General features: G+C 37.9%; 30 protein-coding genes, 5 long non-coding RNA genes, 1 other non-coding gene and 3 pseudogenes across 73 annotated transcripts; 21 read left to right on the top strand and 18 right to left on the bottom strand.

The window, feature by feature from the left end:
* Positions 1-1,485: 1,485 nt before the first annotated feature.
* LOC120005072 (homeobox protein knotted-1-like 3) lies at positions 1,486-6,645 on the bottom strand. Of its 3 annotated transcripts, none has more exons than XM_038854511.1 (6): positions 5,682-6,645; positions 3,779-3,899; positions 2,782-2,972; positions 2,569-2,700; positions 2,012-2,148; positions 1,486-1,928 (listed from the first exon to the last, which is right to left on the bottom strand). In XM_038854511.1, exons 1-6 carry the CDS (start codon positions 6,372-6,374, stop codon positions 1,889-1,891), a joined length of 1,314 nt encoding a protein of 437 aa, XP_038710439.1. In that variant the 5' UTR covers positions 6,375-6,645; the 3' UTR covers positions 1,486-1,888. The 3 variants fall into 3 exon arrangements, with proteins under 3 accessions (XP_038710439.1, XP_038710441.1, XP_038710442.1); XM_038854513.1 differs by having other exon boundaries at positions 1,486-1,925; positions 5,682-6,374; XM_038854514.1 differs by having other exon boundaries at positions 1,486-1,917; positions 5,682-6,374.
* A 9,104-nt stretch (positions 6,646-15,749) lies between these two features.
* Positions 15,750-19,374, top strand: LOC120005776 (hydroxyproline O-arabinosyltransferase 1-like). 2 transcript variants are annotated; one of them, XM_038855590.1, is made up of 8 exons: positions 15,752-16,346; positions 16,756-16,823; positions 16,913-17,114; positions 17,200-17,297; positions 17,375-17,444; positions 17,991-18,062; positions 18,183-18,296; positions 19,114-19,374. In XM_038855590.1, exons 1-8 carry the CDS (start codon positions 15,942-15,944, stop codon positions 19,168-19,170), a joined length of 1,086 nt encoding a protein of 361 aa, XP_038711518.1. In that variant the 5' UTR covers positions 15,752-15,941; the 3' UTR covers positions 19,171-19,374. The 2 variants fall into 2 exon arrangements, with proteins under 2 accessions (XP_038711519.1, XP_038711518.1); XM_038855591.1 differs by lacking the exon at positions 18,183-18,296 and having other exon boundaries at positions 15,750-16,346.
* Positions 19,369-26,764, bottom strand: LOC120005775 (flotillin-like protein 3). The gene is made up of 3 exons (XM_038855587.1): positions 25,619-26,764; positions 24,361-24,841; positions 19,369-19,570 (listed from the first exon to the last, which is right to left on the bottom strand). The coding sequence occupies exons 1-3, from the start codon at positions 26,543-26,545 to the stop codon at positions 19,542-19,544; spliced, it is 1,437 nt and encodes a 478-aa protein (XP_038711515.1). The 5' UTR covers positions 26,546-26,764; the 3' UTR covers positions 19,369-19,541.
* A 1,286-nt stretch (positions 26,765-28,050) lies between these two features.
* On the bottom strand, positions 28,051-35,132 carry LOC120006074 (annotated as a pseudogene).
* Positions 35,133-41,004: 5,872 nt separating this feature from the next.
* On the top strand, positions 41,005-47,371 carry LOC120006398 (topless-related protein 1-like). The gene is made up of 25 exons (XM_038856427.1): positions 41,005-41,117; positions 41,613-41,711; positions 41,801-41,980; positions 42,076-42,189; positions 42,282-42,440; positions 42,584-42,761; positions 42,865-42,952; positions 43,064-43,131; positions 43,249-43,399; positions 43,501-43,610; positions 43,710-43,779; positions 43,883-43,956; positions 44,033-44,128; positions 44,208-44,306; positions 44,438-44,565; positions 44,668-44,902; positions 45,001-45,150; positions 45,304-45,429; positions 45,576-45,686; positions 45,797-45,976; positions 46,113-46,241; positions 46,333-46,428; positions 46,519-46,707; positions 46,818-46,984; positions 47,081-47,371. The coding sequence occupies exons 2-25, from the start codon at positions 41,632-41,634 to the stop codon at positions 47,208-47,210; spliced, it is 3,108 nt and encodes a 1,035-aa protein (XP_038712355.1). The 5' UTR covers positions 41,005-41,117; positions 41,613-41,631; the 3' UTR covers positions 47,211-47,371.
* A 774-nt stretch (positions 47,372-48,145) lies between these two features.
* Positions 48,146-48,606, bottom strand: LOC120006072. Its single transcript, XM_038855945.1, has 2 exons — positions 48,549-48,606; positions 48,146-48,456 (listed from the first exon to the last, which is right to left on the bottom strand). Exons 1-2 carry the CDS (start codon positions 48,604-48,606, stop codon positions 48,146-48,148), a joined length of 369 nt encoding a protein of 122 aa, XP_038711873.1.
* Positions 48,607-54,337: 5,731 nt separating this feature from the next.
* LOC120006675 (hydroxyproline O-galactosyltransferase HPGT3-like) lies at positions 54,338-59,215 on the bottom strand. Of its 2 annotated transcripts, XM_038856805.1 has the most exons (12): positions 58,937-59,212; positions 58,393-58,456; positions 58,141-58,190; positions 57,851-58,041; positions 57,141-57,201; positions 56,913-56,985; positions 56,707-56,830; positions 56,536-56,623; positions 55,520-55,570; positions 55,336-55,407; positions 55,106-55,218; positions 54,338-54,703 (listed from the first exon to the last, which is right to left on the bottom strand). In XM_038856805.1, the coding sequence occupies exons 1-12, from the start codon at positions 59,059-59,061 to the stop codon at positions 54,681-54,683; spliced, it is 1,035 nt and encodes a 344-aa protein (XP_038712733.1). In that variant the 5' UTR covers positions 59,062-59,212; the 3' UTR covers positions 54,338-54,680. The 2 variants fall into 2 exon arrangements, with proteins under 2 accessions (XP_038712733.1, XP_038712734.1); XM_038856806.1 differs by lacking the exons at positions 58,141-58,190; positions 58,393-58,456 and having other exon boundaries at positions 58,937-59,215.
* Positions 59,216-61,611: 2,396 nt separating this feature from the next.
* Positions 61,612-66,503, top strand: LOC120006554 (bifunctional purple acid phosphatase 26-like). Of its 4 annotated transcripts, none has more exons than XM_038856614.1 (10): positions 61,612-61,759; positions 61,947-62,177; positions 62,589-62,789; positions 63,149-63,260; positions 63,467-63,693; positions 63,990-64,128; positions 64,378-64,598; positions 64,881-65,002; positions 65,169-65,330; positions 66,158-66,503. In XM_038856614.1, the coding sequence occupies exons 2-10, from the start codon at positions 61,992-61,994 to the stop codon at positions 66,438-66,440; spliced, it is 1,653 nt and encodes a 550-aa protein (XP_038712542.1). In that variant the 5' UTR covers positions 61,612-61,759; positions 61,947-61,991; the 3' UTR covers positions 66,441-66,503. The 4 variants fall into 4 exon arrangements, with proteins under 4 accessions (XP_038712542.1, XP_038712544.1, XP_038712545.1 ...); XM_038856616.1 differs by having other exon boundaries at positions 65,974-66,299; XM_038856617.1 differs by lacking the exon at positions 66,158-66,503 and adding an exon at positions 65,414-65,955.
* A 385-nt stretch (positions 66,504-66,888) lies between these two features.
* On the bottom strand, positions 66,889-71,713 carry LOC120006553 (synaptotagmin-4-like). The gene is made up of 13 exons (XM_038856613.1): positions 71,367-71,713; positions 71,095-71,199; positions 70,947-70,997; positions 70,729-70,849; positions 70,355-70,482; positions 69,951-70,052; positions 69,596-69,670; positions 69,425-69,504; positions 69,181-69,331; positions 68,873-69,103; positions 68,362-68,652; positions 67,872-67,985; positions 66,889-67,461 (listed from the first exon to the last, which is right to left on the bottom strand). The coding sequence occupies exons 1-13, from the start codon at positions 71,469-71,471 to the stop codon at positions 67,282-67,284; spliced, it is 1,734 nt and encodes a 577-aa protein (XP_038712541.1). The 5' UTR covers positions 71,472-71,713; the 3' UTR covers positions 66,889-67,281.
* A 717-nt stretch (positions 71,714-72,430) lies between these two features.
* On the top strand, positions 72,431-79,179 carry LOC120005626 (probable sucrose-phosphate synthase 1). Of its 2 annotated transcripts, XM_038855386.1 has the most exons (13): positions 72,431-72,616; positions 72,755-72,844; positions 73,246-73,487; positions 73,652-73,715; positions 73,829-74,527; positions 74,759-74,875; positions 75,027-75,158; positions 75,306-75,482; positions 76,586-76,639; positions 76,721-76,783; positions 76,880-77,803; positions 77,922-78,049; positions 78,613-79,179. In XM_038855386.1, exons 1-13 carry the CDS (start codon positions 72,431-72,433, stop codon positions 78,884-78,886), a joined length of 3,150 nt encoding a protein of 1,049 aa, XP_038711314.1. In that variant the 3' UTR covers positions 78,887-79,179. The 2 variants fall into 2 exon arrangements, with proteins under 2 accessions (XP_038711314.1, XP_038711315.1); XM_038855387.1 differs by lacking the exons at positions 72,431-72,616; positions 72,755-72,844 and having other exon boundaries at positions 73,451-73,526.
* A 203-nt stretch (positions 79,180-79,382) lies between these two features.
* On the bottom strand, positions 79,383-81,637 carry LOC120005628 (vesicle-associated membrane protein 711). The gene is made up of 4 exons (XM_038855388.1): positions 81,331-81,637; positions 80,499-80,689; positions 80,000-80,163; positions 79,383-79,779 (listed from the first exon to the last, which is right to left on the bottom strand). Exons 1-4 carry the CDS (start codon positions 81,545-81,547, stop codon positions 79,689-79,691), a joined length of 663 nt encoding a protein of 220 aa, XP_038711316.1. The 5' UTR covers positions 81,548-81,637; the 3' UTR covers positions 79,383-79,688.
* A 541-nt stretch (positions 81,638-82,178) lies between these two features.
* On the bottom strand, positions 82,179-86,962 carry LOC120005822 (E3 ubiquitin-protein ligase KEG-like). Of its 2 annotated transcripts, none has more exons than XM_038855670.1 (5): positions 86,889-86,962; positions 84,786-85,153; positions 84,615-84,706; positions 84,060-84,533; positions 82,179-83,384 (listed from the first exon to the last, which is right to left on the bottom strand). In XM_038855670.1, exons 2-5 carry the CDS (start codon positions 85,149-85,151, stop codon positions 82,421-82,423), a joined length of 1,896 nt encoding a protein of 631 aa, XP_038711598.1. In that variant the 5' UTR covers positions 85,152-85,153; positions 86,889-86,962; the 3' UTR covers positions 82,179-82,420. The 2 variants fall into 2 exon arrangements, with proteins under 2 accessions (XP_038711598.1, XP_038711597.1); XM_038855669.1 differs by lacking the exon at positions 86,889-86,962 and adding an exon at positions 86,649-86,882.
* Positions 86,963-90,547: 3,585 nt separating this feature from the next.
* On the top strand, positions 90,548-93,369 carry LOC120005625 (putative clathrin assembly protein At2g25430). 2 transcript variants are annotated; one of them, XM_038855384.1, is made up of 2 exons: positions 90,548-90,983; positions 91,080-93,369. In XM_038855384.1, exon 2 carries the CDS (start codon positions 91,126-91,128, stop codon positions 93,079-93,081), a length of 1,956 nt encoding a protein of 651 aa, XP_038711312.1. In that variant the 5' UTR covers positions 90,548-90,983; positions 91,080-91,125; the 3' UTR covers positions 93,082-93,369. The 2 variants fall into 2 exon arrangements, with proteins under 2 accessions (XP_038711312.1, XP_038711313.1); XM_038855385.1 differs by having other exon boundaries at positions 90,550-90,983; positions 91,071-93,369.
* Positions 93,370-96,970: 3,601 nt separating this feature from the next.
* On the bottom strand, positions 96,971-98,624 carry LOC120005084 (glycosyltransferase BC10). The gene has a single exon (XM_038854536.1). The coding sequence runs from the start codon at positions 98,270-98,272 to the stop codon at positions 97,091-97,093; it is 1,182 nt and encodes a 393-aa protein (XP_038710464.1). The 5' UTR covers positions 98,273-98,624; the 3' UTR covers positions 96,971-97,090.
* Positions 98,625-100,070: 1,446 nt separating this feature from the next.
* On the top strand, positions 100,071-102,317 carry LOC120006511. The gene is made up of 4 exons (XM_038856567.1): positions 100,071-100,456; positions 100,554-100,668; positions 101,008-101,122; positions 101,360-102,317. The coding sequence occupies exons 1-4, from the start codon at positions 100,356-100,358 to the stop codon at positions 102,235-102,237; spliced, it is 1,209 nt and encodes a 402-aa protein (XP_038712495.1). The 5' UTR covers positions 100,071-100,355; the 3' UTR covers positions 102,238-102,317.
* Positions 102,318-103,101: 784 nt separating this feature from the next.
* On the bottom strand, positions 103,102-105,067 carry LOC120006510. The gene is made up of 2 exons (XM_038856565.1): positions 104,661-105,067; positions 103,102-104,554 (listed from the first exon to the last, which is right to left on the bottom strand). The coding sequence occupies exons 1-2, from the start codon at positions 104,973-104,975 to the stop codon at positions 103,157-103,159; spliced, it is 1,713 nt and encodes a 570-aa protein (XP_038712493.1). The 5' UTR covers positions 104,976-105,067; the 3' UTR covers positions 103,102-103,156.
* A 1,126-nt stretch (positions 105,068-106,193) lies between these two features.
* Positions 106,194-110,928, top strand: LOC120005140. Of its 5 annotated transcripts, none has more exons than XR_005469746.1 (6): positions 106,194-106,806; positions 106,898-107,079; positions 107,929-107,990; positions 108,295-108,585; positions 109,411-109,467; positions 109,910-110,928. It is a non-coding gene; the product is annotated as an uncharacterized LOC120005140 (long non-coding RNA). The 5 variants fall into 5 exon arrangements; XR_005469742.1 differs by having other exon boundaries at positions 106,895-107,079; XR_005469743.1 differs by having other exon boundaries at positions 106,886-107,079.
* A 798-nt stretch (positions 110,929-111,726) lies between these two features.
* LOC120004759 lies at positions 111,727-117,198 on the bottom strand. Of its 8 annotated transcripts, XR_005469640.1 has the most exons (9): positions 116,220-117,197; positions 116,028-116,080; positions 115,831-115,913; positions 115,659-115,706; positions 115,121-115,189; positions 113,937-114,248; positions 112,438-112,502; positions 112,239-112,296; positions 111,727-112,079 (listed from the first exon to the last, which is right to left on the bottom strand). It is a non-coding gene; the product is annotated as an uncharacterized LOC120004759 (long non-coding RNA). The 8 variants fall into 8 exon arrangements; XR_005469636.1 differs by having other exon boundaries at positions 111,727-112,502; positions 116,220-116,857; positions 116,931-117,198; XR_005469635.1 differs by having other exon boundaries at positions 112,239-112,502.
* Positions 117,199-120,008: 2,810 nt separating this feature from the next.
* On the top strand, positions 120,009-123,646 carry LOC120005886 (G-type lectin S-receptor-like serine/threonine-protein kinase SD2-5). Of its 4 annotated transcripts, XM_038855764.1 has the most exons (3): positions 120,009-120,337; positions 120,454-120,553; positions 121,303-123,646. In XM_038855764.1, exon 3 carries the CDS (start codon positions 121,374-121,376, stop codon positions 123,441-123,443), a length of 2,070 nt encoding a protein of 689 aa, XP_038711692.1. In that variant the 5' UTR covers positions 120,009-120,337; positions 120,454-120,553; positions 121,303-121,373; the 3' UTR covers positions 123,444-123,646. The 4 variants fall into 4 exon arrangements, with proteins under 4 accessions (XP_038711692.1, XP_038711691.1, XP_038711689.1 ...); XM_038855763.1 differs by lacking the exon at positions 120,454-120,553; XM_038855761.1 differs by having other exon boundaries at positions 120,454-123,646.
* A 1,927-nt stretch (positions 123,647-125,573) lies between these two features.
* On the top strand, positions 125,574-128,510 carry LOC120004839. 2 transcript variants are annotated; one of them, XR_005469653.1, is made up of 4 exons: positions 125,574-125,655; positions 127,416-127,485; positions 127,961-128,077; positions 128,341-128,510. XR_005469653.1 is itself a non-coding variant. In XM_038854157.1 (2 exons), exons 1-2 carry the CDS (start codon positions 127,879-127,881, stop codon positions 128,454-128,456), a joined length of 315 nt encoding a protein of 104 aa, XP_038710085.1. In that variant the 5' UTR covers positions 127,829-127,878; the 3' UTR covers positions 128,457-128,510. The 2 variants fall into 2 exon arrangements, 1 of the variants encoding a protein (XP_038710085.1); XM_038854157.1 differs by lacking the exons at positions 125,574-125,655; positions 127,416-127,485 and having other exon boundaries at positions 127,829-128,077.
* Positions 128,509-133,408, top strand: LOC120006071 (annotated as a pseudogene).
* LOC120004840 lies at positions 129,475-131,630 on the bottom strand. Its single transcript, XR_005469654.1, has 4 exons — positions 131,536-131,630; positions 131,285-131,438; positions 130,623-130,673; positions 129,475-129,700 (listed from the first exon to the last, which is right to left on the bottom strand). It is a non-coding gene; the product is annotated as an uncharacterized LOC120004840 (long non-coding RNA).
* An 11,354-nt stretch (positions 133,409-144,762) lies between the features above and the next one.
* On the top strand, positions 144,763-147,203 carry LOC120006070. Its single transcript, XM_038855944.1, has 4 exons — positions 144,763-144,779; positions 144,830-146,227; positions 146,354-146,428; positions 146,744-147,203. Exons 1-4 carry the CDS (start codon positions 144,763-144,765, stop codon positions 147,201-147,203), a joined length of 1,950 nt encoding a protein of 649 aa, XP_038711872.1.
* Positions 147,204-148,076: 873 nt separating this feature from the next.
* LOC120006069 lies at positions 148,077-151,886 on the bottom strand. The gene is made up of 6 exons (XM_038855943.1): positions 151,023-151,886; positions 150,340-150,612; positions 149,170-150,219; positions 148,805-148,900; positions 148,297-148,667; positions 148,077-148,221 (listed from the first exon to the last, which is right to left on the bottom strand). The coding sequence occupies exons 1-6, from the start codon at positions 151,884-151,886 to the stop codon at positions 148,077-148,079; spliced, it is 2,799 nt and encodes a 932-aa protein (XP_038711871.1).
* Positions 151,887-152,699: 813 nt separating this feature from the next.
* Positions 152,700-156,775, top strand: LOC120006566 (protein WVD2-like 5). 3 transcript variants are annotated; one of them, XM_038856638.1, is made up of 9 exons: positions 152,700-153,007; positions 153,579-153,656; positions 154,074-154,349; positions 154,433-154,678; positions 154,833-154,873; positions 155,056-155,155; positions 155,250-155,321; positions 155,417-155,527; positions 155,995-156,775. In XM_038856638.1, exons 3-9 carry the CDS (start codon positions 154,080-154,082, stop codon positions 156,427-156,429), a joined length of 1,275 nt encoding a protein of 424 aa, XP_038712566.1. In that variant the 5' UTR covers positions 152,700-153,007; positions 153,579-153,656; positions 154,074-154,079; the 3' UTR covers positions 156,430-156,775. The 3 variants fall into 3 exon arrangements, with proteins under 3 accessions (XP_038712566.1, XP_038712565.1, XP_038712567.1); XM_038856639.1 differs by lacking the exon at positions 153,579-153,656 and having other exon boundaries at positions 152,750-152,778; positions 152,918-153,007; XM_038856637.1 differs by lacking the exon at positions 153,579-153,656.
* Positions 156,776-158,231: 1,456 nt separating this feature from the next.
* LOC120005525 (EIN3-binding F-box protein 1-like) lies at positions 158,232-162,086 on the bottom strand. The gene is made up of 2 exons (XM_038855194.1): positions 161,771-162,086; positions 158,232-160,871 (listed from the first exon to the last, which is right to left on the bottom strand). The coding sequence occupies exons 1-2, from the start codon at positions 161,793-161,795 to the stop codon at positions 158,935-158,937; spliced, it is 1,962 nt and encodes a 653-aa protein (XP_038711122.1). The 5' UTR covers positions 161,796-162,086; the 3' UTR covers positions 158,232-158,934.
* A 2,571-nt stretch (positions 162,087-164,657) lies between these two features.
* On the bottom strand, positions 164,658-168,901 carry LOC120006661. 2 transcript variants are annotated; one of them, XM_038856787.1, is made up of 6 exons: positions 168,616-168,901; positions 168,252-168,383; positions 165,952-166,204; positions 165,544-165,631; positions 165,071-165,137; positions 164,658-164,969 (listed from the first exon to the last, which is right to left on the bottom strand). In XM_038856787.1, exons 3-6 carry the CDS (start codon positions 166,061-166,063, stop codon positions 164,916-164,918), a joined length of 321 nt encoding a protein of 106 aa, XP_038712715.1. In that variant the 5' UTR covers positions 166,064-166,204; positions 168,252-168,383; positions 168,616-168,901; the 3' UTR covers positions 164,658-164,915. The 2 variants fall into 2 exon arrangements, with proteins under 2 accessions (XP_038712715.1, XP_038712714.1); XM_038856786.1 differs by having other exon boundaries at positions 165,952-166,199; positions 168,616-168,898.
* Positions 168,902-170,060: 1,159 nt separating this feature from the next.
* On the top strand, positions 170,061-171,497 carry LOC120006660 (ethylene-responsive transcription factor SHINE 2-like). Its single transcript, XM_038856785.1, has 2 exons — positions 170,061-170,218; positions 170,611-171,497. Exons 1-2 carry the CDS (start codon positions 170,139-170,141, stop codon positions 171,152-171,154), a joined length of 624 nt encoding a protein of 207 aa, XP_038712713.1. The 5' UTR covers positions 170,061-170,138; the 3' UTR covers positions 171,155-171,497.
* A 7,054-nt stretch (positions 171,498-178,551) lies between these two features.
* LOC120004761 (SPX domain-containing protein 2-like) lies at positions 178,552-181,313 on the top strand. Its single transcript, XM_038854050.1, has 3 exons — positions 178,552-178,956; positions 179,795-179,921; positions 180,607-181,313. Exons 1-3 carry the CDS (start codon positions 178,642-178,644, stop codon positions 181,044-181,046), a joined length of 882 nt encoding a protein of 293 aa, XP_038709978.1. The 5' UTR covers positions 178,552-178,641; the 3' UTR covers positions 181,047-181,313.
* Positions 181,314-184,265: 2,952 nt separating this feature from the next.
* TRNAR-CCU lies at positions 184,266-184,338 on the top strand. The gene has a single exon. It is a non-coding gene; the product is annotated as a tRNA-Arg (tRNA).
* A 281-nt stretch (positions 184,339-184,619) lies between these two features.
* Positions 184,620-190,181, top strand: LOC120005617 (DEAD-box ATP-dependent RNA helicase 15-like). The gene is made up of 12 exons (XM_038855364.1): positions 184,620-184,802; positions 184,937-185,057; positions 185,407-185,507; positions 186,161-186,333; positions 186,457-186,688; positions 186,804-186,922; positions 187,521-187,577; positions 187,686-187,870; positions 188,634-188,778; positions 188,884-188,967; positions 189,062-189,125; positions 189,757-190,181. The coding sequence occupies exons 2-12, from the start codon at positions 184,942-184,944 to the stop codon at positions 189,765-189,767; spliced, it is 1,287 nt and encodes a 428-aa protein (XP_038711292.1). The 5' UTR covers positions 184,620-184,802; positions 184,937-184,941; the 3' UTR covers positions 189,768-190,181.
* A 276-nt stretch (positions 190,182-190,457) lies between these two features.
* LOC120006068 (salutaridinol 7-O-acetyltransferase-like) lies at positions 190,458-191,804 on the top strand. Its single transcript, XM_038855941.1, has one exon. The coding sequence runs from the start codon at positions 190,458-190,460 to the stop codon at positions 191,802-191,804; it is 1,347 nt and encodes a 448-aa protein (XP_038711869.1).
* A 978-nt stretch (positions 191,805-192,782) lies between these two features.
* LOC120006570 lies at positions 192,783-196,602 on the top strand. Of its 5 annotated transcripts, XR_005470039.1 has the most exons (5): positions 192,783-193,108; positions 193,379-193,487; positions 193,781-193,831; positions 195,105-195,170; positions 196,349-196,602. It is a non-coding gene; the product is annotated as an uncharacterized LOC120006570 (long non-coding RNA). The 5 variants fall into 5 exon arrangements; XR_005470038.1 differs by lacking the exon at positions 196,349-196,602 and having other exon boundaries at positions 192,784-193,108; positions 195,105-195,371; XR_005470040.1 differs by lacking the exons at positions 195,105-195,170; positions 196,349-196,602 and adding an exon at positions 194,047-194,587 and having other exon boundaries at positions 192,784-193,108.
* A 3,460-nt stretch (positions 196,603-200,062) lies between these two features.
* On the bottom strand, positions 200,063-203,271 carry LOC120006348. 4 transcript variants are annotated; one of them, XR_005469971.1, is made up of 4 exons: positions 202,029-203,271; positions 201,295-201,363; positions 200,682-201,206; positions 200,063-200,593 (listed from the first exon to the last, which is right to left on the bottom strand). It is a non-coding gene; the product is annotated as an uncharacterized LOC120006348 (long non-coding RNA). The 4 variants fall into 4 exon arrangements; XR_005469973.1 differs by having other exon boundaries at positions 200,063-200,798; positions 201,102-201,206; positions 202,029-203,270; XR_005469972.1 differs by having other exon boundaries at positions 200,063-201,206; positions 202,029-202,141; positions 202,407-203,268.
* LOC120006765 lies at positions 200,430-200,565 on the bottom strand (annotated as a pseudogene).
* A 1,496-nt stretch (positions 203,272-204,767) lies between the features above and the next one.
* LOC120006396 (stemmadenine O-acetyltransferase-like) lies at positions 204,768-206,400 on the top strand. The gene has a single exon (XM_038856422.1). The coding sequence runs from the start codon at positions 204,846-204,848 to the stop codon at positions 206,178-206,180; it is 1,335 nt and encodes a 444-aa protein (XP_038712350.1). The 5' UTR covers positions 204,768-204,845; the 3' UTR covers positions 206,181-206,400.
* A 4,337-nt stretch (positions 206,401-210,737) lies between these two features.
* LOC120004980 (stemmadenine O-acetyltransferase-like) lies at positions 210,738-213,173 on the top strand. The gene is made up of 2 exons (XM_038854388.1): positions 210,738-212,131; positions 213,058-213,173. Exons 1-2 carry the CDS (start codon positions 210,793-210,795, stop codon positions 213,066-213,068), a joined length of 1,350 nt encoding a protein of 449 aa, XP_038710316.1. The 5' UTR covers positions 210,738-210,792; the 3' UTR covers positions 213,069-213,173.
* Positions 213,174-213,670: 497 nt separating this feature from the next.
* LOC120004979 (lysM domain receptor-like kinase 3) lies at positions 213,671-218,224 on the top strand. Of its 3 annotated transcripts, none has more exons than XM_038854387.1 (12): positions 213,671-213,773; positions 214,504-214,785; positions 215,252-215,284; positions 215,632-215,832; positions 215,922-216,076; positions 216,166-216,255; positions 216,454-216,559; positions 216,949-217,100; positions 217,277-217,374; positions 217,460-217,610; positions 217,765-217,863; positions 217,945-218,220. In XM_038854387.1, the coding sequence occupies exons 1-12, from the start codon at positions 213,764-213,766 to the stop codon at positions 218,107-218,109; spliced, it is 1,542 nt and encodes a 513-aa protein (XP_038710315.1). In that variant the 5' UTR covers positions 213,671-213,763; the 3' UTR covers positions 218,110-218,220. The 3 variants fall into 3 exon arrangements, with proteins under 3 accessions (XP_038710315.1, XP_038710314.1, XP_038710313.1); XM_038854386.1 differs by having other exon boundaries at positions 213,685-213,773; positions 214,444-214,785; positions 217,945-218,221; XM_038854385.1 differs by lacking the exon at positions 213,671-213,773 and having other exon boundaries at positions 213,799-214,785; positions 217,945-218,224.
* A 246-nt stretch (positions 218,225-218,470) lies between these two features.
* Positions 218,471-219,793, bottom strand: LOC120006067 (stemmadenine O-acetyltransferase-like). The gene has a single exon (XM_038855940.1). It carries the CDS (start codon positions 219,791-219,793, stop codon positions 218,471-218,473), a length of 1,323 nt encoding a protein of 440 aa, XP_038711868.1.
* Between the last annotated feature and the right edge of the window lie 424 nt (positions 219,794-220,217).

The raw sequence follows: 220,217 nt of genomic DNA, 5'->3' as shown, positions 1-220,217 counted from the left end.
TGGTCGCTACAGTCTGGAGATCAAGAATCGAATATCAGAGATAGATTGCGAGCATTGATTGGATGGAGTGGCAAGAACAGGAGGCGGTTCAACTCCTCCGATTTCCGCTACGATCCGACGAGTTACGCGCTCAACTTCGAGGACGAGAGTCGTGTCGACGAACTGCCTCTCACAAATTTCTCGTCGAGATTGCCGATGACGCCAGTGAAGGATCTGTCAGACACCCCCAGTTGAATGAACTAGGGTTCCAATTTCCAACGAGTAATTGAACAAGAACACCTGTTTTATGGAATTGAATGACAGATTATAAGCTAAGAATCGATCTAACAGAGAATTATAACTGATTCGCACTTACCAAAAGAATAACTGATTCAAGTTTGATTGAACTCACAGAGAGAAACCAAGGAAACGCACAAATTCGTTCATAATTCGGGCTTACACAGCTTTTATAGTTTATATAATAATCTAAATGAGATCGTAGCCGTTGGAACTAGCTTTATTTGAATAACAGGTGGCATTTTATTATTTTTTAACTGAGTTGGAGTCTTGGAGAGTCGGTTGGATTTGGAAGCCCGGTCTTTCCATACAGCATTGGTATGCTTTTGTCAACAATTTATTCCTTAATCAATCTTTTCCAGCTCTGTATTTTATTTTATTTTTATTTTGTCATGGCCGATTCAGAAGAAATAATCAAATCCGTCAGACAAACATCAGCATTGACAGACTCAGACTCTGATCAATACGCGAAGACTATGAAGAGACCACCTCATCCCCTCCTTTTGTTGCGGATGTTTCAAAGGACCCTGCTGTTACGATATGAGTCCCATATCAGAAGTATGAGATTATGAATATATCCATTGAGCTCTCTAACCTCATAAACTAACTTTTAGAATGCAGTTCTCTCAAGATTCATATGTGGTGGAATGTTACGAGCTGAATCTCACATCAAAAGTACGAGATTGTGATGTGAAATTTATATGTGCATTGGGCTCTCCAACCTCAAAAACTTACTTTTAAAGTTGGTTCTTTTGATATCACCTTCAGCTTCAGCCACAGGCCCACAGTAACCTGAGTGGCAGAAACAAGTCTTTACTGCATCCACAAGAGGACAAAGGAAGGAAAGTTGGTTGGCGACAAAAGCAAAGAAGATAAAGAGATTCGCGCGGTTCTTTCAGGACCGAGACAGAAGAACTTCAATAGAGGAGAAGGATGGAACTTCAGTATGATCCGAAGAGTTGAGCTCTTAATTTCGAAGGTTGGATTGATATTTGAAAATAGAATTAATTATTTGATCCAACTGTAAGACTCTGCAAGGAAAGTTTAAATCCTAATCATAGTGGCTTACAAAAAGTCCGAATTAGAGTGTTCTGCAAAATATTTGACACCATGACCATGGGACTGATCTAGGATAAATGTTTATACACCACTTTATACCATAAGTGCCGCTAATGTAATGCTACATTACAATGCAAAGAAAGCAAAAAAGAAGGGGAAAAAAGGGGCTACAACCGCTGGTATATGACTAGAAGAAACGATACAAAAATTATTACACTGTACACTGACCACCCCAGTATTTTACACAAATATATGTGGTAAACCAAAACAAACACTAATTTGCCAAATGGATCCCACGCTACCCGATCCGGTATAACTAGTAAAGTACTTGAAATTCCGAAACTCCCTAATAAATTTGCATACTAAAGTGTCTTCTGAGCTTAGCATACCTCTAAATTGGCACAAATTGGATTCATCATCACATCCTTCCATCTTCTACGTTAATCCTTCTTTTACAGAAGCTATTCGTTCCAATTCCATGAATGTAGTTTGTTGGATTCATTACTTGATTGGAAGCCTGGAGCAGAGATCAATTGTTGATTTATTGGGCCAGTTAAACGAAACGGTTGCTGCTATTTTCACCTGCATTACTTCTTTTGAAATCAAGGTTGGTGTAAAGCTCATAAACCATTGCAAAGAAGTTGAAGAATGTGTGCTTAATTATAATGAGCAATACCTTTTGCGTTTGCTCTTCAAGACGGTGGAAGTCGAAGGATTACTATGCCAGTTTCTCTTTCTCTGATTGATAAACCAATTGTTTATTTGCTTTAGCTGCAAACCGGTTTCCTGCACCAGCCTTGCCTTGTCCTCTTCCTAAAAGTTGAAAGAGTAAATGACAGTTAACTTAGAGAACCAATGAGGGAGAATGCACCAATGGGCACTCTGCTAAACTATAATTAAAAGAGTTACTACTTAGTAGCTCAAGCAGTTTCGGCTTATAGCCTAAGTATTCTGATTTGGCTGTTTGCGTTCTAAACACTAACTTGTTTTAAACAAGGAAATTTCCAGGCTGGACACTTAGGAAGTTGCAAGAGTATCATCGAGGCAAACTTAGAGGTATTCTGGCTGACCTTTATCCACCCAACAAAACTTTTTGGGATGTTCAATGACTCCAGGTTCATAAAAACTTAAGGTACTTAGTAGCTCCAAAGCAACACATTCCAAGCTAATACTAATGAAACAGATTAATCAATGTCAAAATGCAATCTGAAGGACTACCAAGGCAACACTTACAGTAGGATATGGCCATTTGGAATGTGACTGCCACCAAGCCTTCAGAACCGACGTGGTGTCGCCAGGAAGTTTCCCTGCTCTTCTCTTGCGCAAAATCTCCTCCCTGATGTCTACAATTTTCTCCTTGTAACCCTTGAAGACAAAGAACTATCAGAACTATTGATAAGGAACACATGCAAACCTTAGGAATCAATAAGTCTTATCAACTGTCACCTGTTTTAGTTCATGCTTCAACTCTTGCCTTACACGCTCCATCAGGGACCTCTCACTCTCTGTCGGAATTAGGGGACCAAATCCCATACTATCGCCATCCAAACTTCCATCAAACATGTTAGCATCACTATCCACTTGGTCATCGTCATCTTCTGACATTGTTGCACCCGTTCCTTCACCAGGAGAAACCCCTGTACATACAGCAAGTAGGAGCAATGTTAGGCTCAGTATCACGTATCAGTTGCCTGCCATGCATTAAAGCTTATAGTATGCAAGAAGTGTATTATAGTGGAAACTTTATTTTACTAATAACGAAACATTCTTGTACCGGGACAGCTTCATGCATCATGACTCTATTGCTAATTGCTTCAAATGAATAACAAAAATAAACTGTCTCAAACATTCAAAGAAAAACACGTAGCACTGTATAAGCAACTTGAAACACCAACAGTCGGGAGAAAGGGAAATTGAAAAGGAAAGAAATAAAAGAGCAGGCAGATAGACATTAGTGTGAGTAACAGAAACCAGGAACAGACAGAACCAGAGGAAGAGATTCCATTCATTCACCCCATAAAGAACATAGATGGCAATGAATATAGACTTTAAAAATAATTTCACACTTAGTTCATAGAAAGATTATTCAAATCAGATGAGCAGCATACTAATCAAGAACAATCAGTAGTAAACTATACATCTGGAAACACTGCTACATATTGCAGCATCTTCATCCCCAACTACTTTCGCTACTTGGTTAAGAAGGTCACGTATCATTTTGAATATATAATGATCAAGTTCCAGTTAAATTAATTTTTTGCTTCAGAGTTCAGATTCCAAGCCAAAATGAAAATGAAATAGGGATACAGCAAAGGAAATTTGCTAAACCCACCAGTTAGGACATTGAAGACGCTAATTTTTTATATATAATTAATGAAAGTCTGTATGCAATATTGGCCAAATATACAATCCTAATTTATTTAGCGATATAACAAAACATCACCTGTTAAGCTCTGTAGTGATTGCTCTATCTCCCAGCAAGCCATTACTGCTTCCATTGCATGCACTCGGACATGTTGTTGCAGTTGTTCTTTAAAGGAACAAAGCAAGAGAACATAGTGTGTCTGAAATAACAAGAAAGAAAAACATCAAAACTTTTGATTCTATTTTGAGTGCCAGCTTTCTTCAAAACACATTAATCAACACTAGGAAACATCACACAATATAATCACACAGTGCCAATTGATGACAACGACAGCAGGGAAAAAGAAAAGGAGAGAGACAGATAGATGAATGTAAATTACATGTCAACAAGGACATCCCATAACCAAAACTAAATGTTCCGCCATTCTCGTAAGAGCAAACTATCATATAATACACACGCCTGTCTACAAACACAGATGGAGGAAGGGGAGAGAGAATTGTAAATGACATTCACAACAAAGAAGAGAAGAAAGGGAAGAGGATCTACGTCAAATTAAAAATCATTCATAAAACATAAAAAAAAATACATCAAAAGCTCTATTCTTCAGACTCTATCTACAACTAACCACAGGCGAGCATGTGGCCCAATGGTAGAGTTGCAGGCGAGACTGGATTTTCATTCCAAAAAGGAGTCATCTCAAAGCACACATGAGAAACATATCTTACACAATAAAGTTAGGGCCTCACAGATTCTTCCACTCGACACTGAAATACTCTTCTAAAGATTCTTGGCAATTGGCACATATACTGGCCTAGAAAACGCTTTTGTAGGACATCAAATCATCCGTAGATCAACATAAATGTGATTATGAGGATACCTTTGAATTCACCATGCAAAATTCACATACAAATTGACAAATTGTCATGTTCAGATTGAAGCTGAATGCAGAGCACTAGCCAAACGACAGACAGTATCCTGACATTTTCCAAGGAGCTCTAAAGCAATGGAGACAATTACATCCTCCCATTTATCCAAGTTTCAACTTTCTTCTCAATTTTACATTACAGCCATGTGTTATGTTCTCCTACTTTGACACCCCCATCTAGCAAAGTTGATTGAACAGATAAGCTTATGAGAACAACCAAAACAAGCCTCTTTCAACTTAATCATTATTGATAAGCTACTAAACTCCAAACTATTAGGGGTCAATAATTTTAAAAAACCAGACTCCGTAGTTCGAAACATAAGTTTCAGTTATGCAGCCTGTTACCGCTTGAACTCTTTGATCTTCTTTGAGCTCCTTCAATTTTACACTTGCCAACTATCGTGCAACCAAATTCTGCATACTCTTTGTCATTAATTCCTTACCTGCTAATCATCTCAACTACATATCATACAAAAGTAGGTGTCTAGAGTTACGCTAATCAAAGCCAGCTTTAGGTGGCCTTCACAGAACCAACTGATCTCAACAAGGGATTCTTCCATCCACCAAAATTGTTTTCTTATCTGTGAACACAAAGCTCACGCCATTAATAGAGCCATAAAACCGACACTACTTTTGGTTTTTCTATAAATTAACCAGTTTGTGACCTTTATGATCTATTCACCCAAAAGATCAGGATCAACCATCACCTAATTATCTCCCATAAAAGCCTCACTCAAACTTTCATCTATATAAAAACTGTTTGTCGGTGAGTCTTGGTTCACTCAATCCCTCAGAAGACAAGTCAATAGCCTCGAACAAAATGCTCTCAGAAGTCAATTATCGCTGGATAATTAATCGGAACCTGAATTGATAATCCACACAACTCCAACTCAATCCTACAACTAAAATCTACACAGGAAGGATCAGAATTGAATTATTTTAATTCCACAAAGAGAAACCTAACAGCAAATCAAAGAATTCAAACAGTTTTTGAAAAAGACCAACAACGTATAGCAAAACAAAGATAGAACTATGTAAAAAGCATTTTGGTGTTACCATGAACTGATCAAGCTCCTTATCATCACCAACCATTCCATGAGCCCCGCCGCCCAAGCCCGAGTACTTGGTCACCACATGCTGCGACTGAGCCAATTGTGCGTCGATCCTCGGTAGCTGATCCACTGGCGTCGCTATACGCAGACACGCTACATGCGCCGACAGCAGTTGCTCGTACAGCGGATGCGACAGTATTTCCGCCTTATTCCTCGCATTCTGCCAGTTTACCACTCCTTCTGCAACGCCTCCGGCGCCACTCTCCACCGCGCTGTCGCTCTTGTGATTCATGGTCTTGGCGTTGATGTTATTCTTCAAATCCGCGGAGTCGTGAGAGATTGCGTTGGCGATGATTGAGTCGCCGGCTGTCGCGGCAACAGCGGCCACGTCGTCGATGACGTCACTGTGGTTGCGATGAAGGAGTGACGAGGCGGAGCGGGAGAGCCATTGGTTGGAGGACTGAGACGGCGTGGAGTCGGAATTCGCGGTGGTGTGGAGGTTCAGGAAGTTGTTAGTATCCAAGAAGTTTGGAGGTTGTTGCGATGGTGGTGGCTGCTGCGGTTGGTTGCGGAGGAGAGCGGTGTTGAGCCAATTCGGTGGTGGCGCAGTACTGGAAATCTCCGGTAACTGCTGTTGTTGTTGTGAAAAGTGATGGAGAGGAAGGTCTTGTGAGAGGTGGTCGTGGTGAAAGGCCATGTTTGTCCTTCACAGAACAGATATAGATAACTAAGAGAGACGTTTCTGATAAAGACTACAACTCCATGCTCCATACGATAAAACGACAAAACGACTTCATTTCCAGGTACCTTGTGCAAGGGAGAGATAGAACAACAGTGATCGATGGAGCTTAGAGAAAAACGACGATGGTGACGATGGGGGTTCACTGTAAGCGTAAAGAGAGAGAAAGATGGAGGGAAGGTTAGGAAGAGGAGTGGTTTTGTGATAGCGGTTTTAGGTGAGAGAGACTACTTATACGAACCGGTCCGTGGAGCAGGAAGAAGATTAAAGTATTAAACTGATCAGATAACCCATAACATTTCTTAGTAAAAATCAGTTAAATAACATGCGAAATACCTAAAAAAACATATATCGTTGACATTAGATCACATTTGTTGGACAATAGATCACATAAATTTGTTGGACAATAGATCACATTTGGACTATAACAATATCATTTTATTGTCTCTTTTTTAATGGCCAAATAGGGGGTATGGTATTTGAATTTTGAATTGCCCCTTTGTTAATTCATTTGGCATCACCTCAACTATCACACTTACAACTACATCAAAATTTAATATTGGGCATCATCTCTATTACACCGAAAATTAAGTCAATAAATTTACATCATTGTACCTATGTATATTGTTATCCTATCACATTAACAAAATACACAATCAGATCAACAAAACACATTCTTCAATATATTTTATTAGACCCAACAAATTTACAACATTGTGGTTACTTTTAATACTTATTACCCTATCTAAAACTAGACTCTACACCACCATCTACATCACATTACTATACCAAAAGGTCATTCCCCTATACTTTACGCCTTCTTGTTAACCTAAGCTTGGGTTTAGTGTGGCAGAACCACAATTTATAATAATCACGGCAAGAAAATATGGTTAGTTCTACCTAAATAGGGGATTATATATATATAAATTTATCAATAAAGAACACTAATTATATTGGTTTCTTATAAAACCAAGAAAAAAGGTGGTGTTGAAAAGGCGTTTGTTTACGTGCGTGGACCTTTATGAGTCGTTGTTTGATTGGGTGGGGCGTCGAACGGTCAGTAATCATCAATGTGGCGAGAAGTGTTAGGTTTGATGTCTTTTTGCTGTTAATAATAGTTTTCAGTTGGGACGTAAAGCGCGTGGTAAACACGTGTGCAAGCCTGTCATGTGGACATAAGGAGTATTAGATCTGAGCAGGTGGGTGACATGATCCAGGTTGCCGTACGACCGAAACAGCGGCTTTTATCTCTCATTGTCGCAAAAACTGCTATCTATCTATCTCCTCTAGTCCTCTTGCATGTATTTGTGTTCCTCCGACAACGTTTGGAGCGAGAGAAAATACAGTTCTCCAAAAGATTATTAAATGCCAAGAGTGGAGAAGTGGTTAACTTAGTGGATTATAGGTAAAAGCAATCACAATCGTCCTCATTTAGGGGCATAGATGACTTTTAGTGTCTTTTTTACTGGATCATGAGAACTTATGGGATAAAATGTGTCAATTTATTTGTCTTATTTTCATGGGATAAGTGTGGGGTTTGTTTGGCTCCTAGACTTGTTTTATTTTATACAAAATTGCAAAGCAAGCTGGAAGCATGCATGGGTTTGTTGGGCCAATTGATTATTCACCAATGTAATTGCTCTAACGATACAATAGATAAGTGCAGTACTGCCTCTATATAATAATATTTATTGAAGAAATCCCTCCCCCATTAATCATTAAATAAATAAATACTTTAAATCAACATATCATTCACATATTACGCAATAGTCAATACACTTGGAGTGTGTTTTCCACGTCACTTAGTTAGCGTGATCAAATCATAAATATACTCACTCTACCGTCACCAATGGTTCTTCTTGGCCCGGTTCTTCCGTCGTCACTGGCGACAAACGGTCGCAAACTGGTGAAGATAAGAAGAACAAAAAAAAAGGAGGGGACCATGATGAGCAATTGGACCATTCGATGAGCAATTACGACTGGACTCTCCTCCGTCACTCGCGGGACAAGAACCCCTCGACACGCGTCATTCGATGAGCAATTGAACCATTTGTGGTCCCCATCTTGAAGCATGTGCCAGCGCCAAGTATAGCCTTATCGTAGCCGTCCACGTGGACTTAACATAGAAGTAGGGACCACCGAGAATTTTGACTTCTCTGACAGCCGCCGGATTAATCAATGGGAACAGTAGGTGGTCCCAAGAGATCGTGGGCCCCCCTCTCTTGTTTAAAGAATATAAAAATTGGAGGGGGCCCACAATGAGGGGGCACTGTTTGGTGTTTATGGCGAACTGTGCACCTTGATATGGATCGGGGGCCCCTGTAGTGCTGTAGTCTCTATCCAACGGCCTGTATTCACATTCACACTACAGGAAGCTACAAGCTTGGGGCCACTACAGAGCCCCTATCCCCTTGAAGTAGCATGGTCCCCTACCTAGTCGCTTTTTCTGTGTTTCTTTTTACATTTACTATTTTTGGATGTAGTAAAGGACATGCCGTCAGGCCAACGTCAGAGGTACAAAAGGGACAATGAGATGGCACTTACGTAATTTCAAAAATACGTCTGATTTTTTTCTGCTCCCATTTAACAGAAATGAGAGTTGATTTGTTTGATAATTAATTGAATTATGCATATATGTGTTTAAAATTCAATTTTAATCACAAAAACATAATTTTTTATGATATTTCAAAAAAAATCAACGAGAAATCTAGGCTCTAATTATAGGGGGCCGTGTGATGAATGAATTAGAAGTGAAATATGTCTTTATATAATTGTCTAATTCTGTCAATCGCTGTCTCCGACCTCGCATGATCTAAATTTCCATCCATCTCGTCTCAACTCCTCCCCTCGTAATTCAATGTTGCCTTTCAATTTGTTTTGTTGTTTCTCTTTGTTAGGTTATATATCTTCATTAATGGGCCATATAGTTATAGACTTTATAGTCTTATAGAGAAGAGAGACAAAATGCATGCTTATCACGTGCTTGGGTTTGCAAGGCAGACTAGCAAAGCGAGAAACGAAAAACCGGAGAGTGTTCTCTACGTGCTATGCTGGAGCGTGCTGAAAACTCTTCTTCCTCGAAATATCCGAACAGTAGCAGAAACCTAATTTTGAAAAAACAAAATAAAAAAATTTGAAATCCGGTGAGACGCGGTTCAGGTTTCGTAAAATAGCCGCTCGTATGTGTTTGGCAGTGTGTTGTAACTGTGTTCAGTTGCAACACAACTCACAGCACCACAGTTTTTTGTGACACGCTAAACAGCTTTTGCGTTCTAACTCACCTCACAACACCATAACTTTTTATCTCACAGCACCTCACCACACCTCACCACACTCCCAAACACTTACATTATATGTTAACTTGTCCTACGTAATCAAATTAGGTCAATTATTGTATTTTAAATTAATGTACAAGGTAAACCTTGAGTGATTTTATATTAATATTATTAGTCATCTAATATAAATGTAATTTTGATACGTCAAACGCACCGCACCACAGTTTTAAAAGTTATGTGCCAAACAGCATTTTGCGTTTCAACTCACCTCACAGCACCACAGTTTTATAACTCACAGCACCACACCACACCTCACAGCACCTCACAGCATTACCAAACAAACCCAGCTATCTTGTGTATACCAAGCGTGCCTATTCGCGGCGCTGTCAACGTCAACCAATCGAAACCCCCCACTTGGTCTTCATCCTGGACGGTCCTGATGGGCCCACACGTTTTACACGAGCCAATCCACACGGTATCCCATAAATTTTATAGTAATTGGATGGGACCGATAAATTTATTTTAAGAAATAATATTTTCAAATACTATGGAAGAGGCAAAAGTCTTATGTAAAAGAGGCTTGTCGTTGTCCTTCTCTTTTATTTGGTGGAATTTTGTGATTAAATGTCTGCCTTTCGAAGATTTAGGGGGGAAATATAATGATATCAACCTTAGTGGAGGATCAAGAGATGGCACGTGATTTGACAAACTTGTTTTCATTAACGTAGGATAATAATGAAAATTATATATTTTGTTAGTCTTTTAAATATTATTGGTAGACTGCAAATGAGCCATTGGTTGAGTGGCAATGACTTTGCATGTCCCTGACTGAGGTCATGGGTTCTAGTCTCACCTCCTCCGAATATTTACAAGGAGGTGTGTGGGCTTCGTCTGCCCCTATGTAGGCTTGATAGTCTGCCCCTACGTGGGCTTGATTTGTGCCTCCTGCGTGGGGCTTGTTGACACCTGTACTTTAAGAGGCTTGATCTGGTGGTGTGTCGTATATTGTGTTTGTACTTGTACTCAAAAAAAAAAAAAAAAATATTATTGGTAGACTTAATTCAAATGCGACGTAGCATTAGCAGTTGATTTTCTTACGAAATTATACATGACTTTCTAGAATTTGAGGGTAGAAAACTTGCGCTCCAAGGTGCAATTTGATACAATTAAAACGACCATTTTCTCATAACTTTTTATATTGGTCCATTAATGTTTCTCTATATTCAATATTCATTGACATTTTCAAAGCCTTCATATTCATGAATTCATGACCTTTTGAGCTTATAATGATATCTCGCAATTAAACCATAACTACTTGCATGATGACCCCTTCTAAACCATGACGAGGAGTTTTTTGCAAATATACATGCAAACAATGAATTATAAATGAAAGATGGCATCATCTTCGTCTAATTTAATTTGGCATTTTATAGATAGTGATAGCATATATATCACTATGCATTAATTCTTAAATTGGTAGGTTCTTCTATTATTATTGTATAAATCCATTGCATGAAACATATTGTCAATCTATAATAGTCGTATAAATAAAAGAAAATGCATAAAATAATTATGTAAATATAATATAAGTTGATAATGATTAATGGGTGTGGCGTAGTAATCTTTTTTGAAGTGTTGCCAAAAGGTTTTGAACTTTAAAAGTCACAAGTAATTAAGAAAAAAAGGGGGATCCAATCCCATTTTATGATAGATAAACATATATATGTCTCCATTCCAATTTGATCTCTTTTAATGCATTGGTGTATTATTTGACATTTATGTGAAAAATCAAATCAGAAAGTTTGGTTGAATTGATTGAAAAACCTGTTGAAAATCCACACCCCCATACACACCAACAATATTATCCGTTTTGGGTTATCCGATTCCCATAGATACATCGAGCCCGCACGGCTTTGTTTCTCCTTAGGCCCAAGCAAGTGGACTAAGTCCAACTCACTCAAGCCTAAAAAAATGCATTGTTGGTGGTTAAGGGTGAGTTTGCTCCTTATAAACAATGAGTTGTTCCCACATTTTACTGATGTGGGACTTAACAAAACCCTAATTTAATAATTTATGTCAAGCCATTTGTCTAAACCTGATCTGTGACATTTTAGGTGAAAAAATTTGACTTAAAACTAATCGGAGCGATAAGAACATGTATGTGATCATCCATATATTAAACATCCATAATTAAGCTAACAATTTCGGTCAAAATTACTTGTCTATGTATCATGTGAGATCTCATTAATAAAGATTTAGATCTCAATCTATATAGTCCTTAATTTTGCAAACGAATTTCTTTTCTAAACTGAAACAACAATGTTATGGATGAATGTTGGCGATTTGGAATGTATCAATAATTTCATGAGAATCTCATTCAAATTTAAGAAGTCATTTTGATTTTGAGGCCAAAAAGACTTAAGGATTTGACAGGTTGAGTTATGAGTGTGTGAACTCTTCGACTTTGAAATTATTGGATCTCAGTTTTTATGTTTAATTATCTCAAATAATAAGATGAACGCACATGATCCACGTAAAATCATGATTCCATTTCCACGTGATTCATGTAAAATTGTGTGGATCCATCTCTATTTGGCCATAACTAAGACAAGAAACACTGAGATTCGCAAGACTACTGTTAAAAACAACCTCCACAGCATTCCTTGTTGTGGGTGGGGGTGGGGGTGGGGGTGGGGGTATGCCCAATCAAATTCAACGAAGAAGCTTGGCTTTTATATACAGTGATTATGAAGAAAAAAAAAACAGACAAACACAGTAGTACTCACAAATTAAAAAATGACATCGAAAAAACCCTATAAATGTTTGAAATGTCTGGTTTTGTTAGGCGTGAAAATGGTGCGGATGATGACTCACATTGATGTGATCGACCTTATCCACAATAGTGAAAAACATAGACATTAAATTGTGTGTTGTTTTCTTGTTGAACACTTGCGTGTATGTTCTTTTGTACCGACTTCTATGTATACTAGTTGTAACATGATTGTGAAAGATAAAAAGGGGAAAAAAGATTATATGGTATGGATTTGGAAGAATAAAAAGTAGCAGCAAAAAATGCTGAAAATAGAATCTTGGAGGGAGATATGCATGATTGTGTTTTGATTGTACATATGTAGGTTGCATTGAATACTTACTAATTAATGGGAGTGTACATATCTGTAGATGCTCTAATTATAAAAGTGTGGAGATTGATTTGATTAATGACGAGGTTCATTATCTTTTATAATTTCATGACTAATTAGATTAATGAAGACTAGATACACTTGATTTTTGAGGTTTGATTTGATGAATGATAATATTTTGCTTTTGTTTTTTTTCAGTTTTAAGTCTACGATCAGTATAAGCATGCATGATTTGATTTATGATCACATGTACTAGAACATTTGGGAGGTGGGATGAGATGGAGATAGAGATGTGCACGTCCTCATATATTATGTTCCTTTAGGATTAGGTACTCTATTCATGGACCACAAAACCACTTCAAACTTGAAACCCAATGCTTTCATGGACCACACACCCAACCACTTACCACTTGCTACCTTCTAATTAACCAAAACCAAATTATGACACTTTTTTTATCTTTAATTGACTTGTATTTGATTATTTACAATAGTTAGGTTTCACTAATTCTCTTTCTTAATTCTGTAAGATAAATTGAATGCTAGTTTGCCTGTGAAGCAAGCGATATAATTAGTGCGAAATGAATGTCTAACTAAACAGTCTTACATGACAGTTTTATAAGCATTAAAGTATATATGAAGGAAGTTGTAAAAGATGTTATTAGCTTTTAAGTCGTTTTCATGGCGTGTGAAGAGTTGCAATGTCGGACTCAAAAATTGTAATAGAGATCTATAGCTTATCGAATTTACAAGTGATGATGATATGTCAATGGGGGTCACCAATAATCTATAGCTAGAGAACATCCGTCGTGAGATTTCTTGACATTGAGGTGGTGCCAGCCAAAAAAACCTCTAACGATTAAATTAACAACGTGATGCTTTTAAATAAACATAAAATAAAAGAGTGGAGGGGAAAATGGGAGGAGTTCACCGTGGTCATCTTAGTAATGCAATGTCGAGTACTCTGAGTAACTGAACTCGTGCACCCCTTTGGCCAGTGAGGCCATCGAGCTGGATTCGGTCTTGATATCAAAATTGGTCCCCTACAAGATCCACTGGAAGAGGCAAAAAGCAGCGGAATCAACATCCCCCAAACCAACCAGCGGCTACTATAATAGTATAATGTGACATGAAAGATGAGTAAAAAAGGTTGTCCAACAAGGGACATAAAAATGTATTTATATATACACTGTATATGCGTAAATAAGTGTGTTTTTTGAAGTGATGATGTTGATGTCGCACTATTTTTGCTTACTTCAAAGAAACTGTAACAGAGCTTGTCTACTGTTGCTTGATGTTGATTTTGCAAGCAAAGCATGAGGGAAGTGACTAATGAGACTCTTTTTTTTTTCAATAAAAAGAAATGCTGATTCAAAGGAAAATAATAAGCATAGTGAAATGCAATTTATTTATGTTGTTTTGTTTGGATAAGTGGGTGAAAGAAAATGAGTGAGAGAGAATATATTGGTTGTGTGACAGATGGGAAAGAACATGGTGATTGTGATCCTGATCCATTGTATTGGAAAATTGACAAATTAAAAAAAAGAAAGAAAGAAAGGTGATTGTTGAGGGGATATGTATAACATTTGTAGCATCAAATTATGCAACAATAATTCAGGATTCTTGAGGAATTTATTGGACAAATTGGTGTACACCTGGCAGTGGCAGGGTACATACTGACGTGTTGTTCATTGAAAAATATATATCAAGAAACACAATACAAAAAATATGATCAAATTGAATTGTGTCCCAAGTCCCAACCCACATCGATACAACCGAGTATAGGAGTAGAAAGGCCGGAATATTAATTTTGTATTGGTTGTGTGCGTCTTGGGCATAGTTACACTACACTTGTTTCCAATGTTCATTGAGAAAATTGTTCGAGTTATCAAAATGAAACAAATGTCAACTTTAAATGATTGATTTGAAATTTTTGAACATTTCGATAACAAAAATATAGTACACAATATTTTTGGTGATAATATGTTACATTAACCTAAATATTATGAAGAAATTAACCATTGAAATGTTTTAATAATTCACACACGATTTTCACATTATTGAGTCGGCATTTTTATCCACTTTTTTTCATGGGAAATGATGGGATTTTAGGGACCTTATAATCTCTCCGATGCCGACCCTAGAATTGGTATCCAATTCTCATGTTTTATAACATTACGCATTTTGGCCATTTATTAACCAATGCAATGCTTGATAACGACAAAAACACAAATCATTCATTCAACCAATTAAAATACCACTTGTTTGTTTATTTCAAATTTATTTGAAAAACCGATGAAGGCCCAATAGATTAACTTAGCCTTAAAAAAAGCCCACCAGACAGCGACGCACCTAATTAATGAGTAGGGAGAATTAAGACTCAAGAAATTTTTAAGAATATCATTTTTAGTTAAGGGGCTAAAATTTTTAATGATTCAAACTTTCAAAGGACCGAATATGAATTTCAAGCCACTTTCAAAATGCTTAAAAACTTGTTCATTTTTTAAAAATATACATATAATTTTGCCCCATTTACAAGTAATTTTTCAGGTCCTTTACTTTAACCATTTCTTACTTTTAGTGTCCTAAAAAAGAAAGGTCAAAATCAAAGATCTTTTAAAATCATAAATTTATTGAGTCCCTTAACCATAAATATTTTCCTTTAAAGTCCCTAAACCTTAATTTTCGCTAATGAATAGACCTTCGGTGAAACAAATCAACGCGGCCCATAAATATATGGCCCAATTTGTATTATTGTTAGGCCACTGGGCTCATTAATAGTTTCCTCCACTAGGCCTCGTTACTCCTTTGAAGTTTGATCCTTGCGGGTTTCAGTCGACGAATAGATCAAAGTGAGGAACCCAACCCAGTCCCAAAAATATATTAATTGATGAAAAACTAATTTTAATTTATATAAAAAAAAAATATCGTTGAAATTGCGCCTTCGGCTTGTTTCGCCAGCTTCTTCTTCAACTTTGGGATGGAGACGACAACTTTATAGGAACAACTACACATTTTTCACATTATTCTTTGCTCTTTCTGTAAAATTGCAGAGAGAAGAAGAGATGCTTGTGTAGATTACACAGAAGAATTTGATAGAAAGAGAAAACAGTATGGGTTGTGGGAATTCGTTCTACAGTCTACTGATAGCCTTCTCAGTGGCACTAATAACATACAATATAATCATCTCCGCAAATGCTCCTATCAAGCAAGAATTACCAGGTCCATCGAGATCATCAAGGTTATCCGTGGACCCGATCATTCAGATGCCTCTGGAGAGATCGAGAAGATTTGGGTCTGATAAGAAGAGGCTGTTTCATACAGCAGTCACGGCTTCAGACTCAGTGTACAATACTTGGCAGTGTAGGATCATGTATTATTGGTTCAATAAGTTCAAGGATGCACCGGGTTCTGAGATGGGTGGATTCACCAGGATTCTGCACTCTGGCAGGCCTGACAAGTTCATGGATGAGATCCCAACCTTTGTTGCCCAGCCTTTACCATCTGGAATGGATCAGGTATGTATGTCTTGTGAGTATTTGTGTGATTACTTCTCTGTTTCTCTTATTTTTTTGGTTATTTTGACTTTGAAGATTAGTTTCATTGCATTTGGGTTTTCTAATTGAGAGGTAATTATGGTTTCTATGATGATCGTGGGAAGGGTAGTTGTGGGTTTGGGACTACTTTCAAATTTGTTTGTTACTTTATGAGAGATCATAATTCAATTTAATTGGAATCATTGGTTTCAAATTTGTTTGTTATCACGAGTAATAGCCATATCAATATGAGGTGCCTACTTCATTAATCAGGAACTGATGCTGCTCTAGAAGTCAGATATCATCATTTTCACCAATTTTAATATGTACTTGATTATAACTAGACATTGCCTTTTATAGATTGCTTAACTTGAAATCTCATAAAATACAGGGCTATATAGTCCTCAACAGGCCTTGGGCTTTTGTACAATGGCTTCAACAAGCAAACATCCAGGAAGAGTATGAGAAACTCCCTACTTCTAGCAATCAGCTAATCATGTTTATTAAGGTTGTCCCATGTTTACCTGATCATTCTTACCATTTACCAGTTACATACTGATGGCAGAACCAGATCATATCATTGTCAAGCCCATACCAAACTTATCTAAAGATGGGCTTGGAAAGGCCTTTCCTTTCTTTTACATTGAACCAAAAAAGTATGAGACAACTATCCGGAAGTATTTTCCTGCGGACAATGGACAAGTAACAAACATTGACCCAATAGGAAATTCTCCTGTCATTCTACCAAAGGTATTTTTTGTCATGTTTTTCGTAAATCCAACCAATGTCATTTTTGGTTTTGGCCACATCTTGATTGTGTATGAAACATTTGTAGGAATCCCTTAAGAAGATTGCTCCTACATGGATGAATGTTTCCTTGGCAATGAAGAAAGATCCTGAAACTGATAAAGCCTTTGGCTGGGTTCTTGAAATGTGAGCTTTTCAATGAGTACGCAGTATGTGGTCTTCCCATCCTTTATTCGTTTCCCTGATATTTGTTTACAAGACAGGTATGCCTATGCTGTTGCATCTGCTCTGCATGTTGTTGGCAACATATTGCACAAGGACTTCATGATTCAGGTTTGATGAGATCAACATTTCTTCTTCGGGCCTTCCATTATTTTGGTTCTAATATAGTATGCTACCACACTAGTATCATTTATTTCTATGCAAGAATGATGATGACGGAGTCCATCATCTCCAACTGCTTGCGACAGAACTTGTCCAACCTCTAGCGATAGGCATTGGAGTCTTGAGTATAGACTTTTAGAATGTTAAGGAAGAAAGCTATGTAGTTTTATATTGCCGGGAAAAGCATTGCTAGAGCTCTAACAGACTGAAATCTGAATTTAGTCGAGAGCATGTGACACAGTTTTTTAGAAGCTGAAGTAGCTAATCCAGTAATAACTTTTAACATTATACACATTACACACATTACTTTCAAATTTTTCAAGTTCCACTAGCTTCATTGAGAATCCATAAATGGCTATATGTGGTCCTTAAGTCCTTTTCTTGTGTCTCTTAAGTGTCCTTGGTTTGGAAGGAGAATACAGTTCTATATTTTTGAAGCAGATAATTATTGCTCACCCTTGCCTCACCGGTTACGGGCTTTTTGACTCTTTTCAGCCTCCTTGGGATACAGAAATTGGTAGCAAGTTCATAATTCATTATACATATGGATGCGACTATGATATGAAGGTATTATTTGGTCAATTACTTCTGGTTGTCTTATGGTGTTATTTATTTTGTGGATTAGTTGTCTATAGTGTTCCTGAAGTACAACGTCAGGTTATGGTATTGACTTGCTCTTATTTTCAGGGTCAGTTAACCTATGGAAAAATCGGGGAATGGAGGTTTGACAAAAGATCTTATGTTACTGTTGCACCCCCAAGGAACCTTACCCTACCACCACCGGGTGTTCCTGAAAGTGTGGTGTGTTTTCTATCACAATTGGAATCTAACTGATTGCTACATAATTCACACTAAAAAAATGCAACTTTAACTGATTTAGAAGTGCATAGCTAGTACTTTTTTTTTTCTTTCCCTTCTAACAACATGAAGTATGAGGAGTGAATGGCCTAGGCATTTCGATATAAACTCAAAGCAGCACCATCAGAAAGTCCTTAAAACTAGAATGTGGAGGAGCTATACTTATCTTTGATTTCATTTGATTAGCGTAATGTTTCTTGGCTCACTTGTTGGCATGAAGGGGTGAACTAGGGGTATGAGGGGGTTGGTGGAGGTCCTATTTTATAATGACCCACTTTAAACAATAAGCTAGTGGAACGAAGTTTAAACGAGGTTAATGGTGCGGTATCAAATAGTTGGCATTTGACTTTCTGAGTTTCTGTACAGTCGTAAAACTATATTGTAGAAGGAACTTCTTATTTTTGGAGAGGAGGTGAGGGTAGCTTTGGTAAGGCAAAGCTACCTTTCCTCTCTTGGCCAACTTTCATGGGTGAGACCCAGACTCTAACATGTTATTTTCCACCTCCTTTTACTTGTTGTCGATCTCCCTAATCTCATTCTCGTAGAGACACATTGAAGAAAAACTCAATATCTACTGCAAGATGGTTGTTTAAGTTGATAGAAATTTGATAATACGAGATCTACCAGTTGAGTTTATGAGGCTCAGCAATTTGTCCTCGCATGTCTTTGGTTGCTAACAGTAAAACCAAGAGTGTGTTGTGCTTTTATGAGCTCCATCTCTTGCCCAACTGAGAGCTTTCTTTGTGAATGTAATTTGCAGGTGACCCTAGTAAAAATGGTGAATGAAGCCACCGCAAATATTCCGAATTGGGGGTAAAGTCAACAAAGCTGCTTTACATGGGCTTGTGGGCACTTACTGATGAGTGTAGAGACGCCATGTGATGTACATTTGTTGAATCTGTATGTTATGTTGAATCATTTTGAATCCTCTACTGAATTTATCATATTTTGTTTGGTAGGCGCACATGGAAATTTGTTTTCTTATTCGATGAATGTAGATAATGGACAAGTTGAATAATAAGTCATTGATATACTTGCATTGATTGTCAAAGGTACAAAGGAAGATGAACAGAGCAGGGAAAAGAAATGGAAATATGCTGATGATATATCAGTATAAAACTTAATGAACCATAAAAAAAAAATCCATTAGAATCCAAATATGCAAAAAAACATTCTGCAGTTCATGGTTTAGTTGCCATTGGAGTTCGTCAAGCTCCCTGTTAGAGAAGTGAAAGGATATGTTAGAGAAGTAAAAGATTTGTATTTCACTATATGTTGATTGTGTACAACATGCCTTTATATAGGCGTTAGAAAGGAAAAGTAAGAAAAATAATTTCAATAAAGTAAATCAAAGATGTTGTTGATATCTTTGACAAATTCAAAGATTTTGTTGATTTGTCAAAGATATCATTGATATTTTGTAGATATCTTTGACAAATTCAAAGATTTTGTTCATTTGTCAAAGATATCAAAGATTCTGTTGATATCTTTGACATCCCCCCTCAAACTCAAGTTGGTGCAGTAGAAGTAAGCTTGAGTTTGGAAACTAAGTCTCTGAAACGACCTGGCAGGAGTGGCTTGGTGAAGAGATCAGCAGGTTGGTCAAGAGTAGATATTGAGCAGAGTTGAATAGTTCCCTGTGTGACATGCTGACGAGTAAAATGGCAATCAATCTCAATGTGTTTGGTACGCTCATGGTAAACATCATTGTGAGCAATGTGGATTGCACTTCTATTATCACAAAATAGAGGTGTAGGACTGCGAGATTGAACTCCCATATCTCCAAGAAGCCAACGAAGCCAAACAATTTCTTGAGTGGTAGTAGCAAGTGCACGATATTCAGCCTCCGTGCTCGAACGAGCAACTGAAGTCTGCTTCTTGCTTCGCCAAGAAATGAGAGAATCCCCTAACAAGATGCAAAAGCCAGTGGTTGATCGTCTATCAGTGGGATCACCAGCCCAATCGGAGTCAGAGTAGGCGTGCAACTCAAGTGAGGAAGCAGCAGAAAAATGAAGGCCATAATAAAGAGTTGCTTTGATATAACGCAATATATGAATGACTGCTTCATAGTGGGAAGAGCGAGGAGCTGACATGAATTGACTAACAACATGTACAGCATAGGCTATATCAGGGCGGGTGACAGTAAGATATACGAGACTACCAACCAATTGTCGATAGAGGGTGATATCACTGAGAGGAGTACCATCAGAAGGTTTAAGCTTGATATTAGGTTCCAGTGGAGTAGAAGTAATCTTACTATCTGTGAGACCAGCCCGAGCAAGTAAATCAGAAGCATACTTAGCCTGAGATAAATAGTACCCGGTAGTGTCCGAGAGTACTTCAAGGCCAAGAAAGTAACTTAGAGAACCAAGATCCTTCATCTCAAATTGTTGTTGAAGATATTCCTTAAGATCAGTGATACCAGAATAATCATCTCCTGTAATAATCATGTCATCGACATAAATTAGTAGAAAAACACAGCCTAAGGCTGTCCGACGAACAAAGAATGCTGAGTCATAAGAACTGGATTGAAAACCACGTTGTTGAATAGTAGAGCTAAACTTGGCAAACCATGCGCGTGGAGCTTGTTTGAGGCCATATAAGGCACGACGAAGGCGACAGACTGTATTAGGGGGATGTGAATAGCCAGGAGGAGGTTTCATATAGACTTCTTCAGCAAGATCACCATTGAGGAAGGCATTCTTCACATCCATCTGTGACAATGTCCAGCCTCTAGCAGCAGCAATAGCTAACAGACTGCGTACTGAAGTAAGACGAGCAACTGGAGCAAATGTCTCTTCATAATCAATGCCATACTCCTGAGTAAAGCCTTTAGCAACAAGACGGGCTTTGTATCGCTCAATAGAACCATCAGACTTGGTTTTTATTTTGTAAACCCATTTGCAACCAATAGCAGACTTATCTGGTGGGAGAGAAACAAGATCCCAAGTATGAGATTGCTCAAGTGCCTGCAATTCTTCAGACATAGCTTGTTGCCAAACATGATTAGATTTGGCCTCCGAATAGAACTGAGGCTCATATAAGGTAAGAGTAGTGGCAAAACACTGAAAATCACGAAGTTTAATAGGAAGTTCTCTTACCCGGGTAGAGCGTCGAAGAGTAGGGGAACTGGTAGTGTCTGCAGTAGATCCATCAGACAAGGAAGACAGTTCAGGAGCAGGCAAAGTAATTTGAGTGTCACCTGTATGAGACTCAGAGGGAGATGGTTCATCAGGAAATAGATCAACCATGTTAGTGGGAGAAGGAAGAGATAAGAAATGTGATACTGAGGAGAACAAAGTGTTTTCCAGAAATACGACATGACGAGAAATGCGAAGTAGTTTGGAGATAGGATCCCAACATCTATAACCTTTATGTTCTATCCCATACCCAAGAAAACAGCAAAGACGAGTACGAGGTTCTAATTTATTGTGTTCATGTGGTTGAAGGAGAACAAAACAAACACATCCAAATACTTTGAGTAAATTGTAGTTAGGAACAGACCCATAAAGACGTTCATAAGGCGATTGATTACCAATGACTGATGAAGGAATCCGATTGATGGTAAACACAGCAGTGAGAGCTGCTTCACCCCAAAAACGTGCAGGACAAGAGGCAGAGATAAGGAGAGCCCGAACAGTATCTAATATGTGTCGATGTTTACGTTCGGCTCTTCCATTTTGTTGGGAAGTACCTGGACAAGAACGCTGACAAATAGTGCCATGGTCATGTAAAATGGTTAAGAATTTAGAATCCTTATATTCCATGGCATTATCAGTGCGAAAAGTTTTAATAGGACATGAAAACTGAGTTTTAATCATCTGAGAAAATTCATGATAGATTGTAGTAAATTCAGAACGAGTTTTCATGAGATAGATCCATGTAAAACGAGAGTAATCATCGACAAAAATTACAAAATATTTGGATCCCCCCATAGAAGCAGTAGGAGAAGGTCCCCAAATGTCAGAGTGCACAAGGTCAAAAGGTGCATGAGAAACAGAATCACTATTATTGAACGATAAAGCAGATTGTTTAGCTAGAGGACAAGTTAAACAATCAAAATGATTATTAGAAACAATTCCCAAATGACCATGAGAAACAAGAGACTGAATACGACTAACAGAAGCATGACCCAATCGAGAATGCCAGAGACTCAAAGAGGAAGCTGGAACTGTGGATGCAGCGAACTCATGACACGGGAGAGTAGGATGCAAGGGGTGCAAAGAGATGAGCTCATACAGTCGCCCAACTTTACGGCCTGTCCCAAGCGTCTGTCCCGTCTTCGGATCCTGTACAGAACAGCCAGAAGGAGTAAATAGAATATGAAGACCAAGTTCACATAACTGACCAACGGATAACAGGTTCAAAGTGAGTTGTGGAATAAGAAATGTATTGGACACTGATAGGTTTGGAGTAGATATGTGCCCAATATGACTAGCTTTTATCCTTGAACCATTGGCAGTTTGTATAGATGGCAAATGCGAAGAAGAGTGTGTGGAAGTGAAAAGAGTAGAGTCAGCAGTCATATGATTGCAACATGCTGAGTCAAAGAACCATGATGATGATTTACCTGACACAGTGGTGGATGCTGAAATAGAATGGTTACCAGAGTTAGAAAGGAATTGACGAAGTAGTGACTCAAGATCACTGGTCAATTGAGTGGTTGTGGGTACATGTTCAAGACTCTCCTGTGCAGTATGATCAGTTGTGGCAGCGGAAAGATGTGTTCTGGAATGAGTGCCCTGAGTTGATCCACCTTTGCTGGGACAATCTTGTTCATAGTGTCTTGGTCCAATTTTGCGACATATGCGACATTTGCGAGTTGGACATGTAAGTATCATATGACCAGATAGATGACAATATCGACACTTTGAAGAAGTGTCAGCTTTCTTTGTTTGGTGTACCTGAGGAGTGGCAAGTACTGTGTCGAGATGTCGTGGTTGACGGATCGAGAGCCGTGTTTCTTCAGAAACAAGATCATCAAGGGCTTGATCAAGAGTGGGTAATGGCTTCTGATGAAGTAAGGCTGCACGAGTAGGCTCAAAAATATCTTGTAAGGCCATAAGAAATTGAATCAGCCGGCGATGGTCTTTATATGTGGTAAAAGCTTTGGCATCTTCAGTATTCTTCCAGACTGGTTCAGTAGGAGTGAGTTGATCCCAGAGAAACTGCATTTGAGAGTGAAAGTCAGTGACAGTTTGTCCGGATTGTTGACGTAGCTGATTGAGATTCTGAATTAGCTGATATTGATGAGAGAGATCGGTGGCAGTGTAACGATGAGCAAGATGATCCCAGAGAGTTTTGGCAGTATCAAATCGACCAAAGTGAAGATTGATGGAGGATACTGAAGTATTACGAAACCAAGTGATGATTTGATGATTTTTGCTATCCCAAGTTTCTAAACGTTCAGCAAACTTATCATCAGCTTCATCTTGGGATTGTGTAGGTAGAATGAAATCACCAGTGACATATCGCCAAAGTCTCCTACCCTTGAGAAAGCTGCACATGGCTTGTGCCCATAAAACGTAGTTACGCCCATCTAACACAATGTTGATGGGTTGAGAGACATCTGATTTGTCCATAAGTGCAATAAACAGGTGCAAAAATAACAACCAGATCAAGGAATGACGAAAGAAAGGACTGCAGTAGGCAAGAAAGATGAAATAGAATTTGAAGGTGAGAAACTGATATGAAATGGGATAGTGATTACCAAGGCTCCGATACCATGTTAGAGAAGTGAAAGGATATGTTAGAGAAGTAAAAGATTTGTATTTCACTATATGTTGATTGTGTACAACATGCCTTTATATAGGCGTTAGAAAGGAAAAGTAAGAAAAATAATTTCAATAAAGTAAATCAAAGATGTTGTTGATATCTTTGACAAATTCAAAGATTTTGTTGATTTGTCAAAGATATCATTAATATTTTGTAGATATCTTTGACAAATTCAAAGATTTTGTTCATTTGTCAAAGATATCAAAGATTCTGTTGATATCTTTGACACTCCCCATCCAGGCCGGTGGCAGCATCCCAGTTTGTTCATGAACAATATTAAGCAACGGCGGCAACATCTTGTAAACCCCAGCAACCTCCTTCATGGCAGCGCCATCATTGCCACCACCAGCACCAGAAGCATCGTTGGTCCACACACTAATCTTGGGCTGCAAACCACGCACGGCCTCAGCATTAATCTTAGCAATATCTTGAAACATTCCACCACTTATCATCAAGTAGTCCCTTAAAGCTCTGTAGTCGCCACCAAGTGAGTCGAGGAGGGTGCGAATGTATGTTCCTTGGGCTTTGGCCATGGCAACGAGCCCTTCCGCCTCCTTTTGCTTTGCGTAGAGTTCACCGTCAGCGACTTGTTGACGTGCAAAGAGTGCTGCCCCTGCACTTGCCTTTTGTGCCTCTGCCTCTTTTTCATTCTGGTACAGAAGTGCTTCTGAGGCCTTTTGTTTCTTGTACAGCTCCCAATTTGCCTCTTGAACCTTCAAAATTATTTTTTTTTTAAAAATAGTGTCATGCATATAACATCAATATAGATTACTTGAAACCGCACAAAATATTAGCATGATTGGTTATTAAGTTCTGCCTAATTTTCCACTGTTTTTATCATCTTCTAGGAGGACGACAACATGAGTGAACCAATAACTCAAACTACAAGAGCATAAATAGGACATAAAAAAAAACATTGGCAATAACAAAAGAGAACATACCCAGATAGGATTCTGGCTAGAAAACAAACATTTTCTTTCTCATGGTGACCTTTGGGTCTACAAACATACACTCTATTTTTAGTAACCAACAACACCATACAATCTTCCCTTTAGACATTTACTACGAGCCTAAACTCAAGTTGACAATATTGCTTCGAGTGAAAATCGAACTCCCACATCGTGAGTCCATATGATTTGATTTCAGAGATATTCAACAACTAAGCACCCAAGTGGTTCACACAAACAAAAAAACACATTACACACTGTCACTCAAAAATCATTATGCTCAACTCTGGCACTAGATGAGTACTCTCTCAACTCTATTCCACATTGTAAAACATCAAAATTCTTCAAACGACTTATAACATATCAGACATTCTATGATACACAATTTAACATCTATGCATATGATGACTTCAATTCACTAAAATACATACTATATGTTTCAAAAAAGCTTATCTTGGTTGGTTCAATAGTCCCTACATGTCAACAATTAGGCACATGACAACACACAAATTTGTAATAACTAAAACAGGGTGAACTACTTACCTTGGTTTCATACTCAACGCTGGCTTTAGTAAGTAACTCTGCCTTGAGTTTCTCAGTCATAGTCAGGGCATTCATCTTCTCGACCTCCCTCTGCAGCTCTGCCTCTCTGATCGCCACCGCCTTCTCCGACTCCACCTTCGCCACATGTGCCTCCCTGGCCCACCCAGCCTTCTTCTTGGCCAACTCAGCATCCGCCTCGGCTGCCTCCGCCTCTCTCTGGTTCTCAAAAACCTTCACTTCAGTCCTCACTTTAATCTCCTCCTTCTTCCCCTGTCCTTGCCTCTGCGTCGCAATTATCTTCGTCTCCGCATCAATCTTGGCCGCATTCTGCGTGGTCTGTCCCTCCCGAAGCTTAGCCCCAACTTCTCCCTTCATCCTCGCCTCCGCGACATCGACTTTGGCCTGATTGGCCGCCTCCATCTGAGTCTTCTGACCCAAATAAGAGAAATACTCATGACCAAGCACATCAACAAGTTGTTTCACATTGGCGTTGTAAATTAATAGTCCAAATTGGTTTAATTCAAGCTGAACTTTCCCGAAAACCTCCTTTTTGAACTCTTTAGTGCCTCTGAAGATTTCTTCCATGGTCATGGAAGCGGCTAAGACTCTCGTTTCTCCTTCGATTACGCCCTGAACGAGATCATTGACGTGAGCGGATCCTTTGTCGTATTGAGCGATGAGTCTAGCGTACAAGAGAAGGCTCTCCTTGTCGTCGACACGAGGACCGATTGTGAAGACGGCCGGGAGGACAAAGGGAAGCTTCTCTGCGCTCATGGCTTGGACGTTGAAACTGTAATTGACCGGCGAAACATCGAAGACCTTGCAGGATTGGCCAGGGAAGACCCATCCCTTCTTGGCTAGCTTGATATCTTTGATTCCGGCGCCGGTAAAGGCCAGATACTCGGACGGATTAGCAACTCTATACATGATGACGTTGTGTTTTGCAGAAGAGAGACCTGAATCGACTGAAAAGCGAAAAGTAGTTCAAAACAAATGAATTTTTTTTTTATAGGAAACTAGAATGACTCGTTCTACATGCTAATAACTCCAACAGGAAATGGATTGGAGACTAATTTACATAATACGACTCTTCATTCTCCAATCCATTTTACAGGAAACTTTCCCAAACGAGACTAGTATACCATACAGACGTCTTTCCCTGTGTGTGTGGTTTAAGACTTGATGACAAAATTGATTATTCAATTACAAAAGGAATTATGATCTATTCTTGAATAGTATTTCCTAGTGAAATATGATTTTTTTTTTTTTGTTTTTACTTAATTTTATTCATCTTTATGACTTGTGAGATGAGATTGTAACCAAATTTTACAGTTGCACAAGGATTAAGAGAGAATCTTTTAAGTTGGAATTTATTCTCTTCAGTATGCCATGATACACGGGATTTTATTATTTACGGTAATCGGGCGTGATAAGGTATTAGGTGATAAGTTTAGTTATTGGTAATTATTTTATGTAATGTAATTCTGTTAGGATTTGCGCCTCTTCCCTCTATATTTCCTTGGGGTTGTTATTTCAGTTTGATATTCTGCAGTATAGTCCTTCTGCGACACCGTTTGGCATGCCTTCATGTCAGGATCCTCCTTCTATGCGAATGCGCTGTCGTTCCTCTTAGTTGCACGTCGTCGTTTTGGTCTTTGTCTTGTTACCGTTGCTGATCTGTCTGTAGATTTTTATTCATGTTTGGTTCTTCCGCTGCTTGCCTCAAGCTACCGTATCATGTTATTCTGAATTGATCAATGGAACACAATCTTCTTTCTTAATCCAATTATTTACATACTGGGAAATGACTATTAATTTTCCTAAAAACCAGTTGCGTTAGAAATGAATATCATGTTTTATTTTTGTGGGTGCACGGTTATATTGGCTACGTTGTTAATTAGGAGACTTGACTGTTGTCTGTTGAGAAACTTAACCATGTATTGTTTAATATCGTGGCTGTTACTGTTTACTATTTACTTGGTGAATGAATCACAGACTAATTAATAATTTGTCACGTAACATTTATGTAAATGCTGTGAATTAATTACCTTTACCTACATAGCAGCCAAGTAATTGGTTTGATACTTCGCAGCAGGCATTGGACGAGTAAGTAAGCCTGCTAAATCGCGAAGAAAATAAGCATTGGACGAGGTTGAATAATTGAAGAGAGATTGAAAACAATAAAGCATCATCTTTTGAAAAAAAAAGGAGGAGGTGGCCAGTGTGGTTCTTCATGTTTATTTGTAGAAAAGCCTTCCTTTTGTGTATTGAACAAAGAAAAAAATTGTGAAAAACGGACGATTCTTTGAACCTCTACGTATACAATAGTTTCGATGCACTCTCATATTCATATACGACTGATAAACTTATTTCATTCTTGATTAAGAAACAAAAAATGACACAGCCGCGTTTGGTTTCATATCTGTCATTAGTATATTTCACCATGTCAAGAGGACAGAGTACTGAAACAACATTCCTGAAAAGTAATTTCCTATGGCCAATTTAGGAAGTTGACAATTGGAAGAAGATATGGACGAAAAAATTCATATAAAATTGAACAACTGTACAAAATCCTATTTTGATACGTGTTGACTATTGTTTATTAGACTATACCAACATATTCTCCTCTCTCAAGTTCATGGCCCGACTCTTGAATTGGACTAGGCGACAAGCTGAATGTCAAAGCTCATCTAACAGACTAACACAGACACAGTCCGCCCTCTCAAAGGCCCAAGAGACCTGACTCTTCACTCCACTCAGGATTCATGGGCCGACTCTTGGAATAGACTAGCAAGCCAGTGAAGAGCCAGCCATGGGCTCTACTATTTGGGCTGAAAGGCTGAGAGACCATGCCCTAATAAACTCTTCTCCATATTGGCTTTCAAGCCCGTGCTACTGGCTCAACAAGTTTTTCTCTTTTTTTTTCTTTTTCTTTTTTTTTTTTATAAATAATTATAAGCACTCTCTCCCTAAATGGCTAAATCTGCAAGGCAAGATTCATTTTGGAATATAAGTGTACCCATGCCATGCAGTTGATCGCGAAATGATGCCTTACTTCCTTAGCACATAATCACCAATTTTAGATTCCTCGAGCACACTTCCATCTGAACTCTTTTCATCTAGCGACTATAGCGGCAGCATACCCCCATTTACCACCCGGTTTTGGTGGCTCAAGAACAATGACTCCACCGTCTGTGAGTCCCACTGCAAACTGGGTTGGTTTCTGTGGATGTGCAGCAGTGACGCAGGGATACACATTGCTGCTACTGCCAAAAACAGAAACAAAATGTCACAATCATGTGCCTTGTTGCCACATAAAATGAACTCTAAAGAAAAGGATCCCTCATTCGAAATTATCTGAATCAACAACAGCCATCATATCTGAAAATCAGATTTTATGAAACAACTTCGACAGCCAAAAAGAACGTACAATTGCACATGTCCCCACAAAAAATGAGATACATCAGTAAACAACCACGAAAAGATGCCCTGTGAGAGACTGAACATGAGCCAAACCTTGAACTAGGATGCAGGTTCTCGGTGGAAGCTATCTGACAATGTAATTCAAGGTTTGAAGCATCAAATATAGAAATAGTTCCGTCCATGAAGCAGGCATACACAATCTGGCTATCAGATGAGAATGTAGCATGCGAGATTGATGTGGAATTTCCAGGAACCCACTGCTCAAAGAAAATAGAGAATTTCTAATTACGAGTCCATTTTGACAAGAAAACACCTGGGGATGAGAGAGGGAAATAACTTGTTTCACACGCTGTAGGTTTTTGGCTTCGTATATAGCGAGATGAGTGTCATGTACAATAAGGAAATGTGTCTGATCCTGATGAAACTGGATGAATGTGTCTGAAAATGTGCCTGTTATTTTCTTGATTGGTGGAAACTTTAAGGACCTGCTTTTCTGTTTTCCCCACCCATCAACATTCCACAAGACAATCTGGAGAAGACAAAAATGAGCTTATCGAAAGGAGTGGGAAAGAATAGGGCCAGATGTAACTAAGTTCTGAAATCAGTAATGCCAAAGCTGTCTTACTGGTCCCCCGATGCATATTGTAATTTACTAACCTGCGCATCTGCTCCTGAAGAAACCAGCACCTTCAGAATGTTAGAGAAGGCAAGGCCAGTGACAGGTTGAGAGTGACTCTCAAGCTTACTTATCACCTGCGTCAATGATGCTAAATCTGCATGTCTACCATTTAAATACCAATATAGAATGTAGTTTTATGAGAAGAAAAAAAATACCTTCGCCAAATGGAAGCTGTATATTATAATTGTGGAGTCGTCCATGCCAATAGCAACTGCATTGTTGTCTTGCGGATAGAAAGCAACACATGTTGCTACAGGTGGTGGAGGCATAATAGTTGTCATGGTCTATGCACAGCAAAGTTTGAGATTGTAAGTTAGATTTTAACATTGTTATAAAACAATATAAATATCTGATAATTTTGTCACAAATATATAAATTTAATTTCATTGTAGTGTGCGACCTGCTACAAATGGTAAACAACAACCACAAACCATGCACAAGGCTTTCGCAGTGGGTGGGGTCGTAGACTAGCATGATGTAAGCAGTTCTCAACCCCACATAATATGTGGATTGTAGAGAAACAATTTCCAAGAAATGAACATGTGACCTCTAGGTTGCACACCTGCAACTCTACCACTGAGCCATGAACGTATGTAGGGTAAGACCTATAACAATAAATTATATGGTAGCATGGAAGCACTTTCCTCCATATTCAGTCACATGTGGAATCCATCTACCTATGATCCCCACTCTTATCAGGGGCTACATTAATGTGATAATGGATCATGGTGCTCAAGGAGTTACTGAGTCATTGTTGCAATTACAAAGAGAAATACCGAGAAAAAAATTCAAGAAACATGTTGCATAGGAAACAGAAAAATGCAATTAGGTAAACAAAAATTCTTAAATCCTATGTATACATTCAAGATGAATCTTCGACTATCCTGGGATCATGAATGATGTGGCATAGATGGGAAACAGCTCACTCATAAAAAGGTTGTGCACTAAACAAATTTAAAAAATCTTCCACAATGCCCATCCTTGTTCAGCTTACCTTAAATGTCAACAAGTTGTAGAGGGAAAGTTTCCCTCGGGAAGCAGACATGAGATATGAATCATTCTTGGACAAAGCAAAACAGGACAAAGTTTCTTCAGTAATTTCTCTGGTAAGGTCATTGATCATCAGACGCAAGGAGCACCTTGGTTGCCACAATTGAGGCAGAACCTCAGCAGTTTCCTACATTTAGCATCTCACCACAAAAGAAGGTGGGTAATGCTAGTCAAAACAATTCAGCTCTGAAGGAAAGTGGGAATTAAGTTCATCTGTGACCCTTTTACCTTGTCATTTATATTAAAGTCTTCCTGAGGCCATTTCCAAAGTAGATGCATAGCATTTGATAGAAGTGCCAAAATGGCATTACCCGCATTGGTATAGATCAGCCTTGATATCTGCATCTAACAGAAAGGGAATCAATGGCAAACAAAATGAATACCAGCTCTACCATTACTAGTCCAAAATTATTAACTTGAATAACTTTGCTTAAAGAATCCCATATGGCATGAGTGCATGACAGGTTAGATAGCTCATAATCAAGACAACATCTCGATTTCTTTCCAGAATGAAACCAATTCCAGGAAACAATGAGACACAAATTTAACAGCTTTTAATCACGGCAAAAATCAGTATCAGCATGTTGGAAATTGGAATGCAAGAAATTCAATAATTAATTGAATTTACTGTTGGAAATTGCCTTACTGTGGAGTACCAAAATATTGCACAGTTTTTCCAAATATAATTAGCCATGCTGCACGGTTGGTCCCTTCGGTATTGTTCTTAAGAAATGACTAGGGCTGGCCCATTCCTCGTAAGAGGTTCAATGTTTGTAATAGTGCTACACCTAGAAATTTGGAATGTAACAACCTTTCTATGTCCGAAAATAGTTAGTCATGCAGTGTGATATTTACTATTATCATAGTGTGAAATACCTGCTAAAATGTATTCATCACCTTTTCCAAATCAGATGCAGAGGCAGAGTAGAGTGAACTGCTTATTGAATTTAGTTGGTGTATAACAAGAATACTAACAAATTTAAAAACTGATAGCCGAATCTTTGACCTTGTTTGCTTTAATATGAGGAGGAAGCATCAAGGACTGGCACCGAGGACTATCGATTTGCAAGAACTTCCATCCATTTAAATTCCTCTCGCCTGCCCCAGTAGATTCGGATTTCATGTCCTTGTTGTTCTTTGATCCCCCGTTCTACAAAAGGGCAATGCATTTTGTATAACGCGTCATTGAGTCATGAAGTCAAGGACTATTCAAATCAAGATGCAACAGAAGGAAAAATTCAACCACAATCATGCCAGAGAATCAAAAGCATTACTAGAAAATTAATTTAAATTACTAACCATTTGGATACCTCCATCAAAAACTCCAGCAGTTTCACGCTACATGATACAAAACACATAATGCAGATTAAACCTTATTCCGGACACAGTAGCAGAAGGTATTGTATACAAGCCTCCATCAAAGTATCAGATAGAACTCCGGATGCCAGCGCAGAATAATTTTCAGATCTATGCAGCAAATTGAGGCCAGAATCAGTCACTAATATTTCGATTTTGTGTCCATATGCAATAACAGCCAACAGCCAGCCTTCTTTATTGAAACGAATACTTGGTTTTGCCTTTGTGTGAGACAAGAAAAAGGTGTGTAGCTTAGACTGTCATTCTTGTAGTTGTACAAAAGTTTACGATGCGTAAGTTAAATAGGTTAAACAAGTGTTGCTGCTAAAAAATTTGAACCAGTTTGTTAAACAAGTAAATCGAATTGCTAACAGTAACACTGAGAACTTACAGGCAAACCTCCACCTGCATTGATGGTTGTCAAGAGTGCATCATTTTCCATATCCCAAAACTTAATTATGTTGTCATCACCAGCAGCCAAAAGTTTGCTTTTAGATATATCGAACTGCACCACAGCTGAAGAACTTGTCTGTAGTCCTTTGTATCTTTTTTTTATGGAACCTTCACTTTCATTCCATTCAACAAGAAATGATTCTCCTTCTTTACTTGTACCGCATGAAAAGAGCCCAATGATGCGTTCAATTACAATATTGACATTTCATAAACGCAGACTTTATCGACAGAATATGTGTAAATCATAATTAAAGTTTGGGCCCAGTGAATAAAACCTTCTGTCATCATCACCATAAGCCATTAGGGTACATCCAAGACCTGGAGCTTCATAATCTACTCTTGCACGGTTGCACCCATATCATCATACAACCACGCATCCACTGATGTTGAAAAGATTAACTGAAGGCATAAAACATAAACTCTGAGACACAGACTTGCAAGAAGAACTTGAAATGCTCCAAATTGTCAGTAAGCGACAAATTCAAAGAATTTTCCTTACATGAATAGATTCCTTGATGTGAGCACAGACAGAATATACAGGAGCATCATGGCCTTCAAAAGTATGTTTTTTGATGCCACTAACCGCATCCCATACCTTAAATAATCATTCAACCAACAAATTTCACTACAAGACTCAAATATTAAATAATTGGAAATTTGAAAATTTATGGGGAAAAAAACCTTAATAGTCTTGTCATCACCACAGGTTATGACCATAAGTTGCTCTCAGCGGAAGAGAATGCCAAGTCATTCACACCACCAGCATGAGCATCAATCTAAATGAGAAGGGAAAAAACAAAGAAAAAAGATTTCAGAAACATACAGCAACCTCAAGTTAAAAGCAAAAGAGTGAATATTCTATGTCTCACCTCCAATTGCTCCTTGCACAATATGTTTTGAATATGCAACACCTGCTTGAAGAAAGAACAAAAAGGTTTGCATTAATTGACAAACATACTCCAAATGAGTGACTTTAAACTTATTGGTTTTGGTAACTCAACTCACCAAATGAAGAACCATCAGGACTCCATGTTACACATTTAACAGAAACACATGGATCTTTTAGCATTTCAGCCTAAACATATCACAGAAAATTGGTTGAGATTTCACATCATGGATGGGGACTAATAACTTCTTGGTAACATATGAGAATAGTCTGGAACAGAACCTCAAAGGACATTGAGCATGGTCTGATGTTCCAAATGTTAAAATTTCTTGAAGCCAGTTTTTCCTCATATTTAATAGCCCACAAAGCTACATCCCCGGTACTGGTTCCAACTGTAGAATCAATCAGCAAATGCTAAATGAGTAAATTCAAGGTTGAAATACACAAAAGTTATTTAAGAACACCATATTATGAGAACTGATATCATAATATCATGAGTCGACCTAGAAGAACAGTCTGCTGAATAGGATGAAAATCCATGCTCGTTGGAGATGACAACTCAAATCAATACCCTGGCAACCGTCTTGGGCAAGTCATGCTTGTTCATTGATGTACAATTTTCATGGACAATGTCATTTTCTTTCTTAGTCTTAGGAAAAAACTTGTCATGATTGTAAAAATTGACCATTGGTGTTACCTAAAAAGCTTGCATGACAAAATTGAAAACAATCATAAGTGCATACAGTATTATAATAATCTTAATTTTGTGATGTTTCAAAATGAGTTGATCCAGCCTACCTCCTCCATTGTCTTAAGAGGTCTTGCAAAGGATACTAGAGTAGAAGCCCTGAGACCATCTGTTGCAGCTATGAACAGACAATAGGAGGTTAAGCAACAACTCATATAATTTATGGAGTGCTAGGGAACCAAGATTTAACTGCAGTCCCACCAGAAACTACAATGAAAAAACTAAGATCATACCCAAGTTTGTAGGACTTCCACAACCAACAAATCCTTTAGAAATTGCAGGGTCAGACACAGTAGATGGACTTAAATTCCAACTGGTTAAGGAAATAGGTACTGGCACTGCTTTTCTTTGAGGAGGCTAAGCACAAATAATCTCAAAGAATTTTAAAAAAATCTAGGCAATTGAAACAGACAATAATGGAAGTATTGAGCCACTAAGACAACTTTCAAGAAGGAAGAAGTCATGACATGTGCCATCTTTCACTTTAGGTCTTACCAGTGGATTGTTCTTCCTTAGCTCAGCTCCTGGTGCGCAAACATGATCCTCATAAATGGTTCTTATGTCCGGAACAGACCGAGGATATGTACAATGTAGATGCTGCCAATTCAGGCTGTAAAATTATCAAACTAAACTCAGTTCTCTCCATTCCTATAACACATTCAGAAATGCCTTCAAAGCTAACAAACCAATTCACCATTTCTTTTTATGTTTTCCAGCGCAAAGGAAAAATTTATGGATGAGGAGAAGATAAAAAAAAAGTGTCACCTTTGGCTTATAAGACAGCTCACCGTTGCCTACTAATATTGGGAAAATCCAGCTTGCCATGTAAAAGGGGGTTTGCCATAATAACTTCTTTGAGTTCTAGCATCACGGTTTTCCTCGCAGACTCTGTATCTTCATACATTGAGAGTAAGGGGTGTTCCCTATTCGTCCCAAATGAGAGGTTGAGCTAAACTTAGTGCATGATAGCCAAAGCTGAGACTAATAAAGAAAAGAAGTTGAACCTGATATCATCTATTGTCAAAAGCTGAGTCATTTCTTGTAACAACTGTTCATAACCCGGGGTAAAAACTTTCTAATCCTTCATGAAGATTTCTAAAGCCTTGGCGCATTTTATGACTGTGAAACAAACAAACAATTAAGATAGAAACAAGGCTAGAAACATTATAGAAGTGAGAGGATAGTGGCATCAGTCTTACTTGTCCAATGCCTCAAGAAAAGACTGCTTCCTGATTTCAAAGTAGATCTTCAACGAGTGTTTATTGTCATTGACATCAGTGAAACCAGAAAGATATCTTTCAGTTTAATCCCACTTCCCGCTAAGTATCTTCTCCTCGAAAAAGTTCAAGTCAAAATAGAGCCTGCTTTCTCGTCCAAGCCTGCACATTTTTCGATAAACAAATATTGACATGCTAAACAAAACATCTGACATTTGAGGACAGTCAGGACACAATTACACCAAAGAGAAGAAGAAAAGGAGAAAAGAAAAAGGTGTGCTTGCTAAAATTTTCCTGTGTGGTATAAGAAAGATATACATGTGAGCAGATTGTTTGAGACCTTTCTCTTCAAAGAACTGTAAAATTAAGAAGACAAGCTCTTTGTTGAGTGTAGACATCTCTGCAACCACACTCATCTTCCCTCTAGAACCACTAAATGAGGCCACATCAGCAAATTTTTTTAAAAAATATAGATGTATGTAAAATTATTTTCCTGCTAAATTAAAAAACACATAAGTGATTGGAAAAGCACTTACTTAACCATACCTGTGCAGTGATGATTTTGTTTAAAAAATTTTCTGGAAAAGAGAACCAAAGTTGAACACAAATCTCGTTGTTGACTTGTTGCTACTCTTTGACTTTCTGTTTCAACAGGTTATCAACTCAAGCATGTATGAATCTGCATTCAAGTAGGTATAAAAAACTTCAAATTCTTTAATAAATTGTGAGCGGCTTACCTTTTTCCTGGGAAAATAAGAGCCTATTTTCTTCTAGGTGTTAAAGAATAGATGCATCTAGACTAATAGCCTGCTTCAAAATCAAGTTCTCACAAAAAAAAATTCGTACGAAGAGTTGATAAAACATTGGAACAAACCCACTAGACCACCTAACAATATATAAGTAACGATACAGCTGCTTCTTTTTCCCCATTTTCTTTTCCACCTGTTTCTCATAAACCAAACAGAGAGGAGAAAAATTAATTTATATGGAAGTTTGCTTTACCATTAACAAATCTTCAACTATTATTTTGTCACTGGCTCACTGCATCAGAAGGCTGATGTGAAGGAATTGGGTTTCATATAACATTAGTGTTTTCATTTATCAAAATTAGAAACAAAGCCGAGTCAAATGCTAACACTTTTGTCTCATATCTTCCAAAGATAATACATAAATCATCCAAAAAGTTGCTTTTCACTTCATAATTTCTATTTTCGTCCAAACAAAGGTCCAAGAATGTTGTCAACCATAAAAGGAAACGAAAGACACGCGAGAATCAGGCGATCATCTACATTGAGCCACACAAACTTATCACAATCAACAGAACCCTCGCTATTGAAGCGAAAATCTCCAAGAATAATACAAAAGTCGAAATTTACTGCCGAACAAACAAGGAACAGAGCATCCAGGTTTCCATGATCGAACTCAAGTTTTCGAATGAAGAAAAAGAAATAGGATTACATAATACAAGAATCTGCATATCTCAAACAATCAAATTCCCTTCCGATCAGAATTAAACACGGAAGCTCAAAATCAACGGAATCAAGCACCAAAACGAATAAATCAAAAAGAAAAAATGTAATTGAAACCGAATAAAAACACGCAAAATACGTAAAAGAAAACGCACTGTGAAAAGCATACCTGAAAAAGGCGAAAAGGCCTTCAAGAACCGTCACTCGCGCTCTCGCTCTATCTACGAAGGTTGCTTGGTGAGAAAATACTACAAAAGCGCCGATATATAAGTCGTCTGGCCTTTGGTGATAAGACCGCCGGCTTATATCGTCTCGGCAGTGAGCCCCACCTACTCCCTTCAGTGGGCCCCACCAGAAACAAGTGTTATGGGAGATAAAGGTATCTGCACGTTTTTTTGGCGACTCTGCCTGGCCAAGTTAAAATGAAACAAATTTTGAACATTTTAAGTTATTGATTTGAAATGTTTGGGTGTGTAATTGTAATTCAAATTCTTCAAATTAGGTCAGGAAATTTTATAAATTTTGGTGTGTAAAGTAAGAAATCATTAGAATAAATGAGAAAATGTAGGGAAGTAGACATCCAATTAAAAGACTAGCCACATGGATTCGTATTTTTAAAAAGACGAAAAGCCCGTGTCACGGCCCATTGAAGTTGTGTCATTCCATATTTCCATTTCTTGGACGCTAAATGTTTTGGGCTTCCCGCTTTACAAAATGAGAAAGACCCAATTCGAATAACCTCATAATCTAATCTCCTTCAAAAATCACCATTTGTTAAGGTTTTCAACCCAAGATGATAATTATTATACACATTTATTTAGAAATAATTTCAAAGTCAAAGTCAAAGTCACACCATACACTTGCACACTTCATATTTATGAAAGAAATGATAGCTTGAATTAGACCTTCATTGATTCTTGCACTTAAAACGGTCCGAATGTGGGAGGGAAGGAGAGGGGAGGGTGTGGGAATTAAATAAGAGGTGATGAGCTAACTATATAAGATAAGACGGGTGCCTTATATAGGCAGTTTAATGTGGGGTCTTTTTCACTAAACTGGGTCCATATATGTGAACCTTAATTTGCAGTTGTGCCATAAAATTCCATAGACAAAATTAAGTTACAAGTGCCCTACCGCACTAATTGTACAGTTATGTGCTGCTGACATGTTAAGTAATTTTATGGTAGTTTGTTTCTTCTGGCATGCATCTCTAATACATCCAAGATTCCAATATTCCATACATGTTAACTTCTTTTTAAAAAAAGAGACATGATGGAGTAATAAAATAAGGATGATAGGTGTCTTTGAATATAGTAACTACTTGGGTGATAATATAGTGATGAATTTTTTAGGGTTAAACTATATGGATTTGAAAGGTTATGAGTTTGGTATTTATTGAGTTGTGACCCAACTTACTCTATCATTGGGCGAGAAACTCATGCAAGCTTGACGACTTGAATTTAGACTCATATTGAATGTCCAAAAAACACTCGTGTGTGGTGTCGTTATCAGTAATACATTTTTTTTTTTGAATCTAATCATTGCATGTAAGGACAATATTAAATTAGTACTCATCATCCTAATAAAAGATAATGAATAGGGAAAGTTAATTATCTTATAAAAAAGTAACATATTAAATTCATTCATGGACAGATCCAATATCATTTAAATATTTAATACATTCCCGAATAAGATTATGTTAAAATCTAAAAACATATGGAAGGTTAATTATCTTGAAAATAGTCAATTAATTAATTACGCACATATCCACCTAAGTGCCTAACCTAACCTAACAAATTCATTCATTCATATATGCAATATGATGAAAATATTTTATATTCAATCCAAAAGGAAAATAAATTGAGAATATAAGGTAGTTTTTTTTTTTAAATAGAATTTTTCAAGTATGGACATATTCATCTAAACCATAAACACTCAACTTTAATTTGGGCCGGACTATTTATTGACAATGGAACGTATAGAAGCCCATAGTGGAGAAATAGACGTTCCAGCCCACATAAGGTGCAAGCCCGTATCTGAATGAAAAAAAGGGTCGGCCTGATCAAAATGATTGGCCCAAAGTATCTGGTCAGGCCGACCGTGGCCAAAAGCCTAGTCTCAAACCGCGTTTGGCAAATTTTAATCCGGTGCGTTTTAGTAGGGGAGCACGTGCATTATTGATTGTTTAAGAAGCAGGTCGACAGGTGGGATAAAGAAAAGTTATTTAAAGCAAAAAACGAAGTTGTTTTAGCTTTAGTAATGCCTCCAGGTATTTGCCAATTGTAGGATTAAAGAACAATATTGTTGGAATATTTATTTATTTATTTGCTTCATCCCTACTTTTATAATGTTTGGAATTCGAATAATAAATATTATACATAACTATTTCATGAATTTTACTATAAACTTCCCCCAATTATATTATTATTGTATAAAAAAGTAGTTTATATGCATCAGTGGTAAGCTTGTAGGGTGAAATCTAGAGGTCATTGGTTCAATTTATGAACATAGTTTTTCCATATATTGTATGAGGTTGTGTGGATGTCTAAATCTACATACATCATATCAGTCTCTCATACTGCAAGAGCCTTATGCACGGGAGTTGTTTACCTTTTTTTTATTATAAAATAGTTCATATACAAATTATGGATAATTATTGTCACAAACATGAGAGTGGCCTAAAGATTCATAAAACATAATCTTTCACCATTGAATTGTTCCACATTACCATAAATTGAATGTTTAGAAAATTTAAAATTTATGACTTTTCACAACCACCACAATTTCTATTGCTTGGAGAACACTTTAGGCATCCCAAATCATTCCCACCAGCCTATTAGAGCAATTAACAATGGTATTTTTTTGTTGGGGCCAACAAAATATATTGAGATATGTGTTTTGCTGATGTGGTTGGACCAACAAAATATATTGACACAGTGGTATAAATTTAGTGGTTTGATTTTTGTGTAATAAAGATGAAACTCAATATTGATTTTAGTGTAAAATATGTGTGCATGTGTTGTGGAACCCACTTGTTAGAGCAAACATATGGGCATGGACAATGCCATGCCCACATTCATGCTCCAACAAAATTTGGCCAATATTTTGACATTGTTGGAGCATGAAAACTTTTAGTGACCCATTAGAATTTCATTTTTTGGAGCTCATGCCATAACAAATACAATCCATTCATTGTGGTTGCTCTTACAGTAAAAAGTTACCTTTATCACCTCACCAACCTTTTTGTCGAACATTCTGTTTGTTTGGAGTCACCTAGACGCGCTCATGTCTACATGTCTATTACTAGGTAGTATTATCCCACCTACCCTCTTCCTATTTGTGTCATCGTATTCCTTCCTTCATTTTATTCGAAAAAAATGCAAGTGTTTTCTTTTATATACAAGACCTTATTTTACGTGTTATTATAAATGATATTCACGAAAAAAATAAACAAATAAAAAAAAGAACTGTAATTATATGTATGATAAAGATATAACTGTATGCCCCATATTTTTTACGGGGATGCCTCTCCATCCTTATTAGGTTGAACCCTAATTGAAAACTAAACATCAAAGTTATATGGTATTATGTTAGGTTCTATTTTTTTTGAATACATTAAATGGGGAGGAGAATCGAATCCTAGACATATTGTTTAGGTGTGAGAATGTATTACGAGTTAAGTTGGAGGTCGTTCCCGGTCAGGTTCTAATTACTAGATACATTTCATATATATATATATATTTCTCCTTTTGGCTGCTAATTAAATTATAGCCACCAAATTTGATAAGAAATATGTATATATGGAAGTAATTATGATTAAGCTGGTATCTTGAAAAATATGGTAAGGTTTTAATTTTCACTGCCATATTTAGTGGGGCCAGCAGAGAGTGACATTCACCTGCCTAAAATTCGCGTACTTGTCCATATCCATAACGGTGTCACTGCCATCTTTTCTGACACAACGTTGGCAGCTGTTGGAACTTCCTTAGTGGGACCCTTGTGATACGCCCTTAATCCAAATCTTACAACTTATCAGTCTCAAGGTCTTATCATGATAAGCAGGGGTACTTATACCTCGTCATCGCCGTCACTTATACAAAATCCCTTTATATATGTTTCAGTCACTGAGAATGAGTGGCGGTGCTAGAAAGCGACAGTAGGAAGAGGAGGGCTCTTGTGATTGCTCTGTTTGTGGGTTTGTTTTAGTCTGCGTTGGAGGTAAATTACTAATTCTCTGTTTATTCTGGCGTGGATGGCTGCTCTGCTCCTTATTATTCTTCATCTTTTTATTCTCTGTTATTCAGACAGTTTCTTCGATTTCAGTTGTTAAAGCGACTCTAAGGTTTCTGATCCGTGAAAACCCCCAGTTTTTTTTACGTGTTTTGCTGATTTTTTAGCCAAAAAATGAAATCTTTTTTGAACAACAATGAAGGATCAGTAATTCGTTCTCTCTCTTCTTTTTTCTCCTATCATGCAAGCTTTTGATTCTATTTAACAATTCTTAGATTTGATTTCTCATAAGGTTTTTGTTCAAACGGAATGTTTTGGTTTCGATGCATCGCGGGGTTTTTTTTTTTGTTCTCAATAAATTTGGTTTTAGTTAATTTATTGTAAGATAAATGGGTTTTGTCATGTTTTGTGTTTGTTTGTTTGCTGGTGATTTTCTTTGCCATTAAGCGTTTTGGGTAATCGTGTTTGATTTGGAGGTCGCAGAGATCGAGAAACTGTTGCGATGGCGGCGCTTGGTAAAGAGCTTATCTACCTGATCTTGCAGTTCCTGGATGATGAGAAGTACAAAGATAGTGTTCACAAGTAAACTTTCAGCCAATCCATTTGAAATTAAAAATAAATTTTTGATAATTATTGCTGAAATATTTATATGGGTTTTGTGTCTTAACAAGGCTTGAGCAAGAATCGGGAGTTTTCTTCAATTTGAATTACTTGGAGGAGTTGATTCTTGCTGGGAAGTGGGACGAGGCTGAGAAATATCTCAACGCGTTCACTACAATAACCGATAATCGGTTCACCATGAAGATATTCTTTGAAATTCGCAAGCAGAAGTATTTGGAAGCATTGGATAAGTAAGATTGTGAAGATCATATATATTTAAAAATTTCCTTTTGTTCCAAATTTATTGACTTTAATGGTGTTTCTTCGCCTGCTTAAATTTGTTTAGGCATGAACGAGGCACGGCTGTTGAAGTACTTCTGAATGATTTGAAGGTTTTTGCCCCTTTTAATGAGAGCTTGTACAAGGAAATCACTCAACTCCTCACATTAGAGGATTTTAGGTATGTGCATAATTTGCAGAAATTATTGCTTGTAATATTGTGATAATGTTTGTTTCTTTCTTAGATCAAGTTGCCTCACGTGGTTTTCACAGGCAAAATCAGCAACTCGCTAATTATAGAGATGCTAAGACTGCCAGATCCATTTTGATGCTCGAGCTCAAGAGACTTGTCGAGGCAAATCCTGTTCTTCAAGAGAAGACTCAGTTTCCTACCTTAAGGAACGGTAGATTAAGATCGCTTATCAATCAAAGGTAACCTGTTTATGCCTTGTGAAAATAACAATCAAAGGGAACTTTGATTTGATGATTTCAGTGGTTAGCTAGTCCAATCCTATTTTCATGTTAATTTGCATATTGTTCTAATCACGACATGGTTTGAAACTGTAACCCAACAGCTTGAACTGGCAACATTCATTTTGCGGAAATCCAAGACAAAATCCTGAAGTAAAATCTCTCTTTGTGGATCACATATGTGGAAATCCAAATGATCCATTTGCCCAAGTAGCTCCAAACAATCAACTCTTGCGTCCGCATTCAAAAGTTGAGGGTCTCTTCCCATTGACTGCAGATATGGTACGTGACCGAACTGACTCAGTTTTCAACCAAAATTTCATGGTTGTGGTCTTTGTATATTGTATTGTGGTTTCACTTTTTGGGGTTTCAAACTTTGTATTAGGCATATCAACCAACTTCAGCACCATTTTTGGTAAATAATCCAGTTGTGTCCGGAGGAGCAGTGGGATTTAACAGTCCAAGGAATCAAGGTGGTGATTCCAATTTGCACTTGTTCTTTCGTATAACTTTGACAATTAGGCTATATGGTACTTTTTCCATGATTTTATTGCTCTCATAACTTTGTTCCATTTCAAATGCAGTTCCAGTGCTTAGAGCTCATGGGGATTCTGATGTGACAAAAATGAGGTCGTCGAGGCTTTCAGATAGGGTAACTAAACCTGTAACTGCACAACCACATAGATGTTTTTGTGGTTATACTGTCAAAGCTCGAAAGAATAGACTTCTGTACTGGTAGTTGTAATTATTATGCATTTTTTTTTTGCAGGAAATGTTGCAAGGAAACTCTTCTGTTCAAAATAATGGCACTGACCATAACGAGATTGATGAATTGCCCAAGATTGTTGCAAGAACCTTGAACCAGGGTTCACTTGCTTCGTCTTTGGATTTTCATCCTAATCAGCGGACCATACTTCTAGGTTAGCTTTATGTGCTTTTGGAGACTTTAGCCTTCCTTTTTCGATTCACTTTGGTTTATCTGCTAAGCAGTAAATTGAAGCCTTTTGATTTTGATTCTCAGTTGGAACAAGTGATGGGGACATCTGTTTGTGGGAAGTTAGCCATAGTGATAAGTTGATGACAAAAGGTTTTGAGTCATGGAATCTTGAAAATAAATCAATGGCATTGAAGGTACGTGCCTTGGAAAACTAGGTTAAAATTAACATAAGCAACACATCAGTTTTTGTTATCAAAATTTATGAGTTCTAATTTGATTCTGATGAAATTCAGGCAGCTTTAGTGAAAGACCCATGTGTCTCGGTTAAACGTGTATTATGGTACATGGATGGTTCTTTATTTGGTAAGATGAAGAATATGGAATGAAAGCATTGTTGAAAAAATAGCACAAGATTTTCAATTACTTGGAAGATTAATCTATATGATATATATTCTTAATTTAATAGGAGTTGCATACTCTAAGAACCTAGTGCAATTGTTTGATTACCGTGGTGGAGGCGACATTCAACGTCATCTGGAGGTAGGTTCTGTTGTCTCCCATCTGGTATGTCAACTTTATTAATTTGTTCTAAACACACTTGCCTTTCTGTTTCCAGCTTGAGGCTCATAATGGAAGTGTTAATGACATAGCTTTCTGCAAGCCCAATGTGAAACTATGTCTTGTTACTGGCGGTGATGACAAGACAATTAAGGTTTGTACTGATAAAATAGTTACATTCTTACTGACACGATAATAATTTTATTTTTGTTTACTGAATTTCTTCACTATAGGTTTGGGAAGCGGCTAGTGGTACAAGAATGTATACATTCGAAGGTCATGAGGCTCCTGTATATTCTGTTTGCCCTCATGAGAGATCAGGAAACATAAATGTAAGTGATACACATAGTAGTCACTTTGCGTCGATACATCCCCACTTTTTGGCTTCTTATGCTGTTTTACTTTCAGCTTAACCAAATTGGTTAATTCTATCTTTTTATTTTCCTTCTTTTTTTTGGCACAGTATGTTTTCTCGACATCAGTGGATGGAAAAATAAAGGCATGGTTGTATGACGGGCAGGGGCCTAAGGTTGATTTTGATGCTCCCAGTCGCTCATGTGCAGCAATAGCCTATAGCACTGATGGGAAACGGTTGGTCTGCTGGACATGTTATACGGTTCTGCACGATACATGTTTATATTTGATTTGATTACACTAATAAAGAAACTGGTGTCTTCAATGGCAATGTCGTAGGCTTTTTTCTTGCGGGACTAATAAAGACGGGGAGTCCCACATTGTTGAATGGAATGAAGATGAAGGTTCTGTGAGGAGAACCTACAAAGGATTTAACAATCGTTCATTGGGATTGGTGCAATTTGATACGACCAAGGACAGGTTCTTGGCTTGTGGAGATAACTACACACTCAAGTTCTGGCATATGGACAGGTCTGATCTGTTAACAGCTATTGATGCTGAGGGAGGGCTTCCAGTAAGTCTTTATATTGATAAATACAATTCCAATGTTATTTTCGGCATATTCTGGAATGTTTCACTAGTATTCTTCTTAATTTCTACTTCCTTTCAAAGGCAAGTCCACGTATCCGCTTCAACAAGGAAGGGACATTACTGGCTGTTACTGCAAACGACAACAGAATCAAAATCTTAGCGACAGTTCAGGGTCTCCGATTGATGCGCGAGAATGAGAGTCATTCTCTTACTCCTGCGCCTGTAACAAAGGTCAGTATAATTCAGATATTGCTTTAAATCCTCCCAGTATTGTATTATCCGAATGCTTTCTCCTTGATAATCCTAGCCAGTATAATTTAAATCGTTGCAATCTACATTTAACATTTTGATGTTTGAAGCTAATGCAATGTATTCAATTTTCAGAATGATGTAGTTATAGACTTGGAAGACGTGAAACCTACATTAACTGAAATGGGGAAGCTCATTGAAATTAACGAACCTGCTCAATTTCGGTCGTTGAAGCTCTCATCCACTGTTGAAGTTGATAAGGTTACATATACTGTCTGTCTGTTTTGCATCTAATTTGCCTGAAGTTTGAACGCTGTATTTGCTAGCCAGTGCTATTGATAAATACTTCCTTTTAATCTCAGAAAGAATACATTTCTCACTGGATTCTCTCCTTGTAACTACTGCAGATTTCAAGATTGGTCTATAACAGTTCAGGTACCGCAGTTTTAGCGTTGGCTTCTAATGCCATTCATCTGCTATGGAGGTGGTTGCGTAATGAAGTTAATCCAACTGGGAAGGTATGAACCATCAACCATATACGTTTCTCTTTAAGGTGTAAGAACATATCTGTAAATCTTTGAAGCATGAATTGATTAATAATTTGTGATGAAAATTTTTCATGGCATAGGCGACAACCAGAGCTGCTCCTCAATTTGTGCTGTCAGAATCAGGTGTCCTAATGGTGAATGATGTGAATGGGGTTAAACCCGAAGATGCTGTGCCATGTTTTGCTTTGTCTAGGAACGATTCTTATGTCATTTCAGCATCAGGAGGGAAAGCATCCTTGTTTCATGCTCTTAATTTTAAGGTAACCTTGAAAAAAAAATTCATCATTCCTTATGTTTTCAGACAGTAGAGAGTATATGTCAGAAATTTTTTTGATTCTTGCTCCTAAACCCCACTTCATTTTTGTTTAATTGTGAACTTTTTTTGGTTAATTACAGACGATGACGACCTTCATGAGCCCCTCACCTGCTGCAACATGTTTTGCTTTCTATCCAACAGATAACAATGTTATTGCTATAGGCACGGATGATTCCACCATTCACATATACAATGTTCGCTTAGATAAGGTACACTGATACTTGTGCAATTAATTATTTCAACTATTAGATTGAGTTACGTGTCTCGGGAGTCAGATTTTCATTTTTGTTCCTGTCGCAGATATTTTGCAAGTTCACTGGCCATTCTAGGAGGGTCACTGGTCTTGCCTTCTCTCAGGAGCTGAAGAAACTTGTTTCTTTCGGAGATGATGCTCAGGTTAGTCTTAATTTTGTCGTCTTTAGCTTTTGCACATTGAGTACTCACACCTTTCATTTGATTTAATTTTCATTGATTTTTTCCCCTTAGATAATCATGTGGAGTACTGAGACTTGGGAAAAGCAGAAAGAAGTATTCCTGCAGATACCAGCCAATCGGACACTTTCATCACTGTCATCCAATAATCTCCAAGTTTACAACGATCATACTCGTCTGCTTGTTGTACATGGTACTCAACTCGCCATATACAAAGCAGAGACACTCGATTGTGTGAAGCAGGTACGCTTTGCTTCAAATCGTAAGCCATAATCAACTTTTTGTCAAATTTGTGATCTTGTGGAGTTGAATTTTGTATAATTGCTTAAATTCTCATTGTTATGTACTTGCAGTGGATTGTGGAAGAATCCTCAGCACCCATATCTCATGCAACCCTATCATGCGATAGCCGGATCGTGTACTGTGGATTCCTGGATGGGATAGTGAGGATACTTGATGCTTCAAACTTCAGAATAATATGTCAGATTAACCCCCCTGCATATCTTGGGCTGGAAATCAGGTATATAAAAACTTTCTTTGTCGATGCATCAATCTAGCTACATTGCTTGATTGCAAAAAATAGTACATGATTTTTCATTTGGCTGGTTTGATGCAGTTCTGGTATATACCCAGTCGCGGTGGCAGCAAATCCTCAGCAACCAAACCAGTTTGCATTGGGACTGAGCAATGGAGGCGTTCATGTGATTGAGTCTCTTGAGTTTGGATCCAAATGGGCTACTGCTTAGAAAATGGATGGTCAAGTAGTCTCTAGGGTTACAACTATGATGTTAGTGGTGATTTTATTATGTTTAAATTTCTCTGGTTTTATACTGTATTTAGATCCATATCAGTATAAAGTATAAACTAGTATGAAACATTTACGATCAGTTGTTGAATTCAAATAAAATTGTGCCATTAAGGTTCATATAATCTCTTGCTTCTCCCGAGCCGGCCCGACCACGAGGAATCTTCAAAATTTTCAAATTTTTTGTACATTGCCATTGTTGAAACCTGAAACTCAAGAAGCTAAGGCTTTTTCTTCCTATTTATGAAGTTACAACACAATTATCAATGGTTTTTGTAACTTAAACGTGTTTATTAAGCACATTTAGGTTACTAAACTTTATTTGGTTCAAACCCCATGAGGCCATGTAATTTAGTGGCAAAGATCAATTATGAGTTACTTATTAACTGGGACTAGACTCCATTCCATACACCTCTTAGCCCATGACCTAAACGCCTTTTAGTTTCGACCCAGATACTTTGGGCCACATAATCTTCTTATTAAGCCCATATGGAAAGAATTAGATTCGGCACAAACTTGTAGTGCAACAACATAATCTTAATACAAAACCATATTCAAAATTATGTGTATCATTTTGATGATCAGGGTTAGGGTTCGAATCCCCCATTTCAAAATTATGGTAGGAAATCATAAAATCATGGCAGGACATTAAATGATTATACTAAATTTTTTCAACTATTATGGTAATATATATAACTATTATGGTAATATATATAATTAAGAAAATATAATGAATTCTTTAAGCAAAGGTTTGTTGCTGTTGTCAAAAAGAGATACTCTTGCCTCTTGGGGCAGAAATTGACAATTGTCACCTTGGTTTACCTTGATACTAGACAGACTACATTTGATTCTGCATTAATTAAACAGAATATATACCTAACAGCCAGCAATAACAGATGACTTTGGAAGAAAAATAGCGGGAGGATCCCAAGCGTAGGAGAAGGTGACTGAAGCAGATGCTGGTAAGGAAGTCCCATGGACCAATATGCAATCTTCACCTTGCTTGTATAGAATAGCTGGATTCACATGTTCAACACTCTGAAATCCTCCGCAGTAGAGAATTATCCTGCTTTGAGCACAGATACAGTTGTTGGTGACTGTCACAGTCCATTCAGCCTTTCCTTGTACCTCTTTCCCACTTCGGACAGTGCCTATAGTAAGGTCACCCACAGAACAACCACAAAATCCTGCATTTTTTTTATTAACAGAAAATTAAAATTAAATCAGTAAGTGATAATGGGAATATTTGACTCAGTTGTAACAATGCTTGTTTTCTTACCTCGGGTGACAAGATTCAGGATGAGAACAGCAACAAAACACTTAACAAGGGCTGCCATTGCCCTTTTCTTTTCTTTTTTTCTTTTTCTTTTTTTTTTTGTGTGCGCGCGCTTAGAAGTTAGAATTGCATTTTTTGCTCAATTTATAATAGGGTTTCTCTAAACAATTAATTGCATGTTGTAGGAAATTAATTTTTCTGTTAATCTTTATTGTTTTGGTAACACATTAAACGTAGCTTACCTTGTCAATTTTGGGGATACAGAAAAATTTATGCAATTATGGTAATTGTGGTGAATCAATTCGACCTTCTTCAGCACCCATATCTCATGTAGTCAGACTACATTCAATATATCCCTCTCGACTCATAACCTAAACGCCTATCAGTTTTGGCCCAGATACTACTATGAGCCACATAACCTAAACACCTCATATTGCCTTAGATTCGGCCCAAATTCGCATGAAGCAACATCATTTATTCATTTATATGCAAAGCCCAAATTCTGACCCAAAATGGCTAGATCTGACGGTCAAAGAATCATAACTTTCTTGAGAAATTGAGCTTCTATCAAATGTGATATGGTCCATATAAGCCCATTGGCTTCTGGTCCATATAAGCCCATTAACACATGGGCTACAAACAAGATTCAAAATAAGTCCATTAACATATGGGCTACACCCAAGACTCAAAATGGGCTATCCGCAAGATCCAAAAGTGTCAACAATCACACTTTTGCTATGTGGTTTTTTTTTTTTTTTCTTCCTCGCCTTTGGAGTTTGGAATATTAAGAAAGAGAGTATTGGGCAGAAATTGACAATTGTCACCTTGCATTGTCATCTGCTTTCAACAATCCTTTGCATAGAAATTGAGTCGCGAATCCATTTTTCAGAGTAGTAATTCAACTATATGACTTGAAAACAGTTTACACAGATCTGTCCTAGTCTCTCAAAGCCTTAATTCTGTACCAAAAATGCAGATACTAGACTACATTTAAATTTTTTTTTGCATTAACAGAATACCTAACAGCCGGCAATAACAGATGACTTTGGAAGTAGAATAGCGGGAGAATCCCAAGCGTAGGAGAAGGTGACTGAAGCAGATGCTGGTAAGGAAGTCCCATGGACCAAGATGCAATTGTCGCCTTGCTTGTTTAGAATAGCTGGATTCACATGTTCAACACTCTGAAATCCTCCGCAGTAGAGAATTATCCTGCTTTGCGCGCAAATGCAGTTGTTGGTGACTGTCACAGTCCATTCAGCCTTGCCTTGTACCTCTTTCCCACTTCGGACAGTTCCTATAGTAAGGTCACCCACAGAACAACCACAAAATCCTGCACTTTTTTTTTTTTGATTAATAGAAAAATAAAATTAAACTAGTATGTGATAATACGAATATTTGACGTAGTATCAATAGAAACTGTTAGAAAAGTAAAAGGATCTATATTTTTCACTATATGTTGATTGTGTACAACATGCCTTATATAGGCGTTGAAAAGAAAAGTAAATAAGAAAGAAAAATAATGTCAATAAAGTAAATCAAAGATTTTGTCGGTATCTTTGACAAATTCAAAGATTTTGTTGATTTGTCAAAGATATCATTGATATTTTGTTGATATCTTTGACAAATTCAAAGATTTTGTTCATTTGTCAAAGATATCAAAGATTTTGTTGATATCTTTGACATCCCCCCTCAAACTCAAGTTGGTGCAGTAGAAGTAAGCTTGAGTTTGGAAACTAAGTCTCTGAAACGACCTGGCAGGAGTGGCTTGGTGAAGAGATCAGCAGGTTGGTCAAGAGTGGATATTGTCAAAGATAAATTTCAAAGATATCAAAGATTTTGTTGATATCTTTGACAGAATTGAATAGAAAGAAACCAACAAACCGAGAAGCCAAAAAAGGAGCAGTCCGGCGACACGCACCAAAACCCAAACACAAAAGGATGGGGATCCAGCTCTGAGAATCGAGGCTACCAAAAAGCAAGAAAAAATCCACATGGGAACCCAAGAGAGCAGACAAAGGAACATCAAGACTGCACGTAGAAATCCGGAATGGGACCAAAGAGGGCAAATAGTAAGATTAACAGCAGCAAAACTCCGAGAAGGGACCCATCTCTAGAGAAGCCTTAAAAACGCAGCAAAAGGACTCCAAGAGAGGATCGAGATCTTAGCACCAAGAGCGATGGTAGAAACAGCAGGGAAAAGCAGCCAGAAACATGGACACCACCATACAGCAGCAGGAGGCCGAAGGAACGAACTGCGAGGAACCATGCTCAAACTGATGAAAAGGCAGAAGAAGCAATCGGGTCTAGCTAGGGGTCCGAGCAAAGGAGTACCCCTGGAAGAGCACGACTAACGGCGGAAGGAGCACCGCCACGGAGGACACCAAAACTCAAGAAAAGAGAAGAACATCTCAAAGGAGACCGCAACCGACTGGGGACGGACCCAAAACTAAGATCCCACCTAAGGAGTGTTGGACCAAGGCTGTAATAATATGTGCTGTATCAATGGTAGCACGTACACTACTCTGGAGTGCCTCAACAGGAGTGGCTTCGATACCATGTTAGAAAAGTAAAAGGATCTATATTTTTCACTATATGTTGATTGTGTACAACATGCCTTATATAGGCGTTGAAAAGAAAAGTAAATAAGAAAGAAAAATAATGTCAATAAAGTAAATCAAAGATTTTGTCGGTATCTTTGACAAATTCAAAGATTTTGTTGATTTGTCAAAGATATCATTGATATTTTGTTGATATCTTTGACAAATTCAAAGATTTTGTTCATTTGTCAAAGATATCAAAGATTTTGTTGATATCTTTGACAGAAACAATGCAGGTTTTCTTAACTCTGGTGGCAAGATTCAGGACGACAACAGCAACAAGAAACTTAACAAGGGCTGCCATTGCTTCTTCTTTTTTTTTTTTTTTTTTTTTTTGTGTGTGTGTTTAGAATTGTATTTTATGCTCAATTTATAATAGGGTTTCTCTAAACCATTGTGGTAACACGTTAAACGTTGCTTTCCTTTTAAATTCTGGGAATATATCAATAGTCAACAGAAAATTTCCTACAATTGATTTTTATAATTGTGGTGAATAAAGTAAATCAATTTGGGAATATATAGTATTGATAGTCAACAGAAAATTTTCTACAATTAATTGTGGTGAATCAAGTGAAATAAAGATTATTGGGACACCTGAAATAAAGATACCGTGGTGACGGCCGAGAACGTTCCGATGCTTAAAGTCGATTTACTATCACAAGAGATGTAACATCAGGATCATTCCATTACATGGGATCTGGCCATTACACGATCCCCGGTTGACTTTCCCTGAGGAGGTTTTACTCAACTACAAGAGACTACAGTTTCTGCTCATATATTTCTGTATCAAATTCCAACATCATTTTTAAACAGAACGATTTGGTAATCGCACTGCAAAAGCTCCACCACAATGCCTAACAAACCCAAATAATATGATCAAACAAAATGTGCACAAAAACCACAATACCTAAAACTCATAAGTAGAGGCACTAGATTTTAATTATAACATACTCACTGGATTACTAGTGAAAAATATTTATCAATTCCTGAAGACCCACATCAATGTGAGTCCTAAAACTTTTAGTAACATTGGACTCGAGAGGAAAGGGGATTGAAAAGAAATTGAGCATTGGAAGCATAGGAGAAATTGAGTGAATGAAATGGATACAAAGGTTTGCCACTGTTAACAAGACACTCATCACCCATTTTGTCCAAGATTGAAGAGTAAATAGTTTCTACACCATCAAAGCCTTTGCAGGACAATTTCAATTGATAATGGGTACATGGACAGAAATTCACGATTGTCACCTTCCATTGTGGTTTGCTTTCAATCTTTGCTTCTGTTCGAGACTGGAAAATATGAACATTCTTTATAGGGCATTGATCGTATCCTGCAATTGTCGAGAGTTACTAAAGAAATAAAAAATTGATCAAAACATTAAACACTTTCTTATGTTACAAAATGATCCCCAAATGTATTGTTGAAATGTCTATTGACTCACTAATCAGATGCAGATACAGTTTACCATGTCCAATTTCAATGAAGCTGAGGAAGAAAGACACATACAGAAAATTGAGCAATGCAGCCATTTTTGGGAGCAGTAATTCAACTTCATGAGTTAAAACATAATATGCTTTGCGAGCATTTATGGGGTATAAATGATATTAGGGTAAAGAGTTAGTCTATGAGTTATAACTTCTACTTTAAAGATTAATACCTGAACCATGAATTTAATGTTGTGATGTTAACATCCTTGGATAAGGAAAACTGATTAATGCAGTCATTTTTCAAAGCGGTAATTCAACTTCAATACTTTACATATGGTTTTTTGGAGAAGAATTTGTGATCATTTATAAATCTAACCTATCCGTTATGGTTATCAGAATTTAAAGCTGTTTCATCTCTATTATGTGGTCGATATCTAGTTGGCTGACCTACTGTATTAGCCATTGCAGCAAGGGATCACATTGCTCTTGATCAACCTAGATGGTTAAACTACAGTTCATATCCAGGTTTCAACTGGAAACACTGGCAGCAACAATTCATTCACTATGCAACAACAAAATCATGTCAGGATGGCTAGCAACAATAAACTCCTTGAAATTTTCAGAGAACAATATAATTTAACAGCAAAAGATGGGGATTTACAGAGCCAAACCATGCTTCTCAATGGGCTAGTACTTTCTTTCTGTGGATTCAACAGGGACTATTCCTTCCTTGGAACCAGTATATGAAAACCAGTCAACTCCAATGCATGTTGGTTCGTACTCTATTGTGTTTGCTCACATGCCTAATGTTACTATTCCAGCTTGCAAGTAGTTGTGTAAAGATTAAAAATTAAAAATTGATTGATTATTCCACAAATAAAACTCCATATTGTCGCAGACTTCCTTTACATTTTGCTTTTCTTTGTTAGGAACCTTCATCTACATAATATGTGGGAATGCAAGACACAACAAGCGCGAAAAGTAAATATACATAAAACAACTAGAGCTTCGATGCATTTCATTCAACATCTGTAAAATCAAAGTTGCAAATAGGCTACTAAGAGTGAGGCTGGTTAATTGTTGAAATTTCAATGTCAAAAGCTTGCTAGAGGCAGTGATGTGAAATCATGCATATAAAAGAGAGCCCCTTACCTTACACAGAGCCAAATCAATAGGGATTCTGTATCTTGAGTCCACAGCTCGATTATCCTCTAATCTTCGTCAAGACAATCGTACACATTTTGGTAATTCGTCAGCCGAAAAGTACACATCTCAATCAACTCGGTCACCGAGTCCAATAACGGACTAGATGAACCATCGACTCGGTCCCGAGAAGATTGAGTTAGAGAACCATTAAAGAGGGATCTCATTTGGTGTAACTCGCTATGATGATTCTACTCTACTTGTTCTCTCCCGTCTTCCGCCAGAGAGAAACATCTGGACCCGTTCCTTCGCGCTCATAATTGTTCGATGGAATATCTACTAGAAGAGCTTTTGGCAAATTGAGATGGACAAGGCCCATGGGCTTGAAAGAGATGATGGGTCTTGACTCTTGAGGGCCCAAATTTGTAAAGGCCCAAGGATTCCCAGCTGTGCAAAATCAATAAATCGTCGTCAAATTATTGGGCCCGAAAGACTGGATGGGTCGGGATAGCACTGCAGAATAGAACAAATGGGTGAGAGACCAAATTTGCAAAAGGCCCATGGATTCCCTTATCATGATTCATGAAAGCCCGCCATTAAAAATAAATAAATATAGGAGGACAAAAGAAGAAGAAAAGATCATGTGGACTAAGCGACATGATCATATATATATAGGGCAATAATACTCTAGAAAAGCATCTCAGAAAAATCTTCGGAAGATAACTGCATAGTGCGTAATCTTGAATGATAGCAGAATTAACAACTTTGTTTAACTAACCTACTAAAATTTCGAAAAGAATGAGACAATTAACTGCATCTAAAAGAATAATCCAGCTTCCGCCTCTCAAATGACTCATCATACAGCAGACACAATAATGCTGCAAAAGCAATGTTGACATTTGTACATGTTTGGCCACCATCCATAATGCCATCCACAAAGGACTCCATTGATATTTGTGTTCTCTGATCAAGCAAGGGAACACACCTTATCTGGAAATAAAGCATCAAGCAAAAGATATTAGAGCAAGTAGAATTGTGCCTATAGCATCCCCAACCTTTTTGGGGGTGGGGGGATTTGGTCTGCCACCATCTTGACTAGGGTAGCGACCCCAGCTCAAAGGTATATTTACACAGACGTTTATTTGAAAGACAGACATCTATGCCACACTATTAGATTTAAATGCATATTAATGTGCCACGCCAGAATGTAAAAAAAACTTCAAAGGATTAAATTTGATGTGGCCCAAAGAGGAATAAATGGAAATGTTCAATGAGTAACGCGTCCTTCAGTTTTTGGCTTTATGAGTAGTCAATTTTTTTCCTTCATAATGGAGACTAAATTTGTGGCACTAGATGTGAAATAAAATGTCCACCAAGGAAAAAAAAAATCACCTTGTCTAATGCTACTGCAGCAAAAACGATTATCATCCGTATAATTTGCTTGCACGCCCATCATCCATGATCCCACTGATATATCGTCATGAGCATAAGTCTTCAAGGAAGCACTGCATATAATTAGGCAATATTTGCACGTAAGCAAGTTTGTTATATTAAGTCATATTGACTTCCAAACTTTCATCCAAACACACAAAGCATAGGCTTCCAAAGGTAGAGCAACTAACCTGTTTATGTAGATATACTGAGCCAAATTTTTGGAGAGTATAAAAAGTGGACCAGCTGCATGTCGGAAGTACCTAAAAGGAAAATGCAAAAACAGTCAGCTTTTGAAGTCCTGGAAACTGAAGCAGTAAAAGATAATACCACGACAAATTTCCACCATTGTCATCCACAAACTGGATCACTTACGATTTATCATCCCCAAATTTCCACCAATCAGGCTCATACCATGACCTTCCCCTGTAAATCAATTGAAATTAGTCACTAAAAAAATACTACAATAACTTCAAGGCAAAGCAGAGAATACACCTTCAAGGAAATAGATGGTTGACATAAAACAAAAAAGAAAAAAAAATCAATGACAGCAAAAGAACAACTAGAGGGTATCACAAACAAGAAGATTGTCTCCAAGATGTTACAGGAAATGATAACGCCATTCGGGATCTCATGAGTTCATAATATCATAGAAGTTGCATGCAATCGAAGCTAAGCAACAGTCAATAGATATACACGAAGTTCAACTTAAGTTCTCTGCCACTCCCGATAAAGCCTTTCTTAGATAACTCACTCTTTATAACAAGGTTTTGCAAATGGAGTACCAAGATTCCAGATTTTGAAAATACATGGGGAAAACACGGTTCATGCTGCTCATTTCACGCATCAGTAGGTAAACATAGGATGGGACCAGTTATGCAGCAGAAAATTATGTATTGGACACTCTTGTCTGGATATCATTGATGTCCACCATGCTCACAAATCACAGTGGTGTTTTGGTGTTCTTGATTTCAGTTCTGCAATGTCCATGACATTCTTGATGTAGCATCACACGTCTGACACAATTATTCTCCTTGGTGCTTGCAATGATATTCTTTTTCATTCAAAAACAAAGGTGTCCAAAATATCGTTGTCAACATTCACAAGCATAATTGATACATGGGGATTTACCATACTAGAGCATTGTAGTTTATGAATTATGACCTACTAAAGGCATATCCACAAAAGGGATTTAAATAACAATCTTCCAGGTGGTATAAATTTTTAACAAATAATTCAACTTTTGTTGAAGCAAAAATGATAACGCTATCAATATAACACCTAAGAGAATAATCATTATTGCCATGGTTTCTTTCCTATCAAGATCTATCATAGATAAGAAAGGATAAGCAATCAGAGCTAGTCTAAGCTGAGTTGTGGAATCAACATACTCTTCACTTATCACTTCTCCCGATTTCATACATCCAATATAAGCACCATCTTGGCCACGGCGATGATCAAGAAGTTCAATCAACCCCTCTGTAAATTCAGAAACCAATGTAGTTATATAGAAAGATTCAGCACATGGTGCATTTAGAAAAATAAATTGTTGAAGGCCCTACCTAGATCAAGGTTGATATTGTCATCAACTTTTACATAAAATTCTGCATCCCAAATTTGCACTGAAGTGCTGAAGAAGAATTTTGCTTTCTTTGAAAATTCTTCTTGAGCCTCCTCATGGCCTTCCTAATTCATTAAAAATAACAAATGGATAGGGTCATATATTGAAACATTAAAGCAGTGAAATCACTCAGATTCAATTGCTAACCATAATCAAGAAGTCCTTTGTTAAGCGATTTTCCTCATTAATATTGCGATCTAAACTATCACCTCGATTTGCACTGCAAGTTTTAAAATGTTTACGATGTACCTAGGGCTGTTAGTAGCTAGCACATAAATAAAACAATTATCATTAAAGCAATGACATGAAGCAAATTCATAAATGAAAACTTGAAAGCATATAGTGATTTATAAGGATTAAAGTCCAAGGGAAAACCTTCGACCAATCACAAAGCGTATGACCACTCCTCTTTCCTCGAGTTTCTTTAAAGCATCACCTGCAATAGCAACAAAAACACTGAAATATTATCGTGTTCATAAACCAATATATAGCCAAATGATAATGTAACTACAATTAATAACATGAAACCAAGGCATCATACATTAAAACATGAGTATAAGAATTGAAACAAGAGTTCAACTACGTCCAAAGAGTTCATGGATTTTATAGACAGCATCACCTATGGAAAATTTTAAAATTTCTGCATATGATAAGAGAAGAACTGAAAAGACTGTTGCGATTGAAGTAAAAAGATTCTTTGATAACTCAACAAATTTGACATCCAATTACAAGTAACCAATTTGATATAGATAAGAAACTCCATGATATGAAGGCATGATCACCATTATACAATATCCATTTCACTTTAGTGAAAACTAGTAAATGCAAAAGAGAAGGTCATTCTTAACAAAACACTGCCGTTTAAAAAAAAATATTGAGAGAAATATATAGAATTATAGACCACTTCAGCAGAAGTAAATTAGCGGCTCATATCAAAAGGTCAGAATTATTTTAATAAATTCCAAAAATTGCCAGTAAAAATGAATATTCTGTATAATCTCTTACAGTGGATGGGGGAAAGAAACCATGTAACTTAATTTTCAAGAAAATTGTAGAGTATAGGTACGTAAAATTAAATCCAAAACCTCTAGGCATCCAAGATGCTCTAAACACATTCCGTTTCAAGCGACTTCCAAATCCAGTATATACGCCAATAACAGCAAGAAGCTTTTGGCCCGAAGAAGACCCACTTTGAGGCAACTGGTTCTTTAGATAACCTTGACTCTTTGCCAGTGTCAAGTCCATCTCAGCGTCCACAATTCTCCTCTCCAGATCTCTGAGAATCCATACCGTTATAATCACAAAAACAAATTAAAATCATCTCAAATTTACTAAGTTGGTTAGGAAGAAAGTACGATAAAAGTATGAAACATACTTGCATCCAAGATCTTGTAACCTATCTTCAACTGTGAGTACCTTGGGTCTCTACATTATCAAAGTGGAAGATTACAAAACTTATTGAATTATGTGTCAAAAGCATCTATTCCTGGCACCATCCCTCAGAATTGGTTTCTGGTCTAATGAATTTATTTGTAGTGAACCAAAAAGAAACAAGGTGAAAAAGGTACAAAAAAAAAATTGAAAAGGGGAAAACACTGAACAGTGAGGAGAAAGATTATTAACTAACCCGAGCAGAGTTCTTCTGTAGAAGACTAGCAAGTAATGTCCTGTTCTCTGCATCTTGCCACAGCCTGATTGTTTCAAAGAATTAAATAGTAACATATCCTCAAATTGATATTAACCAGCACAAAAGGCAAACTCCATTTCATAGCGAACCAATCTACCACCTACGCTGATATTCAAGACATTTTGGTGGCATAAAATTGGAATCGAGCCACAGAAATCAGACGATCTAAGTCCAAATACACAATTTGGTCATTATATAGACATTAATCAGAATTCAAAATGAAAGCAATAACAACGAATTCAGAACAATAAATAAAGAGGGAAGTTCAATTTTCAGAGACAAGCTCAGCCTGAAGTACTTAACAAAACTAATGCAGCTAAAGCTAAATTCTAACACAGATTGGGTTGATTCCTTGAAATTAACCGAAGATAACAAAAGCCGACCACAATTCGTCCTCCGCATTTCCACATGGATTCATGAAACAAGAAGAAAAGTGAAAAGGACAAAAAATCTAAATGATCAAAAGAACAGAGGAGGAACGAACCGGCCAGCAACGTAAAGCCAAGCGAGGCAAGAGAAAAAAGCCATCAAGAGTGAAGGTTTGGATGTCTGCGTAGACTTCGATCTCCACCGTCTCTCAGATTTCATAGTCGTCGGCAAGCCCTCCATCTCGATCTTCAGAAGAGATCGGAAGGAGAGTTGCTGTATCTAGTTGGTGTCGGGAAAAACTAAAGAACTGAAATAGGACAACCACCAAATAAATGAAGCTTTAAATTCCAGCAAAGAGAGCTAAAGGAAGAAGACGACTCGGGCTCAAGATAGCAAGCTACTTCTTTTCTATTTCTGGGCTATCCTTTCTTGGGCCAAGTAAATGGGGGCTCAGAGTTTCAGTGCACCTAGTCACCTTCACATGATGCAATATTAGGCCCATTAGGGCATTAATGAATGGCCTCTTGGTTGGCTATGCCTATAATATCTGGCTGGACTGATGGGTACGAATATCCACAAATTTTAATTAGCCAATTTGGCAGATAACCATCCAATAAATTGGGTTAACAAGCTTACAAATCATATAGATTCAACAATCAATTACATATTTACATCAAACTATGTACTAATCTAATTCTAGGGTGAAAAACCCCATAATACCTCTGCAAAAATGGTGGCACCCTCTGCTTCAGAAACAGAGGCCTCTGTGATTCTTCTCAAAACTTCCTTTTTAAATTCATTCCTCTCTTCCGTGGTCAACCCTTCTCCCACTTCTACTTGCACTGCAAATCTTGCTACGCAGCCTGCAAATGGACCATTCTCTCCTTCCATGTCCAAACTATTTACTCCATTGCCATTATCTCTGTGTTGTTCTGTCTCAATCAAGTTGTATCCATATTTTGATCTCTGCAACTCCATGAGCTTCTCTATCAACCCTTCATTGAGCATTGCTTCGATAACTTCTGCTCTTCCGTGATACGCGATTTCAAAAACACATTCCAGTGCCGCAACTCGAATTCGCAAGTCTTCTGAGCTTAACAGACTGATGATTCTTGGGATCTCACCTTCCAATTCAATCTCGTCAATCAAATGAATCCTGACCAGCTTAATTAGTGAGGTCAGGACTGGTATCGAACAACTTGTGGACATTGCAACCAAGGCTTTAATAATCTGACCCATAAGGACCAAACCCACAAACACATCTTTGTTGAACTTAACCAAAGCAACTACAGCTAGTGCTGCTCGTTCTCGAACTCTATTTGAACAAGCTGAGTCGCAGAGTAACGATTCAAGAACAGATAATACCTTAGCCTTCAAAACTAATTCCTGAAATTCCCTATCAAAACCTCGCTATAATCGCTTCTCAAATTCATCCAAGACCTTCACTTTTTGGTTCTCGTCGTCCGATTCTTGAAGGGTCTTCACGAGATTCCTTACAGTATCTCCATCAAGATACGCTTGAATTTCAGCTTCAATTGCATAACCCAATTGCGAAACCTTGTAGTACGTGATTTGGCGACGGAGCAGGGATCGAAAGCTATGATCTTGAGATTTTTCGAGCTCCTTGAGATGGGTTTTGAGGCTGCGTATTAGTTGTCCCAGCTTGAAGAAGATTGGGTCATCAAACAAATTTGGGTCTGCATCAGCTGCAATGGCTAACAGAGCTCTGACTGTCTGTTGGGGATCCTTCGTTGAAAAAATGGGGTTTTGATGAAGATCTTTTGAGGCTTTGAGGAGAGCTTCTAGGAGTCTTCGTATATCTTCTTTGTGTGCTTGGTCCATGGCCTGGCCTGGGTACTGCTTGTGTTGAACTTGAAGCTTCAATCATGTGGTTATGGAGGGGAGCAAGATAAAGACAGCGAAGAAGTGGCAGTACCTAACTTTCTACCAATTAGTCCGAATTGAACAAGGCAAAGAAGAGTTGGGTTCCTTGACTGTGAGTTTATCTCCAAATTCGTCGAGAAGGAAGTCCTATGGATGCCTCTACGTTGTTCCAGACTAACAATAGATGTACAAAAACACATTGCCAAAATAAACAAGCTGTTTCACGTTTCTGAGTCATGGTGGGTGTTTGACAGTGCGTTTGCACTGCGTTCAGTTGCAACACACCTCACAGCACCACAGTTTTTTGTGACACGCCAAACAGCTTTTGCGTTCCAACTCACCTCACAGCACCACAGCTTTTTAGCTCACAGCACTCTCAAACGCTTACAATGTATGTTGAATTGTCCTACGTAATCAAATTAGGTCAATTATTTTATTTTAGATTAATGTACAATATAAACATTTAGTGATTTTATATTAATATTATTAGTCATCTAATATAACCGTAATTTAGATACGCCAAACACACCTCACAGCACCACACCGCACCGCACCACAGTTTTAAAAGTGATGCTCCAAATAGCTTTTTGCGTTCCAACTCACCTCACAGCACTACAGTTTTATAACTCACAGCACCACACCATACCTCACAGCATTCTCAAACAAGCCCATGGGCTGTGCTGGAGCAAGAACTACCAACTATGGGTTACCTCATACCTGGATGAGAGAGTTTGATGGGCTCCTGACACAAATATGGACCAGTAACTGAGGCCCAATTTTCCAAAACGGAGGCCCATCTAGAATTCTGACAACGACGTCGTAACGTCGGCTGTACTAAGCAACAGGACACCCAACCGTCTCCCTTTAAAATTACGCTAAATATCGATCGCTGCCATCTTATGAGAAAATCTCCATCTGTAACTGTCAACGCGTGCACAGATCCCAGTGTTCTCCTAATAAGTAACTAACCATCTCTCTTTCGACATTGATGCTGGAGCGCTTCCTCGCACTAAATCTGTACTCTGCAATACATGATTCTTACATTTCTCTCTGGGTATGTGTCTTTTACGCTTGATCCGCTAGTATCTGTGGATTGGATCTTGCTGGACTGAAAATCAGACGGTTATAATGTGTGGGAAACGAGAAGGCAGGAGAAATACTTTTCTCTTCCCGAATTTTGTTATTTATCTTTCTTAATTTTTTGAATTTTTTTTTTGTTCTGTGTTATGATTTGTCGACAGGATTGACTGGATTGGATTTGCTCTTGCGCTGAACCTAGAGCAGCGATGCTGGCGTCTTCTGGACTGCAAATTTTGTTGCTTCAACTTCTAGCTGTTATTTCTTTATGTTGTTTTGGGATTGGGATGGCAGGGATCACAAATTCTTTTATCCGTTCGCAACAGCCTTCCACCGATATCCCTCTTGATAATTCAGTTTTTGCAGTTCCAAATGGTCACAATGCCCCACAGCAAGTAAGTTCTAGTCTTGACTAATTTTTTGGTTTCTAGTATACCTAATTCACACACACAAATATATATGCACAAGTTGATGCTTCTGTTAAGGACTTAGGGATTGTCTGAATCTGGTTTGGATTTAGCTACTGAAATAAATTCGCTGATATGCCCACCTCGATTTTGGGATGGCTTCCCTCGTGGTTTAATTGGCATTCTAAATCTCTTTGCAGAAGGGGTTGGTTGTAAGAAGGAGCAGATCCTGTTCTTGTAGACATTTTTTTTTTCATTTAAAGATGTTTGCATAATTGACATTTCAAGGATGACCGTTTAATTGCTAATCACATGTTAGTAGTACTCCTTTTCTTTTAGACTGTGTGGTAAAGCAATATGCCAGTCATCTATGTTTACTGTATTAATGTCTTGGTGTAGGTGCATATTACTCAAGGGGATTACGATGGAAAGGCTGTGATTATCTCATGGATCACTGCTGATGAACGTGGCCCCGGTAAGGTACAATATAGTACATCAGAGGACAAATACGATCATAGTGCTGAGGGCACAGTTACAAGCTACACGTTCTATAGATATAAATCTGGCTACATTCATCACTGTCTCATTGATGGCCTTAAGGTAAATATTAACTACTTATGACAGCACCTGAGACTTGAGATTATAGTTGGTTAACAAAGTTTTTCCAATTCGAGTAATTAATTTATTGCGAGCACAGTCCCTCCGGTCTCCCCCCACCCCCACTAATGAAAGTTGGCATGTAGATCCTCGTTTTACCATGTACATGCACTTGCACCTGCATATACATGCATCCAAGCCTGTTCGTGGCAAAGGTAGCATCATACATGCTTGACATATAACGCAAAAGAGCACTGCTGCACATAGTTGATCATCTGTTTTTGTAATTTATACAAGCTGTTGCATGTTTATTTGGTTCATGTGTAGATTCATTATGATATTGACTAATTTGCTATTTTTAGTTTGACACCAAATACTATTACAAGATTGGAGAGGGTGACTCTGCTCGCAAATTTTGGTTTCTGACACCTCCAAAGATTGGCCCAGACACTCCCTACAGTTTTGGAATCATTGGTAAGATATTTCTTTGTTATGATCTCTAGACATCACACTTGCACGAGTACTGGATTCCAATTGTTTTTCTATGCTGGATAAAAACCTTAACGTATATGTGTACCATTTGGGTAGATAGATTGCTTTTTAACATGTAATGAATACTCTGGTTGGAAGAGCTTCGTTGCAAAAATTTCTCATTCTCGTTTGGTTTTTGTATGTTTTAGGTGATCTGGGTCAAACGTATAATTCTCTATCCACTCTTGAGCATTACATGCAGAGTGGTGGACAGACTGTCTTATTTGTTGGTGATCTCTCTTATGCTGATAGATATCGAAACAATGATGTTGGTATTAGATGGGATTCGTGGGGCCGTTTCATTGAGAAAAGCGCGGCATATCAGCCTTGGATTTGGTCAGCAGGGAATCATGAGATAGAGTACATGCCAAGCCTGGTAAGTTTGCAATTTGGCTTCTTGTATTTCATCTCCATCTTTTTATTTCATTCCCATTAACATATCAAGTTAGTATTGCACTCATATGAAGCTTTTTGAAGTACTATGAGTTTGCCCACTTGACTAGTATGAGGAAAGAATCTCACTTCTTCCATATGGTAAGGATGCAAAAGATTATTTGTATCCTTTCTTCCCCTTATATGGTCAATATTTGTTTAATTTGATTGCCAAGAAATTGTGTTGAAGTTTTCAAAATGATGCTTATATACTCATTTATCAATTTACATTTTCTTCAGGGAGAAGTTGCTCCTTTTAAATCGTATCTACATAGATTTGCAACACCTCACCTGCCTTCGAACAGCACCAATCCTCTTTGGTATGCCATAAGACGGGCTTCTGCTCATATCATCGTCCTCTCCAGCTACTCTCCATATGGTAATATGTTTCTCTATGCGTTTGAAGACATCTACTAATCTTTTTTATTGTCAGAGTTCTTATTGTTTGCTCCCAAAAAATTTGATGGCATTGCCCAAGGAAGAACTTTCAGCTTCCTTGAAAAGTATATATATGGGCATCCCATAGTTGGCTTAAAATTTTCTCCACATATCATGGTGTTAGTTTTTGGTTTATATGTTTGCTTTATTTGAGGTTATCTGTACTTCTAACTTATAATTTTTGTTTTAGTAAAATATACTCCTCAGTGGATGTGGTTGCGGGATGAGTTGAAAAGAGTAGACCGTGCGAAGACACCTTGGCTTATTGTTATCATGCACGTTCCCATCTATAATAGTAACTTAGTACATTATATGGAAGGTGAAAGTATGCGTACTGTCTTTGAGAGCTGGTTTGTTCATTCCAAAGTTGACTTTGTATTTGCCGGTCACGTCCATGCCTATGAAAGATCGGTATGTATATTGTCTTTTCTTTTCTTGTTGTTTTTGTAAAGAAGTTAGTACTGTAATAAATGAATGAAGAATATGAGTTATTCGAAATGATGAAGAATTCTGGATTGTGAAAATCTTGTGTCAATGAAAAAGTTCACCACATATTTTTGGCACTTCTTGGCTGGTATTGACTTATAATTAGCATGATCTCCCATGTTCGTTCCTTAATGCTATTGTCATTGGGAAACTTTGGTTGTCCCCCTGTACAGCTTTATCTCTCAGTGTAATTTTATTAATATGCAGTATCGCATCTCCAATATTCACTACAACATCTCAAGTGGTGACCGTTATCCTATACCTGACAAGTCAGCTCCTGTATACATAACAGTTGGAGATGGGGGGAATCAGGAAGGCCTTGCAGGAAGGTAAGACAGTCTTCAAGCTTGTATTTTGTGATTGAGTTTTATTATGGTTGAGTGGTGGAATACGTGCTTCTTTTAAATAGCATGTTCTCCAATAGATTTCGTTTGGCGTGTTTGCTATCTTCCTGCTAAATACTCTTAGATTCTGATATTTGCAATTCATTATTAGCTTTGGGGACCCACAACCTGAGTATTCTGCATTCCGTGAAGCAAGTTATGGTCATTCTACGTTGGAGATCAGAAATAGGACTCATGCATTATACCATTGGAATCGAAATGATGATGGGCAAAAAGTACCAATTGATTCCGTGATTTTCTACAATCAGTACTGGTATGTGTGATCTCTTTGCATCTCTTTCTTGTGAAGTGGAGTTAAATTTCACTGCTTAGCTCATACCTCTGTCGGCTGTATAGGTAGAGAAATGAATAATGGATCAGCACCTAGGAGATACAAGAACAGAACTATTATAAAAAGGAGCTCTTGGCCTAGTGGTAGTCACTCCTTAGGATTTCGAGCAGGTTAAAGGTTCGAGTGCTCCACACTTTAAAATTAACAGACATTAAAATCAATATATGTTCATAAAAAAACTATTATATCGTGTCTGATGGGATCAAGTGGGACTTTTTGTTTCTTTCTTTTCAGAGTTTTGCATCATACAACAGAGAGGATGTTGTCAATCATTTTATGTATGTATTAGGTTAGAACTTAAAAGCTTATCCAACTTGTGTTCGGTATCTAGACGTTATAGATCATGCTCAATTTGTGGAGTCAAACATAAGTTGCAGAACAGCAAAGTCCGCCTTTTATCTCTGTATTGTCTGCAGTCCTCTGTTAATTGTACGTAAACATTTCATCAAAATTGACGTTGTTTGGGCACAGAAGTTTGTGGAGAAGAAAATATAAATTTGTCAATATATGTGAAATATTAGTTAGCCATTTCACAGCATTTTAAGTGAACAGAGTTGCCATGCAGGGCAAGCAACACACGGAGGAGGAAACTTGAGAAGAATCATCTCAAAGCTGCTGGAGAAATTGTTTATTAAAATTAGTTGGTTCTTTGCTTTCATTCTCTTAGTCCATTCAATTACATATGCATATTTCTTAGTGCATGACAGATATATGAATATTCCAGTCCATCGTCTCCTCTGTACTTTTAGGGAATCAGTTCGTGCTGCCAGTTTGGACTGCTTGGTAGAAGACCACATTTTTTCGCTTGGACTTGGATGTCTAAGAAACAACCATTCACTTTGCCAAACCTTCTTCCATTTCGTCTTTTATCTTTTTACACGAGAATGTAGAGAATATAGTCCAGTCTTTTCCTTCTTGTATAAGAAATTCATTAGTATGGGTAATCCTCTACTATTAGTTTACTGGAAATTCAATTATTGTAACTTTGGTGTGGCTGCCTATCCCATACTTGGTGACGATGCTAAGAAATAATCCTTTTTGTACACAACGTGTAATGCTTAGCGATTTTATTCCAGAATGTAACTTGCCTATGACGAGTTCTAACTTATAACATGCAACTCTGCATTTCTAATTGGTCCAGATTGTTTTCTTGTCCACATTGATTGTTCGAAGCAGAGATGAAGAACAGCGAGTCTATTATTACTACTTTCATTTTCGCAAGATAGGAAAGATGTGCAAAAACAATTGCGGCTGAAGTGAGAAATACAATTGGTTAAAAAGAAGCTATTCCTATCTTAAGCCACAAGTTGCAATAGTTGAACGGCAAACCAGTAAGAAGTCTGACTACAGACTTACTGTTGAGATTTTTCATTGACCGAGGTCCTGCTGTATTTTACATTAGCTTGTATGTTATCACTCGCTTTCATCATTGAAGCTATTCGCCAAAGCCGAATGGGGGTCAGTTATACACTCACTTTCATCGAAACCGATTGGCCATCGGTTTTCGATTGATGTAAAAGAACTGATTATTAATCGATCAAAACCGACCGTTTACATCTACTTTAGTGTTTCCAATATATTCCACTTTACAAGAGCAGCAACTTTGTTATACATGATGTTGAACTATGAACCCTGCATTTGCTCCTCAAAATTTATGTCCTTTTAGTGGCAGAAAAGAGAAGAGAGAACAAAAAAAGAAAGAAAAAGGAACTAACATCAGACAGGTGTATGTAGGCGTCGAACAAACTGGAGGACTCTCTCTTATCTCTGTTTTTTTTGTACAGCTTGGTGACTGGGTACTGGGGTAGAGTTCTCTCTGACCTTTTGTATGCAGAATGAACGAAATCTTAGGTTATGGTACAGAAAGTCTAGTTTACTTTCCATTTACCGCATTGCCTCTCATCGAATCACTGTCGCGAAATACAAATTGTGGTGTCCACTTGAGATGCAAAAACAGCTTCCCTGGTTCGGTACCATCAAGAGGGAAACAGTCCTGATATTCCCCTTCTAGTAATACCCTTGTGAGTGTCATGATGCACTTCCCAATCTTATCCTGAAACATAATTGAGTTTCAATTTGGTTAGTTTAGTTGATAAAGTTGAAAAGGATGGCAATGATAAGAATATTTTGAAGTGCAGCTCATGTAACATCTGAAGCTGACATAAGAAAGGGCCTGAGCTGCAGTAACTATAAAATATTTCATCTGAACCCTACAAGTTCTATATTCTGAAAACCCTTCTGTTCTTCCCGTCAGTTGAGAAATAATGAAAAATCTCATCGAATTATTGGAATAAAGCGTAGAAGAGATACAAGATATCGATATGAATGAATGAGCGTCAGAAAATGAATCAAGATGCTGAATGTAACTGTATCATGGGATATGGGTGACAAATGATAGTTGGATTCTGGCTCAGGTAAGTAGTTGATAAAATGATTACTATGAAATTCATGTGAGAATAATACCTTTTTAAGCATGTCATGGTCCCAGACTTCTGCAATTAGCATATCATGTAATGCATCCTCCACAACAAAATCAAATGTTTGATTCCAAACTGGATTCAGGCTGTTGTTTATAACCTGAGAAATTAAACGGAAGTGGATGAAACATGCGATGCCTTCTAACGTATGTATATTGTGTAAAACTACAAATACAACCAAGGAATAGGGTGAATAGCTGATATGGAGGTGATATTCATCATCATCAAAGCCTTTATAGAGTCTTCTCACTCCTATCAAAATCTAACAATAATGAGTAGTCTTATAGAGTCCGTTCCTTTCTTATTACTTTCATCCATGTCTTTTTTTGTCTCCTCCATTTCTTTATAGTATCTCCTACTTGAGTTTTTCTCGACACAAACTTAAATAGGACCCTCTATTTAATTTTCTAACAAGGGATCTGATAATTAAAATATAATCAGTTAAATGATGCACTGCTCAGGAAATTGAAGCTCACCCTTGTCCTTTCTTTCTTTTCAGATTTCTTCATTGTAAGGACGACAAAGGGGTCAGCCTTTCCCATAAAGTCAACTGCTGGCAAATTTTCGGCAGCGATTACGGTCACGGACAATACTCCTCTCACAATGACATCCCTTTTCTTCTTACTAGTTCTCTCAGGCTCAGTAGCCTCTGTACCGTCTCCACTCTGAAGGGCCTTCTCCAAAGATGTCAATGAGAAATCAGGGTCAAAGGGATTTTTAAACGTCTTCTCCATGCCATATGGACAGTACAGGAGCTCCAAATGTACCTAATGCCAAAATGAACAAGTCAAGTGGCAGGTACAAATTCATAATGTCACATGTAAACTTTGTCATTCTTCCCAGTTCATGCTTAAATGGAGAAATTTATGTTATTGGCTGTAGAGAGTGACTTAATTCATTATAAAGATGAAATAACAAACACCTTTTTTTTTGGTAATTACTGATATCAATCAACAAGCAATGAAAAATGAGTTTATGAATTCTTACTTGACCCCTGTTTTTAGCATCTCTCTGAACCTCCAAATCCTTGACTAGTTTCAGCCACGCATCCTTCACTTTACCAGGCTCAAGCTCCTTTAATGCAACTTGAGCACAACCAATGAGTTCAGATGGCTGAAGCCCCTCATCATCAAATATCCTTACTGTCAAGTGCTGAGTGGCTGCATCTTCGACGATGAACTCAAAGTGCTCATTCCAAATAGGATTTAATTGGTTATTCTGGATATATGTTAATAAGTCAAATCAATCCAAAAGCAGAAGCAAATCCGTGTGGAGAGATAGGGCAGGTATCTTACTATAGTTTTGCTGGTTTTCATCCTGTCACGTAGTGGACGTACAAACAACACAGCAAAAGGATCTGACTTCCCAATAATGTCTTTATTCGTTAACTCCTTGGCTTGCACAAGTTTGACTTCTAATCTTCCAACAGGCTTCAACTCCAGATCACTAATATTGCAAGCACATGTATGTTGGCAATTTTCATCGTAAATATGCCACTCATAATTTAGGAGGAAAAGGACCTTAGGAAGATAATCATACCTATAATCTCCAGGTAACATAGGTACAATTTTGCGAACTGGCCACGTTATAGAATCTTCAATAGCATCTCGTATTGTTTCCTAAGCAATTAATAGGACAATATGTTAGACCTAAAACTCTTAGATGCTACTAATAAGTCTCATTTCCTGGAAGACATGTAATTATTCAAACCTCAATGGTATCTGAAATCCCAGGGATTGATGATATGTCACCACCAACAACTTTTAGTGTGAAATCCAGATTTTTCTGCAGGCAGAAATATATAGAGAAGGTGTTATGCTGAGAACCATGGGTTACATCACTTGTATAAATGTGTAATCATATTATCTAACCCCGTTTCTCTTTCGCTCTCTCAATCATCCCATCTATATAGGAGTGTTCTGTGTGTGTGCTATGTGGCTATGTGAACGATGAAAGAAGCATGTATATGCAATTAAATTACAATAAGAATATTTGTTTCTCTCCCAAATTGTGAACATATGGCTCAATGGAGCTTAGTGGGAGCAAAAGAGTAATGATAACTTACTTTCTGCCTCAAGGAATAAGAAACGGCTGCAAAACCCGGGAATTCGTCAACTAGGGGCTTGAAGATTAACCTGAAAACCCCTGTAAATCCAATATTTTTTACCTGGATTAAAGGGTCCAAACCCAAAAGGAAAGAAAAATTAGATGAGCAACATTTTATCAGAATGCAGTATATCATATCTTGCTACGCCATAAAAAAAATCATAGTACATCACAGGAATTCACGAAAGCTGCCACTTCACCATCTCATAAAGTCGAATCACATAATTAATGATTAGTATAGAATGTTAAAATGTAGAAGATCTTTCAATACCCAGCATATTGGAAACGACAGAGTGTCTGTGCCAAATACATAATTGAGCACAAAGAGTATCCCACTAAGCCTGAGAAGAAGGTAAAGATTACCTGTATGGGTAGTCCAAGACCAACCCTGGTTTTAACATCGAGAATAATACTTGGATTGCCATCCCACTGCATCTCCAACTCCATGGTGACTCCTTTATCCCCACTTTCTTCCTCAATTATTGAAACTCCTAAAGAACATCGATGGTTTGCACAAACAATTATCAAATTCTGTTGGATATGCTGTACTAGCTAGCAAACTATTCCACACGTTATTCATTATCAAATTTAATTAGATCCAAGGTATGATCCTTTCATGTGTGTTATAACTCTGTTTCCTTCTAAACAAAGCTTAATTACTTCAGATGTCAGGACGGAAAATGAACAGAAGTATTTAATACTCCATAAAACTTCATCCAATATTAATCAAAACTAACCAGTAAATTGCGGAGCGACAGTGCCAAGTGTCAACTTGGAAAACGTGAGAGCCGATAAAACAATTGGCCTATATTGTTCAAGAATCGGCTCAACATTATTTCTGATTAGCTCTGATGCTGCCTACCCATGTAAAGAACATAACATTAAATAAATAAGAAGCTCCTGATATAATACCTAACGATATTTCATTCAAGAGGTTGAAGAAGAAAAATTTCACCTCATTAACATAAGGCCATATCTTCTTGAGATGGAGATTAAGCCAATTCAACTGAAATTAATATACAAACATATATGGATTCAGAGCCCACGTATAGAACAGTAGCTTCTATATATGGACACATACATATCTGTATAATACGACTTACCTTCTGTCGTTTTGAGAAAACTACCCAAGGAGGATAGAACTCTGGTGGAAGAAGCTTTCGAGAGTCTTGTACTGTCATTCTAGCAAATGCCGCAATAGTCTTTGCCTATACGGACATATTATCGAACACAAAGAGTGCAAAATTGTTACACACAATCGACAACGACAACAAAGATTTGATCAAATCAAGTACAGCATCAGTATGTATATTCATTGTTGATATATCATTATTAACAACAGAGGAGGAAACGAATCAAAGAAAACAAAAAATACCAATTGGGAGCGACGTCTGGATCGAACATTCTCGTAACGAGCAAACGCAACCATCAGTCCCATCCCGATGGACATGCCAATGATCATACCAACGATGAACGACATCGTTTGCAGGGAATTTCAGAGGAATGAGAATGACAAGTTTCGTGTCAGTTTGTGACGATTTGTTAAGCTGGAGGGGGACTCTTGTCTCGCATGGCTTCCATATAGAACATTTGATCGAAACAACGTTAAGGATCAGGAAGTTTGTTATGGTGTTGAATGAACTATGAGAAGGTCTTGATTAGAGTTAATTATTATTAACGATTAAATTAATCTAAGATAATCGTTTCTTTCATGGGCCCCAAAGCAAAGAATCAAATCTCGGTGACTTGCTGTTGTCAATTTTTGGTGCCAACTGAAATACCTGTCATCCCTTACACGTGTACCTGCAGGTGACATGCCAGCACATAGCCGCTCCTTCCACGCATGCCAGTTGGCCGTATCAAGTCATTCTCGTAGAGTCTAAGCGCTTGGGCTGATTCTTTTGCCAAACGGGGCTCCTTCCCGCCCAAAATTCCAAATTGGGCTTTATAGTGCGTTCCTCGTCCTTCACATTATAATATTATATTAATATATTACAATTAAGTCGTTTTGGCCTTTGCTTTGTCTGGAATATTCATATATCTCCTCTTGAAGTCGTCCCAATGAAGCTTCTCGTGGGTTCAAGTTCAAGTGTTCAACGTAAAGAGATTTGTAACAAAACTGCTAATAATTTTAAAATACCGCTTAGTCCCCATTCCTCTCCCTCTCAAATCACGAATTCACGAGATACTCTCTTCTGCTCTCTTTTTTAATTGTTTTTTAAATGTGAATCAGACGAGTCGTCGCCAGAAAACTAGGCAGTTATCGTAACCGTCTCTCTGCGTCTACAATCCTATAGAACAGGATGATCATTTGATCTCCGTCTCTCTCAATCGCTTCTTCTCATTCTGTAGATACCTGCGTTTACTGGCATTTACTTACGTAGGTTATATACGTCTGCACTTATAACCTATATATCTGCCTCTCTCTGAAAAGTGACAATGGTGGCGGGAAACGACTGGATAAACAGTTATCTAGAAGCAATCTTAGACGCCGGTAAGGGAATCGAAGGCCAGAAATCGTCTCTGTTGCTCAGAGAGAGAGGCCACTTCAGTCCTACGCGATACTTCGTTGAGGAGGTCATCACCGGCTTCGATGAGACAGATCTACACCGCTCTTGGGTCCTGGTATTGTATCGCAATTGATCTTCGTGTCTCTGTTTCTGTTTCTGGTTTTTTTTTTTTTTTTTGAGCTAGAGAATTTTTGAACTGTGGATTTTTCATGTTTTTACATTGAATGCGTGATTGATCTCTTCGTGTTCTTAGGCTGCAGCGACGAGGAGTCCGCAGGAGAGGAACACCAGATTGGAGAACATGTGCTGGAGGATTTGGAATTTGGCTCGCAAGAAGAAGCAGGTTCTTCTATCATTTATATTTTATGCGTTTCTCATATATTTGATCCTTGTAAAATATTGGAGACTCAGATAATCCATGGAATACGCATGAAATTCTGTTCAATTTGAATTTTATGCATTGTGATTATTTTCAATCATTGATCTATATTTAAATGTCGCTGCAATTGGGTGATGTTTGACTAATGCTCTTTCTGTGTAATGTCCTGCTGTCTATAACTTTTGTTGGCTGTTGGCATTCTGCCATTCTTCATTTTCTATCTAAGGTATTGATCCAACAATGTGCTCGGGATGATTAGGGCTGTACTTGATTCTTCTAACTTTGTTCGCATATATGTGTTAGAATGTCCCATTATTTCTGACAGTTCTTTTAATAACTGTCACCTGAATTGTTTTCTTCATCAGCTTGAGGGAGAGGAAGCTCAGCGTGCAGCCAAACGCCATTTTGAACGTGAAAAAGCCCGCAGAGAGGCAACTGCTGACATGTCAGAAGACTTGTCAGAAGGCGAGAAAGGAGATTCTGTCGCTGACCTTTCAACTCATGGTGATAGTCTTAGAGGGAGAATGCCTAGAGTCAGTTCTGTTGATATGATGGAGAATTGGGCCAGTCAACACAAGGAAAAGAAACTTTACCTTGTATTAATAAGGCATGACTGCACTTTATTGTGACCTAACATTAAGATGAGGTTATTTGAAGGTGTATTTTGAATGAATTTGTAGTTGTAAAGAAAAATTTTGTTCTGACAATTTGAATACACAGCTTAAAACATGATATTGATGCTTTTTTAAAAAACAAGCAGTTTTTTTGCAGTCTTCACGGCCTAATTCGTGGTGAAAACATGGAGCTTGGTCGTGATTCTGACACCGGTGGCCAGGTAACTCCTGCCATAAGATGTCATATTTTCGTTGTAACTTTATTATAGCAAGTGATTGATTGAGGGATCCATTATTGTATTGGTTATGATTTCGGACACAATGTTTCAAGCAGGTTAAGTACGTTGTGGAACTTGCAAGGGCCTTAGGTACAATGCCGGGAGTTTATCGGGTTGACTTACTGACTAGGCAAGTATCGGCTCCAGATGTAGATTGGAGTTATGCTGAACCTACAGAGATGCTGAATCCAGCGGACTCTGACAACTCAAATCAGGAGCTTGGTGAGAGTAGTGGTGCTTTTATAATCCGTATACCATTTGGTCCAAAGGATAAATACATACCTAAAGAGTCCCTTTGGCCACACATTCCTGAATTTGTTGATGGTGCACTTAGCCACATTTTACAGATGTCCAAAGTTTTGGGTGAGCAGATTGGGCGTGGGCAACCAGTATGGCCTTCTGCAATTCATGGACATTATGCAGATGCAGGTGACTCTGCTGCTCTTCTATCTGGAGCTCTAAATGTACCAATGCTTTTTACCGGACATTCACTTGGACGAGATAAGCTTGAACAACTTTTGAAACAAGGACGGCAATCAAGGGAAGAAATCAATACAATGTACAGAATAATGCGACGAATTGAGGCAGAGGAGTTGGCTCTTGATGCCTCCGAAATTATTATAACCAGCACTAGACAGGAAATAGAAGAGCAATGGCGTCTATATGATGGCTTTGATCCAATACTAGAGCGCAAACTGAGAGCGAGGATCAGAAGGGGCGTGAGCTGTTATGGCAGATTCATGCCTCGCATGGTCGTAAGTATCATTTTAGTGTTCCTGATTCTTTGTTACAGCTATTTGACTTCCTTTTGCATTCAAAAACAAGTATCAGTCATGGTCGTAAGTACAATTTTAGTGTTCCTGATTCTTTGTCACAGCTGTTTGACTTCCTTCTGCATTCAAAACAAGTATCAGTTGGTCGGTGTGATTTTATTTATCTTGATGGTGTGTTTTCATCGACTGTCTTTTGCAAACCTTAAATTATAGGTAATTCCCCCTGGGATGGAATTTCATCATATTGTTCCACATGAGGGAGATATAGATGGGGAAGTAGAAAAAGATGAAGATGGTTCCCCTTCTCCTGACACACATATTTGGACAGAGGTTAGTTTTTCTTTCTCCTCATTCAAGGGGGAATTGGTCATGCTATGGTTTCACAGGCTGAGACACAGGGGTATACCTATTTTTTCATCTTCTTTCAACTTCAACTGAGATCTCCAATATGGTGTTGACTTTGGCATTTTTGGAATGGCAGATAATGCGTTTTTTCTCTAATGCACGAAAGCCAATGATACTTGCCCTTGCCCGGCCAGATCCAAAGAAGAACATCACAACTCTAGTTAAAGCATTTGGCGAATGTCAACCGCTAAGGGAACTTGCTAACCTTGTATGTATTAGTTTTTTGACTGCACCTGGCAAATTCTAGGCCACAATGTCCATGATATGGCTTTCTCATTTTGTTCTATTTACTTTTATCGAATCAAAAATTGTTTCATAATTTAATTTTATTTTGAGGAATAGTAATTTGCTGCAGACACTAGTTATGGGTAACCGTGACGACATTGATGAAATGTCAACCACAAATGCATCTGTGCTTCTTTCAATTCTCAAACTGATTGATAAATATGATCTTTATGGCCAAGTGGCATATCCTAAACACCACAAGCAGTCCGATGTACCTGACATTTACCGTCTGGCAGCAAAAACAAAGGTAAGGTTGCGATTTTATTATTTCAAACTTTGGTGAGTACCAATGACTGTTCTGTATTTTTAAGAAACGCGAGTAAGCTCAAGATGTATAACAGAAAACATTGTTCTGTGAAATTTGTACAAGTTTATTCTTTAGGTGCAATTCGCTGCCAGTTACCCCTACGCCCTACGTCTCTATACTGTTCATGTGGTCCTTCTATGTGCTTTTTTTTTACAGAATTATGGATAAATTTGGGAAAGGACATTGAATTTTTCTTTCTTTTTCATCAATTTATGTGTTCAAAACATATCTAGGGTAGCTTATTCTTTTGGCAAGCAGAGAAATTTTAAGATCACCAAGCTATTTAGGCATTTCATTTTTCCAGTTCTAATTGTTTTGAAAATAGTAGTCTTGACTATCAAGTAGTTTTTTAGCACTCTGCCAAAGCTTCAGTAAGGCTTTTTTTAAAAAAACTTATTGCGGCAAAGTTAAGTCATACAAAGGACTTCTGCTTAGAAACTCATGGTCATGGACAAGGTTTGCATTGTAATTCATCAAAAAACAAGTGTGCTGTACTAGCTTGTTTCACAAAATCATGGAGTCAGTGTTGGCCCCTTATTATTTTTTCTTCTTCGCTAAAGTCATAGGTGACCAAGCAGCTATAGTTCAAGCTTGGTGTAAGTTTTGCTCAATAGGAAATTTTAGTTGTGAAATTGTCTAACAACTAGCTATTTTAGGATATAAAAATGGGGTGAGGGCTAGAAATTGTTTCAATCTGTTCTTAAAATCCTAGTTTCAGTTTAGATCAGCAGATATTTACATAATTCATTAAGACTTTTGGGATCTCTGATGCAATTAAGTATAGGGATCATAATTACGAGTAACAAACGATAATTTAGTTCTCTCAAAAGGAGGCACCATCTCTTGCTAATAAGGAGTATCCTCTATTATAGAAATAGCTTGTGGAATAAACTCAAGTCCTCAATATCATTTGTTACTCGTCTGAAGTCTGAACCCATATTTCCGTGAAATTTTAACTAGCTTTTATAATCAGTCAAAATTGTTACTTCTCTAATTTTAACTGACATATACATTGTTGATTTGATTTCACTTATCTTTGTCAGGGAGTTTTCATCAATCCAGCTTTCATTGAGCCATTTGGGCTCACTTTAATTGAGGTAACTCTTCCTTCTGTTGTCCGTAACACTGGTTTTGGATTTAAGATTATGAAATATTCAGTATCATATATTGCTGAACAGGCAGCGGCTTATGGTTTGCCTATAGTGGCTACAAAAAATGGGGGTCCTGTAGATATAATCCGGGTATGTCCAGTGCTTGCTTTTCCATTGCTTACAAGAGTTTATGATGAGTTGAATCCTCAAAAACGGCTTGTCAATATTGACATGAACTTGTTGTAGGTTCTTGACAATGGTCTCCTAGTTGATCCACATGATCAGCAATCTATAGCTGATGCTCTTCTAAGGCTTGTGTCGGATAAACATCTTTGGACAAGATGTAGGCAGAATGGACTGAAAAATATCCACCTGTTTTCTTGGACAGAGCATTGTAAGACGTACTTATCTCGCATAGCTAGTTGCAGGCCAAGGCAGCCTCAGTGGCAGAGAAGTGACGAGGGAGTTGATGATTCAGAATTGGATTCTTCTGGAGATTCCCTGAGAGACATACAGGATATATCTTTGAACTTAAAGCTTTCTCTGGATGGCGTAAGAAATGAAGGGGGTGGGACTCTTGATGATGCTGAAGAGAAGGCTATTGATGGAAAGAGCAAGTTAGAGACTGCTGTTTTGACCATGTCGAAGGGTGCAGTAGGAGGCATGCAGAAGGACATTCCAATGGAGAAAGCAGACAACAACACTGGCAGCAGTAAAGCATCTTTGAAGAGAAGAAAATATTTATATGTCATCGCTCTGGACTGTGATGCAACCTCAGACTTTCTTGAAATTACCAAGACTGTTGTTCAAGCGGCTGCAGAGTCCACAGGATTCATATTGTCGACGTCTTTGACCATATCAGATATCAACTCACTTTTGCTATCAGGTGGTTTGAACCCTCTAGATTTCGATGCTTTTATCTGTAATAGTGGTAGTGAACTCTACTATCCATCTTCAAGCTCCGAGGGTGTTTCTGGGCTTCCATTTGTTTTAGATCTAGATTATCATGCACACATTGAATACCGCTGGGGTGGTGAAGGTTTGAGGAAAACTTTGACACGCTGGGCTGCTTCTATAAATGATAAAAGGGGAGGAGAACAGATTGTTGTGGAAGATATATCGGGATCAACTGCACATTGCTATGCCTTTAAAGTTAAAGATCCATCTATGGTAAGATCTCCTTAATGCCTTTGTGAACAAATTCTTTCGAATTCAAATGTGTCTCTGTTTAGAACTCTCATAGTTTTGGCCTATCAATTTCTTATTGATATTTATCTTATGTTCATAGGTTCCTTCTGTTAAAGAAATTCGTAAGCTGATGAGAATTCACGCTCTTCGTTGTCATGCTATTTATTGTCAAAATGGTACCAAGCTGAATGTAATCCCTGTTTTGGCATCTCGGTCACAAGCTCTCAGGTATGCATATGGGGATTAGTAACACCTTCCATTCCTAATTAGTCCAAATGTAGCTTTATTAAATGGTCAGTGATCAATATAATGAAAGTTTAATTTGGCTTTTTTATTTCATTTTCTAGCAACCCATAAACTTTACTAAAATATATTTATTGTTTTCTTTCTATTGAGAAGAGGGGATGAAAAGAATGATAAAAAAACAGAAACAATATTCACATGTATTGTATCTTGAATAGGGTGGCAGAATTCAGAGGAAACAACTTATTAAAAAAGATGGGAGATGAAAGGATTAGGTACGAGGTAGCAAGTATAATTGTCTAAGAATGTGCATGCATGTGTGCATTCACAAATCATCAACACTTTTAATTCACAGAAAAATAAGGAATAAAGAAAAGGTAGGCAGATGTATGCGCGTCCATGAACAGATACTTATCAGTTTTTGCTCGTGTTCACTCAAATAAAGGAGTTCAGCCTTCCATAATTGCTATTTATACTTGTAGATCTGACCACAATTTTAAGATTTCGGTTGGCTGTTTGATAGTTTTTAAAAAAAATATCGTTTTCAGGTACCTGTATATCCGATGGGGAATAGACTTGTCAAAGCTTGTGGTGTTTGTGGGAGAATGTGGGGACACAGACTATGAAGGTTTGCTTGGAGGAGTTCATAAAACTGTGATAGTCAAAGGAACTGGGACCAGTTCTCTTAAACTTCATACAAACAGAAACTATCCTCTGGAGCATGTCATGCCATCTGACAATCCCAACGTCGTTCAATCTGAAGATCATGATGGCATCAGTATAAGGGCATCACTGGAGAAACTGAGGGTTCTCAAGGGGTAGAAAACTACAGCTTATCTTTTACTTCCTGCAAGTACGTGATAAAGATCTTTTATTTCTAATAATAAGTTCTTGCTTTTGACTGATGCTCCTTTCAGAGCCAGAAATGAAAAATTACAGAACAAACTTCATCTGTCTATAGTTATATGATTCCAATAAGTCTGGGCACATGAATACGGTACGAACCACCTTATTTTTGCATGTTCATCCATGCATCAAGGGTTTCTGACTTTCTGTCAGTTTATTCATGGATGGCGTATCTTCAGGATTAAACCAGCTATAAGCCATTTGATGTGTTTCATACTTTCATATGATATTACACTGTTAGGCTCGGGAGGATTAATCTAGGACTAAAATAGATGAGTGTGAGTACGAGTGAAAAGAGGTTGATAAATGTATATTAGATTGAGTTGATAAAATAGAGAATCTGTGAAGTGCTCTGATGTGTTTAAGACATAAAAATTCTCTTTCAAGACAGAAAATCCAGATGGCCAAGATGTCCACTACCAATGTTGCAAAAATGATCCAATAATTTACACTTCAAATATCATAGTCCATCAATAAATATTTACCCCATTGAAAAACAGAGCTTCAAGAGACATGATACCACCCAAAGCATCTCGTACTTGGTCTCCACGAGACACACTCATGCCAAGTACACATACACATAAAATTAAGAGTTTACATTGGACAAACATACAACTAAGGAATTTGAATCAGTGAAATCAGAAAATCTCATCCACCCACCCACAAGAAAACAGAAAAAAAAAACAATGAATCACTCAAAATACTCAATGACTCACCCTCATTTCAGGCAGGTAGGTAATGTCACTCCATGGCATACAAAGGCTAGTACAACATAAACAACCACTAGGAGGAGGATAATCAGCGCAATCCTGCAAGATGATACACATTTTATCAACGGGAAGCTCAGTAAAAGATCTTTAAATTTAACAAAAGCCATACTGTTTACACGGAAGACTAACTGTTTTACAAAAGAGGGCAAAATTAAAATTTTGACAAATAAATTTTCCTACGAGATTTCAAAAAAAATCACATTATTGCAATAAATATATATATATATATATATATGAAGCCCTAGTCCAGGGAACATACGTCAACTTGACATTTCTCCACCATACAGTGCTTCTGAAACGGCGAGCTTGCTTTCTGAAGCGGAGAGTGTTTCCTTGCATATTAGCAGTCTTATCAACCAACAACTCCAAGCGATCACCTCTCTCTAAAACTTTGTCGATATTCTCTATCATGACGTTTCGAACCTAAGAAAAAAATCAGATCTTTTGAGCAGAAACACGAACAAGACCCAACTTAAACTGTCAATCTCTTTTTGGGAGTCTCTATAGGAGGTGAGATGGAATAGAGTAGGAAGAGGAGATTGATAGCATAAACTTATCCGATTGTGGTTGGTGAGTAACAAAATTAACATGAGGCTAGACAAATGGGTTAAAAACTCTCATGTAATACACATTCCCTACCTTTATCACTTGGATAATAAAGTTTGGACTAATCAGGATTAAAATAAAATTAATTTTTCAGAAAGTCATTGTAGAACCAAACATTGCATTGCTATGTACAAATTTAAACAATTTCCCACCTGACTCATTTCACCTTTTAGTCTGTTCATCCTATCTGCATTAGGATCACTTGAGTAGTATTCAATTTGCTGGCTCAACACCCTTGAAAATTCTTCGTTCATTCCATAAGCTTGGGCCGTATGGACCGCACGGCCGTAAGTCCTTGCAAATCGCTGATGAATGTCTTCAAGAAATGCGAAAGGAATCCTCCCTAGAGAAAACATGGTAAGTACTGTATATTATGCCAATCACCAGGATACAATCAACAGTTATTGCAGATAAAAGTTAATCACATAATTTAAAAAGTCCCTTAATCACCCAGAATCCGAAGTCTCGTAACATAAAATGTAGAGTTTAAATTGAATGTAGATAATTGGCATGAAATGCTATAAAATCACTTAAGAAGCTATTCTTACGACTTAAAGTTTATAATTCAGTCTAGAACCCTATAGCATACTGTAAGAAGACTCCAATCCATGTTAGGTAGTGAAACATAACCATGTAACTACAAACAGAAGATGATCATTGATCATGCCTTGATAAAAATCGGGTAGTTCTTCGATGATGTCATAGGATTAACATATTCACGGAAAAAAAAAAAAAAACTTGTAAAGTAATCCAATTTTTGCAGCTCGATTTGTCAATTAATTGCAACAGTATTACTAGTCAAAGTCCTGCGTTTCTAAATAGACTGAAATTAACAGCTCACAAACAACATTCAATAGGCTAACTTTCAACGAAACAGCAAACCACCTTCTTCTCTATCCATCACACATGCAATTCAAATCTTCCGATCTAAAATGAAAGTACCCCGAATCAAATGAATGAACAAATAAAGGAGAGAGAGAATACTTCCAGCAGTATCGTCGGCCATACAGAGAACGGTGAGGCCATCGGTGCGCTTGACATGAAAGATGTAGCAATCTTGCGAGTAAGAGACGTTTGTGTCGTTGTTCCCCGGTATCTTCTCCAGTATCTGCCGAGCAATAGTCCCGGCGTTTGTTGACGTTGCGCCGAACTCCGCCAACACCACCGATCCCCGGGCCACCAGGGCAAACAGTATCGCCATTTTCGCTGATCAATCGATAAGAGAAGCTTCTATCAGTAGCTGAAACATTTGACTCCTGATACTCTCTCCAAAATGACGTCGTTTTCCTTCTTTTCTTTTCTTTTCTTTTCATTTTTTTTTTTTATCTTCATGTCTGCGTTGTGCTTAGCTGGATGAATAAAATTATAAAACAAAGCTTTCTTAGAAAGCAGATGGGGGCCATGTTTTGGGATCAGGGGAGGACCCAAAAAAAAGCCCAAAACCTAGCTGAATTCATTATTAGGGGTGGGAGAAAAAAATTTGATTCCGGATGGATTTTCAGATTGTACAACACTATGTGTATACGAAATATTTACTTGTCTTAAATCTAACCTGAATTGAATTTCGAATATACTTAATTGACCAAATCTGGATTGATAAATTCAGACAAGTAAATCGTATAATAATCTAATTCACGTTAAGATCTAGACAAGGTTTATATGTTTGAACCTAAATTTGTTTTAAACCAGATAAAAATTTTATGTTTGAATCCAAATTTTAAACATATAATTTATTTTTCAAATTTGATTTAATCCAGACCGGATAAATTTCGTCATCCAAATTGGACACCCCTACTTATTACTGTTTTCTTTCCCCGACAAAGGCACCTCCATAAGCCAAAACAGAAACAAATTCTATATTAGCTATTGAATCAGCGAATACATTTAATACATATACACTTACGCCCGTATACTTTATTTACAATATGTTTTGTGCTGTAAAGTAGATTGGGATTGAGCAGTACTACTCTTCGTTGCCACAGCTGAAAGGGCAAAATCCCCCTAAGCCAGCAAGCCAGCAAATTTAAGCAAACTTAACAAGCTCCAGGCAGATAAACAAGGGGATGCATGAACACTACCGAGCAGTAGCAGCACTACCACCTTCTCCAAAGAGCATATTTGCTACAGGTGGAGGAAGCCATGCAGGGTTACCGGCAATCTGGCCCTCTGTATTATGGTCATCAACGAGAATTGCACTGGAATGCTGTTTCTTTACCTTTGACCTCCCTATTTTGTGTCGGACAAAGATACCAAGTTTCATGGCAGTAAACAAACCCAATGCAATCAGAATTGGTCTCACAGCCCAGTGGAAATCCTCAAGATGTTGATACTTCTTCACCATCCCAGGGCATGAGCCGAAACTAACCATTTCCACTTCAGCCGGATCAGCCAAGAAGTCACTGCTTTCATCCCTAAAAGTCAACCTCCCCGGAAACCTGACCACAAGGCACCCATTTGGTAAGATCAAACCTATCCTTCCTGTAGCCCAAGCCCCTCCCCTTTTACGAGGCCATTCAAATCGAGGGCTAAGAACATTAGCTTTCAGCCTCACAAATTGACCCACGGAGTAAGATTCCGCCATCTGAAGCTTGGAGGAATTTCCCTTCCAGAGAGTTTCCAACCCTATGAATCCAACAGCTACGCTCCCATCTCGATGAATGGAGTGGAGGATACCTGTTGGAGAGTGTCTCTTGACTTCCTCCTTTGAGCATACCCAGTCCCCAGCTGCCAAGCCAAAAGTGACCCTCTCCAGTGTTGAAACATGAACTCTCAGCGGATCATGGATGCCGTGGACCCTCACCAAAACAAAATTATCTTGATCAGCATCGCGTTCTAAACCAACTACAGTACCCTCCGGGACATCCATGTTTTCAGGTTTGCTTGAGTTAGGAGGCTTTCGGGAACGCACCAAGTCACCCACTTGCAGAGTATCCTTTGAAAGAAACCACTCTGTATAACCAATGCTACTCGCTTTCTCTGGGACTCCTCTACTCCCAAGATTTGTCCAGTCTCCATCAGTGTAAACTGCATTATGCAGGCTGAAAGCAATGAATGAAGAAACTTTTTTATTTTGGTGTTTAATAGTTAGCAAGTACAAAAATTATTTCATAAGAAGCATAGTTAAAAAGAAATCGTTTCTTGCTGTATCTAACGTGAAATTTGTTACAGTCATCTTTCCACAAACTACCACTAGTGTCTAAATCACACATCTAATCCATCCACTAAGCTTATCCTTTTCATTCATAAGAAGCATAGTTAAAAAGAAATCGTTTCTTGCTGTATCTAACGTGAAAATTGTTACAGTCATCTTTCCACAGACTACCACTAGTGTCTAAATCACACATCTAATCCATCCACTAAGCTTATCCTTTTCATTCACAAGACCAAGGATCAGATTCAGATGTTGAGAATTCAAATAAAGGAATGCAGGAACAACAAGACATGAGGGACACCAAGACAGCAATATTTTCTGTGTGTAGAAATGTGCCATGCCCACACATACACGCAGACAAAGATACACAAACTTTCAAATATGTATTAAGAGATGAATTCACAATTACATCATTTCATTTCACAACCTGATTGCCCATAAAGCTTTTGCAACCACAGCTAATGCCATGGCATAACAACAGCATAATTCACAACAAGGAAAAGTTGGAGCAAGTATATTCTATTTAATAGCACAACTACAATTAAATCTGTAAGAAACCCACCTTGTAAAGACAAGTAATACGTCTCTCATCATAGGGCGACTCCTGAGGTCATACTCAAAGCAACCAAGAAGAATATTTTCAAGCATAGGAGGAAGACCACTTGGAATAGGGGGTTTTTCTTGCTTTCTCACAACCATGTCATAAATGTCATCAAGTGACCTACCACGCCAAGGCTGACTTCCAGTCAACATTTCCAAAACACTGCAACCAAACCCCCATGAGTCGGTCTCGAAGGATATTGGACCTCTTACTTCTGGCTGAAATTGTTCTGGTGCCATGTAGTTTGGAGTTCCAAGCCTGCAAGACATATCTGAGCTAGCGAATGGAATTCCAAGCAGTAGATAAGGTATTCCAACGTCTCCAAGAATTGCTTGATCATGTTCAGTGACAAGAAAGTTTGAAGGTTTGAGGTTAAGTACTAGGATCTCCTTGGAGTGCAGCTCCAAAATTCCACGTGTTAACCGAGCTCCATACCTGCAATGTTAGCAGATGCAGATCATTAAGTGCTCTTCTCCACTTAAAACAATAAGAAGAAAGGAATACAATATGTGTCACCTCAAAACATCAGACAATAACAGATTTCCCTCTCTATGGCAAGCAATTTTGTCACCTACAGAGCCTTCATAGAACTTCATTACCACGCATATCTGGAAGTACATACAGGGATAATTTCCCAATTGGCTAATCACCTTGAAAAGAATCAAGATGAATGAAGGCGATACTCACCTTTCCATTTATAATTGAAATTCCATGCAGCAAACAAACATCTTCTACACCTTGACACTTGAAAAATATATCATCAAATTTATCCACCACAGTCCTCATGTGATCCTCTTTAATACGGCGAAACATCTTGACAGCCACTTCATGGTGTTCATCATAATCTTCAGATGACTGATGATGAGTAGCTAGCCAAGTATCACCAAAAGGGCCCCTTCCGATTCTGTGTCTTAATTTCAATTTTGCAGGGTCAATCCATGAAGTCATCTGGTTTGATGTCGCAACCACAGTTCTAAGGTGATCAGGGTCACCTTCAAAAAGCTCATACTCAAAAGCAGCAGTGGGTTGGGCAGAGATAACTTTACCAGCCATTCCTTTTTGTGAATCAAGAATAAGTTATATAGTAAACATTTGGACAAAGCAACTATCAGGAGTAACAAGCAAAATTCGTACAAATTCAAAACATCTTAGAGATACATGCTTAGTTCGAATTGCAGATGATTTATTTTACAACAAAGCATGTTTGCAATCTCCTCCTAGACAAAAATTTTCACAGATAACATCGAATTGCTACGGCACCTCATTCTTCTAGAATTTCTGGGTACCAAGTACCAACCCAAAATTAATCAAGGACCCAAGCAGTATGCAAACCTATAAGGGGGAAAAAAAAAGGAAAAGAAAAGAAAAGAAAAAGAAGGAAGAATAAGAAGATAAAGGCCTTGCTCGGTTCATATCATAGTGATATTTCCCTAATCTATGCAATCAATTAAAAGTATCTGATTTTCTAGAAAGCAACCAGGCCTTTGCATAACAACATTCTAAGGTCAGAGCCCCAACAAGTTTTCATATCTTTTGCACTTAACTATAGTTCTTGCATACATATGTAACAGGCCCTTTCCTAACAAACAATATACAAATAAAATGCCCGGTATACTGCTAAACACACTGAATGGCATTGCACTTTAAGCAAATCTCAAAAATAAGTAATTCTTAAAAGTAAAAATAAAGAAGAAAACTGTTCTTTCGGGGTGAAAGTGTTATAAAGGCCCAGCAGTAAATGTGTATGAGAGTGAGTTCTGGGAACAATTAGTTGAGAATTGAGATGATTAGCACACAATACACAACAGAAGCCAGCACACAAAAACTTTAAAAGTGCAACCACTTCTAGGTAACTCGAATTTCAGAAGGCAAGATAACCCATACAGGAGCATTGTGTGTGCACTCAATGGAGGAAGAACTAAAGCCAAGGATTGGAAACAGTTAATGTTATTAAACAAGTGTATGAGAAAGACTGAATCATATATTACAAGTTAATAAAGCAAAATTAAGTATAATCCTACCACCAATTTGTAATATCATACTCTTACAAATTTCCAAGAAAATACAGGAACAGAAAAATTTGCAATACATCTTGCAAAAGTTTCAGAACCAGGAAATCCAATATCTAGCTTCATCTAAAACAAAGCAAAAAAAAAAAAAAAAAAACACCTTGCAGTTACAAATTAAATTATCAGCTGACACACCCAATTGATAAAAACCATTTCCAGAAGAACGGTTTGGCTGCTGAGAAAATGAAAGAAAAGGTTTCAAAATTCTGCATATCTTGCTTCTTTTTTCCTTTCCACTTCCCAGAATCAATAAACAAAAGGTTATGTGGGGCCAGCTTTTCATTTTACTCTCAGGAATCAAAACAAACACGATAAAGACGTAAGCTTGGGTATCCAATTCTCACCTTATATAAATTTTAATCTATTCCCCTCAACTGTGGAAATTCCTCCAAATCCAACTTTTTAATATTCATCTGAGCTATCTATGTATACAATTTTAGGAACAATTATGAAATAAACAATAAAATGAAGAAATACTTACCGAAACTGAGACTGAGAATCGATACTGAAACAACAAACGGCAACCTCTTTCGAATCGAATTGAAGAAATATAAGGAAAATCTTATAGGGATTTCGACGAATTGAAAAATGAAAAACAAGGAAGCTAAGAAGCGGTGATACTGTGATTCCCAGAGCTCATCAGGCCATGCCTATGGGAATTCAGGATTCAAACAAACTGATCACAGAACCCTAAACTAAACAAATAAAGTAGCGAACGTACCTCTTAAGACAGTTGCAGAAGAAAGTACCAAATCAAGTATCGAAGATAGAAACTCCGAAGAGAGTCAAATGGTGGGGCCTTTTTGGTATTTGTTGATCTGAATCACGTTCGATCCAATTATTTAGGGCATCTAAACGACACCGTATTGTTGTGAAAGTGAAAAATAGAAAAGCATGGTAACACCGCTAATTTGGTAAAACTGCCTTAATTATGATCGATTAATTATTTAATAATCCTGCGGTGATATGGTGCATCAGAATCAATAAAATGTGTCAATTTATCTACATTTAACTGTACTTTTAAAATTTGAAATACAAACGACTCATCATCATCATATGACAGGACTTGACTTAAATCTAGTTTTCTTGTTACTAACTTCAAACAAATATTAAATTAAATTAAAAACTTAAGTGGGATGAATAGGTTAATTGTGGTTTCGATTGTCAGCAACTGCATTGATAATAGTGGGAGGATTTAAATATGCGTTGCAGGCCGAATTTAATAATATTAAAGGAATATAATTTGTATACGTGTATGGTTCTGAAGTAAGGTGATCCAGACATCATATAAAATATAAAAACAATTCACAAACCAACTAACAACTAATACTACATTTAATTATGCCACCTTTACTAGTTTACTGGACTAAGAAGACTTGCAAAGAAGAGTTCCAGCCCAATATCTGACCCAGCCCAGTGTCTGGTGCGTCTCTTGTTAGAAGCCCAACATCTGGTCAAAGATTGAGTTTGACAGCCCACTCAATATGTGGGCTTTCCATAGAGCCCGTAGACGTAGTAGTCGAAACAGACTCAGAAACCGTGTGTAGTGTGAAAAACCGATCCATCAAGATAAAACATTCTCGGGAAATTTTATCTACACACCATTAAAACATTATTTTTATATCATTTTTTGAATATCATAAATTTATATCAAAAAATTATAAATCTACATATAAAATTATAATGAAAATATCAAATTACCTTTCTTTTATATAATATTAAAAATATTATTGTTAATTACACACAATTAGCATTAAAAAGTTATAAGTCTCATATTTCTCTCTTCCAGAAACCTGCCTTCGACTCGTTCTGACAATCTCCAACTACGGAGATGGGATGGGTACCGACCTTGAGCGTTTGAGCGATTCTGATGGAGGCCGTGGACTGCGCTTCGACCTTGAGGTCACACTTTCTACTTTCTAGCGAATTGAAGAAGAATCGTACTGCGATTTAATCTATAGCAAAGTCTAATGCCTGCCACCTGATGTCACACCACGAGATCTCTGTCAGTTATCAAGTAAATATAAATATATAATTGAATTAATAATAAAATAATGACAAAATGAGATACACAGACGTTTATTTTAAATTATGACTCCGCCATTGATAGAAGCCATTCTCAAAGGAGGAGAATGGGTTTCCGATCAACGGCTCAGACGAGAACATGGCCAGAATATTAATTACTAATATTTTGTCACCTTCTCAAGCGTTTCATCACTTTCATGTGAAAAATTGTCTCTATCTCTAAAAGTGATTGATTCTGAATCGATTTTGATCCGTTTCTTCAATGCATGTCTCGAACACTTAAAATGTGCACAAATGAAATACTTAGGTAATTTCAATCATAAACTCACTCAAAATGAGAATAAAATGCATGTAAAGGGTACATATATAAATTCTAGGCACAAAAACTCCTAAATCGGATCTGCCGTTGTTGGCCATGTCGTCATCTATTGGGGATCATTCTCGAGTTGAAGTTTGTCGAAAACGTGAAACTTCGGCTCATAATTATCCCAAAGTCGATATTTGAGACCAGGTCATCCAAAAATGACTTGTTTGGGATCAAACTTAGGTCGTCAATTTTCGACAAGTATCTTGGTCGGAAAATGGGTGGAATGGAAGTGCCTTACCACGAGAAGTCCAAAGGTGGGATCGGTTTCCTCCAACAGTGGTCAAGTTGTCCAGATTGAACAAATTTCCTCACTGTAGTCATAGACTTTCAAATGTGATTTCGGTGGTTATGATGGACGAAACTCATCCGGGGTGGTCGGGTTTAGTTTGTAGTGGCTTGAGCTTCAATTTAACGGTAGTGGTTACAAGATTAGTGCTCGAATGGCGGAGACACCATGATCGGTTGTGGGTATACTAGTGAGGAAGAAGAAATAGATGGTGAGGGCGCGGGGTGTAGATAGTACAGGTATGAAACACAAAGTCAACACAAAATTGAGGTATGGTTAGTAAAGTTTAGGGTGTGAGTGCGTGACTAAGGCTCCTCAAATTGACACGGATGTGGATTTGGGCTAAAGCTTCCTGTGTATGAGAAAGTCATTCCTTATGAGACAATATAATTAAATCAACCTACAGATGATTCTAATTAACCTAAACCAAAATCAACCTATATAAAACAAGTTAATTAGAGAATCACGAGTAGTTTAGATGACACTCATATGTATGGTACCTCATAAATGTCTCTAATTCGAACATCTCTCATCATCTTCCCCTATTATAAAAAAAAAGCCTAAAATCAAGCTAATTACACAAAATCAGCAATCATGTACAAATATAACAATATAAAGGCTCCGTTTGGTAGAGCAATTGTGTTGATTTTCAACGCTAGCTATTAAGCTGTGAAAAAAAAACTGAGCTTAAAGCTGTTAAATAAACTGTGAGGTGTTTAGTAGAGTTGTTAACTGCTGCTAGCGATTAATTTGTATAAAATATATTTTGTTTGTATTTTTAAAATTTAATTATTTTAGTTCAATATTAATATTAATTTTTATAATTATAAATGAATAAATATAATTTACGAAATATATTAATTTTTAAGTATAATTTATTAAGTAAAAATATTAATTACCTTAGTTTAATATTTAAATAAGTTTGTAATTTAATGTATACTTCATATATAAATATTTATAATGTTTGTATTAATAAAAATATTAATTAATAAAAGAACGAAAAAGGAGTTATGTTGAAATTGTTACATGAATATAAAATATTATATAAGTGGGAACCACATTTTTCTTTAAAAATAAAATAAAATTTTGTTATACAGTGAATCATTACATGGGACCCATGTAATTTTCTTTAAAAAAATAAAAAAAGATGCAAACCGCTTCACTTTTCCTACACCGCTTCTAAAAAAGCATCAATCTGAAACTTTTATTTTAAAGTGATTAATCTAACGGTTGTTGAGCGGTACCCCCAGATTAATTCACGCGTTTAACACAACGATTCCGTAAAACTGTACCGCTAGCGGTCCCGTCTCGGGAACCGCTGTGCTAAATAGGTTCAATGTATAAACCATTTACAGATCTCTCAATGTTAAAAGGATAATGTTTGATACCCCATTTAACCCATTTTAATTTGGAGTGATGGATGTGAAGTGGGTCATATATGTGTATTTTTAATCAATGGTTATTTTACTGTCACAAAGATTTAAGAGACTTTTGAGATAATATTTTAAAGGTCTCTAGAGCATTGTACAATATTAAAAGTGGAAAAAAAAAATCAGAAGATAACTTCGAGGAATGAAGAAGAATTTAGTATCAGTCAATCACGCTCATGCAAAAGAAAAAATTGTCCCCATCAACGTAAACCGCACTCATCGAAGCATGTCGAAAACAAAGAGGAAAAACAATTATTATTAAAATCCAGCATTTACGCAAACGTAATTCCAATTATCTCCTCGTCCTTTTCTCTTCTTCACAGTTCACACATGCCGTTGCCTGTTTCCAGACAAGCACATACCTACCGACGTTTCCGCCTGGCGCCAGTAAAGTTTTCTGATCTCTGATCCTTTAGCAAGAACTCAACGGTTCTGATCCGTCCACGTATCCGGAACAGAACCTTCCGTTTATATCCATCACTTTTTGCGCTTCTTTGTCTTGGCCTCTCCCCACTTTCTTTCTTTGTCAATACCGTACTTACCGTTCCGCAGAAACGAGTACGACGCCGTATTCTTCTCTCTTCTTCGCGAGTCAACCGATCCAACGCCGTATTCGTCTCTCCGCTTGGCGAGTCAACAGATCCGACACCATTTTCCCCGATCGGACCGTCTTCTCCGCAGATCTAGAGCACCTGAAATTTTGGAACGGTAATTATATCAGTTTTTTCAGTTAATATTCATTAGTGAATTAAGTGGACTGTATTGATTGTTGTATTCACGGTCTGAACCATTCAGTGTTAACAGATCTTGATCAGTCGAGCTTTGGGTTTGATTTTGATCAACGGTCGAAATGTCGTCGAGCACGATCCGGAAAGCGATTGGGGCTGTTAAGGATCAGACCAGCATTGGCATAGCCAAAGTGGCGAGCAACATGGCACCGGACCTGGAAGTGGCCATCGTGAAGGCGACGAGTCACGACGACGACCCCGCGGATGAGAAATACGTTAGAGAGATCCTGAACCTCACCTCCTACTCGCGCGGATACGTCCACGCTTGCGTGTCTGCAGTCTCCAAACGTCTCGGGAAGACGCGCGACTGGATCGTGGCTCTCAAGGCGCTTGTGCTCGTTCACAGGCTCTTGAACGATGGAGATCCTTTGCTTCAAGAGGAGATTATGTATGCCACGAGGCGTGGAACCAGGCTCCTGAACATGTCCGATTTCAGAGATGAGGCTCATTCGAGTTCTTGGGACCACTCTGCATTTGTGAGGACTTATGCGATGTATTTGGACCAGAGGCTTGAGATGATACTATTTGAGCAAAAAAGAGGCGGCGGTGGGAGTAGTAATGGAGCAATTGTGGTGTATGAAGGAGGAAGAGATCATTTCAGATCTCCACCGCCGAGGTCCCATGAATACGATTATGGTGATTCTAGGGGCGAAAGTGGACGCGGAGGTTATGGAATGACTGGAAGAAGTAGGTCCTATGGGGACATGAGTGAGGCCGTTGGTCGGGAAGGTAGAGAGGAGAAGAGGGAAGTTACTCCGTTGAGGGAAATGCAGCCGGAGAGGATTTTTGGCAAGATGGGACATCTGCAGCGGCTATTGGACCGGTTCTTGTCGTGCCGGCCAACAGGGTTGGCCAAGAACAATCGGATGATATTGATTGCTCTTTACCCGATTGTGAAGGAGAGCTTCAAGTTGTATGCGGATATTTGTGAGGTCCTGGCAGTGTTGCTTGACAGGTTTTTTGATATGGAGTATCCTGACTGTGTCAAGGCCTTTGATGCATATGCGAGTGCAGCCAAGCAGATTGATGAGTTGATTGGGTTTTATAATTGGTGCAAGGATACTGGAGTAGCAAGATCCTCTGAGTACCCCGATGTTCAGGGGATTACGAGCAAGTTGTTAGAGACTTTGGAGGAGTTTGTGAGGGATAGATCAAAGCAGCCGAAGAGTCCAGAGAGAAAGGAGGAGGCTCCTGTGGCACAGGAAGAGCCTGTGCCTGATATGAATGAGATAAAGGCATTGCCTCCTCCAGAGAATTACACTCCTCCACCCCCACCTGAGCCTGCGCCGCCAAAGCCACAACCACCCCAAGTGGCGGAGGACTTGGTAAATTTGAGAGATGAGGGTGTTACTGCTGATGATCAAGGGAATAGGTTTGCTCTGGCTTTATTTGCAGGGCCTCCGGCTAATAATGGAAATGGATCATGGGAGGCATTCCAATCGGATGGGCAGCCTCAGGTTACCTCAGCTTGGCAGACACCAGCTGCAGAACCTGGCAAGGCAGATTGGGAATTGGCGTTGGTTGAGACAGCAAGCAATTTGGCTAAGCAAAAGGCCTCATTGGGTGGTGGGTTTGATCCACTGCTGTTAAATGGCATGTATGATCAAGGAATGGTGAGGCAGCATGTGAGTACTTCACAATTGAGTGGAGGTAGTGCAAGTAGTGTTGCATTGCCAGCATCCGGGAAGAGCGCTACACCTGTTTTGGCTTTGCCTGCTCCAGATGGAACTGTGCAGGCCGTTAATCAGGACCCTTTTGCTGCATCTTTGACAGTTCCACCGCCTTCATATGTCCAAATGGCTGATATGGAAAAGAAACAGCATTTGCTTGTGCAGGAGCAGCAAGTATGGCAACAATATCAGACCAACGGGATGCAAGGCCAAGCTACTTTGGCCAAAGTAACTGGTGCGGGGTACTATACAACAGGTCCTATGCCAGCAGGGATGCCGTATGGGATGCCACCAGTTAATGGGATGGGGGCACCCCCTGCCGGGTATTACTACACTCCTCATCTATAGTTGATTTCTGTGTATGTTTTTTCACTCCTTTTATTTTTGTCACTTTAAATAATATGAACTTGATCGTTCAATTTGTGCACAAAAATGTTGGGAGAGTGGAAGACTAAGTTAAAAGTATTACTGATTGTGGGGAATTTTGATGCTGGGAGATCTGTATTTTATCGTGATGTCTCTTTGTGCCTTGTAATATTAGAAATTTCTTGACACGTGCTATGCCAATGTTTTTCATAATGTATTGTGTGATGAACTTCCTTCAGTTTATTGGAAAACAATGTAGGCAGATGGAAAGACTGGGTTCAAATTAGTAGGGGAGCTTAATTTGCGCTTTGTAATGATGGTAGTTGTTGATGCCTCTTATTCATTATTGATCCCTTGTTTTGGAAATACAACTAGTTGTCTAGTTCATTCTAGATTTTAGCTTTAACCTTTTGGAATCATCGGAAAGACCCTACTTTTGCCATTGTGGTTTGTTAGGAAGCCAATTCCGATATTGGCTATCTGATTGTTTTTGTAAAATGTAAATGATCAGTTAAAACTCCAGCTTTTCATTTCTGTTACTCTTCCTTTTTTGGCTGATTTTTTCGTTGTGATTTGGAGTATAATGTTAGGAATCCCTTTGCTTTATTGGGAGTGTTTTGTTGCGGAGCTCAACTATTATTGGATAGTAAATAGGCTTGGAAGACCTATGGACTGATCTTGTTCTTTACCCTATCGGCGATTTGTGTTCCTGGTTCTAATTTTGCTAGAAACTTTTATTAAGGTGCGTAATCGTGTATGGAATTTGTCTTCCTGTTTCTAGTTATGGAATTTTCTGACCACCAAAATTTCTTTGAATACAATGTAAGAGTGTATGATGACTAAATTTCCTGTAGAATAAATTGACCTATGGTTTTCCATTGAGAAACCAGGACAAGAATAAACAAAGGGCTGTGACAGTTAAAAGTCATTTGTTAGTAGTATACCTTTCTTGAGATCAAATGTAGTGTCCTTTTATACTTTAGTTACGTAGTAGACAATAGAACAAATTGCAAGTGGCCATCTTGTCTGACTTGAAATTCAAAAAGAAAATTGAAACATAGTTTTCCTTTGAATCGATGTCACAGCCTCACAAGTGCTGTTGGAGTCCTAGTGGGACGAGTTGGTAACTAGAAATTATATGTAATCCAGACAAACGTGGAGTTTTAAAGCAGATTGAGGATTGATGGGAATAGTATATATGAGCATGGCATGACAACGTGTTTGATGAATACGTTTGGCATTAGATTCCATGTCTTTTTTCCAGTCCTTGCTTGTGTTTTCCTTCATCTTAAATGAGTTGGTTGCAAGGTAGTTAAATTGTAAAATCGAATCGGAATCAGAGAAGTGGTGTAAAATAAGAATCGTAAAATCGTAAGATTTTACATACCATGTAAAATTAAGAATAATTCTCGATAATGTTCCAAAAATGACATAAAATTTATTGGATATATTTCTAAATAATATTTTTGTTTTATTTTGGTCTGACAGGGTCCCTTACACCCAAATACCTATCTAAAACTATATTAAAATTAAAAAAAAGGAAAAAAGAAATACAAACAATTACAGCATATTTTAACAATTTTACTCACGATTTTATGGGATTTTGTGCGATTTTACAACCCTTACGATTCCACTGCTATTTAACTAGGTTTCTATAGGTATGATCGTAAGATCGTAAAATAAAATCGCGATGTTAACTACCTTGGTTGGTTGACTGGATAGAAGAGGATGAAATTCATAAGAATTGTTTCATTAGGGCATAAAGATATTGCTGGGAATGATAAAGAGTACCCAGATAAACACTAGCACAGATGATTAGGGGATCGACGCATCCAGCTACTAGCTATAATTATGATGGAACCCCAGTGAAAATAAACTAACTTTATTGTCATTGTCTATGTTGCAAACAACTCTTGCCTTTTCAATTGTTGTACCGATGGCTTTCTTTCCTGAAAGTGTTAACATCTGTCGGCGGCAACGGATCGTTTTCCGCTGTCGTTTCAGGGAGTTAAAAGTGAAAATACAAGGGCTGTTCAATTTAGAGACAGCCTTTGCTTGGGTGTCTCGGGCTTGGAACGAATGCCTTTCTAGCCCCCCGCGCACCAGGGGAGCCGCCTATGTTTGTCCGATTTTCTGCAGGACAAATCCTGAAATAACATAGACAATAATATAAACGTTCAGTACGCTAATCTTGCCGTAAGTACTGGTTCCATAAATCCGATTGAGTAGGTGAATTACCCACAACCAAGTAATTGGCATTTTGGTAGGTATCCATGAGATCATGACCCATATCTTCTTTGCATGATTGTCCGCAAAAACAAAGTTCTATTTTGCCGTGTTGGGCTTTCCTTTATATTCCAGTTTTAGCTTTACAGTGGCATTAGGTGCTCTTTACAGGTTGGACCTTCCTCTTTTTTGTTATTCTTTTTGTGACCAGTTGAACCTTGCGGATGGTCTATTTCTGACCTCACCCTGATTCACATCATGAAATAAAATATCTAGTTGGTTGTTTTTTTATTGTCAAGTTTCTCTGAATCCTTAATTACTTCCTTCCATGAAAATTCTGTTCATGCATCACACTCTCGTGGTGGACTTTCCCTGTCCAGTGCGTTGGAACTTGGATGTTATTGCGATGCTATCAGGGCATGAATGGTGACCAAACTTTTGTACTCTACTATATTAGAAGGCAAAGTTAAGCCAAACGATCAAATCAGGACTCAACTCACCTATAGTACGTTATTTAAGATTTAATAAATTCATAGGTCAACTGCCATTTTGGTGGGAGGCAGGTCATCTGTTCCACCCATTTTCTTGCAGTTGTCACTTGGTTGAAGTCTCACGGGGTGTTATGGAACAAAGTTATGTTAATAGACTAATCGCAAGTATTTGGCAACCTTTTTAAATAGTGGACCGAAGCTTTTTTTTTCCCCTCTTGCAAGTACAATATTTGTTTGTGGGCCCTACCCGACCTTTACTTTTCCATGGATCATCTAGAAGTCCAATGAGCTTACCACATTTAGTGGTGTTTTTTTGGTTCAGGTTTTAGAATTTTGGTAAGCATAAAATCCATTATACCCTCTTTCTTCAAGATAAAATATTCAATCGTCCTCGTATGTTACTTTATACAATGATATGTTATACTAAGTTCAATAAAACACTGTTAATTCATGAATTGTGACGTCAAATCATGAGCAAATAGAAAATGAAAATCATTACTTTATAACATATTTCATTTGTCTTGAATAGTTGATTATAAATTAGTTCAAATCATGAGCAAATAGAAAATGAAAATCATTACTTTATAACATATTTCATTTGTCTTGAACAGTTGATTATAAATTAGTTAGTATTTAACTAAATAAATTTTAGGCTATTTCATGTTTATTGATGATTAACATAAACTACTTGGTTAGAATGAACTCTACCCATTCAAGGTTTTGTACTGGGATTGAGAATGAAAGCCTTCTTCCTCGTATTTTACCATAATGACCCCAAGAAATATTAATTGCTAGTCAGGCCACCCATGAAGCTAAAACTCAACTTTTAGGCGCCCATTTGGGTCAATAGGCCCCCACTCCTATGGAACCTAATAAAGCCCATAGGGGCCCAACATATAATATTCTACATGTCACTATCTTTATTCACCCCATCCCCACTTTATCCAGTTATGGAAGTCCATGAATGTCAATTCAACATGACAAGAGCCGTGATGTATTGGATAGACATTGCAGTTCAATCTTACACGTGTCACTTGCTCATGCAATGAATTTCGAATGTCTAAATCTCGTGTCGTCAGTTCGCTCCTAGTTGGCACTTTTATCCTCAAAACGCACCGTTTGATCCAGAATATCAAATAAAATAAAAAGTCGGAAGAGTCCTGGGCGAATCTTTCATTAAGATAACATAAGGCAAAAGCACGGGTTCTTTCCCAAGCCTTTGGTTCTTTTACAACTATGTACGTTAAACACCGCGAAATTTACAGCATTGCCACTCAAGAAAAATAATCCTTAAATATGACGTTTGCTATATTTAACAGGGGCAGAACGGAGTTCGGGGAGAACTTTCTCGCAAACAGGAAAGGATGGCTCCGTCGCGTCACGGACGAATCAGAGCCGTTCGTTCCATCATCACCGTACCTCGGCCTCTCCTTCCTGAACGACATGATCAAACCAGGCTCAACCTCTGATGCATTATACATCCGAGGGTGCCCGTCTCGTCTCCCTCGCCAGTCCACGTGCGTGAGGGTAGCCGGCACGATCCCCCGTGGATCGCGCATGTGAATGAGTGTCGGAAAGTAATTTTCTTCCGGATAACAACAGTGAATATCCAGACAAGGTTGATTAAACTTGCGCCAAATCCTCTTATCGCCAAGGACAATCCTCGCGTGCTTACGAGTCAGGACCCAGAACTGAGACCCGATTCGGAATTCCTCCAACGTCACTTCCGGAAGCATCGTGTCATCTCCACGCGCCGCCCATCTACCGTACGCGTTCGTCTCGTTCTTCAAAATCTCGATAAAGCTCTTCTTTGACTTCATTAACGTTCTGTAAGTGAAGTTGAATGAATGAATCGGAATGCACGACGGGGACAGGAGCGCAAACATAGCATTCGAGGGGTCGTCAAGAAGCGCGTGTGCGAGTAATCGACGCGCAGCGGAGGCGAGAGTGGGAGTGAAGCGTTTAGAGGGTTTGGAAGGAACGAGTCGGTGAGCGAACACGCCGGTGAACGGAGGGGTATAGTTTTTACTTGGGTCTGCGTGGACGTAGACGTTAAAGAGGGTTTTGGGGGTTTGGTTGAAGTAGAGTTCCCAAAGTGGAGCAAAAGGTAGAGGAGTCGTAGTTAAGAACATAAATGCTAACTTTCTGGGTCGTCTCGAAGTCGGGTTAAGCCGGGATGCAAGTTGAAGGATTGTCTCATCGTCTTCTTTTGATGGCGGCGGTGGTGGTGAACCAAGGGGTGTAATTTTGATTTTGGCTATAATTTTTTGATTTTTGGGATTTGCTTGAATTTTGGGTACTTGAATATAATGGGTGTCCCTCGAAGTGGAGTTGGTGGCTGTGCCGCGGCCGGTGGTAGTAGCGATGGAGGTAGGGGTGGTGACGGTGAAGACAATGGCTAAAGGCAAGCAGAGGAGTAAAGCACAAAAAAGAGAGAGTGGAGTTGGAGACAGCATTGCTTTTGGGCTGTTCACTACTATTGCGACTTGCTTTCTTCCAAGTGTAGAGCGAGTGATTGATTTGATCTTTGAGAGAGAGTCACTGGCTTTGGTGTTTCTATTCCAATACTGTGCTAGATTAACGGCGGAGATATGCCCACTAAAATCTGAATTGATAGTGATTAAATGCACTAATGACTATTTATATAAATGCTCAGTTCATCACAGACGTTGATCAATTCGTATGGTCCGTTATTTTGGACTATCACGGTTTAAGAGTTGAGACAGGAGGATTATTGTGTAGGTTTGATGGGCAGTTTTTTCCCCGCAACTTTGCGCTTTTTCTCCATTAAACTAATAATTTTTGTAAAGGAGCCTGGTTTGTTATCATATCAAAAGTACACGTGGCAGGCAAGCAAGATAATGAGACCCACAGTTATTATGTGGCATGGTACGAGTTGTGTGTGGGCTCACGTGTACGCTCAAGGTTATACTAGATTTTGTGATTAGTGTTAAGGTGACGTCAAAGTGTCATATTTGCCACACGTCGGATGAACATCGCAAAATGAAATGGTATATAAGTAAAAATTTTACACATTAAAAGTTTACTCATAAAAGACCTCTATTTAATGTGGAGTGTTGGATATGAAGTGGGCTCTATGTGTGTGTTTTTAATCAATGACTATTTTAATATCACATAGATTTAAGAGACTTTTGGGAGCTAAATTTTGGAGGTCTCTAGCATTATCCGTAATCTAAAGTGGACAATACTGATATCATGTGAACCTCCTCCCAAGAGGGAAAATTGTGCTTGTGCATGTTAGTGGGCATTGTTTTCGTGAAGTAAAAATTTAATTTGTGACCAAAAGAGTGGGCTTATGGGCTGGGTTAGTTGTCAAGGCCAACACGATTTTGGGGCCAATTAATCTCAAAGGAAGAGTGGTGCCCAATTTCACCGAATCCATCCTTCATTGGACTCTATTTTACTTATTTATTTATTTTTCTAATTTGGGCTCTATTATAAGTCCATAAGCATCCTTCAAGCTCAAGCAATATTTAGCCCCATTTAGCTCAGACTGGGGATAAAAGAATAAGATACGCTCCACTGCTCCAGTCCAGCCTCCATGCCTTGCCGTTTTGTTTTTGATGGGCTTAGTTAGAGATTTGATGGTAAGAACTTGTCTCTTGTTTGGGCTGGGCCTGCTAAACTTAATATTGACTTATTGGGTTTAATTGAGACATGCTACTTGAGGCCCATTTATGTTGGACAGGATGGGCTGCGATACCCAAACCCAAACTGCAACTTTACGTTGGTTGATGGTTTAGCCATAGAAGACAGTTGGTGGGTGAGCAGCCTTAAGAGCTAAAACATTCATACTTTTAGCTCCCTTTTATTCCAATTCTGTCGTTGGAGACTGTCTTTGCAATTATACTTGCTAGAAAATAAGCACCTAAAGAAGACGAAATCTTAGCGAAGATTGACAGAAGAGAAGATTATACGAAGACAATATATAAGAGGGTTTCAGGAGGGATTGTAAATGGGGCCATCCACCATGTTCACAGTTTCGGAGTTTCCTTTATACAGAGTTAGTGGAGGTTGGGGTTTGCTTGGACGCTAGTGACTGTGACATATATAAATTATATAATTAGTAGTGTTTTTTGCTATCCGCCCCCTACTTCTTCATCGGATGTATTGAACGGTCAGGAGCCGTTGGACATTTAAGACTTTTAGAAAGAGAGTTTTCGAAGAGAAAAAAAGAGAGAGAGACCAAACAATAAAGTGGAGGAGGACACAGACTCATGGGGTTACGGGAAACAGGCATGTGGATGAGTGGGGAACACATCAAAACTAATCAATGAAATGAAACCTTCTTTTTGAAATAATTGAGTCTGTGACAGCAACCTTTTTTATTTGGAGTTTGTGACAGAAACTAAAGAGTGAAAGAAGAAAAGGGTAAAGCAGAAAAGCCTTTGAAGAAGTGAGGTACTCTCCCTTCCGCTCCATCGCTTGCCCTCTTAGTTTGGGCACGAGCAATAGGGAAGAACACAAGGCCGGAGCAAAATTAGTTCTCTCTCTCTTTCAAGGGGGTTTTCAGTGAAGATGCCTAGACCTGGGCCAAGACCCTATGAATGTGTTAGAAGAGCTTGGCACAGTGATAGGCACAAAATCATCAGAGGTTCTCTTACTCAAGAAATTTTCAGGTGCACCCACTTCCCTTTCTCATTTTGTTTGTGTGTTTGGCAGTTGTTTGTTAAATGGGTTTATTGAAATCTTGAATTTTGCTCTCTCTTTGATTAGAGTGGTAAGTGAGACTCATAGCGCTGCAACCAAGAAAAACAAGGAATGGCAAGAGAAGCTTCCAATCGTTGTGTTGAAGGTTGAAGAAATTATGTACTCAAAAGCCAATTCCGAGGTACAAATTTACTCTCTTTCGCTGGTGTATCTTTAATTGCTCATCCTCCGTAACTGTTGCTGCAATTGTGGACCAATGGAGTGTAAACCCTTGATCTTTGCCTGATATTCAATAGTCCTTTTTGTTTTATAGTGTATAAAGATTGATACAAAATTTGCATTTATCAACTATTTCTTCTGGAGCTAAGTTCAGAATGTGTTATTTGAGAGATGTTTAAGTAATGATGAATACGTGACCTTTTTAAACAATTTCCATCAAGAAAACTAGAGTTTTAGTTTATTGATTGATTTGGTACTTTGTTCTGCCATGATCATGTTTTGCATTTTGATATATGCACAGGCTGAGTACATGGACCTTAACACACTTTGGGACCGAGCAAATGATGCCATAAATACTATAATTCGGCTTGATGAGAGCTCTGAAACTGGACAATTTCTTCAACCTTGCATTGAAGGTACCCAACTATCAATCCAGTTTGACTAGTTTTTTGCTTTGAATAGTTCCCTTTGGAATCAATAAAGCATACCAACATCTGGGATTTTCTTGCTTGGTCTTACCTGAACTTTGATGTCTTGATATCAATTTTAGAGAGTGTAGCGTGCAGTGGAGATTTTATGTTTGTGGTTCTCCTGTTTGTTTTACTTCACAAAGAATGTTGTTCTGAAATGTGATCACAATGTGCTCAATTCAGCTGCTCTAAGTTTGGGCTGCATAGCGAGAAGAACCTCAAGGAGCCAGCGAAATAACAATTTGAGATGTTACCTTGGTGTCAATGCTCAAGATCCACCATGTTTTTCTCCCACTATGCTAGCAAAGTCCACACAAGGAAATCATACAGCCAATTCACAGTGCATGCCTAACTCTACATATTTCCCAAAACAGATGGTATTTAATTCAGTTAGTCCAGGCTCTAATTCACAAAACCTTGTTGGCCAGAGAAATACTTCTACTGTTAGCAAACTTCCTTTTGTAGCTAATCTTGTTTCTCCGGCTAGCAATAACCAATGCCTACCAATGGAAACTTATCCTAGCTCCAACTTGTATTCAGTTTACCCCTTGTATTATGGAAATCAATTTCAGTTGGAAGAAAGCCAGCCTGGTTCTGAAATTCTTGCTAAACCAATTTCTAGTTCTATTGAGCCTACCAAGAACCAATTTTCCTGCAATGTGGATTCTTCAATCAACATCACTCAAACAGACATTAGGTGCATTCCTGAAAAACCTCCCGAGATCGGATGTGATTTGTCATTGAGGTTGGGCCCCTTCTCAATTCCCCCCTCTGGTGCTGCAAGCAAGCTGTCACATGAGGTTGCGTATGTTGGTCATGTTTATTCTCAAGAGAGGAGCGATTACAATGATCCGACTCCTCAAATGCGTAAGGGGTTTTCTTTCTGCACAGAAGGCAGTTCGGATGTCCCAAAAGACTTAGTTTCTGCCAATTGGAGTTTTGAGGGTGAATTTGTAGATCAAGAAGCGGCAATAAGAAAGGGGAAGGCGGTTTTCCATCAACCTGAGGAAGATCAGCAATTTTGTTGGCAACCAAAGCGTCCATTTCCTCGTTCAAGTTAAAAAAAAAATGTGGAAATCAGGTTCGTAGATTACTTTTTTGAATCTAATGTTGCGTTAAGTTATCAACATGATCTTCTGAGGATTTTTCTCTGAAGTTCTTTTGCAGTCTAGCTACGCTTAATGGGGTTTATTGTATAACCGAGTCCCTTTTTTGTAGTATTGAGCTCCTTTTTTTATTTGTAAATATTGTTCAACTTTTAAATGATGAGCTGCTAACTAGCAAACTAACAGAGGGCTTTCTGATGTGCCTTGTACAAAGGAATATTGCATAAATAACATGTTTCCATGAAAACTACCGATTGTTGTGACATTTACTTGCGTGTTTTCATTGTTTTATTTACTTCATGGTATTCTAGAGAACAGTGAGATGGGGAGAAGGAAAACAACTATGGTTGCTTGGTCATAGAGGTAACCTAGTCTTTTCATGCTAGTTTATAAACTAGGCTTTTCATACTTTCTTTAATTTCCAGTTGCTTGATGATAAACTAGTCTTTTCATGCTTAGTTTATGTAGGTACCCTCTCTAACCCTTGGTATTAGTAGCTGGTTTGAGTGGTACTATTAATATGACTTTATTTTCCTGCTAAACTTAATTTGAGTGCCAAAAGCTTCTTTTGCCTCTAAAGTTTAGTATTATGTGAAAAGAAAAGGCAAAGATGCGTCTTTTCAACCAACCTTCACAATAAGATGTAATCTTGAGACATTAACCTGGGTCACTGGTCCCATGTTATTGGTCTGGTTAGCAACTGGGGAAGACATGACCAATGATTACTGGATAAGGGCATTTGTTAGTGGTAGTGGAGCCGTCTTTTGCCAGTTACTTTAAAATGTTTTTGTATGGAAGTTGAAAATAATGGATGAGTTCTGAAAAATGAGATAAAGTTGTTTCCACTAATGTAATTTACTTATTTAGATTCACATTAGATACAATCATCACCAGAAAAGAGAGAGTAGGTGGAAGATTCTGCAGAAGAAGAGGAAGAAAAAGTGAGTGAAGAAGAACAATAGTGAAAATCTATCTGCAGACGCTGAATGAGCGAGAAATTAGAGATTGTTCCCTTTTTCTCTTCTTCCTCTAGTTCCCCTAGCGATATAGCAGCGAGAAATTGCTTAACGAACTCTCTGCAACACTCTTTACCTCTGCAGATGATCTCTTCACATTCTTCTTCATCTTTAGTCTTCTCTGTTGCCTCTGCTGCTTCATATTCAGTACTGGGTTTTTTCACCTTCCCATGCAACAAGCTTGAGTCATCAAACCTCAATATGTATGCCCGGTTGCATCCCTCATAGAGCCTCTCACCCAACGAGTCAATAACATAGTAAGCATCAATATCAACTTTCAACACAAAGAAATGATCATTCCAGCTCACAATATAAATCTTTGGTTCATCGTAATCGTTGTCGGTGTTGCTTATCTTATTCCAAATCTCATCAAAAGACATAGCTTCCTTCAATGACTCGAATTTCTCAGGACTGAAAAACCCAGTGAAGGATTTATCTGGCAAGACTGTTGTAGGCATTAGCTCTGCTTCCAAAACAGTCTCAAGATCAAAATGTTTGTCTGGGAAGGAATTCATGTAGGTCTCGTTGCTGCAAAGCCTTTGCCACTCGGACGAACCTTGTGTGATGAGGCTGTCAAGTTCACTTCTTGCTGGCATTGAGTCTGGGTTTGAGAGGAGCCTATCAGCAATGACTGCAACCACTGCTGTACATGCACTTTCTCCGGCTGCCTTTTCGCTCCGTTGATCAAAGGAAGCAAAAAACACATTTGCTTTGAGCTTTGCTTTCCCATCTCTGCTTACTATTTCTCTCATTTCCCAGTTATCCACTGGTTCACATTGCTTCATAGTTGGTCTAAAACCTAACCGTCTTCGCTTCCATGGCAATAGCCCCTTACTTTGAACCAAGTCCAACTGAGTCTCCAAACTTAGACTGTTCCCAGTTGGAGATCCATCTGAGTCAGACAATCTAGACTGGTCTGATTCATATGTAGTGATTTGATCCTCTTGACCCTCATTTTCTTTCTTTTTATTTTTCCTCTGACTTGTGAGATTCTTCATCATTCTGAAGAATCCATCTCTGTTTGACTCTGTCAAATTTAGTGCCACTCCTGCAGACTCATTAGAGGTTATGACCTCGGCAAAGGATACACTCACCAGAAGATTTGCTTCTCTGACGATCCCATCACGGCATAATGTAACGGGAAGCTTCCTTTCAACTCGAGACCCTATGGTTGATGCCAAATTTGCTAAATCAAACGATGCTTTACCCAGCATGGCATATTTAGCACTGGATTTTGTAGAATCTAGGCTTGTGCTCTGTTTTTCAAATACATATACAAACCATCAGTTATCAATTAAAAAAAATCAAATTCCATGTATAAATGGAGACAAACAGGATATGAAATTAAGGAACAATACTTACATATAGAACATGAAATGACACAGCCCATGAACCCAACAAGCAGTTGTCTTTGGAAGAGGAGACCCAGAAATTGCATACGCTCTCGAACTCATCGTCCCATTCAATTGGTTCGTCTTTCTTCACCAACCTCTCTGTGCTGTAATTCCTCCGGCAAGTCGAATTCCGATAAAAGGAGACCAACCCATTTGAATTTGGCCCTCTCCATTTCATCTCGAGCTTCACTTTCCTTTCTCGTCCATCATCAACCTTGTTGAAGAATCCTTCGAGCTTCAATGGTTTTACCTTCACGTGGAGCTGCTTCTTCTTCATCATCATCGTCAAATTTCACTTCTTCGTCTTTTCAAATCTTAATACGATAAATGCATGGACGTGTTCAACTTCCCCTATATTGTCACAGTCTTGATAAAAGATTCGGTCTTTTTAGTTTTAATTGGTTAAGTGACAGCTACTGTTTTCCAAGGTAGCATGCCTAAGTCAGACCGTGTTTCCGTGTGAACCTTCACACGTACACGTTTCCAGGCAAAACCCCGTGAGATAAAACTGAACTACTTTTTTTTTTTATACACATAAAACTAAACTACTTGTTCATGGTTTGCCTTGAGTTTGTGGCCAGAGCCGTAGGAGATTACCTCCTCTGCGGTTGGACGTCAAGTAGGCTAATAAGAAGTTGACACGTCAACGTGGAGATCCAAAAAAGACACGTGGGATAGGCGCAGAATGATGGACGGTAGAACGCGTCAAATACGCTGTTATGGACCTTTTCGTAGTCCTCACTCTTGTCTCCGCTTCTGGAAAGTGGCCTGCCTACCAGGTTTTTGGGCTGTGAAAGACGGTTTAATTGTTTGAAAATTGGAAAAAATGGGGAAGCCCAAGAAGGAAGGAAGTCATGCACCCACGATACAGCCATTCAGTTGGCCCATATTAGTTGTTGCTGAAGCAAGCATGACTATTCATATGTCAGTGCTTATTGGGCCGAGCCGTAGGCTAATAAGAAGTTGACACGTCAACGTGGAGATCCAAAAAAGACACGTGGGATAGGCGCAGAATGATGGACGGTAGAACGCGTCAAATACGCTGTTATGGACCTTTTCGTAGTCCTCACTCTTGTCTCCGCTTCTGGAAAGTGGCCTGCCTACCAGGTTTTTGGGCTGTGAAAGACGGTTTAATTGTTTGAAAATGGGAAAAAATGGGGAAGCCCAAGAAGGAAGGAAGTCATGCACCCACGATACAGCCATTCAGTTGGCCCATATAAGTTGTTGCTGAAGCAAGCATGCAAGCATGACTATTCATATGTCGGTGCTTATTGGGCCGAGCGTTATTTATTATTTAGTTGGTAGGGCTGCGCCAAAACATTTGAGTTGGGGTTCTTTGGAAATTGGAAAAAATGGGGAAGCCCAAGAAGGAAGGAAGTCATGCACCCACTATACAGCCATGCAGGTGAAGAGGGTGCAACCTTCAACTTCTCGAGGGGCCAACGTCGGGACTGACGCACGGATGGCCCATATTAGTTGTTGCTGAAGCAAGCATGCAAGCATGACTATTCATATGTCGGTGCTTATTGGGCCGAGCGTTATTTATTATTTAGTTGGTAGGGCTGCGCCAAAACATTTGAGTTGGGGTTCTTTGAAAATTGGAAAAAATGGGGAAGCCCAAGAAGGAAGGAAGTCATGCACCCACTATACAGCCATGCAGGTGAAGAGGGTGCAACCTTCAACTTCTCGAGGGGCCAACGTCGGGACTGACGCACGGATGGTTCAGCGTTTTTTTGATTTACCACTTGGAGGAAAACACCGTGGGAAAGACCTCCCGCTTCAATGCCCTTAAACCAGGACTTCGGGTTTAGGGTTGAGATCGCGCATATCAGCCCCACCCCACTCCCCCCAGATCTGGCGCGTGGTATTGAGTTTGACTTATTTAAACTCACATTCCAATTCAGATGAAAACGATGTGGGACAAATAATAGTTTATATCTTTCTCGTTGCATTATTGTTGAGATCACGAAAGGTATCAGATTCAGACCTCTCTGAAAGGGCAGCGACAGTGTCAAACTTCAAAACCCTAACCAGTTAAAGTGTTAAACCTCTCAAAAGCCAAAACTCTCGCGCTCGTCACGAGAAACTAACTACACAGTCTACACGTTCCGATGGTGAGCAACGGCTCTGTCTCTGTCTCTTTTTCTCAATTTTTACTCTCTCGTTTTTGTTTCTTTCGTAATTTCTATTCAGGACTCACAGCAGGAACAGTCGTCGTCGCTTGAAAGTTGCTCGACGCTGTTGAAAGGAGAGAGACGAGCAACGCCTAGCCGGTTTTCTTCTGGTGACCTAGTTTTGCAAAGGGACTATCTGGCTTCCGCTTCGCACGGTTTATGATGCAGTCGGTAATCTTTTTCTGGATCGTGTCTTCGACGTTCTCCTGACAGGTATTCTTGTCATCCATCAACCTCCGTTTGGTACTCTTTGCATAAAACTCTGTAGCTAAGCTTTAGGTTATTTGATTAGCCGATTTTATTGCGCATGTATTTGTGTCTTTCATGTTCCGTCGAATTTTTTTTTTAAAAACCTTAAAACATTCAAAATCGTTGCGTATTTGAAATACGAAGCTTCAAGGAATTCGGCATCAACTGATGAAACTATTCTCTTAAAGCAAAGGAGCTTGGCTGTTGCCTACTCTTTGGAAGAGAGGATAATCAAATTAATATCAAGCCTGAGTGTGAGCGAAGGTACATTATTAGCAGCCTAGCTAACGTGCACTCTGTGTTTCTACTAATCAAAACATAAAATGTACTACGTACTTTGTGTTTCTTAAATAGCTTTTCGTGGTTCATTATTGTAATTTGCGCCCAACTTACTAACATCATAGATGAGAACATATATTTCTTTCCATTGCTGGCCTGAAAGCAGATAATCCTGACGCTTGTATCACTGTTTTTTTTTAAAAATTTTATTTTTTACTGTATGGATGAAATTTGAAGTGCTAGAAAGCTTACTGAATCCAATTCTATTGTGTCTGTCTACTTGTTGGAAACTATTTGAAATGGCATTATTGAGCCTATTGTATATACATTTATAGTAAATGAGCTAACTGTATGTACCATATTGTACCTATAGCTTCTTTTGGGGAAGCAAATTGGCTAAAAATACTAGCACTTCTTTTGGGTAATCTAACTAGTGTTAAATTCTATTGCGTTAAAGTTGGGTGACTTTTGTCTTATATCTTTATTATCTATGACATATTGTACTTATTCTTAATCGAAGTTTTGATTCTACAGAAGCATGGATAGGTCACAGGCAAAGGAAGTGATATTCTTGTCTCCGTACAAGTTATTGGGAGGTATGCCATATCCAATCCATCCATCTTCTTCACATGCAAATGCTTGTTCCGGCTAAGAATTAGAGGGTGGTGGCATAGTTGGTTAAGTTGAATAATACTCTTTAGGATATATATGTCTCCATCTACTATTCCATCATTCTTTTCCAGTTTTCCCTGAGTATTTGCTTTTGTAAAACCTGTTTGTTGCAGAGAATGTGAGGCAAATCTTAAATTGATTGCTTAATTATCTCTGAACTTTCTTTCTTTTTTGGTTGGTACTGATGTCACGGAGTTTCTTACATGAGCTGATGCGCATTTGTTTCAGCTATCTTGAAGAAGCACCAATTGCTTGCAAAGAGGTCACATATATGTGCTTTCCATTGAAGGGGAAGATGAACCCAGGTTTGTTAATTTTGACTACTTAGTTTTTGTGGAATGTTGCCTGTTTGTTATTTTCTTTCCCCCTTTTGTATTTTCAGATAATTGTACTTAGCACCTACTAAGTGATCATATCAAACCGTCCTTTTTAATCATTATGCTTTATGCTTTATGCTTCCAATCCTTTGTCTAATCACAACGGAAATTGAAGGATGTAAAGCTGTGGCTTCTTCAGCAGGTAAAGCTGTAAGTTTTACTTTATTTGATGTATCTCATTGACCTTTGATACCAAATTCATTCTTACCATGTCAATGCATGTCGCTGCTCTTCGTACTGGGACTTTAGCTGTCTTCAAAATGATATATAATGGCCATTGTAGGATCATGGTAGTGTTATATGTGAAGTGCTACTTGTACTTGGATTCAAATCAACTTAACCCATGTATTTTTTTGGCCTTTGTGATTATTCATTGATTTTGTAATTTCTTCTCCGTAACGACAACTTATTGAGTAGCTATGTTACAATTCGACTGCTAGGCTGGTAACTCCTTTCTGAGGCGGGAGCAACTGTTATTGTTCTACTCATCTCGGCCATTAGACTCTTCTGAAATTGGGTTCTGAAAAATTGGGTACAGGCCCATCCGGTTTGGGCTTGAGCAACGTTAAACTGAGCCCAGTCCTATTGGAAGGTCCTGATTCCTGAGGCTCACAAGAATTGGGCCTAGGTTGCATTAAGTTCGCCCAAGCCCGGGCCCAGGCCCAGGCCAAGGCCCGTAGATGTTAGGCCTAGATAGCATGTAATTGAGCCCATGCCCATTGGACTTGGTGCTGAGACGCATTGAATTCGGCTGCCATTTGAATTTGGCTTGATCATATAAATTGGAATCAAAGCTTTTAGACTTGGGCCAGGCCCTTCCAGATTGGGCCTAGCAACGTTAAATTGCAAAAAGATGTGCTGATAAATGTTCTGCGCTGACACTGACACATGACATGACTCCTATGGAAGTTCTTGTTCGAAGCAATACCAAGGAAATTATAAAGATAAGTCTTAGTATTACATGCAGGGATGTAGCTGGAGAGAATTTGTGTTGAGGGTGTGAAGCCAACTGTTCTATGGTCTGGTAGGGGTTTCTTACGACATCATAATTCTCTAGTTACCATTTGGTGGTTATTTTTGTGCATTTCCTTGATCATACATTTTGTATTGTTTTGTCCATTGCCATTTACTCGTTTTGATCCAAAGTGTTGTGCTCTCCAATAATCGTATAGGACTATATATGTTCTTTTATTATTTAACTCACGTGTTAAAATATTTCATTTTACATAAACCAGTTTGTAAAATGCTCTTTTGCTCCACTTTTTCTTTTTCTTTTTTTGGCTCCAATGCTTCACCTATTTTGTAGTATTATTGAAATTTGGATCTTGGCTACTCTAACAGAGTTTCAGCATGTGTGACACTTGATGGGAATGTAAACATTGGCATAAAAGAAAATGTTACATGCTTCGATTTTTACAAGTCGTGGGTTTATTATCGTCTCTTTTTTTTGTTTGTGATTTTGGTAGGTGTATAGATTGGGATCACCATGGAGGTTCCTGCACTCCTAGAATCCAGGCATTCTTTCTCCTTGTATTTTCTTGTCCCTGGTGAGTACACCATAGTAGCTGCTGCAGTGATTGATGATGCTAATGACATCCTCAGAGCTCGTGCAAGAACTGATTCCCCTGACGAGCCAATCTTTTTCGGGGGCCTCCACTCCATGTCCGTGTTAATGGAACTCTGTGAGTTTTCTTGCAATCTATGCCTCTCATAGTAGCTTTACTTCTTCATATCAGATTTAGAAGTGGTCAAACCAAAAATGATGCATCATCTTCATCTTAGTTGGCACTACTTGTCATTTCCTTGCCATCGATTCATCATTTGATTCTTCTCATTAGTTCTATATTGGCATTTTTAATCGTATATTATTATAATTTTCATGTGTTTGTAAATCCATCTTTTACTGTTGTGAGATTAATGTTGTTTCTCCTTCATGGGTTATGATATTCTTAGATTTTGCACGGGTGTGTCAAATAAGTGTGTTTCCTCAAGGTTCGTTAGTAGTTTGTTCAGTGTACTGGGCTGGTTTAAGCCCAAACTAGATTGGTTCGTCACCATCATAGCTGTGCTAATTGGGTTGGCCCAGATATGTATTGGTCGCATGGTGGAAGGGGTAGTGAATGTTGTTTGAGGCCCAATATTTTGACATAATGAGCTTCGACCTGAAAAGGTTCAGTTAGACGCGATTGAAATGGCATGAGCCCAATTTAACGGGACTCATGCGTTATGCCCAAGTATAATGTGGGTGGGCCCAATTTAATGGTATTTAGGCCAAAATCAAATATGCGTAAATCCATCCGAAGTGTCTGAGCCCAATTTGCTGTTCGGATCGAAGTCGGATTGTACTTGCCCAATGGAAGTAAAAATCCAGTTACATGCGAACTGGGCCTAATTGACAACTACATTCGAAATAATGAACTTTTAACCTTGTTGTGGTTCATATTGACAAAGTGGTAATAACTAAATCAGTGATACTACAGGTTTACGGTTTGGCAGCACTTTTTATTTATGATTTGCAAAAACAGGTTTTCAATGTAAGCAATCATACTTGTCTTACATGATGCAGACTCAAATATTAATTGGGCAGAATCTAACAATTGAATAATGAACATGGCCCAATTACGTTAGAAATGAGCCCATTTCAAACGGACTAGCCCAAATACATGATAAACGAGCCCAATTGCGAAGCTCCAGGCCCATCAACATAGAAAGTGGGCTTAACTAAATGGGCCAGGCCCAACTATATTCAAACTGGGCCTAATTTTAGTGGGCCGGGCTCAATTACGTTTTAGCTGGGCGCAAGGCCCAATGGGCTGGCCCAAATACATCAGGCAGTATTCCAATGGGCTAGACCCAATTATATGGGAGCTGGGCCCAATTCCAATGGGTGAGGCCAACAAAATGCTAACTGGGCCCAATTCTAATGGGCCAGGCCCAACTACATGCAAAGTGGGCCCAACTTAATGATCCAGGCATAATTATTTGCTAACTGGGCCTAATCCCATGGGCCGGGGCCCAATATCAAGCGATCTGTGCCTAAATTTAATGGGCCTGGGCCCAATTACATGCTAACTTAACCAAATTTCATGCGATCTGGGCCTAATTCTAATGGGCCAGGGCCCAACAACATCAAATGGGGCCCCATTTGAATGAGCCGGGGCCCAACAACATGTTATCTGGGCCAAACTACATGCAAACTGGCCCTGTATCCAATGGATCAGGACCCAGCTACATGATATCTAGGCCTAATCCCAATGGGCCGTGTCCAACTCCATGCGTTGCTAGCCTAGCAGTCGAATTATAACATAGCCATTCAATAAATTATCGTTATGGAGAAGAAATTACAAAATCAACGAATAATTTCACACGTGTTAAGCTGATTCGAATCCCCAAGCGAGTATTACCTCATCCAACCCACCCTCAGCTGCCTCCGTCATAGATGGGTATCTATCAGTCCACCAAGAATAGGCTGGACCAATACCACAACCATAAATTTGATTCCAAGTTCAATCTCAATTATCAAATACATAATTAGGAAGCAAGCAAAAGTTATGTGTATACTAGCCAATTCTCAGAAACCTCATACCACTATCTCCAAAAGGTCCAACTCTGCTAGAGCAATTCATCAGAGCTCTCCTGCAGTGAGTCCATCCACAAGACATCATATATTAGAAACAAAAATCGAAGGGGAACCCAACAAGTTCCCCAATAATACAAATAACCATCCATCAAAACTTTATACATTCACCTAATTAATTAAGACTCAAACAAATGTGTTTGGATGAAACAATTTACCAATCCAACCCTTTGATATTTGACGTTCATGAATCAAAATTTCGGTCATCCCCGATACCTGACATAATATAAAATGTGCCTGTCATACGATTAATAACCATGCATTTTTACCTTCCCATGTGCCAAACTTCTTAACCAAGAGCCGAGACAGAATATAAAGGGAGATATGGCCAAAATTAGGATGATTAAGAAACGCCACCTCTGACGTAAAATCCAATATTAGAGCACAAAGGCTCACAATGATCGATAGATCATCAATCTCCCCTGAAAAGCAAAGAAAGGGGCAGTTCAGCAACTGACTGGTGCACAAGTGGTGGTAATAATTATCTCCATGCAGGAAAGTGAGGAGAAATTAGGCGCTAACCACAAAAAATGATGATAGAAATCTGATAGTAAGAATATCAAAAGATTCGAGCAATCTATCGAGTAGCCTATTATCAGGATTATGTAGTCCAAGGACACGGTACCCTATCATCTTGCAGATGTATGTATACTAAATATCCTCATATTTTTTTCTTTCTCAAGTAATCATGCAAACATAAAAGTGTGATTGAGCCAAGACAGCAACATTTGTATACCTCTCACAGACAATAATTAGTTTCTCTCACTCAGTTCCTGCAATAAAAATTCTTTATTGAACATGAATGTGGTTTCCAGATAGAGATACTCTGCCATTCTATCTTACAACCACCCAAAAAAGGCATTTTAGATGATAAAAAGCATTTGTTCATCGAAGAATGAAGAACTCTCTTCCAAGGATAATGGAAGTATAAATGAAATTATGCAACATTGCAGATGGCAACTGAACAGATTACACTACTTGTCAAATATGAAAGCAGAAAAGATAGACAAATAGATGCACCGACACACACATCCACATATATTGTGGGGAAGGGAGGGCTGGAAGAGAAAATCATTTTGCAATATATGATAAGTCAACTAGCCAAAGATCAATGGGTGGAACCTAACCTTTTAACCTCTTTAGGCCTTGGCCATACAGGCAACCTAATAGCCGGGCCTTGATAAGGTCAGACCTAACCTAAGCTCACATAGTCATGACCAGCTCTACCACACTCTTCAAAGTGCAAACATAATACATGTCATAAGATACATGTAAAAGTCAACATGTTTATTCAAAAAAAACATGTGAAAGCCAACACTACACAATAGCCCAAGCCCCAAAGCTTTCAAAAGATCAGCTGAAGTTGATTCATCAATTGAAAGTTGCACCTGTTCTTTCTAAAAGGAAAGAAGATGGGGAAATAGTTGCATTGATTGAAGTTGCACCTGTTCTTTCTAAAAAGGAAAGAATATAGGGAAACAGTTGGCCCAATCAATTTTATGAGGAACTCCACAACTTGAAGAGAGCAAGGAACCTACATATTAATATAATGGCTTAATAGACAAAAACGTACTGCGATACTTACATTTTTTAATGCATACGAAATTGATTGAGAGGAGCACATCAAAAATTGCTGAAAATGGATTATCACATTCATAGAGTTTTGATTGAGTCAGATGTGTTTTTTCATGTATATGTCACTTAAATGAACCTACAATGGCCATTTTATATCATTTTGAAGACAGCTAAAGACTCCAGTACAAAGAGCAGCAACATGCATTAACATGGTAAGAATGAATTTGTCAATTTGGTATCAAAGATCAATGAGATACATCAAATAAAATAAAACAACTTACGGCTTTATAACCTCCCGAAGAAGCCAGAGCTTTATATCCTTCAGTTTCCATCGTGATTAGACACAGCATTGGAAGCAGAAAGCATACTTAGTAAAACTTCCATCAATTTTATGTTCAAAAGTATTAGTCACCGAACTAGAGTTGTTCCCCACACAAACTAGATTAGGAAAACTTTCACCATGTGCAGGAATTTCCATCGAAATCAAACGAGCTTTGACAAACGATAAACCCTGCATAACACATATTTGCAGGGAAACAACCAGATGTCTGCCTGGGGGTATGATAGATTCCTTTGCTGGAGGGTCTCCAGTCCTGAGGAATAAATATAAAGAATGAACATAAGAATATTGGTGCTCACACATTTTCTTTTCTCGTAGTTGAAGCAATGAATACTTAAAAATGTAATTGGGAAGGTGACCTCTAAATTAATCCTAAATCAAAAACATTTTTTATTGGGTAAATGGGTTGGGGGACTCAAAACCAAACCATTGGCATGGGTGATGGGCATCACAAGACTCACAACCATCTCAGCGGAGGGGCGATTCCCTAAAACTTTAACATTCAGTAAATAGAAGAACTCAAAGAAATATAACTTTCACATCTTGAGGGAGCATCAGAGCAACCATTCAGTAAATAAGAAAAAAGCTTGGGTAAGAATAGTTTCTAAATAGTAAATACCATAAAAAGAAGAAGTGTGGCAACAAAGGCAGAAGAGCTCAGAATAAAACTCAGCTTCATTTTCAACTTGTAGATGGTTCAATCAACAAAGAAATACAAACTCACGTGGGAAAATAATTTTCTACACGTGGGGTTACAGGTTTCATTCCAGAAAATGGTGAGTAAGGCTGAGTACAGCTTACACTTCCACTGCAAAAGCATAGTCACCTAAGTTATGTAACCTTTTAACCCTTTCTTTTCTGGGTGTGTGTGGTTTTTTTTTGAGGGGTGGGGTGTTAAATTCAGACCAAACAACTCTGACGAAAGACCATCAATACATAATGGTAGGTAGGTAAACAACTCTCGTGCACAAAGCTTTCGCAGTGGGCGGGGTTGGGGACAGGTAGTATCTACGCAGGGAGGGGTCTGGGAAGTGCGCACCAAAAGAAAAAAGAGTGGCAATTAATCATATGATCATATCCAAGCAAAATGAAAGACGAGCAGTATCACATGATCAAATGACTTACAGAAAGACTGTTTCCATGAATATTGTCAGTGATGGATTCCAGAGCAGGTCGTTGACAGCTACAATTGAACTGTAACAACATAGGAAACAAAACAATTTTGAGCCAGAAAATCAATCAGTGGATTTACGAGTAGTGTAAGAAATTTTCACTTCACTGTATTTCTCAACAGGCTTACATGTCATTTTATAGAAACTCTAAACTACAAAAAAAAAAAATCAGGATTCAAAATTTATAATAAATTACTGCAAAAGGTAAAATTAAATATTGATGCATGCAACAAAAGCGATAAGAAAAACAGAATCGTATTCATTCAATTATGATTCCAGACGTATCTAACAAGGAACTCAAGCCGTTCACCTTGACACAGCAAGCATACTCGGGCCCACAGGGGTTATGGATTGCACTCATTATAAATCCACCATTGGCTTGTCCATATATCTTTAACCAAACAATAAGTAAAACTAAATACAGGCGATCATGTGGTTCAATGATAGAGTTACAAGAGTGCAACGGCTAACATATGGAAGTACAAAGTTACCTTCTACAGGATAACAGGAGAAATAGGTGGTGTAGACGTCAACATTCTCTGTAATGCACTCAAATTAAGAAATGGCTTAGAAACAATGACAGTACACGAAAATTTGGAATCCATCAAAACCGTAATGCCCTAAAAAATAAACAGAACAATGGAAAGAGTAAGAAACTCTAACCTAAATCGAATTTGCAAGGTAATTTTCTTGCATCATAACTTTGCCCAGACATAAAATCAAATAGCAGTTGGATATGAAACAACCTGAAAACCAAAATCACTCAATGTTATAAATATATTTTCCAGCCTAAGGCACTTGGCATCATTCTTTACACAGCAGCTACCAAAAAAATAACATTAGCCAATAGAAAGACTTACTTGCCAATCAAAAATTTTCCAACACCCTTCCCAGCAGTAATCTTGATAATAATCTGCATTTACAAATAGAAATAACAGTAAAGTTCAGATATACTTGAAGCTGTGTATTACTCACGTATTTGACGACCTCTATCAGAACATATAAGAAAAATCACCAATTGATTACTGACAAACACAACGAAGAAAATTGACCTGTGCAGCTTCTCAGCCATCTCCTCCTGATACAGAGACCCCACTTTTGTGCAGAGAATTAAACTATGACTGCACATGAAAATGTGAAATCCATGAAAACCATAATGCCATAAAAAGAGAGCAGAATAACGCAATGGAAAAAAGTAAGAATCCCGTACCTAACTCCAAGTTTCAAGGTAATTCTCTTGCATGAAGACTTTGACCCATAAACAATCGAGTTAAACACAAAAGTTTTAGCAAAGACAAGCTAAACAAACTTCGACGAGAAGACATTCAAGGCTCGCCAGTGAAAAGCAATCCAATGAGACTAATTATACAATACACTTTCCCGTAATTAAATGAAAACGTTCTTCTGTTGAAGCACCCCGCTAAAGCCTACTCATACAAATACTATTTCCGTAATTGAAAGCGTTATTCAGTTATCAGTCGGAACAAAAAAAAAATATTCGAAACCTAAATCTATCCCCCACTGCTCTATTTCCTTTCGCAACCAAACAGCCAATCCAAATTGAAATGTGAACAAATTTTACATATATATATATGAGAACAAAAGAGAAAACACAGTAACGTACCTTCTTTCGAACTCCACTGGTCCCGGTCTTTTGGCCTTCGATCGGCTTCGTTGGCGCAGAATTACTCTGAAAACATCAAGCAACCATAAATTCGACATTAAATCATCGAAAACACAAAAACATAAACAATAGTGAGGACCTTGATTCTTCGGGTTCGGCGATGGCGGTGGAAGATGAAGAAGAGGGAGAGAAGGCTTCAACAGACGATAATGCGTGAGAGACAGAAAGACTTGGATTCGATTTTGAAGATGATACCGGTGGCAATGATAGTTTTTTAAGTAAGAGATCATCGACTTGAGTCCGGGACGCCATTGGCGGTGAATCCCGAGTTGCGTCTCTTGCTTGGCAGTGCTCGTCGTCTGGGCTCTGTAAGAGTGAATGAGAATGAGTGAGTGAACTAACTGACAGCGAAATAGGAAGGAGTTTGGAGCGACTACAATTTCCCTTTCCAATTAGGATTAGGAGAACCAAAACGAGTGACCGCCACAATCAAACAGACCCTTCATAATTAATATTCCATTTTGTTTCATTTTAAATAAGTGTTGGTCACTATCGAAGTAGCGTTCAACTGAAGCCCAAGCCCAAGCCCAACATTCATCTGGGCTTCATCTCATACTATTACTTTTGTGTGCATTGGGTTATGGCTTGTGGGTTCATCGGTGCGCGTGCAATCACTTGTCAAGTTATTGGGCTTATGATGGGCTCAATATTGGCCCAAGGTATATTACAGGCCACAAGACAGGCCCCACAAACATTTCATAAAATAGTAGTTTATATTAGTATAGTTGTATAATACTAGTAAATAACAATATAATGCATCAATTGGAAACTTCCCCGGTTAAGAATTCTTGAGTTTGCACTCAAAAAGGGTTTTGGTGACCAATTTCTGATCATCTTTATCGAAACTTAGGATTATTGGATGGAGATTACCTAATGCAATTTTATAACCTAAAGTTGATGGAACATTTGTTCAAGGCTTCCCACTTGGAGAAGAAAGTGCTTGATATATATGTATGATTAATCAATAATTTGTAAAATACACTATTTTCTTTTCAAAATGAAAACCTTATCCACCTTTTCTTTTTCTTAATTAATGCAACATGATCAACTTTCAATTATTTCAGGTCAATTTTAGTCATAAAGTATAGTATTTCACCATCAAAGTCGTGCAAAATTAGGCGACAATGCTGAATAATTACGTTATGTTTATCACTTTTTTTTTGTTCTCGAATCGTTTATTGAGTTGGTTGAGGTTGATCAAACACACCCATTATATCATCTTGACAGGATCGTGGTTTGTTGGTAATTCATGCATATATGTTATACATTGATATATAACCACTTTATAATAACCTAGTTGGTAAATCTCTCTAGGGTTAAATCGTATCAGTTCAAAAGATCATGAGTTTGATTTTTGTTGGGAGCAATATTTAATTATGTGGCTATGTATTGGATGTTGCACAACTTACCATGTCGTTATGTAGAAAATTTATGTACGTACAAGATTGACGACTCGAGTTTAGACACATATCGGATGTCCAAAGAAAAAATTTATATGATGATGTTTTCGGTTATTAAAAAAGAATATACATTAATATATATCTTGCACGATCAACATAATTTTTGCATTACTTTAGTCAGAAGTTATTATGCGTACCTCTGTTGATACGCGGGGCATATGAATATATGATTTCAAGCAAGTGAGATTATGGACAGTATCTCTTCAAAATCCGAAGATTATCAGTGTCGACCATAATCTCTTAGTATCGACCATTTATTATACCTAGATGTATATAATATATGTTTATGTAGATGTATTATCCTACGAAATATTTTATAATTGTCATTTGCACAGCATGTTCGGGATCCACATGTTCGTGTCCTGGAAGAAATAAAAATAAATACAAAAATTACACATCTAAACAAAATACGATTATTAAATGTTACGAGTTAAGTCCCATATCAGTTGGACAATGTCCAACCAATAGGTTAATACAGATAAAGTCCATCATTAACATGTAATAAGGTTTTTTCTTAGTCCAAGTGAGTAGGACTTTCACCTATGAGCTTCGGCTTTGGTAGTTGGATTAAGGAGAAATAAAACTTTGTGGACTCGATGTATCATTGAGAGGTGGATAACGTATAACAAATAATATTGTTAATATGCATGGAAATGTGTATTTTTCTAATATTAAATGTTCACTTGAGCACAAATTTCGAAAACATTGATTTCACTATGCATATAATAGATGTGATATATCGGCTGTATAAAAGTACAGTTATTACGTACACTGAATTCCATGTACATAGAACGAGATTGGCGCACTGGTGCTACATTAATTTTAAGGGCAAACCCATGTGAACAACCCATCAAATATTGGCTGTTAACCATGTGGAAACATATTAGCATTCATGTCCAATCTTAAGAGATCGATGTGAAGTTCTATTGGTTGTAGGTTTTATTCACATGCATGATGCATGTTTAAGGATATTGTCAAGAGAGATGAAACATTTGTTCATTGATTATTGTGTTTCGGATATGTAAACAAAGAGAGATCCAAAGATAAAATAATACAAACCAATGTCACAAAGAGAGATCTAAGCATTTGTTTTCTTCAGCTCGTGACCCATAATATATCTTTGATGTGTTTGAGATTAAATTTCTAACATGATATAAGAATGAAATCTTAGTCTATTTGCACGTGGCCTCTAACTATCCATTTGTTAGGTTTGATATAAATCAGTTTACAAGGACAAAAGACATGAGAGAGTTAAATACTATATCCTAACATCCTTAATGTGTTTGGGTTTGAATTTATAAGATTAAAACAAATCTAAAGACACTTACATATGGATTTGGGGCTCCAAGGATAGGAGCAAATGGCAAATTTCTTCACTAATTAAGCGGCAAGCACATACAAATGCCAAACGCGGTTCGTCATGTCATGTGCCACGCAGCTGATGCCTCCAGCCTCCTTTAATTTATCGGCTTAAATGCCATGTGAAGAAAAGGCGAGGGTAATAATGGGAATTCAAGTAGTTGACATGGCTCGGGTCCCACTGTTTCAGTTGAATGTACCGCCCTTGCCCAAAGGGAATGCGTTTGCTGCTGGATGTTTTGACTTTTGACCTTCTCGATCACTCCCTTCCAACTTTCCATTAAATTAAATTAATCCCAACCATCACTTCATTTCTGCAGACACATATGCACAACGAGTCTTGGTTTGTGACGGTGTGACGTTAATCAGCAACTGTTGAAAGTTAAAATCTGGAAAAAAACATAGGGAGTCATGTGAAATTGCCCATAGACGTTTCAAAAAAAACAGAGCGAAAATGCATATACAAGGAATCATTGAATCTGTTTCCATCGACTCAATCCACACGTAAAGAAAATAACTTTCTTTTGACAGTTGGGAATTTAATAAAGATAAAACCCACCTCAGATCTCTCTGATCTGTTGTGAGACAATCGCATACGACCGATTTAAGAAACAAGACAGAGAGACCCATGTCTGCAATTCCACTTGTTTATGCACCAAAAATTGAGGTAAAACAGCTTCCTTTGCAGTAGTGTCTCTTTCTATCTTAACTTTATTGCTTCCTTAGTTCTTAGAAGATTTTTTGTTATGGGAATAATTTTCTTCTGAATCTGGTTCGGTTCAGATAGCATTCAAAGCTTGTTTCAATCGAAATCAAGACTACCCATTGTTCAAGTGGGTCTTTGTTCTGTGATACGGAGTGCCCTGTAGTTGCGGAAATTGAGGTTCTCGTTTATCTTTGTTGACTTCCTGAATTAAAAGCATTTGGGCAGCCAAAAAAACCGAGGATACATGTTTTGATTGGCAGATTCTTCTGTGGGAAACAGAAGGGCTGTGTGCCCTGCACGTCTCTGGTTTCTCAATTGGGGTTTTTGGCTGTTAAAATGTTAATCTTGTAGTTTTAGTAGCCGATTGTCTTCTTCCTCTTCTTCAAACTTGGCCAATTTCGAAATTCAAGCTTATTATTTGGCTGCTGAATATGGAGTATAAGTGTTACTGAATCACTTGTAAATGGGTTCTTTTGTATCCTTTCGTCGTCTCATGCTCCTCTTTTTTGGTAAGATTCCTCTTTTTGGCTGATTTTCTGTTATCATCTCCTCCTGTGATCTCTTATTCTTCCAAGTCTAGCTGAATTTACAGTTATTTTTGGTCATGGAAATTGGGGAAATAATTTGTGTGTTCGGCTATATTTCATTGTTGATTTCCCTCCAATCTGAAACCTCCAGCGGTAGTATTCAAAGTATTGGCAAGATTAGTCCAGGGTTTCAAGGATCTCAAATGACTTTTATTGATCGCGATGGATTGTTTCTTTTATCAAACAACTCGGATTTTGCTTTTGGCTTCTCCACAACCCCTGATGTCACATTGTTTCTACTAGTTGTCGTTCACATGGGAAGTTCACAAAAAGTAATCTGGTCTGCAAATAGAGGCTCCCCAGTTACAAATTCTGATAAATTTGTCTTTGATGAACTAGGAAATGTGTTCTTACAGAAAAGAGGGACAGTAGTTTGGACAACCAATACTGGTGGGAAAGGTGTCTCTGCAATGGAACTGCAAGACAATGGAAACTTGGTTGTGCTTGGAAGTGATAGTACTGTAATTTGGCAGAGCTTCGACCATCCCACGGATAGCCTAATCGCAAACCAGGTCCTAAAGGAAGGAATGAAACTTGTGAGTGATCCCAGCCCCAATAACTTGAGCTATGTTCTTGAAATCAAGTCGGGGGATATGATTCTTTCTGCAGCATTTCAAAATCCACAGCCTTATTGGTCGATGCGGAAGGACAATCGGATAATCATCAATAAAGATGGTGGGGTGGTCGCCACGGCAACTATTGAAGGAAATTCATGGAGGTTTTATGACAGCAGTAAAGTACTACTGTGGCAGTTTATTTTTGCGGACAATAATGATGCCAATGGAACTTGGATTGCAGATTTAGGAAGTGACGGGTTCATCTCTTTCTATAATCTCCAAGACGTTGGGGAAAATGGTGCTACGCCAACAAAAATACCAACGGATCCATGTGGCACACCAGAACCTTGTGGTGCATATTATATTTGTTCAAGCGACAACAAATGCCAGTGCCCTTCAGCTCTTAGCGCCAGTGGAAATTGCAGTACAGGGATTGTCTCTCCATGTGATGGCTCAAATGATTCTACACAGCTTGTGAATTTTGGAGAAGAGCTCGGTTATTTTGCGCTTGGTTTCCTTCCACCATCTTCGAAAACTGATCTAAACGGTTGCAAAGCTTCATGTGCTGGTAACTGCTCTTGCCTTGGTATTTTCTTTCAAAATAGTTCCGGCAACTGCTTTTTGCTAGATAGCTTAGGTAGTTTCAAGTCCTCTGATAGGGACTCGGGTTTTGTTTCCTACATTAAAGTCTTAAGTAATGGAGGTGGCACAATTGATGAGAAGGGCTCTAGCAGCAAAAAACCCTTTCCATTTGTGGCCATAATAGTTATTGGCACGGTACTTGTCATTGCTGGTCTGCTTTATGCAGCATTTCGATATTACAAGTGGAAGAAAAGATTGCCAGAATCTCCTCAAGAGACTTCCGAAGAGGATAATTTCCTGGAGAGTTTGTCCGGGATGCCTATTCGTTTCTCCTTCAAAGATCTTCAAACGGCAACAAATAATTTCTCAATGAAGCTGGGGCAAGGAGGGTTTGGCTCGGTTTATGAAGGAGCTCTCCCAGATGGAACCAGACTTGCTGTAAAGAAGTTAGAAGGCATTGGTCAAGGAAAGAAGGAATTTAGAGCTGAAGTTAGCATAATTGGGAGGATCCATCATCATCACTTGGTGAGGCTCAAAGGCTTCTGTGCTGAAGGAACACACCGGCTTCTTGCGTATGAGTACATGGCTAACGGGTCCTTGGACAAATGGATATTCAAGAAAAACAAAGAAGAATTCATGTTAGATTGGGAAACAAGATTCAGTATAGCATTGGGAACAGCAAAAGGATTAGCTTACCTCCATGAAGATTGCGATGCAAAGATTGTTCACTGCGACATTAAACCTGAAAATGTGCTTCTTGACGACCGTTTCCTGGCCAAAGTCTCAGATTTTGGCTTAGCAAAGCTAATGACTCGAGAACAAAGCCATGTTTTCACAACCATGAGAGGCACTAGAGGATACCTTGCTCCAGAGTGGATAACCAATGTGGCCATATCCGAAAAGAGTGATGTGTATAGCTATGGAATGGTGTTGCTAGAGATCGTTGGTGGAAGGAAAAACTATGACCCTACAGAATCCTCGGAGAAATCCCACTTCCCGTCCTACGCCTTCAAGATGATGGAAGAAGGGAAACTGAGGGATATCGTTGACACAAAACTGAAGGTAGCTGCAGAGGACGAGGAGAGTGTTTCCAGAACTATGAAAGTTGCATTATGGTGCATACAGGAAGACATGCATGTAAGGCCATCGATGTCCAAAGTTGCTCAAATGCTTGAAGGCCTATCTCCAGTTCCTCTTCCACCAATGTCCTCTCCACTTGGATCTCGCCTTCACGCGAACTTCTTCAAGTCGATTAGCGAGGAGGGCACTACATCTTCAGGACCATCGGACTGCAACAGTGATGCTTATCTATCTGCAGTGAGACTCTCCGGTCCGAGATAACATCTACTGAAGCCTTTTTGTTTACTTGTTTCATATCTGATGTTCATGTATATCCTTTAAATTGCTTGAAATTTTGTAATACTAGTAGCCATTACTAGAGCTTGATAACTTTCTGTGAGTTTGTGCTGTAAATTGAAGGTGTACTGCATAGGATCATTATTATTCAAGAAATTTAACTTGCATGAAGCCTTGGAATCCTAGCATTTTCATGGAGCAAAATATATTGAACTACTAATAACTTAATTTAGTAGAGCAATTGTAAGACAAAATTAGATGATTAATGTAGTTTGTGGGTTACTGTATGGGTCCATAGGTCTAATAATGATCGCTAGTTCGGATATTAAAAAAAAAAAAGATATCTGAAAAACAATCATTGTCTTTTCTTTATTTTTTAGGGTTATCAATCGGTCGGTATGGTTGGTTATTAGATATATTCATCCTCGGACCGAAAGTTTGGTTTTTTTATTAGTGAAAACCAATGACCAATCGGTTTTTGTAATAGTGAGGTCATAACCGATCATTCCACTTTGGTCGGTTTTTTTGTTAATACCTCAATTTAGAAAGAAATTTAGGATAAATTGATCCATAAAAAATCTGCAATCAATGCCTGAATCAGACTATTGAAATCGTTGCATTCTATTCAATATCTCATTCCTGTATTAATATCAAATAATTAATGGTCCAAATTACAGAGTTATATATCTAATTATATATATATATATAATATTAATAAATACTTATTATCCAAATATGTTAATATAAATATCAAAGTTTGTGTCTATTAAGTCATAAGTAGTAAAGTAAATACTAATGACTAATCATTATATACTATATATAATATATATGATAATATTTATTATGATTGTCGGTCGGTTTTATAAAAATATTCAAAACCGACCAATTATTTCGATTTTTTTATTTGAAAAAATTCAATAGATCGGCTTTCGAAAAAGAAAAATAGTTAAACAGACCAAATAGTCGGTTTGGTTTTCTCAGATTTTTTTGACAGACCTTTTTTTTTTTATTGTCTTCTTGTAAAACAAAAAAGCAGCAAAAAAAAAAAAAATTCCCCAAATTTGTTTTTGTAAAACTTGGCATTATTATAGGGGTCAAAACCATGTAGTAGACTTCTTACGGTGGGAACCAATCCACAACGAGTCTCCATGTTCGCTGTGTACTCAACCGCAGCTGATGAATCCCCTCTGCTAAAAACGCATGTAAAAAATGACGCATGAACTCTCATCTCTCAACCGTCTGTTTAGACTTAGAGATGATGAACTCATCATCTACTACCCCTAATCCCGCTCTTTTAGGATCACTCTTTGGCTCTCTCGACTCAAAATTTTAATTCGCGTTTGCCGCATTCCTTCGACGATCGTCTCTCTCTCTCTCCGGTCAGGTTTCGCGCCGCGCCCTTACATGCTTGTTGTCTCTATTAGTCTATAATGAATCAGGTAATCACAGAAGCCCGGGACCTACTGTAATAAAATTACAGTAGGTCCAACTGTAATGCCCTTTTGGGGCATTAAAAATTTTTATTTTTATTTTTAAAAATCATAAATATGTAGTGTTTATCGTAACGAACACAACGATATATTTTTTTTGTTAAAAACAAAAATCAAATTCAATATAAAAAAGACACGACAATTCTATATCATCAAATATAAACTCAAAATATTCGATGTTTTGATCACGATAAATTTGATTTTTGTTTTAAACAAAAAATATACTGTTAGATTCATTAAGAAAAATACTATATATTTATAATTTTTAAAATAAAAAAAAAAAATTTTACCACCCATAAAAGGCATTACAATGGGACCTGCTGTAATAAAAATTACAGCAGGTCCCAGGCACCCGGTAATCACCGGAACTTTATTTTTTTTAATTTAGTTTCCGTTTGACCCTGTTTGGTTGCTAAGAAAACAGAGGAAAAGAAAAGGAGGAAGTACGAAAATCTAATTTCTGTGATTTATAATTAAAGCCGCCACTTCTGCTTCTATCGATTATTGAAACGCAGCACGATACACGTGGACATTTATTCCGTACAAATAGTGAACTCAGATTTTTCTTAGTTTTAATTTGTGGTGCCTTTTAAATTCATAGGTGAAATTTTTTTGAACCGAAGGATAATGCTCGTCTTTATATCCACACTTCCATTTATTTCGCATTTTAATGGATCTATGGAGGCCATTGGCGCTGAGGCTGCCGAGTGAGTTTACAATTTCCTTTTCTATTGCCTCCTTTGGTCTAGTTGATGCCTCGCTGTTGCTGATAATGGACTGAATCACTGAACATTGATTTCTGTGTGTTATGATGGATTTCAGTAGTTCTGATTAAATCTTATGCGTAAATAAAAATCAATGTTGCTAGGTTTGTACTGGGAATATAGATTCAAAGATGAAGTGGAGCTGTGGAGTCAATATTAGCTTCTTCAACATGATCAAGACATTCCATTATCAGTTTATCACTTAAAAAATATTCTGGTTTTGTTAGATGAGTTAGTTAGAAATGTGGACAAGTGAAATATCAGTATCATTTGAGTGCTTCGAGTTTTTCCTATCCAGTTAACCCTTTATCCATTATTGTTCATCTTCCCAGATGATATTTTCTAGGATAACTGGGGCTAAGAAAATTTGCATAGTTTTTTGATGTTTTGTTCTATTATATTGAAAGCAATAGCTAATTTAATTTACATTGTCTATTTTCAACTTTAATTCTTTTGACCCCATGCTCTTACCTGGTTACAACTGATCTTTTGATTGTTTCTCACCGGTCTAAACTTAACTATTCACGTTGTTATCAACACTGCAGGGGTATGAATGGGTGTATAATTTACTAACTTGATAGACCTGAGAATGCTGGTTTAAGGAAACCTCTGACTTCTGAAGGCATACTTCCCCCCATTCTCTGTGTGTGTGTGCCCCCATCTTCCTCTTGTGCATTTCTTATTATATTACATTTTAAAATCATATTCTCTTGTCCACACTATTGGGATTGATTCAGACTAGTCAAATCTTAAACAATATCCCACCAGCTAACTCCCCAGTAGGTGTATTCTTCTTATATTCTAGAGAAAGCGAGGAGCGAGATAAATTCAGTACTGTCAGGTTAGTAAACAGAAATGTCTCTGTAAGAATGTTCTTATTAATGAATAGAATGGCTGCGCTGAAGTGCAAAAAATTTGCCTCCATCAGTATCCTGGCAGACATGATTGCTGTGGCCAGAGCAGAGGCAGTTTCAGTTTGTGGTGGTGATTCAATGTAAGAGGTTAGCTTTTATCCTTACAATTTGACATGCCATAAAACATATTATCAATGAACTGAGTGTCTGATCAAGCTTGCACTTTCAGATTAGTTAATGGCGAGTACCCCTGTATTATTGTATTAAACTGAAAAACTGCATATCAATTTTCCATGAGGCTCTGATCTAGAGTCTTAACCGCACCCAAAGGCTAGCAGTTTCATACACAGAGCTTTGATAAATTGACGCTACAATCCCCAATGTTCTAGTGGGTAAAGTAACATGTTACCACTTACCATATACAACTCTAGTTTCTTGGGATCTTTTGCGTTTGATATGAAATTTTCTTGATGTGGTAGTGTATGAGGGCAGAACTGTTGTTACTCTCCGGACTGCCTTGCTTTGATATGGAAATGTACATTGAATAACCAGACAGGACTCAGGAGCTATATGGGGCTTGGCTAACCCTTTTTTATTTCCCGAGGCCAGAGGGAAACTTATCCCAGGCTTCTATTTTCTGGTTTAAATACTTAGTTCTTTAAGCGGATGACTCTGAGGGCAAAACAAAGATTAGTTGTTCTGGATATGCTTCTACTGGGGTTCCTTGTTCGTATCCTAGAAGGATTTCACATTTTCTAGTTTGCTTGCTTGTTTTTGTGGTTTTCTTGCCTCTGGAAAATTCACTCTCTGTGATTTGATATGTAGAAGTAGAACTACTTTGACTTGCAGCTGCTGCTATGTCAAGTATGATTGGGCTTCCTTCAGATCTTGTGCTTGTCGAGGATCATGATTGCTTGAGGTTCAGTATCATTGGAAAATCTTTTACGCTTTCCTATTTCTTTGTCGATGCTGTTTAATAATTTGCTACTCATTGGCTGTTACATGGATAAGGAATTTTTCATGAATGAATTTGATTGGATAGGGAAGCAATGAAAGATTAAGATGCACGTCTTTTAGCAAGGCATCATGCAAAATCGTTCCAGATAGAAGCTGTGGTCAGAAGTAGTTATAATTAATTATAATTTTTAGTACACGGATTACGACTGATGCGTAGTGACTGACTCATGAGTTATCCAATTGTCCACTTTGAATACATTTCAATTTAGCATGAGTGTGTACAGTGAATGTTAGAAAGAAAACAATGTTAATTTCAGCTATTCACTTGGCTGAAATGAAGGCTCCATGATGCAAAATGATCTTATTCTGTCATATATCTTGTGAACAGCAAAAATATTCTTGTTGCTTAGCTAGAATTGAATTCATTTTTCGTGCAGATGGATCAGAAACTATACTGACAATCAGGATATGTTCTATGAGGATTTTGAGAATGCGTATATCAAGCTGTGAATTCCGGTGCAAGATGGAAAACCTCATGATGCTTTTTGAGAATGGTATTCTTTCACTTTCTTTTGGCTAGGTTTCACTATGAAATTAGCTGATGGGGTATTATATAGTTGTGATGTCAATCTTATTGAGTTCTGAAGCATATTCTTTTTGAACAAGTTTACTCAGCAAAAAGGAACTAAGATGTAAAAGCTCTATGTTTATTTCAACAAACAGTATATATCTTTTTCTTTCTTTTTCATTCTTTCACTTATGCTGAGATGCTGGTATTTGGTGACTACTTATGCTTAGTTGCTTCCATATGTTGCAGAGAAAGGCAGGATAGAAATCTACAATCCCCAGCCCAACTTTCAAGTTTCAACCACGAAAGGTATTCCTAGCTTTTTAAATTATGTGATCCCTCCGGATGACCCACTTGGTAATTAAGTCAAGTCAATGAAATCATCACGCATTGTTTTTGTTGTGACTTTATTTATAAATGAAAACTAGGCAGGTGCCCGCGTGTTGCAGCGGGACCTATAAAACTTGTTAGAAAAATGACACATCATTATTTTTCCATTATGTATTTACCTTTAACTACAACGGTTATAAAATTCAAAAAGAGTTAAGACTCCATTGATCATCCCATTTTTTCCCTGTAAAACCATGAATATCTCCACTGATCATCGCTCGTTTACTTCTTATTGACGGGATCAAGATAGGAGTTTGATGTGAGGGGTGTTAAAAGATCATAAAAAATAAATTGACAATCAAACGACCGATATAACTGGAATAATCGCGGATAACCGACCAATATAACTGGATTAATTTTCTGTAATCTTCAATATCCACAATTCTATGCAGAAATCGTGCATTAAATTAGACATAATTTGATATGCACCTAACTCGATTGGACAATTGATTGAACACATTGTAGGCACGACGAAGGCACATCTGTTTGTCACCAATCTTGAAAGACATCTCGTACATTGGTTTCTCTTCAGCTACGGGGATCAGTCGTGACACCAAGAATTTTTATCCTAGGTTGGAGCTTTAAATTGAATGGCCAAGCCCAAGATCTCGATCAATCCAAACTCCCAAAGCTTCCTCGAATTGGGGGTAAGCAAGTGTCCAAGTTTTTGACTATTGGGTTGCCTTTGATTTTAATTAGTTTGGTTTCATTAGCAATATCGGGTTTGCTGTATGTCATAAGAAGGAAGAGGAAGTTTGCTGAGGAGCTTGAAGACTGGGAGCTTGACTATGGGCCTCATAGATTCAAATACAAAGACCTGTATGTGGCTACAAAAGGTTTTAGAGACAATGAATTACTGGGTGCTGGGGGGTTTGGCAGTGTCTATATAGAGGTGTATTAAAAAAAACCAAAACTGAGATTGCTGTGAAGAGAGCCTCACATGAATTGTAACGACCCGTCCCGGAGGGGGGTCTGCAGAATTATCAATTTGTCCAAACCATAAACTGTCCATGTAAATCCTCCAAAATCATTTAATATAATCCCAAAAAAAATGAATAAAATGCATTTAGAAATCCATTGAGAGATAATTAATAAGTCTTTAAAATTTAACAAAGCGGAAGTCTTTAATAATCAAACCCTATGCTACCCATAAACCACAACTGTATCCATGGGGACACCGCTCACGCCTCGAGAAGCTGGCCACCATCTATGTACTCACCTGAAAGGGAAAGAAGAAAATAGAGATTGAGCTAAATAGCCCAGTAGGGGTATAGTACCCGATAAGGACTCGGATATCCATGATGCGAATACCGAGAGAGGGAACCACGTACGATATGACAAAGAGTAGAACTAGTCTACAAAAACAACAATCAGCTCAAGAGTAATACAAGAATAGGTAGGAACAAAAGGATTATGCTCATGTCACAATCACAACCCAATATGCATATATATATAAACATGCACATTATATATGCAAACACACATATCCTCCCAATGCGCATAGCGCCACAAATCATCCACATCCAATCGTCGGCACACGACAGTCCGGATTTCCCCTCAGAGGCCGCGGCAATCAAATCCCCATATAATCACGTCGCACGGCAGTCCGGATTTCCCCTCGGAGGCCACGACAATCAAATCCCCGAATAATCATGTGGGAACAGATAAAGGGGAATAAATCCCAGACAGTGATCACGTCTCAAAGTGGTGTGTAGCGAGTCACAACCACCGCACAAACCAGAGCCAAACAACGACAACAAGGCTATCACATCCACCCATCTCCACGAATCCACAATCCAAACACTCAGTCAACATATATCATGATGCATGTATTACAATAAGGTTTTCCATGCACCCAAAACCCATTTCCAAAATCGTTAAGAAAATATTTTACTTTCTTAGAAAATAGGACACCAAGCTCTACGAAGAGTCCTAATCAAATCAAAAAGTTTCCCACAGCCAAAATTACACATGCCTATCTACATGCTGAAAGATTATAGTCTAGCACGGAGAAATGCGAACCAATGAAGAGACAACAAAGAATGATTCAAGAGGCAAGTATTTAACACACCAGGGAAACACAGCCAATTGTAGAACAAGAAATATCGGGTAATAGAGGTCAATAAATGGAGAACCCCTACCTCGATAGCAGTGCAAACAAAGCTAAACGTCTACTGCGTTTCCTCGATCTCCTAAAAAAATATCGACGTATAGCAGTCATTAAATAATCCAAAACAAATTCTGATTATTTGAATATTTCCATAACCTGAACTGACCCACTGGGTCTGACCTAATGGGTTCTAGACCACTAAACCCATATATTTATCCAGTTAAAGCTGTGGATCAAAGTGGTCAAAGTTAAAAGTCTGGTTAAAAAACCTTTACGTATCTCATGGCCAAATGCCCTTTAAAAGGTCATATGTCCGACCTCAACATTTCAATTTAAACTCTTAAATAGTCAAATGGTTTCATCTACTTTAATGGCCCACAAACACACTTCAGTTATTAAATTTTCTTCTTTTAAATGGCCAAATAACCTATTGCTTTCACCTCCTCTAATAACCCACGAGGTCTTGTCATGCATGTGCTAAGACCTGGGCCAAGGAAAATTACCCAGCCCATGTCCATGCCCGACTATGTCTTCTCCACCCCAGCCACTTCAGTGGCTTGGACCTACCACGGCCGTGCACCATTCTTCAATGGAACCTGAGTTCCAACTAAACCGGACAACACAGAGGTGCTGTTCAGTCATCACAACTCATCACGGTATAATCCAATACTAATGAAGATGAATGTTTCTCACCTTAAATCCAGTAATCCTTTGAATCTTTGATGACTTTAGTCCTCAGATCACACTTATCGCATAAATACCAACTCCTAGTTTTACTTCCCAAAGTTCTTGCCTCCAAACCAACTCCGATGACACTTCCGCCGAACTTTAAGCCCCTTGTCTGCCGCTTGTATCCAACCAACAACACCAAGAAATCCATTAAATCTATATTCAACCGGAAATCACCCCAGTCAATATATATGGAGAGAAAATTGTTTACTCACCCTGTACCTTCGCCTCCGGCGATGTTTTCCGGCTGCTGGGGTTGAAGTGGATTTGGTTCTTCTTGAGCGGCTGCCAAATTCTACGTGTTTAGTTTACAATGAAAAGTATATAGGGATATATATACCCGTATGCTAGGTATTTATATTTTCTAAAATTCTCTTTTGACCCCTCCACTTTTCTCTAAATTTAGCCCTTAACCCAATTCTTTTACTGGACTTCGATCATATCATTTCCAAAAATTTTAGGGTTTTACATGAATCCAGACAAGGTATTCGAGAATTTGTCTCTGAGATTGTTAGTATTGGTCGACTTCGCCATCGGAACTTAGTTACCCTTTTGGGGTACTGCGGGCGTAAAGGACAGCTTCTTCTAGTGTATGATTTCATGCCTAATGGAAGTTTAGACAAGTACCTCTATGACCAACCAAAAGTGACTCTCAACTGGAGCCAGAGATTTCGAGTCATCAAAGGTGTAGCCTCCGGCCTTTTCTATCTCCACGAAGAGTGGGAGCAGACTGTGATTCACAGAGATGTCAAGGCCAGTAATGTGTTATTAGATGGTGAAATGAATGCAAGGTTAGGAGATTTTGGCCTTGCAAGATTATACGATCATGGATCTGCCCCTCAAACAACTCACATTGTCGGAACTCTTGGTTATATGGCACCAGAACATACTCGTACCGGAAAGCCCACAACGAGCACCGATGTTTTTGGTTTTGGGGCGTTTTTACTTGAAGTTGCTTGTGGAAGAAGACCAATTGAACCAAGAGCACCTAAAGAAGAACTAATATTGGTTGATTGGGTGTTCTCATTTTTGGCTAGAGGAGAACTTCTGGAGGCCAGGGATCGAAGTCTGGGCGTAAATTATGTAGCAGAGGAAGTTGAATTGGTATTAAAACTTGGGTTGATGTGCTCGCAATCAGACCCCGATTGCAGGCCCAGCATGGGCCAAGTAGTGCAGTACTTGAAAGGAGATGCTCTTTTGCCTGTTTTGTCAAGTATTGGCCTTTCTTTAAGTGGTTTGGGATTTGCACATAAGCAAGGTTTCGATGAGTTTCACGGGTCGTATCCGTCGTCTTCGTCAATTGGTAAACCATCCACAACTTCATATACTTACGTTGCAGAGTCCCTCCTTTCAGGGGGGCGATGATTCCGGTGAATGTATGGTTATGTTCCAGATTAGCAGTGCATGTTAGTATAATGAATAAGACTAACTGACAGCCCGCGCTTTGCAGTGGGATAATGTCATTGTGAAGGCAGGTAATGATCGGTGATAGTACAAAAGTTTGTCTGCATCCAAAAATCATAGCCAGTTCAATTTCCATCCAAAATTCACCTCCACAACTTTTCAATACAATTCCCTTAATAAGGATACTAATCAAAATTTCCATGGAATAAATTACTAATATTCTTCTCTAGAAGTTGGCTAAGAAAGCACTTAAATTGGGAAGCTGATATTCTGGTCTGCTCCTGCTATTTGTTTCTCTGGCGAATGACACAAAAGGTAGTAGCAGCAACATTAAATGAACAGATAGCTCCAATCCCATTTAAGCTCCACTTCCATATGTTTAAAGGGGAAGCAAGGCCTCGAAGAATTGGAATTAGAATGGAATTATTGCCATGGAAGGAATGACATGTCGGTGCTTGAATCACTTGAACCTCGTCAAAACTTGAAGAGGCTTACCATTTCATCCTACTGTAATATTCCTTTGGTTTCCTCAATTCTGATGTATTGTAAAGAGACCAAACTCTTACCACCACTTGGGCTTCTTTGCTTACTCAAAGAGCCACACATACATCACCAAGTAAAGTATTTAAATGACATACCAGACCATGTCTAAACAGATCGAGAAGCTCACTCCACACAACATTATCTGCCAAAGAAAGTAGAGGAATAAAAATGGGCATTTCAAATCTAAGGGTAACAAATTTAGCCAAGAAATGGGAATAAAAAACAGCATCATAACTATGTCATACCTCATTAGTGTGTAATTAGTAAAGGTCATGCTCGGTGTATATCAAGACCATGCATCTCCCCATCGGTATGACTCAATTATATAGAATAACTCTTCTACAATTGATTGTAACTGTCAACGGCCTATATTCATTGTCAAATAGACATCAGTCTACAGACTCACACTCAGGCATCATAATTAATAGCAAAGCAGAATGCATAAGACATAGTATAACCAATAAATTCACAGCTATGTCAATCGGAATTTTAAGTTGTCGGTCAATTACAATAGTAAAGGAAGATGTTGTTGTACTAATTCGAAAGGTACAACCATATTCACTCACTAATAAACAAAATAACATATACAAAAAATAAAAAAAAAATACATTTTCTCTGTACATATTCTTGAGACCGCCAGCCTCCCCATCCATGGACTAATCAAACTTCTAATCCAAAGCCCACATATTGCCAGTTTCCATTGTTGCAGCCATCTGAAACTAAATTCCTATTGAATTTCTCAACTTTCATGAACTGTATCTCGATATCCCCTTGTCTAGATATAAACCCCGCAAAATTAAACATGACTCTAAATCTAGAACGAAAATTTCAAATCAAATAGAAAGAAAGTCATATCTATCTAATCATGCAAAGTGATTTAAGACAATTCTCGAAATTCAATCTACAAACCAATAACCAACACTGATTCAGACCAATCTTGGGTTTTCTAATTAAACATACTCTGCAATGATAGCAACAACAAAATTATTGAATTGGATGGTAAGTTGGTAACTAAAAAGAAATAACCAAGAAATCGATGTAAGAAAGATGCTGATCATACCCAAAAATTCTTCATGCAAAGTAAAGCACCTGTTGAAGCACTGTAAACCTCTCTGTCTTTCCCAGTGGCCTTCCAGTAGCAAGCTCTAGTGGCTCGGTTTTTTTTAACCCAGTTGGGTGCTTCCTATCTCTTAAGCTGAAGAAATACCACTTTTTTCCATCTTTGCTCCATCTGTCCAGTTCATTGATTTATCAACACATCTCATCCAGATCAACTCCCATAAGTCAATCGAAATATAATATTTAGAATCACCAACATTAAAATTTTCAAGTAGAAATCATTTGCTTGACTATCCAGTAAAATGATGATGATAACTCTCTTTCAATGAAATGCCATGTCTTGTGCTCCTTAAAACTTTAGGTCTAGTTCATGAGCAAAGAACATAAAAGCCTTTCAAATATTAAAGACCCAACGACACCATTCCATTTATACTAAGGGTAAAAGATATTATGGTCTAACAATGTATTCAGAGAACGTAAAATAATTCCTTCTTTGATTTGACTTAATAAATACTCCATTGGAAATAATAGTTGTCAATCCCTATGCACGATAATGGCAATGACATAGTCCCACATACCACAGTCACTTCTTGCCAAACAATAGTTGTCCATCTAAAGCATATGGAACCCAACACCATCAAAAATAACCACACTAAAAAAATCGAACCACGGCCGCATCCCGTCTCAGAATGACACTAACAATACATACATAAACATAAACAAAAATAACCTGGATAATAATTAACAAAACCAGGGGGAGATTCTACAGAAAAAGCGGAGGAAAGAGGTCAACCAATAGTCCAAGTAAATGATATACCTCAAAAAAAAAAATTAAAGCAACACCAGTGAGAAGAAAATAGCAAAACCCTGTAAAAATAGTTGCATGAGAACACATATGAAGGCCCAGTAAACTAACCTGCCAGGTATCCCACAGAACTGCAGACGCCAAGCTTTAAAAGACCGTCAACAAAGGTAACACCTACATATAAGGAGCCCAAGAGTTAATGACAACAAAACCTTTCAAACCATACCAAGACCCATAAGTAAAACAAATTACAGAAAAACCAAAAGTATCAATAAGGCAATTAAATCAACCACAAATAGAACAAAGAAAACAGAGGAAAGACATAGAAGACGACCCTCCAAGGTACTCGACATAATTGAAGACACCAACCCCAATAGCACGACAACTCAGATAATGGCTGTATTGAAGGACAACAAAATATAACCACAAACGCATGAACTCCCAAATAATTCAGAACATGAACGACAAACATCAGGAAGAAATATCCCACAACCCAACTTCTTATTTTCGAAGAATTATAAAATTATGGTGCATAATGACCGACGACAACACATACATAAAGTAATTATCAAAAATGATGAAAGAATGTAAGTATGAAGATAAACAACAAAGAAACTGGTAAAAAAAGAAAAACACAATTAAAACATGGATATTAAATAACGTACAAAAAAAAATGAGATACAACTTACATAAACACCATCACCAATAACCAAAGGCACGAAATCTATTCACGGAAGCGGCCCATCTAAGAAAACACCCCATTAAAACGGACATAAACACAAACACGGTAAAAAAACCTGGATGAGAAAACAAAGATAAGAAAGATAAAGTAATTATCAAAAATGATGAAAGAATGTAAGTATGAAGATAAACAACAAAGAAACTGGTAAAAAAAGAAAAACACAATTAAAACATGGATATTAAATAACGTACAAAAAATATGAGATGCAACTTACATAAACACCATCACCAATAACCAAATGCACGAAATCTATTCACAGAAACGGCCCGTCTAAGAAAACACCTCATTAAAACGGACATAAAACATGATAAAAAAAACCTGGATGAGAAAACAAAGATAAGAAAGATAAAGTAATTATCAAAAATGATGAAAGAATGTAAGTATTAAGATAAACAACGAAGAAACTGGTAAAAAAAGAAAAACACAATTAAAACATGGATATTAAATAACGTACAAAAAATATGAGATGCAACTTACATAAACACCATCACCAATAACCAAAGGCACGAAATCTATTTACGGAAAAGGTCCGTCTAAGAAAACACCCCATTAGAATAGACATAAAATCAAAGATGAAAAATAATAAAGTAATAGTAAAAAAATCAAGAAAGCAATGTAAGTATGAAGAGAAACAACAATTATTTGAGTTAAAAAAAAAATTAAAACCGGGATATACATGTATAAAAAATAATCCAAAACAAAACGTACATGATATTTCATACCTGACCCCAAAAAATGTACAAAAAATATGAGATGCAACTTACATAAACACCATCACCAACAACCAAAGGCACGAAATCTATATACGGAAACGGCCCGTCAAAGAAAACACCCCATTAAAACGGACATAAACACAGTAAAAAGACCTGGATGAAAAATAAAGTAATAATCTAAAATCATGAAAGCAATGTAAGTATGGAGGAAGAATACCCTTCATAGTACTCTGCTCCACAAAGAATGCCATACGGTACTCTGTACTACAGAGAGCACAGAACAATAAATAACCATCACAATCAAGGAGATGTGAATTCTGTTTGCATACGAGGAATTCTACAGTAGTTGTTACATACACCCAAAAAATTTTATGGAAGAAGTAAAATTTATCAATATGAGTTTATAATCAGACAAATAATTACATGGAAAATTGACAGCAATAGCATAATCAAGTACATAAGAACAAAAAATAGAAGTATAATTTTGTTTACATTTGCAGTGTTGATCACCAACCGTTCTATTGGAAATAAAGACAGTTAAATCACAAATGGCGGTGGAAACCACTTTGAGCTTAATACCAATAATACTGACCTCACCGGAGATCCGAGCAAAAGTGAACAAAGGCAACTCACCGCCAATCACATCCGAATAAACTTGTCAATTGGAGAACAATTTATCTGCTATGATCGTGAGGGTCAAGTTCATAGCCTTAGTCTCGCCGGCCGAGATCTTGTCGGCGGGAATCGAAACTTCTCCGACTTGCTCCCCTCTATAATTAAGAATGGCGGTGTTGTTTTTGTACTTGAATCCAACTTTGTTCGGGTTCTTGATCGACAGAGAAGATGAAAGCAGGTAGATTGCGAAGAGATTAGGAGGGAGAAACACCAACTACGTAGAAGCTCTAAGGAAGAGAAGGATCAACACGCCAAATGATGCTTGCACGCAAGACTGCTCTACACAGCATTTACTCTCTTCAAAATATCCTTCCTGATCAAACCACATCTCATTTCCACATCTAATGGGCACAATTTATTTTGCCACTCTCATTATCGGACCAAACGCGCGAGTATGAAAACCCAAACTAACTCGCCACGAGGTGGCTCGAAAACCACGGGCTTTTATATATAGACTAGCGACATGCCCGAGCGTTGTGGCGGGACAATCTGTTTACGTAACTGCGGCTGTGTTTAATCAGGCCATTTAGGCCACATCTTCGAATGAAAAAAGTATCGAGAGGGAACATTGAGAGGAGGCAGGTGCATCTTTCATAACAGCTAAGTTTACATTCCCATGATATATATATATAGCATCATATGGTGGCATCAAGGATCCCAAAATAAAGTAGATGCGTAGGAGTTGACACTAATTTTACAAAGATTAGTTAACTACTTCATACATAGACTACCAATGTTCTCTCAAGTTTATAGAGACACGATGGAAAAGGGCCCTATATGGCAAAGATGGATGCGAGAAGAATCATTCTACCAAAGAACACAGGAAGAAGTAAAGGAAAATAACAGAGAAGGTATAGTCAGTGCTTAAAAATATAGAAGGGTGTTAAAGAACCGCCAATGTTATAACCAAAAATAAATGCTTGGAGTGGCACCAAATATTTTATTTTGCAAAAGGAGACACAACAACCACAAGGCAACCATTAAAAATTGTACCAACAAACCCAGCTATAAAAATAAGGACTGAAAGATGCCAAAAAATTAACGAAAATTTTGAATATCCAGAAGAAAAAACGATGATGAACGTGAGGATAATTGCCCCTCAGGAATATAAAGTGCGAGCGAACATTAATTGCCAGCACTGCTGCCAGCAGACGAACATAATCCCAAGCAAAGGAGGGAAGAAATGAGGGTATAGTGAACCCCTAAAAATACAAAAATGTACCAAAAGAGCAAAAAATTGTATGCAATAATTCAAGTGAGGACTATTGTGCTGAGGTACCACATACATTTCAACTTATAGAGAAGCACATTCAGATTAATATTTAACAAATATTGGAATCACCATAAAGGTTAAAAGATGTTGGCAGGTATTGGCTTTGCTGCTTGGAAATTAGGCAATATTAGATTTGACAAAGCTACCAATAAGGATTTTTGAGATAATTTAAGGAGGAGGAGCACGCTGCATCTGAATACAATGAAATAAAATATTCTTCTACAGACATGGGCAACAAAAGAATGTTCTTTAAAGGAATATAGTCATGGGCGACAGTCATAAATTGAGCAAACGAATATTCCCATCAAAACCGTGAAAACACCCAAAAAGGAAAAAAAAAAAAAACAATGAGCACAGCATGAATAATGGGCACAGGAAGGGAAAAATGAAATCATAAAAAGTTAACTATAAGAATAGGGACTGAAAGAAGCTGAAAAACGCATGAATAAATTTCAAGACGCAGCACAGAAAGCAGACGCGTAAATGAAATGATCATCCGTGAGGAAAGATAAATTTCCATAAAACATTAATTGGCAGCTTCAGCGCCACAAGCACAACATCGTGCGGAGCAAAGGGAAAAAATATAGAAAGTGACAGGGGCAACACCAAACAAATCTACGATACCGAATGAAAGCCTTATCGAGACAAAAATTGCAATTACCAACCTCAATACAAAACGAAAGAGAAGACCTAATGGCACAATCGACACAACAACTGCAATCACCCACCTCAATACGACAACCGCGAACTGACAGTAGGCGAGGAGGATGAAGGCAGAGCAGAACAACCCCAATCAAGATCGAAGCAGGGGCGAAGAAAGCAGGTGCACGAATGAGAGAATCTTTTGAGGCATGAAATGACAAAAATAGATTGAGCTGTAGGAGTGAGTTCGTGGATACATGCACCTGCCTGAACAGCGAAGATGAAACCACGTAGCAGATAATAGATAATCAACGAACAAAGAACAACAAACGCGCGCGATTACGGAAGGAGAAAAAATCGCCACAAAAGTCTTGTTCAACTTGCCAAAAAGTCTAAAACACCTCAATCACCTGTGAGGTTCACTCAATATGTTCTTCGTCAAGATGAAGGACAATTTTGTATTTTCAAATAATTGTGTATCAAACACAGACGCGGGAGTACGTAAAAACAACAAACTCGCCACATAAAAGCCCCAAAAGCATGCATTTTAAAGTTATATAGTTATAGTAGTAGATAGACAAGTACTATGTTACTACCTGATAAAAAAAAAAAAAAAAGTACTATGTTACTAGTTATCCTAATGCTTGTAGAAACGTAGGGAAATACCCAAAAAACAGGAAGACATTAAATCGAGATCCTGAAACAAATTCCATTGAACAAGTATATATCTACAAATGTGAAATGTCTAATAGGCTTGTGGGTCAAGCCTAAAAAGTAACTTTGTGGGTGTTTGGCAGTGCGTTAGCACTGCGTTCAGTTGCAACACACCTCACAGCACCACAGTTTTTTGTGACACGCTAAACAGCTTTTGCGTTTCAACTCACCTCACAGCACCACAGCTTTTTACCTCACAGCACCTCACCACACCTCACAGCACTCCCAAACGCTTACAATGTATGTCGAATTGTCCTACGTAATCAAATTAGGTCAATTATTTTATTTTTGATTAATGTACAATATAAACATTAAGTTATTTTATATTAATATTATTAGTTATCTAATATAACCGTAATTTAGATACGCCAAACGCACCTCACAGCACCACACCGCACCGCACCGTATTTTTAAAAGTGATGCACCAAACAGCTTTTTGCGTTCCAACTCACCTCATAGCACCACAGTTTTATAACTCACAGCACCTCACAGCATTCCCAAACAAGCCCTTTGTCTTTATCCTATCTTAAACTTATTAAAACTTATCCTAGCGCACACTTCCAATAGACTTGCAAATTAGCCTTTTTTCTTCTTTTTTTTTTAATATTACCAGGTCCTCTAGGTTTTCTATCAACAGCGAGATAAGATTTCGCTGGTGGAAATCATATCCTATTGAAGAAAAATAAATAGTACTGTATGAGTATAGTGTTAAAATGAACCAAATTGAGAAGTCTGAAAACAAGTAATTTAAAATGGAATGTTTGTGTCTGTGTGAGGGAGACCAGGACGTACTCTTCTTGTTTATTATAACAGTCCATTTCTGCATCCAACCCCACAATGGACAAGGTCAAGAGGGTCCTTCCACTTATGTTCAATATGTGCTCTTTTGGAGTTTTCATAACATCCAATGTAGTTCACATGAACATTTTGTGTTTTTTATACCTCCACATTATTCTTTTCATCAATTGTCTTGGGTTTGTCCAATTCTATGCACTATGATTTTATTTTGAAACCAACTGAAATCTTTTATCACTTTAAAGTTGGGTTCAAAATCCATTTAAGGATGATTATATGGTGAAAGATGATGGTGAGTCTATCATTTGGAAATATTTTAATTAGTTAGTCTCTTTGTGTTGTGGCGTTTGGTGTTGTTCAGACGCTTTTTGATTCATCGACAATGTGTTGAAAAGACACTTTTAGCAATTGATTTTTCCCCTGTGCCAACCCCAGATTAAGTTATTATATCTCTCTTTACAAGGGAAATGTAAAATATAGTGCCCATGGACTCCATTCCATGAGATTGTGAAATCAAAAGAAATGGGATTTCCCTACTTGGAGCTTTTGCCTTCCAACTCTAGTTGTTACTTCTCTAGGTAGGACTCAAGTGCACACTTACTCCCCAAATTAATTTTGAGTTGTCATATATAGTCATATGGGTCCATTTCCCACACTGTTGCTTCCATTGTTGGGAAAGAAAAATAAATTTTCTAGGGAAATCTGTCTCTTTCATGATATATTTTGATATATTTTCACACAAAATCTATTTTTTTTTTGTTGAAATACCAGTATACCATTGAGAAATATATTTTTCATTGGAATCTAATCATGGACACATATATGTCCGTAATATTTTGATTTTTTTTTCTTTTCATGGATGAATAAATATTTTGATTTCAACTTTCCGATAATTATTTAAACTTACGTGGAAAATAATAAATGCGATTTTGCTCTTAGCGTTCATGGGCCCTCCCGACTTGGGCCACAAACGGGCTGTGGTTTGACTGGAAGATGGTTGATGAGGGAACTGAACCCAAGGCCCGCCACGTGTTTGTACCTAACTTGATCTTAGTGGGACCCATAGTACCACGTGCAGATGCTAGAGAATAGCTTAGTCTTTCGACGCTTGAGGAGCAGCCGAGCAGGTGTTTCCAAGTGGACCCCTAATTGTCACGTGCTCTGCCAATACTAATGAAGTGGGGAGAGACAGAAATCTTAATGGAATTATTGTGTGTAACGACTTGGATGATGGATCATGTCTGTATGTGTTGACAGTCATTTACATGTTTACTACGCTTATTCCCGTGTATGAGATAGGACACCTTGCGAGTTGTGAGGGAATAGAATTACTTGTGTTATTAAAAAAAATAGAATTTGGAATATTTCAGGCTATTTAGTTAGTTGTCTTCTCTATCTTAATTTATTTATTTTTTGGGGTCTCAATTGGACCGACTTATAGTTGATGTGTCTCATTGTCTGCACTTGATACTTGTAGCTAAGGACAAATAAGGGTTATGATGGATCATGCACTGACACATCTTATCTTAGACTGTCCGTAAGTTGCATAGTGTCTTCTTTATTAAATCCAACTTGGCTTCTTGTTCCTCATACATGCAATAATGGCATATAGAGCTTCCAAACATAATTCAGTGGCCTAAAAGGAATTTAGGTTTGTTATGTTCAAATCATCAATAATTGAATTATTCAATCAACTAGAGTCACTGGTTCTTGAGTTAAATTTTATTGATGATGTTAGAAAATTGTATGATGGAAGCGGAAAAGAACACAACTTTGAGGCGCAAATATCACTTTCTTTAAGGAGATATTTGCTCCCACTTGAAATTAGTTTGCTAATAGGTTTCTAGCAAATCTCCTTCAGGATATAACAAAGCTATAAACATTCAAATAGCAATTCTGAACGTTTATTGGATTTCTCTTTGTGAAACAAAATTGACTAGAAAAATATAGGAATATTAGATAACATCAACCCTCAATCCTGAATAATTTATAGAGCCTGTAGGGATGTGATGTGCAGTTACAAATTCTGAAAAAATTGCAACTCTTAATTAATGGTGACTCTTAAAAATTAACTGTCAAAACAGTTTATTCCAATATTTTAGAGGAAGAGATAACCTTTGATAAATAACTGCAAAGACAATTAATTATAAACACCAAAGGATATGTCTCTAAAATAATAAATTAATAGTTATCACATCACATGGAATTATCTCTTATATTAATATCAACAAACTATGCATTTGTTTTAAGTATCCTGTTGCCCATCGTAAGCGGTGGCTGATGAAGAAGTTGGAAGGTTGGAGAAGTAGCGGTGGCTGACTCATTTTGTGCCTCGTAGTTGAAAGTTGTTTAAGATTGTTGGTCTATTTCGATATGACATGTTCCTAATGACCTTCAATGTGCACTTTCTTACATTTTTGGTTGCTTGGATGTTGATGTATGAAATGAAGAGCATCTTGTGTTTTTAAAAAACTTGCACCTGGGAACAAATGGATTGTGCATTGTGTTTGGGACAATGCAAGTCTCCAATCCTTGCTTGGAGTATAGTGGTCAAAACCTAATAGGCTACTATAATGTTAAAACAATTGTAACCTCTTGACAATAATAATAATGGGTGAGGATATAATTGTAACTTTAAACAACCTGAAGGAAATAAAATATTAAAATTCAACTCTCCCTATCCCTTCCACACCCTACCCGGCTACCCTTCCAAGCCCCCCTGTTTTTAAACGGGTTTTTTTGAAAAATAACCCTCGTTTATAAACATTTTTCAAATCTAACCCTTCTTTTCAAAACACTTAAATATAACCCTTTTGCCAAAGGAAAAGACATTCATATCCTTTCACGTCTTTTCATGCACCACCTCTCTCTCTTAAACCCTAAAAATGATTTTCCCTCCCAAAAACACTCATCTCCCTCTGCGAAACCACTCTCTCTCTCCTTCAAACCCAGTAAAACCGCCCATGTATACCTCTTTCATTCGAAATTTGTCACAGATCTAGTGAAATCGATAAGCCAAAAGCTCAAATCTTCAAGGTTGAAGTATCGGGACGTATAAGCTCGGTAAGCTGCCATAGCGACGTCGTCGAAGACGCAAACGAGCCTAAAGTCGGCAACGCAATCTCCGAATTCGTTCCCCTAGAACATATAAGTGCTCACCGTGGTCGCTACATGTCCAACCCTTCGTCTCCTACTTCAGCGAGTTTGTATTTTACCATACAACATCTTGTGCTAAAACATCTTGTCATTTAAGTCGAGAAGGCAGATAGCACCAAACTAAGGTTAGTGTAGTGCATTTTATGAGTTAATATACCAGTACAAATATTTCGTTGATAAATGATTTTTCGTTGATGTGAGACAAATTTTTCGTTGGTTACTTCGTTAGTTTTCGTTTAACTCAGACAATTTTTCGTTGATAAAACATTTATATGGTTGATAATATAACGATTTCAATGAAGTGGGTTTCTCACCCAACAACTTTAACCATGGCTAGATGTATAGCGCAGAAGATGTTCGACCAATCGTAAATGGCAGAAAGTTTACACTTACACTTCACCATTCTGTTAGTGTAATAAAAACTCCAGTAAATATTTTTCGTTGCTAAACTTGTGTATTTTCATTGCTAAACGTGTATATTTTGGTTGCTAAACGTGTGTAATCTCGTATCTAAATGACTGTATTGTCGTTGATATCGACAGCTTTTTTAGTTGATAACTGTTTTACTTTTCTTATATCATACCAATTGCAGTTATTTCGTTGATAACTGTTTAAATTTTCGTTGCTAAACGTGTATAATTTATGTCTGTTTCGTTGATAACCCTGTTACTTTTCGTTGAGTTTTTTGGTTGAATACTCACTTATTTTGTGATTCAGAAATGGAAGAGGTTAGCATATTGGTTCGTTATTGTGGGTCTTGGGAAAAGGTTGGTCTCAGTTATGCATATAAGGGTGGGAAGAGTAAGGGCATGATCATTCCAAATGACATTTCCTACAACCAATTATTGGATATAGTGTACGAATTGACGAATATCGATCGTCGGACACATAACATCCAATTGAAGTATATTTTCAATGTCCATGGTCCAACTGAACCTGTTGAGATTGAAGGTGACAGGGATGTTCATTTTTTTGTACGATGCAACAGCGACAAGAACATACCTGGGACATCTCTATGCATTTCAAACACTGATAGAGAGGTATATGATGATGATACTGAGGTAAATTTTGAGTTAAATGATGATCGATATGATATTGCAGATACAGAATTGTTTGAAGAACCTGACATAGTTGGATTCAGCCGGAACATTGATGATCGTAACGAACCTCAGATAAATATATCAGAAGTTAACGCCAATGATCATACAACTGCCCAGGAAAATTTTTCTTCTGAGGGTAATGCTGGATTTGCCGGTTCTAATTCAATTGGTGCGTCACAAAGCTGTGGTAATATGATCTCACCTGTTGTACATGATGATTCATATGCTGTTTTGAAAGTCGGAGAAATATTTCCAGACAAGAAGAGCTTGTTTAAAAAGTTATGCATGCATGCGCTGCATTTGCACTTCGAATTCAAAGTGGCAAAATCGACAAAAACTCTTTTTGTTGTTCGATGCAAAGTAAGTGAATGCAAGTGGTGGCTTCGAGCAACGAGAGTTGATGACACTTGTTTTTTCGTCATAAAGGTATATCGTGACGAACATTTGTCTTCTTCTTGTTTTGAATTTCATGAAGCTCGTCAAGCAACAGGTTGGGTTGTGGGGGAATGCATTAAGTCTAAATATGAGGGGGTTAGTTGCATTTATAGACCAAATGACATTGTCAAGGATTTTCAGAGAGTGCATGGAGTTTCAATCACTTATGGGAAAGCTTGGAGGGCTAGAGAAAGTGCCCTACATTCATTACATGGTACGCCAGAACAATCTTTTGCTGAACTTCCCTCTTTTTTTGCACAATTGGAATCAAACAATCCAGGAAGGGTTACACATATTGAGTTGGATTCTATCAATCGATTCAAATACTGTTTCATGGCCATTGGACCATCATTAAGAGGTTTTCGTACTTGTATAAGACCTGTAATTTGTGTTGATGGAACTCATTTGAAAGGTAAGTATCTTGGAACATTATTCGTTGCCACATGTTTGGATGGAAACAACCAGGTTTATCCTTTGGCTTTTGGAGTAGGGGATTCAGAAAATGATGATGCGTGGACATGGTTCTTTGAAAAATTGAATGGAGCTATTGGAAGCATGGATTCACTTGTTTTTATATCGGATAGGAATGCAAGTATTGAAAAAAGTATCCGGAGAGTTTTTCCAGAGGCCATACATGGTGCTTGTATGTATCACCTTGGTCAGAATTTGAAGTCCAAAAAGTTTAGTGATTCTGTCATCCCTCTATTCTACAAGGCAGCAAAGTTATACAATAAGGTGGAGTTTCACCATATCATGAATCAAATACTCAGATTCGATGCAGGTAATGTTTTCAAGTATTTAAGTGAAGCTGGTTTTGAGAAATGGTCTAGGGCTTATTTTCCTGGACAACGGTATAACATCATGACAACAAATATAGCTGAATGCTTAAATGGAATATTGAGGGATGCTCGAACCTTACCTATTACGAAGTTGATGGATCATCTGCAATCTTTATTACAACGATGGTTTCATGAGAGACGATCAATAGCTCTTGAAATGAAAGGTGAACTGACTGACTATTACGATAAAGTTGCAGAAGAAAGAAGGAATAGGTATTTAAAGTAATTTAATTCTCATTGATAACCTTGAGAAATTTCGTTGATGATTTGTTTATTTCGTTTAGAATTTAGTTATTTTGGTTGATAAAACTTCGAGAATTTTCGTTGATGATTTAAATATTTCGTTTAGAATTTTGTTGTTGTAGTTGATAAAATGTATCGTTGATAACTTTGATGATTTTGGTTGATGATTTATATATTTCGTTGAGAATTGTGTTTTTCGTTTACTAAAGTTTCGTTGATAACTATTATTTTCTCGTTGACTATTACAATTTTATCGTTGATAATTAAAATTTTGAAACTTTTCAGGGCTAGGGTCATGACTGTGGAGCCTATTAGTATAAATACTTTTCTTGTTAAAGATGGTGATGATGGAGGACAAGTGGATTTGGCCAGCAAGACTTGCTCCTGCAGAGTTTTTGATATTGACCATATACCCTGCATCCACGCCTTTGCAGCATGTAGAGTTAGAAAATTACCAATAATTTCATTGTGTTCGCAATATTATCGTACTGATATGCTGCTGCTGGCATACGCAGAACCAATCAACCCTGTCTTGAACACAGACGCTAATGTTCTAACTGAGGAATTGAGGGTTGTCTTACCTCCAGAAACCAGGAGAAAAAGTGGACGACCAAAGAAACGTCGAATTCCATCATCCGGTGAGCAAATACAAAAAAGAAAATGCAGTCGTTGCAAACAAGATGGTCACAACCGTCAAACTTGTAGCGAGCCCATTTGTTTACACCCTAGCACGTCAGCACAATGAGTTATGATTGAACTTGATCGTTGGTATTTATTTGTTAGGCTATCTCATGTTTCGTTGATAACTATTACTTGTAACGTTGATAAGTCTTACTGTTTCCGTTGGTAGTTATGTTATGGTGCATAGTTTTTCGTTGATAACTATTATTCGTAACGTTGATAAGTCTTATTGTTTCCGTTGGTAGTTATGTTATGGTGCATAGTTTTTCGTTGATAACTATTATTAGTAACGTTGATAAGTCTTATTGTTTCCGTTGGTAGTTATGTTATGGTGCATAGTTTTTCGTTGATAACTATTATTAGTAACGTTGATAAGTCTTACTGTTTCCGTTGGTAGTTATGTTATGGTGCATAGTTTTTCGTTGATAACTATTATTCGTAACGTTGATAAATCTTACTGTTTCCGTTGGTAGTTATGTTATGGTGCATAGTTTTTCGTTGATAACTATTATTCGTAACGTTGATAAATCTTAATGTTTCCGTTGGTAGTTATGTTATGGTGCATAGTTTTTCGTTGATAACTATTATTCGTAACGTTGATAAGTCTTATTGTTTCCGTTGGTAGTTATGTTATGGTGCATAGTTTTTCGTTGATAACTATTATTAGTAACGTTGATAAGTCTTATTGTTTCCGTTGGTAGTTATGTTATGTTATGATGCATAGTTTTTCGTTGATAACTATTATTCGTAACGTTGATAAGTCTTACTGTTTCCGTTGGTAGTTATGTTATGGTGCATAGTTTTTCGTTGATAACTATTACTTGTAACGTTGATTACTCATACTGTCTTCGTTGGTAAATATAGAATATCATATATATAAATGAAATAATTACAGTTGTATATATTAAATAAACATAATATGTTAATCAAATAGAAATTACATTCTCATCGTGCCCATTTTCCATGTCTCGACTGCAAATTTTTTCCTAATAAATCCCATGTTCTCAGGTTTCAAAATGGTCACGTCCTTATCGGCTGAGAGAATCTCTATGAATTTTATACAGAACATGCCGCAGTCCGAACTGAACGAAAAAGCAAGCGAAATTAGGTCAATTATTTATTAGAAGATTATTTATTAAAGGAATATAAAACCTTACCCATTTTGTTGTTGAGGAACTTCAGGTTGACGCTCTATGGTCCATGGAGATTCATCGTCGATGACGTTGGCCCGCTTCAGCATCTTGGGGATCAATGTTGCAATGGATTTCATTTCATTACTAAATGTCTTCTGTCTGGTGTGCTTGATAAGTGAATCATAACAAATGATCCTCTTTTCTTGAAGGTCTATCACACCAGCAGCCCAATGATCAGCAGTTATATTAATTGGGAAATAAACCCTATCCAAATTGGACCAAGAGACCATATTTTCCTTAGATCCGTCAACAAAATACAGTAGAAGATCATCACGGTCCCAATGTGAAGGCTCATTGTTCTCTTCGTGCAATTTGTAACGGATGTTGAGATATGTCTGGAAAAAAAATTATATTGAAATATCAACGAAAAAATATTTATGTTATCAACGAAAAAGTGTATATTATAAACGAAGAGTGTAATATAAATGTCAACCTAAACATAGATAAAATCAACGAGAATTAAAATACTTACATGAAAAGGTGTATCCATAATCGCACATTTTTGTCTGAAAATATCAGTATTCTCAGACATTCTTTTACGAATGAACTCGAATGCAACGTCAAGATGCTGCAGAACATATTTATATCATTATAAGAAATAAAGTAAGTTTATCAACCATAAACACCAAAACAAATACAGTTATCAACCAAATCTATATGCATATATCAACCAAATCTGTATGCATATACCAACCTAAATAAAAGCAGTAGTCAACGTAAAAGTAATTCAGTTATAAACATAATTTAAAAACTTTCATTAACATAATAACTAATTTATAAATTTCTATATCATTAACAGAAAACGTAATATACAAATTAAGAGTTATAAGTGCGTACCGTGTCTAGTAGCCACTTGCTTTGGTCGATGATTGTATCAAACCAATCCTTTTTTGCATCAATTGTTTTTAGATCAATTGTCTTATCATGATTGATGGGATTCTTAAAGAATTCATTCATTTCAACTTCCCATTCGTTAGGAAACTCTGAAATAGGATTGAACTCTGGGAGGATCTTTCTCTTCTTCTTGGAAGGGTCAGTATATGGTGACACTTGGTACGGACCCCTCTTCTTCAATCTTTTGCTCTGATACTGTTGACCTTCTGTTGCAAGCTTTGCCAACAAACGTAATTTATTCGCATCAGTATCATCCTCCTCATTAGCAATTGAACTACTCCCATCAACCATTTCTTCGACTGAGGCATCAACCAGTTCATCAGGTTGATCAACCTTAACTTCAGAGATACCAACCATAAATTCATTGGTATCAACCTTATCTGAAGTCGTTGCAACCGTGTGGTCAACCATAAACGTAAGGTTATCAACCTTAAGTTCACTGTTATCAACTTCAAACTGGTAATTATCAACTTTATCATCAACCTTGATATCAACACTGTGACCCTTCTCAATTGCTACAGAAGGATTATCAAGATGACGATCATCATCATCAACAATCTCATCGACATGGGGGGCAACATAAAATCTATCTGCATCATCATCATCATCGGTTGTTTCAGTTGGCAACTGATCCACCTTTTCAATAATATCGCTAATAACTTTATCAAAAACTTCTTTGGATTCAGTTGCCAAGTTCTCGTCCCCCTCGATGAATGTTATATCACCCTTCTCCAGGTGCCCAATTTCCACCTGCTCAGCTTCAACTTCATCTTTATCATCATTTAAAGAAGGCTTCTTCTTCATTGAAGCCTTCTTTCTCCTGGAAATCAGCTCTTCCAGACCCACTTTTTTCTTCTTCTCCAACTCTTGTAACTCTGATATTTCTTTGGCTGCCTTCGGCATTAAACGTGAGCTCCTTCTCAGAGTATTTTTCTTTACATGTTTCCCCTTTTTTATCGCCCTCATCTTCACAATCTTCCTCTTAATCCCCACCTTTTCTTCATTTTCCTCAACTTTATCATGTGCAATTTTCTTTTCTTCTTCTTCTGTTTTGCTCAACTTTTGAGCAGATTTTAGGCTCACAATCTCGTGCTCAATAGAACTGAGTCTCACCGAGATATCATTTATCTTCTCATCCAGTTTATTTTCTAATGCAGCAAGAGTATCCTTGACCAATCCCCTGATCAACGAACTCACAAGCAATCCCATCTCAAATGTATCATCTGACTTTTTAACTGAACTGACATCAGAGTCAGCTCCAGGGTGCTGAATGGGTTGCTTGGCTTTCTTTGCCTTCTTTAACAAGACACCAACATTCCCTTCACAATTAAATGTATAGTCTTGCTCACTTTCTGAGTGTGTGTTAACCATTTCAAAGACTGTAACCTGAAGATGAAACAATAATATAATATAAAACATCTAAATTATATTATCAACGTAAATAAATAAAATACCAACGTAAATAAATAAAATACCAACTTAAATATATACAATACCAACGTAAATAAATAAAATACCAACTTAAATATATACAATACCAACGTAAAATTATACAATACCAACGTAAAATTATACAATACCAACGTAAATATATATAATACCAACGTAAATATATACAATATCAAAGTAAAAAATAAAATATCAACGTAAATATATACAATACCAACGTAAATATATACAATACCAACGTAAACTATATACAATACCAACGTAAAATTCTCAATAACAAATAAAACATATAAATTGTAAATCATCAAACTTCACATTTTCATTATAAACCAGAAAAATATAATTACCTCATCCGCCTCCAATATATCGTTGACAGTCTTGGACTTTGGTGCCTTAGTTGATGACCATTTCAACATTCTAAGCAACAAATTCAGATCAACACAGTCTGCAAAACTTGCTGCAATACTTGGAATAACCTCGTATACCCATAGTTGGAAAGCCCAAGGAAAGCCCAATAGATTGTACCATTCAAAATCATTCTGCTTGGCCTTAAATTTGTCGGACCTTCCAACAAGACAATTAGTTAGGGACTGTATTGTCTTCTTGTAGGACAAAGTCCCCCATGGGTACTTGTTGAACTCATCAACATAATCAACCAGATTCAAGAAATCAACATCAATCAACAGCTTCACATCTCTACCTAAGAGTACATACTCAACAAAATATACAAGTGCCAACTTATATACATCTTCTGGATCTTGGCACTGCATAAAAGTCATTCGTAACTCTTGGCATGAAATATGATAGCTTCCATTGAAATACTTATTCTGCAAGCCCACCCTAGGTTCACCAGACTTCTCCATCTCTTTCAAATATAATGAGATGTCTGGTAGGGAATGACACCTCAATCCAGTTATGAGGTTAAATTCCCTTATTGAAAAACTAGTTTCTCTTCCACCAATCAAAAACACCAACTTCCCTTTCTTTTCATCCTCTTTTGATTGTACTTGCCAAAGGAGGAGTTGGTGTACAATCTGTGGAGCCCATTTAATGTTTTTCAGTTGTAAGAAAGTACCAAAACAGGTTCCCCTAAACAAAGTCAGCTGATCTTCGCTCAGCTTACTCCTAATATCGCTTATTGTTTCATGTAACTTTGAAAAAGAAAGAACCTTGGCACCAAATCTCTCGTTGATGGGAATCTTGTATGCCATTTTATGTTAAATCTGCATGTATATGAAAGGTGGAAAATAAGTTTATCAAACATAAACACAAAACCAAAACAGTTATCAACTAAATATATATGTATTTATCAACGAAAAAGTCATACAGTTCCCAACGAAAAAGTAATAAAGTTATCAACCTAAAAGTAATACAGTTATCAACCAAAAAGTAATACAATTATCAACCAAAAATTAATACAGTTATCAACCAAAAAGTAATACAGTTGTCAACATAAATAAAAGCAGTTATCAACGAAAAAGGTACAAACTTTCATGAACAGTACAACAACTTTCTACGTGTACTGCAAAACTGATAACAACGAACATGCACGCCTTTACCAACGAAACCCAACACCCTATAACATATATATTACACGCATGACTGTACTGTTTCTCTAACCTCTTCCAAAAATCTCATACATATGAACGAATATTCAAACACCGTAAATCCATGAAATGAAACTAACCTTAGAGTCGCGTTTGTTGTTGTTGTTGTTCGTTCGTAAAAAACCAGAAGAAATTCCAACAAATAATATTCTCGGAAGAACGAAGAAGTTGAAGGAAGAAGATACAGATGTGAGAGAATTTTTTATGCTCGTGTGTGAATAAACGAAGAAGAAGATGAAAGGACGGGTTTTACGCAATTCGAGACGGTAACTGTTGACTTTTAGGATTTTGAACTGTGCAATGGGTAATTTTGTCTTTTCCTTTGTCAAAAGGGTTATATTTAAGTGTTTTAAAAAGATGGGTTAGATTTGAAAAATGTTTATAAACGAGGGTTATTTTTCAAAAAAACCCTTTTTAAACAAAGACAGCAGAAAGAGAGAGATAGAGAGGGAGCGCCTCCACAGACGCCTTGTAGTTATATATATTTTTTAAAAAGGCAAGAAAGGAAACGAGTATATTTCAATTTCCATTATGAATCCGAGAGATCTTGCAGTTGCTGGTGTATTGTACATAGTGTTTGGATTTACTGATTTGTGAAGCATTGTTTCGTTTCTCTTTCGCTCCGTACGTCGCAGATCCTTGAAAGCTCTCCGCAAATCTCTGTTTGTGTTCGTCGAATCTTATCTTCGTCTCAATGGAGCTGTAGTTCTCGCTTGCTTCCCCAGGTAAGAAGCAAAAACACGTTTTAGCTTTCTTCTTCTTCGATCCCTGTTTGGTTGCTGAGAATACTGTGAAAATGGATAGAGATTTTGAATCTTAATAGTATTTTGTTGCTGTTTTCGGCCTTTGAGAATGAATGGCCTATGTCGACTGAGATTCGAAGTAGACATTCTGTGACAGCAGCGTCTGTTTGGTTTTTGGTTTGATTTTCGTTGCATGTTTTTGGTATCAGCAGATCAATGGATTACGGCATATGTTTAGGTTTGGAAATGTGTGCGCTTCAGTTTATGAGGAGATCCTAGTTTTTGGTGGAATCTTACTGTATTTCGCCTTGTTGAATTTATTCGTTTTGCTCGCTTTATCACTGTTTCGATGCTCACTCTCACTCTCCCTCTCCTTTTTCTCTTTGTATTTTACCATGTCTCTAATGCTTGCATTTCGTTTTCACGTGAATCATTGATTGAGATAGGAACGTAGCCTTGTTCGGCTAATTACGCTCCCACTGGTAGCTGTATTAGGTTTTATTTACGTTAGTTTGTCCCTTCGTGATTTGAGCTCATCTATTTGAAATGCCAGATTTATTCAAATGGTTAGTTTGGTTATTTGAGTTTTCTCTGCTACCAGCTAAGGGCTCAGACCTTTTTTAACTCATGGGTGAGTGTTCTTTCTTAGTAATCTCTGTTGTTTGTGATAGCTTTATTAGGTTGTGTCGACAGTTTGCTCGTATTATTTTTTTTGTGATTGAGATTATCACTTATGGTTGCCATTTTGTTTAGGAGGACACGATGCATGGGATAACTGTGCTTGAGCGATATTTAAGGATTTTAGAATTGTTGTTTCTGGGGCTGAGAGTTTATATTTGTTTGTCCAAGTTCTTTATTTGTGGGATATCATGGTTGGTATTTGAAACATACTATTTGGAAGACAGGAGGTCCTGTAAAGTTCATTTCTAGGACACTGTTTGGGAAGTTTATGTCTTCTGTCTCTCCATTTATTTGCTCGACTTGTGTTCAGTTCTTATATGACGTATGTTGCTTAAATTATTTGCATTTAAATATTTATTTCTGGCAGTTTGTGATGGACTCTGATAATCTGAAGCCTGCCGATGGGCTTGAGGTATTCCATCTAAATGGTGTTCATGAGCAACTTCCTGGCTCTGGAGAAGATGATGCTGTTGGTGATAATGTAAATGGGATTTCTGAGGGCACTTCAGAGACCACAGGGGGAAGTGGAAATTTTGTAACCGCAGAAATGTTGGATGATAGTGGTACCAATAACTCACCTCCTGCAGAGCCAAGGGAGGAATCAAATGCTCATGTGAAGAACAAGAAATTGGCTGTTTCCAAGGTAGTAGGTAATCTAATCAATTTCCATTGCATTCTAGATAACCACTGGATGATTTGAGATGTCGTGTTTATGCTGTTCTTTAGGAGGGGAAAGTGAAAGACGCAAACCATTCAAAGCAAGCCAAGTCAGTGAAGCTTCAAGGGAAAAGCAAGAATGAGAAGCCATCAAGCCCCAGAATCATCGCAGCAACTTGGGTGAAGAAAAGTAAAGATGAAAGAGATGTGGGAACAACATCTACCTTTTCAAATGGCTCTGTGGCTTCAAATCCACGTGTTAAACAGCCTTTTAAAAGTAATTCCTCTAATGACAGGCAGATTCATCCATCCAAGGTAAAAGTGGTTTAACCTTTAGTTCTTACATGTGTAGCATGGGTGTATCTTGAGTTCAGTGTTCTAGTTTGTATGTGTTTTGCTTAGTGTTCGTTTAGTTTGTGAGTATATTTTTGCTCTTTTCCTTGTCCTTATTCTTGTTTCCTTGGAGCAGCAATCTGGAAAGCCTGATGCTGTGTTATCTGATAGCCAAATGTAAGTCCTACTGGCAATTAGTTTCTTTGCCTTTATTCATGACTGTCCTTGCCAATTTCAGAATCTTTATTTCTTGAGGTGGTAAATTGATGGTGCCTGTTCTGATTTGAGTTGTTTTTTTTTTATCTTTTATACAATACCTTTCTAGTTGATATACCACTTAATCCTTAAATATTATGCAGAAGTCCAAAGGCGGAAGAGGCCCAACAACGCAGAGCCAGTGCCCTTCCGAATTATGGATTCAGCTTTAAGTGTGATGAGCGAGCTGAGAAGAGGAAAGAGGTTGGTTATGTACCAATACAATTATACATTCTTTGTTCTTTTGGTGGCTCATTCGAATCATCAACATATTATCTTATTCTGTTTAATTCGGCAGTTCTACTCTAAACTTGAGGAAAAGATTCATGCAATGGAAGTAGAAAAGACTACTTTGCAAGTGAAGTCTAAGGTAGGATTTTTTGTAGGTATTCAGTTGAAGTTGTAAAACATAGATGAAGTTTTTAGTTTGTTATTGTCTTGACAAATCTATATATTCTATTGCAGGAGTCTCAAGAAGCTGAGATTAAGCAGCTCCGAAAGAGTCTGACCTTCAAAGCAACTCCCATGCCCAGCTTTTATCAAGAACCTCCACCACCTAAGGCGGAGCTTCAGAAGGCATTTCTCTGTCTTTCTTACTGATAGCTAAGCATCTTTCAATCTGTACCTAACATGAAAAATGGCAGTCACTTGGGAGACATATAAAACCAAGTCTTTGATTGCATGCTTATTATCCTTAATAGTACCAGTGGGTCATTCTGTTGTTTGATTGGCTTGTTCCTTTTCCATTTTCATGAACTGATGGTTGTTTGATGATGTGAGGTATCTTGTATTCGCTGTTTGAATTTAGTAACTGTAAATATAACATAAAAGGTTGGCTTCTGTAGGTTTTATATGTTGTCGGTAGTCGTATACTATTTGCCATCATTACTCTTTGGGATGCCTTCTATAGGTTTTATGTGTTGTCGAATAGACGTATATTATGTGCCATCATTACTTTTTGGGTTGCCTTCTGTAGGTTTTATGTGTTGTCAAATAGTCTTTTCAATGGCCTTTTCTTGAATGATTCTGTTACACTGGTGCAGATACCACCAACAAGAGCTAGATCTCCCAAGCTTGGCAGAAAGAAGAGCTTAATGCTTGATTCTGAAGAAAATGGGAACCACAGCTTGCGACCAGGTAGTCTAAGCTTGGATGAGAAATTGTCTCGGAACAATACAAGCAAAGTGTCTCCTGTAATTGTGAGGAAGCCACAGCGAAAGTCTCTCCCTAAACTGGCTTCTGAGAAGACTATTTTTTTGAGTTCAACAAATACTGAAAAAGCCACATTATCTGAAGCTTCAAAGGAGGAAAATACTCTTTTTTCTAACGCGACAAATGAAACTCCATCTCCCAGACAAGAGCAGGAGGTAGTTCAGAGAGCTGAAGCAAGTGAAACTCATCCTGAAACAGATGGAAATATTGTTATAAAGCAGACTCGACCCATTCTGGTACAAGCAGCCATAGCAGTGGAGCAATAAGCGGATCTGTAATCGAACGGATATTCATATATGATGCCTTTAATTAGATTGTGTGAATGAGAGGTGCGGTGCGAGGTTCAAATCATTCGACAATGGAGGCACAAAGGATTTTGGATTATGGGTGGGGTGGGGTGTAGTGAGTGGTCTTGTCTATAGTAAGCAGCATTGGTTTTGTGTGTGCTTGCTTTCAAAGTTGCTGGTCTTGTCATTAGGACTCTGCATCCGACTTTGCAGCATTGTAATTTGTATGGTCATCATTTGTCAAAAGTTATTGGTAATTTATGTTTAAGCATCTCTTTGTTGCCTGCTTATTGGAATCATAATGCCAAATGTTGGGTTACTGTTAGATATTTATTGATGAAAAAGTTTTGTTTAATCCAATATCTGCTGATTGGAATCATCTTCTCCAGCCGCCCACTTAAACTGGGCCAGATCAGTTTGTTTATTCGGCCCATTTACATCTCTTAACATGCGGATCTGGCCCACTCGATGTCAAAAACTCCGCTTCAAGTATAATCGGTGATGTCAATGAATCTCTTCGTTTCTCTCTGTTTACAGATTGGATCGCAAGACAAGATGATATAATGCCTTCCTTTAGTATGTTCGGCCCATCTTGGTTTTCAACGACATTATTATTCTCTATCAGCTGCGCATTTTTCTTCTCCCTTGATCTATATTTAATTAAAATGTTGTAGCCTAAGCTTCTTGTCAACATCTACCCATTTATTGGTGAGGAAAGTATTGGTATACCAAGATGGCTGTTTATAAATTAGAGGGTTGATGGAGACTCTCTTAACTACTCCACAGTAAGTAATTTTTTTTTTTAGATCAACAAATAATGTTATCAATATTGTTCGGACGTTGAGTAAAATTTCATCAATCCTCATGACATGAATCCGCAACTTTTTCAAATCTCAAAATGTTTAAGGGTCTCGATGACAAAGATGATGAAGAAAAATTATGAATTTACCAATCCGAAAATTTTGTGTGGGCCCTGGAGACACGAGGGGGCCTTGTGCTTTGAAGTGTAAACCGGGCCCTATTTGGAGGCCCACCAGCATGTTCTTAGATTTGGAAATCAATGGTGTTAAAACAGTGGATTTTAAATCAATCTGGGTGGCACATGGCATTGGAGACCAAAAACATTTACTCTTCTCTTTTAAATGGATTTCTCTTGATTGCTTTGGTTGGGAACACCAATAAATATATACCAATAAATAATAAATAGGCAGACTGGTAGAGGCCCTTCATAATTAATAAGAATATTGAGTCATAAAAATAATGGATGAGTTGAGTTGTTGAAAGAAGTTTTGACCAAAAGATAAGATTCACACTTTGTTGGATTCTCCTCCAACCACCACAAATTTATTTGGTCTTGATACAACCAATACTTCCTAAATACTATAATTATCACATAAAAAGATCACAATATCAAATAGAAAGGGAAGTTTCCCCACAACCAATGATTTTGTTTCTACTAAATCCTTAGTCAATTATGAAGTAAAAAGGAGCTCATAAATAATTAACAAGCACCACTACATTTATTTTTGCACTCTGAACTTTACTCAAAGACTATCGGCTCATGTAATTCATGAATAATATATGTGATCTTTGAGTTTATCATTGGGATAGAATTCAATTCAGGTGAACTGTACATTCAGTGGTTTCTTCGTCATTAAAAAAAAAAAAAAAAAAGAAAGATTTGATTCATGCTCAATTATTATCAGGCAGCATGTAGTACAAAGGGTGTGTGCTTATTGAGCATTAACACAAACATTGCAATTGCATAATAATAAAATCCATACATCACAAAGGGTAGACTTATCAACTTCATTCACATGATAAAAGAGGTTGCAAAATACATAATTCATGAACCACGCGAGACCTGCAAAACTAGGGCTTGGTAAAAAAACAACTCAAAAGAGTTGTCATGGCAGACACTACATAATCTGCTGCCAAGGCCAAAGCCCCAGGAATACAAAGCACCAACGATTCAAACTGCCAAAAGCAACCCCATAAAACCACAAAGACTACCAACCCTTTGTAGAAATCAGAGACCCAACCAGCACGTCGAGGACGTGGAAGACTTGGTAAAACCCATTAACAGACTCAGAAACGAAAGCTTAAGCCCATGGCCTTGCTAAAACACCAGGTGCCAACACCCAACAACATAAGAACAGTGACAATTAGATAGTAGAGAGACTTAGAGCCAGAACTCGGTAGCTGTATTCTCAGGTATATATGGCCAAGAAAATGAAACTCCCATGGTCGGGAGACAAAAAACTTCACAACAGGATTCCGGTTATAATGGAACCTGCAAAAAAAGGAGGGTAAATGGCCATATTTCCTGGAAAAGGGAACCGAGCACCGGAGACGAGACCAACAGCTGATGGACCCAAAAACCACAAATACTGCTGCTAACCATATAAGCTGACTAGAAATTCTGATCCTTTCTGAATAGCTGAACCCCATTTCATGCCAGGGGTAAATGAATACTTTTTGAGCTTAAGAAAGGATATCACACCTCCACAGCTGCTCCACAAGGAAGTCAATTGTGCCGCTGCTGATTGCATTGCAGTGCTGGAGATTCAACCCCAAAAGTGTCTGACCCATCTTACTGAAGGCCGGCAAGCTCTTGTCTGATACATATGCACAACCAGAAATGGAAAGGATCTGAAGATTGAGCTGGTTGCAACCAGCCAAGGTCAAAATCCCAAAATCAGTAATTGCACACTTCGAGACATCAAGATCACTTAGCAATCCACAGTTATCAGCAATTGCCACCAAGCTTGCATCACTGATCTTCCTACATCCATCCAGATTCAGCACTTTGAGAGTCCAACCATGAAGCTCTGTCATTGATGAAACAACTTTGTCAGTCAAATTCATGCATCCACTGACATTAACTTTCACTAGACCAGCATCAGAATTCTCAATAAGAGGGAGCAGTCCGGCATCGGTTATTCCCTGGAGCCCACTCAATTCAACATGCTGCAGTTGAGGGCACATCTTGCTCAAAACATTCAGGCTAGCATCACCAAAACCAGGGCAGTTCCTGATGGTCAACGATCGCAGAGATTTGCAAGAAGACAGTTGAGGCATTCCTAGACTTTGATCCTTAATACCAAAACAGTTCGCCAGAGAAAGAGCCTTCAATTTGGAACCACAGGTCAAAAGTGTACCAAAAAACCCAATTTGGGTGATCCTATGGCATTCCTCCAATTGAAGGCTCTCAAGCGACATCGAGGCTTTGGCAAATGAGACCAATCCATTGTCAGATAAGAATGCACATTTACGAAGGGAAAACTGTTTCATATTTGGACAACCTTTTCCAATGGCTTCAAGTCCTATGTCTGTCACTCCTTGGCAGGATGTAACAGCGAAGGACTTCAACTTCTGCAACCCTTGACCATTCCCCAAGACCCAAAAGCCCCTCTCCGTCACATTTGGCAGGCCAATGAGGATAAGATCAGTTACAGCCTTGCCATAGTGACCAATAACGGCAAGAGACACATCAGATATGTTCAACCCCTGGAGCTTCACCTTTGTCAGGACAAAAGTTGCAGACGATAACAGACCAGCAATTCCTTGATCCCCAACAAGGGGGCAGTCTCTAATAGAAATGGATTTTAGATTGGGGCAACATTTGCCAACAGCTTGCAACCCTTCATTACCGATGTTTGGGCAAGATTCAATTGTCAAATCCATAAGATTTGGGCAGCTCTTTGCAATTGCGAGTAAGGCCTTGTCCGTTATTGCAGGGCAATGGCAAAGGTCAAGCTTCTCTAGCATTTGACAACCTTTTGCGATCTCAAACAGACCTTCATCACCTACAGAAGACAAATTCCACAAGGAAAGAACCCTGAGAGAAGGGCAACCACGAGAAATTGCCCTGAGGCCAACATCTGTCACCTTACGAATAGAATTGCTTCCCCTGATTAAAAGCTTGCCCAATCCTCCACGACTAGCGGTTCCAACGGCAATGGCAGCAAGTCTAACATCTGTGGCCTTCTTTCCTTCTAGGCTTCTGGTGAGGTATCCATCACCCTCAACTTCCTGATCTTCAACCTCATACTTTACTTCATTGCCAATAACAATAGCTTCACCCTTTGAAGACTGAGTTTCTTTGTTGCTGTGAATTTCATGCCGGCGGATGTTGCTTACAAGTGAGAGCCAGCGCTTAGAAACACAGGCACTTGCACACCTTTCTTGGGCTCCAGGCAAACGTCGGAATATTTCAAAAAGACATTCATCTGGTAGAACTTCAATAGAAGGCTGCTTCTTTTGCTCAAACGTCTCTCCACAGAAAACATATGGAGCGCTGATGTGGGACCTCTTGCGAGGAGGAAAATACACATCCACATGACTACCAAGAGATAAAAATAGGCTAGACTCCTTGTGGTTGGTGTATATTGGCGCCCCAGGGCAAAAATCAGTAACTCCTGAGAAACAGACCCGATGTCTTTAGTAAATTGAATAAAATTGGCTAATACATATGATTAATCAACATATAACTAAAAGTCATAAATAATGTCAGAGAATTCAAGAACATTTCAAGTAACAACATAGAATATGCAGCAAAACTGTATCATTTAGATCTAACATCATTCAGAACTTTAAATTACTAGGGAACTCATATGAACAAATTTTCATCAAGCAACTTAAAGAAAACAATTAACAACAAACCACCTAGTTGCTAATCCAAAAGTTTTATAACCAGTCAAAACCATCATAATCCTAAGTACATGGTGATGACACAAAAAAATCAAACCATCCCGGATCTACCCCATCATATCCACCAGGAAAGACAAATCATGACATACATGGTGATTGGTGACCATAACCATAATCATCCTCTAGTAATAAAAGATCCATGTATCACCCAAATAAACCTCGATCCACAATCCACAAACGATAATCCTTGTATAAACCAAAATTCCCATCTCAACTCCCAAACAAATATGATCCGCAACAAACAAAATTCTTGACCAACCTCCACGTTAAAACTTAACAATCCATAATAACTTTGGCATGTCTGAAGCGTATAACGCTCCTGTATGAGGTCTCCGAAACTACAAAAATTTCCCAAAAGACAAATATCAACAAATTAATTAGAAAAATAGGCCAATATGACATCAAGAAAGGATCCATCAGCCAATTCCCAGACAACAAACACATATGTTAATAAGCCCAGATGACCACAGATATCAATCAATTCAATAAGATCTACAACTTCAATTAACCAAACCCCTTCACAACAGCAAAATCAAAATCAACCAACCACATAATCATCGAAAAAACACAAAGTCAGATAATAAAAAAAGAAATCAGAGAAGCTTACCACTTAATCCAAAGAGCTTAGCCATGGGTACAGCTCAAAAAACCCCGGGAGTTGAAATCGCACCCTTTGCCACCAAAAACCCTCCAAAGAGAGCAAAAAAGAGAGACCCAACAAGCCCTAAGACTGTTACAGTACTGTTTAAGACTTGAGAACACCGATTCATGAGAGAGGCTAAAGCTCAAAAAAACATGGAAACCCTATCAGATAGGGCAAAAAAGGAGGAAGAAGGAGAAAGGTGACGAGAGAGGGGTAACGAATGGAGGGTGGATGTGGCTGTGGAGAGCCTTTTATTGCGAATAGGGTGTTGTTTGGGTACATGAACATACATACAAGGAAATCCTAGGTGCAATGTATTTGCGCATAGAAGTGGGGGTTCATTGTTATATTCTCCCACCTCACCCAAAAACACGAATACCACAAACCATAAACCGGATAACGGTCTCTGTTCTTTTCCTTTTCTTTTCTTTTTCTTCAAGAAAGCTTGTTTGGATATTTTGTTAAGTTTGGTATTGTGAATTGTGTGTTTGATACTATAATGGTAAGATAGCTGCTCGACGACTCTATCCTACATCGGATTGACGTAATTCAATTGAATATCATACAAAAAAAAGTCTAATCTCTCACACACAACCAACGCATTTTTTGGTTTTAAGAACAAATGACAATGATTCAAGAAGAAAAAAGTTTCGTTAGCCTTTGACCCAAAGTAGACAGTATTGATTTGTAATGTTTGGAATGAATTTTTTAACATGATATCGAAATCAGTTGAGTAGTGTATTTGAGACCTAACATCTTAAAAAAAACACACTTTGAGGCCCCATTACTGAGTACACAAACACAATCATGACATGTGTATCATCATCTCTTAGCACACAAACCAATACGAGTTTGCCATAACAAACGAGATGGATTTGAGGATGTACCGATTTGTGTGTGATGGATAATGTTGGAGCTCTCCCAAGTTCCACAAAAAGATAGAAAGAAAAAGTGTGGTGATTCGAGAGAAACCTAAACAAAATCACAGATTACAGCGGCGGTTGGTATTGGATAAGTGGTATTGAGGAGGAGAAGATCTAGACATGACATGACAAGTTGAGGTGGTTGGGTTTGGTCGTACATTTACATATTACATTGGTGCCTGCTAGTTGTATTTGACACAATGAACATGGAATTCCACTACAAATCTACGTCTACAATATATTCAAGCCACCCACACACGCTCCCACTTGTGTTTCTTAGCACCCGACGTGGGCTCCCTGCCTCCCTACCTCTCTGTAGTCTCTACATTCACACTTTTATATATCTTATAATCATATAAAATGCTACATACAAATTAAACTGCTATTATATAAGGGTATCTATAAGTGTTACGTTTTAATGGTGTGAATCAATGAGACGACAAGTGGGGTCCATTGTTGTGGGTCCCACATGTTTCAAATTAATGGTGTAAACATAAATCCTTATTTTACATCCTTACATTAGACTCTTATGTGAGAATTGAATTTAATTAATTAAAGAAGTACCCACTTGAAATGTATAATTAAAACTTTGAATTGGCGTAGTGGTATATATGTCCATGATTACGCAAAGCTAGCTGGTTCCACTAGATTACGCTCTAATTAAGATTTGACTAAGCATAATTAACAACTACATTCCTCCTTCGCTCTCTAACGTTCATGTATCATGTGTTTTCGCATATTTGATGATTGAATGGATAGAAAAAAAAAATCATGAAGTTGCGATTCCCCCTTTATAATTATATGCATGTTCCTATAAATTGTTTAAAATATCAACTTGTAATTGGCATGTGCACATACGTGTGCTCGTCTTACTGACAAAAGAAAGAAAGTTTCGGCTGCCTTGTGTGTGTTTTTTTCAAAAGGGTTGAAATCTTTTTGACTCTCATTTCATAATAACAAACGTTAAATTACTATCTTGTGCTTTACACGTTGTATATATTAGATTATTGAAACTCTCTTGATCATGTATTAATTGTTTGCTATTTTTGTTATCAAATTGATGTGGGTTTTCTAGAAATATTGTATTATATAAAGTATAATATTAAGAACCATATTAATTATTATGAAGTGAATGATAGCTTATATGGTGAATTATTTAATTCAGAGTTAGCTCCACTTGCACAATAATCATGTGGTCTTAATTATGATGGAGATCCAATCTATGTTCATGCATGTATACGTTTTACAGGTCACCCCAATTGGCAACTATAATTATATACAGCTAGTAAGGGCAAGTGGCACAGCAGCTGGTCTTAAATCTTAATTTAACCAATTAATTTAATGACTATTGAGTGGGTTAGCAGCTTAACACAATTATGAAATATATCCCAAAGCATAAAAACAAAGGAGGTTGGGATAGTCATTTGTTGAGCCATGACGGATCTCTCTGGAGTCGATTACAACTCGCGAGAACCAATTTAAGGATTGTAGGAGAGACGGCGGAAGTTCACTCTTTTGTTCTTCGAACTCATTGAGAGGGGTGTGAGAGCTCAGGCCTTAAAAAACAAAGTCAAAGAAAAGTTACTGTGAGTTGAGATATGCTTAGTAAAGTCCAGGTGTGACTAATCTCTAAAATCGGACTTTCATATCCTGTATTTTATATTAGAAAAGCCAACGTGTATTTTATTTCAGATTTTCAGGGACTGTCCTACTATTTAGGTGGGCTTGAAACTGTCCATCAATTCATGGGCCAGTTTCTGACGTTGTTCATGGGCCACGCTCAGATATAATGGCACATCCACTTCTCGGCCCATTTAAACTGTCTACACGTCCCCCTTCGGCTTAAGCCGTTGGGGTTCACATTGTTCAACACTTCGAGGTCTGGAACAATTCTTGTATGAAAAAAATGGAGTACTGAATACCAAACATTGATAGTTGAAGCAACTCTTCTTGAGTGAAGCTGGTGATTTCTTAATCAAAAGGCTTCGAAGAGGAGCTCCGCGAGCATTATTATCATACAAAAGATGACCATCAAACCAACTAAGATTCCACAATAATGCATCTCTCTTGGGTGTAATATAACCCAAGATATAAAACAGTTGCAATCCTATGCAGAAACAAAGCCTCATCTGAGGTAAACGGAATGAAGAAAAGAGTTCGTAAGAGCTTTCGTGGATTCGCTTTGTTCAATCATACAAGCCCTCTTGCTCCCAAACATCAACTAGAAAATCCACCATTTCCTGTCAATTTAAGTTTCATATGCCGTCAGGAAACACATATATATAGAGCGGCCGCAACCCAGCAATAGTAGAAATATGACATTGACCGCAAGCAAACTTACAGGAAGAGGGACGGGGTGGGGGAAAGGCTTGCTGGTCCCAAGTAAACTCTCATAAGTCGCATTCCAACTGCAGCAGATAGAGTACACCAACAAAAAATGTAATCAGACAATGCAATTTGACAATAAAGGAAGATTATAACGAAGGTTGCAAGAGGTAACAACAATTTCATGGAGTGATTCAAATGAAGAGTTCAATCCTCCTGAAGTCTTTAAACCCCATGTACACTAGACAGGAGTATAGGAGTATATAATCACTTGTAGCAGGTTTCGAAGGAGAGAAACATGGAATGATGGCTTAAGGACACTCCTTAGGATTTCGAACAGGTTGAAGGGTTGAATCCTCCCACTCGCTAAATTAATGAACACTAAAATTAACATATGTTCATAAAAAAAAAGACGATAAACCATTGCTTATATGGCATGTTGTTCTCACCATCTACCTCAAAATACCAAAGACAAAAGGAAACAATCACCTGATCGTGGGCTCTCGAACTTGCGCCTTCTCCTTAGATTTTCTATTTCCAAGCCATTGCTGCCTTGTTTGGTTCCAGAGAAGAAGACCTGCATCCAACAAATAATTTTTACTTTATGACTTGATTAGATAGATACAAAAATAAAAACAACAAGAAGGAGGATAAGCCAAGGAGGCAATGATTCCAATGTGGAAGCATTCTAAAGACAAGAAAGTCAAACCTAATCAGACACAAGAACCATTAATTCAAGCATAATTGTCAAGCCGAATTTACTTTTGACGACGAGACTATATCATATAATGATGAGCTAAGATGGTATTTATAACCAACTTGGCAGGGACATTAAAGAGTCAGTCAGAAAAGTACAACACAAAAGGTAGGAAGGTTACAAATGATATTCCAATATACCATGATTTACAAATTCAGAAGGGTTGCTTGAGCTACCAGCAGCATCATGGGGCTGGTTTGATGTGCTTATTGAAGAGATACTTCGTTGGGACTGTACCGCACTATTGTCCATATCACCTGCACTAGTGCTCCAGAAATCCTCTGGTATGCTGGATTTCTTAACCTTTCGGCCTTGAATTTGTAGTCCTTTTGATGGTTCATCCACCGCAGTAATCAGTGGGGGTTTAGTACAGCATCCAAAACAACCTCTGCTCTGTTACAAAAAGGCCTATGATTAGCAATAACTTCCAAGGTCTCGATCCTCGTCTTAGCAGCCAGACATATAAAGAGGACAAGTGAAACAAGTATGAAATGAAAAGTAGCAGTGAAATGAACAGCAACAAAAACAAATATTTTGGCAAGAAAAGCTATTCCTGTTTTTCTGCCAGGCTTCCCAACTAAAACAACATGCCCAAATTTCATCGAACCCCAAAACAAAATATAACGGCGTCTAATTGAAGATCATTGTATCTGTATTCTTTGCTTTTGGGAAGAAAAGAAAGTGCATCCTATGTGATAAAACTAACAATCATCATCCACTATATCTTTCCAGTAGAGCAAGGTCATCAGGTGCAACTAGAAAGTAGAAACCTAATGTCTCACTCAACACATGTTTGCATTCCGATTGCTAAGCAAAGCAATGTTTATGTAATTAGATAAAATACATGAGAAAACTTGTATTCAGAACTTATTTCACACTGAAGAGCACGTGATGCATGATATAGTCTACACTTGGATACATAATGATATTAGCAGCAAGTTACATTCAAAAATCATAAATTTCTTTACATATCCGATTCTGAATGTTAAAACAACAAATATAATGACTACAACAGAACCACTGTGAAAAACTACTATATATGTAACCCAAAATGTTGCCAAAGTACAATAAAAGCAAAGCCAAATGACAACGGATGTGTTATGGATGCCATTAAAAACCAAAGCTCTTAGAGAACAGAATTGTTAAGAATAAAATTATGAGACTGCGCTTACAAAGGACATATAGTTAAATTAATAGGATGCAAATTCATAACTAGAATCAATTATAAGGAAAAAGGAAAAGAAAGGAATAACAGATAATCTACAGGTTATCCAAATTCCAAAAGAATAAATAAAATCCTGGTGTATCTATCAATTAAAACAGACACGGCCGACAACATAATCACCATCTAAGCAAACCTCAGAAGCACGCCACTCATTCCCACATCTACAAAGACAGAAGAGCAAAATGTTATTTTCCTCGCTATGCAAAAACACTTGTATTTTTCCTTTAACGATTCCATCAATGCCAACATCAGAACACAACAACAATAACCAGTGACCACCAAAAAAGAACGGCAACTTTTCACCCATACATAGTGTTTATGTTTTGAATGAAATGGTAAATAGTGCAAAAGATAATCCTACGAAGGGCATAACTAGTTGTCCTTAGCTAAAAGGAAAGAATGGAAAAGTTCAAAAGCTTCAAGACATGTTCTTATTCACTCCACTCAAGCTCGCTTACAGGATAAGCAAATACAAACAACATAAGATTCCAAACCAATTAAGAGGGAGTTGCAATCATGCAAATACAAACAACATAAGATTCCAAACCAATTAAGAGGGAGTTTGCAATCACGCAAATAAGCTTCACAGACCCCCAAAGCTATGTGAAAAGGGGAAAAAAATAACAATGAAAAAAAAAAAAAACAAAAAGTATTTTACATTTCTAAACATGCTTGAACACCAAAAGAAGGATAATGAAGAGATAAAAGCATCTAGCTAAACTATATGGTTCGGTCCCAACGACACGAAATATAAAAGTGCATCAGTGCGTATGCTTCACAGATATATCAGAGTATCAGACTTCAATTCTGCTTATTATGGCTCAAGACTTTTTCTCCCCTTTTTTTAGGGTTTAGAAAAACAAGACGCCCAGCTCAAATAAGCCACAAAATCCCAATAGATTTAAATAAGCTGTTCTATAACTCTGAACAATTCAGCCTCTGTAGCGTCAACAACCCAGTCTCATTTCAACAATAACGTGTTTTGTTTATGAATTGAACAAAAACTTGGTCTTCAGACTCCAATTTCTTTCGCTGCCTTTCTTAGCAACAATTGAGAGCTTACGCAGCATAGAAGATCCCATTAATTCAGTTATTAATTTCTCCTACCATCGGCGGCCAAACAGCTGAGGAATTTAGGGAAAGGGCAATGAAGTGTCCACATCTAAACACACACAAAAAAAAAATCAATAGAGAGCAAGAAATCGTATAACTGACCCCATGCAGGCAAAAAGATGGCAGATCCAAGACGGAACAAATCTACAAGTGTGCATTCACAAGCGCCACAACAGAGATCTCTCAAGTGAAGGCTGCGAAACGCTATTTCCAGGAAGGAGAGGCTTATCAATCCTGCACATCAATTACATTATAAAAACACATTAAAAAAAATTATGCCTTTTTTGATTCCCAAGAACATAAAAAACCGGTTAACCTCACTTCTTCTATCAAAATATCAAAAGGAATTTAAAAAGCCTAACTTTCTGGGATTTCATGAAAACCCACAAATGACTCAATTAAAATCCAGAATCTGTTTGGTTCCCACGAAAAAAAAAGAGAAGGAGATCCAAGCAAATGGGGAGACCTCAAAAATGGCATTGTTTGAATATTGATGAATTGTGCTATCCTCTCCTTCCTGCAACAGTTGGTCCTCTGGTTATTGATTCAAACCAAAGGGCTTCCTCTTCCTTTCTCTCTCCCCTCCTCTCTCGCTCTCTCTCTCTATCAACCTTTCGATCTCTGATTGCTCTGAACCAAAAGAGGGAGGAAGGAGGAGGGTGGAGGTTGTGGAAAGTAGAAAACATGCAAAGTTGGTGCACCTTGGTTGTACTTTACAACAACCCTCCTGATTGGCGGATTTGTGGGTGTACTATTTTAATGCTTGTATATATAGTTATTATATACTTATATCCGCTATTGATTGCAAGCAGATAAGCGGAACAAGCTTTTCCCACTTGGGACTTTTAACGCAAGAATAATGCTTTCTGTCCACGTTGATTATTCTTCAGTCACAAAGCAATTCATCGAACACTCGGAAGGCAACCTCTCTTGCACCTCAGTTGCTGTTTGTAGGAGAGGTCCATGGGAAAGCCCAATTGTAGCCCATATAATAGTACTTGGGCTCACTCAGCTTAGCCTGCCTAATAGAAACGTTATTGTTCGGGGCTTGTTCTTAGGCCCATTTTAGAAGCCCTCTTTGGGAGGACTCTGGCTCCGCTGTCGTAACGACTTTTTGGATACAAATCACGTGAAGGCTGGCCTATTAAGTATTCATCAACTACCCTCCACATGATAAGTTCCCTTTTAAAAAAAAAATGGTTGACTTTTTCCACGCAAATTCCAAGTTCTTTAACCACCACCTAAATTTGAGAGACCAACATATACATTGGTCTATGAATTAATATATTACAACCTCGAATCCTCATTCAACCTCCACCACATATTAAGTTAGTATTAGAATTTGAAATTGGTTAAACAAGAAGGACACTCCGAGACTATTATAAATTGGACCCTTGTCTCATAGACTATTATAAATCTAATATTCGTGAGAGCACTGTATAAATTCAATTCAAACAATTTGAAAAGGTATTATTCGCTCTGGCTCTGAGAGGCTGAGAGATTCACGATTTTGTCCATAAAAAGGTCATGGTTGAGAGATATTGAATATTTACTTATATGTCACATTGGTTAGGTGTACCATCATTGTGGGATATAACTCTTAATATGGACTTGTTTATAATGGATATATTAGGTAAATGTTCATCTTATCATGTTAAAAATTGAACTTAATTACAAGGCAAATGTCGAATCTTTAAGCTTTAGTTGATATCATTGAAATCTTAGGTAGAAACCTTAAATGCATATACTAGTACTAACTAGGGTTGATGGACTTTCCCTACACGTACAATTGCACCGACAGGTGTTACATTTTTCAACGCATAAATGACTTAACTCTCTGCTTTGTCATTAATTCCTCCCCCTCTCTCTAATAAATATTTATAAACCCCCACCTCTGCTACATCATCTGTATCTTCAGTTCTGCAAATATAATTCTCTCTGTAAACTCTCTCTTCATAATAACACACGAACACACACATCATATCTCATATGGTACGCTCCAAGAAATTCCGAGGCGTCAGGCAGCGTCAGTGGGGCTCCTGGGTTTCTGAAATCCGCCACCCTTTACTGTAAGACTACTACTCTCTTCAGTCTCTCTCTCTCTCTTTTTTTTCTATAAGAACTCTCGTCAGCCTCTTGTGTGTAGATCCCAACACCCGGTATCACAATTATCTCAGCTGATAAGTTGTACGTATAATATTTCATGTGTATCCATGTATGAAGCCCACGAATTCACTTGAATCATGAGCAGCTGGAATACCAATTGCGCGTTGAGATCTTAATCATTTTTGGGGTGTATAAATGTACTTTGAACATTATACGTAATCTTGAAAATTGTTTAGAGAAATTATAGAACAGGTGTACGCAGTGTTATCTCCACATTGCGGATTGATCATTAATGTTTCTTGATTTGCATGTCCAGTCTGTGTTACATTAATTGTGTGTGTGATACATATTGTAGGAAGAGGAGGGTGTGGTTGGGGACATTTGAGACAGCAGAGGCAGCAGCAAAGGCGTATGACCAGGCAGCAATACTAATGAATGGACAAAACGCCAAGACCAATTTCCCAACAGTGAAAACTACTACTACTACTACTACTAGTAGTAATAATACTAATAGTGGTGATGAGTCTCATGACTTGTCTCCAAAGGCATTTTCAGACCTTCTAAATGCTAAGCTTAGGAGGTGTTGCAAAGACATTTCTCCTTCACTTACTTGCCTCAAACTTGACAGCGATAATTCCCACATCGGAGTTTGGCAGAAGCGAGCCGGTTCGACTCGACCTGGTTCGAGTAACTGGGTCATGAGAGTTGAGCTTGGAAATAAGAAGACAGAATTAGTGGAGGCAGGAGCAATATCAACATCATCATCAACATCTTCAATGGAGAGTACTGAAGAAGAAGAAGGAGAAGAGGAGGCTGCAGGTAATAATATTGGTGTGGATAATCTTGAAGAGGATAGAGTTGCTTTGCAAATGATAGAAGAGCTACTTAATTGGAATTAATTAATCATGTAATTAAGTCAAAATTTATTAATAATTGGCTATATATATGCATATGTGTCCTAGTACTTATAGCTCACCTAAGAGTGGGGTTTACTCATAAAGCAAAAATTAATGGATATATATATATATATGTATGTATGTATTATGGTTTTGTCCAATCAAGCCCATATATAGTTGTTTACAACTTTTGAATTGTCCAATCAAATCATGAAAGGATTTTGATTGGTCATTGTGAAAATTGTACATACCCTACTAATAAATCCAAAGTAGACAGCCTATGGTTCAAGGCAAATATGTATGGAGTTTCAGCACAAGGTGACTTTCTGTTGTGTATATATATATAATTGATATATCTCTCTTATAAAAATGAATATGTTAATTTAGTGTTTATATCTCCCAAAATTATTCAATTTTGGTCCCCTCATGTGAAAGGGAACCCTTTTATGTTTGCAATTAAAATGCATGTAAGGTTCAATAGAATTATTAGAAATGTGTAAGATTAATAATCTTTTTATACGTAAGATTTCGAAAAGTATTCATCTTAAGCTTCGAATTATGTGATAATTAATTAATGATCGTAAAAAGAAAACTAGCGAAATATTTCTCCATCTTAATATCTTATTCAAGCATCTTAATCAGGGTATCCACTACCAATTATGGGGGAAAGAAATCAAATCAAATACGTATTAATCGATGTTTTATGTATATGTAGATATGTCTCAAAAGGGGATGAAATGGAAAACGATATACACAGCAGTGAATTACAACGACACATATCACACACATACACATATATGTCCAAATATGTACAACTACAAAGGTTAAGCACGAGTGTTACGTAATTGTAAAAAGTGCGTATTTATGATAATCTCCTAATTAATCATGGGACCCAAACTAATTAATTAAGTGTATGCATGAGAACACGAATGACTTGTTGGATTTGATATAACCCAGTCCATAAGTGCATGAGAGTGTCAAGATTATATCCTACATCTGATTGACATAACTCAACCGAGTGGTGTATATATATATAAAAGTAAAGCCATACCACCTCTCACATAAATAACGCATTTTATGAGATTAAGAATCATTGACGACGGTCCATGAAGAACAAATCTATGCGGGCCATACGGACAATATCCTTGATGTGTTTGGACTTTGATTTAGTTGTAGAAAGTATGTATTTATGATAATCTCCTAATTCTTCGTTCCCTGGGGCCCAAACTAATTAAGTATATGTATGGAAACAAGGATGATAATAATTTCTAAGATGATGACATGAAGAAGAAGAAGAGGACAGCTCTCCAATAAGTTGGTTTAACCATAAATGCTAGCTACCCAATGACCATCATGACTTATGTTTCTCTATAAGGACAAAAACAAATTACTTGATTAGTGATGCTTGCTTGAGTGGCAACTACACATTTTGGTGATGTACAAGTCTGTAGTGTTGTTGAAACCCATTAATTGTGCTCCATCAACTCCTCTACCATTACCTTTTTCATGGGACCCTTAATTTTCATTATTGGGGATGAATTGTGCTACGGGATCTAAGACCATCCGTAGCAGATACTCTTAACAGATTCTTTAAATTTATAGTAAAAGTACACTTTTCACAAATTTACAGTTTCTCCAAACAGTACTACTACGCAGCAGATACTCTAAATCATACTCTAAATCATTTAAATATTCATTTATACAATCAAAATTTTTATTATTTAAAATCAATTTATTTTATAATATCATAGTAAATTCCTACAATATTTAGATGATAAATTAATTAAAATTAATATTTAGTACCACCAACTTAAACTTGACCAGAAACCTTTTCATTAAAATTAAATAAAAAAATGGCCAAATAAAAAGAGAAGCCATTAATTCCACAGTTTCTGCTTTCTATCCTCTCCCATTTTTATCCAAAATTTTTTATTTCTCCAACGCATCTTCATCTTTATCAGGTAAATCACGCATAAATTATATACATAGAATCTAAGTGGAAGAGAGAGAAAATTAATATAAAATTGTTCCAGTATTGAACAGTGAAACGTTTGTTCTACCGTTTTACTGTAGCATCTGCAGATTTGCAGTATTGACTCCAGTATCTGCTGGATGGTCATTTTGTATCAAAAACTGTACTGCAAACTCTATATATGCAGTTTCGAATGGTTTTAGAGTATCTGTTGGAGGTGCCCTAAGTGTCTAACAATACTAGAATATGACAAATCATAATCATCATTCGTTGGAAATGAACTATGTTAGTTGAAATTTGAGTTGACAAATTCTTTACACCGAAACTATTTAAGTGATAGTCTAGTGGTGTATCTCTCTAAAAACAAATCATATGGACTCAGAAAGTCATGAGTTTGATTTTCACTAGGAGTTCTTATGATCACGAGTTAGGTATTGACCCAAATTACTTTGTTGTCATGTGAGAAACTTCTGTATTCGAGTGGGTGTAAATAGAATGTCAAAAGGGTAAACTAGTATGGTGTTATTGTCGGTTAATTTTTTGGCTTAGGCATGTCTGGTTTGGTTTCACCCTCATTGCATCTCTCTTGCTTTCTGAACCCTTCAACTGAGCTTTGAACTCCAAAAGGCGTTGATTGTTTGTATCGATCTTGACTAATAAACCAGCTGCGGACAGTTTGATCTCCGCGCCCTTACAAGATGAAAGCTGATTAGTGTAATATTTTCATGCTTACACTTTCAACTGTTGTCTTGTAATCAATTTTGTTAGCACTAACAAAGATTACTGATTTTTCTCTAGACGAAATAATCTTCACTGGAAAGTAAGCAATACAAATTTCAATACTGTTGTGATTTAATTTTCATTACTGGTATATGAACTAGATTGTTGCACGAGGCTCGAAGAAAGTAATTTCAATACATAAACATAGCTTGAAATATCTCATTTGAAAAAAAAAAAAACAAAAACAAACTAGCAGTTCAAAATCCACGACAGCAGTACCAAAATACATGACACTTTTTTCAGAATGGCAGAGTGGCTTAGCAGCAGCAGCAGAAGCGTAAAAGCTGCACTTTAACAGCTTCCAATTCTGATCACATTCGATCGAGGAGATACTTTGCAAGGGAGTTAACTGGCTTAGTCGTGTCAATACTTGCCATCTCTCTACGCTTTATCTTGAGGCGAGCAAGGAAGTCTGCTGCTTGTTAGAATTTGGGGAAACACAACTTTTGGTCACTGAAATATCTGATCAAATTCAACTCAGTCACTCATTTTATAAACGTTTCAAATTGAGTATCGAAAATTTAAAATTGTTTCAATGTAGTCACTCGGTCAGGTTTCTCATTGTTCGGGCAATAAAATTACTGATGTGGCATAAAAATTAATATTTTTAAATTTTTGACTGACCTGACCACCGACGTGGCAAGTGATGACTTTGATATTCCTTATATTTTTTAAAAAAAATAACACAAATAATAACCCAAAAAAAAAAAAAAAAAAACTCAATTCCTTCTTCTTCTTTACACCCGCCGCTCAACAAAAAAGAAAGCCCTAAAAAAGCTAAACCCAAATTCATCCTCTTCTTCACAAGCAGCAGTTCAAGCTCACAGACCAGATTTTTTTTCTCCTTGACAAGAGTATATCCTCCAGAGAGATTCGAATGATGCCATTGAAGTGTTCGTTGACGGAGACCCTGTTAAAATCCCTAAAGGTATGACGGTGTTGCAGGCTTGTGAGGTTCCTGGGGTCGACATTCCTCGATTCAGAGGAGCTCCTCTCAAAAGAAGCCAAGTATTTCCCCTTTCAAATCTGTAATTTGATACCTCAATCGCTTTAGTTCGACGATAACTCCGGTGGACGGATCCGATGGAAACTCCGGTGACTAGGAATTGATGCATAGATGTCTGTGAGGACTCCATCTCCAATGCCGGCTCCACCTGTGAAGTAGGTGAAGCAGCCAAAGGCAAAGGACTCAAACAAGTGGGAAATGGGCACGGAGGAAAAACACTAGTTGGGGCTTGGGTTGTAGAGACTCTTTGGGAGCTTGATCGGTTTGTGAGCAACTATAAGAAGTTGGTTAGCAAGATCAAATGGCAAGATCTCATGGGTATCAAGGTTTGAGAGGAAGATGAAGGACAGGAAGAAAGGTGAGAGACGAAGAGAGAAAAAGTGAGTTTTGATACACCTTTTTTTTAATTTTTAATGACACGTATTTTTTATTAGTATTTTTAATGCCACATGGTTAATTTAACTGCCCGAAATAGTTTGAAACTGCTCATGTGACTTGTTTGAAACAATTTAAAAATTTGGATACTCAAATTGAAACGTTTGTAAAATGAGTTACTGAGTTGAACCTGGTAAGATATTTCAGTGATCAAAAATTACCTTTCCCCGTTAGAATTTGGACCTTGGGGGAGTCCATGTCAATGGGCCTAAATATGTGTGTGGTCACAATACAAGGGATGGTAACCTACTTTGTCCAAAAGCTATGGCCCAAAGATTAGGGTCCAATTACTTGCATTTAAATCACATATACACATCATTTTTTTTTTCAATATGGGACTTGGGTGGGTGAGCTCCAACACTCCTCCTCACACACGAGTCCCTACATTCTCAAACATATCCCACTTGTCACATCCCTTTGTGTGCTCAGAAGTGGGAGGCCTCAATTTTATTTTTATTTTTTTCACCATACATGTGGGCCTCTCTTTGGGCCTCACATCTTCCCCAAAAACCCAGCTTCGATACCATGTTATAAATCCACACCTCATACACACCAATAATATTATTCGCTTTGGGTTATCCGATTCTCGTGGATACATCGGGTCCGCATGATTTTGTTTCTCCTTAGACCAAAACAGGTGGGCTAGGCCCAACCCACTCAAACCTAAGAAAATGCCTTGTTGGTGGTAAGAGGTGGGCTTGACCGTATAAATAAGGCATGAGTGCCCACATATTTAGATGTGAGACTTTTACACTCCCCGCATTTGTGGGCTGGGTTATGCCAGACCCAACAAGTGGAGTAGAGGTCATGTCCAACTGGCTCGAATTGCTCCGATATCATGTTAAGTTTTGGACCTCCATTGTCCACCCCCTAAAAGGCCTAATAGAGGGTGGACTCGAATTGCTCCGATATCATGTTAAGTTTTGGACCCCCATTGTCCATCCCCTAAAAGGCCTAATAGAGGGTGGGGAGATGCCCTCATTTAAACAAGTCACCAAAACCATTTTCAGCCAATGTGGGACTACGACACTCCCCCTCACACATGGGCTGGGCTTTGTTTATCCTAGTCTCTATGAAATGGTGATAAGTGTAGGCCTCCATCATCGGACCACTTTGTGGCTGGGCCTTGCTTCGATACCATGTTAGAATTTGGACATTGGGGGGAGCCCATGTTAATGGGCCTAAACATGTGTGTGTGGTCCCAATACAAGTGATGGTAACCCACTTTGTCCAAAAGTTATGGCCTAAAAACTAAGGTCCAACTACTTGCATTTAAACCACTTACCCACATCATTTTTTTTTTCAATGTGGGACTTGGGGTGAGCTCCAACATTGCTATCGAGGCAAAGCTTAACATCAGTGCTGTCAGGATGTTAAGTCACCATGCTGATGCCTTTCGTTCATATAATACGTTCTTTTCATCATCAGCGAGTTTCTCAAAACCCAAGTTCATTTTCTCAAATTCTAGCCTAATTAAATTCCTTCTTCAGGGAATGTTTGAGCTTCTCTGTAAGATCCCCTCGCTTCCCGCTGTTATAATTTGGCATGGACCAAATGGAACCAGTTGCAACCTCTTCTTCACTCTTGAGTTTGTATTGTCCCAGGACACCATTGAGCTGACCATTATAAGAACACTTCTTCTCCCATGCATCAGAAATAAAATCGGCAGATCCTGAAACTTCCAGATCTGAATCATAAGGGATATCTCCAGCAACAGAATTAAGCTTTGAGGATGTAGACGTATCTTCATTATAAGCACTTTGATATTGCAATAGAGTCTTCCCAATTTTTTGTTCGACTCGTATGATTTAAATTCCTCCTTTCCCATAAAATCAAGATACCGGCCGTTTTGGTTTCAGATGGGAAGGCAAGGTAACAATCTTGCCAGTCTCAGGGAAATCAACAGCTATGGCTGCTAGCTCTGCCAGTTTTATGCATTTTTCATCTAAAGCCCCATACTCACTACGGTCGGCATGAACTACGTGTGCATTGCCTATAGTCCCGAGATTCTCATCCGTGATATGTTTTGAAAAAAAATTCTATTATGTCCTGTAGAACAAGCAGTGAATGTTATTATTTCAAAAAGAAACCAAGAAGAACAAACATGGAATTGTAGTCAGAGATTTCCTCCACCGGATTATTGGAATATTTTGTGAGTCATTAGATAGATTAATCATAAACTAGTTATGCAAATTCAGCAAGAAATAACAAAATATGAATACTTGAAAGCAATTAACCATAAGGGGAACTCCCCGATACCAATTTTACAGAGAAATGCCTCCAGCTATCGTTCCAGTTCCATCCAACATGCTGTAGGGAAAATGACCAGTAGGAAAGTTGCATAAAACTATACCAGCTTACCAGGAACAAAAAATAGGGTATTGTAACGTTGAAAGCAACGTCACCATCTGCCTGTTTAAGAAACTAGGCTGAAACCTAGTCCATGAACAGATTTCCAGCATGGAATTTTTTGAGTGGAACTTGTTCATACTAGGCCTTAAAGACAATCGTATTCCATCACCTTGCACGGGCCAACAGGCCACAACCCCTTTGCAACCAGCATATCGAATCTGATAAGCACCAGGTGGAAAAACACCACCTAAATGGAAATAAGTTACTCATAATAAAAATCAAGAAGAACAAAAGCCATGCTTACTGATACAACATATGCAAATTGTGATTAGTTAGGCCTGCTTGACACAAATAAATACCTAAATTTGATTCCTTTTTACGTTCCTGCAGTCTCTCGCTACCAATCAAATTCTCGGAACACTCTTTTTTTTTTTTTTTTTCTTCTTCTTCTTCCCCACGGCTAATACGTATATAACCAAAGCACGCATAATCTCGAACAATTCAAACCATAAAGACCACAACATTAATGGAATCGAAAAACCTTACTAACTTTGAGAGTCAGTCGTTCGCAAAAGAAAGACCAAAAAGCATCATTTATATATGCATGCGATTTCTGTTAGCTTCCAAAGGGAATTGTTCACTGCCTTCTTCACCAAGTAGCTTCCTAGAGTGGTCGTAAACTCGTAATTCGTAAACGTATCTGGAAAAAAAAAATAATCATAAATATTATAATTAAAAATGTAAAACGACAACGCATTAGAGGAATAGCGGTCACACCAAAGAAGATGAAAACCAAACGATATATCTGAAGAGTATATTCCCACAACGAATATTCTTCAAACAAACAGTTAGCATAACCATAAACGCATTGGCAGAGAATATTTCTCTATCGCAGGAGACCGGGGAGGAGGAAGAGGAGGCTGTAATCAGGTACGGAGAAGTGCCATGAAGTTCTGGAAGAGCCTGAGCTTGTTAATCGAGGAGACGCTGCCGGATTGGCGAGACAAGTTCTTGTCTTACAAAGATTTGAAGAAGCAGTTGAAGCTGATACATCCAAACAAGGATGGCGAGAAGATCAATCCCAATAAACGACCCAGATTGGATCCCGCGGACGGCGGAGATTCCGCTATCACTGCCGGAGACAACAGTGAGTCGGTGACCCAGGAGGTGAATGATTTCGTTAAGGTGTTGGAGGATGAGATCGAGAAGTTTAACGCTTTCTTTGTTGAGAAAGAAGAGGAGTACGTCATCAAATTGAAGGTAACTTCTTTTAATTTCTGTCGTCTTTTTTTTTTCTTCCCCGTTGGTCCTTTTGATTGGTGTGATCTTTGAGTTTGCTTGTTTTATTTTATTTTTCTTCTTCTTTTACTGAATATTTTTTTGGGGTTTCGAGGCCAGAAGTCCTTGGTTTTTATGGCTTCTTTTCCCCTCTATTGAAGGATACAAAAGAATGAAAATTTGTTCTACAATTTGGTTTGGGTAGTTGAGTGACCAACTGGGTATCACGGTAATGGGTATCAGCTTATGGTCTCGAGATGATGAGTACCCCGGCGAATGGTGTTTTCACATAAAGAAGAAAGCATTGGTGGGAAGCTTGATAATGTTTGGGACAGTTCTACTCTCAATGTTTCTTATCCGGCCTTGTATTGTATTATGTGCTGCAGAAAGAGAGGGACTTTGTGTGTGTGTATTGGTTGGAGGAGAATGAGATATATGAAATTATGGAAATTGCTTGTTCTGAAGACAAAAACTTGTACCTCTGGATTGATGTGACTTTGCATGTTGGTCATGGAGAATCATTTTGTCGATGGCTATATATCATTAGTTTTGTTGCTTTGCATTCCATCCTGTTCTTACTCTTTTATCAATAATAACGCTTCCTCGTTGTCAATTGACTTATGCTGGGTAAATAATATTTTCCCTGAAACTATGAGTAATGCCAATACTACTGTAGTTAGTTCCTATTTCTCTTCTTAGTTACTTTTGCGATGAGTTTATTGCTGTTCAGTAACCTTAACTAGGAAGAGGCCAAGAGGGTATGGATGAGCGAGCACAAGTTTGAGACTTAAAATGTTTTTCTTTCTTGTTGTGAATGCAGGAGCTGCAAGATAGGTTAGCGAGGGCAGAGGATTCAAATGAAGAGCTGATGAAAGTTGGGAGGGAGATAGTGGATTTTCATGGGGAGATGGTTTTGTTAGAAAATTACAGTGCTCTTAACTACACAGGTATTTGTCTTCTTCTTGTTATTGCTTGTAAGCCCCATATTATCAGAGAAATAAATCTTTGGCAGAAGGAGTGTGTGGTTTGGATACAATATTGGGCTGGTTGTGTAAATGTTTTAATACACCCTCATTTTGAGGATGCGCATCATGTTATGTTGTTACGCTCATTTTTTAGAAATACAGGGTGCTCTTGCTGTATTAGTATTTGTGGGCTTCCAGGAGATGTAGTATTAGAATAGTTGCATAGTCATTATATATGTTGACGTTGCAAATTGAAGAGACTCTGGTTATGGAAAGAACGATTGGTGAAGGTAAAAGTTGTCTCAATCTGTTCCAACGGAAACGAAAGACTTAGCATACTATTCTTGTGTTATCTATTGATAACTGAATCTATGAAACGCGGACATACAAAGATCGTATTGTTGAATCCTGCTATATATTAGTAATTTCTTGTATCATAGGAATCGTTGGATTAATAAGAAATTCAGGTTAAGCTTTTTTAATAATAGCTACTTGAACAAGATGTGTGATGTGTGGCTGAACTGAAATAAAAGCGAGAAATCAAACATGTGTCATCGAATGGATATTTTTAACTTGACCTAGTTACTGAGTGCTCCAACTTGACAACTAGTGTGTTTTAAAGCTTGAAGGCTGTATTCCCTTTTGAACACTGATACACTATGTATAGGTCTGGTGAAGATATTGAAGAAATATGATAAGCGGACCGGGGCTCTTATTCGTGTCCCCTTCATCCAGAACGTTCTGCAGCAGCCATTCTTCACAACTGATGTGCTTAACAAGCTTGTGAAGGAGTGTGAGACAATGCTTGATCAGCTTTTTTCTGTGAATAAATCATCAGCCTCACCTGAAGCAACTGAGGTGCAAGAAGGCTGCGAGTCTGGAACTTGCACTGAAAATAAAGAGAGGATGCTCAAAGGTCCCAAAGAACTTGCAGAGATCGAGCACATGGAGAACATGTACGTAAAGCTAACCCAAGCTGCACTGCGTGTCTTGAAAGAGATTCGGAGTGGCAGCTCAACTGTTGATGTGTTTTCATTGCCCCCGTTGCAAAGCAGTACATTGGAGGACTGTTCAAAGATCCCCGTGTTAGAGCAAGCAGTGAAATAGAAATTCTCGGGAGATTTTTGGGATCTCTTACTTATTTTCCCCCTTGTTTATCTGCTGTACCCCTCTATTTTGTATATACCGGCATGCTAACAGTAGTTGTTTGTTCGTAACCATATATCCTTTAGAAGTTAGATACGCTTTTCTATAAGATTTTTAGAGTTCCAACGGATGGAATTAGCTTATGACACTGTCAGTTTCAAGTTTGTATGTGTGGATTTTTCCCATTTTAAGGAAACAATCCCTCAATCAATTCATGCTTATTTAACATCCTTCACATCAATCAATCTTTTTGTTGGACCAAGACTTAGTGTCTAGTCAACATTGTGTTTTTGATGATTGTGTATGATTGTATACTAAAATGTGTGTGAGCATGCTTGACTTGAACATATCCTAAAATGCTAGAAAACATGCTTAAATGGTTATTTGGTTAATTGTTTAATATCTAAATTGTGCATATACACTTAAATGAAGGCTTATGCATATCTCTATGTGAATTTAAATGACTATATATTTTTTAGATAGTGCTGGAAATTAAGTTTTGAAAACAAACATACATGGACTAAGTTAGAGCATCAATTTTCCAATTATCATATCTTAACCAACTTAGGTCCAAATGACTTGAAACTTGAACCACATGCACATGAAAGTCTAATATATGTTCTAGGACTATAATCATGAGAAATTAAGTGCATCACATATATATTTGGTTATATGCTTAAATTCCGCCAAAAATAGGTTTTACCTAATTTTGTGCATATGTGTTCTTTGTGAACGTGGTGAACCAAATGAACTCCGATTTAAATGAAATTTCGTGTGCATCTTAATTTCATCACTATGAACATATTTGATTTAGTAAAGTTCAAGAGAAAAGGTCATTTACACTGAGTTTGCAAAATGACTTTGAATTTACACTTAGAATTTATCGGTTTCACTATTAGTGACCTAATTGCTTGGTTGAGTGACCAAACGATTTCCGATTATTATGAAATTTTACATGGACATTCTAATACATATAAAATGATTTATCATGCAGTAATATGAATTTTCTGGGTTGTTTTTCTAATGTAATTAACCTATGCGCTCCATATGAAGCTCTTTGAGCTTACATACAATTGAGGAGTTCTACCTCCTATTTTCTTGTAGGTTAATCATCATTGTGGTCTCATATGACTCAGAATTCAGTATGCTCAAGTGAATTGAAGTCCGGTTTTCGAGTATGAGCTTGGATCTCTAGAAAACCAAGAAAAACCTATGTTCATCAACCTTCCACTAAGGCATTTTGATTGATGATTGGAACTAGCCTTAGGGCTGTATAATATGGATATATTGGTGCTGCCAAATTCAGAGTTTGAAGTCAAGATTGGAAGGACATGTTTGGTCATGTGAAGGATCTCTTATCTTCATCAAACAAGATCTTGCACATGCTTCCTTTATTGAGGTCAATGATAAGATTTTTGTGAGAAGAAAATTGATGAAGCTAAAGGACAAATGCAATGGTTGAAATTTGTAAGAGATGAGAAAGTATATTTTGCAACTAGACAAGACTTAGATTATGAAGATATTCTTGAAGACTACAAGCTCCAACGGTACACTAATATATGGCCGAGATTGAATTGTTTTGAATTATGAATGGATCAGATTACAACAAGACTTGAAGGGTTAAGATGACCATTTAAAAGGTGAATCCAATGGTTGTGCATAAGACCATATTCTTGCTTGAAACTTTTGACTTAAAAGAAGATCTTACTTGATTTTTGGAGTCAAAGATGGCTGCAAGTTGCTACACATTTTGTAGGAAATCGTTGGAGATACCAAGGCCAAGATTTGGGGTAAATTTGATCAAATGATCAAAGATGACAAAATTGTTGAAGATACCAAGGCCAAGATTTGATGCAAGATTGATCAAATGGTCAAAGATGGCTGCAAGTGCACATGGCAACTCAAATCTTGCAAAGATAGACTTGGAAAAAGATGCAAGTGCAACGGCTATGTATTGCAAGGTTGAGATTTAATGATCTATTCATTCAATGGCCGAGATTTGCACATGTAATTGAAGGTCGAGATTTGAAGATAGAAAAAGATCCAATGGTGGAAATCACAAGAGCTTGGTAAATTATAAAGAGGGGTTCTTCCTCATTCCAACTTGGAGAAGCAAATTGAAAAATTATCCTTGAGAGAAACCTCTTGCTATCAAGTTCATCAATCATCAAGCCTTCTTGCTATTTGCTACAACAATCTTCTCCAATACAAGCCTCTACAATCAAGGACTTCTCACTACTCTTGCTTTTGCAAAAGGGAAGTTCCTATATCCTTTAGGCTTTGTTTACTTACAATCTAAACCTCTCTTGTTCTTAAAATCCTATCTTTGAGAGTGTTGCTGTAATCTTGAGAGTTCCATACCAAATACCTTTGAGGTAACCTGTGAGAACCTTGGCTGAAAATCCCATTGAGAAATTCCCTTTGTTAGGGGAAATTGTAAACATTGAAGTTTGAGGGAGTTCTTAGAAACCCTTGGTGTAAGGAGTTTTGTGGGTCTCTTAAAACCACACCTTAGTGGAGTTGGGAAAATCCTAGGTTGGTGAATCTAGGTAGTAGTAGGAGAAGGGTCTCCGAACTACTATAAATCGCTGTGTTGATTTTTTTTGTTTACTTGTTTATAGTTACTACTTGTTTCAAACTGCAGGATTTTCAAAACCCTAATCTGTCCGAGATTAGCAGACTGCCTTAAACTTTGAATTTTGATCTGAAATTTTGATATAGTGTTTATTAAGGTGTTGTGACATTGCATATAAAATTTCGTTGCATTTTGACATCATTTGATAGGTAAAATCTGAGTTGAAAAATCTGTGTGCAGTGTGTTGCTTGAAAATCTGTTTTGTGCAATTCTTGATTATTTGATATTTGGTCATTCACTATATTGTATCACATCTTGCATTGGATTGAATATTGATTAGGAAAATCATTAGAGTCCAAATTTGTGTGCTACTTGTTAATTGCCATTAATTTGTTTAAATTGAAAAAGGGATTCCAATTGAAATTTGGGGACACAATTCACCCCCCCTCTTATGTTAAGTACGATCCATCACTTTTGTCCCTTCGTCGAATCACTCTGTCCTTGGCGTGCAAGCATGAAGCAGTCTCTCTACTCTAGCCTTTTCTGTGGCTGTGAAAGAATCGACGAGCTGTTAAAACCCATATTTAGTTGGGTGGGGCATAGCAGCGCCTGTAGCTCAGTGGATAGAGCGTCTGTTTCCTAAGCAGAAAGTCGTAGGTTCGACCCCTACCTGGCGCGCGTGGATGTCGGATCCTATTTTGGAGAAAGTCGTAGGTTCGACCCCTACCTGGCGCGCGTGGATGTCGGATCCTATTTTGGGTAAACTAGGGTGTGACTAAAATTACCTTATTATTTTTTTAGTCTTTTACAAAGCCGGCCTAGTAGGCCCAAATATTCTTAGGCCCAGAAAAGAAGTATTGCGTGGCAGAATAGTAATTTGAAAAATAATGAGAAGGGTAGTTTGGGGATATAGAAACATTTCCCTTGTTCTTATAACTTATAAGTCCGTCCCCAGATAGCGAGACCCTATCCTATCACTCTCAGTCTCTCACAGGAATCTCAGTTTCTGTTCTAGGTCTTCAATCTCTCGACGATTTGTTACCGATTTACATAATTTAGGTCGCTAATCTATTTACTTTGCAGACTCTCTTAACCCTAACCCTAAAATCCCCAAAACCCTTCCAGTTACAGCAGCCTAACAGGTATTCATTCTTTCGCTCAAAACCCTAATTTATGCGTCGCTGGCCGTTTCGTTACTTTAAGCCCTAACTTTAGATTTTGTGTTAAAAATATGCTTCGATTTCGGATTATTCTAATTCTGAATCTTCGTTTGTAGAGAACATGGGAGAATCAAGGGAGAACGAAGCATACGAGGAGGAGCTTCTCGACTATGAAGAAGAGGAAGAGAAAGCCCCGGACTCGGTCGGTGCCAAAGCTAATGGCGAAGCTGCCAAAAAGTAAGTAACCAATTTATGGTTGATTCCGTGTTTTTTACTTTGAATGTGCTCAAAGTATCCCCTTATTATGATTTTATAACTGGAAAAATATGGGGAAGACTGATTTTAACCTTAGTGTGATCTCAGTTTGCTTTACCAGTACTGGCCTATATTGTTATGGTTCATTCTGGTATACCCAGTTGATTGGGTTGTTCGATCTAAGTTGTGAAGTAGGATTCAATTTGACTATTTTTTATATTATCGTGCCTTTTTTTTTTTCTTTTCCTTCCAATTCATGAATTACTACGCTTGTCCTTGTCCCCGCAAGTTCTGTATTAACTAATGGTTTTCTTGATTTTTTTATTTGCAGGGGCTATGTTGGAATACACAGTTCGGGATTCAGAGACTTCCTCCTGAAGCCAGAGCTCCTCCGAGCTATTGTGGATTCAGGATTTGAGCATCCTTCTGAAGGCAAACTACAAACTCTTTCTTTATACTGCTGTTAGTAAATAGCAATGATTTTACACCAAATCTTTTCTGTTTTCTAGATTATAATTTTCAATCACCAAGCCGTGTGTTTGAAATATTGTTAAGGAAATTTACAAAAAAAATCTGTATGTGTCTTGTCATCTATTTATTACCGCGGTCAGAAACATTGTCTGGTACTAAAGGTCTATTTTAGACTCTCCCAGACAAGGCGGGTTTTGTCCACAGATAATGTTACTGTGGTTTATAGCTATTTAAGAACATTAGCAGGTCTCTGACTCGGTTCTCTTCCCAATAATACCTTATATTTGTTTAGTTTCTTGTGGTTTTATATATCAGAATTCACGTTTTCGATTATTTGTTTGCTTGCATTTTATTCAAAAAAGCTGAGTTTCTGTGTTGTATGCCTTTTTTCTCCTTTGGTATTTATTCTTACTTTTAGACTATTTGGTAGTTTATGTTTTTCATTTCCTCATTTGAATCATGCTTTGCTACATTTTCAGGTAATTTAGAACTATATCATTCTTGATTTTGGAGCAGTATTATGGTTTGGTGAACCTTTCAATTAAAGGATCACGGAGGTTATATTTTACTTACCAAGGGTTCCTTCGCTGCAACTTCTTTGGTTCTTGCATCAGTGCAACATGAGTGTATTCCTCAAGCCATCCTGGGCATGGATGTCATCTGCCAAGCGAAATCGGGAATGGGAAAGACTGCTGTTTTCGTGCTTTCTGCCTTGCAGCAAATTGATTCGGGTGCAACTGGTGTTACTGCTCTTGTTTTATGCCACACAAGAGAGTTGGCTTATCAGGCATGCTCATACTCCCTATTTGTTTTGAAGGACCTGAAACATTAAAACTTTAATTAGAATTCTTGAAATCCTGGGTGTTTCCTTCCTCATTGTTCAATGTGGTTTTTGACCTTTTGTTTTCAGATTTGTCATGAGTTCGAGAGGTTTAGTACCTACTTGCCTGATATCAAAGTTGCTGTCTTTTATGGTGGTGTCAATATCAAGAGTCACAAAGATTTACTGAAGAATGAATGCCTCCAAATTGTTGTTGGGACACCCGGAAGGATTTTGGCATTGGCTAGAGACAAAGACCTTTCGTTGAAGGAAGTGAGGCATTTCATCCTTGACGAATGTGACAAGATGCTCGAATCACTTGGTAGGTTCTTGCTCTTGTTTCTTTGGAACATGTGGTACTCAGAGAAGTTCCGTTATTGTATGTGTTATCAAATGGTTTTTTTTGGTGCTCAGTAATATTTTGATGTGGCCTGCAGACATGAGAAGAGATGTACAGGAGATTTTCAAAATGACCCCTCATGACAAGCAAGTTATGATGTTTTCTGCTACGCTTAGCAAAGATATCCGTCCAGTTTGCAAGAAATTCATGCAAGATGTAATTTCCCATCGCCATTCTACTTGAATTTTGAAGTCCATATTTTTCATAATGCCAACTATCTTCCAGAGTTCCTTAGATCTTTTGGTTGTCGTGGTGCTGTTGCTCTAAGCCTTGTCATTGGCAGTCTACGTATGCAGCGGCCACATTCAGTTCCATTTGGGAAAATGCAGCCAGCCTGATTGTATAATTGGGTTTTAAAATTATTATATAAGGAATTCAAGTTGCCAGTCCTACATCTCCTACGTGGTCATCGTTTAGTTTTTATTTTTGTAGCTTCATGCCTTCATCTGAATCTGTGAGACTGGGAGTGTGGGGGTTAGTGTTGGTTAATTTTTGTAGCTTCATCTTCTTCTTTTTTTGTGTTTTGGGACGAGTTTCTTTGTGGGAAGCTGTTGTGTCTCAGTTCCTTGGTAGAGTCTGTGTTCAGGGACAGTGGGCTCTTGCTTGCTGTGAATATTATGTATACGGAAGTTGACAAATGCAAGGGATCAGAATCTCAAATCGGGGGATGTGCGTCACTATTCATTTCGCACTGGATTCCATTAGCTTGAAGAAAGCACCTAATATGTTTTACTGTGACATTTGTTCCTTTCAGCCAATGGAAATTTATGTTGATGACGAGGCCAAGTTAACCCTTCATGGTCTTGTACAGGTATATGTTTTTTTAATTGTTAAGCACCTTACAGGCATATGCTTTGCAGATGAACTTGTCTTAGTTTGTTTATTGATACCCTTCTTATTTTAATAATGAAAATGACAGCACTACATCAAACTGAGTGAGTTGGAGAAGAATCGCAAGTTGAATGACCTTCTTGACGCATTGGACTTTAATCAAGTTGTCATCTTTGTCAAGAGTGTGAACAGAGCGGCCGAGCTGAACAAGTTACTGGTGGAGTGTAATTTCCCTTCAATATGCATCCATTCAGGCATGTCGCAAGAAGAAAGGTTTGTTCTTAGTAGTTGATTTTTTGTATGCATTAAGGCATGTCCGCTCAATCAATAATAGTTTATATTTTCCCCTCAATATGCTTCCCTTTGGAAATCTTATTTTAGTGTATTGTTCTTACTTTTCATTGTTATTGGCCAAACCTGCGATATGACATTCACATGTCGCAGCAAATGGTTAAGTGCCTGTTGATGATTTATTTTCTATCTTATACATATGTTCTGAGGCTTGAGGAGCACCACATGTATGCCCTTAGGGTGGAATTCAAATCCCCATTGCCATTGAATGATCAATGAATATATGTGCTGATGTGATCATAACCTGAAGCTTCTTGAAAAGGCCCTGGCAAGGGACATTATTTATACGACCAAATTTCTTGCTATTTGTCTTTTTTTAAATGATTAGTTGCAGATTTGGTACGATGTTTTGGTATAAGTTTCAGGAAATTTGTCCATATTTTGGATGGTCTAGTTCGTAGTTCCTTATGTTCTTTGGGCTATCACCTTTTTGACCTTTCTGATGACAAAGGAGTGTGATGCATTTTGTTCTATATTTTCAGTGAGTACTCTAACATTCAACTATTATTGCTTCTATTTAATCAACTTTTGTATCTACTACTTGAGTTCCTGCCCATTAATAGTATATTAAAGTGAGATGCTGATTTAGGTTTATTTAATATGATGGTAGTAACTAAGTTCTGCAGTTTTTCAAAGTTATCCTTGTTGTAATTGATGATGGTAGCTTATTGTTATCTGTATGCAGATTGATGAGGTACAAGGGTTTCAAGGAGGGTCATAAAAGGATTCTTGTAGCTACTGATTTGGTTGGTAGAGGGATTGATATTGAACGTGTCAACATCGTCATCAACTATGACATGCCGGATTCTGCTGATACTTACCTGCATAGGGTTAGTTCACTTAAACACCAGTTCTTTGAGTGGAAATGTTTGATTTCTTGTTATTTTATTCTGAAATGTCTGGCTGATTTTGCTCCATGTTTGGATTACTGACAGGTTGGTAGAGCTGGTAGGTTTGGCACAAAGGGTCTGGCAATAACGTTTGTCTCCTCAGCTTCAGACTCTGATGTTCTTAATCAAGTTGATAATTTTTTATTTAATTGATTCAATATTTCATTCGTATTGGTTTATGTGTTTTTAAAGTTCTGATATAGTTGGCTACTTGATTGTATAGGTTCAAGAGAGGTTTGAGGTAGATATAAAGGAGCTTCCTGAGCAAATTGATACCTCTTCATACAGTAAGTAATCAATCTCTGCGTGCCAATATAGCTCTCTGTTTTCTGCATCATTTGTGTCTTTGGGTGTGAATAAGTATGCGTACAACTCTCCTTTGTTTGCGAGCTGTTGCGTTATGAAATGTGTGGGCCTTTTAGATTGCTCAGTTGACGAAATATTTTGCTGGCGGCTTTCTTCTCTTTCGGTTCAATTGTGTTTAGCTTGATGGAAAATTTGACACCTAGATATCATTTCGGATCACAGATGATTGAGGGTGCAGGCGTTGCCTTTTGAAGATCTTTTGCTGTGATTAAAGGGTTTGGATTTTCTTAAGCATGCATAATACCGTTGACTAGTTGACTTGACAAAAGTTTGATTTAATAGACTCATGAAATTGTGGGTTTTGATATATGAACCCATGAATAACAGCTCATATCATGAAGTGTTAAGGTCTAGAAGAATGTTAGTAGTCAGATTGTAAGGTCTCTGCATTGATCTGTGTATTGCACGTTATGGCTGTTTTGATCTCTAGAATTGCCATGGAGCACCTTTGCATGCCCAAGAATGCCGGTGCAACCAGAGGGCTAGGTACTCAAGTTATAAGCTGTCTGAATGTACTAATTCTCATTGTTTTGGCAATATTGTCTTATGTAGTGCCGTCATAGTGGAGTTTTTGGTGGAAGAAGTTGCGGGTCTGGCCCGCACATGGATGCAGAATAGCAGAGATGTGGTTGGTGCGGCCTCTTCTACTTGTTTCTCAAACTAATGTTGAATGCTTTAGATTGACGGCTGGATGGGAGAAGTAGATGCTTATTTTGTGTTTTACTTTGCAATCTCATATTATTATAGTTTATTTAGACAACTTTGTTGTAGAATCGCTTATCATTTCTCTGTAAGCAAACTTGGACTAGATTTCAATTGGCTTGTATTCGTAATGGATATGGGCTTTTATTGTTAGGGAAAAAAAGAACTCCATCTTCGTAATGGATACCAGACATGGCTGTGGAATATGAGCTTTATTGCTAGGGGAAAAAAAGAACGTGAATCATTGAATGGAAGGTGAGTGCTTATTTTTGGTAGGCTGCGGGATTTGCTGTTACACGTGTTATTTAATTTTTGCATTTCAACAAACACCAACAGAGCAACCCATGTGCCGCCTACCATTCATGATTTCATGTGAGACCAGCCTGGCTACCTCACATTTTTTAACCGACCAGTCTACGTCATATTTTTTAATGTAGAAGATAAGATACAATTGCTTATTTGAACCCTGAATTGGGTGAGGAATTGATCTTCAAGCATTGTTTCTTATAAAAAAAAAACGGAGACCTGGCTCAACAGCTGAAACAAAATTAATGGAGGTGGAGATAATATCCAGAGAGTTTATCAAACCATCGTCTCCAACACCCAGTCACCTCAGAACTTATAAGATATCTCTCCTTGACCAATTTGCTCCTCACTTATATTTTGCCCACCTTGTCTTCTATCCCGCAAATGAAATCTCCGTCTCTGAGACATCAGAAGTGTTGAAACAATCTCTATCAAAGACCCTCGCTCTTTACTACCCTCTCGCTGGAAAGGCAAATGACAGTCTCTCCATTGATTGTGATGATAAGGGTGCTTGCTATATCAATGCTAGAGTTAATGGCAAGTTACGCGATTATCTCAAGCAACCAACTCTCCCAACACTCGCCAAAGTTCTTCCTCAAGAGGCCTGCAAAGAGGTTCCACCAGGAGCTCGTGTTGCTGTGATACAGGAAAATCTGTTTTCTTGCGGCTGTATCGCCATAGCCTTTGTTTTTCCGCACTCTTTTATGGACGGAGCAGCTCTAAGTGGAGTCATGAGGACTTGGGCCAGTTTTGCTCGAGACCCAAATGATGGAGCTCTGTTCCCAGATTTTACTGCATCTTCCATCTTTCGACAAAATACTACTTCAGTCCCACAAAATAGTACTTCTTTGACACCTGCCATAGTTGGAAAGGGCGAGTTTGTTGTAAAGAGGTTTGTGTTTGATGGATCAGTCATAAACAGTCTTAAGGATAAAGCAATTGGCTCCGGCGTGCAGAACCCAACAAGGGTAGAGGTTGTTTCGGGCCTCCTCCTTAAGTGCCTCAAGTCTGCATTGATGGTAAAATCAGGAAACCCAAAATCAATATATGTAACAAATACTGTGAACATGCGAGGAAAGGCTGTGCCGCCATTTTCCAAATCTAGCGTGGGAAATTTTCTCTGGCTGACATCCATATTATCCCAAGGTGAGGACACAGAGTTGTGTACTTTTGTGCGGCAGATGAGGGAAGCGATATCGGCCATCAATGGCGACCTTGTGAAGAGGCTTGAAGGTGATGGAGGGTTGAAGATACTTAGTGAGTTTATGAAAGAGTTTGGTGAATCATGTTCTAATGCTTTGTCTAAGGGAGCAGAGGTATTAGGGACAAATAGCTGGTGCAATGCAGGGTTTTATGAGGCTGATTTTGGGTGGGGAAAGCCTTTGTGGATTCCAATAATAATTGATTTGGCCAAACCGCCACCCTTGTTCTTCATGTACCTCACGGATACCAGACATGGTAATGGAATAGAGGCGTGGGTGGTATTGGAAGAAGAGGTGATGACTCTGGTAGAGCATCACAAGGAACTCCTGTCTTTCGCCTCGGTAGATCCAAGTCCTCTAGAAATTGGTTTATTAAAGTCAAATCTGTGATCAATGTAATGTATGTTGTGTTGTTTTTCTTCTTCGTGTTAATGGTAAGGCATTGTCCATCCAAATCCAAGCAAAGTAAGTTTTGTAAATCCCATCCCACTCACACTGAAATATTTGACAGAAGTAATTTAAAAAGAAATCAATAATTCATTGATCAAGAATATGTCAAGATTATAGAGATACTTCTTGCGGAGTCCCCAGATCCATTTCCTTCACTAGAAGATTCTATTACAAGATCTAGGTTCTCTTACAACACACTTACCTAAACAAAGATTAAGAACTTGCATATTATAAGAAGATTAAACTGCCCTTGCACTAAAAGACCAAACAGGAAATAACGAATACACTTCAAAACTTAACTTCAAACAAATATTAATGCAATTCATTTGACACTCTCCCTGAATTGCATCTTAGGTATCATCCCCAATTGGCTCCCTAGAAAACATAATTTATCTTTGGTGTAAAAATATCTGCAAGCTGTTCTTCAGAACTCCAATTTGATTTCTCCTTCATCAATACCATCTCTTACAAACTGGTACCTTATGGTAATGTGCTCAGTCAAGTCACACAGAATTTGAGTTGGTCCCTCTTGACAGGCTGCTATGTCCTCCCTTGAGAGGCTGCCTTTGAAGTAGCCACATACTCTGCCTCTACTGAGATAGAACAACACTCTTTTGCTTCTTAGCGGCCCAATTGCATACTCCATATCGTAATTTGACCAGAATAATGACATATTTGAGTCAGTTTTGCACTTGCGGAATCATAACTGGAAAAGAAACGAGGCGTGATAGAGACAGAAGAGAGTCGCGGAGAGACTGAGAGAGGCGCGGGGAAAAAAAGACAAAAGGGTTATTAAAAGGATTTTAATTTAATGATTAATGGGCTAAGCCTCTTCATAAATGGGCTAAGCCTCCCAGAGGCTACAAAGCACCGCTAGAGACGTCAATTACAATTACAGTGACACTACTTTCTTTCTATAAACCCGGATTTGCTGTGCGCGTCCTTCTCACGCCTCCTCGCCCTCTTCCAATCGAACGATCCTTCTTCCCCTAACCTTAGAAGACAGCAACGCTTTCGGTTCTGGAGGAATTAAGCCACCTTGGAACTCTCGTTACATACTTTAGCACGCCGAGGCAAGGAAAGTGTCATCCGCGGGACCGCCTTCAACATCCAATTCTGAAATATCGTCAGATTTTGGCATTCGGATGCATCCAGGGCACGGAGCGTTGCCGATCCGAGCGATTACCAGATTCACCGTTTGAAGACTCCCAAGGGCTTCGTTTCGTTGACGATGCCATTGAAAGGTAAAATGCAAATGAGAAACATAAATAGTTCAAACACGTCTGTATCTTAAATCTTTGTTAGATTCCTTGAAACTGAAGATCTGCAGCATTCATTGTTTTTTCACAACTGAACCTAACACAATAGCTTAATCAGAAATCTTCTAATTAATTTCCTATTAGCTTGACTGAGTTTCCTTTTAGACGGAACTCAGTTTCAGGTTCTCATAGATATTTTTCTTATGTTTTCAAATTGTTTTCTGCTTGTAAAATTTTGCATTCGGATGCATCCAGGGCGCGCAATTTTCAGTCTCCCGCGAGAGCGTTGTTGATCGGGGCGATTACCAGAGTTACTGTATGAAGACTGCCAAGGGCTTCGTTTGGTCGACGAGGCCATTGAAAGGTAAATGCAATTGAGAAACATAAATAGTTCAAATGAATCTGTATCTTAAATCTTTATTAGCTTCCTTGAAACTGAAGATCTGCAGTATTGGTTGTTTTTTCGAAACTGAACAGAACACAACATGCTTATAATAGCTTAATCAGAAATCTTCTCGTGAATTTCTTGTTAACTTGACTGAATTTCCTGTTAGTTAGATGGAACTCAGTTTCTAATAGATGTTTTTCTTTTGTTTTCAAATTGTTCTGCTTAAATGTAAAATTGGATTAGGTATGATGAAATGGTTAATTACATAGGTGGAATACCTTCTTCTGCTGAAATTGTTCGAGCCAAGGATTAAATTTCAGGTACTGTAGGCTCTTCCTTCACGATTATATTTTGGTGGTTCTGTTTGTAGTTCAATTTTTTCTTCCATTATACATTTATTTAAATTTCCCTTTTAGATGACTTTGCTTTTTATTTTTTATGTCGTCTCGACTCTCATCAGTGCTTCTGTCTATGTGACATCTACATGCATTCCAATGTATCTAAATGTCATATTTGATGTCCTATCATTTGGCAGAAAATGTCTGTGAGGGGTTGATGGGCTGTGATTTCTTTGTGTGGATAATTAGATTGATCTGAGGCTGAAAGAATTTCATTGAATCAAGGCTATATTCTCCTGTCACTTAATTATTTTTTAAGCCAGTTATTGCATAATTAGTAAGAGAGTCCAACAAGTCAATATCCTTGAACCAGAATTTCTTTATGATTATTAATCTGTTACACTTGTTCTTCATGAAAATGAAAAACCAAATGAATAATGTGATCAACATTTGGCTTACCACTAGACAATTAACATATGGGACTGAACATCCACTGTGATTGAGATAGTACAAGGTACCATGAGCTAATTTGTATTAGTTGTACTTAGTTTGCAGCTCAAAGAAAAATTGTATGAGAATATGTTCTTACAATGTTGAATTCCAATTCATTTTCTCCCCTAAACCTTGTGGTTTTTCTTGTTTTTTCTATTGGGAATTTCTTATAAGACTTCATTGTGTGAAGTTTCAATATATATATATTTTTCGAATTCAATGTATTTCATCAATTTGATGTCTTAAGTTGTTTCCACTTTCTAGCTTTTAGAGTTTTGCCTTTTTAATTTTTTGCTCATCTGTGTACTAATTAATGGATTCTCATTAAGTATTACCCGAAATCATTTTGGCATGTTTTATTGATATCGTACGATATGATGAAAAAAGCGGAGTAAGATAGTAATTTCCGTACTAACAAAGCTAACAGGGTTGGGCCACTTTCTACACATTAACTTTGAAAATATTGTAATTTATTTCCTGGTATTTCTCTTTTTATTATTGACTTTGTTTGGCCTTAGGATGATTGCACTCTTGCCATCTTTCAGAAAATTTCCTCTCACCTTTTGTGCTTTTAGTGAAACTTCATTGAGTAAATCAATTAAATAAGGACATATTTCGCCTTAGTGGGGAGTAAGTATATACTCATGCTAATTCTAATTTAGATTTTATATATTGATTGCATACACAATCAATATTATGCTGTTCCATTTGTATGTAGCTTTTGCCTAATGTATATAGTTTGTGTGCCTTGCATTTTGGTCAGGTTTGCAAGTAGTTTATCAATATACTTTTGTTCTTCAATATCTCAGACTCCCATATTAGAAGTGTGGTGAGTTGATCTCCTTGTTCTTGCTGCTGCATCTTTTTCATTTCTATACATCTGGTTAGATTTTTAGTTTAATTTCACAAGTAAGGGGAAGCTTTTATATACCTATTTAAGTTTTCCATCCATCCATATTGATTGGTTCGCAATTAATGCAAACTTTCCTAATATGTTGGTTTCATTAATTTTACTGCTGCTTTCTAGCTACCTAGCTAGTTGATTTTTTTTCTTTCTAGTTCCTTCACATATTTTACTTGATCATGTGCAAGGTTGAATAGGCATATTGTCATACGTTGTGTCCTCCCTTTTTCATTTTTTCTTTGAAATGAAGAGAACTTAAACTATCAGTTCCAGGATTTTTCACTCATCAATTTTGGGTTCATTCTGGTCATTTAGATAGATTAACTTAGTGATCTTTTTACAGTTGTTCCTCATCATTCTGAATTCTAAACCCGAAATGTCTGAAATTTCCAGTCACAAGTATTTTTTTCCCCTTCATTTTAATTGCTTCCTCCTCTTGCCCTTTTTTACTCATCTCACTCGTCATATATTCTGCCTTTGTCCTACTTTCTTTAATTCTTTGTATTCTAAATCGTCTCAAATGTTTTCAATTGAAACCAGCTCCTGATTGTAATTTGCAAACGTTAAACACTGATTTGTCTTTGTTTTAATAGATCTTGTTAGCATTTGTAATCACCACCTATGTTCCAGCGTTTTTTGGTCAGGCAACATAATCTTAGCTTTAGATCAAGTGAATGCTAGAGAGCAACATACTCTTAAGAGTCGATCATACTAGCCCCTTTTAAGTCCATGCATTGTATGAGCAAAGGACTCTCATGCCAACTCAAGTCTCCTGGCGTTCTATAATTCTTTGCTTGATATTACATACCAAAGATGCAATTTGTAACCAACTTAATGCCAATGGCCAGTTGATTCATCCTCAAAAGTAGATATACTTTTATGGATTGTGTTACGTCAGTTATGATTTTTCTGGAGGACTCTGTGTGAGGCTGGCATGTGATAAAGGGAAGTTAATATTTAGTATTTATGAACTCGTTTAACAATTTCCCTCATTACCTTGCAAACGTTAACGGTAGCAAAGAATCATTGCCCATCCATTCATTGATTGTCGGGAGTTTTTGGATGGTTCATTTGTTTGCATGACTCGTGCTTCTTGTTCATAGGTGAGGCTGGTTACAAGTTTCTCATTTTCTTTTAATTGGATGAGCATTTTTAGTACTGCAATCGAATACATGCATCTACCTAACTACCTTGCAAACATTAACGGTAACAAAGATTGTTTTGAGAGTTTTTGGATGGTTCATTTATTTGAATGACTCGTGCTTGTTATTTTTGATTTATTTTGTTCAATGATACATAGGTGAGGCTTGTTACAAGCTTTTCATTTTCTTTTAATTGGATGAGCATTTATAAAGAAGTATTTGAATGGCCTTTGGTAGAACTTGACCAATAGCGTAATGTTATCATACTCGACCAATGCCAAAGAGATGGGCCTTTAAAAGATTTCAAAAATGTTTTTGAATGAACCTCAGATTAACTTAATTTGGGCTTTCATTAGGCATTAATAAATTGAAACTAAACAATTTGTTAACGGCCAAGGTATGTAAATGTCCAACTTAAATAGAACGCAGCAGGATTAATCGGTCCAAGTTAAATGGGCCTACTTCCGGCCTAAGTTACAATGGGCCCAAGTTACAATCGCCCAAAGTCAGTGGGCCTAAACTTGGTCCAAGATCAATGGCCCCCTTGAGCCTTGGATAGATGGACCTCCAATTGGGCCCAAGTTATATGGGCCGACTGACTTCCTGCCCAAATTAATAGGCGTGCACTTGGCCCAAATTCGGTGGGCCTAGAATTGGCCCAAAATGAATGAACCTACTTTAAACCCACGATGAATGTGCCTGCTGCCGGCCGACTAACAGGCCTTCATTGGACCGAAGTTAAGTGGCCTGCCAGCACTCAGCAGCGCACGATAAATGGGCCTTTCTGTGACCCAAATTTAGTCGGCCTAGAATTGTCACGAGATGAATAGGCTTACATTAAGCCCAGAATGAATGGGCCTGCAGATTAATGGGCTTCCATTGGGACCAAGATAAGCGACCCCTCCTTTAGCCCAAGTTAAATGGGCCTCCTTCCGGCCCAAGTTAAATGTGCCCCCCCTTGGCCCAGATTCAGTGGGACTACAATAGTACAGTTGCCACAAGATTAACGGGCCTGCGTTGGCACAGCTTAATGAGTCTACCATGGACCCAGAACAAATGGGCTTGCAGTAAGTAAGCCTACCTTTGGCCCAAGTTAAATGGTCTGATGGAACGCTCACCCAATTTAAATGGGCGAGTTCGGCCCAATGAATGAGGCTGCACTTTGTGTAAACTTTAATCACCCCTAAATTTATTAAAAACACCCCAATATCGGTTGATCACCCATTATAAAAATTAGTTAACAGGGCGTCTTTAATAAACTTAAGAAAGTTTACCTATACTTTGACCGCAATTAAGTGAGCCTGCACTTGGGCCCAGGATCAAAGAATCTGCTTTGGCCCAACAGTTAAATGAGCCAACCTTCAGCCCAGATAAATGGGCCTTACTTGGCTCAGGATCAATAGGACAGCCTTCTCCCAGATTAAATGGGCCTGCCCTTGCCCAAGTTAAGTGAGCCTGACCTAGGCCCAAGTGCGCCTGCAGTTGGGCTCAGAATAAATGGGCCTGCACCTCTCCAATTTAAATGCCCAGACTAAACGGGCCTACCTTCGGCCCAGAACAAATGGGCCTGACATTTAATAGACCACATTGTAGCTATGGCAGGCACCGATGAAACATCACAAGAAAAAGTATAGAAAACCCAAAATAAGTACCAGAGACAAGATTGCCAAGCAAGATCGAAGGAAAACAAAAGGCATCTCATTTGTTCGACGGGCATCTACGGATCGAAATAAGAGCCAGTGAGGAAAAAAAAAAATGACACTACATACCCAAGATGTGACCCCCGGGCCCCAAATCTATATTGAGTCTTTTGAGGTCTTTTTTGAGCCTTCAGCATTTTCCAAAGCAGTAATGCAGTAATGAGAAGAAGAAAAAAAAAAGCGAACATACTCATACTTTTCTTCTTTTCTCGAAGACGCTGAGTAATCTCACTTTTCTCTATTAAAGGATTCCATGCGGCAATGGTCCATATCCACCAAGTATGACTTCCAGGCACCCCAAGAATCCAAAAATATTTAACAGTAACCCTTCTGTTACCACCAGAATGTTTCAAAGGAAAATAACACAGCGCACGATTTTTAAACATAAATGCGGCTTAAGAAATGGATAATCATGCATCATTATGTAAGAAACACCAATCACAATCATCATAGCCTTATCTCAAACAATATGTTAGGTGGGATATACAAATACATACGAAAAATTTGCGAGGGTCCATGCCACAGTTATCCTTTGCCATGAGTTCAAACTTCTTATCAAGAACTACTGTAACCACTAATCCCACAGAGACAACACCCTTTATAATCAGTTAATATTTCCATTCGAGTCTTTTAATTAATATTTCCATTCGAGTCTTTTTAAGTCTCTCCCATCTCCTTTTAGTATATCCTACTAGCAGTTCTTCAACCCTACGCACTAACGCATTAATATCTCTGCTATCGTAAAGGTCAAACGATCTTAGTAGATTAAGTTTTATTGAAAAAAGAAATTGAAAAAATTCATCAAAACAATTATAAATGGCTAAAAGAAAGATAAATATAAACAGTCCACACATCAAACTTAAAACCTCACACAATTGCTGGCTCCCAATAATATTTATGGAACTCCGAAACACAGGCTAGCAAATTAAGAAAACGTGGACCCAACACGAGATCACATTGGATTATTTCTCACCAAACACCCCATTCTTATGACCACAACACAGAGCATATTGTTTAGTCAACAGGGGCATCAACTAGCATATATTTTGGGTTCAGGCCCACCGCTATGATTCAAGAGATGTCCACCTCTAAAACATAAGTCAGAGACACATAATAAGAGTCTAAGACCCCCTTAGTTAAAGAATAGTTGCAAGGATCATGCAGATGAGAATTTATGGGGTCCAAATCATCTCCAAAAGTGTCAATGTAAGCACAAGGGGTAGTCAAGGCACCAAAACCCCCTATCACCCAAGTCGCTAGGCAATTGCATTATCAGGCACCAAATTAAAGATAAAATAGAAAATTTAAATTAAAAGAATGCATTATTCAACAAAATAAATCAAAAATAAAATCAAGTAAAAAGAAGATTGAAGAGAAAATATTAAATTAAAAGTATGCATTATCCAACAAATAAATCAAAAATAAAATACATTTAAAAAGAATATAGAAAAGAAAATTTAAATTAAAAGTATGCATTATCCAACCAAAAAAATATAAAAAAAATCACTCAAAAAAGAATAAATCGAAGCACCTGAAGTAAACTTCTGTCATCATAAATCGATGCACCTGAAGCAAACTTCCATCACCCAAGGTGATAGGCAATTTGCCCTATCAGGCACAAAATTAAAGATAGAAACGAACAACTTCCGTACACACGACACCTGCAGTGGGCTACTGCAGAATCGGGGACAGGCAGCAGGATGTATGTCGACCTTACCCCCACATAGAATTAAACATGTGACATCTAGGTTACACCACTGCAAACTCTACCACTAGGCCACATGTCCACATGTTCGCTTGTATTATCCAACAAAATAAATAAAAAATGTAACCACTTATTGGAAGAACAAATCCAATTGTCCAAGGTAAACTTCTGTCATTATAGAGCAATTATTAGCACAAGGGGTACTTAAGACACCAAGACCCTCTATCACCCAAGGCGCTACGCAATCGCCCTATCAGAGTATCAGGCAAATTAAAAAAAGAACAGAAAATTTTAAATTAAAAAATGTATACATTATCCAACACAATAAATCACTAATGAAATCAGTCATAAAATAATTTGAAGCATCCAAAGTGGATTTCCTTCTTCCTCCTGTGCCCTTTTCTCTCCCTACAAAATGGTCCTATAATTCCCCTTTTTTCCCAGGAGAACTGCAAAAGCTACCATTAGGATTTCGCACAAACGTCCTTTTATAAGAGAATTTTTGGTCGTTTTCTCCTTTAGCCAGTTCTTGAAATAGGCCAGGCTCAAAATTACAGCCTTAAAGCGCACTAGACCAGCACAGGTTGTGTTTTGAAGTTCTAAAAGGCCAAAAATTCCTCTGGAAAAAATACCAATGGAAAAAATTGGTTAAAAGATCTGCCAGACCAAATAGCCTTGGCGTGTATACATGTATGCATATCAACAAAAAAGGGTTGAAGCCAAATCTCATCCCTATCAAGGAGCTGCTAACCATCTCTCTTCTCTATGAACAAACTCTTCTTTTTCATGACATGGCCTAACCTGTAATATCATTTGTTTAAGCTCCAGAGAGCAAACAGAGACATATACACTGGGCGCGTGCAATGGCACCTCACATCAAGGTACTTACCTAGGTGAAGGCACCTTGCCAGGAATTAAGATGTTTGAATAGATACATGCGTTTTTGTTGCCTATCTGTTTTTCCTTTGGGTTCGCAATCGCTGATGAAAGGCGCACACTATCCTGCCTAAAATAAAAAAGTATTTCCACTGGATAAATCCATAAAATAACCAATAATAGCAAACCAGTTTACTATATTTTCATATCGTGACATTGTTGTATAACTTGTATACCTGAACACCGAACACTAACTCACCAAAATGGCTCAAAGTATACCGAATTTAGGAATCCTCGATAGCTCAACTCTTTTCGACACACATTCGAAGACATTTGATCAGGGTATAAACCTTTTCTTAACATCAGATTGAGATCATATCATTTTGAACAGAACAAAAAGGCATCATCATCAAAAGGAAACGATGATACTCACCTTAGCAATGGATGTAAATCATTCCAGCATAGGAAAGAGGTATTCGTCTTTACAATTGATTGTGGCATCAGCATTTGAAGGTACATCGGCTACGAACCATCAAGTCTGTAAACAATAGAAAGTTGTTGCCACCAGAAATGCTGAATGGAATAAAGAGATAAGTTAGGAAGGGGTGGTGCCTAAAGTTCTATACCTGATTTCTGCTTCAACAACATCCACTAGAGTTCCGATAGGGGTGATATAAAATTATGAGATTACACCCCTGGAGGAAAGAATTTACATGAGTGGAAGGATGTTAAGGATAACAAACATAGAACAACATAGGAACTTAACTATGTAGTTAACGAACATATATCTCATGATATAACTGAAGCCAGCAAAAGAATTCAAATGCACACTGCACAGATAAAATAATTTCTAAGCATGGTGCCAACTCATCAACAACAACTTCCTATGAGCAAATTGCTCAAATGCCTAAAAACTAGACTGCCAAGCAGTTAATCTTCAATTTTTCAATGCCTGATAATCTTTTCTTTCGAAATTCTCAGATGTTCAAGCATAAAACAAACACAGCGAGCTAATACGCCACTACATTAACTTGCCACAACTCAATCATCACAAGACACATGCGTCTCTGTATTATAACTGTCAGAATTATACACATGCGTCTCTGTATTATAACCGCCATTAGAGTGTTGTTTTCTTTTCCAAAATCCAAACAATAATTTGCAAGTTCAAAAGTACAATGCAGTTTCATTACAATGAATACATATTTGATTCAGCCACGATTGGCCGGAAAAACCAGTAATATACACAGAATTCCAAAACTATTGAACTGCAACAAAATAAAAAGCAAAGAAAAAACATTAAAAAAAAAAAGACAGCAGAAGAAGCACAGATCATCTGCAAGTAGAGAGGAACCCTTACCTGAAACTCGGGCGAAGATACAAGGCCTGACTGTCAACCCGGAAATCCTACTAGAACAAGAGAAATACAGGGCGTGCATAGCCTCTCTTTCCCAGGTGACGGATAGTAAACAACTGCATAGTGTTCATGAAATGAGGTGGAGTGATGAGAGAAACGGAATGGTGGAGAGCGCGTACAATAAGTCATGAACAGAGAGTGTATCCATTAAAGTAGTAACAGAGTATAAATTGTAGGTTTTAACAAGAGATTACAGTAGGAAGAAAGAATAACCTAAAAAAAATCGACCTATAGAGAAAACTAGACAGATAAAATAGGAATACAAGAAGAATTGACCTACAGAGAAAACGAGAGAAAATACGAATATAAGAAGAAGCATACACACTAGAAAGAATCCGGCGATCGAAGACGTAATGAGTAACCACCGCCTGATACTCCGAGGCGGCAGCGGCTGCAAGGCCCGGATAAGATCCTACTTGAACGAGAGATTTGCGGAGTCATTCTTTAGCACATCGCCTGTCACAGACGGCGCGAATAGAGATCAACCTCATCGTGTTCTACATGGAGGGAGATAGAGAGATGGGAGAATCGGAAAGACAGAGCGCATGCAAGAGAGAGGCAAGAGTGTGTACATGAGAGTCCGAAGTTCAAATTCGAGGCAGAGATTTGGCTACAAAGAAAAAACCTAAAAATAATTGAACAATAGAAAACCTAAAATTAAACAGAGAAAAAAGAGAGGAATATAAGACTGAAGAAGACGAAGCATACGCAACAGAAATAATCCGCGATCGAAGACGTGAAGAGGAAGCACGGTGTGATAGGTAACAAGGCCAGGATGATTGTCGACTCGGATTCCCTGCTTGAACCGGATAGTTACGAAATTATATATTCTCTCGCACATCGCGTCTCGTTGGCGGCGAAGAGAGATTACAACCGCATCCTGTTCTTCAAAGAGGGAGATGGGAGTGATGAGAGAATGGGAAGGAAAGAGCGAGTGCAAGAGACGGCATGAACAGAGAGTGTGTCCATGAGCACAGTAACGGAGTTCAAATTCTAAGTTTAAACAAGATATTAGGGTTGTCTTAGAGCGAGCGTGAAAGAGAGAGAACGTGGAGGAGAAAAACGAAGAAACCCTAGTCCCTAGAGGAGCCAGGTGAACGGCGACTGCTTAATACTTACGCAGTACGTATTCGTATGTTTTCGAGAGTGCGCGGGTGGCGTTAGTTGTGTCTGGGGGGAAATCCGATTATTTATGGGCTTAAAATCCATGAGCCTATGAATTCTGTTCCAAACTAATATTGGGCTTCAACGAAGCTGAACTGAAAGCAGTAAAGAAAACTATGCAAGTAACCATTTCCTCTGACACTCTGGCAGGTAAGGAAATCATACTGGAAACGGATTCACTTAATGTCTTCAAATGGGTTGAACAACAAAGTGTAACTCCTTGGAGGCTTACTCAACCGTCCAATTCCATTGGGGTATGCAAATCAAGGCTAAGGTTATTCTCAGTGCAGCACATTCTAAGGGGAAGCAATGGGATTGCCGACTTGCTTGCAAAGGAAGGCACAAGTCGAACAATTGATTTTCTGCTATGGTTTTGATTGTCATTTCACCCATTATGTTCTGTAGCTATTTTGATCTTTTGCATCTTTTGATTTCCTTTGTATCTCTGGTCATTTACCCTTGATGCCTGGCTGTACTTCTGTTTCTCCTTTCGTTAATATATTCTCTGCTCCTTATAAAAAAAAAAAAACTAATATTGGGCTTCAATTAGTTATGCTAATGTTAAACAACATTGGATTGGATCCATAACTTGGAAAGAATCATGTAAAGCTTGAACGTTTGACTGTAGAGTATGATAAACTATTGGAATGGAGGAAGACAAAAATTTCAAGACCAAAAAGTCAATTTGCATATGCATAATGCCCTTATGGCCTTATTACTTATTGAATGAATTTGTGGGTGCTATCATGGGCCAAAGAAATGGAAGAAAAAATACGACAAATCATGAATATAGACGTGGATGGTCCAACCAAATATTCATCTGACCTACCAATCTTCTTTGAAGATCTTTTTTTTGATAAGCAATCTTCTTTGAAGATCCGATTAGTGCAATTGGGAAGTAGACAACAAACTCATTCTGCCATCATTAATTGTCCTCAAGTCAAGTGACAGAAGGAAGGCATGAAATATAGTAAGCACATGTCGGTTCCATGAGCAGTAATTGATTTAGCTTGTTTAGCCCACACTATAACGTGCGCAATAGCAGCATAAACTACGGATTTGGGGCTCTAGAATTCAAAAAAAAATTCGATCTCGAATTTTAATGCAAGAGCTGTAGCTTTGCCACACCACCATGTAGAAAAAGGCACCCTTGCATTTATTCTTAAATATATGGAAGGTGTTTAGTTTAAAGCAACAAACAAATAATGGATTGAAAATTTTGAACTCCAGGATACTAGACATGACTGTGGAATATGAGCTTTTATTATTGTTGGGAAAAAAAGAACTTGAATCATTGAATGGAAGGTGAGTGTGCTTATTTTTGGTAGGCTGCGGGATTTGCTGTTACACGTGTTATTTATTTTTGGCATTTCAACAAACTCCTACAGAGCAACCTATGTGCCGCCTACCATTCACGATTTCATGTGAGACCAGCCTGGCTACCTCACATTTTTTAATGTAGAAGATAAGATACAATTGCTTATTTGAACTCTGAATTGGGTGAGGAATTGATCTTCAAGCATTGTTGATTTGTTTCTTATCAAAAAAAAAAAGAAAAAAAGAGAGCAGAGAGTGAGATAATATCCAGAGAGTTTGATGGAGGTGGAGATAATATCCACAGAGTTTATCAAACCATCTTCTCCAACACCCAGTCACCTCAAAACTTACAAGCTCTCTCTCCTTGACCAATTTGCTCCTCACGTATATTTTCCCCACCTTGTCTTCTATCCCGCAAATGAAATCTCCATCTCTGAAACATCACAAGTGTTGAAACAATCTCTATCAAAGACACTCGCTCTTTACCACCCTCTCGCTGGAAAGACAAATGACAGTCTCTCCATTGATTGTGATGATAAGGGTGCTTGCTATATCAATGCTAGAGTTAATAGCAATTTACAAGATTATCTCAATCAACCAACTCTCTCAACACTTGCCAAATTTCTTCCTCAAGAGACTGCCTACAAAGAGGTTCCACCAGGAGCTCGTGCTGTTGTGATACAGGAGACTCTGTTCTCTTGCGGCTGTATCGCCATAGCCTTTGTTGTTCCGCACTCTATTTTCGACGCAGCAGCTATAAGTGCATTCATGAGGACTTGGGCTAGTATTGCTCGTGATCCAAATGATGGAGCTCTGTTCCCAGATTTTACTGCATCTTCCATCTTTCCACAAAATACTACTTCAGTCCCACAAAATAGTACTTCTTTGGCAGCTGCCATAGTTGGAAAGGGCGAGTTTGTTGTAAAGAGGTTTGTGTTTGATGGATCAGTCATAAACAGTCTTAAGGATAAAGCAATTAGCTCCGGCGTGCGGAACCCAACAAGGGTAGAGGTTGTTTCCGGCCTCCTCCTTAAGTTCCTCAAGTCTGCATTGATGGTAAAATCAGGTAATCCAAAATCAACATATGTAACAAATACTGTGAACTTGCGGCGAAAGGCTGTGCCACCATTTTCTGAAACTTCCGTGGGAAATTTTCTTTGGCTAACATCCATATTATCCCAAGGTGAGGACACAGAGTTGTATACGTTGGTACGGCAGATGAGGGAAGCCGTATCGGGGATCAATGGCGACCTTGTGAAGAGGCTTGAAGGTGATGGAGGGTTGAAAGCACTTCGTGAGTTCATGAAAGAGTTTGGTGAATCATGTTCTAACGCTTTGTCCAAGGGAGCAGAAGCAGTTGGGTTGAATAGCTGGTGCAATTTAGGGTTTTATGAGGCTGATTTTGGGTGGGGGAAGCCTTTGTGGATTCCAATAATAATTGGTTTGGCCAAACCGCTACCTGTGTTCTTCATGTATCTTATGGATACCAGACATGGTAATGGAATAGAGGCGTGGGTGGTATTGGATGAAGAGGTAATGACTCTGCTAGAGCGTCACAAGGAATTCCTCTCTTTAGCATTGGTAGATCCAAATCCTCTAGAATTGGTTCACTAATCACCATCAATCCAGTCCATATAAATTGCAGTTAATATATGTATATATATTACCAGTTATGGTGCCCGCGCGTTGCAGTGGGACATCAATAATTTCATCATTTTTCACGCTTTTTGGAAGCCAAATGAGAGCATATCATTCTTGCACTTCACCATGCAAGTTCAATGGTATTTGCGTTACAAAAGTTATACAACCACCTACAGGACATTCCTACTTTTGAGTAGAAAGGCTAAACAAAAAAGTATGAGCTCCGACAGAGCTACCTCAACAGTTCACTACACGTCACTATCATAGCGAGAGTAAGACAAAGGCCTAAACCGTGGGTAAGGCCTGCAGAGAAGAGAGAGGTGCATAAAACACAAATGAAGCGAGCATTGAACCAAAGGAACGCATGCATAACAGCAGCAAAGAAACCAACCAATGGCAAGCAAACATAAAAAGACAATCCGTTAAAGAACGTATCTAAAGTATGGGAAAAAAATTCAATTTCGCAGGGCATACAATGTAAAGAATCTATAAAGCATCAAATAGAGCAATTGTAAGTAACTCTCTATTGAACTGGTCTTCCTATTATAGATTTGGCAGACACAATTACTCAGTAAAAACATGGAAAAAAAAAATAATCAGTCACTCCTGTCAGACAGTGAGAACAAATTATTCATAACATAAACAGTAGTGGTAGACTGGTAGGAAAGAAATCAACAGTCGAATTTAAAAGGCCCCTCACAGACTCAATTACATATTTATTCTCATGTTCTGAAAACATTACCTATTTTCATTTTTTTTGGGTGCCTCTGCCACAGCTGGGGTTAAGAGCCGAAAAAAATGAATCACAACACTACATTAAGTAACTTCTCTGAAAATACTTTAACATTAGAATATATGTGGTTATAAGGCTGCCATTATGTGGACATATTGCCCTTTGTGCAAACTCTAAATGCTCAGATCTTACCTTCTCAGTCTCGATTCGAGTTTTCTTGGATTTTAACTTCTCAATGCTTTATAGGTTTTACATCAAAACTGCATGAACCCCACATAAGTGAAACTGCATGAAACCCATATAACTTTACCCCTTTTTTCAATAAACAAAGAAGTACAGTTTGGGATGGGTTGATCTTACCAGTATGTTGTCGGATGTTTTTTCCTTAGACAGGCGAAACCAAAATCAGTAAGGTGCAGTCTTTGTTTAAATCATGTTGCGCAAAGGCAGTGCTTCTACAATTAGAAGGTTGACAAATGCATGAACAATTGTATATATGTAAAAGGAAAAAAGAATGACTAAAACGAAAAAAAAATCCAGAAGAAAGTTCCTCTGAAGAACACAGAGTTTGGTTCATTTTTGAAATGATGCAAACATTTGCTACCAGGTATTCAGCATGATTTAAAGACAATTGAGCTCCTAATCAATCAGTCTTATCTCTTTAATTTTTACATAGAAAGTTTACACCTACTAATATCAATGGTCAATATGAGAGGAAAGCTTGTAAGGAAAAAAATTTATAGGTGAGTAAATAGGCAGCATGGTTTGAACTCTAGCAATTTGAAGGGAGAAAGTATCAATAAGCCAACTTCATTACAGGCGAAGGTTACCTGTTCTTGAAAATCTCCTTCAATGATTTTGAATTCAATATCACGCCACTTCCCTGAGGAGAATGTTTCTCATAGCAATCCAAAATGCCTTTAGCATTGACTTTCAGCCGAAATGGAAAATTTTGATGCCCTGTCTGTTCAAAAGATTGATCAGTCAAATAAGTAAGGCCCAACAAAGTTCTGGACCAAATTTATGGGCACATATTCATTTGTGCAGTGGATGCGAAGACTGAAAATTAACTTCTTTTTTTCTAACCGGCTATTTTAAGTATATATTTGCCTAATATTGAGTGATATAGAGATGGAAGTCACGGGCCTTGTGTGCAATAATAACCATGGATCTAAAACTGTAATCGGAACTCACAGAATGTTCTTGTTAGTAGTTATGTTGAATTGAAAAGCTTCATTCACATCACTTGATGCATGTCTTATATGTCCCTTCATGATATTGTTTGTATGATACAACCATATATGAAAAAAGACATCGAACATTACTGCTTCACTGAATGGTTTCGCAATGACGATAAGGAATGGCATAGAAAACAGCATTCACATCTCAAGAAATAGACATGGTCAATTCAACGTTGATTCCTTCCTTACATATATACATATGGATGTGTGAAGTTAATGCTTACAAAAAGTTCTTGGAGGAGGGATTGAGGGGAGGCGTTAATGTATTTGGGGAATCAGATTTTGCGAGAGCAAATGGGCAACGATGAGGGCTTTGATGATGCAGACAAACTAAGAGTATATCGAGGCATACATAACAGGAAGTGAAGGCAACAAAGATGATTTTCGGAGGAAAGATAGCCCCACCTTGAGAATAAATCTAGTATTGGAGTCCAAGCACGCTGATAAACATAGGAGAAAATTGCACTGTAGGAAATGCAATTCCAGGTAAGCAAGAAAAGAGAGAGGAAAAGAAGAGAAAATAAACAACCTTCAGGAAGCGAACGTACCATTGGATTTGACTTTGGAGGTCCATGGTCGATTTCTGTTTACGTTGCGAGTTACCCTGGCGTGTTGAAGGCCACCAACCCAGGACTTTCCCATTCCGGCTTCCAGCGACTCCAGCCAGCTCTGCCACTCCACTCTCCAGCGAAGGAAAATGTCGCCTCAGTCGCGGTTCTCGTCATGTTAGATCTGGCCGTGATCGCAAGAGCGGAGAGTGAGAGAGGAGAGAGGATCGAGTGGTTGAAGACAAAGGGAAGAGATCTGGGTTATATGAGTCTAGTGCAAATACATGAACCCACAACGACGAACAGGAAATACATGAACCTGCCTGGCATTTTTCGTACTCTGAAATTCTGCTCTGCATCATGTGTTGGCGAAATCTTCTCCAACCACATCGATGCACTGTCTACAGAAAATGACAATATAGGTTTCGAAACAAAACATCAAAATATCGTTTTTTTTTACCACAAAACCCAGGGCACGACGTCGTTTTTGCTGTCCAGTTGCAGCACCAATCAAACACCAGTACACCACTACCGCGAGTAAGAAAATCCGCACGGCACTCGCCACGAAATCTCATCTACACTTACAATTTTAGATATAGTAATAGATAGATTAGGGTAGTGATATTAGGCTTGGTTTTTGAGGCAGATGTATAGAACCTTTCAACGAGATAGTGTTTAAAACTTGTAATGCTCCATCTCCCGTAGGGACAGAGAATCCGTCGTTGTCTTGGCTGTGCTACCGGAGGCTCAATTGAAAAGTGACTTACATGCATAAACTTGGAGCATTGACCCAATTATGGGGATTGGATAGGCTGCTTTTTTGGAAAATAGTAGTCCCTCCTCTTTCTTAAATCTCAGCCTTTTGACTTATTTAACGTAGATTTATTGAAAGTTCATTCATCTTTCTTTTTTTTTTAATCTTGGACATTCCTCTAATCCAATAGTTAACTCCCTCTCTTGTCTCATTTCTCCAAATCGAAAGAGATAGCTCCAATGAAAACTTCCACAAGCTTCGCTAGGAAACTCTATATACGCCAACCTGATCCCCACCCATCTATACCTAAATCCTCCATTTCCTATCTTCAACAACTATGCATGGAGGAATTGTTCACCACAGTGGTCCAATAATTCGATATGATCATGAGCGTAGGTAGGGGTTGCACTAGGTTGTAGCCCTGCAATTGTTTTTTTAAAAATAAACTACTACATTGTACATGCAATAAGTATAGGTATATATTATTTTATTGGGTGTATATAACCCTAATTTGTTTATTATCAGAGGCCGAGTGAGGATACCAAGAAGAAGAATTCTGGACCACTAATGCTCATACAAGTCTTGTAAAAAGGACAAAGAAAGATGCTAGTGACAATAACTACTGTGAGAAAACCAACAATGACAGGCCCAAGTACAGTACAAATAGGGTGGCCTCCACCCAAGAATCTGTTAATCAAGGAGGTCCAAGTGGGGCTTGAATGCATTGAAAGATTAGATTTTGTGATCTCTCTGAAAGATATTTTAGATAATACGCATAGTATATGTACTGATGTATAAATGGAGTTATGTAACAAAATTCTGTACTTAATTTCATCAATTCCCTACACCATTCCCCATTATGGTCCAGTCCTGTCAGCTCCTCAAAATGGTCCTGCCCAATTATGGTGCAGTCCTGTCAGCTCCTCAAAATGGTCCTGCCCAGTTATGGTCCAGTCCTGTCAGCTCCTCAAAATGGTCCTGATACTTTCGTGAGATCCAACTCCACCTGCTGTGGTTTTTGGATCATCTCTACCACTCTTTCTATTTCAACCTAAGTCCTAACACCAACAAAATAGGAACAGAGAGAAGATAGGTACGTGACTTGCAACGAAAACTGGATCATATATATTGATAATTACTATCACCACAAAAGTTAGTCAATGAGTTACGGGTCAAAGCTAAAACCCAAGTCCCTTGGCAGCATCTATTCGCCCATTGCTACCCCCACCCCCCCCCCCCCCCCTTAATTTTATTTTATATAAACACCGTAATTGCATGGGTAGCTAAATCAGCAAGAGAAAACAAATCAATGGAGGTGGAGATAATATCCAGAGAGTGTATCAAACCCTCTTCTCCAACACCCAATCACCTCACAATTTACAACATCTCTTTCCTTGATCAGTTCGCACCTCACATATATGTTCCTAACCTTCTCTTTTACCCCCCAAACAAAGCTTCAATCTCTGAAACATCAAGACTCTTTAAACAATCACTCTCAAAGACACTTACTCTTTATTTTCCTTTGGCTGGAAAGGCCAAGGATAGTCTTTCAATCGATTGCAATGACGAGGGTGCTTGCTATATCAGTGCTAGAGTCAATCGCAATTTAAGCGATTGTCTCAAGCAACCAACGCGCTCAACACTCTCCAACTTTCTTCCTAGCGGGATTGTTTCTACTGATGTATCACCAGGAGCTTATGTTGTTGTGATACAGGAAACTCTGTTTTCTTGTGGTTGTATTGCCATAGCCTTTGTTGTTCCACACACTATTTTGGATGCAACTGCTTCAAGTGGATTCATGAAAACTTGGGCTACTATTGCTAGACAGTCGAGTACTGGAGCTAATTTATTTCCCAATTTTAGGGCCTCGTCTATATTTCCACAAACTAGCATTGCATTCCCAAAAGATCTAACGGCTGTTAATTTGGCAAGCGTCTACCATAGAAAAAATGACAAGTTTGTTTTAAAGAGGTTTGTGTTTGATGGATCCACCATAACCAAACTAAAGGCAAAAGCGATAAGCTCGGGAGTCCAGAACCCAACGCGTTCAGAGTTGGTGTTTGCGATCCTTCTGAAGCTGATCATGTCTGTGTTGAATGTAAAATCAGGCAAACAAAAATCAGCATTGGCAATAAATGCTGTAAACTTGCGACGGAAGGCAGTGCCACCGATCCCTGAAACTGCTGTGGGAAATTTTATTTGGATGGAACCCATAGTCTCTCAAATTGGGGACAAGGAGTTGTGTGATTTTGTGCACCGAATAAGGGGATCTGTTTCGCGTATCAATGGTGAATTTGTGAAGAGCCTTGAAGGTGATAACGGGTTTAACATGTTTTGTGAGTCTCTGAAAGAGTTTGATAAATCGTGTTCTAAGGCTTTGTCGGAGGGAGCTGAACCGTTTGGGTTGAATAGCTGGTGTAATATGGGGTTTTATGAGGCCGATTTTGGGTGGGGGAAGCCTCTATGGATTCCTGTTGCAATTGGTCTTATTGAACCACCTAATGCATACTCTATCAGCCTCATGGATACAAGACATGGAAATGGAATAGAAGCTTGGGTGGTACTGGACGAAGAAACAATGCCTATGCTACAACATCACATGGAACTCCGCTCTTTAGTCTCAATAGATCCACGTCCTCTACAAATTGGTTTGCTAAGCTCAAATCTTTGATCAATGTTGTTTTTTCTTTTCTAAAATGTTGTCGTCCTTGATCAATGTTGTTCGTCTTGTATTAATGTCTTTTTGAAAAGGCTTTTGCGTGTATGATTTCTCCACAATTATTTTATTTTTATTTTGGATAATTTTAGTTACAAAATCATACAAAGGATATAACTTTGTGAACCCCGTCCAGCCAAAGAGCCTATATAAAACAATTTTAAGGTTGAATCTAATGTAAAGTGTTCACAAGTTAATAGACAAAACTACCTAGAGATAGATAGAAGCTGAACTCTCATGGCAGCATCTATCTATTATGTTATTGCCTTTTCAAAAGTCAAAACTCGAATACTATTGTCAATGTGATACAATTTTGTTCGTAGAGAGATTTCTTTTTGTTTTTGTTTTTAATTATGGTTGATTTGGAAGTTTAGGTAATTAGATTTAGGTCTAATTTTATGTTTCATAATTAGTTAGTATAATTGTTAGGTCACTTTTACTAATTTTACAGGTTTTACATTTTGGGACAGTTTTATTATTTTCTATTATGAGTAGGAGTTACCTATTTGAACGTGCATGTGTTCGGACAAGCAGTGGTTTTATTGTTTGTTTTAGTAGTTTTTAGCATCTCTAAATAATGATTAGGACAATACTACATACCCTCAAAATATCATCTCCAAAAATCTCTCAAATCTATGTGGCATTAAAATAGCAATCGATTAAAAATACATATATTGGACTCACTTCACATCCAACACTCTACATTAAATGAGAGTCTTTTGAGATCATTTTTTGGGGATCTCACGTATTATTATAAATATTATAACCTCGCAAATGAGACAAGTTTTCAATTGATTATTAAAACAGATATTGAGAAGAGTATTCCTGCTATTTTACATGTCTTCTCGACATTCTTAGGAATCAACTAGTTAGTGGAAGGCAAAAGTCTCGGCAGTTTGAAGTCCTGACGGAGCTGATTTGTTAGGTCGTTGCACCATCAAAACTAATCCCCGAACCCGCCGCAAGCAGAGTAGGAGGACGATCTAGATGATGAATTCGACAACCCTTTCGATGATCAAGGTGTCCAAGGCCGTGAAGCCATAAGAGGAAGGCCAAGGTGCTGGAGGCTGGAGCAACCACGATGAAGATGTGCTTGATTGGAATACTCTCAGTCTTCTCTGTTGGATTGGGCTGCTAAAATGTTTTGGGCCTGCGTTGGGCTATTCGGGCTAGTGGGCCTCGGTGTGAGCCGGGTTAGAGGGCTTTAGACTTGATGTTACAGTGCAGGGGTCCACATCCTCTGATGGGTTCAAAAAGATTGAAGGATGTTTTGTTAAAGAATCATATGATTACTCTCCCCATTGAAGAGTTCCCCTGTATTCTTGGTTTCCCCAGGTGTATACCTTGGAAGGCAATTTTCCTAACCGTTGGCTACAAACGCTTGCGTTGATAGGGGAGCTTTCGAGAATAACTGGCCAAAGCCGGCAGCGGATCTAAGTTGTTTCTTTGGAACCAATAGTAGGAAACCAAGAAAATTTCAAGACAATGAACACTAAGAGGCCAAAAATTTGTTAATTTTTGCTCTTAAAGAATCCCAATTTAATGATATTCTTGGACTCTTCTCATGTCTCATGGTGACTACTCTTTCCTACTGTGTTTTCTTTTTTCCACTTGGCAGTATTTGCTTGACTTGCCTTCTTATTTTATTATCTTATTTATTTGTTACTTTTATGGAAGACCAATTTGTGGGTTTTTCATGTTCGTAGAAACCATTTCTGGGTTTTTTGGTTGATGATTTTTGCATTGAGAAACTACGGAGAAATTATTCTGTTTTTGAGCCTCTGTTGCGAATTTTTGTTTTGTTTTTCATAGCATTGAGTTCTCTACTGTTGATGGGGTGCCTTTAATTTCAACTTGAAGAGAAATTGTAGGAGAAAGGAGAAAATTTAAGAAGCAATTTGTTTTCAGAAAAAGAGGAATAACGTTGTCTGTTGTTTTTTGTTTTTTTTTTTTTGGTTTACTCTGTGAGCTCAAAGAAGCAACTTCTATAGCGGAGAAAGGTGTGCATTATGGATGTTACTAGTGGAGAAGTTTTGTTGTGTTTTATGGTGTTGATTTCAATTTCATTTGTTTGTCAAAGCTTTCATCTCTTTCCAATGTCGTGCAATGCATCTTTAACTACTGAGTCTTGTCATGCTTCACTGTACTATGTACCAAATACCACGAAAACCCTGGAAGAAACCTCTTCCATATTCAATGTGAATCCTGAAGTAGTTATTAGAACCGTTGATGGTTTCTTGATAGCGATAAATTGTAGCTGCTTTCCTGACCATACTGAGTTCTCTTGGCACACGGATTATACAGTCCAACCAGGGGATACATGGGAGAGTGTCTCATTGAAATTGGGATCTTTTGTGGTGGAAAAGCCAGACAAAGTGTTAATTCCATCACAAACTGTGACTCTAGATCTTTTGTGTGGGTGTTTAGAGAGTACATATTTTGTATCGTACAAGATCCAAAAGGGTGATACACTTTTTACAATCTGTTCTCGGTTTCAAGCTGATCTCAATAATACTGCCAGATTGAATAAGCTGGAGAAAGTGAATCTTATTCATGTTGGAGATATAATTTTTATCCCGGATCCAGGTAAGAAGGCCCTCCTTTCTTATATTTCATAACAGCTTCTTTTTAGTGATGCATTTTAAATTTTTATACAAGAAATTGGTTCTGATTTTGTTTCTGGTTGTGAGTATCCTTTATGGCTTGTATATGCAAACTTGAGCAACAAAATCTGCAGCATTTGTGGGAAGTCATCCTGTCTTTCCAGAGACAGGCTTGTTTGGTGCAATTAACAAGTCCTATATCATTACTTAAAACACTTGGAAATAAGTTTTTCGGAGCATATATTGTAAACTATTCTCAAGTTCTCCCTTAAAAGATCGACAAATTTCCACATGTTTGTTTTGCTGCTTAAGGCTTGTATTTTGTTCAGTGACCTCAGTGATTCTAGCTTGAATGTTTTTCTATTCAGTCCCCATACGGGCGATTAACACTTAGTATTTCAGAGAATGGGGTCAGCAGCTAATTATTTTCGTGTTTGTTTCTTGAGCAGGCCTTGAAAATCTCACCACACTCAATGATGAAGGTTGGTACTAGCAACAAACTTCTCTTTTCTCCACCATCGACATCTAATCTGAAAATTATATATCTGAACTTCTTTAACTCTCAAATGAATCCTATTTTAACTGTTTGACTTTGACATTTTATCAACTGTTCATTTATCTCTAATGCCCTTGAAGCACTTAGATATCAATGATCTTATAACTCTATCAGCATACTGCCCTTACTGTATTTACTCCAACGAGTAAAAACTTAAATCCATAAGACTCATTGTTATGCTCTTTTGAACGACCTTGATACTCAGGTGAAGGAAAAATTCTTTTGACTCTTACATCTACGTCAGTAATCATATGCGAGTGTCCTGCATTGCAGATACCGGGGCCAGAAAAGTATCAAAATCACATACCCATATTATTATTGTTGGAGCTACCGTTGGCATTTCTTCTGTCATCCTGTTATCGTTTATACTCATTTTTTGGAACTTCTACAAAAGGAAGGGATCTGAACCGTCAATGTCTTATTCACGGAGAAGGGATTGCATGCACTATTATTCCAATGACTTTTACAATAACAGTAAGAGTCGGCACTTGTAGTTAAAATATGTTTTAGATTAACAGTATTCCACCCCTGACATGTTACTTCATTTGGTATTTCCTTGGCAGAATCTGAAGAAAGTGTGGTTTCCTCAATTAATTCAGATAAAACTACTGTTTTTCCTTACCATGAAATCTGTGATGCAACTTCGAACTTTAGTATTCATTTCAAGATTGGTCAAGGATCTTATGGATCTGTTTACCTTGGAAAATTAAGAGGAACTGTGAGTGAGAAGAGCTATTTTTCTCTTCATCGTATAGTTTCATAAATTGTAGACTTTAGCCAACCAAAGGATCCTTTGTGTTTATATAGGATGTGGCCATCAAACAGATGAAAAATACCAAGTCAAAGGAGTTTTTGTCAGAGGTGAATATTCTTTGCAACGTTCACCACACAAACTTGGTATGAGTCATCTTTGCTCATTCGATGAATGCCGTTTTAATATTTCTTTTGATCATACTTGCATGTGCAGTTGTCTACAAATGATACTTTTTGCTGTTTGAGATTAGGATACATTTTGCATGGCAACCCATGCATTTTTCTTGTTATTTCTTCTTCCTGAACTTACATTGATTGCCTTTTTGTGAAAATTATAATTAGATTGAGCTTATTGGATATGCGGCTGGTGGGGACTCTTTGTTTCTTGTATATGAGTATGCCCAAAATGGTGCACTGAGTGATCATCTGCGCAAGCACATCCTCAAAGGTTTGTGTTTACTGATTGATGGCTCTGATATTATAATCTAGTGAATCCCATTCTTGTTTCACTAGGAGTAAGTTCATACTTTTACATAAAACATCAATTGTCATTGACTTTGTAGCTCAGGCTGCTTTTGGTTCTAAGTTGATCTATGAAGTGCTTTTGTGCCAATATGGTTGCGAGTGCAATTATCTCTGACGCATCTAGGGTTCTCTTCACGCAAGAGTGCAATTTCCATCTCAATTAAGTTCATGTAGAAACAGATTGTTAGATGTCTTTTCATTAAAAAACAAAAACAAAAAAGGAAAGATTGTTTGAGCTCTGGAGAAGTCTAATGGGGGGCTTATATTTGTAAAAACACTACTATTGGTTGCTGAACTTTGATGCATGTGCAGAATGTGGATGTCTTCCTTGGACTACACGTGTTCAGATAGCTCTTGATGCTGCTAAAGGACTCGAGCACATACATGAGCACACAAAGCCATACTATGTTCATCGGGATGTCAAGACAAGTAATATTCTTTTAGATGCCAAATTTCGCGCTAAGGTGCGAAATGATCTTTTAAGCATTCGCTATTTTTTTTTTCATTGATAATTTTTATTCTGTGAACTAATGATTCAGAAACCATTAGTGTGCGATCGATATTCCATGGAGCCGTGGTCATTGAAACAAGATAAATTATTAATAAGCTTGCTCATGGTGATTGTGTTGGTTTTAACCAGATTGCAGATTTTGGACTGGTCAAGTTATTAGAACATTCTCCTGAAGTTGGGGCTGCGGCATCTAGAATTGTTGGCACCTTTGGTTACCTTGCACCTGAGTGCGTGCTTATTTGTATGGTCAGCAATTTTGTTGGAGCATTATGTTCTACTGCCATCACCTATTTCTCTTATTCTGTAAACTAGGTATGTTCGAGATGGATATGTTACGACGAAGAGTGATGTATATTCCTTTGGAGTGGTTCTTATGGAACTAATTACTGGCCAACCAGCACTCAGTAAAGATACAGGTCCTGGAAGTGGACAGTACCATGAGCATCGTTCTCTGGTGGAATATGTAAGTTTATATCGCCTGGTGGTTCACGTTCCACTCCCATTGATTCCTCTCCTTTCGACGACTTTGTTTGCATATCATTTGAAATCTTGATATACATAACGGTAACAGTTACTGAAAACAAATCTTCATGTTCTTTATTTCCATTATGCTTCAGATACTATCAGCATTAAGTGACCATCTTGATTCCCCGACCAAGCTGACCAAATGTATCGATCCAAGCCTCACCTACTACCACAAGGAATCGCTTTTACAGGTATGTAGTTGATGGAGATAATTGATTGTGCTTGTGCATCAGATTTGCAACAGCATTCACAATGATTTGATGTTTTGTAAGATGGCCCTATTATCCAAAGACTGTGTGGATGATAATCGGAACCAGCGTCCCGAGATGAGCAAAGTTGTGCTGCGCCTTTCCCACATCTTGATGTGCTCCAGAGAGTGGGAAGACCTGGAGCGTCAATGCACAAAGAGCAATCATTTCTCACATCTTGCTAGCTAGGGTTCGAAATTTTATTTTTTCAAATCGCTTTAGATAAGCATCTTCTCGTCTGTCCGCGACTCAGTCAAGGACTCAAGACTATAATACTGGCTATAGATATATACACACACAATTTCTCTGTTTTCGTCAACATCTTGGCTGTTTGATTCCCCCAGCTATTACGTTAACTTCAGAAACCAATGTTTCATTAAAAAGATTAATTTGAGGTTGGAAGGGTCCACAAAGTTATATCCTTTGGACGATTTTGTAACTAAAATTATCCAAAGTAACTAAAATCACTGTGTCCCTTGACGCATAAGCCTCTTGATCAAGAACAACAACATTTTCAAAAAGACAATACAAGAAGAACGAACAACATTGATCAAAGCTTTGAGCTTAACAAACAGATGAGTTCCATGTGATGTTGTAGCATAGGCATTGTTTCTTCATCCAATACCACCCAAGCTTCTATTCCATTTCCCTGTCTTGTATCCATGAGGCCGATAGAGTATGCATTAGGTGGTTCCATAAGACCAGTTGCAAGAGGAATCCATAGAGGCTTCCCCCACCCAAAATCGACCTCATAAAATCCCATATTACACCAGCTATTCAACCCAAACGGTTCCGCTCCCTCCGACAAAGCCTTAGAACACGATTTACCAAACTCTTTTAGAGACACACAAAACATATTAAACCCGCCATCACCTTCAAGGCTCTTCACAAACTCACTATCGATACGCGAAACGGATTCCCTTATCCGGAGCACAAAATCACACAATTCCTTGTCTGCAACTTGAGAGACTATGGGTTCCATCCAAATAAAATTTCCCACTGCATTTTCAGGGATTGGTGGCACTGCCTTCCGTCGCAAGTTTACAGCATTTATCGCCAATGCTGATTTTTGTTTGCTTGATTTCACATTCAACACAGACATGATGATCTTCAGGAGCAACGCAAACACCACCTCTACACGCGTTGGGTTCTGGACTCCCGAGCTCATTGTTTTTGCCTTTAGTTTGATTATGGCCGAATCATCAAACACAAACCTCTTTAAAACAAACTTGCCTTTTCTAAAGTAGACACTTGCCAAATTAATAGCGGTTAGATCTACCGGAAATGCAGTGCTAGTTTGTGGAAATATAGACGGGGCACTAAAATTGGGAGATAAATTAGCTCCAGCACTCGGCTGTCGAGCAATGGTAGCCCAAGTTTTCATGAATCCACTTGAAGCAGTTGCATCCAAAAGAGTGTGTGGAAAAACAAAGGCTATGGCAATACAACCACAAGAAAACAGAGTTTCCTGTATCACAACAACATAAGCTCCTGGTGATACCTCAGTAGAAACAATCCCGCTAGGAAGAAAGTTGGAGAGTGTTGAGTGCGTTGGTTGCTTGAGACAATCGCTTAAATTGCGATTGACTCTAGCACTGATATAGCAAGCACCCTCGTCATTGCAATCGATTGAAAGACTATCCTTGACCTTTCCAGCGAGAGGATAATAAAGAGTAAGTGCCTTTGAGAGAGACTGTTTAAAGAGTCTTGATGTTTCAGAGACGGAAGCTTTATTTGGGGAATAAAAGAGAAGGTGAGGAACATATATGTGAGGTGCGAACTGATCAAGGAAAGAGATGTTGTAAGTTGTGAGGTGAATGGGTGTTGGAGAAGAGGGTTTGATGCACTCTCTGGATATTATCTCCACCTCCATTGGTTTGTTTTCTCTCGCTGATTTAGCTACCCATGCAATTACAGTGTTTATATACAAAAAAAAAAAATAATAACTAGCTAGTCTGGATCTTTCTTTTGCTGATTAGCTACCCAATTTAATAGATGCTGCCAGGAAGTTGGCTCAGTTTTATAATAATAATTTGTTGCTAAACTATTCAGCCCTCCCAATTTGACCGTCATTGAATCTGTAATTAGTTTTTGTTTAGTTGCTCGCATGCAACACATGGCAACATGCAAGGTTGGCTACTTACTATTATATCGGATGTCCTCGAACTGGAAGGGACTTGGGTGTTTAGATTTGACCCATAACTCATTGACTAACTTTTCTGGTGATACTCTATTAGTAATAAATTTATATAAACAAAGAGGCTGCTCGAGCCCTTCCCGCGTGCCATAAAGGACCT

This window comes from Tripterygium wilfordii, chromosome 9 (assembly GCF_013401445.1).
Source record: "Tripterygium wilfordii isolate XIE 37 chromosome 9, ASM1340144v1, whole genome shotgun sequence".
Classification (NCBI taxonomy): Eukaryota; Viridiplantae; Streptophyta; class Magnoliopsida; order Celastrales; family Celastraceae; genus Tripterygium; species Tripterygium wilfordii.
The sequence above is the reverse complement of the archived record's forward strand: the minus strand, read 5'-3'. Positions and strand labels throughout refer to the sequence as shown.

Bases quoted from the DNA above. Each gene is read 5' to 3' on its own strand.
- LOC120005072 (XM_038854511.1), bottom strand. From the start codon at position 6,374: ATGGCCTTTCACCACGACCACCTCTCACAAGACCTTCCTCTCCATCAC. The intron at 2,973-3,778 runs GTGATGTTTTGT...CTGTATGTACAG, and splicing joins ATCACTACAGAGCTTAACAG to GGGTTTCTCCTGGTGAAGGA. The intron at 2,701-2,781 runs GTGACAGTTGAT...TTTGTCTTCAAG, and splicing joins TGAAGCATGAACTAAAACAG to GGTTACAAGGAGAAAATTGT.
- LOC120005776 (XM_038855590.1), top strand. From the start codon at position 15,942: ATGGGTTGTGGGAATTCGTTCTACAGTCTACTGATAGCCTTCTCAGTG. The intron at 16,824-16,912 runs GTATGAGAAACT...ACCATTTACCAG, and splicing joins CAAGCAAACATCCAGGAAGA to TTACATACTGATGGCAGAAC. The intron at 18,297-19,113 runs GTGTGTTTTCTA...TGTAATTTGCAG, and splicing joins CGGGTGTTCCTGAAAGTGTG to GTGACCCTAGTAAAAATGGT.
- LOC120005775 (XM_038855587.1), bottom strand. From the start codon at position 26,545: ATGTATAGAGTTGCTAATCCGTCCGAGTATCTGGCCTTTACCGGCGCC. The intron at 24,842-25,618 runs GTAAGTAGTTCA...ATAATTTTGAAG, and splicing joins GCGTTGAGTATGAAACCAAG to GTTCAAGAGGCAAATTGGGA. The intron at 19,571-24,360 runs GGAGTGTCAAAG...CTTCTCTAACAG, and splicing joins GCTGCCACCGGCCTGGATGG to GGAGCTTGACGAACTCCAAT.
- LOC120006398 (XM_038856427.1), top strand. From the start codon at position 41,632: ATGGCGGCGCTTGGTAAAGAGCTTATCTACCTGATCTTGCAGTTCCTG. The intron at 42,190-42,281 runs GTATGTGCATAA...TGGTTTTCACAG, and splicing joins CTCACATTAGAGGATTTTAG to GCAAAATCAGCAACTCGCTA. The intron at 44,566-44,667 runs GTTGGTCTGCTG...GCAATGTCGTAG, and splicing joins TATAGCACTGATGGGAAACG to GCTTTTTTCTTGCGGGACTA.
- LOC120006072 (XM_038855945.1), bottom strand. From the start codon at position 48,606: ATGGCAGCCCTTGTTAAGTGTTTTGTTGCTGTTCTCATCCTGAATCTT. The intron at 48,457-48,548 runs GTAAGAAAACAA...AAAAAAATGCAG, and splicing joins CCTGAATCTTGTCACCCGAG to GATTTTGTGGTTGTTCTGTG.
- LOC120006675 (XM_038856805.1), bottom strand. From the start codon at position 59,061: ATGGAGGGCTTGCCGACGACTATGAAATCTGAGAGACGGTGGAGATCG. The intron at 58,042-58,140 runs GTATGTTTCATA...ATGGATTCTCAG, and splicing joins TTACAAGATCTTGGATGCAA to AGATCTGGAGAGGAGAATTG. The intron at 55,408-55,519 runs GTAAGTGATCCA...TTTTCCTTTTAG, and splicing joins AAATTTGGGGATGATAAATC to GTACTTCCGACATGCAGCTG.
- LOC120006554 (XM_038856614.1), top strand. From the start codon at position 61,992: ATGCTGGCGTCTTCTGGACTGCAAATTTTGTTGCTTCAACTTCTAGCT. The intron at 64,129-64,377 runs GTAATATGTTTC...TTTTTGTTTTAG, and splicing joins CTCCAGCTACTCTCCATATG to TAAAATATACTCCTCAGTGG. The intron at 65,003-65,168 runs GTAAGACAGTCT...ATTCATTATTAG, and splicing joins CAGGAAGGCCTTGCAGGAAG to CTTTGGGGACCCACAACCTG.
- LOC120006553 (XM_038856613.1), bottom strand. From the start codon at position 71,471: ATGTCGTTCATCGTTGGTATGATCATTGGCATGTCCATCGGGATGGGA. The intron at 69,332-69,424 runs GTATGATTATCT...TTGCAATATTAG, and splicing joins ATGTTACCTGGAGATTATAG to TGATCTGGAGTTGAAGCCTG. The intron at 68,653-68,872 runs GTAAGAATTCAT...TTTTGGCATTAG, and splicing joins ATGCTAAAAACAGGGGTCAA to GTACATTTGGAGCTCCTGTA.
- LOC120005626 (XM_038855386.1), top strand. From the start codon at position 72,431: ATGGTGGCGGGAAACGACTGGATAAACAGTTATCTAGAAGCAATCTTA. The intron at 74,876-75,026 runs GTTAGTTTTTCT...TTGGAATGGCAG, and splicing joins ACACACATATTTGGACAGAG to ATAATGCGTTTTTTCTCTAA. The intron at 78,050-78,612 runs GTATGCATATGG...TATCGTTTTCAG, and splicing joins TCTCGGTCACAAGCTCTCAG to GTACCTGTATATCCGATGGG.
- LOC120005628 (XM_038855388.1), bottom strand. From the start codon at position 81,547: ATGGCGATACTGTTTGCCCTGGTGGCCCGGGGATCGGTGGTGTTGGCG. The intron at 80,164-80,498 runs GTGGGAAATTGT...TTTTTTTCTTAG, and splicing joins TAAAAGGTGAAATGAGTCAG to GTTCGAAACGTCATGATAGA. The intron at 79,780-79,999 runs GTATGTTCCCTG...ATCATCTTGCAG, and splicing joins TGGAGAAATGTCAAGTTGAC to GATTGCGCTGATTATCCTCC.
- LOC120005822 (XM_038855670.1), bottom strand. From the start codon at position 85,151: ATGGCTGGTAAAGTTATCTCTGCCCAACCCACTGCTGCTTTTGAGTAT. The intron at 84,707-84,785 runs GTGAGTATCGCC...ATGTACTTCCAG, and splicing joins TTTCAATTATAAATGGAAAG to ATATGCGTGGTAATGAAGTT. The intron at 84,534-84,614 runs GTGACACATATT...CTAACATTGCAG, and splicing joins TTATTGTCTGATGTTTTGAG to GTATGGAGCTCGGTTAACAC.
- LOC120005625 (XM_038855384.1), top strand. From the start codon at position 91,126: ATGTCGTCGAGCACGATCCGGAAAGCGATTGGGGCTGTTAAGGATCAG.
- LOC120005084 (XM_038854536.1), bottom strand. From the start codon at position 98,272: ATGCTGTCTCCAACTCCACTCTCTCTTTTTTGTGCTTTACTCCTCTGC.
- LOC120006511 (XM_038856567.1), top strand. From the start codon at position 100,356: ATGCCTAGACCTGGGCCAAGACCCTATGAATGTGTTAGAAGAGCTTGG. The intron at 100,669-101,007 runs GTACAAATTTAC...ATATATGCACAG, and splicing joins ACTCAAAAGCCAATTCCGAG to GCTGAGTACATGGACCTTAA. The intron at 101,123-101,359 runs GTACCCAACTAT...TGCTCAATTCAG, and splicing joins TCTTCAACCTTGCATTGAAG to CTGCTCTAAGTTTGGGCTGC.
- LOC120006510 (XM_038856565.1), bottom strand. From the start codon at position 104,975: ATGATGATGAAGAAGAAGCAGCTCCACGTGAAGGTAAAACCATTGAAG. The intron at 104,555-104,660 runs GTAAGTATTGTT...TTTGAAAAACAG, and splicing joins TGTCATTTCATGTTCTATAT to AGCACAAGCCTAGATTCTAC.
- LOC120005886 (XM_038855761.1), top strand. From the start codon at position 120,981: ATGGAAATTGGGGAAATAATTTGTGTGTTCGGCTATATTTCATTGTTG.
- LOC120004839 (XM_038854157.1), top strand. From the start codon at position 127,879: ATGATCTTATTCTGTCATATATCTTGTGAACAGCAAAAATATTCTTGT. The intron at 128,078-128,340 runs GTATTCTTTCAC...CATATGTTGCAG, and splicing joins CATGATGCTTTTTGAGAATG to AGAAAGGCAGGATAGAAATC.
- LOC120006070 (XM_038855944.1), top strand. The intron at 146,228-146,353 runs GTATAACATCAT...GTTTCATGAGAG, and splicing joins GCTTATTTTCCTGGACAACG to ACGATCAATAGCTCTTGAAA. The intron at 146,429-146,743 runs GTATTTAAAGTA...GAAACTTTTCAG, and splicing joins GCAGAAGAAAGAAGGAATAG to GGCTAGGGTCATGACTGTGG.
- LOC120006069 (XM_038855943.1), bottom strand. From the start codon at position 151,886: ATGGCATACAAGATTCCCATCAACGAGAGATTTGGTGCCAAGGTTCTT. The intron at 150,613-151,022 runs GTAATTATATTT...TTTCATCTTCAG, and splicing joins ATATATTGGAGGCGGATGAG to GTTACAGTCTTTGAAATGGT. The intron at 148,222-148,296 runs GTAAGGTTTTAT...TTTTTCGTTCAG, and splicing joins GTTCCTCAACAACAAAATGG to TTCGGACTGCGGCATGTTCT.
- LOC120006566 (XM_038856637.1), top strand. From the start codon at position 154,080: ATGGACTCTGATAATCTGAAGCCTGCCGATGGGCTTGAGGTATTCCAT. The intron at 154,679-154,832 runs GTAAAAGTGGTT...TCCTTGGAGCAG, and splicing joins GGCAGATTCATCCATCCAAG to CAATCTGGAAAGCCTGATGC. The intron at 155,528-155,994 runs GCATTTCTCTGT...ACACTGGTGCAG, and splicing joins CTAAGGCGGAGCTTCAGAAG to ATACCACCAACAAGAGCTAG.
- LOC120005525 (XM_038855194.1), bottom strand. From the start codon at position 161,795: ATGGCTAAGCTCTTTGGATTAAGTG. The intron at 160,872-161,770 runs GTAAGCTTCTCT...TCTGTTTCTCAG, and splicing joins TAAGCTCTTTGGATTAAGTG to GAGTTACTGATTTTTGCCCT.
- LOC120006661 (XM_038856786.1), bottom strand. From the start codon at position 168,307: ATGCACACTTGTAGATTTGTTCCGTCTTGGATCTGCCATCTTTTTGCC. The intron at 165,632-165,951 runs GTATATTGGAAT...TGTTGGATGCAG, and splicing joins TTCTGAATTTGTAAATCATG to GTCTTCTTCTCTGGAACCAA. The intron at 164,970-165,070 runs GTAAGTTTGCTT...TTAAATTGACAG, and splicing joins CCCACCCCGTCCCTCTTCCT to GAAATGGTGGATTTTCTAGT.
- LOC120006660 (XM_038856785.1), top strand. From the start codon at position 170,139: ATGGTACGCTCCAAGAAATTCCGAGGCGTCAGGCAGCGTCAGTGGGGC. The intron at 170,219-170,610 runs GTAAGACTACTA...TACATATTGTAG, and splicing joins GAAATCCGCCACCCTTTACT to GAAGAGGAGGGTGTGGTTGG.
- LOC120004761 (XM_038854050.1), top strand. From the start codon at position 178,642: ATGAAGTTCTGGAAGAGCCTGAGCTTGTTAATCGAGGAGACGCTGCCG. The intron at 178,957-179,794 runs GTAACTTCTTTT...TTGTGAATGCAG, and splicing joins AGTACGTCATCAAATTGAAG to GAGCTGCAAGATAGGTTAGC. The intron at 179,922-180,606 runs GTATTTGTCTTC...CACTATGTATAG, and splicing joins CAGTGCTCTTAACTACACAG to GTCTGGTGAAGATATTGAAG.
- LOC120005617 (XM_038855364.1), top strand. From the start codon at position 184,942: ATGGGAGAATCAAGGGAGAACGAAGCATACGAGGAGGAGCTTCTCGAC. The intron at 186,334-186,456 runs GCATGCTCATAC...TTTTGTTTTCAG, and splicing joins CAAGAGAGTTGGCTTATCAG to ATTTGTCATGAGTTCGAGAG. The intron at 187,578-187,685 runs GTATATGTTTTT...TGAAAATGACAG, and splicing joins CCCTTCATGGTCTTGTACAG to CACTACATCAAACTGAGTGA.
- LOC120006068 (XM_038855941.1), top strand. From the start codon at position 190,458: ATGGAGGTGGAGATAATATCCAGAGAGTTTATCAAACCATCGTCTCCA.
- LOC120006396 (XM_038856422.1), top strand. From the start codon at position 204,846: ATGGAGGTGGAGATAATATCCACAGAGTTTATCAAACCATCTTCTCCA.
- LOC120004980 (XM_038854388.1), top strand. From the start codon at position 210,793: ATGGAGGTGGAGATAATATCCAGAGAGTGTATCAAACCCTCTTCTCCA.
- LOC120004979 (XM_038854385.1), top strand. From the start codon at position 214,209: ATGGATGTTACTAGTGGAGAAGTTTTGTTGTGTTTTATGGTGTTGATT. The intron at 214,786-215,251 runs GTAAGAAGGCCC...TTTCTTGAGCAG, and splicing joins AATTTTTATCCCGGATCCAG to GCCTTGAAAATCTCACCACA. The intron at 216,256-216,453 runs GTATGAGTCATC...AATTATAATTAG, and splicing joins ACGTTCACCACACAAACTTG to ATTGAGCTTATTGGATATGC.
- LOC120006067 (XM_038855940.1), bottom strand. From the start codon at position 219,793: ATGGAGGTGGAGATAATATCCAGAGAGTGCATCAAACCCTCTTCTCCA.